This window comes from Thalassophryne amazonica, chromosome 13 (assembly GCF_902500255.1).
Source record: "Thalassophryne amazonica chromosome 13, fThaAma1.1, whole genome shotgun sequence".
NCBI classification, from domain to species: domain Eukaryota; kingdom Metazoa; phylum Chordata; class Actinopteri; order Batrachoidiformes; family Batrachoididae; genus Thalassophryne; species Thalassophryne amazonica.
Window position 1 is genome coordinate 70915601 of NC_047115.1, and position 288358 is coordinate 71203958.

General features: G+C 42.3%; 3 protein-coding genes and 2 long non-coding RNA genes across 8 annotated transcripts; 2 read left to right on the forward strand and 3 right to left on the reverse strand.

The window, feature by feature from the left end:
* Positions 1–4845: 4845 nt before the first annotated feature.
* Positions 4846–178839, reverse strand: ttc7a (tetratricopeptide repeat domain 7A). 3 transcript variants are annotated; one of them, XM_034184728.1, is made up of 20 exons: positions 178582–178837; positions 169316–169479; positions 167551–167719; positions 158813–158943; positions 157500–157624; positions 156526–156604; positions 149571–149740; positions 144813–144876; positions 144431–144568; positions 124350–124433; positions 123411–123515; positions 111428–111545; positions 111263–111320; positions 111030–111102; positions 110784–110944; positions 87479–87595; positions 76507–76619; positions 52876–53010; positions 36703–36905; positions 4846–5116 (listed from the first exon to the last, which is right to left on the reverse strand). In XM_034184728.1, exons 1-20 carry the CDS (start codon positions 178709–178711, stop codon positions 4898–4900), a joined length of 2556 nt encoding a protein of 851 aa, XP_034040619.1. In that variant the 5' UTR covers positions 178712–178837; the 3' UTR covers positions 4846–4897. The 3 variants fall into 3 exon arrangements, with proteins under 3 accessions (XP_034040619.1, XP_034040621.1, XP_034040620.1); XM_034184729.1 differs by lacking the exon at positions 4846–5116 and adding an exon at positions 32539–32661 and having other exon boundaries at positions 178582–178839; XM_034184730.1 differs by lacking the exons at positions 149571–149740; positions 156526–156604; positions 157500–157624; ... (2 more) ...; positions 169316–169479; positions 178582–178837 and having other exon boundaries at positions 144431–144585; positions 144813–145501.
* On the reverse strand, positions 135264–140884 carry LOC117523266. Its single transcript, XR_004564458.1, has 3 exons — positions 140790–140884; positions 136067–136076; positions 135264–135274 (listed from the first exon to the last, which is right to left on the reverse strand). It is a non-coding gene; the product is annotated as an uncharacterized LOC117523266 (long non-coding RNA).
* LOC117523265 lies at positions 140764–154764 on the forward strand. Its single transcript, XR_004564457.1, has 3 exons — positions 140764–140863; positions 153589–153594; positions 154754–154764. It is a non-coding gene; the product is annotated as an uncharacterized LOC117523265 (long non-coding RNA).
* Positions 178840–209602: 30763 nt separating the features above from the next.
* On the forward strand, positions 209603–214344 carry mcfd2 (multiple coagulation factor deficiency 2, ER cargo receptor complex subunit). Its single transcript, XM_034185325.1, has 3 exons — positions 209603–209767; positions 210634–210799; positions 214138–214344. Exons 1-3 carry the CDS (start codon positions 209607–209609, stop codon positions 214267–214269), a joined length of 459 nt encoding a protein of 152 aa, XP_034041216.1. The 5' UTR covers positions 209603–209606; the 3' UTR covers positions 214270–214344.
* A 4579-nt stretch (positions 214345–218923) lies between these two features.
* prop1 (PROP paired-like homeobox 1) lies at positions 218924–221594 on the reverse strand. Of its 2 annotated transcripts, none has more exons than XM_034185548.1 (3): positions 221247–221594; positions 219871–220103; positions 218924–219432 (listed from the first exon to the last, which is right to left on the reverse strand). In XM_034185548.1, the coding sequence occupies exons 1-3, from the start codon at positions 221386–221388 to the stop codon at positions 219064–219066; spliced, it is 744 nt and encodes a 247-aa protein (XP_034041439.1). In that variant the 5' UTR covers positions 221389–221594; the 3' UTR covers positions 218924–219063. The 2 variants fall into 2 exon arrangements, with proteins under 2 accessions (XP_034041439.1, XP_034041440.1); XM_034185549.1 differs by having other exon boundaries at positions 219871–220100; positions 221247–221586.
* Positions 221595–288358: the final 66764 nt, after the last annotated feature.

The window sequence follows — 288358 nt, forward strand, 5'->3', positions numbered from 1 at the left end:
CTGGTCCGCTCCTCAACTCGCGTCTGCACATAACAATCAAGGTTGAATGTCCCCTTTCAGTGTACAATTCTAGTTACCATGTTTTTCACTGTGTGAGTGCATGTGTTGCACACAAAATTGTGGGTATGCAACATCAGCGTAGGCATAAGAATTGTATTAAACAGGAACAAACGTGAATGATTTTAGTGCTTACAAATTATTTTGAGCATTTAAATGTAATTTTTTTGTTTTAAATGTTAGCTGACAAATTAGCATAACTAAATTTAGTGGAAGTTCATTGGTCCTCATAGAGCCAAGGGGACACCCACGTTTCACTTGGCTGTGGCAGGAAGATGGTTATTTTAGAGGTTTGGGAATGGACTGGTTGTCTGCCTGGGTGGTTGCCATCCAGGACCCAAAGTGGTTCCATGGTGTCATGGGTGTGGCAAAGCACAAGCACCAGTGCATGCGCCCAGACCAACTGGACAGACACCAACATGCTGGAGTTGAAATGAAACGCTCAAAACGTTGTCGTGTAGACTTTCAGCTTTAATACAAGTGGTTTAACAAAGTATCACATGAATTATTTCGAATTCCATTTTTTTTTTAATACATAAACCTGCATTTTCAGAGTACATAAGTAACTGGACAAACTACATACTTGTATTTCTTTAGAAATGATCATTTGTACAGCCATTTTTCTTTAGACAACACTCAGAGGATGAATATATGAACAATTCCAAGTCAATGAATATGTCCTGGAGTCCATTTACATCAGTTATTAAGAAATATAAACAGTAAAGTAAATCTGCAATTCTCACAATTGAGTGCAACCGAGACACCCTGACAACTCTAACAGAGTTATAGGCTTCTGTGACTGAAAAAACTGTGCATAGTTACCTCCGCAAATAAAGTTGGGCGGCAGTTATGTTTTCACCCGTTTGTTGTGAACACTATGTAACCCCCATTTTTTCATATTATGAAATTTTTACAGAGAATTCACATCTTGATAGGCAAGAACTGATTCAATTTTCAAGGTAATAGCTCAGGCCAAAGTCAGGAATAATGGATAACTGGAAAAATCCCTATCCTTTAACACTGAATGAATTTTCAAAAATTAATCTGTCTAAAAAGAGTGAATTTCTTTCATATTTGACAGCATAACATTGGATGGTAGCCTTTATCGACTGACAATGTTTGATCCATATCTGATGCTATTTGTGGATTTTGTGGCCATTTAAATTTAACATTGAAAACTCCATTTAATGTATATTGTACATTATATCTTAATCAAATGTGCCCCAATCACTCTCACACTTGAAAGCGATATGCAGATTGGCACTCAGTGTCACCTGACAAAGACTGATCCGGATCTGATGCAGATTGTGGATTTTGTGGCCATTTAAATTTAACATTGAAAACCCCATTTAATGTAGATTTTACATTATATCTCAATCAAAAGTGCCTCAATCACTCTCAGTTGTGACAATGAGGTGCAAACTGGCGACTCTCAATGAATAGGCTAAGTTTGATCCGCATCTGATCCGTATTGTGGTTTTAGTGGATATTTGATTTTAACACTGAAAGGCCCTTTTGATATATATATATATATATATATATATATATATATATATATATATATATATATATATATATATATATATATGTACATATTCAAATTTTAAAAAGCAATTTTATTTATGACAGCAGCAGATAAATAATCATGAGCTTGCATGCATGGGGGCAGACACCCCCCCCCCCCCGCCTCATTATATCCTGGTTACGCCTCTGAATTGCAGCATCCAGAAAGAAAGAACAGCAGCTGTGCAGGGAGAGAAAGAGTTAAGAAAAGGGCTGTTTTGCTGACAGCAAAGATGACTCTCCCCATAACACAAATCAGTTTCCACCACAGTGAGACATTGATCGCAGCTGACTCAAACCTCACATGGCAACAGCATGCATCAAACAGACGCTGTGAAACCACACAGTTGGAGAATTACACCCCCTCCGACTTATATGTGTGCGTCTGCAGACCAGCTATCTCGCTGCTTACCCAGTTACTCAAACAAGAGCATGGCTGCTAGGCAACCGAGCTCCATCACATCACATCAGGCAAGCAGTGAGAGAACGATACAGAAAGAAGGAAGTGATAGGAGGAGGATGAGGAGGGGGAGCATGGAGGCAGAAAACTGTGCTGGCAGTATTACATAAGCCAGCAGCCCAGTCCCACTGCTCGCATTAATGCGGTTAGGCACACCAAAGTGATGTCCATTAGTCACAAGTGACAAGGCAGGTGAGGACGCAGCATCCGGCAGTGATTTTAAAAGCCGCTGTGTTTCTAACATAGAGCAACACAGGCAGACGAGCCACAACAATAACAACACACGTTACGTATGAGACAGAAAGAAGAGCCGCTTAAAACACCGCTTAAAACACCATTTAAAAGACGTGCATGTACGTAAGGACACATGAGGCCTCACACACATGCATTTACATAACAACAGCAATAAAAAGAATGACATATGTATGCAGGAAATGCATGAGGCGTCGTTTGAAGATGAGAGGGTGGACGTGTTGGCATGTGTCTGTGCACATAAAAGCTCTGACAAATGGACAGCATCATCAAAAATGCATCAAAGGCTGAAATAAAGATGAGGCGGAGTTGCTTGTGTGATTGACTGGTCTGTATATAATCTATGCATCTGCAGTTCCACATGTCACGCAGTCAACTGTGCAACACTTTATCAACCTTGAAAGTGAAACATCACAATAACTCATCTGGTTTTCTTATGTGTCACGTTCATTATTATCAAAAGAAAAAAGATTAATCTTTTGTTATTAAATGCCAAAGAGCAACTGCTGTTGTTTGCATAGCTCTACTACAGGAGTGGAAGAATCAGGACCACTGTGACTTTTTCCACACAAACATCTGACATTCTTAATGCAGGCTAGGAATGTCGAGATTTAGAACTGTGAAGGACCATAATGCTAAGTTCACATTACCACAGTGCATCCGGAAAGTATTCACAGCACTTCACTTTTTCCACATTTTGTTATGTTACAGCCTTATTCCAAAATGAATGAAATCTTTTTTTTTCCCCAAAAATTCTATGCACAATACCCCATAACGACAATGTGACAATTTTTTTTTTTTAGATTTTTGCAGAATTATTAAAAAGGATGAACTAAGAAATCACATGTACATAAGTATTCCCAGCCTTTTGCCATGAACCTCAAAACTGAGCTGAGGTGCATCCTGTTTCCACTGATCATCCTCGAGATGTTTGTACAGTTTAATTGGAGTCCACCTGGGATAAATTCAGTTGAAAAGGCACACACCTGTTTACATATAAGGACCCACAGTTGACAGTGCATATCAGAGCACAAACCAAGCATGAAATCAGAGGAATTGTCTGTAGACCTCTGAGACAGGATTCTCTTGAGGCACAAATCTGGGGAAGGGTACAGAACTGTTTCTGCTGCTTTGAAAGTCCCAATGAGCACAGTGACCTCCATCATCCATAAATGGAAGAAGTTCAGATCAACCAGGACTCTTCCTAGAACCCGATGGTCACTCTCAGAGCTCCAGCATTCCTCTTCCAGAAGGACAACAATCTGCAGCAATCCACCAATCAATCATGGTAGAGTGGTCAGATGGAAGCCACGCTTTAGTAAAAGGCACATGGCAGCCCACCTGGAGTTTGCCAAAAGGCACCTGAAGGACTCTGCCCATGAGAAACAAAATTCTCTGGTCTGATGAGACAATAATTGAAGTCTTTGGTGTGAATGTCAGGCATTATGTTTGGAGGAAACCAGGCACTGCTCATCACCTAGCCAATACCATCCCTACAGTGAAGGTGGTGGCAAAATCATGCTGTGGGGATGTTTTTTCAGTGGCAGGAACTGGAAGACTAATCAGGATTGAGGGAAAGATGAATGTTGTAACAATGTACAGAGACATCCTGGATGAAAACCTGCTCCAGAGCGCTTTTGACCTCAGACTGGGGCAACAGTTTGTCTTTCAGCAGGACAATGACTCTAAAGTCCCTTTCACACTGGGCCTGCATAGAGTTGCAATGTGCTGCGTATCTAGTATGCAAGAATGGCTACGTAAATTGCGCACAGAGGAAAAACAAAAAAGTTGCTCGCAGGGGGGAAAAGCTTGGCTCCATGATGCTGTTTTTACAGACTGCCTGGACACGTAGATGGATTTGACACATTGGAAAAAGTCAGAATACATTATTTCCAGGAGTTAATGGACTTTATTTAATGTGCCACAATCATGAGAGAACTTGAGGAGGTGAAGGCACTGCAGACCTACAGCCAGCGATCGCATGCAATCCGTCCATGAGTGGACATGTCCTCTCACTGGCGATCTGTCCGTGAGGAGTTAGTGACAGTGGAAGCTTGGCCTGCCTCTTCTTCTTCTTCTGTGGTTTTGAAGCTTCACTTTCAGCAAAGTCCAGCGGGATAAATAAAATCTAGCAATACAGGTATGTACTGTTAAATAACTGAAAAGGATTTTCCACCCTGCCGTAGGGTTGTGTACAATTGCGGAGGCTTGGTGTACTATAGCAGAGTGTTGTGTAGACTTGCGTAGAGCACTGCATCTGTGCTCTACGCCGAAAGTCAGTTCATGTTGTCATTATGGGGTATTGTGAGTAGACATTTGATCATCAAAATTATCAGGGGTACCAACTGTACTATACTGTACTTCTAACTATAAAAAAGTATATACGTATATGTGTGCTTGTATGTGTGCTTGTGTGTGTGTGTATTCTAATCTTTATTTGTTATGTGAATCTGCCATTGAAAGCACTCAGTTAAGAAATGAAATTAATATACATGTACATCTGTGTATAATGGTGATGACTGAGACTGGTCCCCAACACACAGCCTGCAGCTGTCTTCAGGCCCGTCACAGCTCTCTGGGGATGATGGTGAAGGGCCTGATGGGGCAGGAGGCCTCCAGTTCCAGAGCTGTCAAGAAGCAGTCGGGGGCTTGGTTGGATCCACGAGACTGTAAGGCCTCGCCCAAGCCGCTCCACGCCTCGTGGGAAGTGCTGTGGACTTGAACTGCATCACGCAGGACCTTCTCCCCAAGTTGGACACGCCCAGTCCGAACCAGCAACTGGCCCTAATTGAATATGTGGATTCACAAACAAAAGAAAAAAAGACAAATAAGACATTCTGACCACAGCAAGGCTCAACTGTCGTTTCCCAGTCACGGAGTTTCTGATTTATTTGGATCAGGCTGCATTTTACATAAGTTTCGATCTGATGCAGATGTTCAAACCAATTTTACAAATGACGCCTCTGGTCACAAGACGGATTTGGCCACCCTTTCCTTCCCAGTATCACAACTGTTAAAAACAGAGCATGATTCATGAGATGACTTTTCCCACTCCCTTTGCACTCAGTACCCTGGAATGCATTAAGATTTTGTGCAGCATAAACAGCAATGTGAGGATGGGCACACCCCAAAGAGGCCTGGACGATGTGCCATAGAGTGCCAAGAATCCAACAGAAAAGGCCGTCAGCACCAAACCTATAGAACGTGGTCCAAATCTGACTTGCTCATATGTACATGTGAAAGTCAAAGCCACTCACAGCTTCATCTCCTCCTTCATTTTAACATTCTGTTGCACACGCGGGGCTGGCCTCAGGTCACAAAGACGAGTCTTTTTATGCAGTCTGAGCTCACAGGCTCCAGATTAACTGGGCTGAAATTCACAAAGCTGTCTCAGGGCTCTGATGCAACTTTCAATAAGCTCTCGCTCTCTCGTCTCTTTTTCACTGCTGCTGAGAGGAAAACTCTGGGGTACAAGGAAAATTTATTATTAGAGGACGTGCACACTCCATGTCTTTGTGCACACACTTTCCCGTCAACCCTCTGACCATGCTTTTCTGTCTTGGTTCTGTGCCAGATGCCAGTTCCAACATTAACCACGGCAACGTCGCGCCTTCTGGGTCAAACGCTTCAATACTATGAACTCTGTCTGAGCCGGCTGAACACGACGACCAGCAGGTCATCTCTCAAAGGAAAACTTTCTGAGAAACATGGGTGGGATAGATTTGCAGGTGATTTTCCATCGGTATGAGACAAACTGAGGAGGAGAGCATGCCGGTGAACGAGCATTTGGACTGCTGATAAAAGTGCTATCCGAGAGTTTTACTTTAATTACAACCAGCCATCTGTCTACAGTTTTACCTCAGCTTGTCGCATCTTTTTTTGGCAGGTTTGTTTCTTGTTGTGCCATTAAAAGATAGCTGAACTGAGCGTCGTCCAGCTCGCTGAGTGGGCAGTGTGTGGCTTTGAATCTCAATCCATCTTTTAAGTTCATGTTAAGCAAAATGTTGAAAACCTGAGAAGATGCAAAACAATGAATAAACTATATTAATATCAGCTGGACTGAAGATAATGAAGGTGCTCCTGGAATGCCACGACAAACACACCCAGCAGAGATTTGATTAGAGGATTGATTAGCTAAAAACCGCTAAAAATTACCGCTACCCTCTAACGTTTAGTACTGACTCAGTCGCAGCCACATCAGATTACGCTGTCGGCTACTGATAAGCCAGCAGGGGCTGCTGGATAAATTCCTAGGATCAGAAACACAAAACGAATGCACAAAAAATAAATAAGTAAAAAATAAAATCCCAAACAGGGTCATCATCATTATAAAAAACAGTAAATATTAATAGTCACAGTTTACCTCTGTATTATGTTTATAAACACAGGAACGGCTCACCCGTGTTGTGTTCAATGCAACTGGTAAAATCTACACCTCACCCATCGCGTTCAGCTTCCCCACCGAAGAAAACCCATGTAAGTTTTGTCTTAAAAATACAGCAATAAGTGTCAGCTCATCTCGACAGAACACCAGCCTGACTGTTGCAGACACACAACAGACAGGAACTAACGTATGATTTTAGGGTTTAGAAACGCTTTTGACCATTAAACTTTACTCACTTTACCAGCAAAAAAAATGTTAGCGGAACTAAATTTGGTGGAAGCAAATTGGTCCGTGAAAAATCATGTCAGAAATTTGTCCAGGTTTTCATTCTAACGTCATCCTCTTCATCCTAACAGCTCTTCGTGCCTCCAGACGGCTTATGCCGTGGTGGATTTGTTTTTGTGTGCGTGTCAGAAGAATTAGCACCATCAATTAGCTCGTTCAAATTCTTGTCCGTCAGCAAAACAAACTCTTTCATGTTTAGCCAAACGCCGCCCCCACACTAGTGTATGCGTGAGCAGGGTTCGCAGCGTGCAATGATACAAAACGTATGGAACCAAATTTGCACGCTAAATGCAACACAAAGCACCAATCAAATGACTAGGATCCACTCAGTCATTATATAAATGAATTTACTTATAAATACTTTCAAGGAAACTCGCTAATAAATCTAGACTTTGAACCCTCTCATGCAGAAGGTGTGTGTGTTATTGGAAAGTATATAATGCATAAATAGATCCTTGTCATTTGATTGGTGGTTTGTATGTCATGTGATATTGATCATTTGTCTCATTTCAGTTTTGGTCCCATTTACCATGCAATTTTAGTTCCATACATTTTGCACCATTGCATGCCATGACCAACTTGAGACGGCGATGGCGCTTAGCTTAAAAACAAACATGGGGAGGTTTGTTTTGGTGACAGATGATGATTTGACAGTGCTCATTCTACTAACATGAAAAAAGAAAATGAATCCAGTTCAGCCGTCTGGAGGCATTTGAAGTATTCGCTGGGATGTCTCTAGCTGAAGTAGAACCGCTGTCGGATGAAGAGCTTGACAAATTTCTGTTGTGATTTTTCACTGGACTGAGGAAAGAAGACGACAGTCTGTACACAAAGAAGTCAATGCACCACATGAGAATGGAACTTTGAAAAATATGAAAGGATTCAGTGGTTGCTTCTGTTCACACTGGTTGCTAGTGCAGGCCAACAACTTTGAGAACCCTCGTTTTTATGAAATGGGGAATCATACTGATTGGTTATTACAAGAGAAGACAAAAGAAAATTGAATCTTTCTTGTCAAAAAAAAAAAAAAAATCTGGAACAACTGACTAGTGTCGGCTAGTGTACCACTGGTATGCTATACTAGCCGCCACCAATACTGATGACCGCTGCATGTGTGGCATTGAACGTAGTGTGTAAACTGGGTGTAGTCTGCTGCTTCCTGGTCAATGTTTCATCATCTGTCTTTTTTTTCCATTTTATTATGAATTTGGAGTTTCTGAACAACCTGTTGCCCTCCATCCTGTTGTACAGATGGTGTGCGCATGGTATGTTAGTGGCGTGTAGGGGCATCCGGCAGACATGTTGTTTGAACATGTCCAAAACACTCCCCACGCCTTGGCAAGTGCTGGCAACTGTGTGGCATGTTTGTGGCAGATAGTGGCTAGTTAGGTGGGGAGTCCAACATGTGCCTCTAAACACCACAAACTTACCGTCTCTGTGAGAAAGCCTTTCAGACAAACAGGTTGATCTGATTTTGGGCTGAAGGTTAGGAAGCTAAACAGAGAGAACTTAGAACCCCGTTTTAGTCAAACTCAAACATTACTGAGGGCACATCTGCGGTTTAGGTCTTCATGAACGAAACATACTCATGTATTCTTTGTTGCAATATTCTCCAAAACAGCAGGTAGCAGTAGTGACCAACTACTCACTGAAAGTAGCTTGTAGAAGATTAAAACTAAAACATTATTGTGAACTATCCATCCATTTCCTATACCCGTTTACTCCAATTAATGGTGTTAACCCCCAAAACGTGAATCAGCTGCAAATCGTGAATTATCCGCAAACCGTTAATTGCAAAACATGAATATTCAAAAAATATTTCCCAAAACGTGAATGCAGGTCTCACAAAATGTGAACGCAGGTCTCACAAAATGTGAACGCAGGTCTCACAAAACGTGAATATCATTCATGATATATATATTTCAGTTTAAGTAGTTTATGGATTTCAGTTTACGGATCAATTACTGTAGGTGATGGGGTTTGCAATCAAGATTTACCCAATACCTATATAAATAAAAAGTTAATCACATCATCTCTTACATAAAAACATGTGACTCGGTAAATAACAAGATGCTGGCATTCTTAGTTTTGAAGTTATTGTATCTAAAAGAATGTGGATACTCTCATTGACTTACTCAGATGACTGGCATAGAAACCATGGCAAATGCAGGGAATAACCACAAATTGGAAATCTTAACTCCCCCCCACTACATGTATTTCCACGTGGCCTGAACCAAGTCAAAATCTCATAAATGTGTGCCCTTGTGACATGCTGAAGTCCAAAGCCCCATGACAAGCCCATAAAAATTTCTTCATTTGTGGTGCACAAGTCCCGCCTCATTTTGAAATGATAAGAATAAAACAAGCTTCAGGGATAACACCAGACAGGGCAAAATATGAAAAATGTTCCCATCTCTCAAAGGAAATGAATCACTTAAATATATAATAATAAAATAAAAAAAAAACCTTTTTGGATCCCAATCGAATTGATCTTGGAAGCACCATGGCAACGTTTTACCTTGAAGTTGTTTGATTTAACATCTGTGCAAACACAAAGACAGGCAAAACTGACAGTATCCTCTTCTTGCCCTTGAAGGTGAGACTTTGGTAAACAATGGCAAACTCCTCATATGGAGCAGTTTCCAGCAAAGAAGCAGCACAGAATTGAGTCTACAAGACAGTGTAGACATAACCAGCTCTAAATTTAGACTTGCAATCTGTCGTTTTCAGCCATGCTACTCACAGCCAAAGAGCTGTGAGCGGCAAGACAAACCAAGACAACCCAGGAAACCTGAGGAACACAATTTAAAATGGACGTCTGTAAAGTTTAGGATGAGGTTCATGTCAGTTCTAGTGTATTATACTAGCTGCTGCAGGGCAGGTTAACCCCTGTAGTAGAGTCCCTTTATACAGAGAGTAGCGACATGACGAGCCAGAAAAAAGGGTCATATGGCTCGTGGTCAGTGGTGGGCACAGTTCCGCTAATCCACTAACTAATTAGTGAAGCTAACTTTTTGTTAGCAGATTAGCTTTTCAGCTAACTTCAAAAATCATCAGTGGACAAATTAGCTTCAGCTTAATTTAGTTTTGCTAACTTTTAGTCCGCTAACATTTTTTGCTGGCATAGTCAGTAAAACCGAACAGTCAAAATATTTTAAACCCTAAAATCACACGTTAGTTCCTATCTGTTATATGTTTAGCAACAGTCAGGCAGCTGTGGGGAGCTGAGCTCAACCTGATCCCAGCAGAAGGGACCAGGCTGCTCGGCTGCTTCAAAGAAAAAAACAAAAAAAAAACGAAGTCATTTACATTCAACATAGAATGCCCCAGATGTGTGGCAAAAGGCATAAAAAGCAAAGCAAGTTTGACTTTTGGTTTGATTTAAAAACCAAAATAATTTTGGCTTTTTTATTGATTTTAACGTCAACTCTGTCATTTTTACAAATTGAAAATATCACAAATATGTTTTAGTTTTAAATTAATGCACTAATTCTGAAGGTTTGAGCATTAAACCTCACAGATGCCAAAAGGCATTATGGGAAAATGAGCCTCCTCATCACTGGTTGGTTGCTTTATTTGTAAAAAAAAACAACACACAAGTTACTGCAATGTGTGTGTTGTTTTTTTTTACAAATAAATGTGTATATATGTCGTGTATATATGTATATGTAGTACATATAGTATATGTGTTATAAGTATGGTTCATTTCTGAGGTCCCGTTTGGACAGGAGAGGGACACGGTGGTGATACAGTATGGAAGAGCCTCATTTGTGGAAATCCAAAATTTTTCTCTGGCTGCTCTTTCTTAATTCTTTACATTTTTTTTTAATTCCTGCTTTTTAAAAAGCAAGAAGGCACTGGGTCTTCAGTTTAGTCCAGCATCTTAACTCCAATATGTATAAGAATTGTTCAGTTTGTGATAAAAGCATGAAATTTGGTACACATATAGCCAAAGGCATATCAAAAAGATTTGGAAATGGAGGCATCATGAATTTTCAACATGGCGCCCATGGCAGCTATTTTTAAAAATGGCCGACAGAAACAACAGTTTTCTTGAGTGATGGATATAATGTGACATTGTACACAGAATTCGATTAATTACCATAAGTGCTTGCTAATGTGTTTTTTTTTTTGGATTAGACATTTTCATTAAAAATTCAAAATGGTCGCCATTGTTTCCAGACTGGTTAGATACGGATAAACTCTGTGTCGAATTATACATTTTTCGTGATGCATAATTTGAATTAGCAAATGCAGAATTTCTGAGAAGCTTTGTTCTATCTCACAAGACATATATTAAGTGAGGCCAAATCTAGGGTCTATCACAAGGAAGACTATTCACACTCGCCTTCACAGAAGCAGAGAGCAGTGCATTGTAACTGAGCTTTTTTGTAACTGGACTGGCCTGCATCTGGTAGGCATGTCCAGAAGGGTTCATAGTCTCCTTCAGATGTCTTTGACCAACCCCATTTGCACAGTGAAGGTAGTTCTGGTGGTGACACCAGCACTTGACCCCATACGTGACCTCCTATACTGCTCTCTTGACATGCTCTTCCAGGGCAGCCTTGGCCGGAGGGATTGATTCTGCATTGTGCGTCTTGGCGAATAACTTCCTTCTTGCCGTATCTATTTCTGTGCAGGTGCTGGTTAGGTCATAGAGTAGGATAACAAACCTCTCAATTGTGGCCATTACCTCTTGTGGTATCTCAGTTGGGGCTGAAGACAGTTTCAACAGGGCATGCGTAAGCTCAGGAAACACAGTCCATACAGCCCACGCAGTCTTTTTCCCATGGCCAACAAAGCTTGACACAGTGTCGCAACCCGTCACTGCATGCAACAGTGGTAGTGCACGTGCTTTCTCAGGTCCTAGCCCTGCTGCAATTTCATGGGGTGCTAAGTATCGGAAACTCTTTCCAGTTCCGAAAGCCAACCAAAGCTCGTCTTCTGGTTGTAGAGTCTGAGCCACTGCCACACCACAACATCAATATCTACTGTTTTAATCATGATCTTATGATGGCCATTTCTGGCTGCATGGGCTACATGTAATAACATGCGACTATCGGCTTCCTCATACGAACAAGGAGCAATAGAAGACCTATCTGGGAGTGGTGGCTTGCTAAGGACTTCTATGTCACTAGTGATAACAAGCTGTTTGTCCTCCTGCAGTAACGATGTGAGAAGAGCTTTTGAGAGAGAGGCAAACAATTCTGTCTTATTGCTGTCAACTCTGAGAAAGGTTGGCCAGTTCCTGGGAATGGCTGCATCACCTACCACACGTCTCTGAATCCCAGTTCAACGCTTTGCTCTTGTAGCAGCTTTCAGAGAATCAGACAAGTAGTGGTCCCACACCAGATCAAGCCTGGACACACTTTCAAGTTTTCTGGTCAGATATGGAATGAAGATCACATGGGCATAGTCGCTGAAGGTTTTTACTGAACTTGGTTTCAGCATCTGGATGATGGCTGCCCCATCTACAATGGTACAGGTAACCTTTGGACTTTCTGAGTATGCACTATGAACTTTTTCCAGGCATGGAAGCAGATCACTCTTCTGTTCCAGGTGGAGACCTCCCCCATCAGACAGTGCTGGTGGACACGGTTGGTTCTTGTGTCGAAAGAATTCATCTAAGTTTCCATCCCTGGTCTGGCAAGCATTAAATAGTCTTGAAAAGAGCGCCATATCCTGTTTGAGAGAAACTATTAAGTAGATGTGGGGCTAACATTAGATAGCATTTAGGAAACTAAACTACACTACCACTAAACTATCACCACAACCAGCACATTACAGAAAATATGGCATTATTACGACTAGAGGAGTGTATTTAGCTGGCGCTGAACCCCATGCTGAGTTTCACAGCAGTGGTGTCGCCAGTGTGCCCTGGTTGTGCTTTGACATCCACTCTATTACATTTCCATTCATTGAATGGTTCAGTTCTTGCAGATATGGGGATTTTTACTTTATTGTTCAACATTTTAATTCCAATAAAATGTTTAATAGCTCTATTTACATGCAATTATACATTTTATTGTGGGCCATACGGCTGCCATTTTGAGAGAAACAGTGGTCATGTTCAGTTGTGAGGTAGAAGGATTCTTCTGGCCAATTTTAAGTTCAGAATTTGAATTCTGCATCATAAACAATGACTGATTTGACACACTAGTTAGGCTCTAAAGTGCAACCAATGGACAAATAATCAACCCCAAATTATGCCATTTAGTCATTCATGAGCTTTAAAAATTGATTAAATCATCAGATCCAAGCAGATTTTAGAACTGGTTTGTGCTGTCTTGATTTTGGTGTTAAATTATTCCCAACATACAAAACCATTTTCCTTGTGTATTAAGTCACCACAGATTGAAAGATAAATATTTAACAGTGATTCTTTACAGTCTCTTAAGTTTACGTCTGGAAGAGTTTTGCTGAAATACAGCGAGAGGTAATTTTATTGTGGTCACAAATTTGAAAGATCTTTATTATCATTTTAGCTGTGCACAATGAAAATGCTGAATGGAAACACACACAGGTGCTTCCAATCATTTTCAGGAAAAATGTTTAGTTGGAACAAATTCATAAAAACGTTGGGTCCGAGAATAGCGTGAGCCTAAAAACTCACTGAGATACAGTGAAGGTGATTCAGGTCAAGTTATAATGTTTCTGGTTATTTTCATTAAAAAATGCTTAATTTGAGCAAATAAATATGTGGGATCTCAAAGAAATTATGTCCAATGATCTGCTCTGTAGCCTCAATGAATACCTGATAGCTGAATAGTGTGATAATTTCGCAACAGCATATTATTTATTTAATGCAAAATAAATAGCCACACCAGGTCCTGAATCAGTGTTTTCTAAGAAGACATATGGCTAAATTATTGTACAAATCTGTCAGTGCTGTTGTTGTGGTTTTTATTCTGTCTTATGGTCTCCTCACTGAGTCCAGTCTGCTTGAGGTTTCTTCCTGTTATCAAAAGACACTGACTGTTTTTTCTTCCCACTGCTCTCAATGAGCTGCTTGTGTATCGGGCTGCGAGATGAGTTATGCTGTGATGTGATTTGTTCAAATAAACAGAATTGAAATATGATAATTAATTACTGTACATCTGACAACAATGTTCAAAACCTGCACCATCACAAAGAAAATTCTCTCTTTCTGTGGAGGAAAAACACAGCATATCAAGTGTAGAAAAGTTAGCATGTATACACACACACACACACACACACACACACACACACACACACACACACACACACACACACACACACACACACACACACACACACACACACACACAGGTGCATCGACGGTAAATAATGACAGAAGAGGGAAGGAAGTATGGAAAAGAATACTACAGTAGCCATACAGGAGAGGAAGCGTGAAAGGAAGAAGAGTGTGTGAGTGAGCGGGGATGAGTTAAAATGGGAACAATGTGGAGAGAAAGAGAAATGGAGATGGAGTGAAAAAAAGAGGTGTCAAAAGAAAAGAGAAAAGTCCAGATGAGACGTACAGAGCAATGGAGGTACCAGCCAACAACCAATCGTGTTTCCTCTCTCTCCTTCTGTTTCTCTCCTTCTGTCTCTCTCCTTCTGTCTCTCTCCCTCTCTCTCCTTCTGTCTCTCTCCTTCTGTCTCCTTCTGTCTGTCTCTGTGGTTATCAGAGGTCTTACTCAATAGAATATATTTCCCTGGTTGCTAGGCAATCCCATAAAGCAGTGAGAGTGAGAAAAGTGTTATAAATAATGTATTTGCATTATCTAATCAGCTGAAAACTACCTCCATCCACCCAGAGAGAGAGAGAGAGAGAGAGAGAGAGAGAGAGAGAGAGAGAGAGATGAGGGGCATTTGATAATTGGAATGCGATTAATTAAATGAGCAGAAGTCCTTGAGAACATGAATTTGTGAAGCTGTGTGTGAATATGTTGCCACGGGAGAGCAGGAAGAGTAAAGTTAGCGTGTGTATGTGTGTGTGTCTGTGTGTGTGTGTGTGTGTATGACTCAGAGGCTCCACTCCAGAACAGGAGCTATGAGATGTTGAGGATGTTGGGAGTGGGTCAGATTCATTTCATACCATCGCCCAAAGTCAGGCTGGAACACGTTTCACAATCAGCTAGCCTTCGGATCACACATGCACATGCACAGCCATCAGATAGCATGCACGTACACATACACAAACACACATTTACCATAATTTTGTTACCGGTAGCCACAGCCAAATGTATAATAGTTTGAGCCTGTGAACTGTAATAAGTCATAAATGGAAGCTGAAAGTCACAACGAAGCATTAGCACAGCCTGCCACCCCACACACACACACACACACACACACACACACACACACACACACACACACACACACACACACACACACACACACACACACACACACACACACACACACACACACACACACACACACACACACACACACACACACCACGCCCTGCTTCATCCCAAAAATACTCTAGAAACCAGCAGCTGACCGTCGCTCTGAGTCACTGGCTGATCAGTGCACACACCTAACACACACACTCTCCCTTCAAGCGAGAGAGATGTGTGACGACCTGCCGATGTTAACAGAAACAGGCTCAGGGTAATGTGTGTCATTGTCAACACCTTCCAGTTATGGATTTCCCTGAGTCACTTTATCCTTTATCCGTCCACTGCCACGACTGTGGAGAGAATTAAAGTCCCACACCACTCTGATCGGCCTGGGAGCAGATACAAAATGGTGTCTCAAAGCGAAAAACAAACGCATACACAACAAACACTATGCTCGTAACTTCAACTCTGAGCTTCACTTAAATCTGATTTTAATCAACACATATTTGAAGAAGAATACATATGTAAAAATGCTCATGCTGAAGCTCGAAGTGGATCATCAATCAGCTCATCAACCAACCAACATTGATTTCTACAGCCCTTTAGTACAACCAAGAGATGAATAAAGTGGTTTTCAGGTAAACAGGCCCGGCGCCAGAAAAAAAATATTAAGGGGGCCATGAGTTTATCACAGGGGCGCCCCCCTCCCAAAAAAAAGTGCACACCGGAGGGTACCTGCCTCTGAGCGTGCATAATGAATTGGGTGCGCTCCTAGAAAGCTCGTGTATTTAGGCTACACCGTTGTAAGAGACTGACTAAGAGTAAAGAGTGATGACAGTATTTTTTAATTATTATTTGAACGTACGAGTATAGACCCTCGGTCAAGTGATCTCCTGCATACCACAAAACCAAACCAACAACTGATCTGAGAAACGACATGAGACAGTAGATTAACCCCACATACAGCGCAATTGGGCATGACAGTCACACAACGGGTCAAAGATAAACCTTTCATGTATATATACAGTGGTCCCTCGTTTATCGCGGGAGTTACGTTCTAAAAATAGCCCGCAATAGGCGAAATCCGCGAAGTAGACAGCATTATTTTTTACAATTATTATAAACGTTTTAAGGCTGTAAAACCCCTCACTACACACTTTATACACTTTTCTCAAACAGGCATTAACACTTTCTCACTTTTCTCTCGTGTGTAAACACTCTCAAAGTTCAAACCTTAGTAGAAAAATAAGACCAACATGTTTTCAGGCCCAAACATTTGTTTGAGAAATAAAAATAGAACATTTTCCTATAAATAAATATGATGGCTTTTAGAACTAACGAATTTAATTTTAACGATCAACCTACGAGGTTGGACACATAAGAAATTATTAATAGTGACTGACCAGTACTTCACAGTTCCTCTGATCGCGCCTCTGAATCCTGGCGCCGCGCCACTGTCGCACCTTTTTCCACTCACACTTCGCTGCAGGTGTCTTTTTCCGAGTGAAGAAGACAGTTATGGGTAGTTGTTGGCGCTCTTTTTTCTTCTGGGCAAGAAGATTCTTATAAACAGACACGCAGAACACAATGCGCGTACTCTCCCTTCGCGGTGCCGCAACAGGTGTCCCATCATCTCAACAGAACAACGGCCTGCTTGATGAGGACGCAGTTAAATAAAAAAAAAAAGGCATGCAAAATTGGACTAAAAAAATCTGCGAAACTGCGAGGTGCTATATTTTCCAGTATTTCTTTTTCTTTCTTTTTTATTTTTATTTTTGATAACTCTCACATCCGAGGGGGCGAGGTTGATGACATGAGGGGGCGTCGCCCCCAAATGCCCCCTTGTGGCGCCGGGTCTGCAGGTAAATCAAGATATAACGTTGTCAGGAATAAGGCCATAACACACAACAATATCAAAAAAGGCATGTAAAAATAAAAATGCCACAACACTATGAAGTACTGAATGCATCAGGGATGACAGAGGAGTATAGTCCATGAGCCAAGAAGGTTTTCGGTACCATTTAAGGGGAATAAACAACACTTTGAATCCAGCCTCAGTGTATCATGGCCTACACAAAAATGCATGATAGCCATCCCAGGGTGATAGGGGTCAGTGATGAATTACACAGAGGTCAAACTTTAAAAATGCTCCAATCATGTTGAAAACTATATCACATTACTTGTCTGGACATAACAATTCCAAAAAGGTATAGTTTGGACTATCTGTGATGGAATGTTCTGGAGTTATGGGGTAAAAACAGCAAAAATGGTGACAAAGGTCAGTTTCAGTTTGTACAGGGGTCAAAAGTTAAAGTTGCTCCAATTTCAGCACAAAATGATGCAAATTATTGGTTGAAATAAAAGGATTAATAAATGGAATAGTTTTGACTGTGTTGAATGTTTGGTCTCCAAGGTAAAGGTCAAACAAGTTTAACATCTATTGGATTCTATGACGTGTCATATGTTACCCCGTAACATGATAACTAAACATGACAGATGGTGCAAACTAGTCCTTATTAGAACCCTATTAACCCAAACAATAATTTGCATCTTTTTTTTTTTTTTTTTTACTGAATTTTAGCAACTTTAACTTTTGACCCCTATACAAACTGAAATTGACCTTTGTCACCAATTTTGCTGTTTTTACCCCATAATTCCAGAACATTCCATCACAGATAGCCCAAACTATACCTTTTTGGGATCGTTACGATCAGACAAGTAATGTGCTATAATTTTCAGCATGATTGGAGCATTTTTAAAGTTTGACCTCTGTGTAATTCTTCATTGACCCCTACCTGGCTAGGGGTCCAGACCAAGTTGGCGACCAGTTCTGATCCAGCGAGCTGAGGTGGAGGCTGTGAATTCCTACAAGTACCTCAGGCTGTGGCTGTGGCTGGACAGCAAACTGGAGTGGACAACCCACACCAACCATCTGTACAGGAAGGGACAGAACAGGCTGTACTTCCTGAGGATGCTGCGGTCGTTTAACATCTGCAGGAAACTCCCGTGGATGTTCTACCAGTCTGTGGTTGCCAGTGTCCTCTTTTACACCGTTGTGTGCTGGGGGGGCAGCACATCCAAGAAGGACAGATCCAGGCTGGACAAACTGATCATGATGCCACTCACCCTTTGCACACTGTCTTCAGCAACGAGAGGAGCCTCTTCAGCCACAGACTGCTCCTACTCAAGTGCAGGACCAACAGACTGAAAAACTCCTTTGTCCCTCAGGCCATCAGACTATAAAACTCCTCACTCATGGGGAGGAGGAGGAGTAACAGGAAGACAGAGGACGGGAAGAAGAGGAACAGTAGTAGCCAGTAAACCAGTATTGAGCAGTATGCCTGGTATTTATACTTTATATTTGCAAACTGTTTTTCTTCTTTACTTTCACTTTTGATGCTCTGTGTGCTTCTTACCCTGTGTGCTGCTATACGAGGTCTGTCAATAAAGTATCGTACCTTTTTATTTTTTCAAAAACTATATGGATTTCATTCATATGTTTTTACGTCAGACATGCTTGAACCCTCGTGCGCATGCGTGAGTTTTTCCACGCCTGTCGGTGACGTCATTCGCCTGTGAGCACGCCTTGGGAAGGAGTGGTCCCGCCCCCTCGTCGGATTTTCATTGTCTGGAAATGGCGGAATGAAAAGGACTTTTTTTCCATCAGAATTTTTTCAGAAGCTGTTAGAGACTGGCACCTGAAAACCATTCGAAAAATTTATCTGGCTTTCTGTGAAAATTTTACGGGCTTCACAGAGAATAAGGACTTTTACTACAGCTTTCAGGACTGCTTTGGGACATGTCTATCTCGGCTTTCAGTGCTTACCAGTCGAGTGAGTATAAGAGAAATTGTGGCGAGCTGGACATGTCCCAACTTGTCCTCTAACACTCCGAAACGGAGGTGTTCCTTTGTCTCGCTTCATCAGCGAATCGGCCGTGACGCGCGAAGCCTCCGCGCGGCTTTCCATGACAAAATCTCTTGTTAAAAGTGAAATCTGCCAGAAAATTGCTGATGTCCAGCTCTTGTCACAAGAGAACGAGCACACGACGGTCCCGGCTCCACACAGCAATCCGTTTAGAAATGATCCAGTGGTTTGTGCCGCGTCGTCGCAGCTCTGAGCGCGGCGCACCGACCGTCCTGAAAGCTGTAGTAACAGTCCTTATTCTCTGTGAAGCCCGTAAAATTTTCACCAAAAGCCAGATAAATTTTTTGAATGGTTTCCAGGTGCCAGTCTCTAACAGCTTCTGAAAAAATTCTGATGGAAAAAAAGTCCTTTTCATTCCGCCATTTCCAGACAATGAAAATCCGACGAGGGGGCGGGACCACTCCTTCCCAAGGCGTGCTCACAGGCAAATGACGTAACCGACAGGCGTGGAAAAACTCACGCATGCGCACGAGGGTTCAAGCATGTCTGACGTAAAAACATGTGAATGAAATCCATATAGTTTTTGAAAAAATAAAAAAGGTACGATACTTTATTGACAGACCTCGTACAATGCTGCTGGAACCTCAGTTTGTCTGAGGGAGTCTTCCCATAAGTCTTGAGCTTTTATTTTAAAAGTGCTAGGCCAGTAATAGAGTCACCAGAAGTGTAATTATGTGGGGTGAAAGTGTCGAACTTATGATTCACTTATCTTGGCAGTGATATTCATGTTTGTGGGTTCTCAACGGACTCAACTGCACAGGTTTCAGCTGGGTTAACGTGTTTGCACTAGCCTGTCAGTGTGCGCCAAAGGGTAAAGGCCACCAAGGCTCCCTGAGGTGAGGCAGTGAAGCACTGAGGCCAACTATTGATTTTTTTTCCCATGAGGGCTTTATTTTCATTTCATAGTGATTTTCAATTTAGTTTTGTTGCGTACATGAGCAGGGTGTATGCACAACATGAAGTCACTTATGTAAGACAAGTCTGAGGATTATGCCATTTAAATACCTCAAACATACTGCACCTAACTTCAGAACAGATTTTTCTGCTTCTCTTTCTGTTTCCATGGAACAACGTCTGAGCACACCCCATTTTTAGATAAAAATGACCAGTTCTACTTGTGATTTAAAGAATGTGAGTGCTAGTTGGTAAAATGAGAACTGCTTTGAATAAAATTACAAATGATAATAGTTTTATGTTATGGAAACTACAACTGATGAAAATGTTATGTTGGGGATTTTTTCCCCCCTGTAAGAAAGATTATAGGTTTGATTTAAAAAAAAAAAGCTCAATGCATAATGTGAATTTACATATATACCTATAGCACAGTGGCAACTGCTGGCCTGCGGGCAAAAATTGACCCACCAGCAATAATATCTGGCCAAGCAGATGATTTTCAAAAAACTGATTTTTAAATTATCTTTTAAATAAAAAATCATACAGAACTCAAAGCCATTGTTCCAAAAAAAATATGTCTACTGTTTTAAAAACACATTTCTCAAATCAGCAACTATAGAAATTATACCTAAAAGTACCATCTTAATGTCCCGCCACTTGTGGCATACAACTAGTACGGCCAACACGCCCCCCTTTGTTTAGGTGTTGAATCCAAATGCTCTGTTTCACTTATTCTATGAAAAAAACTGAAACGTTAACAAGGCATAAACAAAATCTGTGCATCACAGTCAATATACATGTCAGATTTTTTTGAAAATAAGAGTGTTTTAAAACATATAATCATCATGGTTATTATGAGTTATGCAAATATTAAAACAGTTTTCAGACACATGTAAACTATTAAACTTTAAAGTAAAAGCTGTAGTTTTTGTTTTTTCAAGCGTTCATAAACCTGTCCCCGCCCCTAATATTATGTTGGCGCCCACTTACTCAACCAGGACGTGAGTAAAACATCAAGAATTGTTTAAAACACCTGAACAGTTTCACAAAATCTCTGCGTTTTTGTCATTTTGATTCCAGAAGAACACACTTAATGTTTTTTCTATTTACAGTAGTGTTCAGAATAATATTAGTGCTATGTGACTAAAAAGATTAATCCAGGTTTTGAGTATATTTCTTATTGTTACATGGGAAACAAGGTACCAGTAGATTCAGTAGATTCTCACAAATCCAACAAGACCAAGCATTCATGATATGCACACTCTTAAGGCTATGAAATTGGGCTATTAGTAAAAAAAAGTAGAAAAGGGGGTGTTCATAATAATAGTAGCATCTGCTGTTGACGCTACAAACTCAAAACTATTATGTTCAAACTACTTTTTGCTATTCTGTGAATCACTAAACTAGTATTTAGTTGTATAACCACAGTTTTTCATGATTAATGGTTTGGAACCAAGATTTTGCTCATTTACTAGTGTGCCTGGGGTCATTGTCTTGTTGAAACACCCATTTCAAGGGCATGTCCTCCTCAGCATAAGGCAACATGACCTCCAAGTATTCTGACATATCCAAACTGATCCATGATACCTGGTATGCGATATATAGGCCCAACACCATAGTAGGAGAAACATGCCCATATCATGATGCTTGCACCACCATGCTTCACTGTCTTCACTGTGAACTGTGGCTTGAATTAAGAGTTTGGGGGTCGTCTCACAAACTGTCTGCGGCCCTTGGACCCAAAAAGAACAATTTTACTCTCTCTCATCAGTCCACAAAATATTCCTCCAGGCCAGTTGATGTGTTCTTTGGCAAATTGTAACCTCTTCTGCACATGTCTTTTATTTAACAGAGGGACTTTGTGGGGGATTCTTCAAATAAATTAGCTTCACACAGGTGTCTTCTAACCGTCACAGCACTTACAGGTAACTCCAGACTGTCTTTGATCATCCTGGAGCTGATCAATGGGTGAGCCTTTGCCATTCTGGTTATTCTCCTATCCATTTTGATGGTTGTTTTCCATTTTCTTCCACGCGCCTCTGGTTTTTTCGGCCATTTTAAAGCATTGGAGATCATTGTAGATGAACAGCCTATAATTTCTTGCACCTGCGTATAAGTTTTCCCCTCTCCAATCAACTTTTTAATCAAACTACGCTGTTCTTCTGAACAATGTCTTGAATTTCCCATTTTCCTCAGGCTTTAAAGAGAAAAGCATGTTCAACAGGTGCTGGCTTCATCGTTAAATAGGGGACACCTGATTCACACCTGTTTGTTCCACAAAATTGACAAACTCACTGACTGAATGCCACACTACTATTATTGTGAAGACCCCCTTTTATACTTTTTTTTACTAATAGCCCAATTTCATAGCCTTAAGAGTGTGCATATCGTGAATGCTTAGTCTTGTTGGATTTGTGAGAATCTACTGAATCTACTGGTACCTTGTTTCCCATGTAACAATAAGACATATACTCAAAACCTGGATTAATTTTTTTAGTCACATAGCACTACTATTATTCTGAACACTACTGTATTTTGCATGAAATCAGCAAACTGACATCGCTCAAATTTTCACTGATGTGTCTGATAATTATCTAAATGGACCACCAGATATGATAGAGCTGCTTCAGACTGACATTCAATTTCAATTTAATTATTTAGTTCATAGCGCCAATTCAAAACAAAGCTGCCCTAAAGCATTTCACATAAGTAAGGTTTAACCTTACCAACCCCTAGAGCAAGCACACAGGTGACAGTGGTAAGGAAAAACTCCCTCTGATGATATTGAGGAAGAAACCTCAAGCAGACCAGACTCAGAGGGGTGACCCACTGCTTAGGCCATTCTAACAGTTACAAGATTTTGCAATGTTTTACAAAACGGAAATAACACAACAAAAGATGAATATAAGTACATGCAGGCATCCAGTCCACAGGCAGGGGTCATCCATCATATCATTCAGTGGGCCTGTTCCCGCGGCAGCGTCCGTTCCACAAATTATGCAGTCGTCAAATCCAGCACATGACATCATCACATCATCCGCACCTCAGACAGAGGGGAAAAAAACAGAATCAGTCGCCCAGATAAACTACACCCAAGGTAAAATTCATCAGCATTACGCAACAGGTAAGCAGAGAAAAAGTGATCGCCAGCCGCTAGCCCTAAGCTTCACTAACAGATCCAGAATTTAGATAAAGTTGAGGCCAAGACCCGCTCTCTTTACTAATAAAATGAATTTAAAAGGATAGGAAGCATAGTACCATACTATGCCAGTATGCTAGCCATACGAAAGGGAGAATAAATGCATCTTAAGTCTGGCTTTGAAGGTCTCTACAGAATCTGACTGATACTGAAGCACTAAAATCGGGCCAAAGAGAGCAGAAAAAAATCAAATCAAAACTACATCAAAGCCTTGTTGTGTGGGCCGCTGAAGAGGAGGTACTGCTGGCCCACCACCACCAGAGGGCACCCTGCCTGGAGTGCGGGCTCCAGGCACCAGAGGGCGCTGCCGCCTCACAGGAGCAGCCGGGGTGACAGCTGACACTCATCACCTATGACAGCTGTCACCACTCATCTGATCTGCATCGGTATATCAGCAAGACGTCATCTCCACCTCTTTGCCGAGATATCGTTCTACCGAGGAGGTAACGAACTCAGCCGTTGTGTTGTCTTTCAGACAGTGACTTTGTTGCTTGTGTTTTGACAGTGGTTGGTGAGTACTTGCAGCTGGAGACTGTATTGAACCCTTTTTGATAAGTACTCACATTTTCCTGACAAGAGGTGGAGGTGGTTTTTTTCACCATCCGTGTTGCTGGGTGCAAACGCACCCACATCTAACTGTTTTTGTTCCTCGCCAGCAGTACCAGATCCGACAAGCGGAGGCAGTGGCCACCTGGGAGTTCGGGACTTGGCGGCTCCAGTATTCCCGGGGTTCGGTGGCGGAGGAAATCGTGTGGTTCCGGTTCTGCTTTGGACAGACGTCTTCTATCTTCGAGCCTGCCCACATGACACCTTTGTGAATTGACTTTATTATTTTCTATTGTAATCTGCCGTGCTTGTTGTGCTTATTTCACAACAGTAAAAGTGCTATTTGACTTCCTCCATTGTCCGTTCATTTGCGTCCCCTGTTGTGGGTCCGTGTTCCTACACTTTCACAACAAGCCTCTTAAATTGAGATAACCAGAAAATGAACCAAATGGTTGCAAATTCAAGTTACTTTTGTTTAAACAGATACATTTCCTAAATTAGACATTTGAATACACGATTGGACAGTTTAGAGGCCAAATTTAGTTGCCAATCTCTGCTATAGTATATATTCAGTGCACGTGCAAAATTACAGCATGTGGAAAAGACATTAAGTACACTGAAGAAAAGAAGGAAGTCAAAGTGTTTTGGGCCTAAACAACAGATGGATGCTACTGCCAAGGGCCCACCCCTTCCACCAACTGTAACGTCATATATCAAATTCAGTTAGAGTTGCATCATATTCGGACTGGATGCAGACCCACGTTCATGTCGAAATTAATAAATGTCACACGTGCATGATTACTGGAGCTCTGTCTGCATCATAGTGAGTTTATAGCACTGACAATCAACAATAAGCCGTCCAGTGAGTGTCCAGGTGCAGAAGTGACACATTTTACTCAGCTTTATTACAGGTGGTAAAACCATCTCACTGACCACATTATACAGTAGTGTTCAGAATAATAGTAGTGCTATGTGACTAAAAAGATTAATCCAGGTTTTGAGTATATTTCTTATTGTTACATGGGAAACAAGGTACCAGTAGATTCAGTAGATTCTCACAAATCCAACAAGACCAAGCATTCATGATATGCACACTCTGCCCACAGAGACAAAGAGTAAACAGGAAAATGCCAAATGTTGACAAAACCAGCCCAAATTTGATTAACTTGCCCGATGCTGTTTCCTCATCCAACGTAATCGAAACAGCTGGGTGGAAGTCCGCCCAATCTGGCAACACAAGCTCAGAACTGATCACTGAATTAAACACTGGCTTTTCTGCGATTACATTTTTTAAATTGCATGTTTGTCAGAGTTGTAGCATAAGCTCTAAAAACTCAAACTACATAAATAACCAAGGAAATAATAACAAGACAAAAGATGGAAACCCTCAAGGACAGAACAGTATCTACTTTTGCAGAATAATAGCTCAAGAAAATCAACTAGGAATATCATTTGCATTCTGCTTTAAGGCATGGGATAATAAATGGGCCATCCGCACACAGAGTGTCCACAGCAGATTGTGTAAAAATAAATGCATGAAGTGAGAGAAGCAGAACTGTAGGTTGTATTCTGGCAGACTGATGCAATATGGGCATCGAGCCAGAAAACAAATGTCTCACTCACTTAGGCTACATCATAACTGATAATAACTGTTTGCTGTTCCACTGCTCCAGTATCAAAACTAATATATATATATATATATATATATATATATATATATATATATAGAGAGAGAGAGAGAGAGAGAGAGAGAGAGAGAGAGAGAGAGAGAGAACCAGCTCTGCAAAATTAAAGGCTTAGGAGACTCAAATGCACGACACAAAGCATGGTGACATAAAAGTATTCACAGCACTTCACTTTTTCCACATTTTGTTATGTTACAGCCTTATTCCAAAATGGAGTAAATTCATTCCCTTAAAATTCTACTTAAAACACCCCATAATGACAATGTGAAAAACATTTTTTGAAGAAAGAAAAAGAAATCACATGTACATAAGTATTCATGCCCATACTGTTGATGCACCTTTGGCAGCAATTACAGCCTCGTCTTATTGAATATGATGCCACAAGCTTGGTACATCTCTCTTTGGACAGTTTTGTCCATTCCTCTTTGCAGCACCTCTCAAGCTCCATCAGCTTGGATGGGGAGCGTCGGTGCACAGCCATTTTCAGATCTTTCCAGAGATTCAGGTCTGGGGTCTGGCTGGGCCACTCAAGGACATTCACAGAGTTGCCCTGAAGTCATTCTTTTGATATCTTGGCTGTGTGCTTAGGCTCATTGTCCTGCTGAAAGATGAACTGTCGCCCCAGTCTGAGGTCAAGAGCACTCTGGAGCAGGTTTTCATCCAGGATGTCTCTGTCCATTGCTGCATTCATCTTTCCCTCAATCCTGACTAGTCTCCCAGTTCCTGCTGCTGATAAACATCTCCACAGCATGATGGTGCCACCACCATGCTTCAGTGTAGGGATGGTGCCTGGTTTCCTCGAAGTATGACGCCTGGCATCCACACCAAAGAGTTTGATCATTGTCTCATCAGACCAGAGAATTTTGTTTCTCATGGTCTGAGAGTCCTTCAGGTGTCTTTTGGCAAACTCTTGGCTGGCTGCCATGTGCCTTTTACTAAGGAGTGGCTTCTGTCTGGCCACACTACCATATAGTCCTGATTGGTGGACTGATGCAGAGATGGTTGTCCTTCTGGAATGTTCTTCTCTCTCCACAGAGAAATGCTGGAGCTCTGACAGAGTGACCATTAGGTTCTTGGTCACCTCCCTGACTAAGGCCTTTCTCCCCCGATCACTCAGTTTAGACAGGCGGCCAACTCGAGGAAGAGTCCTGGCAGATCTAAACATTTTCCATTTACAGATCATTGGAGGCCACTGTGCTTATTGGGACCTTCAAAGTTGCAGAAATGTTTCTGTAACCTTCACCAGACTTATGCCTTGAGGCAATCCTGTCTTGGAGGTCCACAGACAATTCCTTTGACTTCATGCTTGGTTTGTGCTCTGACATGCACTGTCAAATCAACTGAATTTACCTCAGGTGGACTGCAATGCACGTGATGAGATGCACCTGAGCTCAATTTTGAGCTTCATGGCAAAGGCTATGAATATGTATGTACATGTGATATCTTAGTTTTTTATTTTTAATAAATTAGCAAAAATAAAAAAGACAACTTTTTTCACATTGTCATTATGGGGTATTGTGTGTAGAATTTTGAGAAAAAAAATGAATTTCATCCATTTTAGAATAAGGCTGTAACATAAAATGTGAAAAAATGAAGGGCTGTGAATACTTTCTGGATGCACCGTGTGTGTGCGTATATATATAAATAAATATATATTCCATACAAGAGCACAAAAACAGGACGTTAAGCACGTTCCTTCATTTGAACACCAAATATACACATACTCATGCACGCACACGGTGTGCTAAAAACTGCACAAACAGTTCACATGTGTGCCAAATCCATGGAGGTAAGCAGACGGAAACAAACACACACATGCAGTAAGAACACATCTGCCCTGCAACACCCAGAGAGGAAGATGCCAGCTGGCTTTGTTTCAACCTTTCACCCCCAGGGATCGGTTCTCCCACATGCCAAATATGGAAGAGATGCGTACCTCTGTCTGTCCCAGCGGGACTGCACTCAGACACACACACACACACACAAACACACAGTAGGAGCAAAAGCATTAGCCTTATGTGGTCACAAGGTCTCTACAACTGACTTCTAAGAGATATCAACCACCTCTGGTCGCTATGGCAACCATGGGCATTTTGTGTGGCGAGTGTGTGTGACATTTGAGGAATATCCCTCTCTGGTCCTTTCACCATGACAACAGGGAAAGCTGAAAGGTCAGAGCGAGCTGCAGTTAATCCAGTGGATCGTCCGAAAGACAGATTGAGGAGAAAGAGAGTGGGCATTTGTGGGCGAGAGAGAATCTTTAGAGTGGGGAACTGACAGAGACAGAAAGAGAGCATATGATGGGATGGAAGAAATGTGGGGGAGTGATCAGGAAAGACAGCAGTATTTTTATGCTCTTTAGTGGTTGGTTTCTATTTTCAAGATGTGACAGATGTTTAATGTTCTGATGCTGTATGAGGAAACCTGACAGGAATGTACCGTGATTTGAACCACACAGTGACCTTGAAACATACTGAACAGTGAGGGAGGTGTATCATTACACCCCTCTCTACGACAGTGGCGGTTCTACACTGAATTACTCCCTGGGCAAGACCCACCCGAAAAAACACAAAATTTTGCACAAACAGCCATTTTTTTTTTTAAATAATTTTATTCAGATTTTAGAAGTGCCCCTGAAATTGCAATTGAAATTGACATCAGACGACTGTATGCTACAATATAACTCTGAAACATAACATCCATGAATTGCAAATCTGAATAAACACGCCCTTACATGATAAATGTCTGTCATTAGACACTTTATTCATCTGTCTTTTAGGGAGGAACAATTAGCTCTTTTATTAAGGTGCATATTTGTTTCAACATTTACCTAAATATTTAGCATGATGTTTGTAAAGGCTAAATGTGTAAATACTTAGCATTAACTAATCTGCTAAAGTTTTACCTTTGACACATATTTGATAATGCAGTGTTTGCCTTTTTTCTCTGTAATTTTTGGCTTCATCTGTAGATCAAAAGAAAATCTAAACTGAAATGTTACCAGTATTCACATGCCAATGAAGTCAAATGTGATTCTTTTTCTCCATCAAATAAACCAGTTAATTATAAATATAAGCCTCATTTTAAATGTTACTATTATTATTATTATGTTGTCAGTGTACAAGACAACAAAAAGAGGTACCAGTTACTGGAAACTTTTTGTAAAAACATACTCTTGCAGGCACACAAAAAAGGGTCAGATTCAGTCACTTCAGCTAGTAATGTGAATTTCAATTTATTTTCATTTATATAGCACCAAATCACAACAAAAGTGCCTCAAGGTGCTTCACACAAGTAAAGTCTAACCTCACCAATCCCCAGAACAAGCACACAGGCAACAGTGGTAAGGAAAAACTCCCTCTGAGGCCACTAGCCCTAAGCTTCACTAAAAGACCCAGACTTTAGATAAAGTTGAGGCCGTGGCCCACTCTGTTTCTTAATAAAATGAACTTAAAAGGGTAAAAAGCACAGTAACATCCTATGCCAGTAGTAATGTGAACACAGCATAAGTTCTAAGCCATCTTTACAAATAGGCAGGCTCTTGTCTCTGCAAACTTTTGTTGCATGAGTGGGCAGTTTGTCCTCTCCAGTGACATTCAAACCTGTTCTTACACCATCTCGATTGCTTATTCCTAACTTGACACTGCATAAACAGAATGCAAAGGTGGGCATTGGGAGCATTAATTAGGTGTGTTGACCAGAAAGTCAACCAACCAGAGTATCTTGTCCCATGTCCTTCCCTTTACAGCAGGGTGAGCCCAGCACAGTGCTGTGGCACAAGAGGCTGTATAAAAGGATTTCTGGCAAGAAACTGATCTGAGTGGACAGAACACATGAAGCTGGAAGTTGCCATGACATATCGATGAATACAGTGTCCTTTAACGCGTGTTGCATCTGCTCTGCGTGAAGAGTGTTCACCACCGTGCACGGCTGTACACATATGGTCTTTTTTTTTTGGTACACCTGTGAGATGGATGGATGGAATTAATGAGAATTGTCACCTGTAGTACTTTTAAAGGTAAGTTAACAACTGTTTGGCTTGTCTTTAACTGCACCTCTGCTGTGATGTGCACTCTGCTGTGAGCTCTGTGCACTGTGAAGCACACTGTGGAAGTTTCACACCATGTTTAAAATCGTGGCCACTCTGTGAAAGTTGAATCTCCCACGGCCAACACACACACACACACACACACACACACACACACACACACACACACACACACACACACACACACACACACACACACACACACACACACACACACACACACACACACACACACACACACACACACACACACACACACACACACAGTCTTTCTCTCCTCCTCACCATTCATCCACTTGCCCCAGCTGCAGGGAGAAGCAAAAACAGAGTATAAATATAGTACAAACCAGAGTACTAAAGTTTTGGGTTTTTCCCCTTTGGTTTGTCATTTTTCATTTCAGTTGATTTCATTTTGATGGTCCTAAGATGTGATGTTGTACATCGCTGTGTACAGCATGTATGTGGTGTGGAACAGCAATGTGAGGATTTTGGTCTATTGCACAAGAAATACTGCAGACTGCGCTGGAATTCAGACTGGGCTTTTGCTAGTCAAAGGCACAAACACTTTCTGCTGATGGGCGATATGAACGTGGCAGCTGTGGAGCTGACCACACCTCACCTCAGTTTTAAACCAACCATGCGTATTTAAAGAAGAGAGGCAGTGGGTGTGAAAATGACTACATCAGGTAGAAACCAGCAAAGACACTAGCAATGTGCTGTACGTCGAGTGGAAGATAAGGCAGAAGTAAGACCCTGCTGTGAATCGCTTTGCATGCAAGTGAACACCTTTCAAGTGTAGATTTGTCTGTTCCACATTCTTAAGATGGTAATCAATAATGTATCATGATCTCATAATTGAACATGGCCAGATACACCAAACTGTAGTGACTTCATCTTCATTGAAAACTGAAGGTTCCAACATCTACTCATTTTGAGTTATTGGGCCCTCGAATGCTTGACTCACTCACTCACTCACTCACTCACTCACTCACTCACTCACTCACTCACTCACTCACTCACTCACTCACTCACTCACTCACTCACTCACTCACTCACATTCTGAGTGTCCAAACCAGTGTGACACAGTGAATAAACTTTGACTCCGATTACATTATTTTACATTGCAAAGTACATGGAATCAGATTTGATTAAATGAGAATGATTTCAATGCTGTATGACCAGCAGTAATGGGCTGTCACTGGAGATAAAAGCTAATGAAGGAGCAGCCAGTGTAGCAGCCACATGAAGGAAAAGACATGCAGGACTGATTTCTCCTCAAATATGTACCATCTTGCAGATGTCATGTCTTTAGCAGGACATTGATCTTGGTTTAATTAGCTGAACATTGTGTTTGTGTCGATGTACGTGCCAGCCGTTATCTTTTTGACATTTGTCTCAGAGAACAGCAGTGTGGTGCCACAACAGGACTCAGACAAACATGAAACCTAATACCTGTGCGTGTGTGTGTGTGTGTGCATGTGCAATAATGTTAAACCCGAATCTTGAGCTAGATCTTACATAAATTCTAATTTATTAAAGCTGGGTAAGCTACTTAATGCTGTGTCCATTTGCAGCATGTGAATTGAAATTACTGTCTGGTGTCAAATGAAATTCAGTGAAACCAACGAAATTCAGTGAAACCAACAAAAGTATGAAAAATCAGTGGGGATGCAAAAGGTTGGTGGTGTGTTTGGGTCAAGAGGTAAGCTTCAGTGTTTCACGAGGGCCACCTGAAAGACAAAAATGGTGCAGTTCCTTGACTGGCCACTTGAGGTTGGCTCCAAAAGGGAGCAGGTTAAAATGTCCAATTTTAGAGCAGAAATGATCATGTTTATAGCCTGGTAAAAAAAACAAAAAACATTCTGGTTTCTGTAAGTAGTTTCCTCTTCCATGACAACAGTTCAGGGTTGGGGTTGATTTTTTCCTAACGTCTGAGTTTGAGATGTTTTAAGGCACGAAGTTATGCATACTTAGGGGAGTGTTTGCTTTGAGTGAGCAGACTGAGACAGAGTGACTAGCGTAGGTCACTCAGAGGCCGCTCAATGTGGTCACTAGCTATTGTGGAGGACTATTTCTGTCATTTTGAGTATTTTATTATACACACCTGGATTAATACAGCTTGTTGTGTTGTGGGATGTCCTCACACATGATCTAAGACATCCTAACTACAATACAGTTGTATGTAAAAGTTTGATGAGTTCCAGCAATTTCAGTTAAATATATCATATAGCAGACAAACACAGTGATACTTGAGAAGTGAAATGAAGTTTATAGGTTTTACAGAAAGTGTGCAATAATTCTTTAAACAAAATTAGGCAGGTACATAAATTTACAGGGCTTGATATAAACCAATTTCCCCCACTGGCCCACAGGGCCAGTAGAATTTAGGAGTTAGTGGCCCACGGTGTAGGAGCACTGGCCCATGGTTTTGCACACGAGAGTTCATGATATTCTACCTTGAAATCCTGCAAATAAAACTGCCTATATAATATAAACCAGAAACAGAAAAAACATAAAATAGTCTATGGACCATGAAGTAAAAAAAAAAAAAAAGAATTTATCAGAGGGCATTCTCAAGTGTAAAAAAATAAAGTGACTCCCATAAAATTTAGAGGCATTTTTTTTAGGCCTCTTTTAGGCATTTTTTAGAACCCTCAGAGTTGGCTAACTCACATTCAGAAATGTAAAATACAGCTGTAGGTCCATATCAAAACTAAAAAGTATGCCTTGTCTGGATTGGAGTTATAGATCTAAAAATTGAAAAAAAAAAGATAGATAGATAGATAGATAGATAGATAGCTTTTATTATCATTGTCATTACAACAACAAGATTTCCGCACTCACATTCCACATACAACAGCAATTGATCTACAATTATTACTTGTTTACCGTAATAATGGCACACATCAGAATTAGGACAACACATATACATTTGACATTGTTTATGTGCATTAAACTTGAAACAGTCCATTTCCCAATTGAGGCGATGTGAGTGTGTTTGTAGCCCCTGCAACTGTCAAGTCGCCTGACCAGCTTGGGAAGACGGAGGCCTGCCGCAGGGAGGGAGGGGCAGGAAAGAGGTGAGAGGAGAAAACTGGAGCATGCTTCGGTTCATGTGTAAATCTGTCAGTTTATTGTCCTTGTGGGTTGAGATAAGAATGGAGCTGAATAATCTCACCAGAGCCTGGATAAATTCCTCTGGAGGTAAACAGTGGGCAATTGACTCTGATGCTAGATAGCCTGTAGTGTTGCAGCCGAGCAGTGAAAAACACTTTTTACAGTTCACTCGCACAGCCAAATCCCAATTATGAATTAAGAATATTCCTAATTATGAATTAAAAATATTCACCGGCCTCCGAAACCTTCAACTTCAACTGCAAGGCACGCATCAGCTATGCTTGGCTCCTTTGCTAATGCTGTCACCATGGGGTTTCCACAAAGGCAAGCTGGTTGGACTTTTAAACTAGCTTCAAAACAGTCAGGGTCTACCAGGACCAAGCATATACTTTACTTGTCAGCATACGACGGATAGGCCCTGCAGATTTGGCAGAAAACCTCATTCTTCTCTTGGTCATGACCAAGCCACGGCCATTTCTGTGGCCAAGTGGGGACAAAACCTCTCTTCCTCTTGTTTCTTTCATAGCCTGTCTCTCTCCCTTAACTCATCATCAGTAAGCTTCCTCTTCTGGCCAATTCCTTTTGCAAAACTCTTTCCTGGTTGTTGTCCGGGTTTGAGTGGATGTAGTTTAAACATATTTCAATTCGAATTTCAAAGTGTTCTGTTAGATTTGTGTCTTGTTCGTCTTCGTTTCTTGCAGTTTCCCGCGCATTTAAAGATGCTAAAGAACATTACCAAAGATCGGTGACGGAAACAGCCAAACGCACGCTCCACGCATCGACAACATACATTTCAATATGTGCGAGATTCTGCGGGAGCATGGAGCATGGTTAAGGATGGGTATTGATAATTGTATTTATTTAATGCAGACACAACAAAGTCCATAGAATAAAAGAAATAAACAAGTATTAAAAATTATATTAACAGTCTCTCCATCCAATGATTTCTCAGTACAGAGGTGTAACGACAGCAGCTCAGTTGAGGATTTGTCAGAGTCTGTATGATGGCATTTTCAGAGTCTTATAATTGTTGCATAAATTTAAACATTAAATGCCTGAACAGTGCCTCACAGGTGGGAATATGTGCATCCACAAACAGCTGACTAGCACTGTGCCATCTCGGTACCTTCATCAACAGCCTAAAGGTGTTGTTATAGGCCACTATCAGTCTCCTAAAGGTGCACCGCCTGTAGTTCCACCACAAGGGGGCCGTATACAGTGGAGTGCAAAAGGCTCTGAACAAGGCATATTTCATTAGGAGAACACATACTGAACTTGCGCAGCAACATATTTGCCTGGGCATACAGCTTACAATATTGTCTTTTAATGTCTCTGTCATCACACCAGTCATCAGTCACATAATGTCCAAGATATTTCACCTCATTAAAGACCATGAGCGGCTTATCACACAAATAAAAAGCTGGGAAGATCATATTTTTGTCCTCCTTACTTCTCACAATCATCATGCTACTCTTTGTGGGATTATACATAACATCATGTTCTTTCCCAAACACAGAACTGATTTTATTGATATCATTATCAATTCCGCTTATCGATCCAATTCCTTATCGATACCGCTTGTGAATTTTCTGTGTACTAAAAGTAGGCTGTATTGAGTCTTAAAGTAAATAAATATGAAATTGGTCACTGGATCCTTAAACTCTGGACCTAAATAAAAATCAGTAGAATCTGTACATGGTCACTGGATCCTTAAACTCTAGACCTAAATAAACTACAGGGTGGCTCCTTGATCTCTGAATATAAATAGAAATAAACAAAATCTGTAGTTTTTGTCAAACGCATTTCCTTTCAGACATTATTTGTTGTGTGGGCCGCTAGAAGAGGAGGTACTGCTGGCCCACCACCAGAGGGCGCCCTGCCTGAAGTGCGGGCTTCAGGCACGAGAGGGCGCTGCCGCCACGGACACAACCGGGGGTGACAGCTGTCACTCATTATCTCCTGACAGCTGTCACTCATTCATGCTTCATCATCTCACTCCATAAAACCCGGACGTCATCTCCACCTCATCGCCGAGATATCGTCAAACCGTTCAGGTAGTATTCTCAGCCTTGAAAGTGAACTGTGTATCAGTCTGAACTCTTTTTTGCAGCCGTTTTCCTGAAGTGTTCCTTGTCTGTGAGACTGGCGTTCGGTGTGACCAGCGACGGCTTCGCTGCACACCTCTACCAGATAAGTGGGTAGACAGAAGCTGCACGAGTGTGTTAGAGGTGGAGGTGGAATTCCCACCGTTGTTGCTACTGGGTGTGCACACACCCATATCTTATTGTCTCTGCTCCCTGCCAGCAGTACCAGATCCGACCTTCGAAGACGGTGGCCACCTGGGGACTCGGGACTTGGCGGCTCCAGTATTCTCCGGGTTCGGTGGCGGAGGAAATCGTGTGGTTCCGGTTCATCTCAGGACAGACGTCTTCTATCCTCGAGCCTGCCCACACGTCACCCTTGTGATTGACTGTCTGTAAAATTTCACATTCCTCTGTGTTGTGCTCATTCACAACAGTAAAGTGTTCATATTTGACTCTTTCATTGTCCGTTCATTTACGCCCCCTGTTGTGGGTCCGTGTCACTACACTTTCACAACATTATTGGCATGAATGTCTTTCCATACCTCTGAGCTCAACTCTTGCAGCTGGGTGTGCTTTACGTCAGCATCAGTTTAAAACTTTTTTTTTTTTCTTCCCAAAATGAGAATTAGTCTATTGTAGTTTATTTTCTGTGTTACAGTAATTGGAAAGAGGTGTCATTTTACTTAAAGCGGCAATTCGTTTTGAAGTTATTAATTCCGACTGGACTCTGTCTCAGCAGAGAGCCCCGCAGCGTTTGGAGCTGTGCCAACGGAACGGAGGACGATTCTCATTTCTTGACTGCCACAAGACAAGATCCCACTTAGAGACTTTAATCTGCACAAAACTGACTCACAGTCGCGACTGACATATTTTAATGGCTTTGAGAGGAGTTAAGACGTGGACCTGCCGTTTCTGAATAGTTATTATTACAATTATTGCTGTTGTTGTTGCTATTATTATTATTATTAATATATAAATAAAAAAATTACAATTTTTAATACATCTGACTGTTTTACGACAAGAAGCGCTGGGCCATTAATTATTATACAGAAAACAAATGCACGCAAACGTGCTGAAATGCCAACAGCTAATGCTAACTTTAACATTGAAAACGCCATAAACATGCTAATGCGTTAGCATCTGTCCCATTTTTAAGTTATAAAATACATCTATCAACTGTTTCAGAAGACCATAACAGGTCAGTTTAACATAAAAGGGTATATGTTACTCACAGGCATATGCTCTTGAGGGTTTTAGCAGGGAAAAATTAAGATAAAGTCCAACGACCCAGCAGATTGAACCATTGCTTCATTGCTTCACGCTTCAAAGTGCAGTCGCTCTGCAGAAGTGGCTGATTACAGACCCACTGCAGGGTCTGCAATCAACGTAGAGAAATGACAATTTTCCTGACAAAGACCCTCAAAAACAACGGCCGCTCTGAAGGACCGATAACGGAATCATTAAGCAAAAAGACTATTGATATTGGTGGATCGAATAATTTCGTAACGATACCCAACCCAAGATGCGAGATGTGGTCCGTGGTGCGAGACCAAAACAAACAAAGAAGAAGAAGAAGAAGAAGAAGACCAAAACAAACATGGTGGACTCGGTGAAGTCTGATGACACGGAGATGTGAAGGTCATTGGGGTCAAAGGTTAAAATGTAAGATTTGCTTCAAGCTTTGCACACATATAGGGGGGCTCTGGAATTGCCCAACAATACCAAATTTGCCAATGGTCAATCACTTGGGTCAAGGTCATGTTGGTCTGTCTGTTTCATGAGGTCAAAAGTCAGATTGCCATGTCCCTGGTACTATTACCTAGTAAATTAAAATACAAGTAGAGTCCTCTGTGTCTGTTTGTTAAAGAAAGGCTTGTTTGTTTCTCTCACCATTTGCACCAGTATGCGCTCTCCTGTTGGGTGAATAGCCAGAGCCTCGTCATACAGGCTTTTGGCTTCGTCCAGTTGGCCCCGGAGCTCAGCCAGGAGGCCCCGCTGCAGCAGCACAGAATGTGAGTTGGGGAACAGAGTGCTCGCCTCTGCTATGCAAAACTGGGCCTCTCTCAGCCGACCATCCGCCATGAACAGCTCCCCTACAAGATGAAAGACAGGAGACGGAGAGGGAGAGCAGAAGGAGGGTGGGGAAGAAAAGTGAAATAGAGGAGACAAGAGAGGAAAATTTTTAAAAAGAGGGGTAATGTTACTAAAAGGAAAAAGAGTGATGGACAGAGGATGGTCCAAAAGAAGATGGAATAGTGGTAAGGGGTGAAGGACAACAGAATGGATTAGGGATGAAATAAAACTCAAGAATCAGAAAGAGATAAGGGGAGAGAGAATGTATTATTTGTCACGATAGAAACAGTATTAACTGTGGTTTCAGTCGTCATATCAAAATGTAAACTGTGCAGTACACACATACAAACTGAACAATACACTGGCTTTTTGTCTTTTTATGAATTTTTCCCTGATTGAAGCTGAATCTCTCAAAATGGACTTTTACTAAGCGACAAAATCTCGAAACACTAACCTCATACTTTCCAAACTAGATGGATGACAAGTGGTGTGAAAAGTGCAACAAAATTTGAATTAATCTGATTGATGTTGGAAGAATTCGCAAAAAGACTCTGCAATGGTATAAAGCTGAGGCAAGATGATTTTATTTACAAAAAGACAATATGCTTCAAGCCGAACTGATTTTTCACTAAATAAATCATGCCCAGTGTAGAACCAAAACCAGTCAGTCTTAGTGTTAAAAATGCCATCCTTCAAAATATTTCCAATGACATTTTGTCCACATTACAGAAAACAGCTCAACATAGTCAGGATACACCTGATTTATTTCTCTGACACTCTGACACTTTGACAGCTGCACCCGTCTCATACTTGCCGTGGCATTAGTTACACTTTATTCACATAATTTTGTCTGGGGATGTGCATGTGGCAGCATCAACAATGGAAAAAGTATCCCACAATGAAAAAATGTCCCAGTACACGTGATGCCAGCATCACGTGTACTGATTGGCAATAGAAAAAAATACAACTTTTGAGGTCTTGTTTGTATATACTCAACAACAACATATATACAGTGGGGGAAATAAGTATTTATTCCCTTGTCAATTTTGCAGGTTTTTCCACTTACAAAGAATGGAGAGGTATGTAATTTTTGTCGTGGTACACTTCAACTGTGAGAGACAGAATAAAAAAGAAAACTCCAGAAAATCACATTGTATGATTTTTAAATAATTAATTTGCATTTTATTGCACGAAATATGTATTTAATCCCTTAGAAAAACAGAACTTACCAATTGGTACAGAAATATTTGTCTGCCGTTACAGAGGTCAGACGTTTCCTGTAGTTTTTGACCAAGTTTGCACAAACTGCAGCAGGGATTTTGGTCCACTCCTCCATACAGATCTTCTCCAGATCTTTCAGGTTTTGAGTTTCAGCTCCCTCCAAAGATTTTTGATTGAGTTCAGGTCTGGAGACTGGCTAGGACACTCCAGGACTTTGAAATGCTTCTTACGGAGCCCCCCCCCCCCCTTAGTTGCCCTGGCTGTGTGTTTGGTATCATTGTCATGCTGGAAGACCCAGCCATGACCCATCTTCAATGCTCTTACTGAGGGAAAAAGGCTGTTTGCCAAAATCTCACAATACATGACCCTATCCATCCTCCCTTCAATACGGTACAGTTGAACTGTCCCCTTTGCAGAAGATCACCCCCAGAGTATGATGTTTCCACCCCCATGCTTCACGGTTGTGTTATGTGTCGACGCGGGTTGAGGAGCGGACCTGGGTCAGACGGAACCCAGCGCTACAAATAACCAGAAAAGCGGTTCCAAAAACAATATATTTATTACACCCACTGTGCATAAAAGGTGTAAAAACAAAAACAGCGTCCCTCTGGTGGAGTGACTGTTGGCACGCTCTCCAGCGCCCGCAAGGATCAAAGCCCGGCGCTCCTGGACTACCACCGCCAAACACCCCCCAGGTGGACACGACAAACCGACTCTCTGTGAAGCAAAGAAGAGGTGAGGTAAGTCAGCAGTTACAACAATATCTTTCAAAAGACACACGCTATCAGCAACACATTCAGGTCTGTATCTTTTTTAACTTTATGCAAATGAGCAGCTTCTCACAACAGGTGGAGGGTCACTTATCCGCACGCCACAGCAGTGAGAAGCAAGCTGCACAATTCTCATCACAATTCAAGTATACTGTGTAACAAAACACCAAGTTACTATCAACAATTAGTCAAACACTTAATCACCTTTAATGTGTGCTGACAGCATGTGTCCTCACCCTTCCTTGCTTCACGGGCTCGATGTGTCAAACCCAGGCGCGGTCCTCAGCGTCTCACAAACGAACATCACAAGGTCGAGTTCCCGGCAGTTCTGCTTGAATCACACATGCCTTAAATGCAGAACGCCATCCAATTATCTGCTTCAGCTGAAAGTCTTTAAGGTTGCATGTGAGCACCAGTCACAGGTGCTACACATGATGTTGATGAGGGTGAGGACTCTTCAGCCAGCACCTTCTCCACAGAACAATCAGTTTCCATGCCACCTGAAGAGCAAAGAAAAGAAAAGAACACCAAAACATCCAGCCACACCCCCCAACACACAACAGGTTGGGAAGGTTTTCTTGGGGTTGTTCTCATCCTTCAAACACGGTGAGTGGAGTTGATTCCCAAAAGCTCTATTTTGGTCTCATCTGTCCACATGACCTTTTCCCATGCCTCCTCTGGATCATCCAGATGGTCACTGGTGAACTTCAAACGGGCCTGGACATGTGCTGGCTTGAGCAGGGGGACCTTGCTGCCCTGCAAGATTTTAAACCATGACAGCATCATGTGTTACTTATGTAACCTTTGTGACTGTGGTCCCAGCTCTCTTCAGGTCATTGACCAGGTCCTCCTGTGTAGTTCTGAGCTTTCTCAGAATCATCCTTACCCCACAAAGTGAGATCTTGCATGGAATCCCAGCCCGAGGGCAACTGACAGTCATCTTGTGTTTCTTCCACTTTCTAATAAATAATCATAACAGTTGTCTTCTCAACAAGCTGCTTGCCTGTTGTCCTGTAGTCCATCCCAGCCTTGTGCAGGTCTACAGTTTTGTCCTTGATGTCCAAAGACAGCTCTTTGGTCTTGGCAATGGTGGATAGGTTGGAGTGTGATTGACTGAGTGTGTGGACAGGTACCTTTATACAGGTAACAAGTTCAAACAGGTGCAATTAATACAGGTAAAGAGTGCAGAATAGGAGGGCTTCTTAAAATAAATTAACACGACTGTGAGAGCCAGAATTCTTGCTGGTTGGTCGGTGATCAAATACTTATTTCATGCAATAAAATGCAAATTGATTATTTAATAATCACACAATGTGATTTTCTGGATTTTTTTTTAGAGTCTGTCTCTCACAGTTGAAGTGTACCTACGATAAAAATTAGAGACCTCTCAATTCTTTGTAGGTGGGAAAACCTGCAAAATTGACAGTGGATCAAATACTTATTTCCCCCACTGTATATATACACACACAGTTGTATGCAAAGGTTTGGGCACCCCTGATAATTTTCATGATTTTCTTTTATAAATCATTGGTTGTCTGGATCAGAAATTTCAGTTAAATATATCATATAGCAGACAAACACACTGATATTTGAGAAATGAAATGAAGTTTCTAGTATTTACAGAAAGTGTGCAATAATTATTTCAACAAAATTGGGCAGGTGCATAAATTTGGGCACCCCTGTTATTTTATTGATTTGAATACATTTAGCACTAATTATTGGAACACAAAATTGGTTTGGTAAGCTCATTGATCCTTGACCTCCCTTGACCTAAGTTGAAGTGAACGATGGTAAGAATAGTCATAGTCAACCCACAGACCTACTCCAAAGATCTACAACATGATCTTGATGCAGATATTGTCTCTGTGCATCATTCAACTATACAGCGCACTTTGCAGAAGGAGATGGTATATGATGCTGTATTGCAGAGGAAGCCTTTACTGCGTACACGCCACAAACAGAGTTACTTGAGGTATGCTAAAGCACATTTGGACAAGCCAGCTTCATTTTGGAATAAGGTGCTGTGGACTGATGAAACTAAAATTGAGTTATTTGGACATAACAAGTGGTAGTATGCATGGCTGAAAAAGAACACAGCATTCCAAGAAAAACACTTGCTACCTACAGTAAAATTTGGAGGTAGTTCCATCGTACTGTGGGGCTGTGTGGACAGTGCAGGTACTGGGAATCTTGTTAAAGTTGAGGGTAACATGGATTCCAGTCAATATCAGCAGATTCTTGAGAACAAAGTTCAAGAATCAGTGACAAAGTTAAAGTTGCACCGGGGCTGGATCTTTCAACAAGACAACTAAACACTGCTCAAAATCTATTAGAGCATTCATGCAGAGGAACAAGTACAATGTTCTGGAATGGCCATCTCAGTCCCCATACCTGAATATTATTGAAAATCTGTGGTGTGATTTTAAGTGGGCTGTCCATGCTCAAAAACCAACAAACCTGAGATGTTTTGTAAAGAAGAGTGGTCCAAAATACCTTCAACCAGAATCCAGACTCTCACTGGAAGCTATAGGAAATGTTTAGAGGCTGTTATTTCTGCAAAAGGAGGATCTACTAAATATTGATGTATTTTTTCTGTTGGGGTGCCCAAATTTATCCACCTGCCTAATTTTGTTTAAAGAATTATTGCACACTTTTTGTAAATCCTATAAACTTCATTTCACTTCTCAAATATCACTGTGTTTGTCTGCTATATGATATATTTAACTGAAAGTGCTGATCCAAACAACCAATGATTTCTAAAGGAAAATCATGGAAATCATCAGGGGTGCACAAACATTTACATACACACACACACATATATATATATATATATATATATATATATATTCTACTCAAAAATATCCAACCTTATTTTATCCCATCCCAATTTTTGTTCCTATCCCCAGAGCGCATCAGCTGCTAGCAGTCAGCCTTACAGGGAACATGTACAGAGCACCTGTCGGATTCTGAATTGCTATAACATGACTGAATGACTTAAGCAAAGGTATTGCAACAAATTTAGTCAAAAGCTTGGTGATACCCAAGCAGAAATCATTGGCAAGATTCAGCAGGCTTTTGGCAATGATGTCATGAGTATCACAGAAATAAGAGTGGTATACCTGCTTCAAAAATGTGCACACATTAGTGGAGAGGAAAGCATTGTGCCAGTCGGCCATCCACAAGACAAAATGATCAAGTGATGGACAGAATATGGACTTTACTCGTGGATAACCATTGTGTCACAATCCAAGAACATGCAAATGAGGTGGGGATAAGCGTAAGTTTGGTACATTCCAATTGTGATAATACATCATGCAGAACATGACAGCCTAGCTGGACAACATTCCAAAAGAGACCCTCCAGAAATGCTTCCAACAATGGCAGAACTGTTGAGAGAAGTATGTGCATTCCCAAGGAGACTACTTCAAAGTGGATTAGGAGTTCAGACTCCCAGGTGAGTAACTGTAGTTTTCGTGGCCAAAGATTGGATGCTTTTTTTGAATGCACCTCATGTATATGGTGTAGGCTCCAGTTCCCTGGTGATCCTTGATTGGAGTAAGCAGGGATAAAAAAACAAATGACTGAAAAAAGTAGGTTAAAGTATACTGAAACATAATGCACAGGGATGTAAATGACTGAATGAGAAATTCAGGCTTTACTGAAGAAAACATGCTCCTGACCAGGTTAGGTTCACAGACTAAGTCACCAATAGTAACTGACTCTGAGGTTAACTTCCCTCCCTTCCTGAAATGGGCTTGAGTTCTCTTTCTCAGGTTGATGAACCAGCTTTTATGAAACAGAAACAGCCACTGATAACCATTCTTGTGGTACCAATTAGCTTTGTTTGCAACTTTGGGGTTTGACAAGCCAGCTCACACAAAGAAAGCCTGGGTATTGTTTGTATTTTAATGTTTGTTGTTTGTTCAATGTTTGTTGGGGAGGTGATGGTCCAGCGCAGTGGTGCCCAACCTTTTGTGAACCGAGATCTACTTTTAAAGTTGACAGGGTATCAAGAACTACCAAGCCATACTACCAACTACCAACACCATAGCGTAGCCACAATATATTGTGCACCAATATAATAACACAATTTTTGTTGTGATGTCTGCCTGGAAAACCTGATGTCCTGTGAACCACCAACTTTTCAAGGATTTTGTATTATGAATTGTTTTATAATTTGTGTCAGTAGCATGGCCCAAACAGAGGGCCACCCCTTTGAGTCTGGTCTGCTTGAGGTTTCTTCCTCAGAGAGAGTTTTTCCTTACCACTGTCGCCTGTATGCTTGCTCTGGGGGTTGGTAAGGTTAGATCTTATTTGTGTAACGTGCCATGAGGCAACTTTGTTGTGATTGGCACTGTATAAGTACAAGCAGCCCTAGAACTGGCCTAAAGTTGGAAAAGTTCCCTACCTTAGTGGGACTTCTGACACTGAGAGGAGGAAGCTAGTCTCTCATAGTCTGGACAGTAGGAGCTGAGAGCCAGCTGTAAGCAGGCACTCATGCACTCTGTCTGCATTAGATTCCAGATTTGGACATTTATGTCAGGTGTTGCTCTGAAATTTGTTATATGGCTGGGGGGGCGTGGCTGCCTTTTTGTTTCTGTCCTTTGTTTCTCCTTCCAGGTGGCTTGCATGTGGGAATGAGTGGCTGTGTTGCTGAGGTTATCAGGACCTCACCCTGATCACCTGCGGCTCGTCAGGACTCACAGCTGAGGTGCATCTATATGGATTGGAACATGGTGGCATTTAAGACTGGAGTATGCAGTGTGTATTTGCCAGAGACTCGACCTTGTGACCAGACGGGTGAGATCGTCGTCTCGGGAGCCATCTCATCATCAGTGGATGCAGAGAACGTCCAGGTTTGATACACGGTCTGTGAAAGAGGAGGGGGTGATGTCTCACGCTCGTCAGCACACTTCCTGAGGTACGTTAGATTTTGTGACTAACATTTATACAGTCAGTAAATGTGGTGTCCCTCACACCTTTTTATATTGAGCTGTATGTTAGTCATGTATCGACTTCCCCTGCAGTGGAGTTTTGTGAACTGGATGTTCCATGCCTGCAGGTTGGGAAGTTGATTAGTAATCAAGCCAGGAAGTGTTTGCTGTTTGTACACCTTTAAGTGTTCTCTCTGTGTGTAGAGTGTGGACTCACATAATGGTTCCTTCTTTCACAGACTCGGTTTGTTGCGGCCACCTGGGGGGTGTCGGCGGGGTCCTTGGGTCCGAACAGCTTCTGGCTCCGGACCGTTAGCGCTGCTGGGAGCGCACCACGCCAGACCGCACTTTGTTCTTTATGTATCACTGTTATGTATTAAATTCAGTTAGCCTTTGTACCGTGCTCTGCTTATTTCATACTGGGTCTTTCAAACGCTGGTCGGTTCTCCGAGCTGCGTCCGACACATAACAAAATTGAGCTCAATGTCATTTTTCAGTGTGAGGATCCAGGTTGAAGAGAGATGCCACTTTGGATGATATACAGTCCATATCTATATTTTTCCCCAAATGGAAAACAGAGAAAACTGACAACAGGCTTTTTGGATGCAAAGTCAGTGAAGCGCCTGTCAAATTCTGACAAGATGCTCTGCATGTGATCATCATAACGTGCACTCTCAGGCTCTGCACAGTCTGTGTCCTGGTGCTTAAGTTCTGTGTCCATGTGTGGAAAGTTCTGCAGGTCATACTGCTTGATAGCACATGTAATATGCTTTTAAACTTGCTTTCAAATCCAAAAGATGTGCATATTCAGCTTGGTTTGAACGGTTCAGAAATTTACCTCTGCTAAAACACCTAACGTCTGTGTGCAACAGCTGTGTCTCCACTCCAGCTCTGAACAGAATAAATGTGTCCTCAGACTCCTGGCCCGAACAGAACACTACAATCTTGTTTGCCACATTCATCACTCTTCATGCTCACTGACTTTTCAATTCCTGGGCTTTATGGGCGAGCAGAGTAGATTTAGCCAAGTTAGCATTAGAAGTTAGCATTGTATTTCTTGTGAATCATCTGAAACGCCGCTCCAAATTCCCTTTCTTCAGTAAAGCCACATTTACATTGCAGATAAGACAGAGGATTTACCATTCGCATGAATGAAAAAATAATCCAGAATGAAAATGATAATTTTTTGTTTCTTATCCACCATAGAAGAACTCTACTTCTTCTCTGGTGTTTAACGGCAGCCGGCATCCTTGTTGGTGCATTGCTGCCACCTGCTGCATCAGTCTGTTATAGCAGCACTACATCCTCTCGAGGATTTTTTTTTTCATGCGATTGACTGGAACTCAGCCCGCAATCGACTGGTCGATCACAATCGACTGGCTGGGCATGCCAGGTCTAGCGGTTAAGCAGTGGGCTTGAAACCAGAGGATCCTCAGTTTAAACCCTTGTCTGGCCAGGAAAATCATTAACAGGCCTTGGGCAAGGTCCTTAATCCCCAAGTTGCTCCCAGTGTGTAGTGAGCATCTTGCATGGTAGCACCCTGACATTGGTCTATGAGTGTGTGTGTGTGTGTGAATGTAAGGGCCCCTTCAAACATAGTGCGCATATGTACAACTCAGGGCGACTCACGGCGAAACAGCACATATGAGCGAACCACGAAAGCATCGCGCCAACGGGCAGGTATGCACGATCCCACCCAGTGCAATGGTTCATGCACGCGATGGTGTCTTTCGAGCAGCTGCAGCTGCTCGCAATGTGTTCCATGAGACAAGGTACACCACATCGCACCACTGATGTGGAGGAAAATAAAATGAAAACCACCTGTATAATTAGTGAATATCACTGGGTTGATATAAATAATACATAAAAGGGGACGCAATACAGAACCCTGTGGATAAATAACCCTGGTTAAAAAAGAAAGAAAAAAATGCCACTCACAGGATTTGAACCCACACACTCTGATTACCAGACGGAAACTTTACCACTCTGCCACAATCACTGTCTTATAACAGGAGAGTGAAATGGCTAAAATCAACAAGCAGATAAATGTATTTAAGCTCTGCAATAACTGACCAAACAGCCTTTGGTATGGCGTATTTCTGCTGATACGTGACTGAAAGTGGCGTATTTGTCATACTGTTGGCCTGTCATGTGGTCCTGCGGCACGCCGCTCACTGTTCTGTCAGACAGATGTGACGTTCAGATCGCCTGCTGTGCGTCCACATGAACTTGCGGTCCGGTCCAGCTGGAACAGCCTGTCAATGTGTGTGTTCTCCAACCCGTTGCAAAAGCAATATGTTTTTCGATGTGAGGACAGCAGACGTGTGTGTTCATCAAAATACGGTGCGTGTTCTGCAGCTCTGATGTCCTGGATCAGAGATGTTAGCAGCTGCCACGCCCCCGCTCATTCAGCGCACAGACCAAGGTGTCACTCGGTACACTCGGCAACTCCACAGTTGTGGGGCACTTAGACAAATTTCACATCCACCTCGACGATGATTGTCTGCTGACTGTTTTCGTGATGACAGTACGAATGGCCACACACTGCCAAACACATTGCCAAACAAGCGGGGTTAGATGTTTGTGTGTTAGTTGGAATTTAGCCAACACCCGCCGCGAGAGGGTTCGATGGGCGCACACAACGCACACTCTGTCTATCAGCTGGTGTGTGCAAATAGTTGTAGCAACAGGTGTACAAAGCGTTAGAGGCAGCTACGATTTTACACATTTTGCATACGATTCCTGCTTCATGCGCACTTTATGCTCAATTTGACCAAATTCGCACTATGTGTGAAGGGGCCCTAAAGCATTACTGTAAAGTGCCTTGAGCTTCTGATATAGATGGAAAAACCACTATAGAAATGCAGTCCACTTACCATCATCTTTTGACACGTTACTTCCAGCTGTAAATCTGTGCTGGTGTGTCAAAATCTGATCCTGGTATGGTCTTCTTGCACAAATGCCCACAGCTGTTAGACATCTACACATGGTTCTGTTTTTCCATCGTGCCAATAGTGTCAACAACAGTTGCTTCAGCTGTCTGCAACCAATTGTTAACATGGTGCAAAACAATATGGCGGTATTATTTTGTGGCTGTCAATTTTTGTGCACCTGGTTGTGGTCAGTCTTCCTCTCTTCTGGTAATCTGATAACACCCAGAAGACATGAAATTGTATACGGATTGTAAACTGACATGTGGCCTCCTGCTGTGTTCTTCATGCAGTCATCATCCCCACTGCTTGGTTTCTATGAACTGTGGCATAAAAGAAATGAAGGAAAACACTAAAGGCATTGTGGATTTTATAGGAGATGACCTCAGGCTTTACACATATTCTTCATACTGCACGTATGTCATTGAGAACACAAAACTGTCATTGTTTATGTGATGTGAACCAATATCCATCTCAAGTTCTCAATAGCAGAGTGCTGTGCATGTTAAAGTGCCTTACAGTATGCCTCACCCATTCAGACACTGATGTCAGGGTGTTTCCATACAAGGTGATCAACTGCACGCTGGGAGCAACTTGGGGATTAAGTACCTTGCCCAAGTGATTGTGCAGTCTAATGGGAATTTGAACCGAGGATCCTCTGGTCACAAGCTCACCGCTTTCACCACTTGACTACCACTTCTAAAAACACACTCATGAGTAATTCAGAAGATAAATCCAACCTGTCTGTACTCGGCACCCAATTTTACCCTTGGTTTACGTGCCACGTAAATACCAACAAGGAGTCTGACACACCCCAACTACACTACACTTGCAATTTACGATTTCAACTGTGCGCTATAGACAGTCAAGTTAATGCCCCCAGTCTAAACCCTAAAAACTGAAAAAATTTCTTTGTGGGAACCACCATGTTTTAGGGTAAACAGATTTGTGTCCCCAAAGCATGGTTAGACAAACACATACACAGAGTGAAAAATGTGAAGGAATGTATTGTTTAAATTATTGCCTAAATATGGCCGTCACATACTCAAGCTGCCTGCTTCCTTTGCTTGCTACTGTTGGGAAGATCAGGCCAAAACCCAGACACGCACACACAAATGAGACACAGACACATCCATGCCTAGATGCAGTAAAATGTCCAATAAGAACTCAGAAACGGAGCAGACAATAGTCCTGCCTCCAAAGCTTTTGCAAACCTACAGCTCAACAGAAAGCAGGGAAAGTGGCTGTCAATCATTCTCTCATCACGAGCGGACAGCAGGTCAACAGAAACCCAGCGACACAATGCTCATATTCTCACCAAATCACCAGGTGTCACGGCACGTGAGACACTCAAGTGCGTTGTGCAGAGCTGATCTACTGTCTATGTCTACGAGCCATGTGAATGCATGTTTGTTGATGTTTTGTGTACCCGTGTGTTGTGCATGCACAGATGGGAAACGGATGCTGTGTGAACGAGATGACAAGAGAAGCTCCACCAGCCTCAGGTTTCATTTTTGTAGTTTAGGAGAAAATGGATTTTCTGTAATTTATCAGGCTGCATTAGACGGTTTCCTAATTCTCACTTGTGTTTTCAGGATTCCAGATTGTGGCAGGAAAGGACTGGAGGAATTACGGTCATTTTGGAGTCGACAAAAGAATTCAATATTGATCATGTGTTTTTTTCTTTTTTCACCCATTTCTCTGCAAAGAATACAAAAGTTCAAAGGCTGGACACAGAAAATAAGCTTCTAATTCTCCCTACTGCATATAGGAAACATCAACCCAGAATGCATTGTACTGCCAACATCCTTTTATTTAAAGCCAGTAAACACTCTTCCAGCAGCATTAACACGGTTCCCACCACAATGTTTTCGCAGAATAGGGGGAACTTAGTGGGGCATTGCCATGCGATGAGCATACAGACGTGAGTATTTAAGGAAGGTCTGGGAGCGTCTCTCCCCCTGGCCCCCCGAGAAAATTTCTAAATTTGTAACCCTTTGAAACACTATTTCCTGCATTTTGACAGCCTCTTTGTGTTTCTAATTAGGACGTTAAATAATGTCCGCCATGTCCTTTTAAAAAAGAAAAAACATACAAAGTGAAAAGCCTCCCTATGCTGGTTAAATCACAACATCGGGGCCCCTTATACTCAACTGCGCTGGCGAGAACCCTGATTAATATACTGAGGAGTTTCGCTAAGCAGCGCCTGGCTAATGTGCTGTATTTTGTAACTACTTTTTAGTGTTTGTTTACTGTTACTTTCAGATATGTCAACTCCAAGTCTGTCATCATAGAAGAGAGAGAAAATTTCAGGAATATGAGGATGCCGCAGCTGGAAAAAAAAAATCTCACTGTAAGGGCTCTTCCATCAGTGGAAAACTATGCTGGGAGCCGGTGAGTCTTGCGGAGAAAGCTGCACTCTAAAAAAGAAACTGCTGTCTCAACTACAAAAATTGATGTAACAATTTGCGTAGATTTGTTTTAAAGATATTTCAACTGAGTTATTTCAACTTTTAACTCAGTTAATGCCACAAGACTTCTCTAGTTAAATTGAAATAACTTAAAAAAAAATCTAGGCAAATTGTTACATCACTTTTTTTCGTTGAGACAGTGGTTCATTTTTTTTTTAGAGTGCACACAAGTTTAGCGACGACGGAGGATGACTCTGTTCGCAATCTCAACGGGAGAGCTGTGACGTGGACACTGAACTTGAAACCGGCACCGGTTGTTCGTGTTAGCTCGGCCGATAATCTGTTGAGCCCTAGTGCATTCTGAATATACTGTGGCTTAAAAAAGGAGCCGAAGCCGAAAATACATTTGTCCATAAACCTAAAACAAATTTAGGCAACATTAAGTAGTGCACCCCCTGTACATAAGTACCTCTATGTGATGGGAGAATTAGAGTAGAGCACAGAGAATGTGACCTCTGGGAGTACTCCTAAAACATCCGTACTATAACATACTAACATGCATCTGCATTACTACCATCTCTGAATATTTCTAACCACCTCACCCGGGTGCTTTTTCTCTATTCTCGCTCTTCATCTGCTAATGCTCTGCCCTCCTGTGAACCTCCACAGGCAGACTGAGGCTAAAGTGGTGGAAGTAATAGCGGTATGCATCGCTGCCATTCTGCCCTTAACAGATCAGTGGCTATGTGCATGCAGGTATAGTGTGCACGTCAACACAGCAATATTCAGGAAGACGGAAATAGGTCTATCTACTAAATCATTACTTGCTCATATCCTCTTGAGTGTAAAAGCAAAAGCGAGAGAAAATAGCTCCAGTCAACACAGCACCAAAGTAATCTCTCTTATTATGTCATTTCAAACATATGGAAAGACCATTTCCAGCATAAATTGTTGTGCCAGAATTATATTTTTTTCTAATCTCCTGTGGCAAAAAATTCTTTACCCTTCATGTTGTGAATTTTAAAACTGTACAGATTGTATGTTTCTACAACTGGTCTGGATCCTTTTAAAGCCATTTTAAAGGACCGGAAATAATGCAGGGGCCACGCAATACAGGAGCAAGCCAGGAAAAGGAAAAACACCATTGCCTTGAAGTTAACTGGTGCTATTCTGGATTTCAAGATCCAATCGTCAATACACGTAATAATACACCAAGGGAGTGCAAATATTAACTTATAGTTAACAACAACAACCACAGCAACTGTGCATTGTGTTTCAAACAGTGACAAACTGCTTTCCAACATCAGTATTGTGCAGTATCGTACAAATACTGCATAGTTTAAAACAACAAAATTTTAAACAATTACTAAAAAAGATTGAAAGCAAAATCATGGAAATATTATTATATATTATATATATTAATATATAATTAGAGGTCCATCATTACAGAAACACTGAAATGAATTAATAATTAAACACAACTCTTATTTTCTAATTTTTAACAAATAGCTGTAGACTTTCAAATTAATTCTGAAGAAACGGAACTGAATAATACTGTTATTTACCAACAAATATTTATTTTCCTGTACAATGACAGAGGTTACGTGCTTGCTCAGTTCAACGAGGAATGAATGAATGAATTTATTCGGCACACAGACTCAACAACAATAAAAACTCAAAAATAGCACAATTTAACAGTGAACCTGTGTGACCGAAAGGGTGTGGACAGAAGCAAAAGCTTAACTGATACGCAGTGCAAACTGAATGCATCGTAGCTGGCTGTCACACCCCAAACAAGACAGAAAACTCTGATCCCAAGAACAATCAATTCAATGTCCTAAAGATCGAAGTACACAGATGAGACTCAGGCCTGCTGACACTTGCATGCACTTGCACACCCTGTGTCGTGCAGGAGTGTAAACTCGTCTTTAATGGGTGTAGACTGAATGTGAGGGGGCACCGGCGCGTGCAATAGCGCAAAGAGAATTTTTAAATGTTCAAAAAATTTTTCACGGATAAATGTCGTGCAACGTGGCACGATCTGCTCGCCAACATGACGTGCAGCTCGTCAAGTGGAGTAAAGAAGAAGTGAACAGAGCAAGTGGTTGCGTCAGCGCATCGCATCAGAGCGCAGCTCGTCTGAATGATTAGAACGAGATGTTAAATCTATCATAAACATACTTTAAGAGCTGCACACAAGAAGGAAAGAACATGCAACTGTTTTACCAAGCCATGACAATGTATACACGACAAATTCCCTTTTTAGACGGCTTCTCCAGCTCATTCAGCGGGTGCATGCGCGCTAACGGCTGCTGCTGGAGTGGTCCTCTGTGATTCAGGAAGCGATTAGAGCTGTTTTCAGCAGCCAACTTGTAGAGAAAATGATTAATCTGCTATGAAATAATTACTTTATATACGTAGCGTCCAACACAGATCGTCACGATGACAAGCGTGCATCAAGTGTCAGTGCACCTTAAGTGAATTGTTCTGTGAATTGTTCTGTAATTTATGTTTGTAGCATGGCCCAAGCAGAGGGTCACCCCTTTGAGTCTGGTCTGCTTGAAGTTTCTTCCTCAGAGGGAGTTTTTCCTTACCATTGTTGCTCTGGGGGTTGGTAACGTTAGACCTTACCTGTGTGAAGCGCTTTGAGGCAACTCTGTTGTGATTTGGGGCTATATAAATGAAAATAAATTGAAACTGAAATTAAGGAAGATGTTGATCACTCTGTTCAGCCCCCATTGCCCGAAAAATGTCCATTTGAACACACTGGAAAGACAACTCCAGATAAACTCTCTATGCCCCTAGGTGGCGCTACTCTGTGAATGTCTTTCAGAAAGGGAAACCAGTGTGAGGGGCGCAGCACTCTCCTAGACTGAGCAGTCCTCCACACTAGTCTGCGCATGCGTGAACCCGGTGTCACACTCAGATCGGTCCCCCAGCCTTCACTGCGCATGTGTCATGTCGGAGTGTTAGTAGCGATTAACAGATTATCGCCTCGTTTCTGCTTAAAACTGACTTTAGAATGATTTAAGAGGTTTTACTTTGTCATTTGATGGTTAATAATCAAATTATTCCCTTTGATCAATAGAGAGTCAGACTCAGAAAGTCAATCTCAGATGCACTGGTGTCGCACTCTGATTGCTCTCCCGTCTTTCATAATGAGTTATTGCTGAGTTTTTGTGGAAATGATTGTTGAACAAAAGCTTGAGGGATCTTTCGCTGAGATAGATGATGACTGGAGTGCAGCTTTAAGCAGAAACCAGGTGATCATCGACAAATTGCTGCTGATGCTCTGAAATGATGCATGCGCTGTGAAGGCAGCGGGTACTCATCAGAAGGGGGAATGCTGAGCCCCTCACACTGGAAGCTGTGGAGATATAAACTGTAAACAAAGCAGCATTTGTGCACCGTTTCTATCACACTCACATCGACAGGTTTGTCTAAGGTTTGGGCCCTCTTAACTTTATTGTTTGCTTAGTTTCATCACTTTGAATTCTCATGCACTGATTCGCTAAAAGCTGAACAGCCAATCAGAGTGCGCTCTCTCACCTATAGATGCCAGCTGCTAATGGCCGGCGTTGCCAAATGTGGATGTGTCTAAGGTATGGGACACACTGGGCACACTTGGGTCATCGTCTCTTGACGATGCCAGATGGCCGACCATGTGTCTCGTGCTGAAGATGTTTTGTAAATCTATATTATGCCATGTGTGCTCCTCTCATACCAGCCTGTAACCAAATGCGCTCGAGGGTGGTCCAGATGTAGGCGGGTCCTTGGCGACGAGCGGAGCTGATGTCTGACACCTCTGACAGTGCTGCTTCTAGACGTGACAGTGCAACTGATGAGGGACTCTGTGAAGCTGACATATGTAAAGACAACATGTAGGCACCAGTTTAGAGACAGTTGTGTCTGGAAGAACATTTTTCCCAATATGTACTTTTCACAATTTAAGGAAAGCAAAAGTCAAAAATTATATTTTGGTGCATTTTTCAGTAGCAGTAAAAAACAGAGAGAGAAAAAAAAGATGAAATCCAGGGTTGAAAAATATTTACACTTTAACACAATGAACCCATTAAAGGGATTAGAAATATTAGCAGAAACACCCTTTGGCTAGAAATACATAATGAAAAAGATTAAAAATAAATAAATAAATCCAGTGATTATATTATATCAGAGAATGAATTCTTTGAAAAAGACTGTAAATACTAGCCCTGGGCAATCTTTAAACATAATGATGCTCAATATTCTGTGCAAGCAAGTTAAAGAAGCGAAAATATCTTCAAAATACATGTTAGATCAAAACCAGTGACATAACTAAAATATGTGTTTGTCTTTCAGACATCATCTTCATGTTCAGTATCACATTCACATTAGGGGCGTGCAGGGGTGCCGAAAGGGGGAGAATAAGGAGAAGGATACTAGGGGCTCCTGTCAATCAGAGGCCCCTAATACAATTATAATACTGACATAATAATATGACCGGGGGGGGGGGGGGGGTGGCGGCCCAGTAAGATTTCTTTTCACAGTGCCCAAAATTTCAGGTGGCACCCTTTGAATGACACCTCGTGGCCTGTTGCGAAACTGATCTTAGACCTGCAGTTTTTGGAGCATTTTATTACAAATATCTGTAATAATGTGGCTTGTTATGTGGTTATTTCTCTGAATGGATCATCTAAGTAGGGATGTCCCGATCCGATCACGGAAATCGGGCCTGAGCATGTGGTTTCAGACTTGACTGAAATCGGACGTTGCATTCCGATCAGGAATCCGATATAGATTTTATCCTCATTATTTTGATCAGCGCTATTTCAAGCTCATTACTGCAGATTAATGGGCGTCAGAGGCATCAAGAATAGGTCTAAAAAGCATTATTTTCAATGAGAGGTGTTGCTTTTTAGAGGTGTCAGAAGCATTGCGTCAAAAGCCGAACGCTTCTGAGGGGAGTGCGCATTGCTGCTTGTCAGCAGGTTGACGTGGTAAAAGTTCAACCCAATCTTTTTATTTTATTTTATTATTATTTTTTTTTTTACTGAACAAAAGAAAAAACACAAGTTCAACCCAATCCAACTTTCAACGCTCTGAGCTGTGACGTAGCTTTGCGCTGTCCAATAGGAAGGACACGTCGGGCCAAAACACGGAAGACTAGTGGCAGAAACCACTGATCTGTACAAAACAGAAACGTGTCACAGGACTGCTCATTTATAGAGTAGTTTTCTGAAGAAAAATCCTTGGAAATGTTTCTTGTTGTTGTTTGTTACCTCAAAATTTCTGATTACTGTTTAAAAAAAGTTTAGAACACTTGTAATTAAAATAGCTAAATCAATAAATGTTTTTTTTAGAAACCTTTCATCTGTAAATTAAAACCACCTGTTATTTCAGAGTAGATAATTTCTTGTTTAACATAAAGAACCTTGGACATTTTATTTTTAGACAAATAAAATAACATGGAAATTTGTACATTTTTTACGTCTGGTAGATTATTACTTGATTGTTCAAGCTACCTCAAGGAGAAGTGCACTGTTTAAGTGATAAATAATAAAATAAGGTGATTAAAATGAAAATATTATATATTTAGCATTTGTTCATTGTTCATTCAGTTTTTTAAACTATTGGATCGGGACTCGGTATCGGCAGCCACTCAAAATCAGATGACTCGGAATCGGATCAGGGCCAAAAAAACCTGATCAGGACATCCCGACATCTAAGACATGTGTGCACTAGTATTTGCATTGAGTGAAATTACTGGGTGATATAATTTTCAGTGCTAAGGGTGTTAGCATTTTTAGCCACTATCAGTAGCTTGACGACAATATACACTCACCAGCCACTCTTTAGGTACACCTGTTCAATTGCTTCTTAACACAAATAGCTAATCCGCCAATCACGTCAGCAACTCAATGCATTTAGACATCTAGACATGGTGAAGACGACTTGCTGAAGTTCAAACTGAGCATCAGAATGGGGAAGAAATTTAAGAGATTTAAGTGACTCTGAATATGACATGGTTGTTGGTGCCAGACGGGCGGGTCTGAGTATGTCAGAAACTGCTGATCTACTGTGATTTTCACACAGAACCACCTCTAAGGTTTACAAATAATGGCCCCAAAAAGAGAAGATATCACGTGAGCGACAGTTGTGTGCATGAAAATACCTTATGTCAGAAGTCAGACTGGACTGGGCAGACCGGGTAAATGAGCGACTACGTGATGCTGTCATGTCAATATGGACCAACATGTCTGAGGGCCCCTTCACACACAATACGAATAAGTACAAATCAGGGTGAATCACGGTGAAACACCTCATATGAGCAAACCACATAAACATCGAGCTGACGTTGGGAGGGACACGTGGTGGACCAGGTGTGACACAGTGCGAGCAGCTGGAGCATGTGTAACCACATCATGCAGCTGCTGTGAATAAAACAAAATACATGCCACCCACGGGATTCAAACCTGCAATTTACAAAAGCTCTGACTGCCAGCCAGAAACTTTACAACTGCACTATCATCGCTGTCCTATAAAAGGTGCCAAAAAATGCCTGAAATCAACATGGAGATAAACATATCTAAAAAAGATAAAACCATAAAAACAACACGGCATTTTATTGAATCCATCTTATCAAGCAGACAAGACAAGTATGAACCATCTGTTCCTCTGTAGATGACTCATGGTCACAGACGTACAGTCATGTAATGACATGAATGAGAAGCAGGGCGCTCTTATGTCCACATCTGCTGAACTCGGTGTGTCCGACACGACACGTGTGTCCTGTCGAGGGCGCGGCGCTGGACAGACACCGCGTCATGTGGAACAGAGCTCACGTGGGTGACGTGACATTCAGATCACCCGCTGCGTGTTATGATCTGATCGTCCATTTCACCTGGGACAGCCTGTCAATGTGCGCACCGTGCGCTCGCTCGCTCACTGCAGCCACGGCAACAGCAATATATGTATTTATGTATGTATGTATATATGTATTTTATGTATTTATGTATTTTATTATGTATCGGGGGAGGTGATGGTCTAGTGGTTAAGGTGTTGGGCTTGAGTCCAGAAGATCATGGGTTCAAATCCCCACCTGACTGGAAAATGATAAGGGCCCTTGGGCAAGGCCTTTAATCCCCTATTGCTCCCGGTGTGTAGTGAGCGCCTTGTATGGCAGCATCCTGACATCGGGGTGAATGTGAGGCATTATTGTAAAGCGCTTTGAGCGTCTGATACAGATGGAAAAGTGCTATATAAATGCAGTCCATTTACCATTTACCATGTATGTCCACGTGAGGACAACAAGAAGACATACAAGCGTCACAGTGGACAGTTTTAAGTTCATGTCCGTCCAAACATGGTACGTGTTCCTCAGCCGCGACATCCAGAACCAGAGATCTCAACAGCTGCGGCTGTCGGCAGACACGCCCCCTGTCAGTTCAGTGCACACACCGTGTCACTCTGTGTCTGTGTTATGTGGTCATTTCTTTTTAGTTATCTTGCGTGATTCACACACACGGCACGTGTTGCGGGGGGAGGCGACACTCTGCCACGCCACATGTGCGTTGCTGTTTTACAACACCACACTTGTGGGAGCACTTAGACAAATTTCACAGCCAGCTCCAAAGTGATCGTCTGCTCCACTATTTTCGTGCTAACAGCACGAATGGCAACACATTTTCTATGTGCCAAGCGAGCGGTGTTAGATGTTCATGTGTGTCAGCTGGAATTTGGGCAACACCTGCAGCGAGAGGATTCCATGGGCTCTCACAGCGCACACGCTGTGTTTCAGCCACTGGTGTGTGCAAATAGTTGCAGCAACAGGTGTATGTGTTGGAGGCAGCTCCGATTTGTAGCGACAGCTGTACATGGCGGTAGAGGCAGCTCCAATTTTACACGAATTGCATACTTTTCCTGCTTTGTGCGCAATTCAAACACATTCGTACTATGTATGAAGGGGCCCTGAGGAATGTTTTCAACACTTTGGTGAATCTATGCCAAGAAAAATATAAGGCAGTCCTGAAGGCAAAAGAGGGTCCAACCAGGTGTCGCAGACCGAACAGTCCCCCCTAAAAATCGGTCCGCCCTGCCTTCACTGTGCATGTGTCATTTCTGTGTGTCGGCCATGGTTAACCGATTATCACCTCGTTTCTGCTTAAAATTGCACTCTAGTCATCATCTACCTCAGCGACAGATATCTGAAGCTTTTGTACAACAATCCTTTCCACATAAATTCAGCATTATTTCATAATAAAAGACGGAGGAAGTGATCAGAGCGCAGCAGCAGCACAAGCTGCTGGTACTGCAGTCACTGCACCTCCATCATTTCAAAGCCGATTATCGTCTCGTTTCTGCTTAAAGTTGCCTTGTTTCTGCATAAAACTGACTTTAGAATGATTTAAGTGGTTTCACCTTGTCATTTGATGGTTAATAATCCCATTATTCACTTTGATCGCTTTGGGTGAAGAAAGTCCGTCTCAGATGAGCTGCTGTGGTCCAAAATGATGCATGCACAGTGGAGGCAGAGCGGACCAATTTTTAGCGGGAGACTGTTCGGTCTGCGACACCGGTATTAGCAAGGTGGACCTAATAAAGTGGCCGGTGAGTGTATGTCCAGTGATCCATGATTACTGACAAAATAAGTAGATCATAATTTTTAATGCCATCACCAAAGCAAAACTGCTATGAGAACCACCTCTCAGTCCCCAAGATATGATATCATAAACACCCAAACTGAGGTTAGACTGTTAGCTGAGCTTGTTGGTAATAAGCAAGTTGTGCATTTCGGGCTGTGCGGTGCATTGTGGGACTGGATAAAATATTCGCTACCAACCAAGCCTATGTAACTGTGGCAAAGATGGCAGAATGCAATATAAACGTGAGTGATTGATGCATTTCAGATTACTTTAAAAGGTGGAAAGTCGATAAATTGAACCTTTTTTCTAAGTGTTGAGGTCTCCGTGTTCATGGGAAATGTAAAGACAAACCTACTGTGATACCATACAGCATGGATTTGATGGAATTGTTACACCAAACCCACTGAAACTAACGGATGGATGGACTGGCAAAAACACCGGTGTAAAAATGCGGTCCCCATGCATGTATGCAGATATTGCTGAATATTTGATGGAAAATGATGAGAGAGCACACTTAAAGGAGACGTGCATTGAAAAAAATGCAGTCAGATTTTTTGAACAAAAAATGACTTACATTTACACATGAGATCCTTCTGAATGTAGTAAAGTAAATCTGCAAGCCAAGATCTGTCATTCAACGGAGAAATCTTCATTTGAAAATGACAAATTTACAGCTAACATTTAGCCCTCTGCAAATTGTCCCTCTCATCATGGACGCTGCCGAGACGTCACGGACAAGACCCTCTCCCAGCATGCATTGCGCCAATTGTAATTTGTGGATTTACGTTAGTTTGCATCTGCACCTTTTTCTTGTCTTATACGGAAGGATCTACTTTTTTTAAAACTTCATATTTTCTTGCGGTACGCTTGGTGAGTACACATTTCTTTATTTGTTGTTGAAAATTATTTTTGGGGACTTTTTCATATGCCCGTTTGATTGAGTGGTGTCGCATTGAAAGTCTACTGTCTTTCGCCTTCGGTGTACCGTCACGGGCTACGGAGGTGAGACCCGCAAAGAATCCAAGTCATTACAAAGATATAAACCTCTCTCAGCGGCCACGGAGCTCTGCGGCTCCGATTACCGAGACGTGCGGCGCTGCAAATTTTGCCGCAAGAAGTCTGTCCTTGCGGGCAACAGGTGTCACCGGCCACTCTGCATTAAAACGGTGAGCGTAATCTCTGGACTTGTGCCAAGTTGGCTGCACCTCCATTCAGTAGACAGTTGCACAGCAGACACGGGGGTGTGAGTGGCCCGCAGCGGCATTTAACGAGCGCATGCACTCGGTAAGTGCATCAGGGGCAGTGAGAGCGAGGCATCGGGGAAGAACGGCACCCGCTGTCGATGTCGCTCGCTGTTGATCTGAGCATGCAGACCGGGCATGCAGAGGTGTATCTCACATGCAGTGCAGCTTACTTTTGGATGTTGAAACCAGGATGTGTATAACAGTAACATTACTAACAGATAAAATCAATTTCAATGCAGGATCGGACTGAAGGCGGGAGCGCATCGTCTTGACCCTGACGTCATGGAAATGATACGGATGTACAAACTGTTTTCACGGAGGGCTAAATTTTAGCTGCAAATTTGTCATTTTTAAACGAAGATTTCTCCGCTGAATTACAAATTTGGGCTTACAGATTTACTTTACTGCATTCACAAGGGTCTTATAAATACATATCAGCTATTTCTTTCTGAAATCTGACCACATTTATTTCAATGCAGGTCTACTTTAAAGCAACTCCTCAAGGACTACAAGGAAGACACACCTGGTCACTGTTCACCATAGCAACATTCCATTCACATTATTAAACTGACTTTGACAACTATAATTGGCAAACATTATTTTAATCATCAGTTTTTTCTCAGTGGGAAAGTTGTGTTAAACAAACACCAGTTTGCATTTTTCAATTTCAATTTATTTCATTTACATAGCTGCCTCAAGGTGCTACATACAAACCCCTAGAGCAAACACACAGGTGACAGTGATAAGGACAAAAAAAAAAACCCTCTGATAATATTGAGGAAGAAATCTCAAGCAGACCAGACTCAAAGGGGTGACCCTCTGCTTGGGCATTTCTAACAGTTACAAGATTTTTACAAAGTTTTACAAAGATAACATCTGCTGCATCAGTTTCAGGCATTGTGGTCAGTCCAGCATCCCGTTGTCTGCAAATGCCAATCCTGTGCAATGCCCTCTGCACCTTGGACAGAGAGAAAAACAGTAGAATCAGTCAGCCGGAAAAACCACACCTAAGGTATAATTCATCAGCAGTAAATCAAAAGGAAAGCAGAGAAAACACTCACCTGCTGCTAGGCCTAAGCTTCACTAACAGACTCAGAATGTAGATAAAGTTGAGGCCGAGACCTGTTCTGTTACTAATAAAATTAATTTAAAAGGATAGGAAGCATAGTTCCATACTATGCCAGTATGCTAGCCATACGAGAGGGAGAATAAAAGCGTATTAAGTCTGGGCATGAATGCCTCTACAGAATCTGACTGTTTTATCTCTGCAGGGAGATCATTCCACAAAACAGGTGCATGATTAGAGAAAGTTCTGTGGCCTGCAGACTTTTTATTCACCCTAGGGACACAAAGTAGTCCTGCACCCTGAGAACGCAGAGCCCGGGCTGGTACGTAGGGTTTAATTAGGTCAGCTATATAGGGAGGTGCTAGTTCAATTTCAATTTTTAATTTATTTTCCTTTATATAGCGCCAAATCACAACAGAGTTGCCTCAGGGCACTTCACACAGGTAAGGTCTAACCTTACCAACCCTCAGAGCAACAGTGGGAAGGAAAAACTCCCTCTGAGGAAGAAACCTCACGCAGACCAGACTCAAAGGGGTGACCCTCTGCTTGGGCCATGCTACAAACATAAATTACAGAAATAATTCACAGAACAATTCATGGACAAATATACAAGAATTGCTGTTGGTGCACAGGACAAGAGGGTCGCCAACACAAACACAACTCCCATCTCTGGATGGAGCTGCACCTTAAACAGAGAAAAAACAGAATCAGGCATCAGAAAGACAAAAAATTTGCCAGCATTAATCAACAAGACTGAACAAAACAGAAAAATACTAAGGTGATTGCTGGCCGCTAGCCCTAAGCTTCACTAAAAGACCCAGAATTTAGGTGAAGTTGAGGCCGCCGCCCGCTCCAATTACTAATAACATGACTTAAAAGAGTAAAAAGCGTAAAACAAAACTGTACCAGTATGCTAGCCATATGAAAAGGAAAATAAGTGCGTCTTAAGTCTGGATTTGAAAGTCTCCACAGAATCTGATTTAATTGATGCAGGGAGACCATTCCACAGAACAGGGGCATGATAAGAGAAAGCTCTGTGACCCGCAGCCTTCTTATTCACCCTAGGGACACAAAGTAGCCATGCACCCTGAGAATGTAAAGCCTGGGCCGGTACGTAAGGTTTAATTAAGTCAGCTAGGTAGGGAGGTGCCAGTCCATGAATAATTTTACAGATTAGTAGCAGAACCTTAAAATCTGACCTCACTGGGACAGGAGGCCAAAATAGGTGTAATGTGGTCAAACTTTCTGCTTCGTGTCAAAAGTCTGGCTGCAGCATTCTGAACCAATTGGAGAGCCCTAATGCTATACTGCAGTAAACCAGAAAATAGAACATTGCAGTAGTCCAATCTAGAAGAGATGAACGCATGGATCAGGGTCTCAGCATCAGCCATAGACAGGATGGGACAAATCTTCACTATATTTCACAGGTGGAAGAAAGCAGTCCTAGTAATATTTCTAATATGGAGGCCAAAGGACAACGAAGGATCAAAAATTACCCCAAGGTTCCTCACTCTGTTAGTGTGATGTATGACACACAAGCCTAGGCTGAGTGTTAACTAGTCAAATTGATGCAGATGTCTCACTGGACCAAGAACCATCATTTCAGTCTTTTCAGAGTTTAAAAGTACGAAGTTTCTAGACATTCAACTTCTCACTGCTGCAAGGCAATCTTCTAAGGATTTTATGTGAACGAAATTACCAGCAGTTGTCAGCATATATAACTGAGTATCATCTGCATAGTGAAAGGTAATCCCAAAATGCCGCAATATGTGCCCAAGGGCTGCTATATAAAGGGAGAAAAGCAGGGGGCCTAAGACACACCCCTGCGGAACCCCAAATTTCATGTCACTAAGGTTAGAGATAGTGTTACTGTACAAAACACAGTGACGACTGGTCAAGTATGACGTCAGCCATGCAAGTGCACTCCCAGTAATCCCAAAATGATTTTCCAGCCTATCAAGTAGAATATGATGATCCACTGTATCAAATGCAGCACTGAGATCTAACAGCAGCAGAACCGTAGTGGTGTCCGAATCCATTGTAACCAGAAGATCATTCACCACTTTAGTGAGAGCCGTCTCTGTGGAATGATATTTTCTAAAAGCAGACTGCAGTGGCTCAAAGAGATTATTCTCAGTAAGATAGTCTATGAGCTGTCGTGACACCACTTTTTCCAGAATTCTAGAGCAAAATGATAGCTTTGATATTGGCCGATAGTTTTTCAATACACTAGGGTCAAGATTAGGTTTCTTAAGTAATGGTTTAATCACTGCAGATTTGAAACGTTTAGGAACAGATCCAGAAGTTAAAGAAAGATTAATAATTTCCAGCACAATCGGCCCAAGAGTGGGCCACAGGTCCTTAAACAGTTTTGTTGGTATAGGATCAAATAAACAGGTTGTGCTTTTTGTTAACGTTACAAGTTTCGTCAGCATGTCTACAGAGATACTATCAAATTCTGTAAATCTAGGTAATACCTCAGTAGTGGCGCCCACATCAATAGCAGGGTGTAGTGGCTGGGTTAAGGCATGCTGGGATATGTTCAACCTAATGTCATCTATTTTCTCCTCAAAGTAATCTAGGAAATCTTGTGCTGTAAAAGGAGAGTGAGCTACAGGTGGTTGTCCATGAATAAGTGTTGCCACCGTGGTGAACAAGAACTTTGAGTTATGCTTGTTTTTGTTGATCAAATCAGAGTAATAGGTCCGCTTTGTAGCCAATAATGCATGCTTATAGTCTAAGATAGCATCACGTCACGCAAGGTGGAATACTTCTAATTTTGAACGATGCCATTTCCGTTCTAGATCTCTTGCTTTATGCTTGAGGTCACGCAGGTAATCATTGAACCAAGGTGACTGCAATTTGGGGGAGCGCAGTTTCAACACAGGTGGTGCAATCATGTCGAGTGTCGTTTTGAGCACTGAGTTAAAAACTATCCACAAGTCTGTCTACTGACTGGGTATTTGTCAAAAGTGAGGCTAAGACATCAGGCAGTCTAGCTTCTAGTTCAGTCTTAGTTGAGGAGTTGATGCATCGCTGCAGTGATAAGGTTGTTGTTCCACTAAACACGGCAGCAAAACTGTAAACTTAATAAGTGAGTGATCAGAGACCACTGATGTAAGAGGCATGATCTCAATATTAGTGACAGCAATACCATGTGCGAGAACCATATCCAGGGTATTTCCACTAATGTGCGTCAAATCCCGAATGCATTGCCGAAATCCTAATGCATCCACAATTTCCATAAATGATTTGCAGATATGGATCAGAAGGCTTATTCATATGAACGTTAAAGTCACCAATGATCAGAATGTTATCTGCTCTAGTTGACAAGTTAGAGATGAACAAACCAAATTCATCTAAGAATTCAGAATATGGGCCTGGAGGCCTATATACAGTGACAAAGTAATACGGCTGATTTTTTATTCTTCTGACCTTGGCAATGCGCAATATCCTGAGCGGAGCGGAGAATCAGATGCTCAAATGAGTTATATTTGTGAGCCCCAACAGCTAATAAGCTAAACCTAGATTTATAAATAAGAGCAACACCCCCGCCTTGCTCTGCATCACGAGGGACGTGACTAAATGTATATTCTGGTGGGCAGGCTTCATTTAAGGGGAGGACAGCTGTAGGTTTAAGCCAGGTTTCACATAACCCAACCATATCTAAGTGATAATCAATAATTAAATCATTAATCAACAATGATTTTGAGGACAGTGATCTTATGTTAATGAGACCCAGTCTAAGGACCTCAGTGGGGTTGACAGTTGAACTGTTTGGGTTTAGGGGTGGTTCCAGAGTGGCATATATAAGATGCCTAGAAGTAGGTTTAGGTTTGAGACATTCCACGCGCGTTGTAGTTAGCAGACACTAAATCTTTGCTATTACTGGAACAACCACTGGGCCATCCTTAATTTCAACATGATCCAATATAGTAATGGGTATTAAGTTTGCAAAGCATATCCCTCTATGATTTTTATGAACACGTCTACGGGAGCAGGCCACAGTCTCAACTTGTTGAATTTCCCTCCCTGGCAGATAAATTGCACTATCACCATAGTGGATTTTCTGCACTAATTTCCCCGCTAAGCTACTGGATTCCACACCCACATTTGTCATAAGCCTTGCAGGGTCTCTAATCACCTGCTCCGTGGCCTGCTGTAGATTCCTAATGGCCACACATTTGATGTCACTGTGGAATTTTTAGTCCATAAATAATTTTATAGGTTAATAGCAAAACCTTAAAATCTGATCTCACAGAGACAGGAAGCCAGCAAAGAGACACCGAAATGGGTGTAATGTGGTCAAACGTTCTGCTTCCTGGCAAGAGTCTGGCAGCAGCATTTTGAAGTAACTGGACAACCCTAATCCTGGATTGTGGTAAACCAGAAAACAGAACACTGCAGTAGTCCAGTCTAGAAGAAACAAATGTATGAATCAGGGTCTCAGCATCAACCATAGACAGGATGGGAGACTCAATCTTCGCTATATTTTGCAGGTGGAACAAAGCAGTCCTCGTAATATCTCTAATGTGTAGGTCAAAGGACAATGTAGGATCAAAAATCACCCCAAGGTTCCTCACTTTGTCAGTGTGATGTATGACACATGAGCCTAGGCTAAGCATTAGCTGGTCAAGCTGATGCCAATGTCTTGCTGGACCAAGAACCATCATCTCGGTCTTACCTGAGTTTAAAGGTAAGAAATTGCTGGACATCCAGCTTTTCACTGGTGCAAGGCAATCCTCTAAAGATTTTATGTGTATGAGATTACCAGCAGATATGGGCATGTGCATTGCAGCTTTTTGTGGTCACAATTATGAGTCTCACACTGGCTTTTATGCCACCTTTCAAGTCTATAATAACTATTTGAGCAGTCAACAATAGCACAATCTGCACCTGTTATGTTTACACTTCACCTGAACTTGATGTTTCAATGCAATTAGTAACTAAGAAAGTAAGTAAGTAAACTTTAATTATGTAGCGCTTTTCACAGACAGAGGTCACAAAGTCCTTCACAAGACAAAATATCACAATACAAAAAATAAAACATGAGTGGCAACCGTCTAAAAGCTTTGAAAGCCTGTTTTAAAAAAGAGAGCCTTGAGTTGCTTTTTGAAAGTCTCTACACAATCCAGAGAATGCAAGAACAAGGGCAGTTCATTCCAGAGACAAGGTGCTGCGGCTTTAAAAGATCTGTCACCTTGGGTTTTGAAGCAGGTCTTGGGAACCATCAGCAGGTTCTGTCCTGAAGATCTCAAACTGCGAGCAGAAGTGTAGGGCTGGATCAGGTCAGCAATATATTCAGGAGCCTGTACATGAAGGGCTCTGAATGTCAAAACTAGTATTTTAAAGTTTATTCTGAAGGCGACCGGAAGCCAATGAAGAGACTGTAGAATGTGAGTGATGAGGGCTCTCATATTTGTGTGCATCAGGAGTCTCGCAGCAGAATTTTGTACATATTGTAAGCGTTTCAGATCCTTTTTATTGAGACAGGTGAACAAGCTATAACAGTAGTCCAACCGTGAGGAAATAAACACATGGATAATTGTTTCCAACTCATTATGAGATAACATATGTCTCAGCTTGGCGATATTACGAAGTTGGAAAAACAGTTTTTAACCAGCCTACTCGAACGTTGTGAGAGAGACATAGCTTCATCAAAGATAACACCAAGACTGAGCATGCTTGGTTTGGCCGAAGAACTCCGCTTGCCCAGCTGCTGCTTCATGTCAGGGAGAGCACTACCGGGAGCAATAATAAGTGTCTCAGTTTTCTCCAAGTTTAATTGTAGACTGTTGTCATTCAGCCACTTTTTCACCTGTAACAGGCAGTCAAATAAAGAGTTCAGTTTGCAACCTCTGAAATCTTAAACGAACAGTACAACTGTATGTCATCAGCGAACATATGATAGGACACATAACTGAAGTGCTGAATTATCTGGCCAAGTGGAAGAATACAAAAGGAACAGGAGTGGGCCTAGCACTGCACCTTATGGAACACCATACTGTAAACCCGCTGATTCAGACATAACATGGTTCACTGACACGATCTGCCAGTCAAGTAGGAGGTAAACCAGTCCAACACAGGGCCCGTCATCCCCACCAAATCTCGCAACCTGTTGACCATGATGGTGTGGTCGACCGCGTCAAAGGTGGAGGACAGGTCTAAAAGAACCAACACTGTGCACCTTCCGGAATCAGCGGACATCATGATGTCACTGGACATTTTCAGCAGTGAGGTCTCGGTAGAGTGGTGTTTCTGAAAACCTGACTGAAATTTATCATATATGTTGTTTTTCTCGAGATAATGTGTCAATTGTTTTGCTACCACTTTTTCCAGCATTTTCGATAGAAATGGGAGCTTGGATACTGGCCTAAAGTTCATAAGTTTGGATTTATCCAGGTAAGGCTTTTTGAGTCTGGGTTCTATCACCGCGTGTTTAAAGGAGGCTGGGAAAACACCGGATGAAAGGGAGATGTAAAAGATTTTGGTGACCCCTGGCACTACTGAGTCAACAACATTTTCAAAAAGCTTTTAAGGGAGGAAATCAAATACACTGGACGTCACTCATCAATTCTGTGGAACAAACAGGTGTGAATCAGGTGTCCCCTATTTAAGGATGAAGCCAGCACCTGTTGAACATGCTTTTCTCTTTGAAAGCATGAGGAAAATGGCGTCCCATTTTCCTCTCATTTTCAAGACATTGTTCAGAAGAACAGCGTAGTTTGATTAAAAAGTTGATTGGAGAGGGGAAAACCTATACGCAGGTGCAAAAAATTATAGGCTGTTCATCTACAATGATCTCCAATGCTTTAAAATGGACAAAAAAAACAGAGATGCGTGGAAGAAAATGGAAAACAAACATCAAAATGGATAGAAGAATAACCAGAATGGCAAAGGCTCACCCATTGATCAGCTCCAGGATGATCAAAGACAGTCTGGAGTTACCTGTAAGTGCTGTGACAGTTAGAAGATGCCTGTGTGAAGCTAATTTATTTGCAAGAATCCCCTGCAAAGTCCCTCTGTTAAATAAAAGACATGTGCCAAAGAACACATCAACTGGCATAAAGAGAAATGGAGGAATATTTTGTGGACTGATGAGAGTAAAATTGTTCTTTTTGGGTCCAAGGGCCGCAGACAGTTTGTGAGACGACCCACAAACTCTGAATTCAAGCCACAGTTCACAGTGAAGACAGTGAAGCATGGTGGTGCAAGCATCATGATATGGGCATGTTTCTCCTACTATGGTGTTGGGCCTATATATCGCATACCAGGTATCATGGATCAGTTTGGACATGTCAAAATACTTGAAGAGGTCACGTTGCCTTATGCTGAAGAGGACATGCCCTTGAAATGGGTGTTTCAACAAGACAATGACCCCAAGCACACTAGTAAACGAGCAAAATCTTGGTTCCAAACCAACAAAATGAATGCCTTGCAGATGTGAAGAAATCATGAAAAACTGTGGTTATACAACTAAATACTAGTTTAGTGATTCACAGGATTGCTAAAAAAGCAGTTTGAACATAATAGTTTTGAGTTTGTAGCGTCAACAGCAGATGCTACTATTATTGTGAACACCCCCTTTTCTACTTTTTTTTAATAATAGCCCAGTTTCATAGCCATAAGAGTGTGCATATCATGAATGCTTGGTCTTGTTGGATTTGTGAGAATCTACTGAATCTACTGGTACCTTGTTTCCCATGTAACAATAAGAAATATACTCAAAACCTGGATTAATCTTTTTAGTCACATAGCGCTAATATTATTCTGAACACGTGTATGTTCAGTACATGTATGTACGTATGTATCTATGGGGTGGGCGTTTATAAGCGTTGCCTTTGCTCACCCCCTTTTTGGTCACACATGTCACTGTGGAATTGTCTTGTGCATCAGTTTTTGTTATTGTCGAGTTTGTGTGCCAATAAATAAATTCAAAATTCAATTTAATCAAGGGCATGACTGTTTACGAGCAACACTGTTAGACTTTAGGGGAGCTCATTGGTCCAATACAGTGGCACACACAAAAAACAATGCGCAAAGTCGTCCACATATGTACCATCAATAAAAGCATGGTGGTCAAACAGGGTGCAGACTGTGCCAGCTGTTGTTTCTGTAATGATCCTCCTTTCTGCCCTAATAGGGACAGGCCTAAGCTCAGGGGGAACAGACAGATCAAAGGAGATGTAGCTATGGATACTCAGATGGACGTCCTCAACACACACTTTAGCAACATGTTAATTAAAGCTACATGTCTCCCGTAACACACGCAGTCATGCTACCTATCTTTGGTAGCCAAATGAGAGCGAGACTCAGAGTTCGAGCATGTGCACCAGTAATGTGTAACTGAATGGTTTGTACTGAAACTCCCACACTCCGCCCAGGGACTGTCTCTGGATGTGGTCAAATCTCACAATATCACACAGGGGTTCAAACGAGACTGCGCTGCCCTATTAGGCTAGTTTCCATCTGTATACGTAAATCTGTTCAGATTTCTGCGGCCACAGTTTTCTCAGCTGTTTCACACTCCACACAGCTCAAAATTTGCATGTTTATTCTCTCCCACTGACAGTCCACATGCTTAAGGCCCTGTCACACCTTGACGATTTAGCCAGCAAACACAAATTGCATTAAAAAATGCTGGCATAACTCCAACAAGTTAAGGGTAAGTTTTTTTTATAAGTTAATAGCACATTGAAACACGCTGAAGTTCACTGATATATGTCCTAATAAGCTGAGCTCCTCAAAAATTTTTGGACATGCTTAAAATTTTCAACACATGCCAGCGTGTGACTCATACGTCCCGCAGATGCAGGACATAAGTTGTAGGTAAGTTATGTGATTGTTGGCACACCTTTCTTGTAATTTACTCATAAGACTAAATCCATCCAATAATGCTGGCCACTGATTGGCTGAAACCCGCAGTCCTTATGCAGATCGACTGTTTAATTCACACATGGAGTAAATCTGACCTGTTCATTTCAGTCCAATTCACCATCACAGATGGACATGAATCCACATAAAGCTCCTGATTTTTGAAAATGACATCTGAAAATACTTTAATTTGTGGCTAGAAAGGTAGCGTTTTAAAACAAGTCCCTCTGTGGTTTTTCTGCTCCAGGTGCATTTCTGCCGGTGTCGCGCTCTGATGCTTTCAACTTTTAAAGCGCCGTCGCTTTGGTGTGATCATCAGATGACCTGATCGATTAATCAGGGTGATCACACATGATTAATGCGCTGTTTAAACATTTAAAGTGCCGTTGCTGTTGGTGATCACCATACTGACAGATCACACAGCACTTCATTCAGGTCTGATCACACCTGATCACGGTTGACTGGTGCTTTAAAAGTTTAAATAATCACAGCGTTTCATTATTCAGGTCTGTGATGACCTGATCAGACTGGATCAGCAATCAACAGCGCTTTAAACATTTAAAAAGACAGCACTTCATTCACTCACAGCAGTGTTTACCACAGCTAGTCGACTCAAGACAAAAAATGAAAATACACACACACAAAAAAAATGTTAAATTACTCTGTTTCTGACCCACACCACATGGTGCGGTACCGACCCACACCACTGGCTGGAAACGGGCTGTTGGAATACACTGGTTAATCGTCAAGGTGTGACAGCTGCATTAATTTATTAGACGTACGCCAGCGTATGCCAGAGTTTTTAATATGGTCGACATACGCAGGCCTAATCGTCAAGGGCCTCAGATTCCAAAATGTCAGACAAGTCAAGCCTCACAGAATTTCACCATTTTGACCCTTTCTAAATGACAAATTCCTCAAATTTGTCAACAATCATGAATTAAATATGGCATAAAAAGAGACTTTAACATGATACTATTAATTCTTTTTCTGTTTTCAATAGTTATGATCAACAGTAGAATTTACCATCACTATATGAAAAGTATTCAACATGCAAGTAATCAATTAAATACTGGCTCCATCTAAAACAAAGTGATCACCACTTCGACTAGCACGAAGCCCTGCAATACCAGTGGTGGGCACAGATAACCAAAAAATTAACGTTGATAACAGATAATCAGATAACTGAAAAGTTATCTTTGATAAAGACAAACCGATGAACCACCCAAAAATGTATCGGAAGTTACAGATAACCGATAAATTCCAGTATTGTCTCTGGTACATTTGCAACTGCTAACAAGCTGAATTTGATTTTTAACACCACAATCGCTTTTGGAAGCATAAAAAGCGACAAAAGACCCAAACAATGAGTCAGCACTTCTATGTCTGAGCACCCTGAGACTAGCCACAAAGCCAGCTCTCTACCAATCACAATGCTCCGGTCAGGCGGAGGTCTTGAAAAATAAAGGCATCCGGACTTATGGTTTTGTGTGAATACTGATAGAATAACTCCATTAATGTCAATTCTGTCATTTGTACAAAGTTAAAATATAACATATATCTTTTAATGTTGAATAATGCACTAATTCTGAGGTTTTGTAAGAAACACAGATTGCAAAGGATTCTGGGTAAAAGTGCCTCTGCTAAACACTGATTGGTTCAGTCATTCATTATGTAAACCAACACGTTAATGTGACGTGTGTTGTGTGTTGGTGTTTACAGATAAATGTGCTTTTGTAAAATATTCCATTTTTTATTTGTAAAAACAGGCATTTTTATGGTGCCCTGGAAGTGTCATCGCAAAATGTTTTGCATGTGGAGAGAATGTGCGCACTTTTTATTAGTGCCGTGTGCACGTTTTATGATGTGCGCACGTTTTCTGATGTTGTAAAATGTGCACTCAATATTGTGTTGACACATAAATGTTGGCTTTACACTATGTGAGTTTTGGCCCTTTTTCAGATGATTTTTCATTCGTGTGAGAAATTTTTGGAACGAGTTTCAGGTTAATCGCGCGTCCTGCATCGTGTAGTGTACATGGAGTAACAAGCTGCGTTCAACATCTCACGACCACCTCCTGATCACCGACTGTATGGTCGAATGAAAATCAAACCTGTTTGATATTATTCTGGTCAGCCGTCGTGAGGTTATCCTGCTGCTGAGGGGCCACAAGCGTCCAACCGCTCGCACTGTGCCTGTGCAAACACCGCAGAGCTTGATCTTGTAATGTTTTTTGCTGTTGCTGTTGTTTTGTTTTTAAACTTAATTTGTAAAAAAAATAAAAGCCATTTGCAAAGCCAAAAAGTTGATTTGACAACCATCTGATATAACCGGGGTCCAAATAAATAGAACACTGCTATCTACTGGTGCCCAGATGCTTAGTACTTAGGGCGAATACTGCCATGAACACTACTGGCCAGTAGATGGCAGTAGAGGCCTTGAAAACTTGCCAAAATAAAATTCCAGATAATCTGTCTGCTACATTTACGATGCGTGGAATTTAACAAACGCAAATACAATAACGTCTATAAACCCAGAGAATACGAGGTCTATTAGAAAAGTAACCGCCGCGACGCGTGAAGCCTCCGCTCCTCTTTCCATGACAAAAACTCCTGTAACAGTGGAATGTGCCGTTCATTTCCAAACTGGATGCTGTGTTTTATCCGGGATGTCATCTGGCTTGCACAGGAATTGTGAAAAGACGTGGACATCAGCACTTTTTCGGCACATTGAGACAGACGTGCGGAGGAATTCCGCACGTCGCGGCGGTGCCGCATGGCGCAAAGCAACGCCGTGATGAAGCCTCACAGGACATGTTCTGGCATGTCCAGGCACATCCACAATTTCTCGGATAATCACTCGATGGAAAAACCACCGACAGCTGTCTGAACGCCATCTCAAAGCCGTACTGTGAGACCAAAACAGAGGTGGTTTTGTCTCGCTCCAGCAGCAAATCCATCGTGACGCGCGAAGCCTCCGCTTGGCTTTCCATGAGAAAATCTCTTGTTAAAAGTGAAATCTGCCGGAAAATTGTTGATGTCCAGCTCTTGTGATAACCAGAGAAATTGCACACGATGGTCACGGATCCATACAGCCATCCATTTACAAATGAAATGGTCGCTCAGCCTGTCGATGGATGCTTCGGAGCGCGGCGCACCACCAGTCGCTCTGGGCCGTCCTTAAAGTGACAGTAACACTCCGTAATCTCTTTGAAGCCCATAAAATATTCACCAAAAACCATTTGAATTTCTTGAATGGTGTCCACTTTGATGTCCCTCACAGTTTCTGAAAACATTTTGATCAAGCAAAGCGGCAGTCTCTGAGCCATTCCTAAACAATGAAAAAAACGACGAGAGCGGTGGACCACTCCTCACTCAAAGCCTGCTCACAGGCGAATGACGCAACCGACAGGCGTGAAAAAACTCATGCATGCGCACGAAGGTTCAAGCTTGGCTGACGCAATCACACGTGATTCAAATCCATATGGTTTTTGAAAAAAATAATAAGGTCGGATACTTTTCTAATAGACCTCGTATATTCACAAGAGTTTTAGGCACTAGAGTTTAATGCTGCTGTCCGTGGAGCCTGAACAGAGTGTCTGAAATGCATTTGTCCTGTCGTGAACGTACTGAGATTACCCATAATGCACTGCTGGGCACAGCATGTGCTCACAAAACCTTAAAAATTAGCACATTACTTTAAAACTAAAACATATATCTGATGTTTTCACTTTATAAAACTTCAGGCATGACAGTAATTTTAAATAACTTGTCCAACTTGTTTGGTTAAAATTTGAACCATAAATTAAAAATGTATGCCTCTGGATGACTTTGGTGATATTGCCAGCATATTAGTATGGTGTTAAAGGAAGTGATTTTTTTTTCTGATCAGTTCTTCTTTGCCTGCAGAGCGTAGAGTGGTTTCTCCTGAAATTAGCTCTCTTCTGTTTGCAGAGGGTAGAAACTTTCAACAGGTAGGTCTCAACTGATTTTAAATTTTAAAAATGTTTGCTGTTGTTCAGCTTGGTTTACTACGTTATTGGTCGGATGACAATTCATCGGAAGATAATTAGTCTCATAATGGTTTTTAAAGTTATCTAAAAAGATAATCTGATAATGAAAACGTTATCTTCGATAATTATCTGTTATCGGATTATCTGAAGTATGCCCACCATTGTGCAATACCAAGAGACGTGCAAAGGTGGTCTCCAGGCTTTGGTCCCAATCTACACTCAACAAAAATATAAACGCAACACTTTTGGTTTTGCTCCCATTTTGTATGAGATGAACTCAAAGATCTAAAACTTTTTCCACATACACAATATCACCATTTCTCTCAAATATTGTTCACAAACCAGTCTAAATCTGTGATAGTGAGCACTTCTCCTTTCCTGAGATAATCCATCCCACCTCACAGGTGTGACATATCAAGATGCTGATTAGACACCATGATTAGTACACAGGTGTGCCTTAGACTGCCCACAATAAAAGGCCACTCTGAAAGGTGCAGTTTTATCACACAGCACAATGCCACAGATGTCGCAAGATTTGAGGGAGCGTGCAATTGGCGTGCTGACAGCAGGAATGTCAACCAGAGCTGTTGCTCATGTATTGAATGTTCATGTCTCTACCATAAGCCGTCTCCAAAGGTGTTTCAGAGAATTTGGCAGTACATCCAACCAGCCTCACAACCGCAGACCACGTGTAACCACACCAGGCCAGGACCTCCACATCCAGCATGTTCACCTCCAAGATCGTCTGAGACCAGCCACTCGGACAGCTGCTGAAACAATCGGTTTGCATAACCAAAGAATTTCTGCACAAACTGTCAGAAACCGTCTCAGGGAAGCTCATCTGCATGCTTGTCGTCCTCATCGGGGTCTCGACCTGACTCCAGTTCGTCGTCGTAACCGACTTGAGTGGGCAAATGCTGACATTCGCTGGCATTTGGCATGTTGGAGAGGTGTTCTCTTCACGGATGATGCGAAGGAGATGTGTTGCACTGCATGAGGCAAATGGTGGTCACACCAGATACTGACTGGTATCCCCTCCCAATAAAATAAAACTGCACCTTACAGAGTGGCCTTTTATTGTGGGCAGTCTAAGGCACACCTGTGCACTAATCATGGTGTCTAATCAGCATCTTGGTATGGCACACCTGTGAGGTGGGATGGATTATCTCAGCAAAGGAGAAGTGCTCACTATCACAGATTTCGACTGGTTTGTGAACAATATTTGAGGGAAATGGTGATATTGTGTATGTGGAAAAAGTTTTAGATCTTTGAGTTCATCTCATACAAAATGGGAGCAAAACCAAACGTGTTGCGTTTATATTTTTGTTGAGTATAGTTCAAGCAGGATTCTATTTGAAGACCAGCCTAAGAGCAGAACAATCAGTGTAAACCAAATTCTAAGGCAAGAAAAATAAAAATATCGCACTAATTGGAACACAAAATCACATACACAAAGTAAAATGCCATGCTGTCTGGCTCTAAAAAACAGTACAGTGTGGCACCCTACCTGTACAACAAAGAAACATGTTGATAAAGTACAAACTGAGTGCTCACAGCCTGGCCATCGAAACAGGCAGATATAAAAAGACATGGCGACCAAAAGAACGGCTGTGCCAACGTGGAGGAAGTGCTGCAGAGACAGAGCAGCACTTCGTCACATAATGCTCAAAGTTTAAAAATGTCTGGGAACACTTTTTTCCCAAATTCAGCCACAACCACCCACACGTTAACAAAGCAGAGGAGATAATACTTGGGGAAAGAAAGGAAAGTTGTATTCTTGTAGTTCAATTTGTCTTCATACTTTGTAACATGAGAGATTCAGACTAACCTGCTGATGGACATCAGCTCTTCTCCTTTTTCTTTTAACCATTTAATTTTAATTATTTTTTTACTAAGATTTTATTTTTTTTTAAGTTCCACACACTATATACACTCACCGGTTACTTTATTAGGTACACCTGGTTGGACCCCCTTTTGCCTTCGGAACTGCCTTAATTCTTCATGGCATAGATTCAACAAGGTGTTGGAAACATTCCTCAGAGATGTTAGTCCATATTGACATGACTGCATCACACAGTCACCCATTCAACCAGTCTGCCCATTCTCCTCTGACCTCTGACATCAACAAGGCATTTTTGTCCACACAAATGCCGCTCACTGGATATCTTCTCTGTTTTGGACCATTCTCTGTAAACCATAGAGATGGTTGTGTGTGAATATCCCTGTAGATCAGCAGTTTCTGAAATACTCAGACTAGCCTGTCTGGCACCAACAACCATGCCAACCAGCTGTAAATGGTGCCAGCTTTGGCTGGGGAAGTAACCTGCTTCAGACCAGGGTCCTATTCAAGGGGAGCTATAGACTCCCGTTTGTTTCATGCTGTGTAATCCAGGGATAATGTTGTGTGTGGGCCGCCAGAAGAGGAGGTACTGCTGGCCCACCACCAGTGGGCGCTCTGCCTGAAGTGCGGGCTTCAGGCACGAGAGGGCGCTGCCGCCATGGACACAGCCGGGGGTGACAGCTGTCGCTCATTACCTCTTGACAGCTGTCACCCATCTACTCAACATCATCTCACACCATAAAGACCAGACGTCATCTCCACCTCGTTGCCGAGATATCATACTTCATTGGAGGTAATATCCTCAGCCGTTTTGCAATATTGTTTGTATATTGTGAGTGTTTGCAGGAGTACCGGTACCGCTGTCAGTGGAAGCTAAGAGAGCGCTAGAAGGCACTCTTTTCCCTGAGGAATCTTCAGTACTCTGCAAGTTATTGAGTGAGAGGTGGAGGTGGCATTCCCACCGTTATTGTTACTGGGTGTACACACACCCACACTTGACTGCCTTTGTTCTTCGCCAGCAGTACCAGATCCGACAGTCGGGGACGGTGATCACCTGGGAATTCGGGACTTGGCGGCTCCAGTATTCACCAGGTTCTGGGGCGGCGGAAATCGTGTGGTTCCGGCTCTCCTCAGGACAGATGTCTTCTATCCTCGAGCCTGCCCACACGTCACCTTTGTGTATTGACTGTTGTGATATTCTGAGATTGTCTGTATGTTCATTGTGCACATTCACAACATTAAATTGTTATATTTTGGCTCATCTATTGACCGTTCATTTGCACCCCCTGTTGTGGGTCCATGTCACTACACTTTCCCAACAGATAAGTATTGATACTAATGAGCCTCAGGGCCTATATATGACTGATCACATAAAGGATGTGCACTCCTGAATGGTAAAGCAATCACCTAAATACACACTCAAGTTAGCACGAGGTGTGTGGCAATGATCAGACTACTGATATTTAAATATCACATCTGCAACCCAATCTGTGCTGCAAGCAAGTAAGCGCAGTGTGAACTCAGAATAGGTCAAAAGCACTGGGACATAGACTGACTTATACATTCTTCTTTTTCTCTGGTGTTTACTGAACACCAGAGATCGATGGTTACCTGGAAAATGATCAGTCTGACACATTACAATTCTAAGTTAACCAGCATCAGTCATTTCAAGCTCAATTTCAGTCAGAGAATGCCAACCATTGGAGGTATCCTGGAAGTCAGGCAGGGTGAGGTGGATGGAGGTTTTCCTGGCTCCAGAGGTGACTTCTGGCCTCTCGACTGCTGGTACACTGCTGCTGTCATCAGTCTCACTGCAACACACATGTACACACACATATGAAGCTATGCTTGGACAAAATCTGCACAGGGAAACACAATATTATATTGAGAGCTCCACATACAAAGAGTGTAACTATACAGAGAGTATTTGAGATGCTCCACTGTGCAGCAACTCATCTAGGAAAGATAAGGTGCTCGGGATCAAGAGGTCATACAACAGATTCCTACACAAAGATTACAATTCTCCCAGAAAACTGGAAATTGTCCCTTGTAGACCTAGGATGAAATTGTGCGCTTCGAAAGCTTGTCATATTTTGAAATGCTAAGCCACTGGATGCTCCTGTGCTACTTGGCAAAACTATGCATATATGATAAGGCTTCAGCTTCTCTCTTGTTTCACTCAGGGTCACCACAGCAGATCTAAGGTCAATCTACATGTTGATTTAGCACAAGTTTAGCGCTGGATGCCCTTCCTGACACAACGCCACATTCCATGGAGAATGGGCAAGGGTGGCTTTGAAAAAGGGAGACTGGAAACAAGCACACTTAATGGCTTGCCATCACCCCTATATGCTAATGTTAGCATATTAAAGTGAGGCCTTTCACATCTTAATATGTGTTACTACAACTTTTAAGGCCACCTGACACTTGCACGACTTTGATTCGCGCACTTGCACACACACTGCTGTGCACAAGAGTAAACTCGTCTCAAGCTCGTTGTTAACCAGTGTAAACTGTGAACATTGCAAAAACAAGTTAAAAACACAGCATGTGAGTGCGAGTGATTGTGTCAGCGCACTGCATCACAGTGCAGCTGTCTAAACAATTATAACAAGATGTTAAATCTATCATAAACATACTTTTACAGCTGCACACAAGAAGGGATGAACATGCAAGGGTTTTACCAAGCTATTACAATATAAACATGACAAATAATTACCTTTTTATACAGCTCCAAATACATTCTCCACCTCATTAAGTGCACGCGTGTGCGAGAAAAGCAGCAGCTGGAGCGCTGCTGTGTGATTCCAGATGCGATTAGAGCCATTTTCAAACGGCCAACTTAGACAGAAAATGATTAATCTGCTATAAAATAATTATTGTATATATGCAGCGTGCAGCGCACAGTGCATGGCAGCCAGTGGAACAAAGCACGGAGTCCAACTGGGAACACAGCAGGTGGGATCGTCACAACAATGTGCATACAAATGCGTGGATCAAAGTCGTGCAAGTGTCAGGGCACCTTTAAGCCCCTTTCACACCGGGGCTGCTCCCGGTTGCTCCAGGTTGCGCTGTGCGTCATTATGACGACGCCGCGTGGAAGCAACTCAGTGCCGATGCAGCTCGGCGCCACAACAGCGCGAGGGCGCAAAGGAGGAAGCAAGTCGGGCGCCGAAAAATTAAACCTGTTTAATTTTTTTGGCGTCCTGTGCTCGACGCAGAAAGGAAGTGGTTCCAGCGCAAGCCGGGGCAAAGAGGCGTAACTCGGGGCAAAGAGGCGTTACCCGGCGTGACTCGGAGCCAATTTATGATTCCTGCTGTGTTCCACTGTTCCCGCAGTATAAATCACACAGGACTGTTTTTATACCGTGTACTCAATGCAGTAAAAACTACACGCTGAAAAAAAAATATGCAGACTGATTGCCAGAAATATCCAGTAAAAAGTCCGGACATCTCGAGTCCACTCATGGACGTTCGTTCACGCGCGCACAAGTGAACAATTAAAAGAAAAAAAAAGTCTGGCTTCAGGCATTATTTCCTTGTTCTCTGCTCAAACCCTCACATCACAGTTAAAAAAAAAGGACAAAAAAGGACATAAGTCCTGAGACAGGACATGTCAACATCAAGTAGAACTCCAGACATCTCCGCATTGCTTGACGGTTCGCTCATGCGTGTGCATCTCGCGGTCAAAGGAGGAAAGAAAAGAAAAAAAAATGGTCTGCAGGCAGTTGGTTCCTTTCTCTCCTCACTCTCTCATCACAGTTAAAAAGGACATAAGTCCAGGACATGTCAACATCAAGTAGAACTCCAACAATCTCCACATTTGCTAAAGGACGCGCGCGCGCATCTTGCGATCAAGGGAGGAAAGATAAACTATAACAGAACTCAGAGCGCAGCCCTGCAGCTCAGCACAACAAGCAGAAGAGAAGTCAGAGTGCACAGTCTGTCTGCAGCCAAACTGTGCACTCTGACTTCTCTGTGCAGAGAACCTGCAGACTGCGATCTCACCTCCTCTCTGCCCCCTGCTGCACGCACCTGAGACAGAAATTCCTGCGTCGTCATGACGCCACAGGGAGCAACTGGGAGCAGCCCCGGTGTGAAAGGGGCTTTAGGAATGCTCCAAACAATCAGCAAGAGTAAAGGTGCCTTGACACTTGCACGCATTTAAACCCTGCACTGTCGCACAATTCATCATGACAATGCCAACCACTGTGTTCCCAGCTGGATGCTGTGTTTTGTGCCGCTGGACGCTGCATATATAAAATAATTATTTCGTAGCAGATTAATCATTTTATCTTGGAGTTTGACTGAAGAAAACACCCCTAATCGTTTCCGGAATCACAGAGGACCATTACAGCTGCAGCTTTTTTGACGTGGAAAACACATTTGGAACAGTCTAAAAGGAAATTATTTGTAATATTCTATTGGCTTAGTAAATAGTTGCATGTTCATTCCTTCTTATGAATAGCTGTAAAAGTATGTTTATGATAGATTTAACATCTCGTCATAATTGTTCCGATGAGCTGCACTGTGATGTGGTGCACTGGCGCAATGGCTCGCACTCACACTCAGTGTTTTTTAATTGTTTGCACAATGTTCACGTAAAGTTCACATAGTAAACGCGTGGCAGAGAGTTTGATCTTTGCGCACTTGCATGAAGCCGCGCACAGTTTACAACGGTTTACAATGAGTTTACTCTCTGGCATGGCAGACTACATATTAGTGCACGGATCAAATTCTTGCAAGTGTCAAGGTACCTTTAGTATCCAGGTCTGACAACTATATGCTAACATAGCTCATATGTTTAAAATGACTGCTGTTGCTTAATATAGCTTTAACAAATAAATAGGTTATTTCCCATTCCACAGTCATCATTTTCAACAATATTCATGAATGGTTTACAATGAGTTTACAACGAGTTTACTCTCTGGCACGACAGATTGTGTACCAGTGCACGGATCAAATTCATGCAACTGTTAAGGCACCTTAAAGTGTAGGTGACACTACATGTAATTTTTTTTTTGAGTATTTAAGACTAAAATTAAACAGTTTGAAATTGATCCTTTCCTGGTTCGCAGTTACTGAAGAGAGAAATATTGCGTGCCACTAAAAACCAGGAACTTCCGGACGAGGCCCGACACTGGAGGAGGAAGTGGCATTAGCGCTGGAACCCCTATTGCTCCCAGGATGTAGTGAGCGCCTTGTATGGCAGCACCCTCACATTGGGGTGAATGTGCGGCATTATTTGTAAAGCGCTTTCAGTGTCTGATGCAGATGGAAAAGCGCTATATAAATGCAGTCCATTCAACCACTATCTTAATAGTCCCATTAATTTATGTATTTTTACAGGCTACTGACAGCCCCGTTTCAACCGAGTGGTTTGGGTCAGAGCTGCACGGTATTTTCGGTGTCAGAATGGCTAATTCTCACCGACAAAATCTTTTTGATTGGCAGGTGGAACACTTATACAGATGAACAGGGTGTCTGCGGCTTCTCCACTTGACACGAAGGCAAAACGGACTATTTTCACATTATTTTATTTTATTTTATTCTTTTGTGTTTCATGGGACAGTTTCATCTGGTTCAGACTGAGACATTATGAGCTGATGAAGGACTGGGAGTCTTTCAACTTGCGGCGAAAAGCGGCCTGCGGTGGAACAAGAGAAAGTTTCGTCCACAGCAGAGACTCGATCCATCAACGGATTAGAGCCGGCGCTGTAACCTGGCACCAAACTTGTGACAAATGGACCTTTCTTCAGCCAGGACATAAGGAATTAAATTATTTTCAGATGTCATTTTGTAAAGGTGAATAGGTTTTTATCAGACTGAAGATGATCTCACTGAAAGGGACAGGTAAGACTATATTATTTGCTCCTTATGTGAATGGTTTTAATATTTAATAATAGCTTGTTTATTACGCTACTAATGTACAGTACACTAACTATATTCAAGAAGGAAACAAGATTTATTTTAAAACAGCTGATATTTTCAGTCCCTTGTGTAATTTTTCAGATTTGAAATGTATGTACCTTTTTCTAAGAAAAAAACCCCCATAAATGTCAAAGATAGTAAAATAAACTTTTTTTCTATTTTTTTTTTAATCAGTCGATTATGACCACATACCTGGGGAAAAAAAGGTTTTCATCTCCACCTGCATGCCACAATCGCCTACATTATTTATTTATTTATTTTTATAATCACCATTCTGTGTTCTGAACTCTGACAATGTCGTCACTGTTGTCAGACAGAAAGTGTTGTGTGGGCCGCTGAAGAGGAGGTACTGCTGGCCTACCACCACCAGAGGGCACCCTGCCTGGAGTGCGGGCTCCAGGCACCAGAGGGCGCTGCCACCTCACAGGAGCAGCCGGGGTGACAGCTGTCACCTACGACAGCTGTTACCAATCATCTGATCCGCAGCGGTATATCTGCAAGACGTCATCTCCACTTCTTTGCCGAGATATCGCTCTACCAAGGAGGTAACGTTCTCAGCTGACTGTGTTTCTGACAGGAATATCTGTTGCTTGTGTGTGTTTGGACAGCAGATATTCTGTTTCTTTTTTCGACGAGAGGTGGAGGTGGTTTTCCCACCATACGTGTTGCTGGGTGCACACGCACCCACATCTAACTGTTTTTGTTCCTCGCCAGCAGTACCAGATCCGACAAGCGGAGGCAGTGGCCACCTGGGTGTTCGGGACTTGGCGGCTCCAGTATTCCCGGGGTTCGGTGGCGGAGGAAATCGTGTGGCTCCGGTTCTGCTTTGGACGGATGTCTCTTATCTTCGAGCCTGCCCACGTGACACATTTTTTGTGAATTGACTACTTGTCTATAATTGTAATTCGCCGTGTTGGTTGTGCTTCTTCACAACAGTAAAGTGTTGTTATTTGACTTCCTCCATTGTCCGTTCATTTGCGCCCCTGTTGTGGGTCCGTGTTCCTACACTTTCACAACAGGATATCTCGGCCAACGTCATGGACCCCGAGGGGCGTCAACCGGCTGTTGAACGGCCAATGGAAGAACAGGGTGCACAGGCGTCTGCAGGAGGAATGATCGGTGAGTTGCAGCGAATCCTCACCGCCTTTACGGCTCGGTTGGATCTAATGACCGAGCAGAACGTCCTCCTTAACCGCAGGGTGGAGGCTCTCGCCGCTCAGGTGGAAGCGCGCCCTCAGGGCGCTGCTGCGGCTCTCCCTCCTGTCGATCCTGTGCGCAACGTTGACATTCCACAGGTCGTTCAACGACCCCTCCCACCTTCCCCTGAAGCATACATAAGCCCTCCAGAGCCGTACGGGAGTTGTGTGGAGACGTGCGCGGACTTTCTTATGCAGTGTTCGCTCGTCTTCGCACAACGTCCCGTCATGTACGCGACTGATGCTAGCAAGATAGCTTATGTTATAACTCTGCTTCGCGGTGAGGCACGCGCTTGGGCTACAGCGCTCTGGGAGCAAAATTCACGGCTCCTTCAGACATATGATGGGTTTCTGAGGGAGTTCAGAACAGTGTTCGATCACCCAAATAGAGGAGAGACCGCTTCAGCCGTGCTGCTGTCAATGAGACAGGGGCGCCGGAGCGCAGCTGCTTATGCAGTCGACTTCCGCATCGCGGCGGCGAGGTCCAGCTGGAATAGCACTGCCCTCCGTGCCGCCTTCGTAAACAGACTGTCGTTGGTCCTGAAGGAGCACCTGGTGGCTAAGGACGAACCGCGGGATTTAGACGGGCTTATTGATCTGGTTATACGATTAGACAATCGGTTAGAAGAACGCCGTCGGGAACGAGACGAAGGGCGTGGCCGGGCACGCGCTATCCCTCTCCCTTCCGGTTCCAACCGAGCTACGTCCTCCCCACGCTCCACGGCCTCTACGCTCCGTGTGGTTACAGCTCCCCCTGCTGATGAAGCTATGGACACGAGCAGGGCCACATTTAGACCACCAGATAGACAGAGGAGGCTGGTCCGCGGAGCGTGCTTTGTTTGTGGCTCGATAGAGCATCAAGTGAGGGACTGCCCCGAGCGGTTAAAACACCAACGCCCGCCCCTAGAAACTGGGCTAGGGGTGGGCCAAGACATTCACGTGGGACACACCCATATTGCCACATGACTCCCGGTTACAATCCTTTATGAGGATTTAACCCTGAAGGCCCCAGCACTGGTGGACACGGGCTCTGAAGGGAATTTGCTAGACAGCAAATGGGCCAGGGAGGCAGGGCTCCCTCTGGTGGCACTTACTTCACCTGTGCAAGTACGGGCACTAGATGGCTCCCTACTCCCTTTAATCACACATAAGACACCTCCAGTAACTCTGGTGGTGTCAGGGAACCACCGGGAGGAGATCGAGTTTTTTGTGACTCCTGCCACCTCCCGCGTGATTCTAGGGTTCCCCTGGATGTTAAAACACAATCCCCGGATCGATTGGCCGTCCGGGGTAGTGGTTCAGTGGAGCGAGACCTGCCATCGGGTATGTTTAGGTTCCTCGGTTCCTCCCGGTTCCCAGGCTAAGGAGGAGGTCAGAGTCCCGCCCAATCTCGGGACAGTGCCGGTGGAGTACCATAACCTTGTGGACGTGTTCAGCAAGGATCTGGCGCTCACACTTCCCCTGCAACGCCCGTACGATTGTGCCATTGATTTGGTTCCAGGCGTTGAGTTCCCGTCCAGCAGGCTGTACAACCTCTCACGACCTGAGCGCGAATCAATGGAGACCTACATCCGGGACTCTCTAGCTGCCAGGTTGAGCCGGAATTCCACCTCCCCGATGGGTGCAGGTTTCTTTTTTGTGGGGAAAAAGGATGGCGGACTATGTCCATGCATTGATTATAGGGGGCTGAACGAAATCACGGTTCGTAACCGATACCCATTGCCCTTGTTGGATTCAGTGTTCACGCCCCTGCATGGAGCCCAAATGTTCACTAAGCTAGATCTTAGAAATGCGTATCACCTGGTTCGGATCTGGAAGGGAGACGAGTGGAAGACGGCATTTAACACCCCCTTAGGTCATTTTGAGTACCTGGTCATGCCGTTCGGTCTTACAAACGCCCCCGCGACGTTCCAAGCATTGGTTAATTATGTCTTGCGGGATTTCCTGCACCGATTCGTCTTCGTATATCTGGACGATATACTCATCTTTTCTCTGGATCCTGAGACTCATGTCCGGCATGTACGTCAGGTCCTGCAGCGGTTGTTGGAGAACCGACTGTTTGTAAAGGGCGAGAAGTGCGAGTTCCACCGCACGTCTTTGTCCTTCCTGGGGTTTATCATCTCCCCTAACTCCGTCGCTCCTGATCCGGCCAAGGTCGCGGCGGTGAGAGACTGGCCCCAACCCACCAGCCGTAGGAAGCTGCAACAGTTCCTCGGCTTTGCAAATTTCTACAGGAGGTTCATTAAGGGCTACAGTCAGGTAGTTAGCCCCCTGACAGCCCTGACCTCACCAAAAGTCCCCTTCACCTGGTCGGATCGTTGCGATGCCGCGTTCAAGGAGAACGGCGCTTCTCGTCTGCACCCGTTCTGGTGCAGCCCGATCCTAGTCGCCAGTTAGTGGTTGAAGTGGACGCCTCGGACTCAGGGATAGGAGCTGTGCTTTCCCAGAGCGGGAGGACCGATAAGGTCCTTCACCCGTGTGCCTATTTTTCCCGCAGGTTGACCGCGGCCGAACGGAACTATGACGTCGGCAATCGAGAACTCCTTGCGGTGAAAGAGGCTCTTGAAGAGTGGAGACATCTGTTGGAGGGAACATCCGTGCCATTCACGGTTTTCACTGACCACCGGAACCTGGAGTATATCAGGACCGCCAAGCGGCTGAACCCCAGGCAAGCCCGCTGGTCACTGTTCTTCGGCCGTTTTGACTTCCGGATCACCTACCGTCCCGGGACCAAAAACCAGAGATCGGATGCCTTGTCCCGGGTACATGAAGATGAAGTCAAAGCGGAGTTGTCGGATCCACCGGAACCCATCATCCCGGAGTCCACTATCGTGGCCACCCTCACCTGGGACATAGAGAGAACCGTCCGGGAGGCCCTGGAACGAATCCCGGATCCCGGAACTGGGCCGAAGAACAGACTCTACGTCCCACCAGAGGCTAGGGCTGCAGTCCTGGACTTCTGTCATGGCTCCAAGCTCTCCTGTCATCCAGGGGTGCGAAGAACCGTGGCAGTTGTCCGGCAGCGCTTCTGGTGGGCGTCCCTAGAGGCAGACGTCCGGGATTATATCCAGGCCTGCACCACCTGCGCCAGGGGCAAGGCTGATCATCGCAGGGCTTCGGGACTGCTCCAGCCGCTACCCGTGCCTCATCGCCCCTGGTCCCACATCGGCCTGGATTTTGTCACGGGCCTCCCACCGTCCCAGGGCAACACCACCATCCTCACGATAGTGGACCGATTCTCCAAGGCGGCCCACTTCGTGGCCCTCCCGAAGCTCCCTACTGCCCAGGAGACAGCGGACCTCCTGGTCCACCACGTCGTCCGGCTGCATGGGATTCCAACAGACATCGTCTCTGATCGCGGTCCCCAGTTCTCCTCGCAAGTCTGGAGGAGCTTCTGCCGGGAACTGGGGGCCACGGTAAGTCTCTCATCCGGGTATCATCCCCAGACCAACGGGCAAGCAGAACGGGCCAATCAGGAGGTGGAACAGGCCCTGCGTTGCGTGACGGCCGCGCACCCGGCGGCCTGGAGTACCCATTTGGCCTGGATCGAGTATGCCCATAACAGCCAGGTGTCGTCAGCCACCGGCCTCTCCCCTTTTGAGGTGTGTCTGGGGTACCAGCCTCCTTTGTTTCCGGTGGTTGAGGGAGAGGTCGGTGTGCCCTCGGTCCAGGCCCACCTACGGAAGTGCCGTCGGGTGTGGCGTGCCGCCCGTTCTGCTTTGCTGAGGGCCCGGATGAGGACGAAAGCCCATGCAGACCGTCGGCGGACCCCGGCCCCTATGTATCGGCCAGGGCAGGAAGTGTGGCTGTCAACAAAGGACATTCCCCTCCAAGTGGTCTCCCCTAAACTGCAGGATCGGTACATCGGTCCATTTAAAATCCTCAAGGTCATCAGTCCAGCCGCGGTGAGGCTTCAGCTTCCGGCCTCACTGCGGATCCATCCCGTTTTCCATGTGTCCCGGATTAAGCCACATTACACCTCACCCCTCTGTACTCCGGGTCCGGCACCACCTCCCGCCCGGATCATCGATGGCGAGCCGGCTTGGACTGTGCGCCGGCTCTTGGATGTCCGAAGGATGGGCCGGGGCTTCCAGTATTTGGTGGACTGGGAGGGGTACGGCCCCGAAGAACGCTGCTGGGTGAAGAGGAGCTTCATCCTGGACCCGGCCCTCCTGGCCGATTTCTACCGCCGCCACCCGGACAAGCCTGGACGGGCGCCAGGAGGCGCCCGTTGAGGGGGGGGGGGTCCTGTTGTGTGGGCCGCTGAAGAGGAGGTACTGCTGGCCCACCACCACCAGAGGGCACCCTGCCTGGAGTGCGGGCTCCAGGCACCAGAGGGTGCTGCCACCTCACAGGAGCAGCCGGGGTGACAGCTGTCACCTACGACAGCTGTTACCAATCATCTGATCTGCAGCGGTATATCTGCAAGACGTCATCTCCACTTCTTTGCCGAGATATCGCTCTACCAAGGAGGTAACGTTCTCAGCTGACTGTGTTTCTGACAGGAATATCTGTTGCTTGTGTGTGTTTGGACAGCAGATATTCTGTTTCTTTTTTCGACGAGAGGTGGAGGTGGTTTTCCCACCATACGTGTTGCTGGGTGCACACGCACCCACATCTAACTGTTTTTGTTCCTCGCCAGCAGTACCAGATCCGACAAGCGGAGGCAGTGGCCACCTGGGTGTTCGGGACTTGGCGGCTCCAGTATTCCCGGGGTTCGGTGGCGGAGGAAATCGTGTGGCTCCGGTTCTGCTTTGGACGGACGTCTCTTATCTTCGAGCCTGCCCACGTGACACATTTTTTGTGAATTGACTACTTGTTTATAATTGTAATTCGCCGTGTTGGTTGTGCTTCTTCACAACAGTAAAGTGTTGTTATTTGACTTCCTCCATTGTCCGTTCATTTGCGCCCCTGTTGTGGGTCCGTGTTCCTACACTTTCACAACAGAAAGTCTTCCACCAAGGTTTAGTCTCCCTCATTGTGGTCTAAATAAGGCTCAAAACCATAAGGCTGTGTCCCCACAGCTTTTTCAGAAACACCTTCAGATTGGACTTAGAAAAAAAGAAGCCCCCCCACACACACACGAAAATCGTCCGAAAACAGCTCAATCTCCACTGTGTTTACAATTGATATGGGCTTGAATCAGCGGGTGCCGTTCTCGTGATGACGTAGCAACAATATGGTCGAGGCTGAGGGCTGAAATAGAGCGCAGGCTTCAGACACCTGTTGTTTAACCTTCACGTGCGCACTTATCATTGGCTTTTATTCTTCAGGATTTTTTAAAATATCAACATTTCATAATTTTTAGTGATTATCTGTGCACATTTTTTGGTGTCACCTACACTTTAACATGCTGAAGTCACTATACTACAATGCTAACATGCCAACAGGCGTAGATTAGCATGTTAGTATTTCTATACTAACCAGATAACACAAATTAGAGGAGATTAATAGAATTATGGATTCACAGCGCTCTCAGTGCAACACAAAATACACTTGAGCAGTAAAACAATCACATCTGTAACGTGTAAAAACATACTAACCTGGAGCGACTGACATCATAACGGCTTTGCCATCGTTGCAGCATGTCTTCACAAGTCTGGAGAGCTACAGCCGGCCCAAACAGGGTTTCCTCAAGCTTCACTTTAGTGAACATCAAACTGGATAAGACAACACACACAAATTCAACTTTAATGAGTTTTATGTACTTCTTTAATTGTCATAAGAGCACATCATGTGCTTGTGCACTTGTATGGTGAAGCTGCTGCACAGAACCTATTTTCTTACCCAGCAACTCCACATATCAAGGAGATTATGTGGAATACATTTTAAAGTGAAACATTTGTCCTGAAGGAGTGTGTGGGTGACCAAAGCCTAGTCAAACCTGTTCTGTCATAGATCAAATGAGCTGTGAACACACAACAAAGACAAAGTAAGAACAACTGCATGGTTTCACAGCAGTTATAACAAAGGGTTAGAACTGTGGCCAGTGTTCAAATGGATTCATTGCACATAACCCACAAATTCTCTGTGTGAGTCTGGTAAACTATCTGAGCCACGCAAGCGATTGTGGCTTTTTTTGCACAGGTCGGGTTTGGGAGCATGTGCACATGCCACATCCACTGCCCTTCAGAACCACCTCGGATTGTACCCAGGCAGACAACCAGTCCATCTCCACCTATCAAAAGTAGCCATTTACATATCACAGCCAGGTGAAGGGTGGGCATCCCCCTTGGCCTTCTCCAGTTGCTGGGGTCTTCAAAACTGAGGCAACCTGTGTGCTGTTTCATGCCTAGCCACATGTCCAAAATGTTGCAGCTGACATTCCCTCACAAAGCAAGTAACAGTCATCATCTGCATCTTGGTAAGAAACTATTCATTTGACCCACAGTCATTCCAGTGGCACCCAAGAACTCCAGAGTACCTAAGACATCCAGTCATTGCCTTAGGTCAATGGTAACCATTCAAATTGCAAAACCATACAATAAGACAAAAAGCACCAGGACAATAAACACTTCAAATTTCATTCTTTTTTTAAACCCCTTGTCTGTATAGGTCACTTTAGCATGAGTCACAGCCAGCGTATACCATTAAGAATATATATACACATCTATCCATTTTGTATACCCGCTTACTCCAATCAAGGGTCACAGGGGGACCTGGAGCTTATCCCAGCAGTTATATGGCGTGAGGCAGGGTACACCCTGGACAGGACGTCAGTCTATCGCAGGGCCACACATAGACAAACACAGTCACACCTGCACACACACCTATGATCAATTTAAAGTTACCAATTCACCTAACACGTATGGCTTGTGTGGGAGGAGGCCGGGGCACCCAGAGAGAACACATGCAAGCATGGGGAGAACATGCAAACTTGCTGTGAGGCAACAGTGCAAACCACTAAGTCACCGTGCTGTCCATCAAGAATACATGTCATTTTTAATATAGCAGTGATTTGCTGCCCCCTTTTATTTTTCCATAAATTAAAGGGGTGACACACATTAAACAACCCGTGACAGTGAAATGTGCGGATCAAGACAGTGTCTGTGGCAACAACAAGGATGCTAACAGGGAGAAGAGAGAAGGAGACACACAGGACAAACAGACAGAAGACCAGCCATGCTTGATAGAGGAGGTGATCAGACTAGCAGCAGTAATAATAGGTTTGAGTTACATGAAGGTACGTGTGTGTGTGTGTGTGTGTGTGTGTGTGTTACGGAGGCCATCAGGAGCGGCTGTGCATGTTGTAGTCGGTATACCTCACTCGCCAACAGCTAATAGGATTCTCTGACCATGGGGCCAGAGGCCTGGGTTTTTGACCCATCCTTCTGGTTAGTTTGCATCCTGAGGAGAGCAAGTGGGAGGAGTCAACAATCACAACACAATGCAGACGATCGAGAGCACAAGCCGCTGCCTGTACGTATGTATGAATCTACACGCAGATTGTAAAAGAAGAGAGTCTTGAGAACATGACTGCATCTACAATGAGGCAAATAAGTATTTGATCCACTGACAATTTTGCAAGGTACACACAAAATTCAGAAAACCACATTGTATGATTTTTAAATAATTAATTAGCATTTTATTGCATGAAATAAGTATTTAATCACCTACCAACCAGACAGCATTCTGTCTCTCACAGGCCTGTTAATTTTTCTTTAAGAAACCCTCTTATTCTGCACTCTTTACCTGTATTAATTGCACCTGTTTGAACTTGTTACCTGTATAAAAGACACCTGCTCACACACTCAGTCAATCACAATCCAACCTATCCACCATAGCCAAGACCAAAGAGCTGTCTAAGGACACCAGGGATAAAACTGTAGACCTGCACAAGGCTGGGATGGACTACAGGACAGCAGCAAGACAGGCAACAGGCAAGCAGCTTGGTAGAAGACAACAACTGATGGTGTAATTATTAGAAAATGGAAGAAACACAAGATGACTGTCAATCTTCCTCAATCTGGGGCTCCATGCAAGATTTCGCCTCGTGGGGTAAAGATGATTCTGAGAAAGCCCAGAACAACACAGGAGGACCTGGTCAATAACCTGAAGACAGCTGGGACGACAGTCGCCAAGATTACATTAGTAACACATGATGCCGTCATGGTTTAAAATCCTGCAGGGCACGCAAGGTCCCTCTGCTCACACCAGCACATGTCCAGGCCCCTTTGAAGTTCACCAATGACCATCTGAATGATTGAGAGGAGGCATGGGAGAAGGTCATATGGTCAGATGAGACCAAAATAAAGCTTTTTGATATCAACTCCATTTGGCATGTTTGGAGGATGAGAACAACCCCAAGAACGTCGTCCCAACCATGAAGCATGGGGTGGAAACATCATTTTTGGGGTTACTTTTCTGCAAAAATCAAATACTTCTTTGCTTCACTGTGTATAAAGGTTTCAGGTTCACTTCTGCCCTTGTTCTTTTTGTGTGGAGTTTGCATATTCTCCCCTTGATTGCATGGGTTCCCTCTGGGTGCTTCAGCTTCCTCCCATTTCATTACATGTAGGTTAGGTGAATTAATGATTGTACGTGTGAGTGAGAGTGTGAATGTGTTTGTTTGTCTGTGTGTCGGCCCTGTGATAGACTGGCAGCCTGTAATGAATGGATGGACATATGCACGACGATACACATGCAGTCAAGCCATCAACATGTCTTCAAGCTTCCACGGGAGCAGGACAGATGCTTGGAACAACAGTGTCTCAAATGTGGACAGAAGTGTGTGGATCAACAGCAAACAGAGAGGTAATAAAGACGTTCATCAACAACAGGCTGTTGGCTTTAGAGGTTGATGAGTACTGGTCACAGAGTGTTTCCATTCAGCATTTTATAAAATAGCTGGTTTAGTCACATAGGAGTCTCTGATGTGAAAGGGTGCAGAAATGACAAGAAGGGGATGTCCGAAAATGTAGTCTGTCTTCTGCAGCATTCATCACTGAGTGTGAGGAGAGAAAGTGAGACTGACTATGTCAGTGGTCTCAAACTCACTATTGGAAGGGTTGACAGGTTGCAGGTTTTCCTTGAAACTGCAGCCACCCCAGTTGATTTTACTCATTAACACCACTTTCAGTAGATGGGAAAAGTTCATTAGTGAAGTCTCCTGCTGATTTGAATGCAAGAATGAAAATCTGCACTCTCCTGCCCCTTTATGTATCAACTCTGATACTACTGGAAAATGCTATTCACCACGTTTCACCTGCTCGCCTAGCTGTCCATGGTTGAAGGCTGCACCAATTATTCTGCACGCTCCTGTCAGAGGGAGGAGGTGATGAATGGGGATAGAGGGAAAGATGAAGAGATGGCTGAAGGGAGGAAGGGTGACAATCAATAATGGAGGAAGAAGAGTTCATCTGTAAGGGAAGAAAACTCTTGGTGCAATGTGCCTCGTTACGGATTCACAGGTCGTTGGTCTTTCGAATTTAGCAAGTGTGTATGTGTGTTTGAGATGAGATGATAAAGATGGTGGAAAATAAAAAGGTAAAGCATGTTGGAGATGGTACTTCCCACTGAGGTGTGTGCTTAGGATGTGCCTACAAGTAGTGGCCCACGATTGAGCTCCTTATTATCATTGTGGTAATGGAGGAGCATTGTCCCCTCATCTGTATATTCTTAGTGCATCCTCCTTAGTATGTGATAAAACAAAGCAAGAAATAGATGAGATAATTGAGGAAAACCATCATCACATAAACTTTCTTTCTTCTTAGGTGGCACTGGCACATCTGGATCTGTGGTAAGATTAACACAGTTCAGACTGATGGAACTGCTCTGCAAGGTCTTTTGTGCTTGCACAATTACCCTGAAAGCATTCTTGAATTATATCTAGAATGTTAGTTGAAAGGCAGCACGGTGGCTTAGTGGTTTGCACTGTTGTTTCACAGCAACCAGGTCATGGGACTGCTGTCCACCGGGTTCTTTCTAGTTGGAGTTTGCGTGGGTTCCCTCTGGGTGTTCCAGCTTCCTCCCCCTTCCAAAGACATGCAGGCTTGATAAACTGGAAACTTTAAATTGACTGTAGGTGTGAATGTGTCTCTCTGTCTATAGTATGTGGCCCTGTGATAGGTCGAGGAGGTACCCTGCCTCTTGTCCAATGACCCCTGGGATAGGCTCCAGCTACCCCAGTGATCCTTCTTTGGAATAAGGGGGATAGAAAATAAATGACTGAGTTCAGCTGAAGGCAACATCATTTCCTGTCAACACTCATTTAAGTGATTTATTGAGTCTAAAGCAAACTGATGAGTTTGGTGCAGTTATACCTTAGAGCAGGGGTGGGCAACGAGGGCCGAGGCACTGCAGGTTTTCCTTGCAACCAATCACCTCACCAGGTGGGTTGCTGATGAGCTTCTCTCCTGCACATAAACACCTGGTCGTCAATGAAATCACCTGCTGAGACACCTGAACATTAATGAAATCACCTGCGAAGGTGATTGGTAGCAAGGAAAACCTGCAATGTCTCGGCCCTTTATGGCACATGATTGCCCACCCCTGCTTTAGAGTGACTGTGTATGTAGTGATAACCAACTTGTGCAATTTACACCTCTGTCCTTTCATGACTGCCAGCATTTTATAGCATTTGATGTGGTTTAGAGAGCTGATCATGGGGCACTGTAAAAAATGCTACACGATAGGTGGCCTATACACACACACTATACAAGTATTATAAGTGCAGTGCAGAGTGGGGGCAGAATCTCTGACTTCATAGTGAATACTAACATTCTCCAGGGAAGTGCTCTGACTCCAACTATGTTCAACGCTTCCTTAGACATGGCTTCTTTATGCCACCCAAAGTAAATTTAAAGTGGATATGACACCTAAAAATTAGGTAAAACTGATATAAATATCAAAATATACATACAGTATAGTAAGTTGAAAGTGGTTTTAATTATTATCACTGAGAAATAAAGTTTGTACAGTTTCTCAAAAGTGTGTTTCTTGGAAAGCGCACTGGTAGCGTTCCATCAGCGGTCACGTGATGCTGTGACATCACAGCGTGTAGAGTCCCGTCTTTGTCTGTTAGATTAATAACAGGAACAGATGGACCTCAGCATGGACAGTGACAAGATCAAGAACTTTTCTGACTCCTCTTCAAGTGTGGATTATTTCTGACTCGGATCCTGAGGATGTCGCAGCAGTGATTAGACCCTACAGATTGGAGCCGTATCTTTCGGACGAACATTCAAACCAGGAGCATTCTGGCAGCGAAAATAATGCCAACGGTGTTCATGGCGGAGCCAAAGCAGAGGCAAGAGACGTGCCAATTCCGATGGATTTTGAAAGGCTGCAGAATATGGAATGGTAAGGGAGACTTTGATTTTTGTTGCTGCTGTTTATAACACTCTAATTACTGTATAGCATTTTCGATTCGAGCGTCTGTTTACTGCCTTTGTTACTGTTCCGGAGCCGTGATAGTGTAGCTATTACTTGCGGACCACCGTCATTACCTTCGGGTTTTTGCCGTTTTCGAGTGCCTGGCATTGCATTCATCCGTGTTTAGTTACGTTATTTTCATGAAAGAATAGGAAATAAACGGCGAAAGTTTCGAAAAAGATCGCCGAAAACAACAGTGAACCCGCAGTGTTTACATGCCACCGCTGTGTTTACTACGCAAGTTCCTTGACCATTTCAAGATTATTGTGAACATATTATTTGGGGTTGGCATTTTATGTGTTCCTGTGAGTGATGCGAGAACATGGAGACGGTAGAGGAAAGTGTCTGCTGTCGGGAGCAAATGCGTGTGTGCGAGTGGAGTGAGCGGCAGCCGGACATTTCATGCATCACACAACACCATGGCTTTCGATCAATCTGCCTGGACTTGAAAAGGCTAAAACCTTTCGCCCTTGTGTTTGTGCAGTATGCTGCGACACACTGGTCAGACATATCGACAAACAAGTCCCTGAGAGCTGTGTTTAATCAAAGTTTCTGCCGCTAAAAAAAGTGTAAACAACGGCCGCCAGGCGCACAAGCCGATACAGTCTACACGTAGTGACGTATTTTAGGCTTAGTGCTCAGCGGGAAGCTGGTCACGGGGCGTGCACATTTTTTAGTGGCGGGATGTTCAAATGTTATATATAACGGGAGAATCGCGTCCATTTTCCAAAACGCTTAGCTTGACCGAATTATATAACTTTTGTTACATGTAATAAGACTATGTTGTCTTTAAGTGTCATAACCAATTTAAATCCAAAATACTTTGCCATCAATCATCATAATTCCCCAATCACACTGTAAGTCCTATGGAGGTCTTGAGGCCCACTGGGGTGGAACTTATCTCCAGATACCATAACATGAAGCAGATAAGAGTGTAGCCCACTGCAGCCAAGGCTGGTACCATTTACAGATGAGTGGATGGGAACAATGCAGATAAATGTCTTGCCCAAACACACAGACAGGAATTTGAACCCAGGTCTACATATTGGCAGGCCAAATCCTGAGCCACTAAGCTTCCTCTCTACATACAACCTAAACACAACATACACACATCTAGACAATCTGAGAATAGGATCTTTTCCATCTCGTTGTTTACTGCTCACTCACTGTTTCCACAGCTGCAGAAAACACAGATTTCATCAAAATTGCAACACTCTTGAGTTACATATGCATCATATCTCATCACAGGCTGTCACTTCATGCCTCTTGGGAATGAGCCTGCTGTGTAAGGAGTGCAGCGTGTAAGGATGGATGGCAGTGAGAAATGAAGCTCAGTAGTGCCCAGCTAAGAGCCGTGAGTGCGCTTGTAAAACCTCATATAAAAATAGCTAAATAATGTTCTTAGTTGGAGTAAGTGGGTATAGAAAATGGATGGATGGATGGATGCTCTCTTGAAAAAGAGACACACCTACATTCAACACACACACACACAGCCTGCTGTTCTCTGTACATACACACTGAGGTATATACAGCGCACGTATGTGCTACATGCACAAAGACCAACATACACTTGCTTTATGGAGCAAAGCATAAACCAGCCATATGTGTGCACACCAGTATCGGAACATATGAAAATCCACCAACACGCCTGTTCATACTGCAACATCCCATCAGATGAATGTAGAATCAAAGGCTGGAATGAATCATTCTCTTCAGTATAAACTGAGCCCACAATCACTCTCTGTCTCTTATAGACCCCAGCCCCCCCCCAACGCTGCTCTTGCCTCAGCTTCTTCACTCTGTAGCAGAATCCCATTCCACATTGAAATGTGTGCCTGTTTACTTGGTGATTAAAATTTCAAAGAAAATGGAGAAACGGAGATGAGGAGATAATAAAGATGAGAGGCACAGCGAGTACAGAGAGAGTGAACAAGAAAGAGGGCAAGAAAGATGTACGGCGGGTTGAGTGTGGTGCAGTCAGGTGAGGTCATGCAATGGCGTGTGCATTGCCATATTCAAAACACTATGGAACCGCCTTGGCTCTGGATGGCAACCAGACAAGACAACTAGTCCATCATTACCTCTCAAAAGCAACCATCTATTTGCCGCAACCTGTAGAAATGCAGGTGGCCCCTTGGCCTTCTCCAGCAGCTCGACTCTTCAACAATGAGGCATGTGCGTGCCAAATCATGTCCAGAGATATGAGCCACATGACTAAAATATCATAGGTGAGTCACAATGCAAGTGCTATTACTAATCTGAGTCTGTGTAAGTCACTAATTATTTGACATAAAGTCATTCCAGTGGTACCCAAGGATCCTCTGAAGAGACCTGATATTAAAAACATCTAGTTGTCATCTTAGGTGACTGATTAGTGTCCAAGTCTCACAATCATACAGTAAGACAGGAAGCACTAAGACCCTGACGACCTGGGCCCGTATACACGACGCATCCTAAGGCTAAAAATAGCTCCTAGTGACGTTATTCTAAGACAAATCTTAGAATTTCTCAAATTCTTAGACATTTCTTAGAATTTTCCCTTTGTAAGATGAAGTTGTCCGCAAAGCACCTTATTATTTGGGCACCCTTTTCATTTTATTGATCTGAATACATTTAGCACTAATTATTGGAACACAGAATTGGTTTGGTAAGCTCACTGACCCTTGACCTCCTTACACAGGTGAATCCAATCATGAGAAAGGGTATTTAAGTTGGCCATTTGTAAATGTTTCTCCTCTTTGCATCTCTTCTAATGAGTGACAACATGGGAGCCTCTAAACAACACTCAAATGACCTGAAACAAAGATTGTTCAACATCACGGTTTAGGGGAAGGATACAAAAAGCTATCTCAGAGATTTCAAATGTCACTTTCCACTGTGAGGAACATAGTGAAGACCGCAGGCACAGTACTAGTTAAGGCCCGAAGTGGCAGGCCAAGAAAAATCTCAGATAAGCTGAAGCGAAGGATGGTGTGAACAGTCATAGTCAACCCAAAGACGTGCTCCACAGACCTACAACATGATCTTGCTGCAGGTAGTGTCTCTGTGCATTGTTCAACTATACAGTGCACTTTGCACAAAGAGATGCTGTATGATGCTGCAATGCAGAGGAAGCCTTTTCTGCATACACACCACAAACAGAATCGCTTGAGGTATGTTAAAGCACATTTGGACAAGCCAGCTTCATTTTGGAATAAGGTGCTGTTGTTGGGAAAGTGTAGGTACACGGACCCACAACAGGGGGCGCAAATGAACGGACAATGGAGGAAAGTCAAATACAACACTTTACTGTGTGAAAGGGCACAACAAACACAACAGATTCAACAATGGACAAAAGGTCAAATCACAAAAGGTGTCGTGTGGGCAGGCTCGAAGATAGAAGACGTCTGTCCAAAGTAGAACCGGAACCACACGATTTCCTCTGCCACCAGACCCCGGGAATACTGGAGCCGCCAAGTCACGAACTCCCAGGTGGCCACTGCCTCCGCGTGTCGGACCTGGTACTGCTCTTGTTGGAAAAAGAGTCTGTTATACGATACACAAAAAGGTACAAAAGGTTACTGTCGAAAAATCTCACAGCCAGCTGAGAACGTACCTCCTGGTAAAGCGATATCTCGGCAAAGAGGTGGAGATGACGTCTTGCTGATATACTGATGCTGATTCAGATGAGTGGTGACAGCTGTCATAGGTGAGAGTGTCAGCTGTCACCCGGCTACTCCTGTTAGGCGGCAGCGCCCCTCTGGTTGCCTGGAGCCCGCAATCCAGGCAGGGTGCCCTCTGGTGGGGGTGGGCCAGCAGTACCTCCTCTTCAGCGGCCCACACAACAGGACCACCACCCTCAATGGGCGCCTCCCTGGCGCCCGACCAGGCTTGTCCGGGTGGCGGCGGTAGAAATCGGCCAGGAGGGCCGGGGTCCAGGAGTGAAGCTCCTCTTCACCCAGGAGCGTTCTTCAGGTCCGTACCCCTCCCAGTCCACCAAATACTGGAAGCCCCGGCCCATCCTACGGACGTCTAAGAGCCGGCGCACAGTCCAAGCCGGCTCGCCATCGATGATCCGGGCAGGAGGTGGTGCCGGACCCGGAGTACAGAGGGGTGAGGTGTGATGGGGCGTGATCCGGGACACGTGGAAAACGGGATGGATCCGCAGTGAGGCCGGAAGCTGAAGCCTCACTGCGGCTGGACTGATGACCTTGATGATTTTAAACGGACCGATATACCGGTCCTGCAGCTTAGGGGAGTCCACTTGAAGGGGAATGTCCTTGGTAGACAACCACACTGCCTGCCCTGGCCGGTACATAGGGGCCGGGGTCCGCCGACGGTCTGCATGGGCCTTCGTCCTCATCGGGGCCCTCAGCAAGGCAGAACGGGCGGCACGCCACACCCGACGGCACTTCCATAGGTGGGCCTGGACCGAGGGCACACCGACCTCTCCCTCAACCACCGGAAACAGAGGAGGTTGGTACCCCAGATATACCTCGAAAGGGGAGAGGCCGGTGGCTGACGACACCTGGCTGTTATGGGCATACTCGATCCAGGCCAGATGGGTACTCCAGGCCGCCGGTGTGCGCGGCTGTCACGCAACGCAGGGTCTGCTCCATCTCCTGATTGGCCGTTCTGCTTGCCCGTTGGTCTGGGGATGATACCCGGATGAGAGACTCACCGTGGCCCCCAGTCCCGGCAGAAGCTCCTCCAGACGTGCGAGGAGAACTGGGGACCGCGATCGGAGACGATGTCTGTTGGGATCCCATGCAACCGGACAACGTGGTGGACCAGGAGGTCCGCTGTCTCCTGGGCCGTCGGGAGCTTCGGGAGGGCCACGAAGTGGGCCGCCTTGGAGAATCGGTCCACTATCGTGAGGATGGTGGTGTTGCCCTGGGACGGCGGGAGGCCCGTGACAAAATCCAGGCCGATGTGGGACCAGGGGCGATGGGGCACGGGCAGCGGCTGGAGCAGTCCCGAAGCCCTGCGATGGTCAGCCTTGCCCCTGGCGCAGGTGGTGCAGGCCTGGATATAATCCCGGACGTCGGCCTCTAGGGACGCCCACCAGAAGCGCTGCCGGACAACTGCCACGGTTCTTCGCACCCCTGGATGACAGGAGAGCTTAGAGCCGTGACAGAAGTCCAGGACCTGCAGCCCTAGCTTCTGGTGGGACGTAGAGTCTGTTCTTCGGCCCAGTTCCGGGGTCCGGGCTTCGTGCCAGGGCCCTCCCGGACGGTTCTCTCTACGTCCCAGGTAAGGGTGGCCACGATAGTGGACTCCGGGATGATGGGTTCCGGTGGATCCGACAACTCCGTTTTGACTTCATCTTCATGTACCCGGGACAAGGCATCCGATCTCTGGTTTTTGGTCCCGGGACGGTAGGTGATCCGGAAGTCAAAACGGCCCGAAGAACAGTGACCAGCGGGCTTGCCTGGGGTTCAGCCGCTTGGCGGTCCTGATATACTCCAGGTTCCGGTGGTCAGTGAAAACCGTGAATGGCACGGACGTTCCCTCCAACAGATGTCTCCACTCTTCAAGAGCCTCTTTCACCGCAAGGAGTTCTCGATTGCCGACGTCATAGTTCCGTTCGGCCGGGGTCAAACCTGCGGGAAAAATATGCACACGGGTGAAGGACCTTATCGGTCTTCCCGCTCTGGGAAAGCACAGCTCCTATCCCTGAGTCCGAGGCGTCCACTTCAACCACTAACTGGCGACTAGGATCGGGCTGCACCAGAACGGGTGCAGAAGAGAAGCGCCGTTTCAACTCCTTGAACGCGGCATCGCAACGATCCGACCAGGTGAAGGGGACTTTTGGTGAGGTCAGGGCTGTCAGGGGGCTAACTCCCTGACTGTAGCCCTTAATGAACCTCCTGTAGAAATTTGCAAAGCCGAGGAACTGTTGCAGCTTCCTACGGCTAGTGGGTTGGGGCCAGTCTCTCACCGCCGCAACCTTGGCCGGATCAGGAGCGACGGAGTTGGGGGAGATGATAAACCCCAGGAAGGACAAAGATGTGCGGTGGAACTCGCACTTCTCGCCCTTCACAAACAGCCGGTTCTCCAACAACCGCTGTAGGACCTGACGTACATGCCGGACATGAGTCTCAGGATCCGGAGAGAAAAGATGAGTTATATCGTCTAGATATACGAAGACGAATCGGTGCAGGAAATCCCGCAGACATCATTAACCCAAAGCTTGGAACGTTGCGGGGGCGTTTGTGAGGCCGAACGGCATGACCAGGTACTCAAAGTGACCTAAGGGGGTGTTAATGCCGTCTTCCACTCGTCTCCCTTCCGGATCCGAACCAGGTGATACGCATTTCTAAGATCTAGCTAGTGAATATTCGGGCTCCATGCAGGGGCTGTGAACACTGAATCCAACAGGGGCAACGGGTATCGATTATGAACCGTGATGTCGTTCAGTCCCCTATAATCAATGCATGGACGAAGTCCGCCATCTTTTTTACCCACAAAAAAGAAACCTGCACCCATCGGGGAGGTGGAATTCTGGATCAACCCGGCGGCTAGAGAGTCCCGGATGTAGGTCTCCATTGATTCGCGCTCAGGTCGTGAGAGGCTGTACAGCCTGCTGGACGGGAACTCACCGCCTGGAACCAAATCAATGGCACAATCGTACGGGACGGTGGGGGGGGAAGGGTGAGCGCCAGATCCTTACTGAACACATCTACAAGGTCATGGTACTCCACCGGCACCGTCCCTAGATTGGGCGGGACTCTGACCTCCTCCTTAGCCTGGGAACCGGGAGGAACCGAGGAACCTAAACATACCCGATGGCAGGTCTCGCTCCACTGAACCACTACCCCAGACGGCCAATCGATCCGGGGATTGTGTTTTAACATCCAGGGGAACCCTAAATCACACGGGAGGTAGCAGGAGTCACAAAAAACTCGATCTCCTCCCGGTGATTTCCTGACACCACCAGAGTTACAGGTGGTGTCTTATGTGTGATTGGAGGGAGTAGGGAGCCATCTAGTGCCCGCACCTGCACAGGCGAGGTAAGCGCCACCAGAGGGAGCCCTATCTCCCTGGCCCATCTGCTGTCTAACAGATTCCCTTCAGAGCCCGTGTCCACCAGTGCTGGGGCCTTCAGGGTTAAATCCTCATAAAGGATCGTAACTGGGAGTCGTGTGGCAATGTGGGTGTGTCCCACGTGAATGTCTCGGCCCACCCCTAGCCCAGTTTCTAGGGGCGGGCGTTGGTGTTTAACCGCTCGGGGCAGTCTCTTACCTGATGCTCTATCGAGCCACAAACAAAACACGCTCCGTGGGCCAGCCTCCTCTGTCTATCTGGTGCCCTAAATGTGGCCCTGCTCGTGTCCATAGCTTCGTCAGCAGGGGGAGCTGTAACCACACGGAGCGCAGGGGCCGTGGAGCGTGGGGAGGGTGGAACGCGGTCGGAACCGGAAGGGAGAGGGACGGCGCGTGCCCGGCCACGCCCTTCGTCTCGTTCCCGACGGCGTTCTTCTAACCGATTGTCTAATCGTATGACGAGATCAATAAGCCCATCTAAATCCCGCGGTTCGTCCTTAGCCACCAGGTGCTCCTTTAGAACCAATGACAGTCCGTTTACAAAGGCAGCGCGGAGGGCAGTGCTATTCCAGCCGGACCTCGCAGCCGCGATGCGGAAGTCGACTGCATAGGCAGCTGCGCTCCGGCGCCCCTGTCTCATTGACAGCAGCACGGCTGAAGCGGTCTCTCCTCTATTTGGGTGATCAAACACTGTTCTGAACTCCCTCACAAACCCATCATATGTCTGAAGGAGCCGTGAATTCTGCTCCCAGAGCACTGTAGCCCAAGCGCGTACCTCACCGCGAAGCAGGTTTATTACATAAGCTATCTTGCTGGCATCAGTCGCGTACATGACAGGACGTTGTGCGAAGACGAGCGAACACTGCATAAGGAAGTCCGCGCACGTCTCCACACAACCTCCGTACGGCTCTGGAGGGCTTATGTATGCTTCCGGGGAAGGTGGGAGGGGTCGTTGAACGACCTGTGGAACATCACTGTTACGCACAGGGTCAACAGGAGGGAGAGCCGCAGCAGCGCCCTCAGGGCGCGCTTCCACCTGCGCGGCGAGAGCCTCCACCCGGCTGTTAAGGAGGACGTTCTGCTCGGTCATTAAATCCAACTGAGCCGTGAAAGCGGTGAGGATCCGCTGCAACTCACCGATCATTCCTCCTGCGGACGCCTGTGCGCCCTGTTCTTCCATTGGCCGTCAACAGCCGGTTGACGCCCCTCGGGATCCATGACGTTGGCCGAGATATCCTGTGGGAAAGTGTAGGGGGCGCAATGAATGAAATGAACGGACAATGGAGGAAGTCAAATACAACACTTTACTGTTGTGAAAGGGCACAACAAACACAACAGATTCAACAATGGACAAAAGGTCAAATCACAAAGGTGTCGTGTGGGCAGGCTCGAAGATAGAAGATGTCTGTCCCAAAGTAGAACCGGAACCACACGATTCCTCCGCCACCAGACCCGGGAATATGGAGCCGCCAAGTCCCGAACTCCCAGGTGGCCACTGCCTCCGCGTGTCGGACCTGGTACTGCTCTGTTGGAAAAAGAGTTGTTACGATACACAAAAAGTCACAAAAGGTTACTGTCGAAAAAATCTCACAGCCAGCTGAGAACGTTACCTTCCTGGTAAAGCGATATCTCGGCAAAGAGGTGGAGATGACGTCTTGCTGATATACTGATGCTGATCAGATGAGTGGTGACAGCTGTCATAGGTGATGAGTGTCAGCTGTCACCCCGGCTACTCCTGTTAGGCGGCAGCGCCCTCTGGTGCCTGGAGCCCGCACTCCAGGCAGGGTGCCCTCTGGTGGGGGTGGGCCAGCAGTACCTCCTCTTCAGCGGCCCACACAACAGCTGTGGACTGATGAAACTAAAATTGAGTTATTTGGACATAACAAGGGGCGGTACACATGGATGAAAAAGAACAACAGCATTCCAAGAAAACACTTGCTACCTACAGTAAAATTTAGAGGGTGGTTCCATCATGCTGTGTGGCTGTGTGGACAGTGCAGGTACTGGGAATCTTGTTAAGTTGAGGGTCACATGGCTTCCAGTCAATATCAGCAGATTCTTGAGAACAATGTTCATGAATCAGTGACAAAAGTTGAAGTTGCACCATGGCTGGATCTTTCAACAAGACAATGACCATAATACTGCTCAAAATCTACTAGGGCATTCATGCAGAGGAACAAGTACAACGTTCTGGAATGGCAATCTCAGTCCCCAGACCTGAATATTATTGAAAATCTATAGTGTGATTTTAAGCGGGCTGTCCATGGATGGATGGATAGCTTTTATTATCATTGTCATTACAACAACAAGATTTCCGCACTCACATTCCACAGACAAACAGCAATAATCCACCAATTATTACTTGCTTACCGTAATAATGGCACACATCAGAATTAGGACAACACATATACATTTGACATTGTTTATGTGCACTAAACTTGAAACAGTCCAAATTGAGGCGATGTTGAGTGTGTGGTAGCTGCTGCAACTTGGCAGTCGCACCGCCTGCCCGCTTGGGAAGAAGGGGGGCTGCCGTGGGGGGGGGGCAGGAAGGAGGTAAAAGGAGAAGCTGGAGCATGCTTCAGTCCATGTGTAACTCAGTTATTGTCTTTGTGGTTGAGATAAGAATGGAGCCGAATAATCTCACCAAGGCCTGAATAAATTCCTCTGGAGGTAAACAGTGGGCAATTTGTCCTTGAGGTTAGATAGCCTGGAGTGTTGTAGCTGAGCAGTGAAAACACTTTTAACAGTTCCACTTGAACAACCAAATCTGAATTATGAATTAAGAATATTCCCAATTATGAATTAATATTCACCGACCTCCGAAACCTTCAGCTTCAACTGCAAGGCACGCATCAGCTCCAAGGTGTCATCCAATTTGCATCTGAGTTCAAGAGTCAACGTAGTCTGAGAATGCACTGCCTTGCCAACCTTGTTAATCATGATGGACAAGCGAGGGCCCGTGGTTCTTGATGCCGCCGTCTTGCCAATTTTCCGGTAGACCAGGGCAGCACATAAGCCAAAAGTACCAGCCCTGCTGCCATGAGACAAATGAATAAATCCTCGACATCCTCAATGGAGAAAGGCGCCAAGCATGCAACATGCCAAGACCCCCAGGAATCGAGGACATAGCCCGCAGGATACGTTCCATCTGGGCAGGTAGGATCCCCCGGTCCTGACCTTCTTGTAGAAAAATGGTGTCAATAGCGTTCAGAGACCAGCTGATCAATTCCATGGTTAATCCAATAGTAGTCCAATAGATCCAGAATCCAATATAGTTTTGAGAAATTCACAGTCTGGTGAAGTAGGGACTTGAAGGTTAAAGGCAGAGAGATAAGGGAGAGTGGAGGAGATGCAACCGCTCTCGTTGGAGTCCCAATGCTCGGAAACCAACTGAACTGGAGATGTTTTGTAAAGAAGAATGGTCCAAAATACCTTCAACCAGAATCCAGACTCTCATTGGAAGCTATAGGAAGTGTTGAGAGGCTGTTATTTCTGCAAAATTAGGATCTACTAAATATTGATGTATTTTTTTCTGTTGGGGTGCCCAAATTTATGCACCTGCCTAATTTTGTTTAAATAATTATTGCACACTTTCTGTAAATACTAGAAACTTCATTTCACTTCTCAAATATCAGTGTGTTCATCTGCTATATGATATATTTAACTGAAATTGCTGATCCAAACAACCAATGATTTATAAAGGAAAATCATGGAAATCGTCAGGGGTGCCCAAACTTTTACATACCACTGTATTATCATTATTATTATCAGTATTATTGATATTTTATTTTATTATTACTTCTATTTTGTCATTTGATTTTAAATGGACAACAACAGATATAAGTGTTTTCACTTTCTTGTCATGCGTGTATTTTTAACATATTTACAATTATACTATGTACTTACACTGAACTTATTTATAAACTCATGCACCCACGCACACTTTTAATATGTAAATAATCAGTATGTGAATGAGATATGTTCAAACATCTTCAAGCTGTGTAACAATACATTTCGTGGTGAGCTGCATGAAATAATGAAAGACAAGCGAGAGCTTTTGTCTTTTTGGCACTCTGCCGCTAGGAGGCGCTTATTAAACCAACTGAACTGCAAATAAACAAAAACAATCAATAACACTAACAACACTGTTAAACTAACATGAACCACAATAACATTTAAAACCCCCAAACCCAGAACTCCCACAATGCATTGCAGCACAAGAATTTACATGTTTATCGACCGGCTCGGCGATCGCTCCAATTACTTATGCAGAGTCAGTAAATTACTTTCACGATTATGCATTTCTTAAGCAGTTATATGCTCGGTTGATTTTACTGTTCATTCATATGCAGGGAGCGCAGAGTGCATTTTTTTTTAATTTCCCCTTCCCTTTCCGTGACAACCAATCACAGCTCTTACAGGACCATGTAATACCTGAGATTCAAATTCAACTTTACTGATCCCTAAAAGGGCAATTCATTTCACACCCAGTTACCTCAGACAAAAATACAGCAATTAATCCACAATTATTACTAGAGGAACATAATAATGGCACACATCAGAATTAAAACAACCGCACATACACATTTGATTGTTTATGTACGCCAAACTTTGAAACAGTCCGTCATCTGAATTGAGGTAATGTAAGTGTGGGGGGGCCGCAGCAGCACGTGGCCACGCAGCCAAGCTTGGGGGGAACGGGTAGCTGCTGCTTAAAGTTGCGCTGCTTCCCGGAGGGGAAAGGGAAGTGGTTGTGAGCAGAGGTCAGGATGGGTGGGGGGGGGGGGGTTTTGAAACACAAAGGAGGGATGGGGTGGCGGTGTGCGTCAACTGTGCAGCTGAGTTTATATCAGTCTCTGTCCATGTGACTAATGTGACTAGGTCCATGTTCACCTAGCAACGGGGTCAACCCTGCCTGCTCTTTAAGATAGGAGTTTCTGTCAACTCCTTGCCCAGAGTTGCTCTCAGACACCTCTTGGGTCTCTCATAGGCTGGGAGTCTAAGACACCTAGACAACTCAGAAGGAGACATGGGCTGGCTTCTGTGGTTGAGGTTGGAGAAACTGTACATAGTGCAACTTTTGCCAGTTGCATCAGTAGTTATACAGCTTCATGAATAAGAATAAGATCAACTTTATATATTTATATAAGGAAACTATTTTGCCAGAGTACTGTAACAGTGATAGTAAACAGTGAACAATGTTTTTTCAAAGACATTTCCACAAGATGTTTAACAATATTGCACATAACTCTGAGTACCTGAAAAACTCTGAATAACTCTGTTCATTATGTATTCATCCTGCAGAGGGGGGAGGAGTTATACAGTCTCATTACCACAAGTAGGAAAGACCTCCTGTGGCATTCTGTGGTGCACCTCAGTAGTCTCAGTCTGTGGCTGAAGGTACTCTGACAGGACGTCAGTGTGGCATGCAGGGAGTAGGAGGTCCTGTCCCGGATGCTAAGCAGTTTCCTCAACATCCTCCATCAGGCGCCTCCACCACAGACTCCAGCTCAACCCCCAGGACAGAGCCAGCTCTCCTGATGAGCTTGTGGAGTACTCTGGCAGGCAGCTGTCCAGGAATGGATGACTATTAACAAATTAAATGAAGCTGACTGCACAAAACATTAAATGTTTTGCATTTGTACTGTCTGCAATGAAACAGAAGGCAAAGGAAAACAACAGAGTAGTTTAACAACAACTCACCATTTTATACACCTCTCATTATGGAAGTTTACATATTGATTTATCAGAGCTTAGCTGGTATGATGTTTGTGAGGTTCTTCAATGTTAATTAGGTTGTGGTTTGTTCATCTCAATATATTTATTTTCATGTGTATGAGTTCATTTTAATAGAATGCCGAATACTCACAGTTGAATGCATATCTTTATTGTTATGGCGAAATACGAGGTCTGTCCATAAAGTATAGGTCCTTTTTATTTTTTTCAAAAACTATATGGATTTCATTCATATGTTTTTACGTCAGACATGCTTGAACCCTCGTGCGCATGCGTGAGTTTTTCCACGCCTGTCGGTGACGTCATTCGTCTGTGAGCAGTCCTTGTGGGAGGAGTCGTCCAGCCCCTCGTCGGAATTCCTTTGTCTGAGAAGTTGCTGAGAGACTGGCGCTTTGTTTGATCAAAATTTTTTCTAAACCTGTGAGACACATCGAAGTGGACATGGTTCGAAAAATTAAGCTGGTTTTCGGTAAAAATTTTAACAGCTGATGAGAGATTTTGAGGTGATACTGTCGCTTTAAGGACTTCCCACGGTGCGAGACGTCGCGCAACGCTCTCAGGCGCCGTCGTCAGCCTGTTTCAAGCTTAAAACCTCCACATTTCAGGCTCTATTGATCCAGGACGTTGTGAGAGAACAGAGAAGTTTCAGAAGAAGTTGGTTTCAGCATTTTATCCGGATATTCCACTGTTAAAGGAGATTTTTTTTAATGAAAGACGTGCGGACGGGTCCGCGCGTCGGGACGCAGCCGACGCGGTGCGGCGGCACAGGAAAAACACCTCCGTGTTGATAACCATTGTAAAATCCAGGCGGCTTTTGATGGCTTTCAGTGGAGTGAGTATATGAGAAATTGTTTAACAGCTGGACATGTTCCAACTTGTCCTTAAGGCTTCCAACAGAGGTGTTTTTCCTGTGGCGGAGCGTCGCGGTGGCTGCGAGCCGACGCTGCAATCCGCCCGCACGTCTTTCATTAAAAAAATCTCCTTTAACAGTGGAATATCCGGATAAAATGCTGAAACTGACTTCTTCTGAAACTTCTCTGTTCTCTCACGACGTCCTGGATCAATAGAGCCTGAAATGTGGAGGTTTTAAGCTTGAAACAGGCTGACGACGGCGCCTGAGAGCGTTGCGCGACGTCTCGCACCGTGGGAAATCCTTAAAGCGACAGAATCACCTCAAAATCTCTCATCAGCTGTTAAAATTTTACAGAAAACCAGCTTAATTTTTCGAACCATGTCCACTTTGATGTGTCTCACAGGTTTAGAAAAAATTTTGATCAAACAACGCGCCAGTCTCTCAGCAACTTCTCAGACAAAGGAATTCCGACGAGGGGCTGGACGACTCCCCTCCCTCAAGGAGTGCTCACAGGTGAATGACGTCACCGACAGGCGTGGAAAAACTCACGCATGCGCACGAGGGTTCAGGCATGTCTGACGTAAAAACATATGAATGAAATCCATATAGTTTTTGAAAAAAATAAAAAGGACCTATACTTTATGGACAGCCCTCGTAATGTAAAAGATAAATGGTTTTGTGTGATGAGAACAATTTGACGCCTAAACTGCAAAGAGACCAAGCTTGTAATGTAGCAGGTGAGGCATCATCAGGAAAAACATTCCTGTTTAAGCACATGAGAGTTAAAATACTTTTATATTTTGTTCACTGTTGGACTCAGACAGGGCAATCTGGACCGTTTTGTGGCTCTGGCGGATCTCTTTTCAATCTATTTCTCTCAAGATCTCAGTTCAATTCAGGCTAAACATGCTCAATCACACATCAGATTGCCTATATAACATTAATGTAGACATTTCATGTCATGTAAACACTGAAAAGGCATTAGTGGCATCATACATCTATACATCACAGAGACAGTTAATGAGGTAAGGGTTTTAACTCAGTTGCTTCTTTGAATAAACAGCAATCTACACGTTAGGAACCTCTTCCTTTAGTAACATCTGTGTACTGCGCCAAAACAACAGTTTAGGAACAATAGATGCTTCCTGCTCCACCATATGACCTCATCGTTACCGAGGCAATGGGGATTCCTGACACAGAGATGGATATGATTGGCTGAGTCTGGGAAAGAGCTCTGAAATGGATCAAAGCAGTCAAGTGTCTCCATGGATGAAATGTGCCTGTGCACAGAGAGAGAGAGAGAGAGAGAGAGAGACAGCGATCGAGCGAGATCCTCCCACATTACCAATACTAAGGTGCCCTTGAGCAAGGCCCTTAATCCTCAAATGCTCCAGTGGAGCTGCTCAGTGGCCATCAAACCAGTGGGGCAGCATTCAGGTGTGAAAAGTGAATAAAGATGCATGCAGTGAAACTCTTCTTTCCTGTCTTGATCGCCTGACTATGAGTATTCTTCCAAGTGTCTGATGCTCACATTACCTTGCGTCACTCATTTCCTTGTTTTCTTGTATTTTCCATTTCTTCCTCCACTTGAGGTATAGATGCTCCCCATCTGTCTGTGCTGAGGCCATAGAGGCCAACACTGACCCCAAATGGATATACTGTGAAAATGCTTTCCTGGGTTTGCAAATAGACTGAAAACACATTAAAACATGATGCAGTTCAGTTACATATTATAGATTTTATGAAATATATGTGAAACCTTTAATAGTGCTGATTACTGCTGCCAAGGGATGGGCTAACGCCCCCCCACCCCAGTGACCCATAATAGGAGTAAGCAGGTATAGAAAATACATGGATTACTGCTGTCTACCTCTCACATGAATGAGGGTATTCTCTTCCATCACCCATTTTTGCGTCAGAGGTCTGACTGAAAGATTGTTCTTACAAGGGAAGCTCTTTGGCCATCTTAGCAGTAGCTCTAGGAGCACTGTATGACATTCTCTAAGATATAAACATACTCTAAAGAGGAACGTTGAAGCATGAAAAATAGCTCTCAAGAACTGGCAGGCCTTGGCATTAAACAGATCTGAGCAGAGGCATGTGAAATTAGAGTTTTTGAGGATGAAAAGATCAGTAGCCTTCAAGAAAAGCATGCTTGGTATTAGGCAAACACTTCATTGCTCCTACCAGTGAAGACCATATGTACAACACGTGATCGAGTGTGTAATTTAAGGCTGAGCCCAGTGTCGCTTATGAGAAGTCACAAAGCCAAGAATTCAACACCAACACTTGACTCTTGAACTTTCATCGTTCAAGTCTGCAACTCCCCCCTTGATGGGATATCAGTCTATCACAGGTTACTTCTCCAGCAAAGGCTATTCTCTAATTACAGCTCGGTGGACTAGGACGATGAAGATTAAGTGTCTTGTCCAATGATTTAGACAGTTAAAAGGTAAGTGGATAAACTTCTGTAGCACTATTTCATGTGATGTGCATCATCAAAACACACTTTACAATGATGCCTCACATTCATCCATTCTCACACACACACACACTGATATCAGTGTGCAGCCATACAAAGTGCACACTGGGAGCATCTTGCCCAAGGGAGCTTAGTCATTTTCCAGTCTGATGGGCATTCAAACTAACAATCCCTTGGTCTAACCTCTAAAACGTTCAGATTGTAGACCTGAAATCGAACCCCGATGTCGCAGACTCAACGGTCCCCCCTAAAAATCAGTCCCCCTGCCATCACCGCGCATGCATCACTTCAGATCGTCAGCAGGGATTCACTGATTATTGCCTCATTTGTGCTTAAAACTGTACTCCAATCATCATCGATCTAAGCGACAGATATCTGAAGCTTTTGTACAACAATCATTTCCACATAAATTCAGCATTATTTCATCATAAAAGATGGGGGGCCAATCAGAATGCGACACCAGCGTATCGGAGACTTACTCCCTGAGTCTGACTCTCTACACCCAAATCGATCAAAGGGAATAATGATTGTGACTATTAACCATCAGATGACAAGTAAAACCTCTTAAATCATTCTAAAGTCAGTTTTAAGCAGAAACAAGACGATAATCGGTGAATCGCTGCAAATGCTCCGAAATTACACATGTGCAGCGAAGGCAGGGGGACCAATTTTTATGGGGGACTGTTCAGTCTGCAACACCAGTCTACATATTATTTGTACAACCCTTAACTCACTTAGCTAGCTCTGCACCTACCGAAAAGATTCCCGTGAAATTTTCAGATAATCTAAGACATTTTGTGCATTATCCAAGAATATAAGTATATTCATATGGGTAATAAATGTGGGTCAAGCAGCATGTGGGACAAAGGTCAATAGTTGCTACAGTCTTAGAAACACAAATGGATTACCAAATTAGCACAGAATTAGGCTGTGATATATCCTCTCAGTGTCTATAATTAAAGCCAACTCAAGTCTGACCTAAAATGATTAAATGTCACGGTCTGTTATTGTGCACTTCATCCTGGTTTTGCAGCAGACAGGTAGGCTTACTGTGCCCAATCACTGTCCAGAACTGCAGTGTTAAAATGGTGAGGGTGTCTGAGGGGCAAAGGTACCGCAATGCAGGCCTCCATTCCGCCACGTCTAAATAAGGCGTCAGTTCTGTATGTGTGTGTGTGTGTGTGTGCTTGGCCTCCAGCACAGCAGAGTGGAGACACCCTATCCTGAGACTGAGGACGATGGATGGGCCCTGCTGCAAAGTTCACTGGAACAGCACAGTCTAAAAGCCACACTCATAACAAGGACTTGTCCTCAGTTCACCAGCATATCCACATGCACTGTTGCACGTGCAAACATGAAGGTATTTTGAGCTTTACTTGAAGTTGTCAGGATGCTGGCTGAGGGCCAGACACAGGGTGTCCAATGCATGGCGGTAGTGCTTCTGTGCGCTGAGCATCAGGGTCAGCAGGTGGAGGGCGTGTAAGTCATCTGCACAGAGAGACAAAGCTTCCTGCAATGGCTGCATGGCTGCTGATACCTGTCAGACACACAGCAGGTCTCAGGCACAACTTGTATTCTGCCGCATTTTGAAACACGTACCTTTCTCCTGTGCTCCATTTTACCTGACGTACTAGGGCCAACTGTAAAGCCAGGTACATTGCAATCTGCACATCTTGGGGGTCTAAAGAATGAGCCCTGTAGTGGAGAGGTAGTTGTTCAAATCCAAGAATTCTCTGACTGTACATATGTGCCATTAACTGCTAAACCTGAGTGATCTATGCCTGATATGGACAAAACCACAACTGCAAAATAAATAAATTAAATGAAATTTAAAAATTGGTCAAAAAAGTCCTACTTGCTCAGAGCTTGGAGTGCTTTTTTGTGAAACTCATCCCGATCAGCTTTCACAGTGGCTGCAGTGAGAGGACAGAATCAAAAACCTAAAGTTCAAGCTGTGCTTTATTGTTAAAAGGAAGCAGTATGTCTCATTTTAAGTGGATTTGCTTGTCTGTGTGCTCACCATCGGAAGCCTTTAAACTGCAGCAGAGTCCCAGAGCGAGGTAGGCTCTGGGCAAAAATTCACCTGCTCCTTCTCCCATAGACACAACACTCTGAGACAAAGCCTCAGCCTCATCCAGCTGTAAACACACAAAATACAAATACAGTGTCAGTTTACCACCAACAGCTGTTAGTGTAGGAGCTAAAAATGATGCCTAAGCTTTTGCAACGCATAGGTATGTACCCTTGAAAATGTAGTAAGTAAACAGATGTCTAAATTATGTTCATTCCTTTCCATCTGTTACCAAAATAACTCAAAAACAATTAATGCTACCATGTTTTACATCACAAAAATAAAAGGGCATATAATTATGTCAAATTTAATGAAATGTGGTGAACTTTCATACATCAGTTCAATTCAAAATTCAACTTTAACTCTGTAATACATCCACGTATTAATTTATTTCTCCTGATTACTGTATTTCTGTCTGGAAAATAGTTTCTTGCTCTGTGATTATACTCGCTCCTAATTTCGACTGACCATCCACCAATCATCCATAAGGTGTCAGTGTCCAGTAGGTGGCAGTCAGGTCAAATGGACTTGTTTAGTTTCCTGAAGATGTTTCAATTCTGATGAACTGATGATGTTTTTGAGCATGAAGAATGAAGCAAGCAAAAAATCATGGATATTTTTTGCTGATGCACTAAATTCTTTGCGTAGTCTAGAGGTTGTTACTTACAGAATATCAAGATTGTGAATAACTGTTGCCTGAACCGGAATGCAGCTGTTCAGAAATGGTGTGACCACTTTGGTCAAATCCTATCCAGAGCACAACCAGATATTGTATTATCTCACAGCACTTCAACTGAAAATAAATGAATTTGGGTCCTGGCAAAGGCCCTGATCCCCTTTCAGTGACAATTCCATAGTTAAACAATCAAGAAATCAAATTCTCTGGCCAGGAAGCTTCAATAAACACAACAAGCTCCATAATTATAGCCAAGATGATTTATTAATACAACATGATTTAACGCCAGATAAGTGTTGGATTAATTTTACAATTAGGTGGTGTAAACTGGATGTTTATTTCTCACTATCTTTTACATAATATAAGACAAAGAGGATATATTTACACACAAACGAAAGTTTTGCAGCTAGCTACCAGCCTGTGACGTCACCACGCTAACGTCCATGTGTTATTAGGTTCCAAAACAGCATTTTCAGTTTTAGAAGTGTTTATTTCTCTCTAGCTTTTACATAATATATGAGAGACATGCATATAAACACAAAGCAAAGTGGTTTTGAAGAGACCAGCCACTGATTGGCTGTCATCACCCCGCCACTCAAAAACAAAGCAGACCAGATTCAAGACTTTTTAACCTCTTAAAATACCTCTTAAAATATGCCAAGGTTAGCCATCTTTGAACTTGTCCAACATCTGTGTCCCAAGAAAGTTCTCTGTGAATTTGAAGACTGTGGCAGTAATAGAACTGGACTTATGCTGTACACAGACGGACAGACGGATGGACAGACGCCACGTCTTCGCAATACCCGATGGCCATATCTTGGCCTCGGGTAAAAACCAAAACATACAAACAAAACAGTAAGTGTATATATGAGAGGACAAAAGTTTGTATCAGGATGGATTCTTGCCTTGTCACTTGTAATTATGTACTGTACCTTCCCGTAGTTACAGCCAAGATTTGCAAGATGCTGGAGGTAGTTTTTATTTAAGAGTTCAGGCAGATATGTAGAATAAGACACTGTTATGGTGATCATATTAATGAATCACTGTACCTTCCACAGTCCTTTCTTTCCAAGATAATGTCCTGTGATTGATTATTAGCTATTATGCTATGAAACGATGTTCAGCGCTGTGCCAGGTGCTTGCTATTTACTACACACTGTGCTGCCATTAAAGCTGCAACTTCACTTCATGAGCCCCAACAGTTGCCCCAAGGCGCTCCACATTGCAAGGCAAGGCCATACAATAATTATGAAACACAGTCTACGTCTAAAGCAACATAACCAAGGGATGGTCCAGGGTCACCCGATCCAGCCCTAACTATAAGCCTTAGCGAAAAGGAAAGTTTTAAGCCTAATCTTAAAAGTAGAGAGGGTATCTGTCTCCCTGATCTGAATTGGGAGCTGGTTCCACAGGAGAGGAGCCTGAAAGCTGAAGGCTCTGCCTCCCATTCTACTCTTACAAACCCTAGGAACTACAAGTAAGCCCGCAGTCTGAGAGCGAAGCGCTCTAATGGGGTAATATGGTACTACGAGGTCCCTAAGATAAGATGGGACCTGATTATTCAAAACCTTATAAGTAAGAAGAAGAATTTTAAATTCTATTCTAGCATTAACAGGAAGCCAATGAAGGGAGGCCAACACGGGTGAGATATGCTCTCTCCTGCTAGTCCCCGTCAGTACTCTAGCTGCAGCATTCTGAACCAACTGAAGGCTTTTTAGGGAACTTTTAGGACAACCTGATAATAATGAATTACAATAGTCCAGCCTAGAGGAAATAAATGCATGAATTAGTTTTTCAGCATCACTCTGAGACCTTTCTGATTTTAGAGATATTGCGTAAATGCCAAAAGGCAGTCCTACATATTTGTTTAATATGCGCTTTGAATGACATATCCTGATCAAAAATAACTCCAAGATTTCTCACAGTATTACTAGAGATCAGGGAAATGCCATCCAGAGTAACGATCTGGTTAGACACCATGCTGCTAAGATTTGTGGGGCCAAGTACAATAACTTCAGTTTTATCTGAGTTTAAAAGCAGGAAATTAGAGGTCATCCATGTCTTTATGTCTGTAAGACAATCCTGCAGTTTAGCTAATTGGTGCGTATCCTCTGGCTTCATGGATAGATAAAGCTGGGTATCATCTGCGTAACAATGAAAATTTAAGCAATACCGTCTAATAATACTGCCCAAGGGAAGCATGTATAAAGTGAATAAAATTGGTCCTAGCACAGAACCTTGTGGAACTCCATAATTAACTTTAGTCTGTGAAGAAGATTCCCCATTTACATGAACAAACTGTAATCTATTAGACAAATATGATTCAAACCACCGCAGCGCAATGCCTTTAATACCTATGACATGCTCTAATCTCTGTAATAAAATTTTATGGTCAACAGTATCAAAAGCAGCACTGAGGTCCAACAGAACAAGCACAGAGATAAGTCCACTGTCCGAAGCCATAAGAAGATCATTTGTAACCTTCACTAATGCTGTTTCTGTACTATGATGAATTCTAAAACCTGACTGAAACTCTTCAAATAGACCATTCCTCTGCAGGTGATCAGTTAGCTGTTTACAACTACCCTTTCAAGAATCTTTGAGAGAAAAGGAAGGTTGGAGATTGGCCTATAATTAGCTAAGATAGCTGGGTCAAGTGATGGCTTTTTAAGTAATGGTTTAATTACTGCCACCTTAAAGGCCTGTGGTACATAACCAACTAACAAAGATAGATTGATCATATTTAAGATTGAAGCATTAAATAATGGTAGGACTTCCTTGAGCAGCCTGGCAGGAATGGGGTCTAATAAGCATGTTGATGGTTTGGATGAAGTAACTAATGAAAATAACTCAGACAGAACAATCGGAGAGAAAGAGTCTAACCAAATACCGGCATCACTGAAAGCAGCCAAAGATAACGATACATCTTTGGGATGGTTATGAGTAATTTTTTCTCTAATAGTCAAAATTTTGTTAGCAAAGAAAGTCATGAAGTCATTACTAGTTAAAGTTAATGGAATACTCAGCTCAATAGAGCTCTGACTCTTTGTCAGCCTGGCTACAGTGCTGAAAAGAAACCTGGGGTTGTTCTTATTTTCTTCAATTAGTGATGAGTAGAAAGATGTCCTAGCTTCACGAAGGGCTTTCTTATAGAGCAACAAACTCTGTTTGGGAGTATGTGGCAGTGCTGTTTGTTGCAACCATCCTTCACCTCCAGAACTGATTTGGGTCGCAACCTGAAACCACCCAGGCTGACTGCAGTTCACTGTTATCTCTTGAAAGCAGCCATCTATCTGCTGCAGTCAGATGACACACAGGCGTCCCCTCGACCTGGACTAGTCAATAGGGTCCTCATTAGTGAGGATGCTGAATGATTCTTGGGAAAACACATCATGTGGACCTCGTCTTGCAGATAACACTCCCTCACATTGGATATATTGCCTCACGCTGGAGGGACTACATCTCTCGGCTGGCTTGGGAACGCCTTGGGGTTCCCCTGGAGGAGCTGGGGGAGGTGTGTGTGGATCGGGAGGTCTGGGCGGCTTTGCTTGAGCTGCTGCCCCCGCGACCCGACTCCGGATAAAGCGGAAGAAAATGGATGGATGGATGGATGTGTCTCTAAGAAGCAAGAAGTAAGTCCTATACAAGCCCTGAAGTCCACTGGGTTACTAATTATCCCCGGATACCAGGGTTGGAAACATTGTAGATGCATAATGATTAAAACCTGATAAAGACTATCTGAAAACAGGTTTTAAACACTTCTTGCAGATGAAAATACAAAATGTGTCTAAAATAGGAATAATAAACCATCAAGAACCATCCCTGGTTCTCAAGACCAGGCACCTAAATGGCTTTACTCTACTCTTTTCTACTCTCCTATTTTACTCTTCCTTTTCAGATATACCTTTATATACTAGCATAGTTCCACCTTAGAACTGGAATATAATAAATAGGATATACCTTACTGAATATTCATGCATTTGAAATCTGTCTAAAAGTAAAATAACCACATCAGAATACTTAAATATCATAATAAAATTCTGTGAGAAGCATGGCAATAATACAATAACATGCTTTTGGAGGGCGGTATGCATGTTATTTACATTATTATCACTTACTGAGATACACAACACGTGGAATCACATTAACAATATTTAATGTCATTTCAAAACACATGACACCCAACAAATGTGTACATATGTAAAAAGTTGGCTCACTTTAGCTGGCTGCTTTGGCTGCTGTTCATTGTCGTACTATCCATGATAAAATCATCCGGAATATCCATATTGGGACCAACACACACTTCTCACCTATTCACGTTATTGTCTGCGGACATTTCTTGGGTTGTGTATGCTATGACATCATCACTTTATGCACAGCAGGTGGGTATTGGGATACCCGCCTGTTACTGTGGGCAGGTATAGACAGGTAGCATAAATGTAAATCTATGCTACGGCCTAGCAAAGCCAGTTGGACGCATATGGTTGTGGTTGGAAGTTTAGCCTGGTCAGAATGGGGTTCACCTCAGCCAAGGCCCCGGTGAACCCCATCCTGACCAGGTCCGCATAATTATGGTTACACCTCATCAAAAGTCTATAATTGTATATTGTCACTTAGCTCTTTGAGTGCTGCAACCTTGTCACTCAATGAGTCCGTAAAGATCACAGTGTCATCCAACAAAGTCAAGGTCAATAAAACTTTCCGTCTCAATATATATGCCCAAGGTACTGGACTCCATGCCTCTCACATCACATACTCCATGCAAGCACTGAACAGAGTATGGGCCAGAACAAATCCCAGATGGCCTGATAGACCCGTAGGTTGACTGAGAAAATGTCAGAAGCACTGTACTGATTCTGAACAGCACTCATAGTAGGAAGGGCAACAGTTGTCGAAAGGCAACCCCCACCAACCACTATATGCACATGCAGAGACTGAGGCAGACGACAGGCGGTACATGCCTGAGCTGTGCTGACGTGCTCTGAGCTGAGTAAAAAGTAAAAAAAAAAAAGTGTGCCACTCTGTGTGAGGTATGGGCGGTGGCGGGTGGGCAGGTGGGCAATACCTCTGACTGCATGCCAATCTCAACTGCAAGGCAAATGCTCTGACAGCCCTCCCTCCTCATCATCTTCTTCTTCTTCCTTCATCCTTCTTTCTTCTCTCCTCTGTTCTCTATTTCAAAGCCGCTACAATAGTCCCAGTCATTTAAACTGACAGACCGTCCAAACACATCTTAGGAGGATTACATTGTATTTTTCTCACTTGAATGATATGAAATAAGAACATGATGTATAATACAAACCTCATATCTACAAAACTGCTGTTCAGGAATTTTCAAACGCATCTTTGCTGAGAAATTGATTGGGTACTGCAGTGAGTAATGATAGTCTGAATGAGACTGCAAAGATTATTTACTGCGCTATTAATATCTTCTCAAGTAAAAATAAAAATAGCAAATTTTGAAATTTAGCATATTGATGTGATTTCCATGTCGAAATATGCACACTAATCTCTGGTGTAGTGGGTCAACCCAGTCAGCATCAACAGCTGAAAAAGAATAAATAAATAAATAAATAAAAATGTTGTTGGGCCGATAAGAGTCCAGACTGTCCAGCGGAACTGATGGTGGATACTGGTAACCCATTTATGTAATGCCCCACTGCACTACGGCCCTAGTGGTCCATTGTGATTAATGCTGTAAGCTCCTTAGTGTCTCTGGCCTGCCGTGATCTCCAACCACTGACAGATGTGCTCTCACTCCATTCGCCACTGTTAGCTCCTCTCTTTTAATCTCTGACCCCTTTCTCTCTTCTTTGTTCGACTCTCTCACCCTCAGCCATACCCATTCTCTCTGTCTCTCTCTCTCTCTCCCTCATACACACACATACACACTCCCCATCCTAAATACCTCTCCTGATGTGACTTTCTACTTTCTCCCTAAATACTCAGATTATGAGCAAGAGGACTATCCAAGCTGGCTGGGCTTCACAGTGATGACTATCAGCCAGACTGACCTGTCAAAATATTACAAAACATTGGCAATTACATTTGATATTTTCAGTAGACGCCTTCACACATGCACACACACATCATATACACTCAATAGACAAATGTTTTCCGTATAGATTGCCTTGTTGAACAGGTAGTCAGGCCCACATCTTGCATCAGTGATTCAGGATCAGGATTTAACAAGCAAAGATGTCATCAGTCATCATAATTTGAGCCGCTGTCATTTTTGTCATTCTTTTTTGTCATTTTGAATATGCAATATTTGCAAACTATTTCCCAACAAAACAGGTTGATGATAGTAACTATTGCTGTTATTTTCTGAATCACTGTGGCAGAGTGGCCGCACTCTTACTTCCCAACAAGAAGGTCTCCGCTTGAAGGCCACCTACAACTCCAATTCCAATGAAGTTGGGACATTGTGTAAAATGTAAATAAAAACAGAATACAATGTTTTGCAAATCCTCTTTAGCCTATATTTAACTGAATACACCACAAAGACAAGACATTTAATGTTCAAACTGATAAACTTTATTTTTTTTGTGCAAATATTTGCTCATTTTGAAATGGATGCCTGCAACACGTTTCAAAAAAGTTGGGACAGTGGTATGTTTACCACTGTGTTACATCACCTTTCCTTCTAACAACACTCAATAAGCATTTGGGAACTGAGAACATTAATTGTTCAATCAATCAATCAATCAATTTTTTTATATAGCGCCAAATCACAACAAACAGTTGCCCCAAGGCGTTTTATACTGCAAGGCAAGGCCATACAATAATTATGTAAAACCCCAACGGTCAAAACGACCCCCTGTGAGCAAGCACTTGGCTACAGTGGGAAGGAAAAACTCCCTTTTAACAGGAAGAAACCTCCAGCAGAACCAGGCTCAGGGAGGGGCAGTCTTCTGCTGGGACTGGTTGGGGCTGAGGGAGAGAACCAGGATAAAGACATGCTGTGGAGGGGAGCAGAGATCGATCACTAATGATTAAATGCAGAGTGGTGCATACAGAGCAAAAAGAGAAAGAAACAGTGCATCATGGGAACCCCCCAGCAGTCTACGTCTATAGCAGCATAACTAAGGGATGGTTCAGGGTCACCTGATCCAGCCCTAACTATAACCTTTAGCAAAAAGGAAAGTTTTAAGCCTAATCTTAAAAGTAGAGAGGGTGTCTGTCTCCCTGATCTGAATTGGGAGCTGGTTCCACAGGAGAGGAGCCTGAAAGCTGAAGGCTCTGCCTCCCATTCTACTCTTACAAACCCTAGGAACTACAAGTAAGCCTGCAGTCTGAGAGCGAAGCGCTCTATTGGGGTGATATGGTACTACGAGGTCCCCAAGATAAGATGGGACCTGATTATTCAAAACCTTATAAGTAAGAAGAAGAATTTTAAATTCTATTCTAGAATTAACAGGAAGCCAATGAAGAGAGGCCAATATGGGTGAGATATGCTCTCTCCTTCTAGTCCCCGTCAGTACTCTAGCTGCAGCATTTTGAATTAACTGAAGGCTTTTTAGGGAACTTTTAGGACAACCTGATAATAATGAATTACAATAGTCCAGCCTAGAGGAAATAAATGCATGAATTAGTTTTTCAGCATCACTCTGAGACAAGACCTTTCTGATTTTAGAGATATTGCGTAAATGCAAAAAAGCAGTCCTACATATTTGTTTAATATGCGCTTTGAATGACATATCCTGATCAAAAATGACTCCAAGATTTCTCACAGTATTACTAGAGGTCAGGGTAATGCCATCCAGAGTAAGGATCTGGTTAGACACCATGTTTCTAAGATTTGTGGGGCCAAGTACAATAACTTCAGTTTTATCTGAGTTTAAAAGCAGGAAATTAGAGGTCATCCATGTCTTTATGTCTGTAAGACAATCCTGCAGTTTAGCTAATTGGTGTGTGTCCTCTGGCTTCATGGATAGATAAAGCTGGGTATCATCTGCGTAACAATGAAAATTTAAGCAATACCGTCTAATAATACTGCCTAAGGGAAGCATGTATAAAGTGAATAAAATTGGTCCTAGCACAGAACCTTGTGGAACTCCATAATTAACTTTAGTCTGTGAAGAAGATTCCCCATTTACATGAACAAATTGTAATCTATTAGACAAATATGATTCAAACCACTGCAGCGCAGTGCCTTTAATACCTATGGCATGCTCTAATCTCTGTAATAAAATTTTATGGTCAACAGTATCAAAAGCAGCACTGAGGTCTAACAGAACAAGCACAGAGATGAGTCCACTGTCCGAGGCCATAAGAAGATCATTTGTAACCTTCACTAATGCTGTTTCTGTACTATGATGAATTCTAAAACCTGACTGAAACTCTTCAAATAGACCATTCCTCTGCAGATGATCAGTTAGCTTGCAGATGATCAATTGTTGAAGCTTTGTTGGTGGAATTCTTTCCGATTCTTGCTTGATGCACGACTTCGGTTGTTCAACAGTCCGGGGTCTCCGTTGTTGTATTTTGCGCTTCATAATGCGCCACACATTTTCAATGGGTGACAGGTCTGGACTGCAGGCAGGCCAGTCTAGTACCCGCACTCTTTTAATACGAAGCCACGCTGTTGTAACACGTGCAGAATGTGGCTTGCCATTGTCTTGCTGAAATAAGCAGGGACGTCCCTGAAAAAGACGTTGCTTGGATGGCAGCAAAATCTGGATGGACCTTTCAGCATTGATGGTGCCATCACAGATATGTAAGATGCCCATGCCATGGGCACTAACACACCCCCATACCATCACAGATGCTGGTTTTTGAACTTTGCGCTGGTAACAATCTGGATGGTCTTTTTCCTCTTTTGTCAGGAGGACACGACGTCCATGATTTTCAAAAACAATCTGAAATGTGGACTCATCTGACTACAGCACACTTTTCCATTTTGCATCTGTCCATTCCAAATGAACTTGGGCCCATAGAAGGTGGTGGCATTTCTGGATGTTCTTGATGTATGGCTTTCGCTTTGTATGGCAGAGTTTTAACTTGCACTTGTAGATGTAGCGACGAACTGTGTTAACTGACAATGGTTTTCTGAAGTGTTCCTGAGCCCACGCGGTAAGATCCTTTACACTTGCATGTAGAAAGTCCTCCAAATTCTCTGAATCTTCTGATTATATTATGGACTGTAGATGATGGAATCCCTAAATTCCTTACAACTGAACATTGACAAACACTGTTCTTAAACTGTTGGACCATTTTTTTCATGCAGTTGTTCACAAAGTGGTGATCCTCGCTCCATCTTTGCTTGTGAACAGCTGGGCCTTTTGGGGATGCTCCTTTTTTACCTATTCATGACACTCACCTGTTTCCAATTAACCTGTTCACCTGTGGAATGTTCCAAACATGTGTTCTTTGAACACTGGTGATGTAACAGTGGTAAACATACAACTGTCCCAGCTTTTTTGAAACATGTTGCAGGCATCCATTTCAAAATGAGCAAATATTTGCACAAAAACAATAAAGTTTATCAGTTTGAACATATCTTGTCCTTGTGGTGTATTCAATTGAATATAGGTTGAAGAGGATTTGCAAATCATTGTATTCTGTTTTTAATTTACATTTTACACAACGTCCCAACTTCATTGGAATTGGGGTTGTATGCCCAAATCTCCATGAATATATGTAGTTGAGCCAGGAAAGACATTCTGTGTAAAACGTCTACCAACTCAACATGTGAATAAATGCTGAATCCACTGTGGTGACCCTGACCAAAAACAGGAGCAGCTGAAAGCCATTATTATCCTTCCTTGGCTGGAATGTTAAATTGCACCGAGAACTGTAGGTGAGCTTCCAGCCTGCAGGGAACTCCTTTTTAGGGAAGAGGGTTGGTAGCCGGATCAGAAGCCTGGACTGCAACAACTATAGTGGTGTTACACTGCTTCTCTCAGTACCAGGCAATGGACTTGCAAAGGTCATCGAAATAGGTGACCAAGGAAATCTTGCTTCATGCCCAAGAAATTAACCACCAAATACACACTGTGGCTTTGCAAGCACTCATTAAATGCAAATGTGAATATCGTGTTTCTTTGCACCTTATGTTGATTTTTGCAAAGACTATGTTTGTGTTGGTTGGTCCGCTCACTGGGACATCAATAATTTGCTGGACATCATAGCTGGCCTTTACACATATACTGTGAGTGCTGTGCTGAATAGACCGCCCGGCGCCTCACACTCTGGGCAACTCCAGAGAAGAATAAGGTCCAACCCTTATCAAGGAGAGTGGTTCCGGAGCCTAAGCTGTGTGAGGAGGCGAGGCCCACCAGATCTAATTGGTATCGCTCCGCCCGCACAAGCTCCGGTTCCTTCCCCCACAGCAAGGTGATGTTCCACACCCCCAGAGCTAGCCCCTGCCGCCAGGGTCTGGTCTGCCGAGGCCCTCGACTTTCACTGCCACCCAACACCAGTGGTTCCCCCTGCAGGTGGTGAGCCCACAGGGTGGAGATGGAAGGTCCACATTGCCTTTTCTGGCTGTGCCTGACTGGGCTCCGTGGCAAGCCCAGCCATACTGACAGGCCCTCCATCTAGGCCTTGCTCCAGACGGGGGCCCTGGGCTTCCGGGCATTTCCTCTGCTTCATTCTGTCATGGTGTCTTGTGAACCATTCTTAGTCTGGCCCCTCACCTGAGACCATTTTGCAGTGGGAGACCCTACCAGGAGCACAAAGGCTCCAGACAACACAGCTTTCAGGTTCATAGAGGCACACAAATCTCTCTGCCACGATAAGGTGATGGTTCCCAGAGAGGCCGCATGTTATTATTATGGGGTATTGTGAGTAGAATTTTGAAAGAAAAAAGTATTTACTCCATTTTGGAATAAGGCTGTAACATAACAAAATGTGGAAAAAGTGAAGCACTGTGAATACTTTCTGGATGCACTGTATAGTCCAGAAGACATGGTTGCTTTCAGGAGGTGGGAGTGCACTACGTCACCATTTTAGTGGTTGCCACTCAGAACGCAGGACAGTTTCTTTGTGTGATGGACACTGTGACATGTGGCACCACAACATGCCTGAATTGATTATTATTATATATTTATTATTATCAGTCGTAGTTGCAACATATCCATGTTTAGTGTAACACATACAGGGTGCAAATTTTGCGACAGCTGCAGTTTTGCATTTCAGTTCCCACAGACAAATTCACCATTTAACTTTCAAAGCTCGACCTGCATTGCATGTATGGGCACATGCAAGCATGGTGTCTGTTTTGTACACAAGTGTATATGAATGTTTATTCACCCAGTGCAGTTGACTAATGCAGATTTTGGCAGCCAACAGGGGCAATGAAGGGTCCTCTGGTTTCATCTTGGCACACTCCTTAAACACAGAAACGGCACCAATGCCCTGGAACATGCACACACAAATGTGCAAGTCAATGACAAATTGTGATTAATGGCCCAGCATTCGTCGTCATGCATTCACAAATGACAGAGATCACTGTTAAGAGAGCGTAACAGACACATATCAGCTGTCCTTACACAGGCCTAATGCACCCATTTAGACACACAGTCATTTAATACATGTAGGTCAATCATTAATAGACACGCACGCACACACACATACACACACATTCACTGGGATGGCCCTAAATAGAAACGGATCTGACGACACTGAGGCGGCCCCTTTGCCTTCTAGGGAGCAGCCTATTTCAAGAACTCTCTATTGATCAGCAGTTTCACTTTATCCTGCAGCCCTGATCAATTTTTCTGTCACACACACAAGCGTGCACATACTCAGAGGAAACAAGAGAGAGAAGAATAAGAGAGAGAATTAGAAACTATTACAGCATCTCAAGGGCCCCTTCGGAAAAAAGCAATTTCATAACATTAAATAATATTCAGCTTCATGTAGCAGTAAATTAATTCAGTAGTATTTCTCAATAGGTTCTCATTTTTTGGAGTAGACGATGCAGTGGGATTTGGCACACAAGTCAGTACATTCTGTCACACATAATTTTGAAAAGAGGGGTGTTTGAAGGTGACAGCATCTGAATTGTTTAATAAATTTAAGCCCATCTTCTTCTCCAGCCAGGCTGGACACCTGTCTGTTGCGATCTTGCATGAGTAAGAAGAGCTGCAGTGTCCAAGACAGAGGCACCGCAGAGGGCAGATGTCTGCTGTGGGTGTGGAGTGGTGGTATGACTAGCTGTTGGTGGTATAAAAGGAGAAATGACTTCACCTTCCCGGCTGCCATGAGTGACAGACCCAGCTGGTGCCAGAGGTGGAACTCGTTGAATGAAAACTTCAGCGCTCGCTCCAGACACTGTAAAAGAATCACACACAGCAACACATGACACATGCTGAAGTAATAGTGTACATATTTTGTAAAGCATATGACTTTGAGACCTGCATGTGAAACACATGAACAGTGGAGTGTAGCAATTTAATCCAGCAATCATACTGTCCAACACTGGTCCTTTTTAAAGGGATATTCAAATGCAAAACAGCACCCCCAACTCCTTCTCGTAGATTTCAGGTGTACTCCACCTCTTGCCCAATGACCGATGGGATAGGCTACAGCTCCCCCATGACCCTTGATTGAAGTAAGTGTGTACAGAAAAGAATGAAAACCAAAGCTCAATCCAAAGGACAGTAGAAATCACTGTCATGATGTTTTGAATTTTACAGCAACTGGATGTCTTGTTGGTTTTCAAAGTGTCTTGATAACCAAGAAAAGTGCACTTGCTGTAATGTGAACATCTTAATAATACCTTCTACATGGATAACAGAGAACCTTCATTGAGAGATTGAGGGAGTCCTGATGTGTAGGCAAGGCTACTTAAATTTATTTTCCAGTTATTTTACATTTATATCATAATAGCCAAGTGGCCCCTGTGTACGTGTATGTGTGCATGCGTATGGCTTCAATCACGGACAAACTGTGGAGAGCTGACATTTGCTGTTTGGTATGCTTTTGTATTTTGGGTCAAGGATGAACGCTGCCAAAACAGAACATTGATAGGACTAATTTTTATTTATTTTATTTAACGTTTATTTAACCCAATTAGTCCCATTGAGATTGAGATCTACTTGGCAAGGGAGACCTGGACATTTATAAAGCATCCAATTCACCTAACCTGCATGTCTTTAGGTATTAATAATATTAATTTGTATTTTTAGGGAAACTACAGATGTTAGCTAACAACACTGAACAATGGACACTGATAATTACATTCTAGACTCGCACACCATTCCAACTAATTACAGAAACTTTGCATAATTTAATGCTACCCTTGAAATATGTCACTTACCTATTTTATAAACACTACCCAAATCTATAGCCTGTGGATACCCACCAGCAATGTGCTAGTTGTATTTATTGTTAGCACAAATGTCCATTTATATGAGGTGTTATGTAAACAGTGTGTGCACATGGATGTAGCTGTCCCACCCACACTCAAGAAATGTATATTAGAAATAGAAATGTCTCAAAGATTTGACTTCAGGTACCCATACCAAATTGTTTCACAATTTCAGTATGGGTACAAGACTACAAATGTTAGGATTTTACCTTTTCTGTTGTGTTTGGCTGTGTGTGGTTGACCTCTTAACAAGTGTGGACTTCTCATCTTCTTTATATTATTATGTTGTTTGATTTTCTATTCTCTGTTTCTTCATCTTTATAAAACTTTGCAAAACCTTGTAACTGTTAGAATGGTCTAAGCAGTGGGTCACCCTTTGAGTTTGGTCTGCTTGAGGTTCTTCCTCAACATCATCAGAGGGAGTTTTTCCTTACCACTGTCGCCTCTGTGCTTGCTCTAGGGGTTGGTAAGGTTAGACTTTACTTGTGTGAAGCGCCTTGAGGCAGCTTTGTCGTGATTTGCCGCTGTATAAATTAAATAAATTGAAATTGAATTGAACTGAAATTGAATTGAATTAACATCTTGCACCTGCAATCAATGATGCAGTCCTGAGCAGTCTAAAAGACCAGTTCATTCTACCACTCATCACCAGTTCATTAACTGTCATCCTGTGTTACAGTTGGCTCATATTTGCAGATCAATCTGTTTTTGTGAGAACCTTTTTGAGAATGGTTTTAACTTTTTCTGCTGTGTTTTTTCAGCTGACCGCAGACCCAGCCTCACCTCCTGCTTGCCCAAGCCAAGCCTCAAGACCCGCTGGCCTCCAAGGACTATTCTGCACACCACCCTGACCTCTTTGCAAAATAAATTACATCATTCTTGCCAAGCTTCACCTGTTGTCTGCACACTGTTTTCTGATTCATACATCTGCGTCCCAGTAAAGGGTTTTAGAACCTGACAATTTGTATGCATCTAAGTGCACCTGGATCTACATGGTCCAAGTCATAATGAGTCAGTATTGTTGTAAAGCCCACAGGATGATCAGCCCTTGTAAGTAAATTTACAGCTTCCAATACTCTTTCAATTTCTTAATGTTTGAACTGTAAGCGATATTCAGAACACTTAGCAACCACATGAAGAAACATGCTGCCAGCTATGTGAACAAATTCTATATGAAATATACAAAAGAATGGGATACTAAAACTAACTGCACAATTGATAAAACATGTAGCTGGAGATATCATCAACATGATAGTCATTTCTACAAATTAACAATGATAACTTGAAATATTGCTCTCAGTATTCAAAACCCATTTCAAACATTCTTCTTAACTCTGTATTAAAAATTAGAAGGTATGCTAAATGGGCCTCAATACATCACCAAATGCTTAGAAACATTCCAGCTAATTTGGACTAGAAACATTAAAACACAAGTGAATGAAGTCAGATTGCACTGTTTTTGAATTCCACTCTGAGCTGCTGCAGCACATAATGATGTGATTGATGTGTGGACAAGCTGCACAGTCACATGTTGTCAGTCATACAGAGTTGAGCTAACATCCAAATGAAGGCAGGTCTGTGCCTTTAAAGACTGTCTGATATTCTAATTAAATAGTGCTGCCTTATCGGAAAGGCTCCTGACTATTTTGCAAGCAGAAGATGTCCTGTTAACTCATGATCTGCATACTAGCCCATATATGATTTGAGTAACTGAGAAATTGGAAAGTGGGCGGCTTGTCGTTACAAAAACACAATGGATACTTCTTAAATAATGAATTAACAAAATTTTTATATGAATTGTTAAGTATTTTGTACCACTGTGACAAACCAAACATTACGCTAAAATTCAAACATCATTAATATATTTTTTAAGTTCTCAGTAATCCTATTTGGGCCAGTTGTTACCAACTTGAGGTTGGTGTGTTTTTCATCCATGATGTTGATTCAGTGTAAAAAGAACCTTCCTTTGTCCTACTGTCGATCACTGAACTGCTTTTCATGGGACTTTGCACACCTTGAATATGGCACTGGACAAAGTATGTCAGCCTACTTTTTTAGTACAACCCCAATTCCACTGAAGTTGGGACGTTATTTGAAATGTAAATGAGAACAGAACACAATGATTTGCAAATCCTCTTCAACCTATATTCAATTGAATACACCACAAAGACAAGATATTTAATGTTCAAACTGATAAACTTGATTGTTTTTGGGCAAATATTTACTCATTTTGAAATGGATGCCTGCAACACGTTTAAAAAAAGCTGGAACAGTGATATGTTTACCAAAGTGTTACATCACTTTTCCTTCTAACAACACTCAATAAGTGTTTGGGAACTGAGGACACTAATTGTGAATGTCATGATTGGGTATAAAAAGAGCATCCCCAAAAGGCTCAGCCGTTCACAAGCAAAGATGGGGCAAGGATCACCGCTTTGTGAACAACTGCGTGAAAAAATAGTCCAACAGTTTAAGAACAATGTTTCTCAATGTTGAATTGCAATTAATTTAGGGATTCCATCATCTACAATCCATAATATAATCAGAAGATTCAGAGAATCTGGAGAACTTTCTACACGTAAGCGGCAAGGCCGAAAACCAACGTTGAATGCCCGTGACCTTCGATCCCTCAGGCAGCACTGCATTAAAAACCAACACTGTGTAAAGGATCTTACCGCGTGGGCTCATGGAACACTTCTGAAAACAATTGTCAGTTAACACAGTTCGTCGCTACATCTACAAATGCTACCATGCAAAGCGAAAGCCATACATCAACAACATCCAGAAATGCCGCCACCTTCTCTGGGACCGGCCTTCTCCGGGTTCTCTGGGTTTTGGAGCAACTGCCATCCAAGCAATGTCTTTTCAGGGACGTCCCTGCTTATTTCAGCAAGACAATGCCAAGCCACATTCTGCATGTGTTACAACAGCCTGCCTGCAGGCCAGACCTGTCACCCACTGAAAATGTGTGGCGCATTATGAAGCACAAAATACGTCAATGCAGACCCCGGACTGTTGAGAAAAAGGGGTGTTCACAATAATAGTAGTGTGGCATTCAGTCAGTGAGTTCATTAATTTTGTGGAAGAAACGGGTGTGAATCAGGTGTCCCCTATTTAAGGATGAAGCCAGCACCTGTTGAACATGCTTTTCTCTTTGAAAGCCTGAGGAAAATGGGACGTTCAAGACATTGTTCAGAAGAACAGTGTAGTTTGATTAAAAAGTTGATTGGAGAGGGGAAAACTTATACGCAGTTGCAAAAAATTATAGGCTGTTCATCTACAATGATCTCCAATGCTTTAAAATGGATAATAAAAAAAAACAGAGACGTGTGGAAGAAAATGGAAAACAACCATCAAAATGGATGGAAGAATAACCAGAAAAGCAAAGACTCACCCATTGATCAGCTCCAGGATGATCAAAGACAGTCTGGAGTTACCTGTAAGTGCTGTGACAGTTAGAAGATGCCTGTGTGAAGCTAATTTATTTGCAAGAATCCCCCGCAAAGTCCCTCTGTTAAATAAAAGATGTGCAGAAGAGGTTACAATTTGCCAAAGAACACATCAACTGGCCTAAAGAGAAATGGAGGAATATTTTGTGGACTGATGAGAGTAAAATTGTTCTTTTTGAGTCCAAGGGCCGCAGACAGTTTGTGAGACGACCCACAAATTCTGAATTCAAGCCACAGTTCACAGTGAAGACAGTGAAGCATGGTGGTGCAAGCATCATGATATGGGCATGTTTCTCCTACTATGGTGTTGGGCCTATATATCGCATACCAGGTATCATGGATCAGTTTGGATATGTCAAAATACTTGAAAAGGTCATGTTGCCTTATGCTGAAGAGGACATGCCCTTGAAATGGGTGTTTCAACAAGACAATGACCCCAAGCACACTAGTAAATGAGCAAAATCTTGGTTCCAAAGCAACAAAATCAATGCCTCGCAGATGTGAAGAAATCATAAAACCTGTGGTTATACAACTAAGTACTAGTTTAGTGATTCTCAGGATTGCTAAAAAAGCAGTTTGACCATAATAGTTTTGAGTTTGTAGCATCAATAGCAGATGCTACTATTATTGTGAACACCCCCTTTTCTACTTTTTTTTTACTAACAGCCCAATTTCATAGCCTTAAGAGTGTGCATATCATGAATGCTTGGTCTTGTTGGATTTGTGAGAATCTACGGAATCTACTGGTACCTTGTTTCCCATGTAACATTAAGAAATATACTCATAACCTGGATTAATATTTTTAGTCACATAGCACTACTATTATTCTGAACACTACTGTAGGTTGAAGAGGATTTGCAAATCACTGTATTCTGTTTTTATTTACATTTTACACAACGTCCCAACTTCATTGGAATTGGGGTTGTATGTGCCTAAATTCAAAATCTACTAGAGACTATGCTCCTATCTTCCACCACACATAAAGTGACGCACAACACAAAGTAGCTGTCATTGCTCATGTGTACTTGCATTATTCTCACCTAGTGAGTATAAAATTGTCTGAAAATGAGAATAATACTAATAATACTATTGCAATTTCATCAAGGGCACAAAATTATCAGAACTGGTCAAGTTATGTGCTGATGTTTGAGTGAAAATTTGAGATTTATCTCAGTAGGAGAGCTGAGTCAAAATAGCTTTGACACCATTATGACAGAATGGCACCTGCAAGTAATGACTGATTTTTTTTTTTTTTTTAAAGACTGATGCTTTCCAGGACAATGCTCAGGTGCTCAGGGGTGCCACCAAGGATCTTGCAGAGATCCACACTGGAATTTGGCACTGGTTTTATGACTGTTGACAGACAGCTTAGGAACACCAGTGGTTGTGTACGTGTTTCTCCACATATTACTGGAGTAGTGTCCGGAAGTCATCAATGTCCTAATCAAGACCAATTCTGTTTAACTTCGAAGAGCTGACACAATCAGGTGTGCACAGAGCTGGGTCGCTGGATGGCCAAATGAATGAATACAGTGCATCTGAAAAATATCCACAGTGCTTCACTTTTTCCACATTTTGTTCGGTTACAGCAGACATCTCAAACTGATTACAGAAAGGGCCAAGTGGGTGCAGGTTTGCTTTGCAACCACCTACTCCACCAGGTGATTTCACTGATTAATTGATTCCATCTGCTCAGTGATGTGAATCAGTGAAATCATGTGGGGGAGTGGGTGATCTCAGTGGGGTGCAAAGTACTTACAAACAGGAGTACGAGGGGGAGACAAACAATACGTGTGACCGAAACAATCAACTGACAAACGAAAAAGGTGTGGCTTAAAAACAAACCACTAATTAATCAAAGGTGCAAAGTAAATGAAAACGGAAAAGCCGGTGTCGCAGGCTGAATCGTCCCCCGCTAAGAATTAGTCCACCCAGCCTTCATTGCGCATGCGTCATTTGGGACCACAGCAGCTTGTCTGAGACTGAGTCTTTGCACCCAAAGTGATCAAAGGGAATAATATGATTATTAACTACCAGATGACAAGGTAAAACCTCTTAAATCATTCTAAAGTCATTTTTAAGCAGAAATGAGGCCATTTTAAGCAGAAACAAGGCGATAATTGGTGAGTCGCTACTGACGCTTTGAAATTACGGAGGTGCAGTGAAGGCAGCAGCAGCAGCTGCTGCACTCTCATCGCTTCCTCCAACTTCAAATAATGCTGAATTTATGTGGAAATTATTGTTGTACAAAAGCTTCAGATATCTGTCGCTGAGACTGATAATGACTGGAGTGCAGTTTTAAGCAAAAACAAGGTGATAATCGGTGAACTGCGGCTAATGACACATGCGCAGTGGAGGCAGGGAGGACTGATTTTTAGGGGGGACCGTTCGGTCGGTGACACCGGGATATGAGAGAAAATCAAGAAACACCAAGAGATAACATAAACGGACATCACAAGGTACATGGAACTAAAACCTGATCAAAAAATACAAAATCAAAACATAACGTACACAAAATGCAAAAACAAAGGAACTAAAAGACAACACAAAGTAATTAACAACTCAAACCAAAATCACAAACAAACTATAAGACAAACAAATGAATAAAGACCTCAAAATAGAACAGAGCGTAACCCCAAAAAATCTACATAAAGAACCAATGAACAGAAAACAAAGACTGAGACACAGACAGCAGACAGACGACAGGAAACAAATCTCAACGATTACAACAATAGACGAGGGACACACACAAGACCTGCATACACAGGAGAGAGCCATACCATGGATACACATTCACACTCAGCACAGATACGAGAGGGACCCATACAGATGAGCAGAGAAAGAAGCATACACACACTGAAATACCAAACACAGACATGGACCAGGGGGCGTGCCCACACACACAACAGACGCAGGGTGCATGCACACACACACTCCACAATCAACCATGCAACAGGGGAACACACAACACACGCATTCACATAAAAGGCACACAGACAAATAAATACACAACGCCCAGACTGACCCACAACATTTGGCAGGGAGTGGGAGTGGGTATCTTCTTCTGCTATGGTCATGCTCCCCAGCCAGCCTCCCGTCCTGGTCACCAGCACAGACTCCCAAAATGTCCTGTATATTTGTATTTTCAAGTATGTTGGTAGCATGGTCCAAGCAGAGGGTCACACTTTTGAGTCTGGTCTGCTTGAGGTTTCTTCCACATCATCAGAGGGAGATTTTCTTTACCACTGTTGCCTGTGTGCTTGCTCTTTGGTAAGGTTAGACCTTACTTGTATGAAGCGTCTTGAGGCAGCTTTGTTGTGATTTGGAGCTATATAAATGAAAAAAATTGAATTGAACGCAGCAATTACATCCTCAAGTCTTCTATGATGCCACAAGCTTGGTGCACCTATCTTTGAGCAGTTTAGCTCATTCCTCTTTGCAGCACCTCTCAAGCTCCCTCAGGTTGGCATCAGCGCACAGCCATTTTCATATCTCTCCAGAGATGTTCAAACGGATCCAGGTCTGGTCTCTGACCGGGCCACTCCGTGGTGGGCACAGTTCAGATAATCTGCTAACCGTTGATTATCAAACCTAATGTTTTTGTTAGCGGATTAGCTTTTCAGCTAACTTTTAAAACCATCAGCAGACCAGTTAGGTTCATTTAAATTTAGTTCTGCAAACTTTCAGTCCGCTAAGATATTTTTGCTGGTAAAGTTTGCAAAGTTTAACTGTCAAAAATGTTTGTAAACTCTAAAATCAAACATTTTAGTCCCTGTCTGTTGTGTGTTTGTGGCAGGCTGGCTGTTGCTGGCAGATGATGTCATCATTAAACACAAGACGTGATTGGCCGGTCGACGCAGGGAGCATTGTGTGTAGTTCTGGTTCATTTTGGAGCATGGAAATAGAGACCTGGAATGGATGTCACGTGACTAGGGGCGTGTGGAACAGTGGCCATTACTAAGGGTGGAGAGAGCACCCTGAGCCAGTTAAACAGAAGCGAAACGAGGGGGAAAAAAGGCAGCCAGTGCTTCACCATCAACTGCACAAACTACAAAAACAAATTCTGGAATACTAAAATTAACTGTACAATAGCCTTAACGTAATTATGTAAAACAAATGTCTATTTTAAAGTCGTTATGTCACAATTTAATATCGATTACTGAGACTATAACTCAACGCCATAAGTTCTTTTCATTAAGCTGCATTCACATACTTCCAAACAAAACAAACAAAAATATTTGTACATATATATATTTACTTGCAGTTGTTTAATATGATATGAAAATTCAGTAAGGTATATCTTATATATTATATTCCAATTGTAAGGTGGAACTATGCTAGTATATAAAGGTATATTTAAATATCTAAAAAGAAAGAGTAAAATAGAAGAGTAGAAAAGAGAAGAGTAGAGCCACTTCGGTGCCTGGTCTTGAGAACCAGGGATGGTGAATGGCTTTATATCTACTTGTAATAAAATGCTAGTACAAATCATATATATATATGTTGTTGTCATAAAAAGACTAGCAGTAATATTACAGTGGAAAAAGCAGCAAGGTAAATGATCACAATGGCAAGGCATACTTCAGATTTATATTTTAATACATAAGGATTTTTTTATCCGAGCTTTTAATCAGCTTGAATACAACTTACAAGGCTTCATTTATAAAAATCCATCGATAATTATGATGACAGGAAAAAAAACACAGTAAATTCCACAAATTTCCACACTTCACATAAAACATTTTTTTTCTACCCAGAAAAAGCATTAGAAAGAGCAATTAAAGGGCTTTAAAACAAGCCTACTTTTATTAAAATCTGTTAAGAAATAGTGACAATAGAATGAGAAAAGCAGCACAGTTGGTCATAATTTCCCCAAATTTCTGCATTTTACATAAAAGTTTTTTTTCACCCACACATGCATAGGTTGATTGGAAAGAGCTTTCAAAGGGCTTTAAAACAAGCCTATATTTATTAAAATCCGCTACGAAATAGCGATGCTAGTGCAAAAAAAGCGGTCAGTTTATTATTGATGATCGGCACATCTCCACCCATAGTAATGGCGCCTTCCTGTCCTGAGCGACACGAATAGATTGAGGCACGCACATCCATCCCAGGTCTATATTTCCATGCTTTGGATGTTACAGTGTTACCGTGTGCTCCACACAGAGGCAAAACGGAGTAATTTTAACATTATTTTATTTTATTTCTTTGTGGCTTATGGGATAATTTCATCACCTGCACCCAGAATTAAAGGAATTAAAGTATTTTTAGACACAGTTTTGGATAATCAGCTTTATGTGGATTATTGTTCTTCAGAATGTGATGAATCCCACTGAAACTAACAGGTAAGAATTTATACTTACACTGTGTGTTTTACTCAATCAACAGACAGCATTAATGGATGTATTTTGATTTATCAGTAAATTACAGGAAAGCCTGTAAAAATCAATAAAATACCGCATCGTTGTTTAAGCCGCAGGGTTCAAAGCGTGCAAAAAAAGCAGCAGCTTTTTTTTTTTTTGAAAATACGGTATATAATACTGAGATAAACTGTGACTTCTAATACTGTGATTTACTGTTGTTGAAAGATGATGACAGTGTACGGGGTTTTACTTTTTATTCATTTATTTTTTGTGCGTTCTTTTTGTGTTTGTGACACAAAATGCACGTGGGAATGCGCGTGTTATGTGACTTGATTATTGAATTTACCCAGCAGCCCCTGCGGCGCTTACACTGAAACTGGTTTATTAGAAGCCGACAGTGTAATCCGATGTGGCCGCGACCGAATCAATACGAAAAGTTATCGTAACTTCCACTAAATTTTTTTTAGCAGTTTATCGGTTTAACGTTATAAAAGTTAACTTTTCAGTTAGCAAATTAATGGTTATCGAAGCTAACTTTTTGGTTAACTGTGCCCACCACCGGGGCCACTCAAGGACATTCACAGAGTTGTCCTGAAGCCACTCCTTTGATATCTTGGCTGTGTGCTTAGGGTTACAATACTAATGAAAGATGAACCGTCACCCCAGTCTGAGGTCAAGAGCGCTCTGGAGCAGTTTTTCATCCAGGATATCTCTGTACATTACTGCATTCATCTTTTCCTCAATCCTGACTAGTCTCCCAGTTCCTGCTGCTGAAAAACATCCTCACACCATGATGGTGCCACCACCATGCTTCACTGTAGGGATGGTGCCTGGTTTCCTCCAAACATGACGCCTGGCATTCACTCCAAAGAATTCAATCTTTGTCTCATCAGACCAGAGAATTTTATTTCTCATGGTCTGAGAGTCCTTCAGGTGACTTTTGGAAAATTCCAGGTGGGCTGCCATGTGCCTTTTACTAAGGAGTGGCTTCTGTCTGGCCACTCTGCCATACAGGCCTGACTGGCGGATTACTGAAGAGATGGTTGTCTTTCTGGAAGGTTTTCCTCTCTCCACAGAGGAATGCTGGAGCCCTGACAGCATGACCATCGGGTTCTTAGTCATCTCCCTGACTAAGGTCCTTCTCGCCCGATCGCTCAGTTTAGACGGGCAGCCAGCTCTAGGAAGAGTCCTGGTGGATCCCAACTTCTTCCATTTACTGATGATGGAGGCCACTGTGCTCATTGGGACCTTCAAAGCAGCAGAAATGTTTCTGTACCCTTACCCAGATTTGTGCCTCGAGACAATCCTGTCTCAGATGTCTACAGACAATTCCTTTGACTTCATTCTTGGTTTGTGCTCCGACATACACAACTGTGGGACCTTATATGTAGACAGGTGTGTGTCTTTCCAAATCATGTCCAATCAACTGAATTTACCCCAGGTAGACTCCAGTGAAGCTGTCGAAACATCTCAAGAATGATCAGTGAAAAATAGTGAAGTACTGTGCATACTTTCCTGATACACAGTATGTGTGAATAGCATATGTGCCTGTGTGTGCAGGATCATATGTGCTGGCTTCACATTGGCTATACTCTGGATCCTGTTGAAATAGGCTGAATCAAGTAAACTTCAGTGTCTCACAACAGAAACACAACAGTTCTAAATTTTTAATTGTAACTTTTCATATAATGGAACTCTTTTGTAAACCACGCCACCTCTCATCAAATATATGCACACGGTTCAAGACATTTCCAAACAACCGTTGTTCCAAAAGTTTAAAACTTCCTAAAATCTCCACAGTCTTGTTCTTTGCAGTGAGGTCAGCAAATGTACCTCTTCTTCCCTAACAAATCCATTTCACTCTCTCCTTTTTTGGGAGACGGTGAGACACAACAACCATTAAAGACAAAGAAAAATACATCTAATTTCATTGGTCTAGTAATATTCCAAAAGAAATCATCTGGTGTTTCAGCTGTCTGCTCACAAAGCAGCACTAGGGTGTGGATGGTCACAACAGCATAGAAGAATATTATGTACCTGTCAGTGTTGGCTTTCATAATCAAAATTTACCTTCACCAATAAGCTGCAGCTCTCTCAGCCAACATGTATGCACAGTAAGGCAGAGGTGCTGGCCAAGCAGTTGAGTGAGCACATTTCTCATCTGCCCGTTGTCCATGTAATGTGGACTGCCTCAGGAAGGGCTGCCGGTATAAAACTTGTGCCTAATCAACATGCAGATCCATCTCAGATTTGCTGTGGTGACCTCGAGTAAAACAAGGGAGAAGCCAAAGGGACTTACTTACTATATATACACAGTAAAAAATAATATGTTTTTCTCCCTCTTTTAATAATTTCTATAGAAATTATTCCAATACGTTATGTACAATATTATGTAATATAACAGTACTTAAGTCATCATTATTTAGCACATGTGAATGTCATTAAAGCTCCTGATCTGAATGAGATACTGTGATTCACAATCTTCTAAAGCCGAAGGTGGCAGTAATGCAGTATTAAGCTGGATGCTAAGCATCATAAAAGAAAAAGGAATATCTGAAAGATGTGCTGAGTCTTAGAGAAGGAGCAAAATTAATAAATCATACTCTCAAACTGAAAGACCACGATCTTGAATGGGGGGATAACCTTGATACTATTTCGTACTCCACTTGTTTGAACTTTGTGGGACAGCCAGAAAAGCAATGAGCAGGACAGCTAGGCTCAGGTAAGGTCAAATTGCAATCTTACTGCAATATTGTTTCAGATAGTCATCGCAGATGGTGTAGCAGTTTCTGATCAATTGTGATTACAAATGTTTTGTCATTTTTCTGTTTAATTTCTGCCTTTGCTACAGACAGGCACTGATGGTATCTGGCAGACTGGTGATTAGTGTGCAATCACATTACAGTTTATCAACATTTTTGGAATATTTCCAAACAATTTCAATTTTTAATTTATTTTCATTTATATAGCACCAAATCACAACAAAGTTGCCTCAAGGCGATTCACACAAGTAAGGTTTAACCTTACCAACCCCCAGAGCAAGCACACAGGCGACAGTGGTAAGGAAAAACTCCCTCTGATGATTTGAGGAAGAAACCTCAAGCAGACCAGACTCAAGGGGGTGACCCCCTGCTTGGGCCATGTTACCAACACAATTTACAAAACAATTCACAAAACAAATATACAGGAAATGTTGCCGTGCACAGGACAGGGCAGTTTCAGAAAGAGACACCACACTCATCTGTGGATGGAGCCGCATTAAGCAACAAGAAAAACAGAAGAAATACTAAAGTGATCGCCGGCCACTAGCCCTAAGCTTCACTAAAAGACCCAGAATTTAGATAAAGTTGAGGCCAAACCTCTGCAATAACCCAATACTCACTGCAATTTACATGATTACCTGCAACACACAATTTGGGGTTATTTATTGCACATGTGAGAGGAATATAAGAGCGACTAAATAAGGCCCACACAAATATGCAATCCATAATAACGGAAGGAATTGGGGTTTGACACTATCCAAAGATGGAGAAAACACAGAATCCCATATTGCTGATAATGTTGATATTCAGTATCTTTTAAATTTGCCCTGCAATATTTTTCTGGAATTCTATTCTACCAAGAATTTATATACTTGTAATCACAGTTTCATATTAGAAATGTCATGCTGTGAAATGTTATGCTGCACATCATTTATTAAAAATGAGAGATGATATCTCAGACTGGCTAATGACCAGTTTTTTTATTTATAGTTATACCGCCACTTATGTCACAGTTTACTGTTCTTACTCCGCTCATCTGTGTGTGTGTGTGTGTGTGTGTGTATGTTTCTCCTGATTAAACAATTGGTGCCATCAGTGCAACAAACAGGCAGGTAGAAAACTATATTGTGAAGAGTGTTCCACTCCCCTGATGTCTTCCAAAAATTTACCACATGAACGTCAGGCTTCATGTGGGTATGAGTCAGAGTGTGGTGGGGGAACAGTTGGCTCAAACTGACAAAAAGTGACGAAATATGGATACATTTTTAAAAACTGTAGTTTTAACTTGGAGGAGAAAAGGAGTGATGTGTCTGGGGAAAAGGGCTTATGTGAAAGTGCAAAAAATGAGTGCAGAAAGGAGTGATAGATGAAGAAGTAAAAAAAACACACACTGACAAGGCTGAGAGAGAAAGAAAGAGAGAAAGAGAGAGAGACACACACAGAGACATAATCCTTTCACTCACACTGATAAGGACAGTCATTAAAAAGTTTGGGCAAAGGCAAAGCTCTCAATAACACATGTCATCTTTCTTTTCCTCTACCTCTCCAAGACAACCGTGCATGCATGCGTGTCGGTACTGTTTTAATAATTACAACACAGGAAATCTGAAAATGAATGTCATCATTTGCATCAACAGCCATCTGGCAGCCATTTTGGACTTTCAATATGGCACCCATGACGTACTTCGTTTGCTAAATATGTGCTTCTATTTGATGTTGCCATTACAAAAAAAAAAAAAAAAAAAAAAAATCACTGCACTGATGATTTCTGGGTGAACCATAAAAAGGATTAAATTAATACTCAAGGGCATAAAGACACCCACTCCACACAAACACTTTAGTTTGTGGTGCAGTGTTATTAGGGTGGGCCTGAAAAATAAACTTCAACTTTTTCGAGGTGCTTTTTCATTTTTTTAATATAAAAATAAATTGGGTGAAATTTCATGAGATTTTAAAAATATTAACCACTGCCGCCCAGCCCCTGTTGTCTGAGTGACATTTTGAGTTATGGACTCGACACATTAGTTCATTCATGGCATTAGTGGCAGATTTTGTTAAATCTGCCTCAGGTCGCATTTTTGAGGCATTCAACTTCAACATGGACTTCCTCATCATTACCCCTCAGAATGGGAGGATGACCACTCGTCACAGCAGGTCCTGGATAACACTGCTGCTGCCAATGATTTTGCTGATCGAGGAGTTGCACTTATCCAGGATCACAATCAGATCCTAATGTTGGATAAACAGCAGCACCAAAAGCTGCTGCAAGTTGTTGAGTGGCATCGACGTCAGATCCTGGAGACGAAGAAAATCAGAACCAAACTCCACTCCCCATGACTGTTTGTTTTCACCAAATAGGTGGACAGTGACATGTAATACTTTATTATCTCTCCTGTATGGTCAGTTAAAGGAGAAAGGATTGTTGTTTCAATTTGTATTTCATTTGTGAACAGGTACATTACTATTGCTGGTTTGCACTAATATGCTCAACTATTGCAATTTCCACCGCGTGAGTGGCAGTGGTTAGAACAGTCGTATCAAAATAAAATTTTGCACAAAACATTTCTCATCAAGATAAACAATTTTGTCAGGAAGCACCTTAAGAAAGTCACATTTTTATTTTTAGCATGCTGTAGAGGACCGACCTAGAGGGTTATATTAAACTCAACTTATGTCAGTTGTTGTATGGCTGGGGGTGCCTGGCTGTCTTCTGTTTCTGTCTTTTGTTTTTCCTTCCAGGTGGCACGCGTTTAGGGCTGAGTGGCTGTGTGGCTGAGTTATCAGGACCTCACCCTGATCATCTGAGGCTGATCATGTGCAGCTCGTCAGGACTCACAGCTGTGGTGCATCTATATGGATTGGAGCATGGTGGCATTTAAGTCTGGAGTACACAGTGTGTATTTGCCAGAGACTCGACCTTGTGACCAGGCGGGTGAGATCGTCGTCTTGAGAGCCATCTCATTATCATGGATGCAGAGACCGTCCAGGTTTGATGCCATGGTCTGTGAAAGAGGAGGGGGTGAGGTCTCACGCTCGTCAGCACACTTCCTGAGGTACGTTAGGTTTTGTGACTAACATTAGTACAGTCAGTAAATGTGGTGTCCCTCACACCGTATTATATTGAGCTGTTATGTTAGTCGTTTATTCAGCTTCCACTGCAGTGAAGAATGTGAACTGGGTGTTCCATGCCTGCAGGGTGGGAAGCTGATTAGTGATTAAGCCAGGAAGTGTTTGCTGTTTATGTACACCTTTGAGTGGTCTCTCTGTGTGTGGAGTGTGGACTCACATGATGGTTTCTTCTTTCACAGACTCGGTTTGTCGCGGCCACCTGGGGGGTGTCGGCGGGGTCCTTGGGTCCGAACTGTTTCTGGCTCCGGACCGTTTGTGCAGCTGGGAGCGCACCGTATTACCACCTCGCCAGTCCGCACACTTATTTGTTTGTATCTTGCACATCACTGTTATGTTATTAAATTCAGTTATCCTTTGTACCGTGCTCTGCTTATTTCATACTGGGTCCTTCAAACGCTGGTCGGTTCTCCGTCCTGCGTCCTACACATAACATCAGTGTGCTTAATTTAACTAACTTTATGAACATTTCAGGAAAGAGCTGGAAGCTCAGTCAGCAGAGCACTGTGCTCGTAGAGCGCAAACCTTCACCAACACTACTTCCCAATTCCACTCATTTTTACCTTGGAAAAAATTTTCAAGGTCAAAATCCTGTTTCATGAGCTAAAATATAATACAAAATATAGATCAAAAGGGCTTTTCAATGTTAAAGTCAAACATCCGCTAAATCCGCAGTATGGATGAGATGCAGGTCAAACCTAGTCTATTCATTAGGAGTAGGGAGGCACCAGTATCACTTATTTCCAGACTGAGTATAAGTACGAGTACAAAATGTTGTGTACTCGTCAATACAGAGTACCGATAAGAATACTTAATGATACCATTACAGTTTTATGATGGCTTTGAAAATATGTTTTATTCATCAGTTGTTCCTTACTTTTTGACTGTAACTGCTACCAATATCATGAGCATTGTTTTTATTTACAAACATTTCACTTAAATTATGTAACTTCACTTTTTGGCTACAACAAATTGTCCTTTAACATTAATTGTGTGTTTCTTAACAAACATGACACTGCCAGACATCTCACTTAAATGTACCCTGTGGACTTCAGCACTACAAAATATACAACACCAGGAACAGAACTGAAACTGTCCATCACTAACTTTATTTATGTCTGTGAGCATTAAGCCTTTTTTGAAAATGTGAGGGCAGATTCTTTTTGATGAAAAGAAACTTCTCTGCATTACCAGTGGTGAGACTGTTTCTGTTTTTATTTACAGTGTGTGATACTGAGCAAAACAGTCTTTCACTCTCCATACTATTTTTGAAACTTTTAATTAAATACGTACAGGTTACATACACAAATACATACTGTAAATGTTGTTCCCCCAAAGGTGGAACATGTAATATTGGAGGAGCATGGCATGCGTGCACGCGCGCACACACACACACACACACACACACACACACACACACACACACACAGTGTTGCATGGCATCTCCACTCCACACGGAGGCAAAACGGAGTAATTTTAACATTATTTTATTTTTTCTTTGTGGATCACGGGATAAATTCATCGTGCAGACAGAATAGCCCGTCGCCTGTGCTAATTGAGTCGTTAATGAGGAGCAGTGACTTTCAACTTCTGGTGCAAAAGTGCGGCTCGTGGAGGGTCCGAACACAGCGCTACACACATTCCACAAACGGATTACACCTGTAGCGGACCAAGCAGGTCTCCCATCGGCCTGAACAATCACACCAGGGGCTGAAATTCACCAACCTGATGGACAACCTCCGAAGCTGAAACCATGATCTCACAGAGAACTGTTGCGCAAAGTGCCAAAGTCACAGAGGAACTTTTTTCAGCCACGACAAGGAATTAAAGTATTTTCAGATGTTGTTTTCCAAACTCAGAAGGCTTTATGTGGATTATTTTTCTTCAGGATTGTGTGATAATGAATTCTACTAAAACAAACAGGTAAGACTTTATATTTACTCTGTGTGTGAATTTACTCCACATGATGGACAGCAGTTTTCAGCCAATCAATGGACAGCATTGATGGACATAGTTCGACTTATGAGTAAATTACATGAATCCTTAAATTAGCCACATCATTGTTTAAGCCGCAGTTTTCAAAAGGTATGAAAAAGTAGCGGCTTATAGTCCGGAAATTATGGAGCGTGTGTGTGAAAAATCCAGCATTGAGAGGTTGACATCACACTGCTGTGAAGGGGTATCGGGTGTCGTAGTATCAGAGAAGTTTTATGATTACAAGTACAAGTAAATGAATACGAGATCGGACCGATACCCGATACTGGTATCGGGATCAGGGCATCCTTAATTAGGAGTCACCAGTTTGAACCTCATTGTCACAAATGAGAGTGATTGAGACACTTTTGATTGAGATATAATGCAAAATGTATATCAAATATCAAACAGGCTTTTCAATGTTAAATTCAAGTGTCCACAAAATCCACAGTCCGGATTAGATCTGGATCAAACTTTGTCAGACGATAGTGAGTGCCAGTCTGCACCTCACTTTCAAATATGAGAGCGATTGGGGCATCTTTGATTAAGATATAATGTAAAATATACATTAAGTAGGGTTTTCAATGTTAAATTTAAATGGCCACAAAATCTGTAATCCGGCTAAGATCAGGACCAAATTTTGTCAGTCGATAAAGGATACCATCCTACATAATGCTCTCAAATATGAAAGAAATTTGATCTTTTTTGACAGAGTCATGGATTTTTGAATTATTTGTTCAGTGTTAAAGGATATGGATTTTTACAAATTTCCAAGATTTTTCTTGACTTTGACCTTTTATCATATGACCTTGAAAAGTTAATCTGTTCTTGCCTATCAGGATGTGAATCATCTATAAAAATTTCACAAGGATATCTGAAAAGTTGTGGGTTACAGGCTGTTCACAATCAAGCAAACAAACAAACAACAAACAAAGAAGAACAAACACACACTGGGGTGAAAGCACAACCTCTGCCCAACTTTGTTGGCGGAGGTAAAAAGAGCTGCTGGCCTGAGAGGAGCTGCACAAAAAAATGGCTTCAAGATACAGTGGATCATTTCCAAAAACAGCTGGAAGACCAGGAGGAGAGATTTAAAGAATTGGAAGACAAGGAAGAACGTTTTAGCAAAGAGCTCGAAGCCAAAGAGGCTTGGGGGAGGTGATAGTCTAGTGGTTAAGGCTTGAGACCAGAAGATCCTCGGTTCAAATCCCAGCCTGACTAGAAAATCACTAAGGGCCCTTGGACAAGGTCTTTAATCCCCTGTTGCTCCTGGTGTGCAGTGAGCACCTTGCATGGCAGCACTCTGACATCGGGGTGAATGTGAGACATTATTTGTAAAGCACTTTGAGCGTCTGATGCAGATGGAAAAACGCTATATAAATGCAGCCCATCAATGACCAATTATAGCGGTTATGTCGTCACTGGACTTTTTCTTTTTGCTGGTTTAGTGATGACAAAATATTGAATTGCAAAGTCTTGAACTGATTGAGATAATCAAGAGGTGAAACCTCAACAAACTAAAGAGGACTTCATTCAGTGTCGATGTTGAGTTAAAGGTGGTTTAGTTTGATTTTTCATGCTTTTTTGTCAGAATGTTTCTCCTGCAATTTGCTTCTTTTTCATCAATTGTCATTCATTTTGAGACAATGACACAAAGTAGTTGCAAAACATACTGACACACAAATCAAATCCAAACTACCATCAGATGAAGTGACTCCACTTACGTTCAGTGTTGCCACATTTCACCATAAAGACTGAAAAAAAAAATCCTGCTAGCTGATACTGTTATATTTAGAAAATTGTCATTTTTGATTTAAAGGTGTTTAATGTGAGAAAAGTTGACAATCACTTAGGTTTCATAGGTTTGCATACACCTTGGCAATGTCCCACCCCCAGGCGTCACAAATTTCAAACAAAAGGTAACAGACTGACTTCAGTTTTTGTTGTCAGTCAGGTTTTCACCTTTCAAAGGTTTACATACACCAAGTTCAATAACATGGTTTACATGTTACGTGTGTGTGAGTGTGTATTTCCATACTTGTGAGGACTGATTTTTCTTTTAAAACATCTTTGTGAGGACATTTTGGCAGGTCCTCACAACTTCAAAGGGCCATTTGATGGTTAAGAATAATTGTTTTTGGGTTACGGTTAGCATTAACTCTGGGTTATGGTTAGGCAATTCTCTATGATGGTTTGGGTTATAGAAAAAATTATGCCTGTGGAGCGTCCTCACAATGATACCGGAACACAGGTTGTGTGTGTGTGTGTGTGAGAGCGTTAACACCTCAGACAGCATAGCATACTGCCCCCTCCTGGCCATGCCAATGGTGAGCAGGTCATACACAGAAGTGGCATCCTGCAGACTGGCCTGGCGAGCCTCGGCTTGATCCGGCAGACGACTGATCACCGCCTCACCACTGGCCTGGGCATACAGAAACACTGAGTGAGAACGAGAATGGAAAAACAAGAGTAGAGAGAAAAAAAACAGGAGGAAGGCTCAAGAAGGAAAAGGTGGTTGGAGTGCTGGTCTCAGCTCCTCAGTTCTCTCTTAAACGCATTGAAAGAACACAAGGAAGCAGCTCTTCATTTCATGTTATGGAAGCAAAAAAAGTGTAAGAAAGGGGACTGGCTGGAGGAGCAGCGTGGGGTAGGACAGAGTCACTCACCATGGACTCTGCGATGAGCAGCAACAACACGGCCTCCTCGACCACGTCCTGAGGACAGAAGCAACTGCCAGGACACAGAACAAGAAAATAGTAACACGAACATGTTTGTGTGTCTTACACACACACACACACACACACGCATGCACACACAGTGATTTTTCCAGAGTTAGATTGCATGATTGCTCTGAGTGTCTCGTTTCTGTCTAATCTGCTGTAACACAACACTGACCACCCAGGGTGTATCGCTGCACAGCCATGTCTCAAATGTCTCACACACACACACACACACACACACACACACACACACACACACACACACACACACACACACACACACACACACACACACACACACACACACACACACACACACACACACAGCCTCCTCTGTTTCTTCCTCTTGCACTTGTGACTCCCCTCGCTCTCATTCATCACTTTCTTCCTCCTCTTCCCTCTCCGGTTGGGTCTGTGTCTCGTTATCAGACACATTTGCCACACACCACGGCAGCCTTCCAGGCTCATGAGAAAAACCACCAATACGTGACATGCAGCTACTCCTCAGACTGACTCTTCCTGTGCTCCCTCCTCATCTAACCTGGCACCTGTATTTAGATCTTCACGTATGATGGTGTGGGCAGGATTAGTCATGTTGGTGTCACTATATTTGGATCACAGAGGCCCGAATAATGCACACAGCATCTCTGCAAAGATGGAAAGGCAGAAACAAGACATCGGGACGGTGATACTGTTTTGTCCGTCGATGCATAATACCAGTTCTTCATATTCAGATGTTGAGGTATCTTGTGTGGTGAGTCCATACCATACTGAGGATGAACAACATGAACAACAAAATCAACAATATGTTAAGGAAAAGCACTGAAACAGTGTCCACAATCCCAGCAGTTTCAGGATTTTCAGTGAAAAAAAAAAGTTCCTCATGGGATTTGTTTCTATGGTAACAAAAAATACCTATTGAGTAGCTTACCATGTATGGTATTAAAAAGTACTCACCCACAACAAGAACCAAGTTTGTGTCCAATCTGCTATCACAGATGAGTTTTTCTTTTCTTTGTTGTTTTACATTTTGAGTGACAAATCAGCAAAAATAATAATCAGGTGGTCTTTGTGAAAAGATCATGGATTTTCAACTTAAAAGCATTCAGAGGTGGTACACCAAAGAAATGACAGTCCACGCTGAAGAAAGATACTGGGCACTTTGCACCAACTGATAAAAGATGCCGACACCCAGGGGAAAAAAGCTGTATGGACATAGGGTGAAAAACTGCACATTTGCCAATGCTAAATTTTGACACATTTTACCTGAACATATATGGACTACATACAGTACTAAATATACTAAATAATGAATATGCTCCAGGTTGTTCTGTGGGACGACTACCCCATGAGTTGGACTAGCAATATATTGTGTCCTTGGACAAAATGCTTCATCTGCATTGTCCCAGTCCACCCAGCTGTAAATGGGTCCTGGTCTTGGCTGGGGAAGTAACCTGCAATGGACTGGCATCCCATTCAGGAGGGGTCTGAGGTTCTCATGTGCTTCACACTGCAGTATCCAGAGATAAGAACAGGCACTTATGGGCTTAAGGACTTCTTTGATTCAAGTGAATATGGTGTTGAAGAGCACTTGTACCATTTGTCAAAGCTATACTTTCGACCATTTTGTCATTGCCAAAGACCACAGACTCTCATTTTTTGAAGCAGCCTGTCCTAGATTCATCAAGCTGTATCATAAACTTTCAATTTCCAAATGATTGATTTAAATAAACCAAACTCTCAACCTTTTAACTACTGAATAATACAGTGAGGGACAAACACATCTGGTTATGAAAGAGTTCAGTGGCCAACCGACCAATTACTTTTAATCCAATAAATATGGGGGGGGATTTATAATTCACTCAGACGAAAATGTGTTTTGGTCATGTTCTCTTTTGTAGTGCTGTGGTTTAGATTAACACCTCCCTAATGATGACCAAACGTATTTGGCACAAAAGAACGACTTCGACAGCCAAAACTGTAAGGAAGTGGTAAACACTGCAGCCCCTGGCCAAAAAGAAATTTTAATAAATCTTTGACAAAACTGACTCACACTGAATTATAACTACAACACTGATTTGTCACAGTGGGGTTGAAAAAGCAAGCGTAAAGGAGACGTGTCAATTTTTAAATGCTCATTTGTGTAAAGTAATTATTACCTCTGCCAATGAAGTTAGTTAGTTAGTTTGTTCATTTGTGAACAGCCTGGAACCCACAACTTTCCATATATCGTTATGAATTTTTTAATATTGAACGAATTTTCAAAAATTCATAACTCTGTCAAAAAGGTCAAATTTCTTTCATATTTGAGAGCTTTTTTAAGGTTTTGAAGATGATGAACCCAAGTTAGTTAGTTTATTTGTGAACAGCCTGGAACACACAACTAAATTTCCATATATCGTTATGAATTCTTTTTTAAATATTGAACGAATTTTCAAAAATTCATAACTCTGTCAAAAAGGTCAAATTTCTTTCATATTTGAGAGCTTTTTTAAGGTTTTGAAGAAGATGAACCCAAGTTAGTCAGTTAGTTTATTTGTGAACAGCCTGGAACACACAACTAAATTTCCATATATCGTTATGAATTTTTTTTTTTAATATTGAATGAATTTTCAAAAATTCATAACTCTGTCAAAAAGGTCAAATTTCTTTCATATTTGAGAGCTTTTATTAAGGTTTTGAAGATAATGAACCCAAGTTAGTCAGTTAGTTTATTTGTGAACAGCCTGGAACACACAACTTTCCATATATCGTCATGATTTTTTTAAATATTGAACGAATTTACAAAAATTCACAAATCTGTAAAAAAGGTCATATTTCTTTCATATTTGAGAGCTTTTATTAAGATTTTGAAGATGATGAACCCAATATGCAGACAACCAGGGAAGTATATCAATCCAAGTGATTAATTGTGAGAAACAGCTTAATATCTGCAGAGGTTAAACAAGTCCCAAAAATATCCACAATCCAAGTGAAGACAAAAACTCTGAAATGCATGGAGAACTATCAAAAACTGAACAAGAGCAACAGAAGAGTATGGTGGGGTAAACACGGGGAACAGGTACTTACACACAGAGTAGAGAATAAATCAAGGCAAGAACGAGGATAAGGTACACACCAAGACACTGGCATAGACCTTGACGGAGACATTCACAATGAATCAACAATAGCAGACAAACAAGAAAGTGCTTAAATAATGAAGGAAGAATTAACAACAGGTGTGTGGAAAACAAGGACGCACGTGAACGAACAGAATGCAAGGAGATGAATAATTGAACAGACAATAAACGGCAATAAAATAAGAATTTGGACAACAAAGGGTAAGTATGAAAATAAATAATGATAACCAACAAAACCCACAGAAGAAGAGAACTAAAAACACAGAAATAAATGACAACCACTGAGGTGAAGGAAATGCAAACCAATATGTAAAACTAAGAATGAAACATGAAGGTGAGCAAACAAATGACAATCAGAACAAAACTATAATAAGAACCAAAACCCAAAATACAACAGAACAAAGACATGGAACAAAGAATAAACTGTGTGCACAAGAAGCTGGTAGACAACACTGGGACTGACACAAACTAAAACCAATGATCAACATATGCAGGGGATGTGACACACACCAGACACAGAGGAGACACCACACATACACAAAATCTACAGGAGGAACAGAGGCAACGTACATGACACATACGCACGCAGGATGTAGGGACACACACACACCGGAGGCAGCGAGAAACGCAGACAATGGTCCAGGGGAGACACACACACATGCTGGAGGCAGGGAGAAGTGCACATAACAGACCAGGGGGGACACACAAATACAGGTGGCGTGAGATGAAAACAGGACAAACCATCAGTAAACAGATAAAAACCCAAAAACATACAAAGAACTAAAAACCACGGCCAAATGGGCTGATGGGTGGAACCACCCCAGGTTAATATAGGATGGATCTTTCATCGACTAACAAAGGTTGAACTGGATCTGATCCACCTTACAGATTTTGTGGCCATTTAAATTTAACATTGAAACCCCATTTAATGTATATTTTACATTATAATCAAACGTGCCCCAATCACTCTCATATTTGACAGTGTGGTGCAGACTGGCACTCACTATCACCTGACAACGTTTGATCCAGATCTGATGCGGATTGTGAATTTTGTGGACATTTGACCATTTTGAATAATCACTCTCATTTTTCTGTTATTGATTTACCTACACCACCATAACTGGATGGAGGTTCCAATTTTATGCCTGTTTGTCTATCTTCCAGTTATCAGTTGGAAACCAAGTGCCAAAAATCAATGACAAATTGTGCATAGCAGAGGCAACCAATGTTCTGTGAAAATTATCTGAAAAAGAATTCAGAAACCAAAAAAGGAAAAATGAGGACAACACCACAAAAAAACCTTGATTCAAGTGCATGAACTAAATACATACTCCTGACATTTGATCACATCTAATTTAGCTTATGAAAAGCCAGTTCTAACAGGACTTTGACCTTGAATTTTTTTTCTAAGGAAATAAATTGTGGAATTGTGAACTAGTGTTGGCAGAGGTTTGCACTCTACGAGTGTGGGGCTCTAGTTTTTATGAGACCAACTACGGACTATAAAGGATAAAGACATGTGAGAGCATTAAGACAGAAAAAAAATACTAACGGAAAAAACAGAAGTAAAGCAGAGAATTCAAACCTGTCACTGGTGTAACGTTGAGGTGGTTTAACAGTGGGGTAGATGGCGTCTTTAGAAGCAGCGGCTCCCTCCCTGTGGAGCCAAGCTGAGGGTGGGGGGCCTAGCGGGGGCCAGTAACTATCCTCACTCATTGAGCTCAACAGCACCTCTGCCAGCTTCCTCGCTGCAGACTAGGACACAATAAACATGTATTGATTCGCTCACCTATTAGCGATAATAATAGTGTGGTCAGCATGATATAGTAGAAAGCCTTTTTGTTCATACTGCAAACCTAGGTGAACATAGCTGATAAGTGATACAGACAGATGACAAATTAAAGGCAAAACCTGGATAAATGAGTGGAGAAAGACCATGAATACCCCATCCATTGGGCACCAGGGGTCACAAATACTTTAACAAGTAGATAAATGATGAAAATCATATGCTATGGCCAATAGTGGAACCAGATCTTAACTCAGTTTGACACCTATAAGAGATCGCTTGCTGGTGTATTAGACAGCGGTCTCCATCACCATCATGAAAACACCAAATGAGGGATGAACGTTGGGAAGAACGGTGCACCATCTGTCCAGTAGCATTCCAGGCTCTTGCAGAATCAATGTCAAGGTGCATGGAACATGGTGACCCAATAGCTTTATACACCTGCTCAAAATAGCAGGCCCAACAAATTCTGTTCATTTAGGGTCTGCTCCTTTCTCCGCCCCTGACCAAGGCAGCATCTCTACATGTCAATCAATCAATCAATTTTATTTATATAGCACCAAATCACAACAAACAGTTGCCCCATATATTGTAAGGGAAGGCCATACAATAATTACGGAAAACCCCAACGGTCAAAACAACCCCCTGTGAGCAAGCATTTGGCGACAGTGGGAAGGAAAAACTCCCTTTTAACAGGAAGAAACCTCCAGCAGAACCAGGCTCAGGGAGGGGCAGTCTTCTGCTGGGACTGGTTGGGGCTGAGGGAGAGAACCAGGAAAAAGACATGCTGTGGAGGGGAGCAGAGATCAATCACTAATGATTAAATGCAGAGTGGTGCATACAGAGCAAAAGGAGAAAGAAACACTCAGTGCATCATGGGAACCCCCCAGCAGTCTAAGTCTATAGCAGCATAACTAAGGGATGGTTCAGGGTCACCTGATCCAGCCCTAACTATAAGCTTTAGCAAAAAGGAAAGTTTTAAGCCTAATCTTAAAAGTAGAGAGGGTGTCTGTCTGCCTGATCTGAATTGGGAGCTGGTTCCACAGGAGAGGAGCCTGAAAGCTGAAGGCTCTGCCTCCCATTCTACTCTTACAAACCCTAGGAACTACAAGTAAGCCTGCAGTCTGAGAGCGAAGCGCTCTATTGGGGTGATATGGTACTATGAGGTCCCTAAGATAAGATGGGACCTGATTATTCAAAACCTTATAAGTAAGAGGAAGAATTTTAAATTCTATTCTAGAATTAACAGGAAGCCAATGAAGAGAGGCCAATATGGGTGAGATATGCTCTCTCCTTCTAGTCCCTGTCAGTACTCTAGCATTTTGAATTAACTGAAGGCTTTTCAGGGAACTTTTAGGACAACCTGATAATAATGAATTACAATTGTCCAGCCTAGAGGAAATAAATGCATGAATTAGTTTTTCAGCATCACTCTGAGACAAGACCTTTCTAATTTTAGAGATATTGCATAAATGCAAAAAAGCAGTCCTACATATTTGTTTAATATGCGCATTGAATGACATATCCTGATCAAAAATGACTCCAAGATTTCTCACAGTATTACTAGAGGTCAGGGTAATGCCATCCAGAGTAAGGATCTGGTTAGACACCATGTTTCTAAGATTTGTGGGGCCAAGTACAATAACTTCAGTTTTATCTGAGTTTAAAAGCAGGAAATTAGAGGTCATCCATGTCTTTATGTCTGTAAGACAATCCTGCAGTTCAGCTAATTGGTGTGTGTCCTCTGGCTTCATGGATAGATAAAGCTGGGTATCATCTGCGTAACAATGAAAATTTAAGAAATGCTGTCTAATAATACTGCCTAAGGGAAGCATGTATAAAGTGAATAAAATTGGTCCTAGCACAGAACCTTGTGGAACTCCATAATTAACCTTAGTCTGTGAAGAAGATTCCCCATTTACATGAACAAATTGTAATCTATTAGATAAATATGATTCACCGCAGCGCAGTGCCTTTAATACCTATGGCATGCTCTAATCTCTGTAATAAAATTTTATGGTCAACAGTATCAAAAGCAGCACTGAGGTCTAACAGAACAAGCACAGAGATGAGTCCACTGTCTGAGGCCATAAGAAGATCATTTGTAACCTTCACTAATGCTGTTTCTGTACTATGATGAATTCTAAAACCTGACTGAAACTCTTCAAATAGACCATTCCTCTGCAGATGATCAGTTAGCTGTTTTACAACTACCCTTTCAAGAATTTCTGAGAGAAAAGGAAGGTTGGAGATTGGTCTATAATTAGCTAAGATAGCTGGGTCAAGTGATGGCTTTTTAAGTAATGGTTTAATTACTGCCACCTTAAAAGCCTGTGGTACATAGCCAACTAATAAAGATAGATTGATCATATTTAAGATCGAAGCATTAAATAATGGTAGGGCTTCCTTGAGCAGCCTGGTAGGAATGGGGTCTAATAGACATGTTGATGGTTTGGATGAAGTAACTAATGAAAATAACTCAGACAGAACAATCGGAGAGAAAGAGTCTAACCAAATACCGGCATCACTGAAAGCAGCCAAAGATAACGATACGTCTTTGGGATGGTTATGAGTAATTTTTTCTCTAATAGTTAAAATTTTATTAGCAAAGAAAGTCATGAAGTCATTACTAGTTAAAGTTAAAGGAATACTCGGCTCAACAGAGCTCTGACTCTTTGTCAGCCTGGCTACAGTGCTGAAAAGAAACCTGGGGTTGTTCTTATTTTCTTCAATTAGTGATGAGTAGTAAGATGTCCTAGCTTTATGGAGGGCTTTTTTATATAGAGCAACAGACTCTTTTTCCAGGCTAAGTGAAGATCTTCTAAATTAGTGAGACGCCATTTCCTCTCCAACTTACGGGTTATCTGCTTTAAGCTGCGAGTTTGAGAGTTATACCACGGAGTCAGGCACTTCTGATTTAAAGCTCTCTTTTTCAGAGGAGCTCCAGCATCCAGAGTTGTCTTCAATGAGGATGTAAAGCTATTGACGAGATACTCTATCTCACTTACAGAGTTTAGGTAGCTACTCTGCACTGTGTTGGTATATGGCATTAGAGAACATAAAGAAGGAATCATATCCTTAAACCTAGTTACAGCGCTTTCTGAAAGACTTCTAGTGTAATGAAACTTATTCCCCACTGCTGGGTAGTCCATCAGAGCAAATGTAAATGTTATTAAGAAATGATCAGACAGAAGGGAGTTTTCAGGGAATACTGTTAAGTCTTCCATTTCCATACCATAGGTCAGAACAAGATCTAAGATATGATTAAAGTGGTGGGTGGACTCATTTACATTTTGAGCAAAGCCAATTGAGTCTAATAATAGATTAAATGCAGTGTTGAGGCTGTCATTCTCAGCATCTGTGTGGATGTTAAAATCGCCCACTATAATTATCTTATCTGAGCTAAGCACTAAGTCAGACAAAAGGTCTGAAAATTCACAGAGAAACTCACAGTAACGACCAGGTGGACGATAGATAATAACAAATAAAACTGGTTTTTGGGACTTCCAATTTGGATGGACAAGACTAAGAGTCAAGCTTTCAAATGAATTAAAGCTCTGTCTGGGTTTTTGATTAATTAATAAGCTGGAATGGAAGATTGCTGCTAATCCTCTGCCTCGGCCCGTGCTACGAGCATTCTGGCAGTTAGTGTGACTCGGGGGTATTGACTCATTTAAACTAACATATTCATCCTGCTGTAACTAGGTTTCTGTAAGGCAGAATAAATCAATATGTTGATCAATTATTATATCATTTACTAACAGGGACTTAGAAGAGAGAGACCTAATGTTTAATAGACCACATTTAACTGTTTTAGTCTGTGGTGCAGTTGAAGGTGCTATATTATTTTTTCTTTTGAATTTTTATGCTTAAATAGATTTTTGCTGGTTATTGGTGGTCTGGGAGCAGGCACCGTCTCTACGGGGATGGGGTAATGAGGGGATGGCAGGGGGAGAGAAGCTGCAGAGAGGTGTGTAAGACTACAACTCTGCTTCCTGGTCCCAACCCTGGATAGTCGCGGTTTGGAGGATTTAAGAAAATTGGCCAGATTTCTAGAAATGAGAGCTGCTCCATCCAAAGTGGGATGGATGCCGTCTCTCCTAACAAGACCAGGTTTTCCCCATAAGCTTTGCCAATTATCTATGAAGCCCACCTCATTTTTTGGACACCACTCAGACAGCCAGCAATTCAAGGAGAACATGCGGCTAAACATGTCACTCCCGGTCCAATTGGGGAGGGGCCCAGAGAAAACTACAGAGTCCGACATTGTTTTTGCAAAGTTACACACCGATTCAATGTTAATTTTAGTGACCTCCGATTGGCGTAACCGGGTGTCATTACTGCCGACGTGAATTACAATCTTAACAAATTTACGCTTAGCCTTAGCCAGCAGTTTCAAATTTCCTTCAATGTCGCCTGCTCTGACCCCCAGAAGACAATTGACTATGGTTGCTACTTCACATTTCTCAAAACAGAGTCACCAATAACCAGAGTTTGATCCTCGGCGGGTGTGTGAGTGCGGCGGGTGAGTGGGGAAAAATGGTTAGAAATGTGAACAGGTTGGCGGTGTACAAGGGGCTTCTGTTTAGAACTACGCTTCCTCCTCACAGTCACCCAGTCGGCCTGCTTTCCCGGCTGCTCAGGATCTGCCAGAGGGAAACTAACGGCGGCTAAGCTACCTTGGTCCGCACCGACTACAGGGGCCTGGCTAGCTATAGAATTTTCCACGGTGCGGAGCCGAGTCTCCAATTCGCCCAGCCTGGCCTCCAAAGCTACGAATATGCTACACTTATTACAAGTACCATTACTGCTAAAGGAGGCCGAGGAATAACTAAACATTTCACACCCAGAGCAGAAAAGTGCAGGAGAGACAGGAGAAGCCACCATGCTAAACCGGCTAAGAGCCAGTAGCTGCGCTAAGCTAGCGGATTCCTAAAAACACACAAAGTGAATAATGTGTAAATAATTTAGAGGTGATTCAGCAGAGGGAGTGCTTTAGTTAAATCGTTATCTAGTTAACTAGATCAATCTAACTGCGCAGATTAAACAGCTAACAGATACAGCAAAACACCGCTGTGCTCCGGAACAGGAAGTGATACAATACCGCAGTGAGAGCCAACCACCTGGTCTCCGGGCACTGGACTGTGGCTGCCCACTGCGTGGTCGGATTGCGTCTAACTGTAATTAGGACGGGTTAAATATAGAGGTCAAATTTCACTCTATGTACTGTATGTACAATAACAATAAAGGCCCTTCCGCTATTCAGGACAGCAGGGGCATCTGTCAGAACTGAACGATTTTCTGTGATAACTGCAGTGGGATGAGGTGTAGGTTTGGAGGAACAAATGCTTTGTTTCCACCAAGCGGTCCGGGTCGGTACGGTTAAGTCTGGCTTGGCTTGCATTTCCATCGTCAGCACTACCCTTTTGTTTTGGTAGGTGGAGCATGTAGATGTTGACATGCATGCCAACGAGAGTTTGTACGCTGTCACATGGCCTCACCCTCAGCCCCACCCCACCCAGCCACTGAGGTCAGAGTAATTTAACATTCTTTAAATTAAATGTAATTTAATTTTTGTCTTGGTGGATTGTGGGATTTATTTTCATTGCGTGCAGAATGCCGAAGAGTCAACACATGAATTTGGCAAACGCTGACATTGTGACAGTTTCAACTTTTAAATAAGTTCATTTTCTTGTTGTGGAACAAAGCACCGGCGTTGTCTGGTTCGACTTAAGAAATGCACCGGGAGGAGACAAACACAGAGATTTCTTTAAAAATGCCACATTTCTTCAGCCACAACAAAGAATTAAAGTATTTCCTAGACGTCATTTTCCAAAATAAAGACGCTTTATGTGGATACGTTTTCATCAGGTTGTGATGACGAATCTGACTGAAACGAATAGGTGTAAGAGTAAGACCTTATATTTACTCAGTGGTTGAATGTTTTTAATATTTGAAATAGTCTGAACTGTTCGCATGAGGACTGCAGCTTTCCCTTTTGCTGTTGAGCCCATCAATGCACAGCAGCGGGTTAGCGCCTCTGTTTTGTAACCAGTCCATAATTGTATAACCCCAGCTGAAGGGTGCCAAAAAATGGTACAGTACAAGTCGGGTATTTTGGTACCCATTCCTACATAAATCGGGATGTAGAAACACACAAAATACTGTGCCGTACCGACCCAGACCGCTCGGTAGAAATGGGGGTAAAGTACTTTGATTCCTCTGTCAGCAGGTCAAGGGTGACTAGACCACAGATAGTATATCACCTGATCACAGCTTCCTCCAACAAACATCTCCTTGTTCATTCTCAGGGCCATCACAGCCTGCTTACTTAGCTCCCTGTACAGTCTAAGATTTCCATTAAGCTGTGCACTAAGACTCCTCTGAATGATATTCAGTGTTCTCAGATATGAAATACCTCCTCCTATGGACACTGGTGGCTCCAATACAATCCTCAGCCACTTTCAGTATCATCAGTAACTTCCAGTATAAGCCGTACAATGCATTCTATAATTTCTTCTAGCTGCTCCCATTGTTGCTATGTCTCCACAGTGGATCTGGTATGAATCTATGTGAATAAATAATGCTGTACTGTGTAATTTCAATATACAGTACAGCTTTATTTAGTCACATAGAGCATATTAAAATCTGAACGTGTAGCTGTGGCAGCACACAAATGATTTTGACCTCTGCTCGTATTAGTTTAAGCCAATGTGTTGTGCGTGTGCATATACGTACGTGTGAGACACCTCACCTTCCTGAAGCTTTGAGATCCTTGTGATTCTACCACCCTGAGCACCCGACGCAGCTGATGAGCACCCTGTGCTAGATGACTAATTAACACACACAAGGACACATACACAGAGTGGGTTGAAGTCAACGTGACATCTGAAGATCAAAAGGTGTAAATGGGAATACACACACACACACACCAGAAATGACACAAATGTGATGTCATCAGTGTTGGAATTCAAATTCAGACACAGTAAATATGAAAAGACATTACAAGATGTAAGATTAAATCAAAATTTATAAAAACAATTATGACCTTTAGTCTGACAGTAAATATACATCTCTTCAACATGACTGAAATAAATACATAAAATACAAATTGATGAACTGTATAAGTGCACAAACACAGGCTTTCGATAATTCAGGTGGCGGCAACACAAAAATGTCCATGATGTTGAATTTTGCTTGGAGCTAAAACACTAAGAAATACAAAGCGTACTTTTATTTCAATTAAATCACAAATTAGAGGGTTATTGTTGACAAGATTTTTTTTTCATTTTGATTTGATATCTTTTTTTTTTCTTTATAAATTACTGATTACTTCCAATTATACTCAAAGCTTTACATATTCACCAGCTCACAGGACAGCGTGCATTTGCGAACCAAAGACCAACACTGACACCTACTGGCCACAAATGTAAAGGTATCAGTGTTGAACTGAAGTCAAGTTCTTCAAAGCTTCAGTTTTTTCCCCTCATTTTCAAAACCTATTACAAAATTAGTTTTAGCAAGCCTTTTTGTCTTGTAATGTTTTTCTTTGCAGTCAAAACAACACTTTTAATTGATCTGTTCACCTGCAGAAGCGAGTGGATTTTAATCACAAACTTAAGACGAGTCATTCCCATTCACAATGATAAGTTAACATTTTATTTGAAACACCCGACTGAAGGTAGTAAAATGCATTTAAAAGAAGTGCAAAGAGCCACACAGACTCACCCTCTGTGCAGTAAACAAAGATAAGCGCTCTGCAGCGCGGCCTGCACGAAGAAGCCCAGGTTGATGTCTGCAGGTGGAGGCAGAGCGCTGCCTTTGGAGGTCTTACTGTGAGCCGTTGTTGCAACCTGAAAAGAAGTCACAGAATATAAGAGTCAAGAAGTCATTAAACACATTTAACAAAAGCAGAGCAGCATGCAAATCAGTTCTCGTGAATTTAAAAAATGTTAATATAAATTTAGCCAGAATACAAAGCACACAGCTCATGATACATTTACCTAAGTACATGGACACACTAAATATCTTATATATATGTCATCATCATCTTTATAGCCAGTTTACTTAAGACAAGTCAGGGGACGGCTACATGAACATTTCCAAGTCACCACATATGTCTTGGACTTGAATTACATCAATCATTCAGAAATACAAACAGTATGGTACTTTATGGTTAATTCTGTGTGGAGGCCAAAGTTCTAAAAAAACTGAGTGACCATGTCAGGAAACTAGTGAGGGAAGCCACTAAGATAACACAGAAAGCGTTATAGGCTTATGTGGCTGGGTAACTGTGCATAGTTTTGTGAGTATTTTTTTTTTTGTCAGTTGTGCAGCTTTAATAGAAAAATAATTTCAACTACAATTTACCAGAAGACACATGGGAGACCTAAGTGTAGATCTGAGCCATTTTCCTGTTTTACAATCCTTCTCTGTTCCACATCTCCATGACTGGGGCTACTTGTGAACAAGCACCATTCCTGGTTTTTCCATACTCTGACAAATTAGCCTATAACTCTTTCAAAGTTATATGGTGTCTTGGTGGCTTCCCTCGCTGGTCTCCTTTTTGCGTAGCAACTCATTTTTCAAGACAGATTTACCGCAGCGTTTGTATTTCTTAATGATTATTCAAAATAATCCTTATAGTTTGTCCATTTTTATTGACTGAAAATGGAAGGAGTGTGTATACAAAAGGCTGGAATTCCTAAATGGTTAATGAGATACTTTTACAAAACTTCTTGAAGCTACAAATCTGGCAGGAGTGGTGGCCAAGGGGTTAGTGTACTTGTTTCCATCATGGAAGGTTCCTGGTTCAAACCCCACCCCTCCCTGTTCTCCATGTAAAGTGAAGTTGTGTCAGGAAGACCAGCCGGTGTAAAATGTGTGCCATTGTGTGGCAACTCTTAGTAGTAACAAGGGAGATGCCGAACGGACTTGCTTACCTGAAATTATCAAGCTAACCATGTGTATAGATTCAGGGTGCACAGCGTACTTGCTGGACAGAAACAGAAACAATCAAAAATACTAAACTATAAGTCCACCTTATCAAGTTGCTGCAGGTAGGACAGCGCAGAGTCGCAGGCTCTGAGGTAACAGGACAGACTCTCCTCCTGCCTCTCGGACAGACGGACACGAGACACTGCAGAAACAGACTGATGGTCCAGAGACATTCCTGAAACACAAGGATAATCCTTACTGAGCTTCGGAAAATATCACAGATCTGAGTTTTTAATTAACTGGTGTGTGTGTGTGTGAGATGGCATGATGGATTAGTGGTTAGTGCTGTTGCCTCACAACAAGAAGGTTGTAGGTTCACTTCCCACCTGGTCCTTTCTGTGTGGTGTTTGCATGTTCTCCCTGTGTTCACGTGGGTTTCCTCTGAGTGCTCAGGCTTCCTCCCATTTCCAAAGACATGCAGGTTATGTGAATTGATAACTCTAAATTGTCCGTATGTGTGTGTGCTTGTGTGTTTGCCCATCTATATGTGGCCCTGCGACAGACTGCCACCCTGTCCAGGGTGTACCCTGCCTCACACCCTATGACTGCTGGAATGGGCTCCAGCCCACCCTTGACCCTTGATAGGAGTGAGCAGGTTTAGAAAATGGATGAATGAATGATGTGTTACTGGGAAAATCCAGGAAACAAATCCACAGAAGAGCAACTACGCACAACTTTACCTCACTGGTAAAGTACAACAAAGATCTATCTGACCCACTACAGACAGTCATGTTTGCCAAGGAAGTTGTGTATCGCGCATTCTCAGGAGGATTCATCAAAAACCTAATGACCAGATTAGCTCCAAATTTAGAAAAAGATTGGGCCTGTTCTGGAACGGATTTCATAAAATGTTGGGGATGATCCAAATAAGGAGGCAGAGCCAGGGCATTTTTCAAAGAACTGTTTAGCACTGTAACAGTCTGAAAAGAGTTTTGTACTTTTCCATTTCTTGCATTTTGTTGAGATTATGCACTCAGCTGTTTGGTTTCAGCAGTGACGAGGGCAGTCGTGCTCCAGATGGCCGTCCTTACGTCTGATGGTGGATTAATAGGAACAAATAAACACAGAAAACAGGAACTTTTCGAGACTGAAGGAGGTCTGCGACACACAGGCCGGACGCCAGGACTAATCAAATAAGAAGGCAGCTGCCAACAGACGAGACGTCATTGTGCAAATATTCCGATCTGGAGTCATTCCAACAATAATGTGCACCACATATATAATAACCATGAGAAGGAACATGCAATCCCCAAAAGATCTGCTTTCTTGTGCAGGGTTTGAGACCTGCACACCGAAAGTCAGAACAGCAACAAAACCTTTAAAAATAATAAAGAGGGTTTCTGTGTAAACAGAATGAACCTGACCTGCATCATTATCTTGTTCAGTTATAAACACATAAGGAATGACTTGGAATGATAATAAGGGTAAAAGCCAAGGCACATACCCTGTAAAACACACTGAGTGACTAGACAGACAGAGAGACAAATCATCCCCTCCAGACTGTTAACACAATAACTCAAAAACAATACGTGCTATCATATTTCACATCTCCGACTCACGAAGACATATAATGAAGATACACTGATTAAAAGTTGGTAAATTGTAATGTACCAGATAAATCCAAAAAGCTATTTTGTTTTCCTTATATAATGCAAAGATGTCTGCCACTTGCTGAACACCGCCATCTGCTACATATCATCACATACATGATGGCAATTAAAAATAGAGTTACTTATAAATGACCTTGAGGGTTTCTTTCATTTCCAAATCCTATGTCTGAGGGCCACCAAAGTCAGAGCTGTTTTTGAACAAACATTTTTTTAATATATGAAAGTGTGGTTATAAACTTACAGTTACAAGCCCACTGATCTAGTTGTTAGAAAGTAAGTGTCTAACCCTGATAAATGAGTCCATCCTCTCACAGTTTGTGAGCACAATAACTCAAAAACAAAAAAAAATTATCATCTTATAACTCACAATGAAAAGGGTATATAATAATGATCAACTGGTCTGATGTTCACTAACTTTGAAGCAACAAATCAAATCAAAAGCAATTTTGTTTTGCATATATCAGCCACTCCCACACTTAAGAATGCCAGGAGCCGTTTAAATTCTGCAAATTATCTTTGGCTCACACACAGCGAGCGTGGAGCAAAGAGAGGATTTTAACCCGAGTGAACATGTTAAAAAAAAACAAAGCAGAACGTGGAACTGCCTTTACTTCTCTCTGAACTTTCTCTCCTGGCGTGATTCTGCCGTTACCATCCTGTTCACACCATGTGCGCGTCGAATACTGAATTTATGAGATCGTGAGATGAAATAAACGGTCAAATATCTTTAAAACATATTTAAAAAATAAGAATATAGGAATGAACTGAGCAAAAATTACGCACATAAGTTAAAAAAAACCCTGACGTGGAGAAGCTGTGGTGATGTTCAGACGCACATCACAAAAAGCAGGTGAGAACTCTTTAACAGCTGTTATTTTCCAAAGGTATTTATTTGTTCAGTCTTGAGCTTGATGTAGTGATTAAGCACAAAACATGAGTGATGAGGAGAAACAATTTCAGAAAGGCAACCGAAACAACCACAAATCAGAAAAAGTTGGGACTGTATGTAAAATGAAGATAAAAATAAAAATGTTGCACTATTCCCAGTTTCTCCACTCACAGAAGCCAAATGTTCTTCCAGAGTTGTGTAATTATTGTACAATAATAGAATATAAAGAAGGGAAAAAAAGAAAAAAAGACAATATATTCATCAATCGCAATTATTTTTCTGACAATTAATCGTCTCCAGAAATTCCTAATCGTGACAGCCCTAACCACGTTTAACACTGCTCAATACTGCCATCTGATGGACATGTCTGGACCTATGCACAGAATAATGTTATCATACGGATAATGGAAAGTAACAGAAGATGTTGCTAAAGTCTTGGCTTGAAATGAGCATTTTTGTCTTTTTTTCATTTCCAAAGCTTTTTTTGGTGGCTCCAAGGCCACTGCTGCGTGTAATATATTTGTTGCACTTTAGAATGTGTGACTGTAAGGAACAGAAAAGATCTCTTTGATAGATGATGAACAGTTGTCAGTTTATTTAAAACAGCACAACTATGGAAAATGTGCCAGGACAGAGAGAATCAAGTAAACGGGGTTACTTTTCTTGATCTCCCACATTAAAAGCTAATCAGTCCCAAAAGTAGCATTTAGAAAGAAAAGACCACAATCTGTCTGTTTAAAACATCGAGGGAGTGAAACTCTGTTTTCAGATGTTCCCTTTCATATCATCGATGTCATCATCTGGTCAAACTGGCAGTTCTTCATAAGATTTGAAGTTGTGACTCAGAGTTTACTGACATAACTATCAGTCCAATTATAATGATATTTTCCAGACCAGTTACATTTATTACAACAGACTGGATTTCATCAGCCTCCCTTCCTGTTACATTTCTACTTCCACACAAGGTCATTGTGATTACTTTAGGTCCTTAATTTCACCCACCAAAGGGATTATATATTACAGTAGAAAAATGTAGAATCAATGCATGGACCTTGTTCAGTATTGTTTTTTGTTTTTAAGGGACTATGCCAGTCTTTAATAATTATAAGACTGCAGTGCTACACCAGATGTTCCAGAAGTTTAAAAGCCTACAACAAATCACATTTGTACAACAACTACAAATACACTGGATCTGGAAAGTATTCACAGCACTTCACTTTTTCCATGTTTTGTTATGTTACAGCCTTATTCAAAAATGGAGTAATTCATTTTTCCCCTCAAAATTCTACTCACAACACCCCATAATGACAACATGAAATTTTTTTTACATTTTTGCAGATTTATTAAAAATAAAAACTAAGACATCACATGTACACTCAACAAAAATATAAACGCAACACTTTTGGTTTTGCTCCCATTTTGTATGAGATGAACTCAAAGATCTAAAACTTTTTCCACATACACAGTATCACCATTTCCCTCAAATATTGTTCACAAACCAGTCTAAATCTGTGATAGTGAGCACTTCTCCTTTGCTGAGATAATCCATCCCACCTCACAGGTGTGCCATACCAAGATGCTGATTAGACACCATGATTAGTGCACAGGTGTGCCTTAGACTGCCCACAATAAAAGGCCACTCTGAAAGGTGCAGTTTTATCACACAGCACAATGCCACAGATGTCGCAAGATTTGAGGGAGTGTGCAATTGGCATGCTGACAGCAGGAATGTCAACCAGAGCTGTTGTTCGTGTATTGAATGTTCATTTCTCTACCATAAGCCGTCTCCAAAGGCGTTTCAGAGAATTTGGCAGTACATCCAACCAGCCTCACAACCGCAGACCACGTGTAACCACACCAGCCCAGGGCCTCCACATCCAGCATGTTCACCTCCAAGATCGTCTGAGACCAGCCACTTGGGCAGCTGCTGAAACAATCGGTTTGCATAACCAAAGAATTTCTGCACAAACTGTCAGAAACCGTCTCAGGGAAGCTCATCTGCGTGCTCGTCGTCCTCATCGGGGTCTCGACCTGACTCCAGTTCGTCGTCGTAACCGACTTGAGTGGGCAAATGCTCACATTCGCTGGCGTTTGGCACGTTGGAGAGGTGTTCTCTTCATGGATGAATCCCGGTTCACACTGTCCAGGGCAGATGGCAGACAGCGTGTGTGGCGTTGTGTGGGTGAGCGGTTTTCTGATGTCAATGTTGTGGATTGAGTGGCCCATGGTGGCGGTGGGGTTATGGTATGGGCAGGCATCTGTTATGGACACACAGGTGCATTTTATTGATGGCATTTTGAATGCACAGAGATACCGTGACGAGATCTTGAGGCCCATTGTTGTGCCATTCATCAAAGAACATCACCTCATGTTGCAGCAGGATAATACACAGCCCCATGTTGAAAGGATCTGTACACAATTCTTGGAAGCTGAAAATGTCCCAATTCTTGCATGGCCGGCATACTCACCGGACATGTCACCCATTGAGCATGTTTGGGATGCTCTGGACCGGCATATACAACAGTATGTACCAGTTCCTGCCAATATCCAGCAACTTCGCACAGCCATTGAAGAGGAGTAGACCAACATTCCACAGGCCACAATTGACAACCTGATCAACTCTATGCGAAGGAGATGTGTTGCACTGCATGAGGCAAATGGTGGTCACACCAGATACTGACTGGTATCCCCCCCCCCCCAATAAAACAAAACTGCACCTTTCAGAGTGGCCTTTTATTGTGGACAGTCTAAGGCACACCTGTGCACTAATCATTGTGTCTAATCAGCATCTTGGTATGGCACACCTGTGAGGTGGGATGGATTATCTCAGCAAAGGAGAAGTGCTCACTATCACAGATTTAGACTGGTTTGTGAACAATATTTGAGGGAAATGGTGATACTGTGTATGTGGAAAAAGTTTTAGATCTTTGAGTTCATCTCATACAAAATGGGAGCAAAACCAAAAGTGTTGCGTTTATATTTCTGTTGGGTGTATTTAAGTATTCACACCCTTTGCTCAATACTTTTTTGATGCACCTTTGGCACCATTACAACCTCACGTCTTCTTGAATATGATGCCACAAGCTTGGTGCATCTATCTTTGGACAGTTTTGATCATTCCTCTTTGCAGCACCTCTCAAGCTCCATTAGGTTGGATGGGGAGTGTCGGTGTACAGCCATTTTCAGATTTCTCCAGAGATGTTGAATCAGATTCAGGTCTGGACTCTGGCTGGGCCACTCAAGGACATTCACAGAGTTGTCCTGAAGTCACTCCTTTGATATCTTGGCTGTGTGCTTTGGGTCATTGTCCTGCTGAAAGACAAAACATCACCCCAGTCTGACGTCAAGAGCGCTCTGGAGCAGGTTTTCATCCAGGATGTGTCTGTACATTACTGCATTCATCTTTCCATCAATCCTGACTAGTCTCCCAGTTCCTGCCACTGAAAAACTTCCCCACAGCATGATGCCTCCACCACCATGCTTCACTGTAGGGATGGTGCCTGGTTTCCTCCAAATATGATGCTTGGCATTCACGCCAAAGAGTTCAATCTTTGTCTCATCAGTCCAGAGAATTTTGTTTCTCATGGTCTGACAGTCCTTCCAGTGCCTTTTGGCAAACTCCAGGCAGGCTGCCATGTGCCTTTTACCAAGGAGTGGCTTCCATTTGGCCACTCTATCATAAGGCCTGATTGGTGGATTGCTGCAGAAATGATTGTCCTTCTGGAAGGTTCTCTTCTCTCCACAGCAGAATGCTGGAGCTCTGACAGAGTGACCATTGGGTTCTTGGTCACCTCCCTGACTTAGGCTCTTCTCCCCCAATCGCTCAGTATAGATGAGCAGCCAGCTCTAGGAAGAGTCCGGTGGATCTGAACATCTTCCAATTATGGATGATGAAGGCCACTGTGCTCATTAGGACCTTCAAAGCAGAAGAAATGTTTCTGTACCCTTCCCCAGATCTGTGCTTCGAGACAATCCTGTCTCAGAGGTCTACAGACAATTCCCTTGACTTCTCTGACATGCACTGTCAACTGTGCAACCTTATATGTAGACAGGTGTGCATCTTTCAAAACCTTGTCCAATCAACTGAATTTACCACACGTGGACTCCAATTAAGCTGCAGAAACATCTCAAGGATGACCAGTGAAAGCAGGATGCACCTGAGCTCAGTTTCGACCTTAATGGCAAAGGCTGTGAATAGTTATGTACATGTGATTTCTTAGTTGTTGTTGTTTTTTTTTTTTTATTTAATAAATTTGCAAAAATCTAAAAAAAGAGAACTTTTTACATTGTCATTATGGGGTATTGTGTTGTGCTTCATGGCAAAGGCTGTGAATGTTTCTCTACATCTGATTTCTTATTTTTTTATTCTTAATGAATTTGCAAAAATCTAAAAAAAAAAAACAACTTTTTTACATTGTCATTATGGAGTATTGTACGTAGGATTTTGAGGGGAAAAAAAAAGAATTTCATCCATTTTGGACTAAAGCTGTAACATAAATAATGTGGAAAAAGTGAAGCGCTGTGAATACTTTCCAGATACACCGTATTTATCTTTAGCTACGATGGTTGAGTGGTCTGAAGCTCGGGGAAAATCACTGATTAAATAACTCCAAAGGTCTGTCTGGAAATGTGAATGTGAAATGTGGACTCTGAGCAGTGACCCACAGTGACAGCTGATGTGTTTAGTACCAGGTCTCTCAGGATCCTTGTATGACTACAGGCCACACAGAACCATGGTACCGCTTCTTCACTGCAGAAAGACCTTTTTTTTTTCCAAGACAAACTCTACATTTTAGAATGACCTTTTTGTGACCAGTTCAAGTCATAGCTGTGCAATAATTATGCTGTTTAATCAACATCTTGATGTGTCACACCTGCCAAGTGACCAGATGATCTTTGCAAAATTGAAACGCAACTTTAATAAATTTATAAACACAGTTAGAGTGAAAGGGTAGCACGGTGGCTTAATGGTTAGCACTGTTGCCTCACAGCAAGAAGGTCAATGGATCAATTCCCACCTGTGGCATTTCTGCATGGAGTTTGTGTGTTCTTCCGTGTTTCCATGGGTTCCCTCCAGGTGCTCCGGCTTCCTCTCACATCTAAACACATGCAGGTTAGGTGGATTGGAAACTTAAATTGTCCGTAGGTGTGCGTGCGGGTGTGAATGGGTTTGTTTATCTATATGTAGCCAGCGACAAATTGGCGTCCTGTCCAGGGTGTACCCCGCCTCACACCCTATGAAAGCTGGGATAGACTCCAGCCCCCGTGACCCTTAATTGGAGTAAGCTGTTGAAGATGAGTGAGTGTGTGAAGGAGTTAAAGAGAAAAGCCTTTTGTGTGCATAAAAAAGAAAAACAAAATTAACCTGGAAGACCATGTTTGGTTAGTGACAGAGATTCTCCCATTCCAATGGTTTATTATGGAAGCGTATTGCATTCACTGGAAAAAAAAAAAAAAAAACTGACCGCTGATATCGTAATTACAAGAAAAGATCTCGTAATAATGAGAAAAGTTCAGGTGTCTAAATTGTTTTATATATATAGTTCCGTATTTCCAGTCCATCAGTAAAGAAGCGGGCTAAGGTTAGCCGATGAGAACACAATGTAATCAAACACAAAGTGTGGATTTTAGCCTAAGGTGCTCCTGGATGAATGTCCACGGAGAAGCATAGGGCATCTCACCAAAATGAGACATGTGTCGCTCCCCTCACATTCATTCAAGAACAGTTTGAGGGAAAATCCACACTTTGCATACACATGGTGTGCGATCATAGTGCAGTGTCGGAGGTTACAAATTGGCAGATTTTCGATTATGACTCAGGAATTCTCATGCTTGTCTTTACTGAGGGACTGGAAATATGCAAGTTGATTACACACACACACACACACACACACACACACACACACACACACACACACACACACACACACACACGCACACACATATATAAATAAATAAAGAATAAAAATAGCCTGATCTCGTAATTACAAGATCTTTTCTCCTAATTACGAGATCAGCGGTCTCATTTTCTTTTTTTAATTGAATGAATGCAATACACTTCTGTAGTTTATAACTTGAATTTAATTAATGAAGCCACTCAGGTGACTGAAGAAACACCAAGAAGACTAAAACAAGAAGTCCTGCTACTTTTGCCACCACTTCCAGATTTCATCACTTGGACAACTGTCAAACTTTATCTGAGTTATTGTTTTGCCACCATTAAAATGTCATACCAAGTTCAAATGACTCATGCAGCAACTTTAAATTTCCAGACCTCAGGTACCTTTTATGACGAAAGCCTCGGCAAGCAGGCGGAGGTGGTAGACAGGCTGCTCATCCTGTGTCAGTTCCTCCAATCCGACCCTGGCACACATCCCCTGGGCGTCTCGATAGTGACCCTGCACATAGTGAACTTTGGCCATCAGCAGTAGAGCCTCATTTAAGTACCTGGGCTGGAGAACAAGAGGAATATCAAAGAGTTAACACTTAAGGAATAATTCAGAAGCGATCTCATGATGCTGTTTTCAATGCTTCCTATGCTTCATGCATCATAACTTTATTACCTCCTACACATTCCAAAGTATGGCTCTGCAGCTGCGCCAAAATATACTTATTCATGCGTGTTAAGATATTTGGGGTATAAGTCTCACAAACCTCTTGTGTGAGTTCAAAAATTGCTGATATTTATTTATTTATTTGGAACCCCCATTAGCTTCCACAAAGTGGTTGCTAGTCTTCCTGGGGTCCAAAATATTAAAATCACAATACAACTACATTTCAACAATTAATAATGCATACAATTAAAATGACAATACAACTACATTTCAACAATTAATAATGCATACAATTAACAGATTCAATTCCTGATTCTTCACGACATTACGCAAAGTCTATGCTTTTTTTAGTTCATTCATACAGTTTTGTTTTAAAATCTTTTTAAAATAATATCTACAGCTTATTTGTCGTATGCCTCCAGGCAAATGGTTCCGCGCTTCTGAGGATCTAAATAACACTGTTCTCCTCATACAGTTGGACTTTGAGAAAGATACAATTAAATGACCAAAGCTAACCTGCCGAGTAAGATATTGATCTACTTTTTCTTGGCCAAAAGTGGATCAACGCATAAAAATAGGCAGTCATTGTGTTTGTTCTACTGTCCATCTGTATGTCAGATTAGTTGACTCTGAATCATCATAGACCTAAGATATTTGGGATAAAAGTTCATCTCACCAACACGTCAAGTGGGTTTAGAGGCCACTGATCTTGACCAACATTTTCTGGGTCAAATCCTGATCAGTGAATAGAAACTGGCCTTAGCCATGTGACTACTGAACACCAAATTATAAATGATCACAGATCTAAATACACACAACCCTCTCATGTAAGTTCAGAGGGCACTGGCCTTGATCTACTGTACTTATTTGTAAATTCGTCTCTCAACTCACTTATGTGAGGTCATAGGGCACCAACGCTGATGTAGTTTTTCTGTATCAAATCCAGGTCAGTCTGTAAAAACAGGTCTTCACTGCGCAATCACTCAACACCAAACTGTCAGATCCAAGTTATTTGGGATAGAAGTTCATCTCACAACTCTCTCACATGTGTTCAGAGGTTGTTGATCTTGACCTGCCTTTTCTGGGTCAAATCCAGGTCAGTTCCTAAAAACAGGCCTTCTCCAGACTATTAACACCAAATCACTGCAGACCCAAAATATTTAGAACATAAGTTCATCTTACAACTCTCTTGTGTGACTTCCGAAGGTTCTGACCTTGACTTACTTTTTCTGGGTCAAATTACAGATGATTCAAATCTCAGTGATGACCTCAATACCTGTCCCTGTATTCTACAGTACCAATTCAGTAAGAGTTGCTGGTCCTTTAGTAATTTGGCTGATTTTGACCCATTTTGATACTTTGGCAGATGGAATGAGATTTAGTGTTAGTTTTAGTGGACTACAAAGCTTTCCTTGTAGAAACTATGTTATTGGCCTTCAAAAAGAACTTGCAATAAATAGCAACGAGGGCACAAAATTAACACATCTGACTGACTGATAAAAGGCCTCGGCTCAAAATGGTGTTGAGATGGGCTTTGGCTTGGGATAGTCTGGGTTGGTTTTTCTCCTTCAGTGGTGTGGTGCTCCGTAACAGATCCATGTTTTCTTGCAGGCATTCCTCTAGCAATGACTCAGCCATCAGCAGTGTCCCGTAATCATCTAAGGGCAGGATATGCAAAGTTAGTTATTTACATTTTATTTAAACTCAATAACAACATAAGACATAACATAAAAGTTCAAAATTTCCAGATATGTCCTCTTTACATGTTGGCCGAGTACAGTACATAGGAGTGAAGAGACTTTGCTGGGGTCCAGTTGAGCTCAGGTTCAAAGGTCATATGGTTCTGTGGCCAAAGAAAACCCACCGCAGTCCATTAAAAACAACATTTCCCACCAGTGAGACAGGCTCAAATAATCGTAGTTCTCAGATCTATTTGGAAACCAGATTTCCATTTCTCTGATGCTTTCCTTGGCTGAGAAAACCAAGCACACACTGAATAAAGTTAGGTAAGTTTATTTATTCAGTAAAGCATATCTGGTGTACATGTATTCAGTCATAGTCAGTGTCTATTCTTTAGCTTTACTTTTTGACGCATTGCGAGTTTATGTTCCAAAGTTTGTTTTCCCCCACTCACAAAAAAATTATAGTCAAGATGTAGAATTGAGAATTACATTGATATTTCTGGGCAGGTGCATGCACAGCTGAGATCGTATTTGTTTAGGTTGACTGCAATGTATTTGTTACAGTGGCACAAAATCTAAATTCTCAGCTATGAAATTTTCACTGCAAATTATTTGGTTCTTATGAAGATAAAAACAACAACAACTTAGATTTAGAAGTGTTAATTTGACTTTTTTTAAAAGTTAATTCCATATTTTAAGTGTTCAACTTTACACTATAATCTCAAATCAAGAAATCTTGTCAAGTGAAATTATCTTGCTGCATGGACGGATCATTTCACTTGTTTTGAGTACCTTTTCCCTCAGATTTAGTGTTTTTAATCTTGTTTTAGATACCCTTTTTTGCAGTGTGGGCACCTCACAGTTCTGTTTTGTGTCCACTGTTGGTCTCTCTCTGTGTTGCACCTCTTGGTCAGATTGTTCTGAATCACTGAACTGACTTTCACTGTTATGCCGATGACCGAGTAGCAGATCTAGAAAATTTTACAAAGGGTGGAACGAGGTCTTGGTTGGGGTGACACAGGAGGACGGTACGTGGGAATCCCCATATATATCACCATAGCATATATAACAGAACATAGGCTTTAACTAAAAACGTGTTATTTTATTCAGTGGCATGTTATGTTCCTGCACTGGAATTTATATGCAAGGAGAAAACATACCATGTAGTCCAGCTGGAATTACATTCAGACCCTTTGCCTCCTTGCCATCATGATCTCCATCATCATCATCAGCCTCTTTATCTGAATCCCCCTCATCAACATTTCTCACAGACACTTTTTTCTCCAATTATATCTTCACCTACTCCTCTTTCTGTGGCCTTCTTCTGCTCTGACTCTCCTGGTCTCTCCAGCATACTGTCCTCTCTTTTTTATTTCTCTCCTTATCCTCCTGTTCAGTCCTCACTTTCTCACCACCCCCCCCCCCAAAAAAACTGTCAGTATCCCAACTTTTATATTGTCTTTTAATTTTTAATCATGCCAGCAGACACTCTGGCCTGCAAGACTGAGAGAAGATGTGAAAAGTAGGACTGTCGGACCATAAATAGGATCATGCACACAAGCAGTTATGTTTAGATGATTTAATCTCACTATATTTGTTATTTTCCCAGTTTGACAGTAAAGGGTGTAACCTTGTCTAATTTGTGCAACCTCATTGCTGTGATATATGAGGGTAAGTGGATTGTATATGACTGCATAGTCAATGAAATAAAAATGATCGATCTCCTCACTCTGTCACAGTCAGTTGTAACTTAACACCTCCGAAACGGCGACCCTTTGTTAAACGTTGTGGAATCAACCATGCCAAGTTTAAATATTTTGTATGAAGCTTTTGTGTTTGCTATCATCAAAAGTAATGAAAGGGCAAAACAACTCATGAGCAAGGCAATCTCACTCTAAATCATCACCATAACATACACTGCATTCATTACATATTTAAGTTAAATTGGGTGTTTTTAAGCTTTACCTGGGGAAACTGACTTGACATTGGGCAGCACGGTGGCTTAGTCGTTGCCTCACAGCAAGAAAGTCATGGGATTGATTCCCACCTGTGGCCTTTCTGTGTGGCATTTGCATGTTCTCCTCGTGTTTACGTGGGTTTCCTCTGGGTGCTCCGGTTTCCTCCCACATTTAAAGACATGCAGGTTAGGTGAATTGGAAACTTTATAATTGTCCAGGTCCCCCTTGCAAAACAGATCTCGATCTCAAAGGGACTAACCTGGTTAAATAAAGGTCAAATTAAATAATAATAATAAAAAAACATTACCTCGGGCAGCTCAGTCACTCCACTCTGCCAGGCTGCAGAGAAGCTTGAGGACATAATGGTAAATAGTTTTTAGAAGTACAGTTTGAAGAAATGTAGGGGCAGATGGGGGGAGCAAGGCTTTAAAGTGTGTGTGTGTGGGGGGGGTAGTTGTCCCCCTTTGCACCCTTGTAGATCCGACCCTGTGATGACCTTCCATCCTGAACGGTCGAAGACAGCGAACACACACCACATCACAGAGCCATGGCGTCACTGCAGAGACTACAGCCCGACCGATATGGATTTTTTGAGGCCAATGCCGATAACGATATTTGGATGAAAAAATGCAGCTAATCTATAAATGGGCTGATTTGCCGATAGCCGCTAAATCAGCCGATATATATATATATATTTTTTTTTTTTAATGAATAAAATGTTGTTTTTTGGACCCTTACCAAAAAAGGTATGAGCTAAAAGCTGAAGCTTTGTCCTCATAATGATTAACTTTATAACAGCGAAGAATTTCAAGTTCAACAAATGCAATCAAGAATTAAACCTTTGTGAAATTAGCAAATACAAATCCTTAAAAATAGTTGTGAAATACATCTGATCTTGTACATATTGTTGCTGCAACTTAGATATAGGTTATATTACAGGTAGAAAAACTTTTTCAGTTGAAGACAACTAATTGTGAGAGGAAAGAAACACAAACACTAAGGAAACATTATTTTCACAAACTCCTTTATTTTTCTATTCAACAACTTTCAAGAACAAAAAAACTTTCAAACAACCTTAGTGCAAACAGACACAAACATTATTTCAGTAACTGTTCTGTTTATGAGAAATTATCGGCGTTCTATTGGCAAAATTTCGGCTGACAGTCAGTACTTTGAAAAGGGCTTATATCGGCCGATAATATCGGCCAGCCGATAATATCGGTCGGGCTCTAGCAGAGACAATGTCGCTGGGTCCACCACACCACTGAACCACCTTAGGCCCTAGATGGCATCCAACCAGGCAACAACCAGTCCATCCCCACCTCTCCAAAGTAACCATCTTTCTCTGTCACAGTCAGGTGAAACATGGGCATTTCCTTGGCCTCCAGTCAACTGCAAACCACCAAATGTCAGTGAGATCACAAAAGCAGTGAAACAGCCGCGGCCAAGGAAAGCTCTGGCAAACTTCAGTATTGGAGTTTAACTCCTCCAGGTAGGTGCAGATGCTGCATTCCTGGCACTACAAGCAATTGATTCAATCTGAAAGACAAGTATCATCCCTATGGACTTTGTAATCCCAATCAAGAATAAGGTGAGCGGATTGCAACAGCTGTAGCTGCGGTGCACTGCTCTCTGTGCCACAAAAAGTGCTCACAAGAATTATTCTAAACAGGATTGAGCCCAAAGCGAGCCTTGCAGTTTAGCAAATGGAGCATTCTGGCTTCATACCTAAGAAGTCCACCACAAACCACATCCTAAATCTGCGTGTACTTATTAAACGCAGACACAGACATCGTAGCACTTCTTTGCACACAAATCTGATTTTTGCAAAGGGTTTGATTCAGCTCACTCAGATAACACAGAAAATGTAAAAAATATTCTACAACAAACTACAACATCGTAAAACTAATTCAACAGGAATACTATAAAAAAAACTGTGTGTGTGTGTGTGTATATATATATATATATATATATATAGGCACATTAAGATGGTCTTATGTTTTTCTTTTATCTCTAACCCATATGTAACTACTTCTGTTCATGCACCATGCCTCCTGTGTGAAGTCAGCATCTTCTCTGTGAATCATTCTTGCACACAATAATGGAACATTGATTTAACACTTCAGTGCATGTACAGCCAGCAAAACAGCTGGTCTGAAATACCAGCCAGTAACTGGCACAAAGCAGTTGACTCATTTCGGTCAAGGTCCCCAAATCCATATTTACTTTACAAAGGTGAACAATGGATTCAAGGTGCTTTAGTGACTTAACAAAGTCACTCTTTATGAGGTACACAATGATAAGTCTGTTTGCATGTGTTTGATGTGACTTAATTTCAGGGGCAGAGAAAATATATTTTGCAAAAAACGAAAAACTATTAGCTAGACATTTTCTTGAAGTCATGCATAAATCCACAAATGCTGATGATAATCTACTGGCAAAACAGAGCGATTTTAAGTTGATCCTTATGTACAGTGGTGTGAAAAAGTTAGTGCCAGATTTACCACAGAGTGCAATAATGTTTGTATTTCTTCACAGTCCAAGACATAATCAGTGTCTTGGAAATGTTCATGTATCCATCCCCTGACTTGTCTGAAGAAGACTGGATGTAAAAGTGATGGCTTGTATGTTACTTATTCACACCATCATTTCGGCTTGTAGATTTTTATTCTTTTAATTCATAATGTAGAGATTTATTTTTACTGTGAGTTTAAAGGGCATAATTTTAGGAACTGGAACATAAAAAGCCTGGAATTTTTTTTTTTTTTTGATGTCCTAAAAAATTTCAAACATGTAAAAGCTCAAGGGGGCACTAACGTTTTCACAGCACTGCACTTAATTTACTTGTATGGAAGAAACTTTGTATTTTATTGTTTCTTTATTTCTCCCATTTATTAAAAGAAAATTCTGAGTGCTTTCAGTGTAATATTACAGTCACATTAGGGATGAACAATAGCCACTTGTTTGTTCTGTCCAAAATCTGCCGGCTGCGTTATTGTACATGAGAACACCAATAAAACATTACTGGAGAATGGTCCAACTTTATTAAAAATAACTTAGTAGGTTGCAGCCTAATTTTACCCCATGAACACCTTCACAGAATACATTATTTACTTGTGAACAAGATTATCAACATCTGCTGCCTTTGTGCTAATCTAAATAGCATGGCTGCTAGCCAGAAATTAAATTAACAACATGAAGGTATTTGTAGTATTTGTACAATTCTCCAGATTTCTTTTACAACTCTCTGATAATGATGGGAAACTAATTTTTACAACAGTTTGTACTTCCATAAAGCAGAATTTTATAAAATGAGATGGTGTAAAATACACTAACCACTGAACTGTATTACTAGAATATTTAGATAATTTCACTTTTAAGTCGGAAAAAAGTGCATTTGCTAGTTGGTTTTAATTTATTATTAGTTATGTGAATAACAGTCATTCACATCTACATCACCTTCTCCTAAAACTGATACTTGAACATTAAAAACTGGTTGAAAAACAACATTTATCAAACTTTTTACACAATTTCTATGTTTCAGAGGTATGTGTGGCTGTGTTGAATTTATGATAGTTTAAGCCTGAGGAGCATTTGAATCACAAAACGCCACATACACAAATACACAGTTAAGATATTTTTAGGACTTATTAAAGCAAGTTACTTGGTTTCAGTGTGGAAGCTTCCCGCTTCGAACCCCACCCCTCCACATTTTTCCATGTACTGTGGAGTTGCGTCAGGATGGGCATCCGGCATAAAACTTGTGCCAAATCAACATGCAGATCCACCTCGTATCTGCTGTGGCAACCCTGAGTGGACAACAAGGGAGCAGCTGAATGGACGTACTTACTTACTTACCATTTTTAATAAAAGTAATTATTTGGTGGGGTTTTTTGTGTGCTATTAAAAATATACATATATTCCTGGCCTGGCACTGATAAGATTAATTAAGTAAAAAAATAAAATCAAATATATTTTTTTTACATTACAGGCTCTATAATTAATTAATCTAAATTAACAAGTTATTTTGACAACCATAATTATAATATACAAAAGCCTGAAGGACAAAGATAGAAATAACCTCTATTCAACCAGATTAGTCCCATTGAGATCAAGACCTCTTTTGCAAGGGAGATCAGAACAATTATAAGGTTTCCAATCCACCTAACCTGCATGTCTTTAAATGTGGGAGCAAACCAGAGCCCACGGAGGAAACCCACATAAACACGAGGAGAACATGCAAATTCCACATTTGTTTTGTCATATTTTTCTCCTTTCTGTATCTGCTGGAAATCTACACATTGTATGTCCATGCTCACATGGATTTTGCTTCCATATGCACAACATCATCATTTGGAAACTTTCTGGAGAGTAAAATCATGCATCTAATAACCTGCTGTGTTGAGATGTGTGTGATTTACAATCTGATCAATGTGTGATAACTCTGGAATTGGAATCAATAGAAAACCTCAGGGTCCCATAGTGCTTTGCGCTTGTACAGTGATTCCGGTCACGTACTAACATGGCATCGCACGGAGATTCGTGGAACGTGGCTCGTCCATGTGTGGGACAAAAAGCAACGTTGTCATACAGAAACAATAGTGGCAGGAATGTTTTATCAACTACTTTAACTATTTATTTTACACACATTGCAGCCGTCTCTGGCTGCAACGTGCATGTGTGCATGCACGTTGCAGCCGTGAAGAAAATCAGATCTCACGCCTGCAGGTGCTGTGGAGATCACAGGGAGGCTGCAGAAATGATCACAGGCTGGCGATCGGTCTGATACCCGCTGTCAAATATTTTGATTTTGTTTAAAGTGTCAAGGTCGCCGTTCACTTCATTTTTCTTTTGTTAGTTTCGGTTTTGTTTTGTTCTTTTATACACTCTGTACTCTTTACTCTGTAAGTGCAGGCTTGTTCATCAACTTTTTCTCCACGATTTGTGACTTTTTTCCTTCATTCAGCGATAACCGTGTGACCGGGACTTGATAGACTCTATATGATACCTGTCAGTCAAAGCCCAGGGACACTGAAGTCGTCAGCGGCAGAGGAATGCAGTGTTGCCAACTTGGTGAATTTCTCGCTAAATCTGGTGACTTTCCAAGCCCTTTTTATGACTTATTTTCTCAAAAGCGACTAGCAACAAATCTAGCTACTTTTCCTGGCATAACTGGAGACTTTTCTGGTGTTTGGCGACTCAAAAATAAAAGCACGTATTGATCTAGTCTCTGTTCTCAATAGGCGGCAGCGGGTCTCCCCACCTCTCCAGCAGAGGGATATCTACAATCCTCCGCCTTCAAAGAGCAAATGAAACACACAGTCACGATGCCTCCACTAGAGGTGGGCGATACCGGGAATTTTGGTATTGATCTGATACCAAGTAAATACAGGCCCAGTATCGCCAATATCAATACCGATACCGATACTTTTTCATATTTAAGCTTCATTGATCTAAAGGATCCAAAAGACCTAGGATAGATTTCGGCAAACATTGTACGTGACAACAAAATACTTTATTATCACAATCAACATTTTTGTTTAAAAAATATCACTCAACACAACTTAAAACAAAATCTCCTGAGGTCGAGGGCTGACTCAAGGAGAGCACTGAGTGGGCAGGCCAGGCTGAGCCTATACCTGCATGGCTGTTGGCTGGCGCCGCTGAGCCACGTGACGGCGCAACAACAAAAGACCAGAGAGGGGAGGGTGCGCTGCTCTGTGCTGTGTGACACAGCGCAGCGCTGCTCTTACAGACAGAGAGTAGACTTTGATGAATCTGCGTGTGCAGCAGTCAGTGCGTGCGGGAGAGAAAAAAGCTTGAGTATCGATCTTTTTACACGAGGATCATCAATATCAATAACAGCGTTTTTATCAATATTATCGATATTAGGATCGATCCGCCCACCTCTAGCCTCCGCAACTCTTCCTCAGTCAGCCTTTACCTCGTTTGCTGCACTGTGTGTAATTAGTCTCCAGACTTTGAGAAGTCCTGGCCTTGAGAAGTTATTTTACTTTGAGAAGCGTTGGACAATTTTAATGGCAAAACAAATAAACAAACCAAGAATCAAGTTTATTTGTAGTTCTAAATATTATTAAGGTGTTTTTACTCACTTTTTTTGCCTCTCCGTTTTTTTTCCAAAACTTTATTTCAACAAATACATTAACAGCAAACGAACAAAGGACGAAGCCACAACAGTCACAGTATTATCATTATAAATGGAAAGAGATGGGAAAAATGTACAATAACAAAAGTAAAGGGATTCTTCAACATGAATTCACTTTAAAAAATTCTTTATAGAGCGTGACAGTTTGGGAGAGTCTATAAGCTTAATGCTGCTTATAGTAAGTCCCTTCGGCTGCTCCCTTGTTTGCACTCTGCTTATATATTGTTCAAATTCAGGCAGAAGGCCATGTAAATTACTAAATACTCTGCATTTATGTATAAGGAATTTACCAAACAATATTAAATGGTTGATAATGTATTTAATGATCTCTCCCACGTTTATTCCTACAGCATCTGTTACGTCATACTATGCAAATAATATGCAAATTAGATGAACGACGTCATTTAGCGACTTCTAGCGACTTTTAGGACAACCAATAGCTCCTCAGTAAGAAAAGTAGCTATTAAAAAAAAAAAAACTTTTCTTACTGAGGAGTCAGAAACACTGTAGGAATGCGCTCTGAGTGCTCTTCTATCTTGCCTGAAATCTCTCTCTGCTGTGGCAATAAACACCTTGATATCTTGGTGCCATATTTACTTAAGTAGACTGAACTAGCCTTCGGCCAAAGTTCAGCTTCTCCACTGTTACACTTTTCCTCTTCAAGCTGCTTTTTTTTCATAAACCATATGTGAATAAAATAAAAATCGATGGTTAAAGTCCTACCATTTCCAATGCCGCTTCGTGAATACTGTGAGTTTCGACACAGGTGTCACGAAACATAGTGTTCAAACGAGCGAGTGCCGCTCGCCACAATACCCGCTTAAACCAGTTTAATCCTGAATAAACGGCGTATAACGTGCGCTGGTTATCTTTACGTGAGAAAATGAGTCGGACACTTGACATGAGTTGCTTTTCCCACAGTTAGAAAGTTTGCAGCAGGTGCGGCTCACTCACCGTCTTCGTGAATCCTCGCAGCCTGCATCTGGTCCACCAAAGCCCGGATCTTGTCCCACTGACACTCGGCCCGGTATCGGTCCAGCTCCGCTTCCAGGCGGCACTGAGTGAAGGAGATGCGGGCCGTCATGTCCCGGTGGTGACTGCACTCCCCGGACACGATGGGACTCACTGCGGACTAGGAGGAGACAAAAAATAAATGTCATGTTTGAGTGCGGAGGGGTGAACCGCAGGCACAGCCAAGGCCGACAGCGAAATATTTATTAACATGACCAAATCAAGTCATACTGACTCAGCACGTCCTTTAATTCTGTTATAAAGTCTTACTGTTATTATACAACTACATTTAATGAGCGTGTCCAACTCAAGGCCCAGGGACCAAGTATGGCCAGGAAAAGTTATATGTGGGCTGTAGCTCAAATCTCTCCAGTCACAGCCAGTCTAACATTCTCATTTCACTCATTTCATTTGAGGATTAGTTTGGGACTCATCAATTTACTTTATATGTCCAAAGGGACATTACCAACCGACAAACCAGCAAACTGATTGAGATTAGCTAAGAAGCTAGTACACTCGCTCACTCATCTTCAACCACTTATCCAGGATTAGGTCACGGGGACAAGCTAGTACAAACATTCTTTAATTCTTCATTGCCATGTCCGATACTCAAACAAAACTTTCAAACTGTATCATCAGTAGAGGTGGGCGTTACCGGGAATTTTGGTATTGATCCGATACCAAGTAAATACAGGCCCAGTATCGCCGATATCGATACCGATACTTTTTAATATTTAAGCTTCATAGATCCCAAGGATCCAAAAGACCTAGGAAAGAATTTCGCCAAACATTGTACGTGACAACAAAATACTTTATTATCACAATCAACATTTTTGTTTAAAAAAAATATCACTCAACACAACTTAAAACAAAATGAGGTAGAGGGCTGACAAACCATAATACAAGGGTGTGCTGCTCCGTGTTGTGCGACACAGCGCAGCGCTGCTCTTACAGAGAGAGACTTTGTTGAAACTGCGTGTGCAGCAGTCAGTGCGTGCGGGAGAGAAAAAAAGCTTGAGTATAGATCTTTTTACACGAGGATCGTTCAATATCAATACCAACATTGGTATCGATATTATCGATATTAGGATCGATCCGCCCACCTCTAATCATCAGTGCTTTAATGACTCCCACGTGCAGCGGTAGTGGATGGCTCTGTTTTTTGTCCTGTGTGTCCATCCTTTCATCCATCCGTCTGTCCATGTGTGAAAAATGTATGTGCGTCAGCCAAAGACAAGTTGATTTTGAGAACATTTAAATGCACTCACTGAGCAGATACTTTTATCCAAATCGATTTAGTAGAACAGGAATCGGTTGAAAGTCAAGCTCACAAGCCAAGGTCAGAATTGTGGCCTAATAATAACACTGGTCAACACGATTTTTCTTGAATGCGATTTTTCAATGGATTTTGGGTAATTTGTGGCCGCTGAATCTGAATCTCTTGCTAGTTTTTGCCAATCACATCGTGTTTTTGAGATATGAAAACATAGTTCTCATATCAAGCATTGAAGCAAAACCTGCAGTCTCACACACCATAAATAATATTACAGCTCTTGTTCACATTTCATGAACCTGGTTTAAAAACTATGCTTCTGAAGCTGCTTTTGTGCATGATTAGTGGCATCAAACTTGCAAGTGAATGAGCAATTTTTGCGTAATCCATCAATATGGAACATGCAGATTGCATATAACAAACATGATGTGAATGAGGAAATCTGAGCTCAGATTTGAATTCAGCACCCCAAAAAATGACCATAAATCAGTTCTCAAAGTCCATGCAGTTTTTTGTTTTTGTTTTTTTTTTGACCACTGTTATATTTCAACCTAATCTCTATATAGGAGATATTTACTAGGCTGTCTAAACTATGTATATACTAAAAGACAACTGTATACTCATATGTGTTAGGGTGTGTATATGTCCCTTTTCCAGTCCAAACAGCACCTCAGAATTGAGCCAAACGTGGCACACATATATGTTGACATACAGGGAGTGACATAGGCTACTGAGCACTTTAGTAGTAGTATCAGTAGTACTAGTAGTAGTAGCAGCAGTAGTAGTAGTAGTAATTAAGAGGAGAGACACTTTTGTGCTGCATTGGCAAGTCTGCTAAAAAGTTGGTGTCGTATTTTTCTATTCTCTTCTTAACCTTTGAACTTTTTACCTCTTCATTTTAGCAAGTACCAGCAGCAGCAGCATAGTAGCAGTAGTAGTAGTAGTAGTATTAATAGCTGCTGTCTCTTCTTGAGGCAGAGTTCTCTAGACTCTGGGATAGGTGGGAGGTGATAGCTTTGCTGGTGAAGATGAAGTTTACATTTCAGACTCTGAATCAACTAAACAACTAATTCTAAATAATTGGTTATAGATGCACTTATAGCACGGTGGCTTAGTGGTTAGCAATGTTGCCTCACAGCGAGAAGGTCATGGGTTTAATTCCCACCTGTGGCCTTTCTGTGTGGAGTGTGCATGTTCCTCCGTTTCCTCTGGGTGCTCCAGTTTCCTCCCACATCCAAAGACATGTGGGTTAGGTGGACTGGAATCTTTAAATTGTCCGTAGGTATGCGAGTGTTGGTCTGTTTGTGGCCCTGCGACAGACTGGTGTCCTGTCCTGGGTGTGCCCCGCCTCGCGATCTATGACTGCTGGGATAGGCTCCAGCCCACAGTGACCCTTGATTGGACTAGCGGTTGAAGATGAGTGTGTGTGTGAGATTAAATATTAACACTATTAACATAATATAATATTAGCTATTAACATTAAACACCAATATGAAATTATATACCACATTTCTATTTGGTCACATGACCTTTGACCTTGAAAGTCAAGGTCATAACTGTTGAACTCAAACAGTTGAGAGCCAGTAGTTGCACAGTAGATGTTTGACTGATGAAGGTCACATAGGACGTCTGTGAAGTTCTCGCTGATTGTAAGCACATGTCTGTCCTTGTTCTCTTGCTTTCACTCAGTGTGACGAATTTGTTTTCCTTTACATATTTTCCACCTGCTGTGCGGGCTCACACCCTCCTCACTTTGCATTTCCAGTTTTTCCTGATGACCTCTAAAATGCAGCAGCTCCATCACAATTCAACATTCAAATCAGCTGTTTTTGATCATTTGGTATTATGCTGTTGTTATAGTATTTTTTAAGTATCACCATGAGGTAATACTCACAAGTAAATGAACACAGACAACTGTGGGACAGATTGGCCTTCAAACAAAAACCTGTTAAATCGATTTGTAACTGTTAGTGAGTCAAAGTGTGCTTGAGCAAAACGGCCTCAAACTGATGTCTTTTTGAAAATGGATCAAGTCATGAAGGGCTTGGTTCAGGAAGAGCATCCGGCTGTAAAAATCCTCAGCCAAATATTCCTTTTGGTAGCTCAGTGGGATAAGGTTTACCAACATCTAGACATGGGCTAGTTTCCTGCTCATCACTGTCACAATCAATATCACTGTTCTTGGACAAAGACACTTCATCTGCATTGTCCCAGTCCACCCAGCTGTGCATGGGTACTGGCCCTTGGCTGGGGAAGTAACTGGAAATGAACTGAAGTTCTGTCCATGGAGGAACCATAGACTCTTATCTGATTCTTGGCTATGGTATCCGATGATACGCGTGGGCCTCAAGGACAATCCTTTACCCTGTAGACATATTTTTTCATGAAACAATCTCTCGCCATTCAGGTGATCTGTTGAACTGTCAATAACACTTATTTAGTTGATTAGTTGATTAGCTGAACTAATAGGAATAATAAATGGAATGGTATACAAATAATGAATGTTTATGAGTTCAATGGTTCGAATATTTCATGAGGTAAAAGATGGAATGTTGGTATGGTACATTCCATCTTTTACCAAATTAAATATTTATTTTATTGAAAGATTGAAAAAAAAAAACATTCATTATTTGTTTAATATAACAGCTAAAATAGATCATTGTCATTTGATATTTTATTAATTTATAAACAACAGAAAATCAATCAATCAATCAACTTTTTTCTTGTATAGCGCCAAATCACAACAAACAGTTGCCCCAAGGCGCTCCACATTGCAAGGCAAGGCCATACAATAATTATGAAACACAGTCTACGTCTAAAGCAACATAACCAAGGGATGGTCCAGGGTCACCCGATCCAGCCCTAACTATAAGCCTTAGCGAAAAGGAAAGTTTTAAGCCTAATCTTAAAAGTAGAGAGGGTATCTGTCTCCCTGATCTGAATTGGGAGCTGGTTCCACAGGAGAGGAGCCTGAAAGCTGAAGGCTCTGCCTCCCATTCTACTCTTACAAACCCTAGGAACTACAAGTAAGCCTGCAGTCTGAGAGCGAAGCGCTCTAATGGGGTAATATGGTACTATGAGGTCCCTAAGATAAGATGGGACCTGATTATTCAAAACCTTATAAGTAAGAAGAAGAATTTTAAATTCTATTCTAGCATTAACAGGAAGCCAATGAAGAGAGGCCAACACGGGTGAGATATGCTCTCTCCTGCTAGTCCCCGTCAGTACTCTAGCTGCAGCATTCTGAACCAACTGAAGGCTTTTTAGGGAACTTTTAGGACAACCTGATAATAATGAATTACAATAGTCCAGCCTAGAGGAAACAAATGCATGAATTAGTTTTTCAGCATCACTCTGAGACAAGACCTTTCTGATTTTAGAGATATTGCGTAAATGCAAAAAGGCAGTCCTACATATTTGTTTAATATGCGCTTTGAATGACATATCCTGATCAAAAATAACTCCAAGATTTCTCACAGTATTACTAGAGATCAGGGAAATGCCATCCAGAGTAACGATCTGGTTAGACACCATGCTTCTAAGATTTGTGGGGCCAAGTACAATAACTTCAGTTTATCTGAGTTTAAAAGCAGGAAATTAGAGGTCATCCATGTCTTTATGTCTGTAAGACAATCCTGCAGTTTAGCTAATTGGTGCGTATCCTCTGGCTTCATGGATAGATAAAGCTGGGTATCATCTGCGTAACAATGAAAATTTAAGCAATACCGTCTAATAATACTGCCCAAGGGAAGCATGTATAAAGTGAATAAAATTGGTCCTAGCACAGAACCTTGTGGAACTCCATAATTAACTTTAGTCTGTGAAGAAGATTCCCCATTTACATGAACAAACTGTAAAGGGACTTACATTTTGGTGTTCCACTGCTGCTTAACAGTCCAACACGAACTTTAAATCGGAGTCCAAAATTGCGGTGATGTAGTCCGTAATCCCTGCACTGCCATCTGCACTTTGCTCAGTCCAGTGAAAAATTGCGTCAGAAATTTGTCCAGCTTTTCATCCTAACAGCTCTTCATGTCTCCAGACGGCTTACGGCATAGTGGATTAGTTTTTTTGTGTGTGTGTGTGTGTGTTAGAAGAATTAGCGGCGTCAATTAGCTTCTTCAAATAATCATCCACCAGCAAAACAAGCTACGCTATGTTTAGCTAAATGCCACCCCCGATAGTGTGACCATGCGCAGTGGTCGGGTGTGCAATAGCATATTTCATATAGCACCAAAACTACACGCTAAAAAGAACTATTGCACTGTTAATGAAACACAACAGCAAATGGTACAAATAATCCGTCACGTGACATACAAGCCACCAATCAAATGTCAAGGAGCCACTCAGCCGTTATGTAATTTTGACTTTGTTGAATGCTTTATTCGTACCATTTGCTGCTGTGTTTCATTTACTGTGCAATAGTTCTTTTAGCGTGCAATTTTGGTACTATATGAAATGTACTATTGCACACCCTGACCACCGTGCATGTTTAGCTAAACATGGCGGAGTTTGTTTGGCTCACGGACAATGATTTGAAGGAACCAATTGATGGTACTAATTCTTCCAACACAAAACACCAAATCCACTACGCTGTAAGCTGTCTGGAGGCATGAAGAGCTGTTAGGATGAAGAGCTGGACAAATTTCTGACACGATTTTTCGCTAGAGTGAGCAAAGTGCAGACGGCAGCCTGTACATGAAGTCAGTGTACGGCATCACGGACTACATCATCAGAACTGTTGACTAAGAACAATTTTGGACTCCTATTTCAAGTTCGTGTTGGACTGTTGACGTCAAATCACCAGTGATGAACACCAAAATGTAAGTCCATTTTTTGTTGTTTAGAAATTAATAAAATATCAAATGACAAGAATCTATTTTTGGCGTTATATAAAACAAATAATGAATGTTCTTTCATTCTTTCAATGGAATGAATATTTCATGAGGTGAAAGATGGAACATACCATTCAATGATTCATACCACTGAACTCATAAACATTCATTACTTGGATACCATTAGACACTAATATGAAGTAACGTATAACCTTTCTTTTGGTCATGTGATTTTTGACCTTGGGTGATCTTGAAAGGTCAAATTCATTTGGAATGGCTGTTTTAAGGAGTTGGTTGAAAATACATCCATGGCTACCATGAAACAATAATATGAAGTCACATATCTCCTTTCAGTTCATGCTTTTATTCCATAACCTTTTGACCTTGGGTGACCTTGAAAGCTCAAACTCAAAGTGGGACCTGTTAAGTCAAACAGTTAAGAGCCAAATGACTTAGACAGGGTGGAAGGGTTATGTGTTTTATAAAGGATGGTTCATCAAATGTCAAGGCAACAATGAATAGCATACTATAATGTGTGGTGAAAATAAGTTTTCTTAAAAGAAAAATGACTGTTTTTCACCTGTAGGTGTCACTGAATCACTACAAATTAATTTGTATGAACATGAGCGCTATTATTGCACTCTCTTAGCATTCCTTTTGCTTATTTTCAAATATTTTGTGTCAAAGTTCAAAGACTAGGATTTGGGAATCTGTTTAGCACTTGAATGATTATGAAGGTGTGATGTTTTGGAACTTTTCAAGACATTTCTGCAGCGTTCAGAGATGTATGTATACATTTGTGTTCAAAATAATAGCAGTGTGTTGAAAAAAGTGAGTAAAGCTGAAAATCCTGATCATAGCTTGAAATGCTACTATTATTGTGAACACCCCCTTTTCTACTTTTTTTTTTACTAATAGCCCAAATTTCATAGCCTTAAGAGTGTGTATATCATGAATGCTTGGTCTTGTTGGATTTGTGAGAATCTACTGAATCTACTGGTACCTTGTTTCCCATGTAACAATAAGAAATATACTCAAAACCTGGATTCATCTTTTTAGTCACATAGCACTACTATTATTCTGAACAATACTGTACAACATTTGCTGCCACTAGTCCTCGTCCTAGTATTAAGGAGAACATGTTGAAGTTGTTTTTAAAATTATTGTTGTGTGGGCCGCCCGAAGAGGAGGTACTGCTGGCCAACGCCAGAGGGCGCCCTGCCTGTTGTCGGGTTTCAGGCACTAGAGGGCGCAGTGGCCACACAGGAGCCAGGACTGACAGCTGTCAGTAATCATCATCAGCTTAACTATAAAAGCCAGGAGGAGACACCACATCTCTGCTGAGATATCAGCTTACCTCACAGGTAAACTCCCAGCCGTTATTGTGCTGTTCGCACACTTTTCCTGTTTATAAGTCTGGCAGTTGTAACCTAGTATACTTGCAGCTTGGAGCTGGGTGGTGGAGATTGGAAGGAGTCAGCGTTTCCTACTCCTCCCTCATCATTTAAGTATACTATTGGTGCTGCACATACTTAGTGTTCCTGTTTCCTGGGAGTGGTGGATTATTCCTTCAGGAGGGACTGGTGACTTATTTTTGCTGACTGCTTACTGGGTGTCCACACACCCACCCTTAACCTGTTTTTGTTCCTGCCAGCAGTACCGGATCTGACAGCTGGAAGCAGAGGCCACCTGGGGACTCAGGACTTGGCGGCTTCGGTATACTGCAGATCTTCGTTGGCGGCGGAACCTTGTGGGCCCCGGCTTTTCTCTGGATAGGCGTCTCCTACCCTCGGGCCTGCCCACATGTCACTTATTGTATCTTGTGATTGATTGTCTAAAAGCAGTATTCAACCTGTTGTGCACATTTGCCGCAATAAATTGTATTTATTGGATTATCTATTGACCGTTCATTTGCGCCCCCTGTTGTGGGTCAGTGCATTACACTTTCCCCAACAATTATGGTAGCTACACTCAACAAAAATATAAACGCAACACTTTTGGTTTTGCTCCCATTTTGTATGAGATTAACTCAAAGATCTAAAACTTTTTCCACATACACAATATCACCATTTCCCTCAAATATTGTTCACAAACCAGTCTAAATCTGTGATAGTGAGCACTTCTCCTTTGCTGAGATAATCCATCCCACCTCACAGGTGTGCCATATCAAGATGCTGATTAGACACCATGATTAGTGCACAGGTGTGCCTTAGACTGCCCACAATAAAAGGCCACTCTGAAAGGTGCAGTTTTATCACACAGCACAATGCCACAGATGTCGCAAGATTTGAGGGAGCGTGCAATTGGCATGCTGACAGCAGGAATGTCAACCAGAGCTGTTGCTCGTGTATTGAATGTTCATTTCTCTACCATAAGCCGTCTCCAAAGGCATTTCAGAGAATTTGGCAGTACATCCAACCAGCCTCACAACCGCAGACCACGTGTAACCACACCAGCCCAGGACCTCCACATCCAGCATGTTCACCTCCAAGATCGTCTGAGACCAGCCACTCAGACAGCTGCTGAAACAATCAGTTTGCATAACCAAAGAATTTCTGCACAAACTGTCAGAAACCGTCTCAGGGAAGCTCATCTGCATGCTCGTCGTCCTCATCGGGGTCTCGACCTGACTCCAGTTCGTCGTCGTAACCGACTTGAGTGGGCAAATGCTCACATTCGCTGGCGTTTGGCACGTTGGAGAGGTGTTCTCTTCACAGATGAATCCCGGTTCACACTGTCCAGGGCAGATGGCAGACAGCGTGTGTAGCGTCGTGTGGGTGAGCGGTTTTCTGATGTCAATGTTGTGGATCGAGTGGCCCATGGTGGCGGTGGGGTTATGGTATGGGCAGGCGTCTGTTATGGACGAAGAACACAGGTGCATTTTATTGATGCCATTTTGAATGCACAGAGATACCGTGACGAGATCCTGAGGCCCATTGTTGTGCCATACATCCAAGAAGATCACCTCATGTTGCAGCAGGATAATACACAGCCCCATGTTGCAAGGATCTGTACACAATTCTTGGAAGCTGAAAATGTCCCAGTTCTTGCATGGCCGGCATACTCACCAGACATGTCACCCATTGAGCATGTTTGGGATGCTCTGGACCGGCGTATACGACAGCGTGTACCAGTTCCTGCCAATATCCAGCAACTTCGCACAGCCATTGAAGAGGAGTGGACCAACATTCCACAGGCCACAACTGACAACCTGATCAACTCTATGCGAAGGAGATGTGTTGCACTGCATGAGGCAAATGGTGGTCACACCAGATACTGACTGGTATCCCCCCCAATAAAACAAAACTGCACCTTTCAGAGTGGCCTTTTATTGTGGGCAGTCTAAGGCACACCTGTGCACTAATCATGGTGTCTAATCAGCATCTTGATATGGCACACCTGTGAGGTGGGATGGATTATCTCAGCAAAGGAGAAGTGCTCACTATCACAGATTTAGACTGGTTTGTGAACAATATTTGAGGGAAATGGTGATATTGTGTATGTGGAAAAAGTTTTAGATCTTTGAGTTCATCTCATACAAAATGGGAGCAAAACCAAAAGTGTTGAGTTTATATTTTTGTTGAGGTATATGTAGCACTAAAGTAGGTTAAGTGATGCTACAAAAGTGTGACAGTTAAAAAAAACATTGTGAATTACCATTATTTGTTGATTTTCAATTCAACAGATTTACAGACAACAGTACAATTAAGGTGATTAATGGTACATGTCAACAGAATCATGTTTTATTTTTGTAAATTGAACAAAACTGGATTGTTTGAAAGTATTACATTTATATGTGAACTTTAAAATCAGTTTGGGGTTGTAATATACACCATCAAATAATATAAAGAGGTTAGGCCCACCCTAGGAATAGTGGATTCTCACCCTTAAAAAAGGGCCACCTGTAAGGGTGCAATAAGGGTCACAGAAAGAAAAATGTAGACACTGCTATTTTTTTGGACAGCCTAATATTAATTTTTCTTGAGTTTCTGAAAAGTAAAAACAAATTTGATCAATTTCTCTTTATGTTTTGATTTGGAATAGAATGTGCAGTGGCCCCAAAGCATTTTCATGTATGAAAATTAAAGCCATTTTAAGTATAGTGCTTTAACCTATGGGTTCGTGATGGGGTACGAAAATGGGGCATTTTTCATAATGGGGCACAAATTCATTTCGTGAAGGAGGGAACAAGATGTGGGGTGAAAGAGGGGGAGGTCTGGGGAGTCATGCTAAACGTGTGGGGAGGGTACACACTTACGCTATGGTCATGGTTAGAGTGAGGAGAAGGGGAAGATTATAAATAGCAAAATAAAAAAAACGTCTCATGAAAAACAGGCGCTTTTCATGACAGAGGCACAAAAAACAAACAAAAAAAACTAAACGTGGGACTGGGCTGGTTATGCACCGGGAGCTTCTGCTTGCGTGTGATATTTAAGGAGTGTGTGAAGTAAAAGGAAGCCAGACTTTCTCTTAAGACATGTGTCCTTAATCCTTTTAACACTTTAACTGGATCAGTCAGGGTATAAGGGACAACAAAAATAAAGCTGCAGTGGAGCAAAGTGCACAGCCTGTGTTTATTCATGTCATGGGTGGGCAGGACATGAGAAATTAGTTCACATCTTCTGTAGTGTATGTAGACATGCGTCTATATGTATATAAATCAAAAAGATGTAGATGCACAGGAGCAGTCAGAAAAAGAATGAATACTTGTCCTACGATTTCTTGGGTTGTAGTGTATTGTCCCTCATAATTTTTCAGGATGACAGCTATGAACCAAAGTAAATAAATTTTACCAGCCACTATAACACAGTTGTCTTGATGTCTTATTCAGCTACTCTTTGTCTCAGTGTCCTCTTAGTGTTTTAATGGGTCATGTTTGCTGTGACCCAATTCAGGGGCTGCATCCTTCAGGCTTCATTCACTGACTCTACATACGTCATTAGCAAAGACAAAAATGGTTGGTAAACTTGCTCGTTCACACACATAACAGAAGTCAGAGCCTGGACTCCTGTCGGCTCTATGAAGGACACTCAGTGAGCTGATCGCGCTCTGTGCTGCACGCTAGTGATGTGTACTTCCTAGCCAAGCAAATCTTAAAGGACTATTCTTACAAGAGAATAAAAACATACAAGTCTTGTATGTCAGTGACACAGATGTTGGCTCCCAGACTGCTCGCTGTCTTAGACAAGAAGCAAGCAGGCGAGCAGCACAAGCTAATTGCTATTAGCTCGCTACACAGTAACAGGCGCCATGACATCTCCTGTGTACTTCAGCCTCTGCTCATTCAGACGGGGAGCAGTTAACGGTGTGATAGCAAAACAGCAACAATTGACAACAACTGACAAATCGACAGTGTCAGATGGGACATTTGTAATGATGTTTGGTTGGATGATGCACATTCTTGTAACTGCAGACTCCATCGCCTCCCATGCTGTTTGAGTGTGTGAGTGCATTTTCTTAACCAAGTCCGTTGTGTCAGCGGAAAGAGGGAAATTCAACCAATCAGCTTCTGTCCTCATGCATCTCCAAGAGTGCGATAATGACAGCTGGGAAGACTGCATGTAATCCCATCAAAAGGCAACCATGCCTCTTGGCTTCCCCATAATTCTTTTTGCTGTGTTTGCCAAATGTAATGCTGACTGAAGAAGAGAATTAGACGTACTACTTCAACAATAATTTTTTTTTTTTTTTTTGTACACTAACTGCTGCACATCAGAAGAATCTGATTGGTTAAATTTAGCATTTTTCTTCCAGTGACAATGGAATTGCTTTCTTTTGCAATATATTATCCTCTTGTTAGAGATCACATGCTATGCTATGCTAACAAAGTTTTCAACCCCATGGCCCTCATTTATGAACTCTATGTACACACAGATTTGTGCTTAAATAGGGCGTATGAATATTTATACACAACCAGTCCCAGCAGAAGACTGCCCCTCCCAGAGCCTGGTTCTGCTGGAGGTTTCTTCCTGTTAAAAGGGAGTTTTTCCTTCCCACTGTAGCCAAGTGCTTGCTCACAGGGGGTCGTTTTGACCGTTGGGGTTTTACATAATTATTGTATGGCCTTGCCTTACAATATAAAGCGCCTTGGGGCAACTGTTTGTTGTGATTTGGCGCTATATAAAAAAATTGCTTGATTGCTTGAACATGTGGAATGGTTAGGGTTAGGGCCTTCCTACTTCGCTGACCAAGTCAAACCGTACGTACCGGCACAAGCTCTGTGTTCTCAGGGCACAGGACTACTTAGTGTCCTTAGGGTGAATAAAAAAGTCTGTGGGCCACAGAGCTTTCTCTTATCATGCTCCTGTTTTGTGGAATGATCTCCCTGCATCAATAAAAGTCAGATTCTGTAGAGACATTCAAGTCTAGACTTAAGGTGCATTTATTCTCTGTTTCGTATGGCTAGCATACTGGCGTAGCATGGAACTATGCTTCCTGTCCATTTAAATTCAGTTCATTTGTAATGGAACACATCTCTCCCTCAACTTTATCTAAATTCAGGATCTGAAGCTTAGGGCTAGTGGGCATGATTGCATTGGTATTTTCTCTGCTTTCTTGTTGATTCAGTGTTGATGAATTATACCTTAGGTGTGTTTTTTCCGGCCGACTGATTCTGCTCTTTTTCTTTCTGTCTGAAGTGTGGAGTGAAATACGAGAGAGCACAAGAGGATGCTGGACTGATGGTGGAATCCCATGCCTGAAATTCTTGCAGCTAATGCTTTGTTTATTCCAAATTGTATAAAACGTTGTAAAAAAAAAACAAAAACAAAAAAAAAAACAAACAAAAAAAAACTTGTAACTGTTAGAATGGCCTAAGCAGAGGGTCACCCCTTTGAGTCTGGTCTGCTTGCTGCTCTAGGGCAGGGGTAGGCAACCTGTTCCAGAAAGAGCCATGAGGGTGCAGGTTTTCTTTGCAGCCACTGACTCCACCAGGTGATCTTACTGATTAATATCACTTTGAGCAGATGGAATCAGTTAATCAGTGAAATCACCTGGTGGAGTCTTTCTGGAACAGGTTGCCTACCCCTGCTCTAGGGGTTGGTAAGGTTAGACCTTACATGTGTGAAGTGCCTTGAGGCAGCTTTGTTGTGATTTGGTGCAATATAAATGTAATAAATAAATGTAAATTGGTGTCAATATCTGTAAAAGATGCCTATGTCAAGTAAACAGCAGCTTTTGAACTCATCAACAAGCATCTTAAGCTCCACCTGTGACTACAAGGCATGAAGCAAATAGTTTTCCACTGGCAGGTTTACATAAAAAATGAGCCCATGTTGTTTTCGCTGCTGAAATTTCATTTGGAGAGATTTTAGCTTAATATAAATGCAGATGACATCACAGGAGCACAGGATCCTGTGACAACTATAACAATAAATAGTTTTCTACTTATTCTGTTCATTGGAAAGTTTTATGCTGGTTCTTGCGGTGAACTTAGTAACAGTTGTTAAAATTATGTCCATAAGTGAATGGGCACAGTGAGTGAATTTCCTTTTCATAAATGTTTTTTTCTTCCTTTATTCTGCTGAGTAACACAGGTGACAAATGAAGGTTTGTTAAGCTTATATGGTTAATTGAGAGTGTTTCTGAATGCAAATGACCAGAACACGTGGGATTTATTAACAGCTGATTCTTAGTGACGTTTCATAAATAGGAGTTTTTTTGTACTCACACACATTCTAAATTTTATTTGTACGACAACATTTAAAAGGTTTGCAGGCAGTTTGATAACTTTGTTTTTTCTACTGATTGCTGGTCCTGCATGTCGCCACTGTCTCCAATAGTGACACAGAACAGTAAAGATGAACAGCTACTTCTGTTTTTCAACATTTTTCCAGATGACACTGATGTGCAGAAACCATCATGAGCCAAATGAGCTGAAATGCAGGCTGTTCCTGCAGGAAGTAGTAATGAAGACTTACAAACTGAGAAAATATAAATAACCCTGAAACTAATTACATATGGAGTTGGTCCCCGGGTGTCGCACTGTGGCTGCCCACTGCTCCTAGTGGTTGGATTGTGTCTAACTGTAATTAGAGTGGATTTAATGCAGAGAACAAATTGTGTTGTATGTCTGTACACTGACAACAATGGCTTTTCTCATAACAAGGATCTAAAGTAACCAGATCATTTAAGGGAGCAATTCTTAAAGCGCCACCTTTGGAAAAAACAAACGGTTTTTACCATCACTACCACAAACCCACATGAGCTGTTCGAGAGAAATTCAGAGACGCTCCCTCCCTAGAGGAGGGGGCAGGGCAAGCAGCATTCCGATTCCGATTTAATCCTGATACCTGAATTAGGATATCTGCCGATACCGATACTATTCCGATACCAGAGCTCTGTTTGCTTTAATATTATGATTGCCATTATTGTTGATTTTATGAGGATATTTCAACATCATGATTAAATGCTTAGAGGTGGATTTTCTTAAAAAGGAGACCTGAAAGTACAGCTACAATTTGCCAAAAGGTACATCTAAGATGCAAGCCTAGATTTGATGTTTTGGTGAAAAAATTAAGTACTTTTATTTATAGACTTTTATAAACATTTTATAGACTTAAAAGAAAAATACAGCACTCTCTCTGTCCATCTCTCTCTCTCCTCAATTTCAGTGGAGCTTTATTGACACGGGAAACATATGTTTACATTGTCAAAGCAAGTGTTGCAGTAAAAAAATAAAAATTTAGTCCTCTCTCTCCCTCTGTCCCTCTCTCTGTCTCTCTCTCTAAATTCACTTTTAATTGAAACATACGTTTACATTGTCAAAGTAAGTGTTGGAGCAAAAAAAAAAAAGTCCTCTCCCTCTCTCTGTCTCTTGCGCACACTCCCTTTCCCTCTTTCTCCCTCGCTCACCGTTTTCCTGCTAAGAGCAATCTTGGAACTTTGTGGAAACACAAAGCCTTTCAACTGTAAAATAAACCATAAATTTCTAAATGTATCGTCAGCCAGACTCATGCAAGGAACTCTTAATTAATAATAATAATAATTAATACTAAAGCGTTTTGATGGAGTTGAGTGGACAGAAAACAAATTTTGCTCAGCTCTTGTGCTCTGAGCTGCTGTTTCACAGCCTCGGGACACCAAAGAGGCTGAATTTTTCATCATTCATTTCTAGTTCTTTTTCAGAAAATCCGTCCTCTGTGGCATACAGAATTTGAACCCGAAAGCCAGGCGGAAATTTGCTGCGACCCATGGTGTTGTGTGGGCCGCTGAAGAGGAGGTACTGCTGGCCCAACACCAGAGGGCACCCTGCCTGAAGGCGGGCTTCAGGCACCAGAGGGCGCAGTCGCCGCATGGGAGCTCCAGGAGCCCAGAGCTGACAGCTGTCACCACTCACCTCATCACTCATCACACCATAAAAGCCTGGCAGAGACATCACTTCCCTGCTGAGAAATCAGCTTACCTGACAGGTAAACCTCTCAGCCGTTATTGTGCCATTCGCACATTACTTGCTACTGAGTTTGGCAGTCGTAACCTTTGTATACTCGCAGCTTGGAGCTGGGTTTGTGGAAGTTGGAGGGAGTTGGCGTTTCCCACTCCTCACTTTCCTTATCACTTAAGTATACTATTGGTACTGCATGTACTTAGTGTTCCTGTTTCCTGGGAGTGGTGGATTTTTCCCTCAGGAGAGGACTGTGACTTTTGCTGACTGTTTGCTGGGTGTGCACACACCCATTTGATCTGTTTGTGCTTCCTGCCAGCAGTACCCGATCCGACAGCTGGAGGCAGTGGCCACCTGGGGACTCAGGACTTGGCGGCTTTGGTGTATTGCAGGTCTCCGCTGGCAGTGGAAATCGTGTGGGGCCCAACTCTTCTCTGGACAGGCATCTCCTATCCTCGAGCCTGCCCACACGTCACCTATTGTTTAATTGACTGTTACCTAAAGTTGTATCTGTATTCCGTTGTGCACATTTTCACAACATTAAATTGTTATCTTTTGGCATTTTCATTGTCCGTTCATTTACGCCCCCTGTTGTGGGTCCGTGTCACTACACTTTCCCAACAAGATTTCTCGGCCAATCGTCATGGATCCAGAGGGGCATCAACCATCGAGTGAACCACCAATGGAAACGCAAGGTGCACAGGCGAGGCGTATTAGGTGAGCTGCAGCAAATCTTAACCGCCTTCACTGCTCGGTTGGACTTGGTAACCGAGCAGAACATTATACTCAATCGGAGGATGGAGGCTCTCACCACTCAGGTGGAAGCGCACGCGCAGGGTGCTGCTGCAGCATCTCCTCCTGCTGACCGAGTGCCGAATACAGACATTCCAGTGGTCGTTCAATGAACCCCCCATCCCCTGAAGCATACATAAGCCCTCCAGAGCCGTACGGAGGTTGTGTTGAGACGTGCGCAGACTTCCTGATGCAGTGTTCGCACATCTTTGCACAGCGTCCCGTCATGTATGCGTCAGATGCCAGCCGGGTGGCTTATGTTATAAACGTGCTTCGAGGAGAGGCACGCGCCTGGGCTACGGCGCTCTGAGAACAGGACTCACGGCTTCTATCAGCATACACTGAGTTTGTACGGGAGTTCAGATAGGTGTTAGATCACCCTAATAGAGGCGAGACCGCTTCAAGCGTGCTGCTGTCGATAAGACAGGGGTGTCAGAGTGCAGTGGAGTATGCAGTCGACTTCCGCATCACGGCAGCGAGAGCTGGCTGGAATGCTGTTGCGCTCTGCGCCGCCTTTGTAAATGGACTGTCTCTGGCCCTTAAGGAGCACCTATTGGCAAAGGACGAGCCGCGGGATTTAGACGGGCTTATCGACCTGATAATACGGTTAGACAACCGGTTAGCAGAACGCCGACGGGAGCGAGACAAAGGGCGTGGTCAGGCACGAGCCATCCCTCTTCCTCCCGGGTCCGAAAGGGAGCCGTCTTCCCCACGCTCCAAAGCCAGGGCACTCCACGTGACGACAGCTCCCCCTGCTGACGTTGCTAGGGGAACAAACAGGGCCAAAAGAAAATCAGATCAGAGACAAAGGAGGCTGGCCCGTGGGGAGTGTTTTCACTGCAGCTCAACCGAGCATACGCAGAAAAACTGCCCCAAACGGTCAAAACAGCAACATTCGCCACTCACCCAAAGGAAGTAGGGCTCCCTCTAGTGGCCCTCCCTTCACCATTGAAGGTACGGGCACTAGATGGCACTCCTCTTCCACTAATCACACACCAGACACAGCCCGTAACATTGGTTGTGTCTGGAAATCACAGGGAGGAGATTGTGTTTTTTGTAACACCTCCTACCTCCCGAGTAATTTTGGGTTATCCATGGATGATAAAACACAATCCCCGGATTGATTGGCCGTCTGGGGTTGTGGCTCAATGGAGCAAAACCTGCCACCGGGAGTGTTTAGGATCCTCGGTTCCACCCGATGCGACCGCTAAGGAGGAGGTTCAAGTCCCCCCCAATCTGACGGCGGTGCCAGCTGAGTACCACGATCTTGCTGACGTCTTCAGCAAAGATCTGGCACTCACGCTGCCCCCGCACCGTCCGTACGATTGTACCATTGATTTGATCCCGGGCGTTGAGTACCGTCCAGCAGGCTGTACAACCTCTCACGTCCTGAGCGCGAATCAATGGAAACCTACATCCGGGACTCTTTAGCTGCTGGGTTGATCCGGAACTCCACCTCCCCGATGGGTGCTGGTTTCTTTTTTGTGGGCAAGAAAAACGGCGGACTCCGTCAATGCACTGATTACAGAGGGCTGAACGAAATCACGGTTCGTAACCGATACCCGTTACCCCTGTTAGAGTCAGTGTTCACGCCCTTGCATGGAGCCCAAATTTTCACCAAATTGGATCTTAGGAATGCATATCACCTGGTTCGGATCCGGAAGGGAGACGAGTGGAAGACGACATTTAACACCCCATTAGGTCACTTTGAGTACCTGGTCATGCTGTTCGGCCTCACCAATGCGCCCGTGACGTTCCAAGCTTTGGTTAATTACATCTTGCGGGACTTCCTGCATCGGTTCGTCTTCGTATACCTTGACGATATTCTCATCTTCTCCCCGGATCCTGAGACTCATGTGAAGCATGTACGTCAGGTCCTGCAGCGGTTGTTGGAGAACCGGTTGTTTGTGAAGGGCGAGAAGTGCGAGTTCCACCACACATCTTTGTCCTTCCTGTGGTTCATAATCTCCTCCAACTCCGTTGCCCCTGATCCAGCCAAGGTTGCAGTGGTGAGAGATTGGCCCCAACCGACAAGCCGTAGGAAATTGTAGCAGTTCCTCGGCTTTGCAAATTTCTACCGGAGGTTCATAAAGGGCTACAGCCAGGTAGTTAGCCCCCTGACGGCCCTAACCTCCACTAAAGTCCCCTTCACCTGGTCGGATCGGTGCAAAGCCGTGTTTAGGGAGTTGAAACGCCGGTTCTCGACTGCACCAGTTCTGGTGCAGCCCGATCCCAATTGCCAGTTTATAGTTGAAGTGGATGCCTCTGACTCAGGGATAGGAGCCGTGCTGTCCCAGAGTGGAGAGTCCGACAAGGTCCTCCATCCTTGTGCCTATTTTTCCCGCAGGTTGACCCCGGCTGAAAGGAACTATGACGTTGGCAATCGGGAACTTCTGGTGGTAAAAGAGGCCCTTGAGGAGTGGAGACACCTGTTGGAGGGAGCTGCGGTACCTTTCACGGTTTTCACTGACCATCGGAACCTGCAGTACATCCGGACCGCTAAGCACCAGAGGGCGCAGTTGCCACATGGGAGCTCCAGGAGCCCGGAGCTGACAGCTGTCACCACTCACCTCATCACTCATCACACCATAAAAGCCTGGCAGAGACATCACTTCCCTGCCGAGAAATCAGCTTACCCGAGAGGTAAACCTCTCAGCCGTTATTGTGCCATTCGCACATTACTTGCTACTGAGTTTGGCAGTCGTAACCTTTGTATACTCGCAGCTTGGAGCTGGGTTTGTGGAAGTTGGAGGGAGTTGGCGTTTCCCACTCCTCACTTTCCTTATCACTTAAGTATACTATTGGTACTGCACGTACTTAGTGTTCCTGTTTCCTGGGAGTGGTGGATTTTTCCCTCAGGAGAGGACTGTGACTTTTGCTGACTGTTTGCTGGGTGTGCACACACCCACTTGATCTGTTTGTGCTTCCTGCCAGCAGTACCCGATCCGACAGCTGGAGGCAGTGGCCACCTGGGGACTCAGGACTTGGCGGCTTTGGTGTATTGCAGGTCTCCGCTGGCAGTGGAAATTGTGTGGGGCCCGACTCTTCTCTGGACAGGCGTCTCCTATCCTCGAGCCTGCCCACACGTCACCTATTGTTTAATTGACTGTTATCTAAAGTTGTATCTGTATTCCGTTGTGCACATTTTCACAACATTAAATTGTTATCTTTGGGCATTTTCATTGTCCATTCATTTACGCCCCCTGTTGTGGGTCCGTGTCACTACACTTTCCCAACACATGGCTCAAAACCCTAGACTACGGTGTGGAAGAAATAGCTCAGCTTCAGCTCAGAAACCTCCCCCTCCCCCCTCGCCTCCTCACACTGAACAGTAAACACACCAGAGAGCAAGCAGCAGTTGAGAGGTTTCACAGACGTGCCTTCTCTCCGGTATCAGAAAACACCGCAGGTTGTATCGGTATTTTCCGATACTTAAATTACCTTGGTATCAGAAGCCGATCCCAATACTGGATCAGACCATTCACAACCTTGTAAGATGTTTTTACATACCTCTTGGGCAACACATATTAGGTTGCCAAAAATATGTAACATTAACTTTTTTAAAAATCCATAGTAAAGCTGCACAGCCTTTCAAATTTCACACAACTGACTCAATTTAGTTAATTTGAATGAGAGAACACATTTATCTGAGGGAATTCCATAGTGAATATTTTATTTTCCTTAGAATGCCGTCTGCAGGACAAAGTGCGTATGCGCGTGCATGAGGTTTCTGACATTACTGGAAATTACCTTTGAGTTTACGTGATGAGTGTACACGTGTGTGTGTGCATGCTAACATCCGTAAGATGTCTTATAAACCACTTCAGAGGTGTTATCTGGTATCAAAAATAATGTTTTTAAGTGTTTAATTTCGCACACATTTTTACAAAATATACGAGAAACATACAGAAATAAGCTTTTTTGCAGCATTTTCTGCCGTCTTGGTTTATTTTGTTAGAGTGAGCAGTCAGCTGATGTCGCTGTGTCTTTCTCTATTCTGATTGGCTGTCACCTTGTGCTTCCCAGCATCCCTCGCAAAAGTTGAAGGAAGCCCCCACGTGATCTATGACATCGCTATCATAGACTCTATGGGTCGCTGCCATGTCCATCTGTTCATTTGAAATTTTTCCCTTCAGTAGAAATAGTTATTAATATTTTCCAGACATTGCGAATTTTGATCATATTGGCAATATCATATTATGAATCCCACATTTAAAGACTAATAAATAAAATTATAGTGGTGCCAAAGAAAATTGTTTTTAGGACTCTTAAAAGCTCAGTGCCATATACCTTTAAATAGAAATATGTAACAAGTTAAATTCCATGTTTTTCTGTAATACACTACTACCGCTACTACTGCTACTACACTAAATACGTGCAATTTACAAGAAGAAGAAGAAGAAGATAAAATAAAATAAAAAAAATCCACAGGGAAAGTCTAAGTACAATTAACTAGGCATATTATCTTGTTTTTGACTGTTAATGTCAACAAAAACAAGTACAAAATTGTAACCAGTGTCACTGTGACTCAGATGGAAGAACTAGTTATCCATTAATAGTTAGTGCCTTAAATCCTGTTTGCATACACAAATGTCCTTGAGCAATAAAAAGAAAGTGAAGGAAGAACTTTTGGATGTGAAGCTTCAATGTAGTGTTTTGAGAATTCCTTGAGGGGAATAACAATATAAAAACTTTAGTACGAGTACATTAGATTTGGAACAATAATGAAATGGAATTTAGTGATGACAACAACCATCTATGCTTTCATTTTCTAAACCCGCTCACTTTAGTTCAAGGTCACGGGGGTGTTTGAGCCTATCGCAGTGTCACAGACAGACACTCATTCACACTCTCACGCACACCTACGGTCAATGTACAGTCGCAAATTCACCTAACCTGCATGTCTTTGGAAATGGGAGGAAAGCTGGAGCACCTCGGAGGGAACGCATGCATGCAAACTCCACACAGAAAGGACCAGGTGGGAAGTGATCCCAGGACCTTCTTGCTGTGAGGCAACAGTGTTAATAACCACTAAGCCAGCAAGAGAAATTATTCAAGGCCAGCGTGTCCTTGAAACCAGAGGACTGGAAGAAGGATGACACTGGAAAGAAACTTTGTTTTTCCTTTCATGTGTATCCTGGTTTTAATGTAGTCATACGTATATGTTTTTGTTTGTATGATGGTGGCACAGTAGACTAGTAGTTACCACTGTTCCTTTCAACAAGAAGGTCCTGGGATCGATTCTCACCTGGTCCTTTCTGTTTGGAGTTTGTACGAGGTCTGTCAATAAAGTATAGGCCCTTTTTATTTTTTTCAAAAACTATATGGATTTCATTCATATGTTTTTACGTCAGACATGCTTGAACCCTCGTGCGCATGCGTGAGTTTTTCCACGCCTGTCGGTGACGTCATTCGCCTGTGAGCACGCCTTGTGGGAGGAGTCGTCCAGACCCCTCGTCGGAATTCCTTTGTCTGAGAAGTTGCTGAGAGACTGGCGCTTTGTTTGATCAAAATTTTTTCTAAACCTGTGAGGCACATCGAAGTGGACACGGTTTGAAAAATTAAGCTGGTTTTCAGTGAAAATTTTAACGGCTGATGAGAGATTTTGAGGTGATACTGTCGCTTTAAGGACTTCCCACGGTGCGAGACGTCGCACAGCGCTCCCAGGCACCGTCGTCAGCCTGTTTCAAGCTGAAAACCTCCACATTTCAGGCTCTATTGATCCAGGACGTCGTGAGAGAACAGAGAAGTTTCAGAAGAAGTCGGTTTCAGCATTTTATCCGGATATTCCACTGTTAAAGGAGATTTTTTTAATGAAAGACGTGCGGACGGATTGCAGTGTCGGCTCGCAGCCGCCGCGACGCTCCGCCACAGGAAAAACACCTCTGTTGGAAGCCTTAAGGACAAGTTGGAACATGTCCAGCTGTTAAACAATTTCTCATATACTCACTCCACTGAAAGCTATCAAAAGCCGCCTGGATTTTACAAATGGTTATCAACACGGAGGTGTTTTTCCTGTGCCGCTGCACCGTGCCGGCTGTGTCCCGAAGCGCGGACCCGTCCGCACGTCTTTCATTAAAAAAATCTCCTTTAACAGTGGAATATCCAGATAAAATGCTGAAACCGACTTCTTCTGAAACTTCTCTGTTCTCTCACAACGTCCTGGATCAATAGAGCCTGAAATGTGGAGGTTTTCAGCTTGAAACAGGCTGACGACGGTGCCTGGGACCGCTGCGCGACGTCCCACTGCGTGGGAAGTCCTTAAAGCGACAGTATCACCTCAAAATCTCTCATCAGCCGTTAAAATTTTCACCGAAAACCAGCTTAATTTTTCGAACTGTGTCCACTTCGATGTGTCTCACAGGTTTAGAAAAAATTTTGATCAAACAAAGCGCCAGTCTCTCAGCAACTTCTCAGACAAAGGAATTCCGACGAGGGGCTGGACGACTCCTCCCACGAGGAGTGCTCACAGGCGAATGACGTCACCGACAGGCGTGGAAAAACTCACGCATGCGCACGAGGGTTCAAGCATGTCTGACGTAAAAACATATGAATGAAATCCATATAGTTTTTGAAAAAAATAAAAGGACCTATACTTTATTGACAGCCCTCGTATGTTTGTATGTCCCGTGTTTGTGTGGGTTCCCTCTGGGTGCTCCAGGTTCATCCCACTTCCAAAGACATCCAGGTTAGGTGAATTAGTGACTCTAAATTGACCCGTGTGCAGGTAGGTGTACCCCCCCATGTGACCCTTAATTGGAGTAAATGGGTAAAGAAAATAGATGAATGTTTGTGTGATTCATTATCTGGCAAATAAACAAAAGACCCCGTTCCCTGTTGGAATGAAAATAATTAAGGTTTCTTGAGCAAGGTCTTTGATGCCCAGGTTCTTCCCGGTGTGAAGTTGAGCACCTTCGCAGCAATCTAACATTGGTGTGTGTGTGTGTGTTTGAATGTGAGGCATCATTGTAAAGCCCCTTAAGTGTCTGTATCCAATAGAAAATTGCGACAGAAAAACAGTGAAACTGTCATTTATTTAGAATTTCTATTTGACAATTACTGCCAAAGGTTTCCTTTAACAGTAAATTTCACTCCACCTTATTTTCATAATTTTAATAATAATAATGATGATGATGATAATAATAATAATAAATTGAGTTGTTTCTAGTTCAGTAATGACTTCAATCTAATAACTTGACTGAGTCCTGATCTGACCAACAGGATTCAGCAGCTTTATTAGGCTCAGTTACAAAGTTACACGTTTAACAACACCGACAAATAATAACATAGCACAAGGATGTGAAAACATTAAACACATCTTTTCAAGCGCTGTTCCCTAAACAACAACAGCAGTAACATAAACACAGAGGGAGACACTACGGGACTTTACTGAGCTACTTTATGACGTAAAATAAAACCTCCAGCCTCCTGAACAGAGATTTAGCTGCGTCATTTTCTCTCTGGAAACTCGACATTTGTTCCTCACGAGACCCTCGTCCTTCTGCGCGCGCTGCTCCGGTGGATTTGACATCTGAGCGGCACCACGCCTCCCCCTGACGTCACTACGCCTCAAAGAGCTTTCCTTTCCCAAGATAAGTCACGTCAACAAACAGGTGATTAGGCTGACTGTCCCGCCCAGACTCCACCATGTGGACGATAGTGTTTCAAAACAGGACACTCCTTTGGAAAACATGATTTTACCCCAAAACACACCACTTCTGTCTGCTGTTCCACTAGTAGTACAGCTTCTTGAATTTTCAATCCAAGAGAACAGATTAAATCAAGGCTCAAGTCTTGGTGATGGTCTAGTGGTTAAGTGTTGGGTTTGAGACCAGAGGATCCTTGGTTCAAATTCCAGCCTGACCGGAATATCACTGAGGGCCCTTGGGCAAGGTCCTTAATCCCCTAGTTACTCCCATTGTGTCGTGAGCACCTTGTATGGCAGCACTCTGACATCAGGGTGAATGTGAGGCATTATTGTATAGCGCTTTGACCATCTGATGCAGATGGAAAAGTGCCATATAAATGGAGTCCATTTACCGTACCCATGTGACTTCTGACAAATGTTAGCTGAAATAAATGGCTTAAAAAACTGATGGAAAAATTAGTGTCAGGATTTCCTCTGGACTCTGGTTTTTACTGTTTTACCAGTGTCGTGTGTTTGTTTCTCCACCAGATGGCGCCATCAGTTTTGTTTTCACACCTGGAACAGTTGAGTGACTGATAGACTATTTAAACGCTGACTTTCTGTTCAGGAGCTGCCACAGACTTGTTTGTTTGTTGTTTGTCGCCTTGCTTCACATTGTCATTGTGGGGTACTGTGTGTAGAAGTTTTTGGGGAAAAAATTAATTTCATCCATTTTGGAAAAAGGCTGTATAACGTAACAAAATGTGGAAAAAGTGAAGTGCTGTGAATACTTTCCAGATGCTCTGCACATTGTTGACATGGAAGTGCAACATATAAATTTGACCATATTCTGAAACTCTTCTCAAATAAATCAGCCTCTGAAACTAAAAATTGTCACGATGATTTTTTTTCTTGTGATGCTTCATCTCAAAGTTGGTATCCTTCATGAGGTTATTTTTTTAAAACGTGAGCAGCCTTCAAGCTCAGTCACCTCTCAGAATCAATCAACAGTCATGCATGAATTCAGTGATGTGCAAATGACTTTGGACTGCACAGACATTTGTTCAAAACCCCAACAGATTTCAGGCAACGAAGCAACCGTTTTCTGATTAGAAACATCATAATATATTCAAATTTTTAATCGGCATTAGCCCTCAGCTTCCAGTCACGTGTCAGCAGGATGTACAGTCAGGTCCATAAGTATTTGGACACATGTTATTTTACCTCTGCACGCCACCACAATGGAATTCAAATGGAACAATAAAGATGTGCTTTAGTGACGTATTTCAATTCAAGACATTGAACATATTGTATTAACGATTTAGGAATTACTGCTTTTGTTATGCATTGTGCCTCCATTTATGGAGGCCATAATTACTTGAACAAACTAAAAATAAAAAGATTATTATAACACAAATCATGCCTTTCACAGCCAGTTTTCATTCGACAAGTTAGGGAATTGCAACATCAGTGTTTATAAGTTACTGAATATGTCTTTGACTTCATTTACATCAATCATTAAGAAATACACACACTACAGTACTGTATGATAAATCTGTCTGGAGTAGGCAGTTCTACCAGAAAGACTCTGGAGGCAAGATAAAGTTGACAATTTTAATACATTAAGATAATGTACAGAATGTTACAAAAGTCTTGGTGTAATAGTCTTTGGCAGAGATCCTTCACACAGTAGAGTAGAGCTGAGATGACCACAAATCCTGCTGTTGGAAATGGCAGGGGCGGAGCCTAACACCAGGCAGTGGACAGAGACCAACTGTTGGCATTGGGGTGGAGAAGGGCACGTCTTGATTGTGATCTGTAAGCAGAGAGAGGTGAGAGAAAACTTTGACATTTTAAAGAATGTGCACATTTCCCATTGGTTGAGAGCTGATGACTAATGGGGGACACCTGCTTTTGTTTACAGATTATAGTTGTTGTTAGTCAACTGACTCTGAATGAATACTTAACAATCTGAGTCTTCTGATAGAACTTCTAAATTTAGTGACTATAAAAAGGTGACTAGTGAGGGAAGCCACCATGATATCCAGGCCAACTCTGAAGGAGATGGCCTGTTCTTTAAAAGAACTGAAATTTAAAACTACAGTTTGCCAGAAGGCACACGTGAGAAACTCCAGATTTGATCTGTTTTCTTGTGTGAAAATCCTTCTCTATTCCACTCCACCATGAAGCTGGAATCTATTAAGATATAACCTTTCCTAATTTAATTTGACCAGAAAAATAATGGGGGCCCATGTAACGTTTAAGATAAAACTGTAGGATGGAAGCTATTTTCTTCATGCCTTGTAGAATTCAGATGATATCAAGCTGCTTTTTGACAGTAAAGAAAGCTAAAGGTCTTTATTTTTTATTTACTGTAAATGCTGAAGTCAAAAGCTGTTTTCAGTTCCCACACGCGTGTTTTGTAGGTTTTTACACCAACATCTGTTTCTCACTCAACATAAAGACTATATGAGAATGGCAGCAAAGCTCTTGAATTGCAGTTAACCTGTTCTATCACTAGAGGGAGCACACTCAGAGCTGTGTGGATAGTTATACATAGTGTGGCGACATGACGAGTTAAAAGAAATAATCAGTCACGTGACTCATGGTGCCATCTTGGGTAGAGGTGGGCGATACTGGGAATTTTGGTATTGATCCGATACCAAGTAAATACAGGCCCAATATCGCCGATATTGATACCGATACTTTTTCATATTTAAACTTCATAGATCCAAAGGATCCAAAAGACCTAGGACAGAATTTTGCCAAACATTGTACGTGACAACAAAATATTTTATTATCACAATCAACATTTTTGTTTAAAAAAATATCACTCAACACAACTTAAAACAAAATCTCCTGAGGTAGAGGGCTGACAAACCACAATACAAGGGTGCAGAGCTCCATGTTGTGTGACGCAGCGCAGTGCTGCTCCTACAGACAGAGATTAGACTTTGATGAATCTGCGTGCGCAGCAGTCAGTGCGTGCAAGAGAGAAAAAAAGCTTGAGTATCGATCTTTTTACACGAAGATCGTCAATATCAATACCAGCATTAGTATCGATATTATCGATATTAGGATCGATCCGCCCACCTCTAGTCTTGGGTTCAAAATAACGTTTGCTGTTAATCTAGCTGCATGTAAATCCAGCTATTTTATTAATTTATTCACTGAAAATGGCTGGTTGCTGTGCATCTGGATGCACAAACAGACACAGCAAGTGTTCAAAACAGATTCCCTTCAGATCTGAACAGAAGAAACATTTGGGAAAATAAAGTCAGCCATGTGGGATGGAAGCCGACTTCATCGTCAAAATTTTGAGAAGTAAATTTATTGTTCAGTCCCATGTACAGTAAAACTCACATAACAGTCATCATATAAACCAGATATTCACAGTCACCAGACAAAAAAAAAGTTGTATTGTTTTCCATTTAATAAACACCATATATAACAGATTTTGGACAATGGATTTTTGCTCACATTGGATAAAATGTCCTGTCCAATTGCAATGTATTTCCATTAAACCCCTCGCATGTGGGACCGGAATCATTTCTGTGATTAAAAGCCCGACCGTTTATTTTTATTTTCACGGCATGTTCAGACTCACAGCCGCAGCCTGACGTACACCTGTTAAATCAGACACAACAAAAAGCTGGGATTCAACACTTTGCTGCTTTCAGTCCTTCGCCTCTCATCATGTTTTACACTGTGCACACTGATTAAAAATGGATCAGAAAAGTCTACAACTTTACAGCACGAAGTTGGAAGAAGAGGAAGTTGTACGAAACTGTATGACACGAATTACAGAGCTGCAGCTGCATAAATCAGGCTTCAAATTAATTAAATAAATTATAAATTGTAAATTTGATAGCTTAACTATTTTTATATTTATTATAATAGCACCTGTACCTGGATGTGTTGCTGTTTGTGGTTAAATGATTTTTTAAAATGTTGAAAACGTTAAAGGTTCATTCACTAGTTCAGCGCAGTTGGGCCCAAAATGGCGCCATGTTCTAAGTTGGCGCGGCTCTCTCTGTCTAGGCACACTAGTTATACACAAACCAATCTCACAGCAGTTCATGAATTCCACATTTTGCGCAGAAATGTTCCTGTGGTAAATGGACTGCATTTATATAGCGCTTTTCCATCTGCATCAAAAGCTCAAAGCGCTTTACAATTATGCCTCACATTCACACACACACACACCGATGTCAGGGTGCTGCCATACAAGATGCTCAATACACACAGGGAGCAATTTGAGGATAAGACCTTGCCCAAAGGACCAGGACCTTGCTGTCATTTGTGTCGGTGATGGTTCAGATTACAGCAGTCTTCTTGATCCACCACTGATTGTTCAGCTTGCAAATGTCACTTTGCAGACTTTGCTTTGCTGGAGTTGAGACTTTTTCTCTTGCATGGTCAGATCTTGCTGGAGAGGTGAAGGAAAGTTTTTTTTTTTTTTCCTCAGGAGGACCTGGTCATTCTCATCAAATCAGTCCCAGTGCTTTGAAAAGCATCACACCCCCTACTGTTTTGGCTGTGAATTGCATTGCAACGCCCACCAACCTCAGCAGAGAACTTCAAAAGATACACAAAGTTACGGAGTGGAAGAAGCGTAAAAAATACTTTAACACTATGTCGTGTGTGTTTGCGTGCGTGCGATTTCGTCGCTTCTCTTTCAGTCTCTTTCTGTGGTTCGACGTTGTAGCAGTGATTCCTCTATTTTGAGTTGCATACTCTTTGATAACGTCCACCAATCAGTACAAGCTGTCGTGTCCAAACCTGACTACGGCAAGCGACCGAGTCCATAAAACTTTGGCAGAAACTCTATTAAGGTTCACGGATTTGTATAACATAACTTCTGTGCAAGTAAGGAGATAATTAACGTTTACTGACTCTTGTGTGCATATCCTTTGGAAATGTGCTTGTTATATTACGTTGCCATACATTTTCAATAGGACTGAATTAAATATCTGAAATGCTACAGCCAGCCTTTTAGCTAGCTTCAGTCTCAAACAAGCGCAGTTGGTTTTATGTCAGTCGTTCAAAGAATTATGATGCTTGTGACAAGCGTTTCTTTACTTTTTCTTACAGTGTTAAGCACTTTGTGTGATGTGTTGGTGACTTGATGTGTTTTTATTTTTTTTTTTGTTGTTAGCAGTGTGGCAGACTGTTAAAATGTGAAAATGACATGCAGACTACGAGGAAACATCATGGAGCTAAAATAATCTGCTAATTAATCGAATAGTTGATACAGTTCAGTTTATTCATTCAGTGACAAGGCATAATATAAGTGATCTCAAAGTGTTATAAACCTATCAAGTCTCAACTTTACCCAAACCCAGCCGCAGTGGTCATAGTCCCATCTTCTATGGTTGACCAAAAACAAACAAACTCAAACTGCTTGTCACCAAAAGAGTAAATAGCCCTGTGGGAGTTGAAGACTCTCATCAATCATACTTCGATATTCGTTTTGTGAACTTTTGGTAGGTCAGATGAAACTAGTCCTTATCAGATGTACAGACAGTTGCCCAGTTCCAGATCTCTTTTTTAAATGTCCAGCTATACGGAGCTATAATGCAACTGAATGTCCTTTATTGGGTATTGTTGTATTGGGTATTTGGATGTTATCTAGCTGAAAAAGTCAGGATGGGGTAGCCCTTCTACTTAAAGTGTGAAGCCGCATTATGTGTGGTGCAAATATTTGCCGGAAATGGATCACTTTGTCTGTTCTGGATCACGACACTCTGTCACTTTGGGGGCATTCCTGGCATCTGGCTGGAGCCCTTAGAGATAATTACTTTCAAACTTGCAGGAATGAGTGAGTGAGAAAAAGCACGCACAACGCAGACACCTGATGTTTTGATTCCTCTGCTGATCACAAGGATTGCTGGATCCGGTCGAGCTTGTGGTCCTTTGTAGACAAAACATCCATTTTGCCATTGGTACCAAGTATTAGCTTATTTGCGCTGATTACGAGAAACGGCGGCGCAAATACTACAGCAGTGATCCGGAACTGGGCAAGTGACTGTAGTCTCACATTCTTTGAAATTTGGATTTGGAATATTGATTGAAATGATTAACTTGTTATTTACATTTATATATTTGCACGGCAGGGTAAGTTATACAGGGTGAACACAAAAACACTCATTGGTTTCAAATATCAAAAGTGACATGAATAATTTTACAATTTTGAAGAAGAAGAATCTGCAAAAGAGGAAAAAACATGAGTTTCTGCAACTGTAGATCCCAAAATTGTAAAATTATTTCTCACTTGATATTATACATATTTGAAACCAAGGAGTGTTTTTGTGTTCACCCTGTATATTCATGGTTGGCTTTGGGAGGTGGGAGTGTGATGCTGAACTACAAATTGACCTGCACAGAGGTCAGACTAAGATGTCAAAAAAGATTATTTAATTGGCAGGTGGTCTTACCCAAACAAAACACTGAAACAAAACAATGTTGGTTGTGTTTATGCAAGGTGACGGAGTACTTTGACACAGATAACAGGAATTTAATACACGCATTAATAATTAAAAAAAAAGTGGTTACAGTTAGGGCAGCCATAACTCTACATTTTGGGGCTATGCCTACAGATGTTCTGTGACTGTATTCATTGCTAACTCCTCATTTGTATAGTGGTATGTATCCATGCCTGTCATGTGGGAGACCGAGGTCTTTTTGTTTTTTCACTCCCTCCATATCAACCAGCATTTCTTATTTCACTTATTCTTTTGGTTCGTGGTTCTTTGGAAGATTTGGGCTATTAGGGTTAGGGTGTTGCGTGACCACAGTAATAATGACCTATCAGCACACACTTACAGTTACTGTAAAAATATCCACAGCCTAAAAAAAAAGATTGATAATGAAAATTATTTGTTACAGGCTTGCAGCAGTAATATAGGAAAAAAAAGGGATGCATATTAATGAAAATGTGAGCTAAAGTGAGCTACATTATGTGTGAAGCAGATTAACTTAAGAACTATACATTTATTAACTATAGAGCAACATTGTCCTTTAAAACCCCATCTTGTGTGTCTGTGTCACTCCAGCAGAATGAACATTGGAGGGTGTTGGTTGCAGTCAGGAGTTCTTCTCTTCCTCCTGTCTTGCTGTCTGTTGTGCGTTCAGTCGCAGATGCACCACCAACAGCAGCGTATCATCGAGGGTGTTCCTCACATAACCCGCCTTGACAAGAGCATGGTGCAGGATAAAGAGTGAGTCACATGTCCACTTTCAGAGGACACTCTGTGTCTGCTGTACACAGGCTTCACATGAGAGAAGGGTGAAGCTGCTCTTATTTGAACACAACTGAACCTTGAACTCAGTCAGCAATCTGTGAGCACAAGCTGCTGTTTAATTGTTACGAAACTGCTGTGCAGGTTTGCTGAAATGAAAATGTGTAGTGAACAATTTGTGAAGAAAGTTGCTTGATACAGAAAGAGGTAAAAATATAAATGTACAGTTTCAAACATGGCTAGAAAACATGTGACAACAGTATAAGCTGACAGAATTATGAATGATCCTTCACATCCCTCGAGAGAATTCAAACTTTTACATTCAGGGAGACATCGTAGAGTACCAAAGGTAAACAGAAATATCAACAAGAAATCCTTTGTAGATATCATTTTATGATTGTTGCGATGATTTTTGTGATGTTTTATGTTGAAACCAGAGGAAAGTTTCCACATCATGGACAATAAAGTTTTCATGTTAAGTTTACAGCAAAGATGACATATGAGAAAAAGCATTATGCTGTGTTAAATACAGTGTTGAAATGACTCGTGAATTGATAGAAAAAAATGATTATTGCATGTTTTTATCAGTGATTACATATTTTAAATAATTGAAAAGTAATTTCTTTTTAAAAAAAATAGTACAGTGACAGTAGAGTGCTGAGCCACTTTGATTACAGTCATTGATTCAGTGACCTAAATAATAAATAAATGATTTACCTGCAAATGGTCAAGTGGTTCTGACAACTAGCCCACAGGGAGCTAAGCATATGTACGGTCAGATCAACAGGGCAAATGAAGGCTGTGTGTCTGTATATTTGTTGTTAACTGAGTGTGTTGTCTTCCAGCCACATCATGGAGCATTTAGATGGCGTGATAGACAAACCGGAGAAGGAAATGACACCACAGGAGCTTCAGCTGCACTATTTCAAGATGCATGATTATGACGGCAACAATCTACTGGATGGCCTGGAGCTCGTCACAGCCATCACACATGTACACCAAAGAGGGTGTGTATGTCCACATTAGGGTGGTCCATGTTTTGTAAAGTTTTGAAATTTAGCCCTCTGGGGTCCGAGGGCATTTTTTGGACAGTTCACTCGCCTGGCATAAATGTTTTATTATTGCTGTTAACAGCTCTCCCTGCATCCCACAATCAAGTTTTATGTCTTTTTTTCAGGGACAACCTGTGCTTTCAGAATATATATGTTTTTGTTGTGTTTTATAAGTGTAATAAAGGTTTACAATCAAAAATAGGCAAGGAAAAAAAGCGAAAAATAATTTTCCACACATTTATTCAAAACACACAGCAAACTATAATAAACAACTGTTTTGCCACTTTATAAAGATAATTTGAGGTCTTGTGTGAAAGACTGAACAACAAAAACAAACGATAAACACAAATTTATATTTTGAGCAATATATACAAAATGGACTATGCGTTTTGTTGTCCATTGATATGGTAAACAGTGCTTTACGCAGAGAAAGCAACAGAGTTATCCAGTAACATTGACATGCAAACGAGTGGAGCAATCCTGATACAACCCCTGGCAAAAATTATGGAATCACCGGCCTCGGAGGATGTTCATTCAGTTGTTTAATTTTGTAGAAAAAAAGCAGATCACAGACATGACACAAAACTAAAGTCATTTCAAATGGCAACTTTCTGGCTTTAAGAAACACTATAAGAAATCAGGAAAAAACATTGTGGCAGTCAGTAACGGTTACTTTTTTAGACCAAGCAGAGGAAAAAAAATATGGACTCACTCAATTCTGAGGAATAAATTATGGAATCATGAAAAACAAAAGAACGCTCCAACACATCACTAGTATTTTGTTGCACCACCTCTGGCTTTTATAACAGCTTGCAGTCTCTGAGACATGGACTTAATGAGTGACAAACAGTACTCTTCATCAATCTGGCTCCAACTTTCTCTGATTGCTGTTGCCAGATCAGCTTTGTAGGTTAGAACCTTGTCATGGTCCATTTTCTTCAACTTCCACCAAAGATTTTCAATTGGATTAAGATCCGGACTATTTGCAGGCCATGACATTGACCCTATGTGTCTTTTTGCAAGGAATGTTTTCACAGTTTTTGCTCTATGGCAAGATGCATTATCATCTTGAAAAATGATTTCATCATCCCCAAACATCCTTTCAATTGATGGGATAAGAAAAGTGTCCAAAATATCAACGTAAACTTGTGCATTTATTGATGATGTAATGACAGCCATCTCCCCAGTGCCTTTACCTGACATGCAGCCCCATATCATCAATGACTGTGGAAATTTACATGTTCTCTTCAGGCAGTCATCTTTATAAATCTCATTGGAATGGCACCAAACAAAAGTTCCAGCATCATCACCTTGTCCTTTTTAGATGCAGACTAACGAGCAGATCTGATTTGATGCAGGTGTTAGTTTTGGGGATGAAAATTTACAGGGTGATTCCATAATTTATTCCTCAGAATTGAGTGAGTCCATATTTTTTTTCCCTCTGCTTGGTCTAAAAAAGTAACCGTTACTGACTGCCACAATTATTTTTCCTGATTTCTTATAGTGTTTCTTAAAGCCACAAAGTTGCCATTTGAAATGACTTTAGTTTTGTGTCATGTCTGTGATCTGCTTTTTTTCTACAAAATTAAACAAGTGAACGAACATCCTCCGAGGCTGGTGATTCCATAATTATTGCCAGGGGTTGTAGTTACACACTCTTTGTTTGAGCACGTGAGATTGTCGTCAGAGGCTCTCCATCTGCTCCTGCTTTCACTGATCGCTGTGCGTAATGGTGCAGGGCACACCGAGTATGTACTCATTGGAGCACCCAGGGGGCTATTCAAACGGGCCAACTAGTAACATATCATTCCTGAAAACGATCTTTGGCTTTTCACGTGAGGTAAATCTGCCCTACGATTGGATTTTGGAAGACCATGTGATGGTGAACCAATTCCGATTGGACACTCACATTGCGCACGTCATCACACAGCTTCTATGAGGAGTACAAAGATGGACGATGGCTGGCTCGAAAGTCCGCGGAGTTAACTTTTCAGCAAAAAAAGTAAGTTTCTATCTCATATCATTCAGAAGTTATTTATAATTTAGTAAAGCTTGGTCTTAGCCGTCGTATACGGCAGCGTCAGCCCCAGAGGGTTAATACTCTGATCCCCTGAATATGTTCCAGTTGATGAACGTTATACTGACTAAAGCTTGAAAATCAGCTGTGGAGGCCATCTTGAATTTCTAAGTGAGTGCCAGGAGGATTCATCAGGACTTTTGGTATGTTGTTTAGGATGGGTTGGAGTACCATTAAGTGTTATATAGCTGAAAATGACAAAATTTAAATTGCTTTGAGCTACCTCTAAAAATTAATTTATACAAACAAAATTTTAAGCAGCATGGTTTTTTTCATCAATTGGAACCTATTTTTTGGGGGGGGGGGGGACTATTAATTTTCAAAACTTTGCAAAATAAGGACCATCCTAGTCCATGTCCTTTACCCATGGATGAACATATTACCAAGTGGGTGAAAGGGAGGAGGACCTGTCACCAGAGGATCCTTGGTTCAGTTCCCAGTCAGACAGACCCCATCCCGGCCCCCGCTCACGCCACTCCCTTCCTCCTCCGGGGTGCCGTGCAGTTTTAGCTGCTGCAGCTCCCTGTTTCTCCCCCCCAAGCTGGTGGTGGCGTGATTACTTGTTGCTGCGACCCCCCCCCCCACTCACATCACCTCAATTTGGAAAACGGACTATTTCAAAGTTTTGTGCACATAAACAATGTCAATGTATATGTGTTGTCTTAATTCTGATGTGTGCCATTATTACGGTAAACAAGTACTAATTGTGGATTAATTGCTGTATCTTGTCTGTGGTAATTGGAGTGTGGACGTAATCTCGTTGTTGTTGCACTCGTGTAATGACAATAAATCTCATCCATCCGTCCATCCATCGTTTGATTTTACTGTTCATTCATATGTAGGAGCGCAGAGCGCATTTATTATTTTCGTTTAATTTCCCCTTCCCTTTCTGTGACAACCAATCACAGCTCTTACAGGACCACGTCATACCTAGCAGTGGGGTGAACCCCGCCTCCTCACTAAGATAGAAGTTTCATTCTCCTTCTTGCTCAGACTTGCTTTCAGATACCTCCTGACTCACTCTTAGGCTAAGATTCCTTGCTAGGAAATTTTAGGATAAGTTAGGAGCTCTTTGAGAGGACTTTAAGATTTCCTCATTTATTCTTTTTTTTCTTCTTTTTCATAGATTTCTTTTCTGTTTCCTCATCGGTCACATTTATTATTGATGAGATTCTACTGGGTTAATGTCTGTCAAACATTTTGTTTTTCTTTTCTGTCAGGAGAAAGGAGAGCACAGCCAGCCAATGAAAGAAGAGGAAATCATGAATCTCATCGATGATGTTCTGAGGGACGATGACAAAAACAACGACGGTTACATTGATTATGCTGAGTTTGCCAAGTCACTGGAGTAGAGGGTCGCACTTGTCTGTTTATTTATTTGTTTCTCATCCATAACACCAGTCGGGAATCTGTGGAAGTGAGGGACCACAGAGCACGGAGTCAAACGGAGCAGCTGGTGTCCGTCTCAGAGTTTAATCCGTTTGTCTCAGAGATCAGTCCTGCTTCATGGCATTTCTCAACATATTGAACTTTTGAATTTGAGGTTTCTTTGAATTTATTTTCTGCTTCTTCTCCAGTTAGTTGATTGCAACTTCAGTTAAGTGAAGATGCAAATCGTGTAAAATTGAAATATTACTTCCTGTTGTCCTACAAACTGGTTCGAGCGTTGTTCCAATAAGATCTTTTTTAAGTTGTCCCTTATTTGCCTCTAGTGCACAGCAGCATTTCTTCACTGTTTGGGTATTCTTTCTTGACATTTCTTTTTAAAGAATCTATTTTCTCCAAAGAATCCATATTTGTTTTTTTTTGTTTGTTTTTTTTTAAACTACAGTTATATTAAAATGAATCCAAAATCTAGTTCTGTTTGAGCTGAGAGATCTCTGCTACTGAGATTTCTCTCACCAATTTGATACAACTGATATAAATGCTTTTGATTTTGGTTTAGAAAGTGTATTTCCCCCTTTTTAATTCTTAAAAAAATGCATCTTTGCATAACTGTTACATTTGCTTTCTTAGTTATTAACAAAAACTTGAATTTAAGTTAAGTAAGAAAACCCTACATTAGAAGGTTTAGCTCTTTAAATTCTGAACAGTTTGTTGTTACCCAGGGGGCGCAATTCTTCATGAATCCAGATTATTCTTAATTTGGGGTTGAGCCTGTCAGAGAGGGAAATGACAAATCATGTTCAGGGTGAACTATACAAAACTAATATTATGGGAAATATTGGCAGAATTTGTGTAATATTACTGTGATGCTGAGGATATTTTCGGCTAGCCACAGAGCACGTGGAGGTCAGCTGAGTCAGAATTTTTCAGGGTGAATGTTCAGTGTTGTTCTCAGCCCCATTCTCCCGACTTATTTCATTAGCGATGTTGCCTCATTGCGAGAAGGTCCCAGGTTCAAGTCCCACCTGGTCCTTTCTGTGTGGAGTTTGCATGTTTTCCCTGTGTTTGCGTAGGTTCCTTCTGGGTGCTCCAGCTTTCTCCCGCAATCAAAGACATAAGATCAGGCAACTTTTGTCAATTATAAATTTTTATATCGGAAACGTCGTTAGTATGAACATATGCATGAGATGGACTCAAATGTTTGGACATTGTTGTGGACAGACGTATTGACTACCAAAGCAAAGTACAATCACCAGTGAAACCCCGTCCACACTGATGTGTGTTCTTACACACTTGTTTTAGAGTTGACGGCATCCATTCTGGCAGCAGCTGCCTCATAACTAAACGATCAGTCAGGAGTATGAATAGTGCTTTTAGTTTCAGGTGAACTGGTCTGTAGAAGTGCAGGAGCTCTGTGGTTTGTGTGGTGGTGCTACACTTAAATCGCACCGTTAGCTTGACATGGTTTTCATATGAACTTAAAACACGTCAAGCTGTTGCACATGTGAACATGTTTGGTCCAATGATTGGTGACGTGAAGCAGTTTTGTTGGTTCTGTGGTGATGACACTGACCTGGGGTTGTTCACGTGTGCCGCCTATAATACTTGACAGAACCGTGTAATCAGAGTGAATGTAAATTGTACCACACTGTGCTTTTTTATTTTTAATTTTTTTTGCTTTGTAGGTTTTTGGTAAAATACTCTAAGAAACATTTGCTTCAAATGTTGGCTGCCTATAAAACCAGAGGTGTGGAATGTTTGTTTCATCCATTAGTTTCTTCTTTATTTTTGCCATCCAGTGTTGATTCTTCAATCAAATCAGGTTGTTGAATGTAAATATTTAAAAATGTGATTAACATAACAGAAACAACTGTGTTGTCTCTGGAATGTGAATTAATAAAGCTGAATTCTACAAAGTTTTGATTGTGACTTACTACCCCTGTCAGTACTGTTGGTATTGATAAAGTCCTGTTTAAAATGAGGTGTAAGACTTCATTGGATGTGAGCAGTAACGGTACATGTGGAACAGGAAGAGATTTCACTCTGATCTATCAACACGTCACTGTAAATGTTGTAGAACATCAATGATTTAAGGTTATTTAATACACATGGAACAATCCCTCAGGTGACATTCATGTTCTTAACAGAAATGGAAAGCTGGCAAAATATATATGATCAATGAACACATACACGTCACAGACTGTGATTTATTGCAGTGTTCTCTGTGTGTTGTCTGCACAGTTGGCATAATTTTCCCCGTGTGGTTTAGAACTGCTCTAAACATTGCAAAGGCTTCAACAATAAAAACATTAACAGATTTCAGCAGGAAACCACAAGGATATTCACACTGCTGGCAAAGCTTTCACAGCTACAACTAGAACACTGCACTCACACAGCGCAAACCTCCACCAACACTAGTTTCCAATTCCACAAATTTTCACCTTGGAAAAAACTTTTACAAGGTCAAAGTCCTGTTAGAAATGGCTTTTCATAACAAATATCTGCTAAATCCACAATAGGGATCAGATACGGATCAAACTTATTCTGTTCTAGTCTTTTCATTGAGATTTGCCAGTTTGCACCTCGTCACAAATGAGAGTGACTGTGGCACTTTTGATTGAGATATATTGCAAAATGTACATCAAATGGGCCTTTCAATATTAAATTCAAATGTCCACAAAATCCACCATCCAGATCACATCTGGATCAAACTTTGTCAGGTGATAATGAGTGCCAGTCTGCACCTCACTTTCAAATATGAGAGTGATTGGGGTATGTTTGGTTAAAATATAATGTAAAATATACATTAAATGGGGTTTTCAATGTTCAATTTAAACGGCCACAAAATCTGTAATCTGGATCAGATCCAAATAAAACTCAGTCGATAAAGGATACCATCCTACATCCTCAAATATGAAAGAAATTTGATCTTTGACAGAGTTATGATATTTTGAAAATTTGTTCAAAGTTAAAGAGAGATTTTTCCAGACTAATCTTTGACCTTGAAAATTAAATCAGTTCTTGCCTATCAGGATATGACTCTTCAGTAACAATTTCATAACTATTTGAAAAATTGTGGGCTCCAGGCTGTTTACAAACAGACCATTACAGAACATTAACAGACAACAAACCGTAGATAACAAAGACCGTTAATGATCCTTCTGCAGGTTCACCTACGGAAACCTTGTTACGACTTTTACTTCCCCTAGATAGTCAAGTTTGATTGTCTTCTCTATCACAGGGGTGATAACAAGCTCCTCCAACTTCGTTGGTAGAAATACAAAAACAGAATTTCTACTTCTTGGAACAACTTCCAGAGCATTGGTGGGCCAATGAGGTTGCCACAGCAGATTTGTCTCCATATTACCTTGTTCTCTCCATCTTCCTCTGTTACACCAATAACCTGCATGTCCTCAATCCTCATCATCCATCTCCAGATGTACCCTATGACCCCGCCACACATGCCTGAATCATTTCAAACTCCCTCATCAGTTGAGCTCTTGCGTGGCAGCACCCTGACATCAGTGCAAGAGAGTGAATGGCTGAATGTGAGGCTACAGCACTTTGAGCTTCTGATTTAGATGGAAAAGTGTGACATAAATGAAGTCCATTTACCATGTCTGCATGCTCATCTCAACTTGGTGATAACTCACACTAAAGATAATAGTCATCTGCAAACCTCAGATCTCATCCTTCAACCTGTCATTGCAAACAATAAAGGGTCCACAGCTGATCCTCGATGGAACCCCACCAAGCCCATCTGTCAGTCATTACACTTCACCGCTGTCGCACTGTCCTCATACATATCCTGCACCACACCCACATACTTCTCTGTCACTCCTGACTTGCTCATACAGTTCCATACCTCCTCTCTTGGCACCTTAATATGAGCTTTCTTTAATCCTCTGGGGCCGACGCCGTCGTATACGACAGTTGAGACCAAGCTTTACTACGTTATAAATAACTTTTTAATATGAGACAGAAACGTACTTTTGTTTTGCTGAAAAGTTAACTCCGCGGACTTTCGAGCCACCGTCCACCATCTTTGTACTCCTCATAGAAGCTGTGTGATGACGTGAGCAATGTGAGTGTCCAATCGGAATTGGTTCACCATCACATGGTTTTCCAAAATCCAATCGTAGGGCAGATACACCTCACTTAACACACCAAAGATGGAGTGATGTGTTACTAGTTTATTATAGTTTGTTGTGTGTTTTGAATAAATGTGTGTGAAAAATTATTTTTCGCTTTACTTTTTCCTTTCTTATTTCTGATTGTAAACCTTTATTACACTTAGAAAACACAACTATAGCATATATATTTTGAAAGTACAGGTTGTCCTGAAAAAAAGAGACATAAAACTGGATTGTGGGATGCAGGGAGAGCTGTTAACAGCAATAATAAAACATTTATGCCAGGAGAGTGAACTGTCCAAAAAAATGCCCTCGGACCCCCAGAGAGTTAATATTTCTCCATCAACACTCTCAAAGGAAACATCATATCTGTAGTGCTCTTTCATTAATGTAACCACATTGCGTGGATTTGAGTGTGGTGGTAGCCCACAAGGTGGAACATCAGCACCCCCCGCCCCCCCCAAGAAAAACAAACCACATAGTCATGTATTTTTAAAGTGAAATTTGCCCCCAAAAAGGCTTTTACTAGGTCACTGTGAATTTGGGTGAACATGAAAACTCAGAACAACCGACTTTTCTGTAAATGAACATCTGATAAAAATAAATTTAAAGAGCTTTAACTGCTTTTTAACTCCAGTGAGGTGTGGGGTCCAGAGGCTGGATGGAGGCCAGGGAGAACATGGATGAAGTAATGTTGCTCCTCAGAGGGCTGTACCAGTTGTCCTGCTGGCGGTGGGAGGCTGGCTGTGGTGTGACAGTGGAGAAGGGAGAAGGGGTGACTGGGCCTGGGTGCGGGTGTGGGGAGTATGGCCTGGATGGCAACATGGAGGGCAGGCGCGGGATGTGTGCCAGCGGTTGGGTGTAGTACTGCCGAGCCATCCCACACGACTGGATGTGCACGTTGCCCAGCAGTGTTCTGTGGCTCACTGGGAGCACTTTTTTGGAAGATGCCCGTTCCTGTCTGCGCTGCTTGGCTCTTCTGTTCTGAAACCACACCTACTGTGTCAATGGCAGACACAAATATGAAGAAAGAAAGAAAAATACTGTTGTATTATCCAACCCCGAACCAGAAAATTTTGGTCCGATATGGAAAATGCTATAAAGAAAAGAAAAACAACAATGCAGTGACTCTTTGAGTCCCATTTAACTGCACAGTACATTGCAGAAACCAAAATGTCTTAACATTGCACCCAGTGAGGCAAAAGTTCACACATTCTTGAAAAATGTTTTTTTTCAGAATACATAAGATGGAGAACTACGCCCTAATTTTTTCCTGCTCAGGCTGAAAGCGTCTCAATTGGCTCTCATATAACAATCTCTGACAAACTATTAGTGTTTTGGATCATTCTGCTTTATGATTTTTATAATTGGCATATTTGACTTATTTTTCTACTTTAGTCACGCTCTAATGTGATTTGGGTGATGCTGTCCCACCTGTATACGCGCCTCATTCAGCATGGTGATACGGGCCAGCTCCTCTCTGTAGTAGATGTCAGGGTACTGGTTTTGTCCAAAGGCCACCTCCAGCTGCTCCAGCTGCTTGTGGCTAAAAGTGGTGCGATGGCGTCTCCGAGCCGGGGAGGGGTAAGTCCTGCTCTGCCGGCTCAGGCTGCCAGCCATGGTGGTCTCACACAAGGGCCCCCTCCTCACGGATTCTCCTATATCTGCTTTCACGGTGAAGAAAAGGGTTCAGGATGGAAAAACTTTCTTTAGTCAATTCTCCTGCTGCTTCTGTTTCTCAAAAAGCTCTACTTAAATTTGGCATTCCACAAGGAGTAGCCTGAACACACAGGGAAACATTTCTCCAATGACAGGGCCAAAAAAGAGGGATTACACTGACTTCATGGTTCCCACTACCATCAGGCAACCTGAGAGCTGCAAAGCTTTTGCTGTCAAAGACAACCTCATGAGAAAAAGACACCAGAAACTGAGGGATTTGGTCGAGATTAGTGACAAAATGACCACTCTGTGAGATTGAAGGATGGAGCTGACCTCATCCTCTACATGATGGTGGATTAAAACTGTATTTATACTCTGTTTACTACCTCCACCAGGGATGTAACTTTATCAGCCCCATTTCTTTGCTTGTTTAGTTGTTGGCAAAATGTCCCAAAAAAGACATGAAGAAATTTGAATGAAATTGGTGACTTTTGACTTGAAGTATTTTAATGATAGTCAATATGCAATAAAGGATTATTCTCATACCAATTTCACTTGGATATCTTGGTTGTTATTGAAATAATTTTGGAGACAAAACTTTTCAGCTGACCCTCAAATATAATTTTTCCATAAATGTTCATTCAGTCATTCCTTTTCTATACCCACGTACTGCAATGAAGGGCCACGGGGGCCCAGCAGTCATAGGGCACGAGGCAGGGTATACCCTGGACAGGATGCCGGTCTATCACAGGCCTCAGCAAATATTTCTATCTTCAATTCCATCTTCCATTTTACTTTTACGTTCAACAGCACCCCTACTGACAGTCACAGTTAAGGTTGAGTGGAGGTATACACTCAATGACAAGATACTGTATGCATTGGAATATTAGTCCTATTTTGCAGCACATTTATATATTAAAAGGGAAAAAAGACTAAAAATGTTGTGTCCTTCCATTTTATTTGTATTGGACAGCACAAAACTAAGCTTTGAAATACTGCTACAAAAAGAAATGATAAACTCATCATTGCAACATTTTATTACAGACCATCTTTCCATTGCTGTATGGTTAGAGACGACTGATGGGACAGTCAGTATCTGATGTCAGATTAACAGGTGTAATGTTGATGGTAAGTAGCCTTTGTGGACTCACCAGCAGTGGAGCTGACAGTCGCTGTGTCAGAGTAAGCTTCTGAAGAATTCTGGAGGCTCCCCATTGGATCTTCTCCTACTTTCACATGGGCCATGACTGCAGTTCTCATCAGTGACAGCGACAGTCTGCTCCGTCTGATCATCCACACTATCACTGCCAGTGTCCCACCCACATGTCTGATTTACCTTTACCTGTATATGCAAGTGGGTGTGTCCACATTAGGAACCACTGGGGTGGATTGTTCATCTCAGGGTTTAGCATGCCGTATGACAGTGGTTATGTTTGAGACGGAGACATGTACAGTGACGGGAGTGCGAGTGAAATGAAGATGGATGTGGTAGAAAATGATGCTGAGAAGTGGGTGTGGATCTACAAAACTGGACAGAATGAGAAATAAGAAAAGCAGCAGCAGAAGTAAGAGAAATACTGTAAAACACTGCAGAGAATGGAAGTAAAGAGGGGAAGAGCTGAAGTGGAAGCAGATTGAAAGAAAATGGGCTAAGAGGGGAGGAGGTGCAGGACTGGGCCTTATAAAGAAAGTCCATCAGATACATCAATCCCATGTATAACAATTTACACAATGTAAGGTGTGGGGTCCTGGCTTTGCTTTCCTGCAAAATCATCTGGGAATCTGGATTGAGATTCTCAGTTTTTTTGTGTCTCTACCGCCATGTTTAATCCAGAAAATAAACAAGACAGGACACTAATCTCTGACAATTCCAGGCTTCAGAGGAAGCAAAGAAGGCTATGATCAGACTCAGGGTAAACAAGCAGGTATGTGTTTTAGAAATCTGTGAGCAGGTGCCACGCAATCTGTGGTCTAGTGACCCTCAGCCTGCTAACAAAGGAAGTGAAACATTATTGTGTTCCTACAACCAAAACCATGGTGCTGACAGCTGGTTCTGATGTACTGGTTCTCTGTTCCAGATATTTTACGTAGTCTCATAAGGCTGATTCTACAGTGCAGAGGTTCTGGTGGATAATCCTCCAGCCAGCTAGACGTTGTGTAAAATGTAACTAAGAACAGAATACAATGATTTGCAAATCCTCTTCAACCTATATTCAACTGAATACACCACAAAGACAAGATATTTAATGTTGAAACTGATAAACTTTGTTTTTTGTGCAAATATTTACTCATTTTGAAATGGATGCCTGCAACACGTTTCAAAAAAGCTGGGACAGTGGTATGTTTACCACTGTGTTACATCACCTTTCCTTCTAACAACACTCAATAAGCGTTTGGGAACTGAGGACACTAATTGTTGAAGCTTTGTAGGTGGAATTCTTTCCCATTCTTGCTTGATGTACAACTTCAGATGTTCAACAGTCCAGGGTCTCCGTTGTTGTATTTTGCGCTTCATAATGTGTCACACATTTTCAATGGGTGACAGGTCTGGACTGCAGGCAGGCCAGTCTAGTACCTGCACTCTTTTACTATGAAGCCACACTGTTGTAACACGTGCAGAATGTGGCTTGGCATTGTCTTGCTGAAATAAGTAGGGACGTCCCTGAAAAAGACATTGCTTGGATGGCAGCATGTATTGCTCCAAAACCTGGATGTACCTTTCAGCATTGATGGTGCCATCACAGATATGTAAGTTGCCCATGCCATGGGCACTAACACCCACCTACCCCCCCATACCATCACAGATGCTGGCTTTTGAATTTTGCGCTGGTAACAATCTGGATGGTCTTTTTCCTCTTTTGTCCAGAGGACACGACATCCATGATTTCCAAAAACAATTTCAAATGTGGACTCAGACCACAGCACACTTTTCCATTTTCCATTTCAAATGAACTTGGGCCCAGAGAAGGCGGTGCCATTTCTGGATGTTGTTGATTTATGGCTTTTGCTTTGCAACTGTGTTAACTGACAATGGTTTTCTGAAGTATTCCTGATGTTGTATGGCTGGGGGGGCCTGGCTGCCGGTTTGTTTCCTCCAGGTGGCATGCATTTGGACTGAGTGGCTGTGTTGCTGAGGCTGTTAGGACTTCACCCTGATCACCTGCGACTCGTCAGGACTCACAGCTGAGGTGCATCTGGATGGATTGGAGCATGTTGGCATTTAAGACTGGAGTGCACAGTGTGTATTTGCCAGAGACTCGACCTTGTGACCAGACGGGTGAGATCGTCGTCTTGGGAGCCATCTCATCAGCAGCCGACGCTGAGAATGTCCAGGTTTGATGCACAGTCTGTGAAAGAGGAGAGGGTGAGGTCTCACGCTCGTCAGCACACTTCCTGAGGTACGTTGGATTTTGTGACTAACAGTTATACAGTCAGTAAATGTGGTGTCCCTCACACCTTATTGTATTGAGCTGTATGTTAGTCATGTATCAGCTTCCACTGCGGTGGTGATTTGTGAACGGGATGTTCCATGCCTGCAGGTTGGAAGCTGATCAGTAATCAAGCCAGGAAGTGTTTGCTGTTTGTACACCTTTAAGTGTTCTGTGTGTAGAGTGTGGACTCACATAATGGTTCCTTCTTTCACAGACTCGGTTGTTGCGGCCACCTGGGGGGTGTCGGCGGGGTCCTTGGGTCCGAAACAGCTTCTGGCTCCAGACCATTAGCGCTGCTGGGAGCGCACCACGCCAGACCGCACCTTTTATTATTATTATGATCACTGTTATGTATTAAATTCAGTTAGCCTTTGTACCGTGCTCTGCTTATTTCATACTGGGTCCTTCAAACGCTGGTCTGTTCTCCGAGCTGCGTCCGACACATAACACCTGAGCCTACACAGTAAGATCGTGATGTTGGTTTTTAATGCAGTGCTGCCTGAGGGATTGAAGGTCACGGGCATTCAATGTTGGCTTTCGGCCTTGCCACTTATGTGTAGAAAGTTCTCCAGATTCTCTGAATCTTCTAATTATATAATGGACTGTAGATCAGTGATTCTCAACCGGGGTGCCGCGGCACCCTAGGGTGCCGTGATCGATCGTCAGGGGTGCCGTGGGTATTTTTCATATTCGCGATTATTTTTCATATTCGCGATTACCGTGAATTATTTATTTTATCCACAAAGAATAAAAAGACTCAGAATCTGATGTCAAACGTGCTGCAGCCTCGCTCTCGTCTTAAGGCGGGACAATAACAAGGAGGCTGACGGCCGATTAAAACAGTGCCGTCTCCTTCAAAAGCCGTCTAAAATGCGGAGCTGTCGCTGTGTGTGTCTGTGCCTGTGTGTGCACGCGCGCGGAGTTAACAGGCTGCAGACTGCGAGGGAGGGGGCGGGTCAGGGAGGGGAGGGGGTGGGTGAGGGAGATTCCTGAATGCAGGGGCGATACGTTCAGTGCGCAGCGAGCGCGGAGCAGAGAGAGGAGTTTAAACCCGAGTGAACGTTAACAAAACGGAAACGTGAAGCTGCTTTTACTTCTCTCTGAACTTTCTCTAAAGGTGTGATTCTGCCGTTACCGTCCTGTTCACACCATGTGCGCGTCGTATGCTGAATTTATGAGATCATGAGATGAAATAAACGGTCAAATACTCGTATATTTAAAAACATATTTAAAAAATGAGAATATATGAATGAACTGAGAGCCACAAAAAAAAAAAAAATGTTCAGACGCACAGATCACAAAAAACAGGTGAGAACTCTGAACTTTAACAGCTGTTATTTTCCAAAGGTATTTATTTGTTCAGTATGGGCTTAATGAAGTGTTTAAGCACAAAACGTGACTGATGAGGAGAAACAATTTCAGAAATGCAACAGAAACAACCACAATTCAGAAAAAGTTGGGACTGTATGTAAAATGAAGATAAAAATAAAAATGTTGCACCATTCCCAGTTTCTCCACTCACAGAAGCCAAACGTTCTTCCAGAGTTGTGTAATTATACTACAATAGTAGAATATAAAGAAGGGGAAAAAAAATAGACAATATATTCGTCAATCGCAATTATTTGTCTGACAATTAATCGTCTCCAGAAATTCCTAATCGTGACAGCCCTACTTGAGATCAGAGCGCAAAATGCTTGAGGATTTTCGAAATGCAATGTTTTCTGTATCGATTTTCTATTGCGATAATTGGGTTTTGCGCAAAACCAGAGGTAATAGCATTACAATATTATTTTAGTTGGTGGTGTGCCGCAGGATTTTGTAAATATAAAAAGGGTGCCGTGGCTCAAAAAAGGTTGAAAAACACTGCTGTAGATGATGGGATCCTTAAATTCCTTGCAATTGAACATTGAGAAACATTGTTCTTAAACTGTTGGACTATTTTTCCATGCAGTTGTTCACAAAGTGGTGATCCTTGCCCCATTAAAATGGGGCAAGGATTGCCCCATAAAAATATATTATTAGAAAGCATTGCTTAAATTTTCATTGTTACGCAGATGATACCCAGCTTTATCTATCCATGAAGCCAGAGGACACACACCAATTAGTTAAACTGCAGGAATGTCTTTCAGACATAAAGACATGGATGACCTCTAATTTCCTGCTTTTAAATTCAGATAAAACTGAAGTTATTGTACTTGGCCCCACAAATCTTAGAAACATGGTGTCTAACCTGATCCTTACTCTGGATGGCATTACCCTGACCTCTAGTAATACTGTGAGAAATCTTGGAGTCACGTTTGATCAGGATATGTCCTTCATTGCACATATTAAGCAAATATGTAGGACTGCTTTTTTTGCATTTGCGCAATATCTCTAAAATTAGAAAGGTCTTGTCTCAGAGTGATGCTGAAAAACTAATTCATCCATTTATTTCTTCTAGGCTGGACTATTGTAATTCATTATTATCAAGTTGTCCTAAAACTTCTCTGAAAAGCCTTCAGTTAATTCAAAATTCTGCAGCTAGAGTGCTGACAGGGACTAGAAGGAGAGAGCATATTTCACCCATATTGGCCTCTCTTCATTGGCTCCCTGTTAATTCCAGAATAGAATTTAAAATTCTTCTTCTTACTTATAAGGTTTTGAATAATCAGGTCCCATCTTATCTTAGGGACCTCTTAGTACCATATCACCCCAATAGAGCGCTTCGCTCTCAGACTGCAGGCTTACTTGTAGTTCCTAGGGTTTGTAAGAGTAGAATGGGAGGCAGAGCCTTCAGCTTTCAGACTCCTCTCCTCTGGAACCAGCTCCCAATTTGGATTAGGCAGACAGACACTCTCTCTACTTTTAAGATTAGGCTTAAAACTTTCCTTTTTGCTAAAGCTTATAGTTAGGGCTGGATCAGGTGACCCTGAACTATCCCTTAGTTATGCTGCTATAGACTTAGACTGCTGGGGGGTTCCCATGATGCACTGAGTGTTTCTTTTTATTCACCTCTTTTGCTCTGTATGCACCACTCTGCATTTATTCATTAGTGATTGATCTCTGCTCTCTTCCACAGCATGTCTTTTTCCTGATTCTCTCCCCTCAGCCCCAACCAGTCCCAGCAGAAGACTGCCCCTCCCTGAGCCTGGTTCTGCTGGAGGTTTCTTCCTGTTAAAAGGGAGTTTTTCCTTCCCAGTGTCGCCACGTGCTTGCTCATAGGGGGTTGTTTTGACCATTGGGGTTTTTCTGTAATTATTGTATGGCTTTTGCCTTGCAATATAAAGCGTCTTGGGGCAACTGTTTGTTGTGATTTGGCGCTATATAAATAAAATTGATTTGATTGTGATTTTGATTTGATTTTGCTTGTGAATGGCTGTGCCTTTTGCAGATGCTCTTTTTATACCCAGTCATGACACTCACAGTTAGCGTCCTCAGTTCCCAAATGCTTATTGAGTGTTGTTAGAAGGAAAGGTGATGTAACACAGTAGTAAACATTCCACTGTCCCAGCTTTTTTGAAACGTGTTGCAGGCATCCATTTCAAAATGAGCAAATATTTGCACAAAAACTGTAAAGTTTGTCAGTTTGAACATTAAATATCTTGTCTTTGTGGTGGGTTCAGTTGAATATAGGTTGAAGAGGATTTGCAAATCGTATTCTGTTCTCATTTACATTTCACACAACATCCCAACTTCATTGGAATTGGGGTTATATAATGGTGTTACACTGCTCTTTGTGCTGAGAATGTTCTATCTTACAAAGATCATTCTCAGTTGGATTCGGTACCAGTAGGATTCAGTAATAGGTCTTTGCTGCTCAGTGATCAGAGTAATTTGGATTCCAAGGAGCCAACCATCAACTGCTTTGTGTTTCTATGAATATTTATTGAACAGACAGCAGGGCTTCATCGTGGCCTATGTTGATTTTCACAACACATTCCAAAAAAAAAAACATGGGATGGGTGCAGTTTATTCTGAATATTAAGATTAAATGATCACGTTTAGAGCCAGTTTTGTTGAAACAAGTCGGGGGATGGATACATGAACATTTCCAAGTTAGTAAATATGTCTTTGACTTAATTTACCTCAGTCATTAAGAAATACAAACAGTATGTTACTGTATGGTAAATCTGTGTCAAGTAGGCACGTCTCAAAAATTGATTGACCATGCTGGAAGGAGGCCAGTGAGGAAAGACACCAAATCACCCACAACAACTCTTAATTATGGAATCACCGGCCTCGGATGATGTTCATTCAGTTGTTTAATTTTGTAGAAAAAAAGCAGATCACAGACATGACACAAAACTAAAGTAATTTCAAATGGCAACTTTCTGGCTTTAAGAAACACTATAAGAAATCAAGAAAAAAAGATTGTGGCAGTCAGTAACGGTTACTTTTTAGACCAAGCAGAGGAAAAAAATATGGAATCACTCAATTCTGAGGAATAAATTATGGAATCACCCTGTAAATTTTCATCCCCAAAACTAACATCTGCATCAAATCACATCGAATCAAATCTGCTTGTTAGTCTGCATCTAAAAAGGAGTGATCACACCTTGGAGAGCTGTTGCACTAAGTGGACTGATATGAATCATGGCTCCAACACGAGAGATGTCAGTTGAAACAAAGGAGAGGATTATCAAACTCTTAAAAGAGGGTAAATCATCACGCAATGTTGCAAAAGATGTTGGTTGTTCACAGTCAGCTGTGTCTAAACTCTGGACCAAATACAAACAACATGGGAAGGTTGTCAAAGGCAAACATACTGGTAGACCAAGGAAGACATCAAAGCGTTAAGACAGAAAACTTAAAGCAATATGTCTCAAAAATCGAAAATGCACAACAAAACAAATGAGGAACGAATGGGAGGAAACTGGAGTCAACGTCTGTGACCGAACTGTAAGAAACCGCCTAAAGGAAATGGGATTTACATACAGAAAAGCTAAATGAAAGCCATCATTAACACCTAAACAGAAAAAAACAAGGTTACAATGGGCTAAAGAAAAGCAATCGTGGACTGTGGATGACTGGATGAAAGTCATATTCAGTGATGAATCTTGAATCTGCATTGGGCAAGGTGACGATGCTGGAACTTTTGTTTGGTGCCGTTCCAGTGAGATTTATAAAGATGACTGCCTGAAGAGAACATGTAAATTTCCACAGTCATTGATGATATGGGGCTGCATGTCAGGTAAAGGCACTGGGGAGATGGCTGTCATTACATCATCAATAAATGCACAAGTTTACGTTGATATTTTGGACACTTGTCTGATGTTTTCTGAGGATGATGAAATCATTTTTCAAGAAGATAATGCATCTTGCTATACAGCAAAAACTGAAAACATTCCTTGCAAAAAGACACATAGGGTCAATTTCATGACATAGGGTTAATGTCAACGAGCAGATGTGATTTGATGCAGGTATTAGTTTTGGGGATGGAAATTTACAGGGTGATTCCATAATTTTTGCCAGGGGTTGTAGGCTTCTGTGGACGTAATTGATGTCACAATGAAAGTAAGACCTCAACGATGGAACATCCTGGGTCATCACGGACACTAGAAACCAGTAAACTGTGGCAGAGTCTCAGTTCAGGGGCTGCATCCTTCTGAGGCTGTGTCCTATAAAGATCTGGCCTTCTGAGACTGGAGAGATTGAACAAACCCTCCTTAAATTAGACCCACAGAGATCCAAAATGCCCACAGAGTATTTCACAATTGTGTTATTAGCTTTTCCCACCATTAATCCTGCCACCTGACAGCCTTTATAGCGGCAAGTAACAAGCTAGTGTAGTGGACATTACCCAGAGTTGAGTCTTCATTTTCAGTGCTTAGTTATTCTTTACTTATAAATATGACTTATTCAAAATTGTAGTTATATACATTGTCCTTTTGTTGTTGCTGTTTCAAAATAATTGGCGACATCAAGAACAATTTCAGATAGGGAGGCGTATCTGCATCAAAGTCAAAAATAAAGGAAAGCCATGAAATGAGTGAATTCAAAGGGCTCCCCCTAAAAAAGGTAAACAAAGCAAATAAGTGGTCTTCATTTTTAAAAAGTCTGACATAGCATCACCAGGGAACTAAGCCTTCATGGAATTTGGAGACAGGTCAGTCTGGGGACGTCAGGTTTGGGCAAGTGTTGGATGTGTGGAGTTGCATCAGCCACACTACGGATCTGCCTTGGGTCCTGGATGTCAAACACTCTGGCAAACTACCAGCCCAAACCCACCTGCTAAAGGTAGCTACCTATCGTTCATGCCTTGGTAATAAGTGGGCGTCACCTTGACCCTTACACACAGGGGGTACTGAACCATGCCCAGATAAATGCACCACAAGGCCAAAATGAAGATGTTCCTTCACAATGCAGGTGCAATGCCTCATCGGAGTCCCTCAAAACATTACACATGATTTTTAACATTAGTGTTAATAAACAGAAAGTTACTGTCCTGACAGTTAGGGTTCGACAATCCGTTTTTCACACCGACACCTTTTAAAAGATACATATATCTGAGTGTGGTTTACCACTTAAATGTATTTTAAACAGAAAAATGCTCGCTGTCGGATTTTCACACTTCTAACGCAAAAATGTAATCTATCAATCTGTAATATGTGCCAAATCAGGTGGATCAGTGGTGAAGGTGGTTGTATTGTGAGGCCATAGACCCACGTTCGATTCCTACTGGTAGACACCTGATCTGAGTGGCGGATCTGTGGTGTGTTGAGTCTGCTGCAGGTCACTTTACTGTCACCTGTTAGCTGTAATAGTTTATAGATATAGACTGTATATATACCAGACAGAGCCTGTGTGACGTCACCCATAGGTTCTCTATAGATACCCCGTGTCGCAGACTGAATGCTCCCCACTAAAAATTGGTCCACCCTGCCTCCACTGCACATGTGTCATTTGGGACCACAGCAGCACATCTGAGACGGACTCTTTTCACCCAAAGTGATCAAAAGGAATAATGTGATTGTTAACCATCAGATGTCAAGTTAAAACCTCTTAAATCACTCTAAAGTCACTTTTAAACAGAAACGAGGCTGTTTTAACCCCTTAACGCCTATTGTCGCATATACGAGGTCTGTTAGAAAAGTATCCGACCTTTTTATTTTTTTTCAAAAACCATATGGATTTGAATCACGTGTGATTGCATCAGCCAAGCTTGAACCTTCGTGCGCATGCGTGAGTTTTTTCACGCCTGTCGGTTGCGTCATTCGCCTGTGAGCAGGCTTTGTGTGAGTAGTGGTCCACCCCTCTCGTCGTTTTTTTTATTGCAAATAAATGTCTGAACGATTTGGAGCTTTGCTGCATCAATTTTTTTCCAGAAACTGTGAGAGACCTCCAGGTTCCGCTCCTCTTTCCATGACAAAAACTCCTGTAACAGTGGAATGTGCCGTTCATTTCTAAACTGGACGCTGTCTTGATCCGGTATGTCGTCTGACGAGCACAGGAATTGTGAAAAGACGTGGACATCAGCACTTTTTCCGCACATTGAGACAGATGTGCGGAGGAGTTCCGCGCATCGTGGTGGAGCCGCATGGCGCAAAGCAACGCCATGATGAAGCCTCACAGGACATATTGGGGCATGTCCAGCTCATGCTCAATTTCTCGGATAATCACATGACTGAAAAGCAACCGACAGCCGTCTGAAAGCCACCTGAAAGCCGTCCTGTGAGACTGACACGGACAGGGGCGTAGGTTTGCATATGGACCATAGGGACAAGTCACAACCATTATTTTGGGATGGCAAAATAGTCCCTACCAATATTTAGCATTTTTGTTTATATAACAAAATCATTCACTATTTTTTTTTTTTTGCGAACTCGATACTATAATTTTAGTCGTCACGTTTTGTGTTTTCGACGTGCCAGAGTGACAGGGTTACCCATGTTGCAATTTCATTGGCTCACGTTCTTCTCACATGGCCGTAAACAAAGCGCATCTCGTGGCAGGCAGTGCTTAATTTGTAAAGTGGGAGGTCCCGGAGCGCAGAGGATGGGTGGCTCCGGTGCAGTGTTGCCAGATGTACGATAATTATCGTATTTGTACGATAGTTTTGCCCTCTGTACGATGTACGATCAATAATGGGAAAAAATCCAATATGTACGATAATTTCAGTTGGTTGCCCAAACACGCATCTCTCTCTGACACCCAAGAATCATTTTGCAGGCGTTGCACTCAGGCGGCATCAAAGACACAACACACACAGCTTTGGCCGCCCGGGACAACGTCATTTGAAAGCCCGCCCCCTCTCCATACAAAGTAATGAGTTCCCATCCAATCTGTGCCGTGACAGGAAGATTCCCCAACCAACATCTTTTTTTAAAAAAAACTTTATTTCAACAAATGCAACAACAAACGAACAAAACACAAGAGCAAAGAGATATACAAGAAAAATAAAAAAAAAGTTAAAGTTCCTTATGGAGGTGTCAACATTTTTTCTGTGTTCAACAAAATCTGCACAAGTGGCATCGGATGACGACAGCCACCTCGAGGTTGAATTCGACTCTTTCTAGTCTGGTAATTAACACGTTTGTGTCCCTTCACAGAAAAAAAAAATCTTTCTAGTAGTGTGTTCTAGTTTCCCCATTACTATAATTACTGTTTAAAAATGTGACATAAAATTCTTTGGAAATTAAAAAAACAAACAAAAAAACGCTAAAATAGCTACGTTGTATGCGTTTTGTTTGTGTACGATCATTTCTCCCAAAATACGATAATTTTGAGGTTTTGGTACGATAGTTTCATATTTCATATCTGGCAACACTGCTCCGGTGCAGAAAAACAAGAAGGGCGGGGTGGAGGGCTTTCGAACAATGCTGTGCGCCACACTTAAAATAAACTGCACACCCACACACACCTTCACAAATGACACTAACATCCTGCCTTTTCCTCAGAAATTACTACATTTATGTTTGCTGTCTGTCTCTGTACTTTTTTGTCACTTTTGCGCTCTTTTTCATACTTTTGCCTTGTTTCAAAAGTCACCGAACGCACTTTACCGTAATATATGCAACATATAGCATGCTGTTGGAAACCACGGGTTCTTGGCTTGCTGTCAGTGTTAAATTTTTCAGAGTGAGGGCTTACATGAGAACTTACGGTAATGAGAATCAGCGGCGCATTAGTGTGAAACTTCCGTGTTTTTCCTCTGCGTTAAGACATCACAGGCTTCGTTTACCGTAATACACCATATATATCATTGAAAATCCCTTTTTTTTTTTTTTTAAATTAGGTTGCCAGATACCTACAACTGCATTATTGATGAAGAGAATAAATTATACATCTTGGTTGCAAAAACTTTTTTTTTTTTGTTAGCTCCACAAGTATTTTTTTGTTGTCTTGTTCTCTCAGGTGTAGGCCTATCGAATAGATTCGTGATTTTAGGTGCAATTTTGTTATTTAAGCTATTTGTTTGTTTGCCTACACGCTTAATATTGTAAATAAAGTGTTCAGTTATTCAGCATTATGTCGGCATATGTTATGTATTATGCTGTACTTGTGCGTCTAATGGTATGAGTGGGTTAGGGGGTGGTGGTGGTGGGCAGGGGGGCCGGGGGGTGGTGGTATTGTCCCTACCAAAGCTGAGACCAAACCTACGCCCTTGGACACGGAGGTGGTTTTGTGCCTCGTCATGAATGGCTCCGTGGCGCGTCCCTCCGCTTTTCTTTCCATGAAAAAAACTCCTGTAACAGTGGAATGTGCCGAAAAAGTGCTGATGTCCACGCCTTCTGCCTTTTTGTGAAAGTCAGACGACGTCCCGGATCAACAAATCCTTCATGTTGGAAATGATCTGGTTGTTTCAGCGGGGTTTGAGTCTGTCGATCGGCGCTAGGAGCGCGGCGCGCTCTCAGCAGCTGTGGGTGGTCTTTAAACCGTCTGGATCACTCCTTAATCTGTGTAATTCCCATAAAATTGTCCCTGAAAGCCATATTAATTTTCCGAATGGTGTCCACCTGGAGGTCTCTCTCAGTTTCTGGAAAAAAATTGATGCAGCAAAGCTCCAAATCATTCAGACATTTATTTGCAATAAAAAAACGACGAGAGGGGTGGACCAGTGCTCACACAAAGCCTGCTCACAGGTGAATGACGCAACCGACAGGCGTGAAAAAACTCACACATGCGCACAAAGGTTCAAGCTTGGCTGATGCAATCACGCGTGATTCAAATCCCTATGGTTTTTAAAAAAATAAAAAGGTCGGATACTTTTCTAACAGACCTCATATGCTACAATATTTGACTCAAATATGCAACATACCAAATTGACCAGTATGCCTGTTGTCGCAAATTTGCAACATACCATTATTATTATTATTATAACATTATAACATAAATTATTACCAAAATACCAAAATTACTATTTATTTTTTTGTGCAAAAGTGAAATTAATAATCTCAACATTATTTACCATCTACTTAAAGGCAAAAACACACACAAAACATTTTTTTATATACAGCTATATTAATTCAGGCGTTAAGGGGTTAAGTAGAAACGAGGCTGTTTTAAGTAGAAACGAGGCTGTTTTAAGTAGAAACGAGGCGATAATCAGTGAGTCGCTACTGATTCTTTGAAATGACAGCGACGCAGTGAATGCAGCAGGTCGCAGCCCGTGCTGCTGCAGCGCTCTGATCACCTCTTCCGTCTTTTATGATGAAATAATGCTGAATTTATGTGGAAATGATTGTTGTACAAAAGCTTCAGATATCTGTTGCTGAGATAGATGATGACTGGAGTGCAGTTTCAAGCAGAAATGAGGTGATAATCAGTGAAACACTGGTGATGCTGAGAAATGAAGCATGTGCAGTGAAGGCAGGGCGGACTGAATTTTAGGGGGGACCATTCGGTCTGCGGCACCAGAACAGCCTACATGAAGCCTGCGTTTGGGCCATGTTCTGGGTGTCGCCATGTTCACAGCAGTGGTATGATGAATTCATAAATGCATAAAGGGGTGGAGCATGTGTGGCTCCGTTTGTGATGAAAGACGCAGACTGCAGGGTGGTTGTCCTAGAGATTTACTTTGGTGTGGACATTAAAACTTATGAGCCGCTTATTTTCTCAGTAATCATGCTTAAAGTGAACCTAACGGATGAAGCTACTGACACCTGCTAAAAGAGCCACACCATTAGCATGCAACATTAAGTTCGACGAGAATTTCACTCAGTGCGGATGCTGCAGCAAAGATGTCATAGATGATACATTAGGACATTTCACCACAACAAGCCATATTATTCCAGGTGTTTGTAATATAATACTCCAAACAAAGTCACAGCCCTCTGCTACCAGCGGCGTCGAGCCGCCACTGAGCATAAGAGACTATGAGAGGTGGAGTTGGTGGCCGCAGCTGCTGTCATTCAAAGCAGCCATGCCTCCAAATTTACAGAACTTTATGGACTTTCTGAACTAAATTTAAATCGTGGAAAAAAATATTTTGTCAACACAAATGGCCAAAAATAATCAATAAATGAAAATAAATGCAGCATCTCTACATACATTTGATTAACATGGATATATATACATTCTTTCTATAAAATATGATCAAATATAGAATGAAATATTAACATTTTTTCTTTGACTCTCACTGTATAGCTTCAAGGCTTGCTGTAGTTTATCTTTATTTTCAGTAGAACACAATAATTTTTCACAGGTGTTTTCCTGAAATATTAACATTTAATTCTTTGAATCTCACTGTATATCTTATTTTTGCTGTTCTTGTTTGTTTATTGTGTCACACTATTCTCTAAAAAAAAAAAAAAAAAAAATCAGTGATACCATGTAACAGCTTGACAGAAGACCCCAATGCATAGAACTACAACAAAGGTAGGTATATAAAGCTGGTTTATTACAGGCAATACTAGCAGGCTTTGTGAAGGCACACAATAAAAGCAGTCGATAGTGTACCAATGTCCATAAAGATGCAGATGCAAAGACCGGTTGTTGGAACAGGCAGATGTTATACAGGGACAGTGAGTCTGTGCTGCCCCTTAAGAAAGTGATAAAAATGGATTTTTTCCAGTGTTGGCTTCACGTTTCCATAAATTCACTGTAATTTTCTCACAATGCTGACAATTTTTGGCGTTAAAATTGACGTGCGACAGTTTCCGGTAAAGACGAGAGCAACAGAAGGTAACTGTTTGAATGATTCTTCCAAATTAACTGCTCTGAAAGAAAGAAAGTGTTTCATACAGGTAGTTTTTGTAATGCTCCACTGTGCAGCAACTCATCTTGGAAGGATAAGGTGCTGGGGATCAAGAAATTGTAACAGAGTTGTTTCTTGCTATATGCAGACGATGCAAATGTATAGGGCCCCACAAGCCACTAGGGGGACCCAAAGCTTATTGTTCAGCCTCATCTGAGGAGAATGAAAATTTATGGAAGTAAATCTGTGCCATCAGTTTGAATTTGAATTTTTAAGGTTTAAATTTTTTTAGCATCAAAATCAGAGTTTGAAGTTGAATTTCTAAGGATGAATTTGTTTAGCATCAAAATATTCAGCCTCAAGAACTTCAACCTAAAAAAAAATTCAACCTCAAAAAATTTTCAATCTGAAAAATTCAACCTCAAAAAATAGAAAAGCAGGGAGAAGCAATCAATTCCTGTCTCAATCATTCAACGTCACAGATTTACTTCCATAAACATTGGATGATTGAGACAGGGATCAATTGCTTCTCCCTGCTTTTCTATTTTTTTTTGAGGTTGATGTTTTAGGTTGAATTTTTTTATGTTGAGTTTTTGGAGGTTGAATTTTTTTTTTTTTAGTTTGAAGTTCTTGAGGCTGAATATTTTGATGCTAAACAAATTCATCCTTAGAAATTCATCTTCAAACTCTGATTTTGATGCTAAAAAAATTCAACCTTAAAAATTCAAATTCAAACTCTGAGGGCACAGATTTACTTCCATAAAAATTACTTGTCCTTATCTCTTATATGCTTAAAAATACACGTAGGGCATAAGAATAAAATAAGCCGCAATGATAAGCTGGGGCTATTGTTTTTGTGGCATAATTAAGTCAAAATCTATGGACTCCACTGTCATGCAGTGAGTGACACATGCCAACAGGTATGATGGGGATGAGTGACAGGTCATGATGATTTGATTTGAACATACACAAACTGTATACAAGACAATAGGATCTGAATAATTAATTAAACAACTACAAATGATAAAGAACACAATGCTCATACGGTTGAGGGTATTTTAGCATTGCGTTATATTTATCAGTTACCTTGCTTGAGTGGCTCAACTTGTTTAATTTGAGTATGAGAGGTTATCATGACTGCAACCTGTTTTGCTCATGAAGTGTAAAAAGATTGTGGCATGTTGGTGGATCATCTAACGGATTAGGAATCTTTTCATCATAGTTTGGCAAACTAGGGGCTGCCCAAATAGCATCTTGCATAGGGCCCCCACAAAATTAGAAATGGCACTTGATCATAGTAGCCTTTCCCACACACAGAACCACAAAGATTACAACTTTGGAGAAAAGCCGTCCCTCAGGACGAATGGTCACCAGCACAGCACAGAAAAATATGTTCTGACTATTTTAATGGAAATAAAGCGATAAATCAGTCTACTTACACTTGCACCAAGAGAGTTTGTGATATTTAGAATTTTAAAGCCACTCTATTGTTAACCTATCCAAGCAAGAAGTTGGACTTTGTTGGTGATGCATCATTGCCCATCAAATCCTTCGAGACAGCAGATCTGAGGTGGATCTTGTACTTTAATGAATAAAAAACTGTTTGACTTGTTTTCAGAAGATCAAATCAAAATCAAATCAAATCAATTTTATTTATATAGCGCCAAATCACAACAACAGTTGCCCCAAGGCGTTTCATATTGCAAGGCAAAAGCCATACAATAATCACAGAAAAACCCCAATGGTCAAAACGACCCCCTATGAGCAAGCACTTGGCGACAGTGGGAAGGAAAAACTCCCTTTTAACAGGAAGAAACCAACAGCAGAACCAGGCTCAGGGAGGGGCAGTCTTCTGCTGGGACTGGTTGGGGCTGAGGGGAGAGAATCAGGAAAAAGACATGCTGTGGAGGGGAGCAGAGATCAATCACTAATGATTAAATGCAGACTGGTGCATACAGAGCAAAAAGAGAAAGAAACACTCAGTGCATCATGGGAACCCCCCAGCAGTCTAAATCTATAGCAGCATAACTAAGGGATAGTTCAGGGTCACCTGATCCAGCCCTAACTATAATCTTTAGCAAAAAGGAAAGTTTTAAGCCTAATCTTAAAAGTAGAGAGGGTGTCTGTCTCCCTGATCTGAATTGGGAGCTGGTTCCAGAGGAGAGGAGCCTGAAAGCTGAAGGCTCTGCCTCCCATTCTACTCTTACAAACCCTAGGAACTACAAGTAAGCCTGCAGTCTGAGAGCGAAGCACTCTATTGGGGTGATATGGTACTATGAGGTCCCTAAGATAAGATGGGACCTGATTATTCAAAACCTTATAAGTAAGAAGAAGAATTTTAGATGCTTCTTAAATCGAGAAGTTGAGTTGCTCGAGGCAGTGAGAAGTTTCTAAAAATGGGAACATGCTGACGGCAACACTGAACTTCAGACATGATGATGTGATGCTTGATCTGCTCTTGAGTTTACCTCTATGTGACCACCAGGTGGTGGCGTTCTGTTAGTTTTGTCAGATAAATGACCAAACCTTACTTGTACAAAGTGATGAAACCTCACTTGTCTTTATTTTGAGACAGATAACGAGAGCAGAAAGGAACCGGCTCTTTAAACCGACTTCTCAAGTCTAATTCTGTGATTGGTTACACAATTGTTAAGGGATTTCATCCACATGATTAACTTAACTTAGGTGAACCCCGGCGTAACCTCCTGGGACCCCATCTGCTTTTCTCATGATGCTAAACTCGGGCGAGGGCCAGAGTAAAGGAACAGGCCTCGTGGTTTGTAGGATGAGATCCGCAAACGTCCCACTCAGCACTGAGTCATGACAGAACAGCATGAAGGGCAGCTCACCGTGACCCGAGGCAGCGGCACAGATGGAATATCAGCTGGGAGTGAGGTTCTTGAACAACGGTATTTTTTTAACCTGTGCCAGTAACATACTAAGAAATGGATGCAGTTTGGAAATAAACAACAAATGTGGAAAAAAAAAAAGGGTGAGCAGATAAAAGTCTGATAGTTTCACAAATACTCTGAACAGACAGCTTAGAGGAAAAAGGTGTGAAAGTGAAGAATGTGACTTGCATCAATATTTCAAAGCAGCTTTCAGCTGATAATGTGGTCCATCATCACCGCAAAGGTTTAACTTGTCACTTTAAAGGGGGAATAAACATATTTTTTTCAGCAACGTGTTATTCTAAGAAAACTTAAGTGAGAAAGTAAATGAAAGAAAATAAATCATAAATGGTGGTCAGCTAATGGTCACCCTATTCCTCAACCTGTATCCATATCCAGTTTTTGTGAAATGGCTTATGTGGCTAAGGACGTGCAGACCTGTCCAGAACAGCAGCAGGGACAGTGCATAACCTTGATATGATTACTTTTGTGATGACCTCAGAGTTTGCCTCTCATGTTGTTTTTGACACATTTTGTGTGGAGTGAAACACTCTAGTACCCATGTGTGGGGAGCTGAGATATGCAGTGCATCTAGACAGTCTTCACAGCGCTTCACTTTTCCCACATTTTGTTATGTTATAGCTTTATTCCAAAAGGGAGTAAATTCATTTTCCCCCTCAAAATTCTACTCACAACACCCCATAATGACAACATGATTTTTTTTTTGCAAATTTATTAAAAATAAAATAACTTTCCAATCATCTGAATTTACCCCAGGTGGACTCCAATTAAGCTGTAGAAACATCTCAAGGATGATCAGTGGAAACAGGATGGACCTGAGCTCAAGTCTGCGCTTTGTGACAAAGGCTGCGAATACTTATGTACATCTGTTTTCTTTGTTTGTTTTTTTTTGTTTTTTTTTATACATTTGCAAAAAACTCAAAAAAACGTTTTCACATCATCATTATAGAGTATTGTGTGTAGACCTTTGAGGAAAAAAAAAAGAATTTTATCCATTTTGGAATAAGGCTGTAACACAACAAAATGTAGAAAAAGTGAAGCACTGTGAATACTTTCCAGATGCACTGTGTGCTTTCTTGTAGTCAGTTCAGACCATATTCAGGTTGATCTATCTGGTCTTGACCAAGGCTTTGAACCGGTTTGTGGAATGAAAATGGAACCAGAAACGTTGTAATTTTTTATGTTCCTGAACATAAAAAAAAGGTAACCGGCTAATACCGTTATTTTTATTCATTTTTGAAAAGGTTTCCGCTTACAATGACCCGGTGAGGTTCACTTTTTCTCATTCACTTATGTTATTTTGGTTTTTGTTGGCGGGACAAAGTGCTGCATTTTGTGTTTCATGCTGAGAAATCCACTCGGAGCAGACAAACATCGAGGGATGTCTTTAAAGACAAAGAGTTTATTCGCATTACTATGTTTGTCTTTTTTTTTGTCTTGATGGATCATTAAGGGAATTTTTTTTTTTCGATATGATGGATGCCTGAACACATGAATAAATGCAGTGTTGTGATGAGGAACTTCTTTAAAAATGCTGCATTCTTCAGTAATTTCCATGATAGTAAAGTATTTCCCAGATGTCGTTTCCAGGACAAGGATGTCTTATTGTCAGGCTGTGATGATGAATTTCTCTGAATCGATGTAACACATCAGATTAAGACTTCATATTTACTCACTGTGTGAATGGTTTTAATATATGAAACAGTCAGAACTGTATGAATGGTCATGTGAGGACTGTGCCGGTCTTGCCAACTGAAGGGTCCCCTCTAATATTTGGTCTACCCTGCCTTTACTGCACATGCGTCTGAGACTGACTCTGAGTCTGAGTCTCTACATCCAAAGCGATCAAAGGGAATAATGTGATTATGACAAAGTAAAACCTCTTAAATCATTCTAAAGTTAGTTTTAAGCAGAAACAAGGCGATAATCAGTGAGTCGCTACTGACCCTCAAATGACATCAGACTCAGACATACTGCTGTGCGCTCTGATCGCTCCCCCATCTTTTATTATGAAATATGCTGAATTTATGTCGAAATGACTGTTGTACAAATGACAAATGATGACTGGTGTGCAGTTTTAAGCAGAAACGAGGTGTTAATCAGTGAATCGCTGTTGATGCTCAGAAATGACGCTGCTGAAGCTGTGAAATGACGCATGCGCGGTGAAGACAGGGTGGACCATTCGATCTGCGACACTGGTCCATTATTTTAGTACCTCAGGCTTCATCTGAGAGGCTGAGAGTAACACAGCACCATGTCTTTTAAAAACACACAAACACACTGCTTTGATATACCTAATAAGTCTATTTCAGGAGATCACCGTGGATCCTCTTTATCGTAAAAGGCTTTATTTCATTTGTTGTCCCGCTTTGTAAAGTTCTTCTGCTGCATGCTACAGAATGCTGTATTGTCGTCTTCTCTGTTTTTCGAGCATTACAGCACCACATACAGGTCTGGCATAATGGAATGTTATTAACCAGTTTGGGAACAATATTTTTTGTTCTAACTCATTAAGGGACGTCAAAACCAGAAACTCTAAAATACAGTTTCTGTTTGGAATGAACCAGATGAGAAGAAATTCTGGTTCAAAGCCCGGTCTTGACCATTTTAAACACTTGGTACTTCACCCCATTACAGCTGCCAGGCAAACAGTCAGAATTGTGGTTTTGTTGTATTAATCTTGTGTTATATAGGCCACATGACCCCTACTCCACATTTTTAAATGAATTTGTAAAAGTCCTTTCAGATTTGTTATTAATGCAGAGGGAAAACTGATTGTTTGTGATTTTAATATCCATATCACTGACCTTTCAAATCCACTTAACTGGGCATTTTTTGAAACATTAGAGACATTTGGATTGGATCAACTTGTGCAGAGACCAAAACAACATTAATTTTACAGCTGTGAATGAAATTAGTACCAGACTTCCTGGCATATTCAGGTCATTTTTGATCAGGATTGTTCGCTGGATGATCTCATGGGTGAACTGAATAGAGTCCTTTCCAGCCTGCTGGACTCAATAGCAGCATTTATTACAAAATTAAGATGACCTAAAATGCAGTTGCCATGGTTTTCAGACAACCTAAGAAATGTAAATGCCAAAGTTGGGAGTGTAAATGGCAAAAATCTAAATGAGAAAACTATTGCCTTGCCTGGTGTGATTGTGTTGTGAGTTGTACAAGCAGGAACTTGCAGATTATTTGTTGAATAACAAACTTTTTGAACCCTTTTAGTCAGCATTTAGGACTTGTCATTCTGCAGAAATTGCCCTTGCTAATGTACTAAATGAGATCTTGTTGCCATGGATTCCCATATGATTTAAGTGTTGCTGCTGCTAGACCTTCATTACTATTATTGCATGTTATTAAATAGACTTGAAAACCCCTTTGGCATTTCTGTTCATATCCTTTCATGGTTGACGTCATTTGTCCAACCGATCACAGTGTTTTTTTCTATAATAAGACTAATGTGAAGTCCTCAGTGATGAAGTATGGGATACCTCAAAGTTGTGTTTTAGGTCCTTTCCTGTTTCCACTTCATATGGCAGCACTTGGACAGATATTTCCAAGCTATGGAGCAGGCTTTCACTGTTATAACATGTTCAATGGGCTACCGCCTGGTAGCTCTTGTAAGACCCTTTGTACTGGCTCTTATACTGCATTCTCAGGAGGCAGGACTGTTACATGTTTCAATGGTTAAGGAAAGGCCAGCCGGACAAAAAGCTTTATCATATTGTATAAATGACTGGAGTTGCCTCTTTAAACTGAGCATGATTGATTTTATGTTAATTCCTGTGTGTAGTTTTAGGTTTGTTATATCTTCTGATTTCAGCATACTGCCAGTCATGACTGTGTTATTTTTAATTGTAAAATCAGTTTGGAATCTGCAGCAGAAAGTGCTAAAGGTCCATCAGCCACTGGGCACCGTTGTTCTAGGATGCCTCCTTTTTGCACGTCTTTGCAGTACAGCTTGGTCTCAGATCTGGGTGGATCTGTTCTTGGGCTATTGCTTCTTTGCAACTGCATTCTGGATGGTTCTCTGAAGAAGAGGCCATTTATTTTCTTGGCCTCTGTTTCATGGGTGTATCTCTTCAGCATTGGTGCCAGAGCAGTCTTTTTTCACCGTCTCCAGGGCCTTGCTGGTAATGTATTTGTGGACATCCTTTATCTTAGCTTCCAGCATTCTTCATGGGGGGTACTGTCTGCTATGCTCTTGATCTTGTACCAAAGCATCTGCAGAATGGTTGCTGCAGTGATATGTGATCGTTTTGACCTGTGTGATGTTTCTAGCAGAGATACTGAGCAACGGTCTGTCAACCTCTGTGAGACACTTATCTTTGAGGTGTCCCATATATTTTCTAGCCTCATTGGATCATATTTAATCAAAATTTTACAGTCACTTTGTTAATGAGTGATCACTGACAATAATTACCAGGCAGTACACATAGAAAGCTTTATTCCCCTGAAAACTAGGTATGTAACAATTGACTTGGTAACCTGATAATTTAAATAAACAAATCATTTAACAGTATATTTTGCAATTGCAGAGTGCTATTAATTTTTGTGGACAGTTTATTGGTTATCACTGTTGCCTCACAGCAAGAAGGTCCTGGAGTCTTCTGGCATGGTCCTTTCTGTGTGGTGTTTATATGTTCTCCCCTTGTTTGCGTGGATTCCGACAGGGTTTGCCACCTTGCTCCCATTTGCAAAGACATGCCGATTAGGTGACTTGCTGACTCTAAAATTGTGTGTAAGTGTGAGGATGTGATTGTGTTTGTTTATATTTACCAGTGTCGCCGACCGAATGGTCCCCCTAAAAATCGGTCCCCCTGATGACACGGTTCACGGATTAAGACCTCGTTTCTGCTTCAAACTGCACTCCAGTCATCATCTATCTCAGGAACAGATATCTGAAGCTTTTGTACAACTATCATTTCCACATATATTCAGCATTATTTCATCATAAAAAGTGACAGAAGCGATCAGAGTGCCGCGGCTAAATGAGCTGCTAGCTGATGTGTTCACTGCGCATCAGACATATCAAAGCATCACGGAATTTAGCCTCATTTCTGCTTAAAACTGCCTTGTTTCTGCTTAAAACTTACTTTGGAATTATTTAAGAGGTTTTACCTTTATCATCTGATGGTTAATAATCCCAGTGATCCGTTTGATTGCTTTGGGTGAAGAGACTCCATCTCAGATGTGCTGCTGTGGTCCAAAATGACTCTTGCGCAGATGCAAAAGGTGGACCGATTTTTAGGGGTGGACCGTTCGGTCTGCAACACCAGCCCTGCGATAGACTGCTGGCCTGTCCAGCTTGTACACCTCAGTTTGCCCAGTGACTGCTGGAATAGGCTTGACTGGAATTATTTTCTTTCATGCACATCTTCATATGGGGTGCTACCAGTGTGTCAGGTTTCATTGAAGTCCACGAGTTGATGAAGAGCTGCGCTTAGAATATTACAGATTACATATTCCTATATACCCACAGTTATGTATAATAATACGTAGGCTGAAACCTATTTGCTATATGGCAAATAATATGAGGAATAATACTTGTGAGGACCACGCATTTTTCCCCACAAGAACTGAACCGGCAAAGACACTTCAAGTACCTATATCAAGTCCAAGTTAAGACCAAGAACTTAAAGGGTTGAGAGTAAGTCAAGACCAAGGCTTTGGGATTTTGGAGTAGTTGTGAAGAAGTCAAGGCCAAGTCTTAGGAGGAGGTGGGACCTAAAAAACACTCATCAGAATTTACATTTGCCCAGTGCTTTTGACATTGATGCTACAAATGCAGTTTTTGTGGTTGATTGATGAGAACAAATTTAATGACAACAGATTGTTTGCTCATTCTTTGCACTCAGTGGGACCAACAGATTCAAGAGGGACTGTGGGATCTCTGACCAGATATAGCACCAGTCAACACAATGTCAATTAATTGTTTAATTTTGTCATTAAAAATTTCAATTAATGTGTACATAAGTCCAGATCATGCAAAATTGCTTTCAATTCGTGATAAGACAAAGTAAGTGAAAAGGAGGTCGCGAGGCCAATACTGGACCCAAGGTACAACATCAGTAACCTCTGGAGCACTCTAATTTAGTCTTTAATGTACCAATGAGTAAATTTTACTCTTGTGGTTGAGAGAATACTAGAAGTTAAAGAGTTTTGCATTGAATGTTTTCTGTACTGCAAGTCCAAATTTTATGTGTGCAGATCCTAAAAGTGAGAATTTCACATAACGGAGTGTCTGTTGGACTGAAACCTAAATAGCCCTCTGCTATTAACAGAAGCTGCTTGGCCCAAATGACACATGCGACTCCCAAGAACTACTCAATCAAACTTTCAAATGCAGTGATGTGTCACAGCGATATGGTGGATTGCACCCCCACCCCAGTCCAGGATCCTTGCCAGGAAATTGTAACGGACTGAATGCTGTGATTTTTCTTTACCAAGTCAGTCAGCTGAAACAACAACAACAACAACAACAACAACAACAAAAAACAGGTGTAGTAAATCATTTTTAAAGCTCTGGATGAATTGACCATTAAGACTGAATTGGTTTATATCAGTTTATTCTTTTTTTTTTTTTTTTTTTTGGAAGTCCCTTGCTGTATGTTTTCTGCACAGCAATGTCTAATTTGATTCTTTGTGACATGCTGACTGTAAGATCCAAGTCCTGCATGTCCTGGAAGAGCTCAGTCTTTCCTGTGCATGTGTATTTGTCCTCCTCTGCCAAGTCCTCTGCAGCGCTCTAATTCAGATCACGTCTTCTGTCTGACAGACTCATAGCCACTCCAGCAACACTACTTAAGTACAGTCTTATCATGTAGTTTAGACGAATGATTGCAGCCAAAAGTACCCCATAGAAACTGAGGTGTTGCAGCCTAACAGTAAGTGAGGCAGTCTGAAGAAAAAAATGAGTTTCCGAGGAAACAATCGGTTTCTACTGTCACTTTAAATTGAGAGGAACTGCTGCACAGCAAGAGCAGGTTACAGTTTTTGGTGTGGAAGAAGACCTTCAGCACCATCTTATGTGATCACAAATGTGTTTGGCAACAATGACACAAACTGTTAACGGAAGTTATTGTGTCTTTCATGTACAATTTCACTGCAGAATGGGTAAATCTGCAGGTTGCTTACTTGCTTACCACAGTCCATCGTTGTCAGTGATGATGTCACTCCATGCCTTTTCACTTCTGATGTGTCCTTCTGTTGCTGACCAAGTCAATTTGGGCAGCAAGCACACGTCCGCACACGTCACAGATGTACTGGCCCTGATGCTGAGTTGGTTGGTGGTGTTTTTCCCTTCTCGTTTCCGCCTTCTGAGTATAGTCAGTAGTGAAGGTGCAAGTTCTTGATGAACACAGCTGTCTCCACCTGTACCTGCTCTCAGCCAGTTCTTCCAGCCTTCTTGGCTCAATGCCACAGTTCTTCAAAAGCCCCTTTTCCACGACACAGTTGTAGCACTACTTGGCTCGGCTACACTCTTTTTTTTGCTTTTCCATTAGGGTTAGTACTTGGTACCTGTTGCTTTTTTTGGTATTTGCACAGGAGAGGTTCCAAGGGAGCCGAGCCGATGCTAAAATGTGACGTCAATAGGCTGCCGGCCACTGATTGGTCAGAGAGTGTCAGTCACAAGTGCAATGTCCATCCAACACGAGAATCAAACCTGCCATTTTTTCAATAGTGTTTAGCTAATGTGTTTGCCTTTCATTGTACGCAAGCTTTTTTAAGATGACTCATGTACACAAAATTACACTGTGGTCTGTCGATGAGGTGCGGCGTTTCTCTGTTTTATAGCAGACGAGAACATACAGAGACAGCTTGATGGAGTGACCCAATATGAAAAAAATATTTCAGGAGCTCTCACAGTTGTTGCCCGCTCATGGGTACCATCGGACATCACAGCAATGCTGAGAAAAGTGACTACAGGACTATCAAAGACCACAATGGACGGAGTGGGTCCAACCATAAAGGGTAGAAATGGTTTGAGCAGATGGAAGGCATTTACAGGCAAATTTTGGGCACATAAATTAGCCTTCAGTTGGTTTTTGTATGGCTTTTGCTGACCTCATACAGAACGCTTGCCTTTGGAAAGTTCTCTGTACAATCCTGTCTCGGTAGGCGATTAGGCGGCATGAGTATTGTATTTCCGAACCATTTGAGCTGCCTCTGTAAGAGTAAAGTTTCAAGTGGTACAATGTTAGCCCGCCATTGAACCCCTGTGGGTGGTACCTTGTGCCACCACTTCAGTCCAAGTAGCCATTGAAGGCAATGGGTATGGAAGTGTTTGAGGGTGCGAATGTGGTGTCTGTATGTAAATCGGCAGGTAAATTTGGATTAAACGGCCAAAGATATATGTGACACTGAGCATTTTGAAAGAGAACAATAATTTCCCACACATTTTTCCTTGTGTGTAGGTCAAAGGACTGTGTTGGATCAAAGATCACGCCAAGATTTGTAGCTTTATTACAACCCAGTGTCACAATTTTTTTCATGCCCCTTGATGAAAATGGGGCACTTTTTGTGACGCTTTTGTAAAATTTTATTTTACTATTTCTAATCGTCCCCCTTATAATAACTCTAACCATAACCATAAGTGTCGCCCTTCTCCTAACCATAACCCCCAGATCCCCCCCCCATCACGCCACATTTTTTGCACCCATCACGAAATGAATTTGTGCCCCGTCTCAAAAAGCGCCCCATTTTCATGACGGTATCACAAACCATAGATTAATTTACTTTTCATAATGCCATCACCAACAGCAGTGAGATTGGGTAGATTTTGTTTTGTGCAAATATGTCCTTTGTGTATTTGTGAGTACTATCTGATTCACTGTTAACCAGAAATGATACTTTCTATTCCTACTGTGCACAAACTAACAGCACATGGAGAACAAAGCTTTCTGACTTTCTATTCCTGCACATTTATTTTTATATCCTCTCAGCGGACCTGGAATCTTGTGGATCTGGATCATCTGTCATCAGAACAGGAGATGATGCATATGTCTGGAATGGATGTGAATTATATTCACTCTGGAAAACAGTTAATAATATTATATTGTAACATCAGATTCTGACAGTTCTGGTCATGTGACTGCTGTCATTCTGTTGCTGAACTGAATTTGTGCATTTCTGCACATGGTAATTTGCTTAAAAGTTGCTAAAAAATACTGAAAATTTATGCATGTTTCACCCACGAGCACATGGGTCACACTTTATATCATCACCTGTGTGCAAGTACACAAAGACACACACACACATGTAAACTCCGACATGCCACCTAAATCAAATCAAATCAAATCAATTTTATTTATATAGCGCCAAATCACAACAAACAGTTGCCCCAAGGCGCTTTATATTGTAAGGCAAAGCCATACAATAATTACGGAAAAACCCCAACGGTCAAAACGACCCCCTGTGAGCAAGCACTTGGCGACAGTGGGAAGGAAAAACTCCCTTTTAACAGGAAGAAACTCCAGCAGAACCAGGCTCAGGGAGGGGCAGTCTTCTGCTGGGACTGGTTGGGGCTGAGGGAGAGAACCAGGAAAAAGACATGCTGTGGAGGGGAGCAGAGATCAATCACTAATGATTAAATGCAGAGTGGTGCATACAGAGCAAAAAGAGAAAGAAACACTCAGTGCATCATGGGAACCCCCCAGCAGTCTAAGTCTATAGCAGCATAACTAAGGGATGGTTCAGGGTCACCTGATCCAGCCCTAACTATAAGCTTTAGCAAAAAGGAAAGTTTTAAGCCTAATCTTAAAAGTAGAGAGGGTGTCTGTCTGCCTGATCTGAATTGGGAGCTGGTTCCACAGGAGAGGAGCCTGAAAGCTGAAGGCTCTGCCTCCCATTCTACTCTTACAAACCCTAGGAACTACAAGTAAGCCTGCAGTCTGAGAGCGAAGTGCTCTATTGGGGTGATATGGTACTATGAGGTCCCTAAGATAAGATGGGACCTGATTATTCAAAACCTTATAAGTAAGAAGAAGAATTTTAAATTCTATTCTAGAATTAACAGGAAGCCAATGAAGAGAGGCCAATATGGGTGAGGTATGCTCTCTCCTTCTAGTCCCTGTCAGCACTCTAGCTGCAGCATTTTGAATTAACTGAAGGCTTTTCAGGGAACTTTTAGGACAACCTGATAATAATGAATTACAATAGTCCAGCCTAGAGGAAATAAATGCATGAATTAGTTTTTCAGCATCACTCTGAGACAACAGACTACAGCACTCATTCTCCAACAATGTACTCTTGGGCAAATAACATGCAAGTCATACTACACTGGGCGCTCAGTTCGAAACACTGCATACATACATGCACACACTGTGTGGCTGAGGCCGTGTTCAGTACTGACACACAGAGGAAATTCTTCCCACCCAATTTCCTGGGACTGAACTGGGAGTGACCCGGTTGGCAGACACACAGCCCCGATGGAAGGAATGTAACCCAACTCCCCTACCAGCACCTCACCCCTTCATCCTGTGTGTGCACGCGTGTGCGTGTGCACGAGAGAGTGAGAAAGATATTAAAGAAAGCTTTCACCTTTTAATACTTCTTGAGACTCCATGTTACACTTTAGTCCATATTCATCTTTGTCACACGTTCTCTGTTTTAAAAATGACTGGGTCCATAAACAGGCACTTCAGTGTCGGTGAAGTACAGGCCAAGTGTCTGTGTTATAGCCTGCAAGTGAGGTCCAGCCCCACCAAAATGACAAGGACATAGGAGTTGTTCATGTTTATCTCTGCCAGTATCCAAGATGGTCCATCTGTCAGCGTAACAAAGACACTTTTTTATAAATGCTCGATTGTAAATGAAATTTGACATTTCAGATTTGATTTTCTGTTGGCATACTGATCATCAACAACAACGATAATGGTAATAATAATATTATTATTAATAATAATAATAATAAAAATCAAAATCCTATAGTGCCTCAAACATTTGCATATCACAGTATGTACAGTGGGGCCAAAAAGTATTAAGTCAGCCCCTGATTGTGGAAGTTCTCCTACTTAGAAAGATAAGAGAGGTCTATAATTTCATTATGAGAGACAAAATGAGAAAAAAAAATCCAGAAAATCACATTGTAGGATTTTAAAATAACTTATTTGTAAATTATGGTGGAAAATAAGTATTTGGTCACCCACAAACAAGCAAGATTTCTGCCTCTCACAGACCTGTAACTTCTTCTTTAAGAAGCTCTTCTGTCCTCCACCTGTTACCTGCATTAATGGCATCTGTTGGAACTCGTTATCTGTATAAAAGACACCTGTCCACAGCCTCAAACAGTCAGACCCCAAACTCAACCATGGCCAAGACCAATGAGCTGTTGAAGGACACCAGGAAGAAAATTCTAGACCTGCACCAGGCTGGGAAGAGTGAATCTACAATAGTCAAGCAGGTTGGTGTGAATAAATCAACTGTGGGAGCAATTGTAAGAAAATGGAAGACATACAAGACCATTGATAATCTCTCTCGATCTGGGGCTCCACGCAAGATCTCATCCCGTGGGGTCAAAATGATCCTGAAAATGGTTCTGGGACCTGATGAATGACCTGCAGAGAGCTGGGATCAAAGTAACAAAGGCTACATACTATGCAGAGAGGGACTCAAATCCTGCAATGCCAGGCGTGTCCCCCTGCTTAAGCCAGTACGTGTCCAGGCCCATCTGAAGTTTGCCAGAAAGCATATGGATGATCCAGAAGAGGACTGGAAGAATATCATGTGTTCAGATGAAACCAAAATGTTCTATTTTGGTAAAAACTCAATTCATGTTTGGAGGCAGAAGAATGCTGAGTTGCACACCATACCTACTGTGAAGCATGGGGGTGGAAACATCATGCTTTGGGGCTGTTTTTCTGCAAAGGGGACAGGACGACTGATCTGTGTTAAGGGAAGAATGAACGGGGCCATGTATCATGAGATTTTAAGCCAAAACCTCCTTCCATCAGTGAGAGCATTGAAGATGCAACGTGGCTGATCTGCATGGAGGAATGGGCCAAAATATCAGCTACAGTGTGTGCAAACCTGGTGAAGACTTACAGGAAACGTTTGACCTCTGTCATTGGCAACAAAGATTATGTTACAAAGTATTGAGTTGAACTTTGTTATTGATCAAATACTTGTTTTCCACCATAATTTACAAATAAATTCTTTAAAAATCCTACAACGTGATTTCCTGGATTTTGTTTTCTCATTTTGTCTCTCACAGTCAAATTGTACCTATGTTCAAAATTACAGACCTCTCTCATCTTTCTAAGTAGGAGAACTTGCACAATCAGGGGCTGACTAAATACTTTTTGGCCCCACTGCATCAGTGTAAAACTAGCTATTTCTAAGATAAACATTCTCATTGGTCATCAGGTTTTTGATGTATGTTGTCACCTACCACACTACAGAACCACACTGGCAATCGCCCAGGCAGACAACTGGTCCATCCCTACCTCTCACAAGCAGCCATCTGTCTGCTGCAGTGAGGTGATACGTGGGCGTCTCCTTGGTCATCACTGACGCACCTGCATGCTGGATGTGCTGCATGGTGGGGTAGGTTCTACATGCACAGACAGAGAATTCCTCCAACTATATTTAAGATATATGAAAAGTGATTTTGCACAGTATGACGCACGCCACCCCCCCTTGTGTTTCTGCCCACACCCCACCCTCTGCTCTGCCACTCTCCCTGAGCTCGGCCGCACGGTGGAAATGCTGCGCACCCCCCCTACACACACACTCATTGCCTCAATTCGAATGACGGACTGTTCAAAGTTTAGTGTACATAAACAAATCAAATGTATATGTACGGTTGTTTTAATTCAGATGTGTGCCATTATTACGTTCAACTCGTAATAATTGTGGATTAATTGCTGTATTTTTGTTTGAGGAAATTGGGTGTGAAGATGAATTGCCCTTTTAGGGATCAATAAAGTTGTTTGAACATTGAATCTTGAATTAAGGACTGTAGCAGTCTATATCATCACTACAGCCCCCCACTGACCCTGAACTGGAATAAACAGGTATAGAAAATGAATGAAAGAATGAATGAATGTATCTATATCATCACATTATTTGTTGGTTGAATTGTAGCCATACCACAATTATGAATCGTGCACCTGCTCTGTGGAATGATCTCCCTGCGTCAATAAAACAGTCATATTCTGTAGAGACTTTCAGGTCCAGACTTAAGATACATCTCTTCTCCCTCTCGTATGGCTAGTATACTGGTATAGTGTGGTACTATGCTTCCTATCCCTTTAAAGTCATTTTATTTGCAACAGAGCAGGCCTCTGCCTCAACTTTATCTAAATTCTGGGTCTGTTAGTGAAGTTTAGGGCTAGCAGCTGGTGATCACCTTAGTATTTTCTCTGCTTTCCTGCTGTTGAATTATACCTTAGGTGTAGTTTTTCTGGCTGACTGATTCTGTTCTTTTTCTCTCGGTGTGAGGTATGAACAACCTCGCGTGGAACTGCAGGATTGATGGATCCAAACCACAAGGGGCCAGACTGATTGTGAGATACAAGGCCTGAAGCAGGTGCTGTATGCTGCAGTCTGCATTTGAAAGTGACCCTGTCGCGGGAACAGGCCCACTGACTGAGGAATGCCAGATGACCCCTGCCTGTGGTGCTGATGCCTGCGTGGACTTCTCATCTTCTTTACATTATTATGTTGTTTGATTTCCTGTTTTTTGTTTCTTCAGCTTTGTAAAACTTTGCAAAACCTTGTAATTGTTAGAATGGCCTAAGCATTGGGTCGCCCATTTGTGTCTGGTCTGCTTGAGGTTTCTTCCTTTATATCATCAGAGGAAGTTTTTCCTTACCACAGGTTAGACGTTACTTGTGTGAAGCACCTTGAGGCAGCTTTGCTGTGGTTTGACACTGCATAAATGAAATAAAGTGAAATTGAAATTGAATTAAAATTAAAGTTCTAAATACAAGTATTATTCATTCAGTCAGTTTCTATATCTGCTTACTCCAATCAAGAGTGTGCTGGAGCCTATCTCAGCAGACATAGAGCGAGAGGCGAAGTACCCCCTGAACAGGATGGCAGTATATCACAGGCTCACATAGACAGACAAACTTATTCACCCTTGTATGCACACCTATGGTCGATTTAAACTTTCCAACTTACTTAAAATCTGCATGTCTTTGAAAGTGGGAGGAAGCTGGAGCACCTGTAGGAAACCCATGCCAACATGCGAAGAACATGCAACTCCACACTGAAAGGACCAGGTGGGAAGATCTCAGGACCTTGTTGCTGTGAAGCAACAGTGAGAACCACTAATCCACTGTGCTGCCAAACGCAAGTATTAGTCCTTCTAAAATCTGTTGGCGTATTGGCATTAAATGCACATAATACAGAAGTGTTTACACAAACGCATTCGTCAAGATGGCACAACTCCATCATTCAAGGGATAGAATTTACAGTTGAGGGGTTAGCCATACATACATCACACATTAAAAATTCCAAACATAATTTTCCATAACTCTAAACTTTTCATGTTACCAAACAAGTCACGTGTCATGTCAACTGAAATGTCTACTTCATTTCTGTAAGGGTTTTTATCAATATGAGGAATAAGATACCAAATTATTTATACTTTTTTCACCACTATATTACATTTTCAGTGAAATGTTCACACACATTGTTAGCGGTTGGTAGTATTTTCTTTTAATAGCCTAATTTGAATCAAATGGTAAGAAAACCTTCAACACACTTCAGTATTTTAGCATAATTTTGGTCCATTCTTTCAGACAGAAGTAGGTTAACTCAGTCAAGATTGTGTACTGTCTGTTGTGTGTTGGGGGGTTTGGCTGGACATTTGGGTGCTGTTTTCTTTTCTTTGCTCTCCAGGTGGTATGCAAACTGTTTTTTTCTGTGGAGAAGGTGCTGGCGGAAGAGTCCTTCACCCTCATCAGAACTATTGGCTGCACCTGTGGAGGATGTTCATGTGCAAGCCTAACAACTTGCAGCACCTGTGTATGATGCTCACGTGCAGACTTAAAGACTTTCAGCTGAAGTAGATAATGAGATGGCGTTCTGCATTTAAGCCATGAGTGATTTGAGCAGAATTGCCGGGAACTCGACCTTGTGATGTTCGGTTGTGAGACGCTGAGGACCGCGCCAGGGTTTGACACATCGTGCCTGTGAAGGAGGACGGGTGAGGGACACATGCTGTCAGCACACATCAGAGGTGATTATCGTCTGAATAATCGTTAATAGTAATTTGACGTTTTGTTACGCAGTATATTTGAACATTGATGAGAATTGTGCAGTTTGCTTCTCACTGCCGTGGCGTACGGATTGATGATCCTCCACCTGTTGTGAGAAGCTGCTCATTTACATAAGGCTTAAATTCAGACCTGAATGTGTTGCTGATAGTGTGTGCCTCTGAAGGATATTTGTTGTAGCTCTGTTGACTTACCTCACCTTTTCCGTCCTTCACAGAGTCAGTTTGTCGTATTCACCTGGGAGGTGTTCGGCGGTGAATCTGAGTCCAGAAGTGCCGGGCTTTGATCCATTTGGGTGCTGGAGAGCGCGCCGTCCTTCACCTTGCCAAGACAGCTGACTATTTATGTTGTACACGGATTATTGCACATGAGGGGGAATAAATTTGTTTCTTGGAACCGCTTTCTGGTTATTTAGCGCTGGGCCATTGTCAGATGCTGGTTCAGTTCTCTGACCCGCATCAGCACATAACAGTAGTTCCCGGTCAGTACTAAATGGACCCAGCGGCAGAAGCGGTTCCATTTGCGGAAAGAGTTCAAGAACACTTGGAGAAGATATGGGAGCAATTACAGCATCTCGCAATCAAATTAAACAAACAGATGCCCGCGTTACGGAGCTTGCAGCGCAAGCCGTTCCGCTTCCTGCTGCTCCAGCTGCGGCACCATCGATACCGGTGCAGATAACTCCGTCACCCAGAGAGTCGGCTTCCGAACCAATTATTTGTCATCCGGAACCTTATGCGGGAAATGTTGAAGCCTGTCTCCATTTTTGATGCAATGTTCTCTGGTTTTTGCTCAGCGACCGGCTTCCTTCTCTTCTGATGGTAGCCGTGTCTCATATGCGACAAATTTGCTTCAAGGTGACGCCTTAGCTTGGGTCACTGCGTTGTGGAGCAATAACTCTCCATTGTTAGGATCCTTTAAGGATTTCTCCCGGGAGTTCCGATTGGTTTTTGACCATCCGGTGAAAACAAATACCGTTGCCCAACGGTTGCTGAATCTCAGGCAGGGGTGGCGGAGTGCGGCGGATTATTCCGTTGATTTCCGAATTTTTTCTGCTCAGTCCAGTTGGAATGCCACAGCTTTGAGAGGAGTGTTTGTGGATGGTTTGAACGATTATTAAAAGACGAGCTAGCAGTCCGTGACGAACCAAAAGATTTAGATGAGCTAATATCTTTGGTTATTCATCTAGATGATCGGATAAAGGAGTGTGAACGCGAAAGAGGGCGGACATCTGAGCGGGTCTTTCCATCTCGGGGCTTTCCCCGACACAGATCAGGGCCGCCTCTTCTTTGCCCCACTGAGACTCCTCCGACGGGACCTCTGGCTCCTCTTGTGGATGAGCCCATGCAGCTCGGACGAGCTGAAACAGCCATATTGCCCTGGTCACATAAGCGTCAAGAAAGATAACAATGACGTATCTCCAGGTATTTTTGGACAGGCATAATATATATATATATAAAAAAGGGGGGCAGACCTCTGGTTATTTAGTTATTTGGTCTGTTTTTGTTTTCATGTAGGGGTTAATAAAGTGTTTAGGGAATTAGAGGCTGTTCTGGTTGGGTGAACGACTGGTAGTTCGGAGCTCGGCTGGACTCAGGTAATCGTATGTCTTCATTATTTGAAATTAGGTAATTTTTGTTTGTGGATTGGGTCATTTTGTTTTGTTGTTTTTTATTTCCCTGTTTCCCTAACCCCAACCTCACGTACTCTAAGACCGTTTGTCTTTTGGATTGTGGGGTGGTGCAGGTTGGTTACGCTGAGCGTTTCTCAGAAAACCTCTGCGCCTAGGGAGGGTTGTCAGGGGCGTTTTTTTGGGTTTGGTTGATACCCGGTTCCACTCCAGCCCCAGTGGGCCTTTGACCATTCGTCATTGGCGTTACCGGGGTGTAGTGCAGCGGGAATGTACCTCAGTCGGAGTGGTGGGCCGATCTGTGCCGTTCGCCATTTCGGTAGTTCCACCCCTCCCGATAGGCTGGTGGTATGGTCGGTTTAGGGGCACCGGACGTATTTCCGGTTTTCCGATGCGCTTCGGGGAAGGGACTGGGTTAGTTTTTCCTGTTTCCTTCCCCGGCTTGGTAGTTTTGTGCCGTTCGCCGAAATTGTATTGACGATAGGCTCTGGGAGTAATCTGGGGTCTTTCGGGGTGCTGGGGAGGGTAACAGGGTTTCCGGTTGTTTTATTTGCCCCCGGGGTGGTTTAATGGAGTCCGCCGGGGGTTGGATTTTTGTGTTTTTTATGTTTCCTTCCAGGTTCCACCTCCAGGGTTGATGGGACGGTCCTGTGGGGGGGAATTGATTGTGGGGCCAACTAGCTAAGTGTGGCCTGGTCTGGGGTTCCTGGGTTGTGGGTAGGGTGCCTCCTGGGGTTGATGGTACGGTCCTCTGGGGGGCGCTGTTGCTCCATGTATACCTGGGGACCTCTGTGGGATTCCGGCTTTGGTTATTACTCCTGGAACTGGCGGTAAAGGTCTTCTGGGGGGTGTTGAGCTCTGCACGTCGTCTGGAGGGGTTGTTTGTTATTTTTCTTTGTGAAATTGTGTTTGTATTGTGTTGTCGGGGCTATGATGGGTTATTGGATTTGGGAGTTTTTCTTTTCTTCCCGGGGTTGGATGGGACGGTCCCCTGGGGAGGGTTTGGGTGGATTTTGTATTTTTCTTGTATGTTAGGTTGTACTTGGGACTCTTTTGGGGTTTTTGTTGATGCCAGCCGGCCTTCCAGCCGCGGTGCCCTGTCCTGCTGTCTGCTGTGGACTTTGGGGACGTTACACCGTCTGCTTCCTGTCGTGGACCCCGGAGGGAGGTGCTGTTCTCGGGCCTGGTCTGTTCGGTCGCCGGGAGGCTTCCCGTTGATGGAGGGGTACTGTTGTGTGTTGGGGGGGTTTGGCTGGACATTTGGGTGCTGTTTTCTTTTCTTTGCTCTCCAGGTGGTATGCAAACTGTTTTTTTCTGTGGAGAAGGTGCTGGCGGAAGAGTCCTTCACCCTCATCAGAACTATTGGCTGCACCTGTGGAGGATGTTCACGTGCAGGCCTAAGAACTTGCAGCACCTGTGGATGATGCTCACGTGCAGACTTAAGGACTTTCAGCTGAAGCAGATAATGAGATGGCGTTCTGCATTTAAGCCATGAGTGATTTGAGCAGAATTGCCGGGAACTCGACCTTGTGACGTTCGGTTGTGAGACGCTGAGGACCGCGCCAGGGTTTGACACATCGTGCCTGTGAAGGAGGACGGGTGAGGGACACATGCTGTCAGCACACATCAGAGGTGATTATCGTCTGAATAATCGTTAATAGTAATTTGGCATTTTGTTACGCAGTATATTTGAACATTGATGAGAATTGTGCAGTTTGCTTCTCAGTGCCGTGGCGTACGGATTGATGATCCTCCACCTGTTGTGAGAAGCTGCTCATTTACATAAGGCTTAAATTCAGACCTGAATGTGTTGCTGATAGTGTGTGCCTCTGAAGGATATTTGTTGTAGCTCTGTTGACTTACCTTACCTTTTCCGTCCTTCACAGAGTCAGTTTGTCGTATTCACCTGGGGGGTGTTTGGCGGTGAATCTGAGTCCAGAAGTACCGGGCTTTGATCCATTTGGGCGCTGGAGAGCGCGCCGTCCTTCACCTTGCCAAGACAGCTGACTATTTATGTTGTACACGGATTATTGCACATGAGGGGGAATAAATTTGTTTCTTGGAACCGCTTTCTGGTTATTTAGCGCTGGGCCATTGTCAGATGCTGGTTAGGTTCTCTGACCCGCGTCAGCACATAACACTTTCTTGCTTATATACATTTTTTCAGTCCAGGATGATCATGACAGTATTTTCACTTTGATATCTGCAAGACCACCTAGTCTGCAAGACCAAGGTCTAGCTTTCTGGCTGAAGTCTTGAGGTGTTGCTCCAGAACTACTATGCAGCACTCCTTCATTGTGATAGTTGGAATGGTGTTCTTTGGATGAAGAGTCTCATCCTTTTTCTTTCAGTGTAGCACTGATTGTTATGGCCAAGTTGCTCCGCTTTTGTCTCATCTGACTGGACAAAGTGTTGGACCAATGTAATGGAGAGTTATATTCATGGTGTATGACATGTATGACAATCTGATGTCTCCAACGTCTTCATCAGTGTTGTGATCTTGGTATTCTGTTGGACCTTTTACATGAAACTTCATTCACCTCTGGGTGTTAATTTTAGCCTCCTTCCAGAACAATACAACATCATCATGGTCCCACAATTCACATATTTTTGGACAACAGGTTACACAGTTGCATGTGGCACCTTCAATCTTCTGGAGATGGCTCCTCAGGAGGAACCCAAAGGTGTAGGTTTGCACATGGACAGGAGGGTCATGGTGTTACCACTATTTAGGGAGGATAGAATTGTCCCTGCCAATATTTCAACAAACTCGTTGATGTCTTGGGAGTGAAGATGTATTATTGGATCATTTAATGTGTCCTCCTGGATGAGGCATGCTAGCATCTGATTGGCTGAAAGGGAGGGCGCTATTGAAGCCTCATGCCAGGTGCAAATATTGAACTTACTGCCAGACACAGACGAGGTGAGGGATGATCAGTGTGATGACAAGTGTAATATGGAAAAATAACTGTTATTAGTCTACAGCTGTCTGTCTGTCAGACCATACCTCAAGTCAGGATGAAAATTCAAATGACTTACTCCCTTTTCACTTCAGCACATATAACTGTGTCCTGACCAACACTGTAAAAACTGATATCTAAAAGTAAAAAAAGAAAGACTTATTTGTTGTGGTTTGGGGTCCGGATGGGACCGGACCGTTACCATACCCTTTATTTATATAGCACATTTTGCAAACAGTTTCCAAAGTGCTGTACAAAAAAAAAAAAAAAACACACACACTCACGCGGTGTTAAAAGCCAAAGCATAAAAATGGGTCTTTAGACATTGTTACAGGCAATGGACTCAAACGCTGGGCGCACAGACGAGAACAGGTTGTGAATGAAAAGAGATTTATTTACAGCAAGAAATAAATGAGGAATTAAAGTGTTGAGCTTGTTAGGCTGCCTGCAGAGCCGAGACAGGGCCCGCCTGTAGCGGTGGAAATCTGGGAGCTGCAGTGCACACAGGGCCAGACTTGGGAGTCTGAGAACGAACTGGAATCCTGGATATATGGGACTGGAACTGGAGCCAGGTGGAACACACAGCTGAGGATGAGGAACTAGGAGGACAAGGAAAACAGAACATGAGTGAATACACTCGTAACACTGGAATCCTTTAACAACACACAGTTCACTGTAGGCTTAAAGCAGGAACATTCACAGTTCAGGAAATAAAGTTCACTGTTTAGGAAATAAGGTTCACTGTTCAGGAATTGACACAGTTCATGAATTATCCTCAGAGGTCAGGTGCTGTACGTCTGATGATGCAGTTCCAATTAAGCAGGACTTGGCTTCAGAAACGAGTTGGAAAGTTCTTAATAGTTCACCATCAAAGTTCATAGAGTTCTTGGAAATAGTTCTTCAGTATAGTTCTTGGAAACAGTTCTTGGTCATGCACAGTGACAAACAGGAGCAGGGTGAGAGTGGGATCTCACAAACTCAGGGTAATACAGGAATTTAGCTGACCATGGCAGAGCTGTGCGCTCTGAGGCCGAGAGCAGATGAGTTCTAAAGTGATGTAGTGCTGGGTAGTAGCATGGGAGCCAGGAGCAGTACATTGGAAATACCAAAAGATTAACAAGCTCTAATACAGAAATTAGAGGTAGCCAGGTTACCTTGAGATGAGCTGTGGGATACTCAGATGTCAGAGTGCATGGAAGCGACAGTGTAGAAAGGGTCATGGATTCTGCAGTAAGATTCTGGCTTCATGGAAAGGAAGAATTCAGCAACCACTGAGCTCAAAGCCGTGGTATAAATAACCCACTCCTGATCAGGAGTTCATGAGCGTCAGGTGCAATGAAATAATGAGTTGCAGGTGTTCCTCTGCTCTGCAGTGCGCCACCTGGAGGGAAAACAGACAAACAACACACAAACAGGACAGACAGGGCAAAGGACCAAGACAGACCATAACATTATTTAAGGAAAATTTTTACATATTTTTTGTCTAAATAAAAACATAATCTTGTCATGCATTTTTTTTTTACATAAAAAAATTCTTATTTTGGGAAAATGTATGTCACTTTTTCTTAATAGGTTTTTCTAGCTAATATCAAGCTGTAGTTAACCACTAACAAGGAAGGGAAATGGATTTCAAATCATCCAAGCAAAGGAACAAGATTGCTTTCCTTATTTTAAGACAGAGGCTAATCTTGAAATAAGAATTATGTCTAGTTTTAAGGCACATTTTGATTATTCAATGCTTAGACCCTTTACTAGTTGTAGAAGAATTTTTAGGTCCATATTTGAACTGTGATGAACTATCAAGTGTCCTGATCCGAACTGTATGTCCTCTGGTTGAACTAGCAGGTGTTCAACCCAAAAAAAGGGCTCTATTAGTCATTTAGTCTGTCAGGGGCTTTCCAAGGCCTTTTAGGTGCTTTCCCGCAGGCCACGTGCGGGGGCCTCAGGCCAGCTGCACGTGTGGCTGAGGCCACGTGCGGAGGGGGCCTCAGGCCAGCTGCACCTGTGGCTGAAGGTCTTTTAAAAAAATCAGTTGTAAATCCTTCATGTTTTAATGGGAGCGTTTGTCACATTGAAATAATGGCCTAACACCTGCTTAGGGTTCACTAGAGGACGCTTCCAATAGAAAACCATGTCTTGGGAATGAAATAAATAAAAAAGTCGAAGGAGAAGCGATGCCCGCGGGTCTCCAATAAATAGACGAGCGCGGTTGTCATATTCAGTCTCTCTAGAGGACTCAGTTTGTCTAAGCTTTGTGTCGAAGGCTTAAATAAACTTAAAAACTCTGTGCATTTTATCTTGCTTAAGGCTAAATTATTCTAAAGTGTTGTGTCCTCTTTCTAGCATATCACTTGCAATTAGTTTGTGTTATCTAAAAGACGACATCCTGAGAAGACCAAAAAGACGAGCCGCGACAGAACTTGGCGAGCCAGCTTCAGGAGGGTCCAGGGGCATTCCGGCAGCCTGGGGCAGTCCAGCTCATCCCTCCAGACCGTAAATAACAGTGATCACGACTAAAAGGTAAGCAGAAACCTTTTATAATTTCTGCACGATCTGGAGGAGTGAGTCGGGATTTCCGCCCAAGTTGACAGGTGATATTTTTTAATTGCCTCTTACCCAAAAGAACCTGGACTAAGAAAATTGATAAGAGACTAAAAAAAGATAAGATTGAAAATTATCAGGCCTTGTAGATAAAATGCTCAGAAGGTGTGTGTGTTCCCGGGAAAAAGAATGTCTATGTGAGTGAAAGTTCAGGAATGTTCATGAACTCTGGTGCGGAAAGAGTGCGTGGAGAACTAACCTGGATGCTTGGGGAATAATTGGTGTTGAAATTCGTTACTAACGTGCCGGCTGATAGCATGCGCTGTAGGGGTTAATTTAGGGGAGTATACTGACAAATAGATACAAGGTAATACAAGGTTATTTAAAGAGTTTAACAGAGACTGAAGTGAAATAAGTGAGAAAAAAGAGTTTAACAAGAGAATACGTGCAGAGAAAGCACAAGATAAGCGCCTGAGGGGGCGCAGTAGAAATACCGTACGTGATAAAGAGATTTAGAGAGAAAAGTGCAAAGAAGCACAGCTGACAGTAAGTAAAAGAGCTCAATAAAGGACGTCATTTTTTAAGAAAAGAGAAAAACTATAAAAAAATAATAAAATAAATAGAGAGTTAGTGCAGAATACATGAGAATTAATGAAGCAGAAAATAGTGCAGTAAGGCACCAAATACACGCTTGTGGGGCGTGGGAGAAGAATAAGTAATTAAGTACACAGTAATATGAGTTTTTTTTATAAGAAAAGAAAAAGAGAATATTTTCAGTGCAAAGGCACATTAAGCTCACGAGGAGCTCAGTAAGTGGAAAAAAAAAAAAGGCAGAAGAAAGTGCAGAAAGGCACAGGATACGCACGCGAGGCGCGGTAAGGCGTAGAAATAAATGAAATATTGTATGCTCAGAAAGGAGCTTGTGAAAATAATATATTAAGCACAGGATACGCACGCGAGGCGCGGTAAGGCGTAGAAGTAAATGAAATATTGTACGCTCAAAGAGGGCTTGAAAAAAGTAATATATGAAGTTGCTGACAGCGCCGGAGAAGCTGTCTAACGTGAAGAAGAGATACATGCTTAAACAGAACACATTGGTGTTAAGTGAATAAAAAGGTTGTTTAAAGCCGCGGAGTGAAAAGTGGCAGAAGTCTAGATAGAGATATATAGAAAGTTGTTTTTAATAATTTTTGTGTATAAAGCTTTTGAAGATTGGTGTGTGGGAGAGTGGAGAGTAATCTGTGTAAAGCTGTGAGAACTTGCAGGCTGGCTGACATACAAGATTAATGTGAAAGAGTACGAGGGGGAGGTATTTAGACCCAACAGGAGGACTTGGGAGGTGCATGACAGGCAGAGAGGAAAGTGTGAAACAGAGACAGTGAAGAAAAAGACAGAAGAGTGCTATGTAAATACAGAAAAGGTAGATATTATTTCAAAGAGAGAAAACTAATAAACAAACATAGCAGAAAAAGAAAGAAGAAGCAGAAAGTTAAAAAAAAAAATTAAATAAAATAAAAATTAGAAGGGAAATAGAAAGTCGGGAGCAAAGACATTAGGAAGTGTTAGGGTTGTAAGAGGATTAAATAAATAAAGTTGGTTATAAATCAAAAGAGTTAAAGCTTAGATTATAGTGAAAAAGCTGACAGACTGATCAATGCTTGGGACAGTCATTGATGGGAGACTTAAGTGATGATGAAATAATACTCCCAGAACATTACTTGACTGACGGAGACATCGAAACCCAGGGAATCAGGACACATTTTTGGCTGGAAAGGACCTATTTTGACAGGGTAGGAGCAGAACATTGGCCGGACGAACAAGAGATCGATCAGAAATTATGGCAGATTACTAAGGTAATCAATCTGAAGCAAAAGAAAGAACAATTCCCTCTAATTAATTGGGAGCTGCTGATAAGACGTCTGTGGCATCAGGGTTTAACCCCGTGGCTGGAGCTGCTTTGTGCTGATCCTAATAAAGAAATTAGCATACCATTAAATCATTTAATAACACTGCCAACCGATCCAGGTGAAGAACTGTTTCCTAGGTTGACTTTGACTGTGGTCCCAAGGAAGGTTCGGTGGGAAACAGGTAAATTTTCATATTTAGTTAAAGAAAAAGAAGACGGGCATAGCAGTTGGAAATTTAATCCTTTTAAGGGTTTAAAATACAAAACAGGTGTTACAGCCAGCAAGTTATTGGTCTGGATCAGGACAGCCCCTGAGGGACTACCAGAACACCATAGAAACACCTCACATAGCGTTTGTCAGGGTTACATGGGTAACTCTCAAGGTCAAGGTCGGGAAAGTACCCCGCTAGACTTAGTACTAAGAAAATATCCAGGAAAACGCACTAAGGCCAACCAATGTATGAGAAAGTGGCACAAAAGGTCACATGGGGGCAGGCAATGGCCTTTGGTGGGATCATTTGATCCGGTGATGTGTGAAGCAGTTGCGGTAGAAATACAGAAAAAAGAAATTAAAGATCAGCAGAAGAATGTAAAAAACAACAAAAAACGCACTGAAGAAAAATAAGTTTTGGCCTTGTTCAAGCAGGAAGCACAGAGGCTACAGCAGAAAAGAGAAAAAATGACAGAGGAAAGATCCAAAGAGACTAAAGCCAGTGCACCGAGCTGGGAAGCAGAGCCACCCCCATATAAACGTCATGATATGGGGAAGACAGCTGGACAATTTGTATTAGGAACTCGTGAAGAGGACCAAGGCATGGATGTGGAGGGCAAATTCACACTGACACTAAAAGCTCGAGAGCCACAAGGAGACAGGTCCTCAGTCTGTCAAATGGATCATACAAGGTCTCCAAGTCCGAAAGTAAGTGGTCGCTCACCACGACCAGCAGGGGAGGCCACAAATAACAGTGACACGGAGGCAGACGAGGATAAAGAGAGAGACCTGAAGGCTCCGCCTGCACATCGAGGTCCACTGAAAACCGTCCCCTCCCACCATAAGTCAGCCGACTGGACCTTCACAGGCTATAGAGGCTCCGAAGAGTGGCACAAGAGCTTCTGTGGCACACTGGATCTGGCCAGAAGAGATAATGAAGAACTAGCTGAGCAACTTCGGCTAGCGAAGGAAAGAATACAAAGACATAGGGACGCCGAGGAAAGAAGAATATTACAACAATCGACGCCCAATCAAGGGAATCACATTATAGAGCCACCCACCCGAAAAATTTCTGGTGAGATCATCATTGAGACTGCAAAAGAGGCCCGACTCAGGCAAAGACAACAATGTGTAGCCAAAGACATAGCGGCTTTAGAACAGAATATAACCGACTGGATGGACTGCCTGGAACCAGTCAGTCGCACTCGATCTGGAAGACAGTATGGAGTCCGCACAGAAGAAGAGGAGGACGAAGACCTCATATGCCCATTGGTGGTTAGAAATGGTCATCATGTGTATACCCCATGGAGCTGGACAGACATGGTGGGGCTGGCCAACAGACTGCCAGACATCACCCAAGGAGCTGGGAGATGGATAACTGCCTTAGAAGAAGGCACTGCAGGGGTAACCTTGTCTTTAGATGACATAAAAGCCTTGCTAATGCATGTCATGGGAAAACATGACACTGAAGAATTAGCAGGAAAGGTTGGACTAACACAAATGATGGGCACAAATCAACATGATGAAGTCCCCTTTAATCGCTATAGAAACTCCATGTGGGAAGGACTGAGAAGAAAGTACCCTGAGGTCTTGGATCCCTCTAAATTGGATGATGAGGAGTGGACACCTGAAGAGTGCCCAAAGAAGTTCCTGCACCGATTCCAGAAAAGATGGGCGGAGGAAACAGGAAATGCATGGAACCATTCTCCAGCAACTGAAATCCTGTTTAAAATAACTGTAAAAAAGGCTCTACCAGATGAGGTTCAGAAAGCCCTAGATGGATTCGTGGGACTATCGAAAATGAATTGGGCTTTATACTCTGAGCATATTTGTCACCATCTTGAAATCTACAAGAAAGAAAAACAAAAAGAAGAAGATGCAGCAAAATCCCTGACGGAAAAAAATTGGTGCAGATGCAGTTGGGAGAGCTAACCAAAGTCAAGAAAGAAAAAACAAAGACCCAGGCACCAATGATGACCCCTGTTCCTTCTGAGTCGGCAAGCCTAGGCCCTACGGCAAACACTGCTGCCACCATACAGGCACCTGTGGTAACAGCCACACAGAGCCCCCAAGGAGCAGCAGGGAGCACTGCTGCAGGAGAAGTCTCAGCACCAGTGGAGCATCACTATCACTACCATAGCACTGGCACACCCGGAAATGGACCCACCTACAGTCATGGGTGGAGAGGAGAGTCACGGAACTTTCAAGGTCAAAGAGGAGGGTGGCGAAGAGGATCTCGCCAACCTTCATTTGGAAACAGATTCCAAAACTCAGCTCCCAGGAACAGTCAAGCGGGACCGCCTATGGGACCAACACCCCCAATAGGGGATCAACCCTCTAATGAGTGTTGGAGCTGTGGACAACCTGGACATCGAATGACAAATTGTCCGGCCCGACCTTGGGTTGGACCCTCTGCCTATTGGCAATAGGGAGGCCTAGAGAAGACAGAGGGGGAAACGGTGGCATTGGCTATTTCGATGATACCTAAGGAAGAGCCAACAGTCACTGTTAATATACAAAACAGAGATTTCCCTTTCATGGTGGATACAGGGGCAACATACTCTTGCATAGGGAAAATGGGCGCTCATCTCCCCCTCTCTGGGTCTGTAATTAAGACCATCGGCTTCTCTGGGAAGACTCAAATAATACCGTTTACACGCCCACTTCCTGTAATGATTGCAGGAAAAACAATTGAAGCACCCCTGTTATACTCACAAAATACACCTGTGAATTTGCTGGGAAGAGACATTTTATGTAAGCTACAAACCCAGATAGTGTGTACCCATCAAGGACTGCAAATACACTTTCCCGACGAAGCACTCGCCAACATTATGGTGCTTATGGACATGGAAAACAAGGTCCGACCTGTGCAACCCATGGTATACTGGCTGAAGTTACAACCAGAAAATTCAAATCTTCAACTGCAATGGGAAAAATGGAAGCCCTGGGCCGAACAACACTATGAAGCAGTATATACACCTAGTTTACCTTTACATGTCACCCTGATGTTCGATGCCAAACAAGAACAAACTGACTATGCATGCTGCTGGGATGCATTGATGAATCAACGGCTGTTTCACATAACCACCACAGAAATTTATTTAGGCCCCCAAGGGGCCGCAGCTTCTGTCAAGCTAACTTCAGCTGAACAACAATGGTATCAAGTGCCGAATGCCATGCCTCATGTGACCCTTTTAGTCTCAGAAAAGTACGAATCCCATGACCTAGGTCCAATGGTAAAGACAGCCTCAGAAGTTGAAGAATGGCAAAACATGGAAAGTCCACAAGTACATCTGTCAAAAGACCAGCAGTTTATACGAATTAATTTAAAAGTAAATGATGAGGCTATAGCTCAAAAAGTGGAGCTCAATCCTAGACCAGAGGGACAGATGGTGTTATCGGCCCAACAAGAGAAATTGTTAGAGCAAATACCACCAGTGGTGTGGTTCAAAAGCAAAACGGATGTAGGACTAGTAAAAACAGCCTTACCAGTAAAAATAAAAGTAAAACCGGGAGCAAAACTGCCTCACCAAAGGCAGTATCCATTAAAACCTCAGGCTATTGAAGGCATAAAACCAGTAATTAAGGGACTAATGGCAGCTGGAGTTCTAATAAAAACTGCAAGCCCATGCAATACTCCTATCTATCCTATCCCTAAAAACAATACCAAAGAGTATCGGCTGGTACATGATCTGCGTCCTATCAATGCAATTATAGAAATGGATGCACCTATAGTACCTGATCCGCATACTATACTATCAAGCATCCCTGCTGGAGCAAAATGGTACACGGTAATCGATCTGTGTTCAGCCTATTTCAGTGTGCCTGTGCACCCAGACTCACAACATTTGTTTGCATTCACATTTCTGGGACAACAGCTAACGTATACACGGCTACCTCAGGGACTGAACCTGTCCCCAGCCATCTTTAACAAAGTCCTGGCTGAAGATTTACAACACCTTGACATACCCAGTACATTGGTGCAATATATGGATGATCTCCTTATTGCATCAGAGACTCAAGAACAGTGTGAAAAAGATTCATTAATTGTATTGCATGCATTGGCAGATGGAGGTCATAAAGTAAGTAAGGACAAATTGCAGTTCTGCAAACAACAAGTAGAATACTTGGGAAGACAGTTGTGTGGGACCACGCGATGTATAGCCCCAAGCCAAGTGGAGGCTATAATCAAGGCTCCCAAACCCCAAACAGTGGGACAGATGCTTTCATTCCTTGGGATGGCAGGGTACAGTCGGCCGTGGATTTGTGATTATGCTATAAAAACTGCACCTTTGCGTGCCACGATTAGAGCAGTGGGGCAAACAAGCAATGCAGCTCTCCTCGTCTGGACAGATCAGGCAACGGGAGCTTTTGAGGCCCTAAAAACAGACATGCAATCTGCTCCCGCGTTAGGTAACCCAGATTATGGGAAACCTTTCCATTTGTATGTTACTGAAAAAACTGGATATGCTTGTGCTGTACTAATGCAGGAAACAAATGAAGGAAAACAACCATTGGCCTATTATAGTACAAAGCTTGACAACATTGAAACAGGATTGCCACCATGCTATCAGGGTCTAGCAGCAGCTGCCTTTGCATTTCAAAAAGCATCATCCATAATCATGGGACATGCAGTAACGTTGTACACGTTGCATCAGTTACATGCCCTGCTAACCAGTCAACGTTTTGTCTTAACACAAGCTAGACGCACTGGATATGAAGTTGTGTTGTCCGCTCCAGAAATAACAATACAACGTTGTCACACGGTGAATCCCGCCACCAAATTGACCACACCGTTAGATGGTACTCCACATAACTGTGTGGCAGAGACAGAGAAATTTTTGAGAGCCAGAGAACATTTGTATAATCACGCCATAGATGCAGATCTAACCCTGTTCATGGACGGCTCATGCTTTCGGGATGCCGCGGGATTGCATGCGGGTATGGGGATTGTTAAACTAAACACGGATGGCGAGACCTTTGAATTACTGGAGTCCCAAGGAATTGATCAGCCTTGTTCAGCCCAACTGGCAGAAATCAAAGCCTTAACTATGGCTTGCCAGATAGCTAAAGATCAACGTGTTAATATCTACACAGACTCAGCCTACGCTTATGGCGTATGTCATGTACATGCAAACATTTGGAAACAAAGGGGATTCCTGAGAGCAGATGGCACCCCTGTCACTCATGGAGAAGCGATTTCCCAACTGTTACAAGCTCTCCAATTACCGTCTGAGGTAGCCATCATTAAATGTGCAGGTCATCAAAAGAATAATAACATCATAGCTCAAGGTAACAACCTAGCAGATGACGCAGCGCGCAAAGGAGCACAAGGAGAAAATATGTTTCCCCTGCTAACCATCCAAGATTGTGCCCCACTGGTTTCACTTGACGCACTGATAGTGGCTCAAAGTAGGGCCAGTGGAGAAGAAAAACGAATGTGGGTTAAACGAGGCGCTATTGAGACACGCAGTCAGGGGCCAGCGGACAAGCTGTGGCGCAGTAGTCATGGACATTTTGTGTTACCCACCAATTTATTACGACATGCAATCATTTGGGCCCACGGACCCGATCATTGTTCGCGAGTCCAAATTATGAACAAACTAAAAGCTGTCTGGTGGTCACCATATATGGCAGCAACAGTGGACCGTTTGTTGAATGAGTGTGAGGTATGTGCACAGTACAATGTCCGGAAATCATTCACAGCCCCTTTAGCCCACATTCCGGTCCCTGATGGGCCATTCAGACATCTTATGATGGATTTCATAGACATGGGAGCTGAAAATCGAGTTAAACGAATGAGATATGTTTTGGTAGTGATATGCAGATTCAGCCGATGGATTGAGGCAGTAGCCTCTGCAAATCAAGACCATAAAACGGTAGCCAAATTCTTGTGCCGAGATGTCTTTCCAAGATTTGGCATTCCAGATACTATCTCATCTGACAACGGTAAGGCTTTTGTAGCCAAGGTTACACAAGAAACATTCAAACAATTGGGTATCAAACAGAAGTTTGGGTGTGTTTATCACCCTCAATCAAATGGGGCAGTGGAACGGGCTAATGGCATTTTAAAGAACAAACTAGCAAAAATCACAGCAGACAGCAATGGCAAACTAACCTGGCTGGATGCGTTGCCGCTTGCTTTATTGTCAATGCGCTCACAAACTAACCGACTAACCCATTTGACACCATTTGAAGCTCTTACAGGTCGGCCGATGCCTATTCCATACCTGAGAGGACCCTACGAAGGACCATCGCTGGAGCAGCTACAAGACGAATGGCATAATTATCTGAGACAGTTAACCCAAATACACAAAACTATCTTTTTGCAGGTCAAAGGTGCTACAGAAGACAGAGAAGCAGAGATTCCACTCGAAAATCAGAGCATCCAGCCTGGTGATCTGGTTTACGTCAAGGTGTTCAAAAGAAGTGGGACAGGCCCCGCCGAGAAGGTCCTTTTAAAGTTATTCTTGCCTCACGTACAGCAGTCAAAGTAGACGGTAAGGACACTTGGTTTCATTTAAACCACTGCTGTAGGGTTGGTGGCCCAGCGCCCCTGCGGCCTCGGCAAGCTCGTCTTGGCAGAGCCGCCGGGCCAAGGGGGGAAGCAGGAGAAGCCAGAGACCCTACAGCAGCACCGAGGGACGGCCACGCCTCCCTGCAGCCAGAAGAAGCACCGAGGGAAGGCCACGCCTCCCTGCAGCCAGGCGAACACTGGCCAAGGCGCTCACAGAGACTGATTGAACAAAGACGACGCACAGCTTCAGAGAGTAGTGGATCCCTGCCAGATAGAGCAGCGACAGACTCAGATGCAGACTCAGAAACAACAGACCGACAGATAGACAGGCCACAGGAGACATCAGACTCGGACAGCAACTCAGTAGATTTACCGACAGAAGAACCGCAGGAAGTACAACCCAGACAAAGCACAGATACACCACACATCCCTAGTGACAGCTCATCTAGTGACGGCTCACTTAGTAGCACATCTAGTAGCACATCTCAACAGTCATCAGAGCAATGATTAAGGAATTATTCAAGGGATTGACAATACTACTGGTGGTCAGTATGGGAGAAAATAGACATCCAAAACATACAACGGACTGTGCCGTGGCCATGGCCGCAATAGCAGCTAAACAAGGCATTCTAAACACAGGAAAAACATATAATTTGGTATACATTAAATCAAAAGCCTACAAGAACATAGGAATACAGGGAAAGCTGGGGGATTACATATTAGGCGAAGCCATTAGCATCAAATGTGAAGAGGAGGGAACACTCAACATAGAGGTAATTTGTGATAAAAGAGGATGCAGGGAAACCAAGCAAGACGTAACTGTTACAGTACATGAAGCCACAAAATGGGTAAAAATCAAACCAAGGAAAAAGAGGACAATTAGAAGCCTAGAAACAAGCAGTCACTTAGGGAGATGGGATCCCAGTACAGACCTAGCCTGCACACAAGGGTTGAAGACCAATTTATTTTACCAATGGTTGAAATTTTCGGCTAGGCAGATCAGTGAAAAGCCTTGCATAGCCTGTCACCGGAAAGGTGTGATACCTCAGGCTAAACCCCTACCTGATATCAACAACTGTTATAGGAGCCCCCAACATAACCCAGACCAAGCAGAATGCTATACACAATGTGTTATGAAAATGGCAGTAGGTGATGAAAAATATGCTGCCGACAGTAAACTTTGTCCAGTGCCCCTAAGTACAGAAGGAACCGTTCCACCTATGATTAAAATAGAGAAAGGGATGATACACCCATTCTGTATAGCTAAAGGCTTAGTAGCACAATACATAAGCGATTGGCAGGTAGGGACGACCCAGCCAAAACACCACATACAGTGTATGCAAAAGCAGCAAGAATACAAACCGGCCAAAACAGCATGGAACATTACTGTCTGTCACACCCTGCCAGCAGCAGGCATACAGTGTGAACAAATAGTACCGGCCACAGGGGGGTCTGTAATTGGACTGAATCTCACCCATGCTTCATGGGTATCTACTCCAAATTTAGCTAAGGGAACGGTACCCTTAGCTGACATCTTTTGGATATGCGGACAAAAAAGGAAACTCCTGTCATCGCTGTCCCCGAATTGGAAAGGCCTTTGTGCTCCTGTGATGCTCACAGGAGCAATAACAGTAATTGAAATGCCAAATTCAATACAACCCATGCCACAGAAACTTCGTAAGAAAAGAGGAATAATGACGTTTAAAACAGACTACAACATCACAGTAAGAAACGGGATACCAGAAGGGATACCCCGACAGTTAGAAGCCATAGACAGTAGCAGAGTTAAAGCAGATGAAGATGCGGATAAATGGGGATGGGCATTGGCTCTGTTTGGGGTTACTCCAAAAATCCGTTCTAGGTTCCAGGAGGTGCAGTGGATTAATTACTTGTGGTATAATCAGCAAAGATACCTGAACTGGACATTGGCAGCAGTAGGAGCCTTAACCGAACAACTGCACGCCACCTCGCTAATGACAATGCAAAATAGATTAGCTATCGAGATGATGATGGCTGATGAACAAGGAGTTTGTATTATGATCAAAGCCACCGAATGTTGCACAGCTATTCCCATGCGTACAGGGGAAGACGGAAATTTGACAGAGCTCTTAATCACACTTGAAGAGATGCAACAGGAACTGTTAAGTAACTCCATAGGAGGGAGAAATGAAACTGACGATTCTGGATACATTGTAGGGAATGGAATGAATATTGGCCCACTGTTTTCACTGTTTGGGACTCTAAGGAGAGGGTGGATATCATGGAAAGACTGGTTATACCAGATAGGTGTAATCTTGGCACTAACAGGGGTGGCGGTCTTGCTGGTAATATGTTGTGGTATTCCCTTGATAAAATTTCTGGTCAATAAATTGCTTTCATCCACAGTAGGACAGCTCCCACTGTTAGCCATCCGAGCCCTAGAAGAAAGCACAAACGAAACAGACAGAGAACCAGAATATATGGAAATGGATGAAATACCAATTATCCTCCCCGACAGCCCCCAGCTCCCTAATATTGTGGCGTATACCCCAGATAGGGAGGACTGGGATGGACCGTGCTTGGTGATATTGTAGACGAGGAAGAAGACATGCACGCACATTTACATTCACACACATGCACCCACAAAAATGAGGGATAGGATAGACAATATCTGAAAGAATGATATGGAGCTGTAATAATGAACGTAAATGTATATTACTAGGACACAGGAGTATGGCTGAGAGACCAGACTCCCCTGATCAGGGACCTATGCCTGATCTGCCTCTATCAAGTCTGATTGGACTCTCAGAACTGTTCGGAGAAGAGGATATACAGGAGGGATGGTCGAGACATGATTGGTCGCCACAGCCGCCATCCATCCAGCAGCTAAACCAGTTGGCAACAGAAGGATCTTCATCGTTCCAGCACCTGGCGATGACGGCTTCACAGAATCTGCCTGCAGCAAGAGTCGGCCCGAGGACTCCACCATCACCTGAAGGACCCTTTGGACTCAGGAACACACCCCTTCCGCAGATGCCATGGAGACAGTCACATGTGCCAGGGGCAACGATACCCTCCAGGGGAGGCAGCCAAGGTCGGCCATATGCAGCAACCGCCCGAGTGCATCCTAGACCCAATTCACTGCTAGGACCTGTCCCCAGCTTTCCACCCCCAAGGCAGGAGAGATATTCTGATCAGCCCAGTACCTCTGGAGGAGGATCAGCAGGGGTGGACCTTAGTTGAACTCACCCACCAGGACAGAAGGGAGCTTTGTACAGGCTACTAAATGCCCAGAGTGTCCCAACCACTTGCCTGTGCGACATCAACAATACTCCCCCCACACATGAAATGCCTTCCCCCTTGTACTTCCTGTCCCCTGGACTGCACAACCTTAATCTGGTCATGGTCACCCCACAGGACATGGCAATCTTGGTTCGAGAGCTTCGTCTTCCACAAGAGTCTGTTCCAAAAACCTTGGAGCAGCTCCTGCCCCTCACAAATCACATTCCCCATGAGCTATTTGAGGAAATCATGCCACAACTAAGTCAGACAGCTGCATACCTGTTCAGGATACACCGTGACAATGCCAACATCTCTTGTGCTCAGGAGGGCCTCCATACTCAACTGTGTGGTCTTCAGTCTAGTATGGACATGCTAGCCTGCATGATGGAGCATATGGAAAGGGAACAGCTAGGGCTGGCCACCACCACCCTGAATGTGGGCAAGAATTCTCTGGGGGCCCTGTACAACCTGGCCAAGCAGCACAAGGAGCTGGAAAGATCCATCAGAGAACTGCACGACTGTCTGAAAGCCAGAACTCCTGATCCTCCCCCCACTACCCCTGAAAGGCCAACCTCCCCATATTCCCCAACTTCTCCCAAAACTTCAGATGCTGAGTAAATGCTGAGGAGCGCGGACTGACGTAATGGCACTGAACACGGACTATGATCTTGGTTCTTGAGTTTGAATTGCGGACTGGTTTCAGAAATCTGAGTGTAACTAAAAACAAAGAAGGATATATGTTAGTAACGAAAGTTGGGTAAATGTCTGTCCTTACCATCATCTGCGTAACACAGATAAAGCTAAATGCATACACATAGATATCACATTGCAAAGTTATAAAAAGGGGACCCTTACACGGCGTGTTTGTAGATTTAGTAGTAAAAATGCACCATAGGGACCCCTTTTTCTTAAATTATAGCATGCCTCAAGAGACATGCATCGCCTAAATTTGGCGTCTGGCCAAAACGGGCATTAGAAAACAAGCTGAAAAAGAAGAAAAACAAAGTGGAGAATGTTGAGAAATGGCCTATAATGAAAACCATTATACGATTGACTAAGGCAAATGACTTAAGGACGGACATGAAGGGAAACCATTTATTGTGTTTATCATTTAACTAGACATAGCTGCGCTAACCTTAGAATAGTTACTTGATTGGTTGACTAAATAGTGGTAACGTAGGGGTTATTTGATGCATTTAAATAATAAATGTGTGACGCTTTAACAAAATAATATGTAGAACCAAGTATAATGGGTTGGAGCCTCTGGTTGAGTGAGTCAATAGATGCCAGAAGATGATTGGTTGCACTGATGTCAATGTGAAGCCTTTACTTTGCCATGATTAAGAGGTTGATGTAACTTGTTTTATGTGGCCATTTTAAGTGCCTTGAATTACACCAAAACTCAATGTTTGAATGTCACCTTGTGTTGATATAATCCAGCTAATTGCTCACCTTGTGCCTTAGTATGTAGGTTCACCTGCACTGCAATATATTTACCGTGTGAAGTATCACTGATATTCATATCCGCACCAGAGTTATCAGTAACTCGAGTGATGTGTTTTTCTTTTTTATTGCAATGCACAAATGAGGATGTCTTGTCAGTAAACAACCCAAGAGTATAGTTGATGTAATGGGACTCTTTCGAGTCCCAGAGGAGGGACTGTAGAAGAATTTTTAGGTCCATATTTGAACTGTGATGAACTATCAAGTGTCCTGATCCGAACTGTATGTCCTCTGGTTGAACTAGCAGGTGTTCAACCCAAAAAAAGGGCTCTATTAGTCATTTAGTCTGTCAGGGGCTTTCCAAGGCCTTTTAGGTGCTTTCCCGCAGGCCACGTGCGGGGGCCTCAGGCCAGCTGCACGTGTGGCTGAGGCCACGTGCGGAGGGGGCCTCAGGCCAGCTGCACCTGTGGCTGAAGGTCTTTTAAAAAAATCAGTTGTAAATCCTTCATGTTTTAATGGGAGCGTTTGTCACATTGAAATAATGGCCTAACACCTGCTTAGGGTTCACTAGAGGACGCTTCCAATAGAAAACCATGTCTTGGGAATGAAATAAATAAAAAAGTCGAAGGAGGAGCGATGCCCGCGGGTCTCCAATAAATAGACGAGCGCGGTTGTCATATTCAGTCTCTCTAGAGGACTCAGTTTGTCTAAGCTTTGTGTCGAAGGCTTAAATAAACTTAAAAACTCTGTGCATTTTATCTTGCTTAAGGCTGAATTATTCTAAAGTGTTGTGTCCTCTTTCTAGCATATCACTTGCAATTAGTTTGTGTTATCTAAAAGACGACATCCTGAGAAGACCAAAAAGACGAGCCGCGACATAGTTTTGAGAATTCTAACCAAGTAAATTTTTGTTAACCCATTGTCAGATATTTTGCTTAATACAAGACAATTTGGCTAAATTTCAGGATTATTTGTCTTATTTTGAGAGGAACAGTTTTTGCAGTGTACTTTGTAGAAAACACAGAGAAGACACGTAAGAAGCTTTTTCACCACTGGCATCAGTGCAAGTAACAGGATGTAGATCAACCATCCACTGCCAGTAACCACTCATTCATTTTCTCAACCCACTTATTCCAGTTAAGTGTCTGAAACGTCACCACCAGGCAGCTACATAAATGACTTACTGGGGCGGGGGGCGGGGGTGTTGGTAGAGGAATTTTGGTTAATGCAAACCATATTTGGTTAATAAACACCATATTTTAGTAGATAATAAATTGGATGCTGTTTATTTCTTTGGTTGATCACGGGTGAATGTCAGATGAGCTGACAAGAAAAGTTTCATTTACATTCAGTATATCACATTTTATATTATTTACTAGTATCTTCCACTATTTAAATCATAGCCTTGATCAGACATTTGACTACAAATGTCAAGATTCTATGTGGCAAAAATATACAAATAAATAAATCTACAATTGGCTATAAGTCTATGTAGGTGTGCAGTTCTGGTCATAAGTTCATGTAAACCTTGACCAAAATTTTGTATTTTCAATTTTCTCCTAATGCAGAAATTCCATTTTATCAAATAATAGTTTACCCAGTTAAAATATCTACTATGACAAAATACATTTATTTAATAATAATAATAATAATAATAGCTACAAGATATGTTAATTTTTCCACCATTGTCAGATTTTCAGTGGGTCACCAATTTACATACAATAAATGAATGGCTCTTTAAGCAGCCAGAAATGGATGGAATTACTTTTAAAAGCTTCAGAATTATGGTCATAATTAATGGTTAAGTGCGGAACCTTTGGCTGTATTTAAGCGCAACGAAGGGCAACGAAGCCCAAATGAAACAAGAAATCTGGACTTTCGTTGGCATCGTTTAACCTTCGCGCAGCTTCGTTCCTGCAGCTGGTGCTTCATCAGGATTTTTAAACTGTCGAAAAAATTTGAACAAATGCTGCTGAAAACCTTAATTCATCTGTATTTTGTTTTGATGTCGTTCTTGACGGTTTCTTATCGTTTCCTTAGTTTTTGGAACGTTAGCGTTTAGTTCGACTTCGTTCGGCCAGCTGAATGTTTTCATACAGTGCAGAAGCCGGTTTGTCAGCACTGCTGCTGCTGCTGCTGCTGCTGCTGCTATGTTCATGTACCATCGGAAATTACAGGGCAAACTCAGCCTGTTTGCTTGGATTTTTTTTTTTTATCTCGGTGGGGGGTCAGCTTCAATGGGCTCAGGCATCTTATATAGGCCAGAATTAATCTTTTTTGTGGATACATTGAATTATTTTACCAAAAATAAAATGAAAACCATGCTCCTGCCACAAGCAACTGCTGAATTTGAAACAACAAAAAAGTTGTGTAATTTCCGCCGGTACTTCAAGGCAGCGGCAGCAGAAGCACTCATAACAATATGAGTGTAGGAATGATAACCCAGTCCTTCTGTACATGTGGCAACAGGTAGATGATTCAGATGATTATATAAGAGCTGTTCTGGAAGGCAGAATTCACACTGTGGATCAGATGCAGCTGGTGGAAATTAACTGCACATGAGGAATCAATACACGGTGTTCACACGGACTGATCAATTTACTGCTCTGATTATATATTCAGTCATCTTTAAACTTATATTTATTCCCCCTTTTGATAGTTTTCTGTTATAAATCAATATATATGGCTTAGTAATGTAATACAGTGATACAGTGGCCACCATAGCAAACCAGCGTTTTTTTTTTTGTTTGTTTGTTTAATTTCAGCAAGATGGAGTGTGCAGCGTGTTGTCAGTTTGAACCAGACAGTGAGGATTCTGATGATGAAGGAGATGATCCCTTTGTTGTTCTGGACATGTAACCAGAGCATCTGTATCCACTGATGTGCACACAGATCTCCACATTGGGTCGAATTGCAAGCTTCTGTTTACAGCTTCTCCAGGACTCAGACGGTAGAGCTCCATCCCAGTGCCGAGTCCTGGAACGTAGAACAGGATGTAGACACAAACTGCTCCAGCAGTGGCTCCAGGCACGTTTCGTTTAAAGCGTGGAGATCAATGTTATCTTCGGTTATGTTTTGTTCCTCTTTCTTTCCTTTTGTGCTCTTGATTCGCAAGCTATTTGGTGATGGGAAAAGTCAAAAGCTTTTTCATCCACATTTTCTTGACAATTTGTGACTTTTTACGTTTTTCCCTTCCTTCAGGAATCATCGTATGCCATGTGACCGGGCCATTAGTAACCATCTCAACAAGCAACTGTATAATCTGCATACGTTCTTTAGGCTTCTCCCTTTTTTTTTGACTCAGGGTTGCCACAAGAGATCCAAGATGAATTTTGTAGTGTCCAGAAAATAAAAATATATAGGTCTCATGGGAAGAATGAAGTAGCTTATAGGAACAAAAAAACGAAATTTATTACAGACCTATATAGTGTCTGCCTAATAGTATCAATACACCTTGTATTCTAGGCCTCCTCTCTGTTGGACCTTCCTGGAAGAATTCCCTAAGGAGGTGACTAGGGAGCATCCTCAGAATCCGCATTGTTTCTCCTGAATCTGAAGTTCAACTAATGGTCTAAATCTCCTCCCTAGCACCCTGGCATAGGCTTTTCCATGGAGGCTGAGAAGTGTGTTTCCTCTATAATTGAAACATGCTCTCCAGTCCTGTCATGCCCCACCCAGTTCCAGGCTTCAGTCCTTATTTTCCCTCTTTATTTGGTTCTGCTCCTTTTGCCCCAGCCTTGTTTTATTAATTGCCAGTTGTATGTCACGTGCCCAGGCCCTGTGTTAAGCTGCATGGTCGCCCTCCTGAGCCGCCTGGAGGTCTCTTTCCTGCCATGGCTATGCCTTTTTTTGGATCCCACGGCCGCCTGCCAGGTTTTTGCTGTTCGGGTTTTCCCCTGCCTGTTTTTCTGGGGTCTGTTGTCAGTCATCCTTGGGGCCTCCTCTTTTTTGGGCCCTGTTATGGCTCTCCTGCCTCGGTCTGCCCACCGTCCTGGGCCCCCGGCCGCCCACCCAGTGTCGGGTCTTTTATTAAGGACGTGGACCACCACCCCAGTGTGCCATTCCAGACGTACTGTCCCAAATTTCCATGCAACATTGTACAGGCATGTCAACCAAGACAGCCCAACAACATTCAAAGACTTCAGCATCTCAGGCTGTATCTCATCCACTCCTGGTGACTTATCACTGGGGACTTTTTTGACTGCCTTAGTGACTTAAACAAGGGAGATAGCACCAGATCCTCCTGAGTCTTCAATCCATCCCTCTTTGAAGGAGGGCATGTCAGTAGTGTTGAGGAGATCCTCAAAGTGTTCTTTACACTGCCTGATGATATCCTCAGTCCAGACTGGTAGCTCTACACCCTTACTGAACACAGCCTATGCTAAGAAATGCCTCCTTGCCCGAGTTGCCTGATGGATTTCCAAAACCACTTTGAAGCTGACCAAACATCCTTGTGCATGGAGGTGAGCCCAGCCATTTCTTGTTTGTATCAATTGAGCTCCTGCACAAGCTCAGTCTCCTTTCGTGCCAGAGAAGTGATATTCCTTGTTCCAACTGTCAAGTACCATAACCAAGTGTCAGATCATGTGGGCTTTTGCCCCTGTCCATTGCCCATAGGACAGTGTAGTAGACCCTTTGTGTTCTCCTTGCGGGTGGTAGATCTACATGGAGGTGACACCATTTGTTTCTGAGCCGAGCCTGACCGAGTCCCATGGCTGTAGACCTGGCCATTCAGCTGTGACCCCCCCCCCCCTCAGGTCTGCCTCCAGGAGGAGGCCCCAGTTTCCCTAATCTGGGCGATGTCACGTTCTCCTTTCACAAGTGTCTATCGTAAAGGATGCTTTTGAAATGCCATTTGTCTATCTCCTCACCTGTGACCAATTTGACAAGGGTGAAAAATACGGTGCACAGGCCTGTTGATTAAGTGCCAACTTTTATCTTGCTATTTTATACTGTTTTGGGAGTAATGACTACCTTCTTAGTCTTCAGCCTTTCAAGTCATGGTGATGAAGGTCTTAATAAAAAGTGGATAAAGTCACATTTCTGTTTGATGTCACTAACTCCATCATCTATTACTTAGATGAGATCCTGATGTTCTGCTTGACCTTTGCAGCAAAGTTATGTTTATGGTTGAGTGCTAATTAAGACCTGCTTCTGCAATGATGTAAAGCCTGTATGGGCCCAAATAGCTTTCATGGACTAGGTTGTACAGTTGCTTGTGGTATCATAAATTTTTTTCAAGATGCCTCCTAAGGAAGAACTGGCTTTCCATCTGTTGCCATCAAGATATCCTCCTTGCAATATGAAATACTTGCTTTTAGTTCCCCTTTGGCGACATGACATATTTTACATTATATTTTACACCTGTTTCTTTATGGCTTAAGGATCGTATGTCATTTCTTCATGTAAAAAAAATTTCTTTAACTATTAAAGTCATTACCAACTCAGAGTTCAGTTTAAGTCCCATTTTTATGATTCCTATACTCAATGGATTATGTTTGTATTTTTGTACTTTTTGATTGAATTAATTAATTTATTTATTCATTCATTTGTCCATTTTCAGCAGAGACAATATCCATGGTTTTGTATATTCTGTTCTGTAAAAGGATAAATTAGAGAATCTATTGCTGTTGTTTGTGTTTTTTCTCTTCACAAATAAAATAAATTGTGCTCTGGAAACAGTGGTTTCATTCATTTTTCCTGCTCTTACACTCAAGACGGCACTGGTTCCACAGGTAGACAGTGGCACTACCAGTCAAAAGCTTGGATAAACGTTCCCTTTCAGTTCAGTGGCCAAGTGTGTCCAAACCTTTGACTGGCAGTGTAAATACAACCAGAGGTAATAAGGTAATGATAGAATGCTGGAGAGACCGTAGAACAAACAATAATCTGGCAGTGTGAAACTGAAAACATGGAGATGAAATACTGTGGGTGATTAGTGAGTGTGCATATATATGTAAAACGTGTGAATTCTCAGCCTCATGCATGTGCCAACAGGAGACACAAGCGCTTAGAGGCGAAACTATAAGAAACTCCAGGTGAGTGTGTGCAGAGACCGCTCAGTGCATGTGCAACAGAAGAGAAAAGGTCAGTGCACACAAATTGAAATATACACCACAAACATCGATGCCCCTCCTCACACTGGATTTGTTATACAAAGTGACAAAAAAAACATGGCAGCCTACTGGTTTGCTGAGGTGCTTTTGTGCTCATCAGCTGACGTGTGAGTCACTTAATAGGTGAAATACTAGAAGAGTAAAAATGGTGCAAGAAGCACATTAATGCGTCATTAGATTGAATAACTGCTTTGGCCACAATGTGCATTGTCTGTGCAAGCTGTCATTGAGTAGCTGCGTTCTCTCGCCTACACAACCACCTTGACACGTTTGTGCTCTGGGTCATAAACAAACCGCAACACGTCCACTTTCCACAAGTTTTCTTTGCATTTTCACATTGCTTGCCGTGTAATTTGCCCAAAAACTCAGAGAGGGCTGTCCCCAGATGTAAGATTATTGCATCATACGGGTCATATTTTAACCCTTTAGCGGCCAGCCTCAAATGAGACTGCGCTGCCCAATTATAGATTTTGCTCCAAACAACCTGATTTATAATTTGACTATATAGATATGCTCTAACACATCATACATAAATCATGGTGCAAAAAATTAGACTGCTATAGTTCATGTATCTCTTTGAATGTCTAATTTTGGCTTGCTACCAGTTTCAGGCCTTCGTGAAAAGCAGATCACAATAGATAGACCACAACTGACTCAATTTTCCCACTCTACACCAAATGGTAGCCCTAAATGAGCAGTTTCACATCTGCAAATCTTATAGCAAGTGAGTTTTTAATGTCTAAAACACAAAACACAATTTTCGCAAAATGTGAAAAATACACTAAAATTTGCTAGGGCTGTAAGGAAGCTTCGACTCAGCAGCATATTTGCTACACACAGTGGTGGGCACAGTTCCGCTAATCCCCTAACTGCTAGTTAGCAGATTAGCTAATCTTCTCACTTTTTTGTTAGCAGATTAGCTTTTCAGATAACTTCAAAAAGCATCTGTTTAGTTCTGCTAAATTTAGTCCGTCACTCTTTTAGTCGTCACCGAAAGCTGTCTGAATAATCTGAATGGTTTCCACCTGGCTGGCGCTACTCCAGTCGTTCCACCATTTTCCTTGCAAAGAAAAAACGATGAGAGACTCCACCCATCCTCACACAAAGGCTGCTTACAAGCAAATGACGCAATCGACACGCGTGAAAAAATTCACGCATGCGCACGAAGGTTCAAGGTTGGCTCATGCAAGCACACGTGATTCAAATCCATCAGGTTTTTGAAAAAAATAAAAAGGTCAGATACTTTTCTAACAGACCTTGTAGATCACACGGTTGTTGCTGAATCACAACTTAACAAACAGAATTTTCAGTTTTGCAAATGGCTTTTTTATACAAATAAAAACCCCCCAACATATTTTAGAAATACGAGGTCTGTTAGAAAAGTATCCAACCTTATTATTTTTTTAAAAAACCATATGAATTTGAATCACGTGTGATTGCGTCAGCCAAGCTTGAACCCTCGTGCGTGAGCATGCACTGTGACGCGCGGAACTCCTCCGCACGTCTGTCTTAATGTGCCGGAAAAGTGCTGATGTCCACGTCTTTTCACAATTCCTGTGCTAGTCAGATGACATACCGGATCAAGACAGCGTCCAGTTTAAAAATGAACGGCACATTTCACTGTTACAGGAGTTTTTGTCATGGAAAGAGAAGCTGCTCCACCGCGCGTCGCAGTGCAGCCGCTTGGCGCAAAGAAACGCCGTGATGAAGCCTCACGGGACATGTTCTGGCATGTCCAGCTCATGCACAATCACAGACGGATATTCACACGACTGGAAAGCAACCGGAATCCATCTGAAATCCACCTGAAAGCTATCCTGAGAGACCAACACCAAGGTGGTTTTGTCCCGCGTAATGAACGGAGCCATGGCGCGTCCCTCCGCTTTTCTTTCCATGAAAAAAACTCCTGTAACGGTGGAATGTGCCGGAAAAAGTGCTGATGTCCACATCTTCTGCGTTTTTGTGAAAGTCAGACGAGGTCCCGGATCAACAAAGCATTCACGTTGGTTGTTTCAGCTGGATGTGAGCATGTCGATCGGCGCTGGGAGCGCGCCGCGCTCTCAGCAGTTGTGGGCCGTCCTTAAAGCGGCAGTAACACTCCGTAATCTGTTTAATCCTCATAAAATCATCCCTGAAAGCCATATTAATTTTTCGAACGGTGTCCACCTGGAGGTCTCTCACAGTTTCTGGAAAAAAATTGATGCAGCAAAGCTCCAAATCGTTCAGACATTTATTCGCAATAAAAAATAGACGAGAGGGGTGGACCACACCTCACTCAAAGCCTGCTCACAGGCGAATGATGCAACCGACAGGCATGAAAAAACTCATGCATGCGCACGAGGGTTCAAGCTTGTCTGACGCAATCACACGTGATTCAAATCCATATGGTTTTTAAAAAAATAATAAGGTCGGATACTTTTCTAACAGACCTCGTACACATTTATTTGTAAAAACCAGCACATGTTACACCATAGCCTTTTTGTATAAGCAGCATTTCAGCACTTTAAAATGAAATGTTAATACCTCAAGCTGTTTGACAAAGATGCCCATCTGTCACACTAAAATTTATTATGTTTTTTAATGATACATTTCTTTTCCGGTCCTTTTCTAGAGGAACATTACTGGGGCAACAGACAAATAAATAATAATTTTTTTCATCCTTTGTCCATACTATGTTGTGAAAGTGTCGTGACACGGACCCACAACAGGGGGCGTTAATGAACGGACAATGGATAAGCCAAAAGTAACAATTTAATGTTGTGAATCGCACAACGACGTACAGACAATAACAATATGGTGGACTGTCAATCATACACCAGGTGACGTGTGGGCAGGCTCGACGATAGAAGACGCCTGGCGAGAGAAGAGCCGGATCCCCACACAGCTTTCACCACCAACGGAGCTGAAGAACACCGGAGCCGCCAAGCCCTGCGCCCCAGGTGGCCGCTGTCTTCAGCAGTCAGACCCGGTACTGCTGGCAGAAAACAGAGACAGTCCTGATGAGTGTGAGTTCGCACACTCAGTAATCCCACAGTCAGTGTTTAGTTAGGAGGGAGCACCTCCACCTCCAATCACACACTCGTGCAGCTCCTGTTTCACCACTTATCTGGTTTGGGGTGTGAGGCGAAGCCGTCGCTGATCACACCAAACGCCAATCCCACAGATAAGGACACACCAGGAAAACGGCTGCAAAGAAGTTCAGATTAATACTCAATGTTTTGAGTCAGCAGAGAAAATTACCTGAATGGTAGCTGATTTCTCGGTGAGGAGGTGGAGTTGCAGTCTGGTCTTTGTAGTGGTGTTGATAGATGACAGCTGTCACCTCCAGCGGCTCCGACGCCCTCTCGTGCTTGGAGCCCGCACTCCAAGCAGGGTGCCATCTGGTGGTGGTGGGCCAGCAGTACCTCCTCTTCAGCGGCCCACACAACATACTATACTGTATATGCAATAACTTCCATTTTATGTGATAGAATTTAAGATCTACAGTGAACAGTTTTAGGCTAGAAGGTAGGCATAGTGATTGAAGTTGTAGTTTGAAAAACAAGTTCAGTTTTCATTTTCATTGCTCACCTAAAAAAATGAACTGAACTATTAACTAGTTCAAAATTGAAATGGTGAACTATTTTGAACATGTGTGAACTGAGCTCTGAACGAGTTCATGAAAAGTGTGCACTTGCACAACACTGCTCTCCTTATATACGAGGGCTGTCAATAAAGTTACGGTCCTTTTTATTTTTTTCAAAAACTATATGGATTTCATTCATATGTTTTTACGTCAGACATGCTTGAACCCTCGTGCGCATGCGTGAGTTTTTCCACGCCTGTCGGTGACGTCATTCGCCTGTGAGCACTCCTTGTGGGATTAGTCGTCCAGCCCCTCGTCGGAATTCCTTTGTCTGAGAAGTTTCTGAGAGACTGGCGCGTTGTTTGATCAAAATTTTTTCTAAACCTGTGAGACACATCGAAGTGGACACGGTTCGAAAAATTAAGCTGGTTTTCAGTGAAAATTTTAACGGCTGATGAGAGATTTTGAGGTGATACTGTCGCTTTAAGGACTTTTCACGGTGCGAGACGTCGTGCAGCGCTCTCAGGCGCCGTCATCAGCCTGTTCAAGCTGAAAACCTCCACATTTCAAGCTCTATTGATCCAGGACGTTGTGAGAGAACAGAGAAGTTTCAGAAGAAGTCGGTTTCAGCATTTTATCCGGATATTCCACTGTTAAAGGAGATTTTTTTAATGAAAGACGTGCGGACGGGTCCGCGCGTCGGGACGCAGCCGCCGCGGCGCTCCGCCACAGGAAAAACACCTCTGTTGAAAGCCTTAAGGACAAGTTGGAACATGTCCTGCCTGTTAAACAATTTCTCATATACTCACTCCACTGAAAGCCATCAAAAGCCGCCTGGATTTTACAAATGGTTATCAACACGGAGGTGTTTTTCCTGTGCCGCCGCACCGCGTCGGCTGCGTCCCGACGCGCGGATCCGTCCGCACGTCTTTCATTAAAAAAATCTCCTTTAACAGTGGAATATCCGGATAAAATGCTGAAACCGACTTCTTCTGAAACTTCTCTGTTCTCTCACGACGTCCTGGATCAATAGAGCCTGAAATGTGGAGGTTTTCAGCTTGAACAGGCTGATGACGCCGCCTGAGAGCGCTGAGCGACGTCTCGCACCGTGAAAAGTCCTTAAAGCGACAGAATCACCTCAAAATCTCTCATCAGCTGTTAAAATTTTCACTGAAAACCAGCTTAATTTTTCGAACCATGTCCACTTCGATGTGTCTCACAGGTTTAGAAAAAATTTTGATCAAACAACGCGCCAGTCTCTCAGCAACTTCTCAGACAAAGGAATTCCGACGAGGGTCTGGACGACTCCTCCCACAAGGAGTGCTCACAGGCGAATGACGTCACCGACAGGCGTGGAAAAACTCACGCATGCGCACGAGGGTTCAAGCATGTCTGACGTAAAAACATATGAATGAAATCCATATAGTTTTTGAAAAAAATAAAAAGGACTGTTACTTTATTGACAGCCCTCGTACATTACTATAGAAGGACAATCAGACACCCCGAAGAAGACCGCTTTGTGCCAAAACATTTCTTGGCAACCTACTAAAGCAGGGGTTTTCAAAGTGTGGGAGAGTGAGCTCCCCCTCAGAGTACAAATGAATTAAACCCCCCCATTTTCAACATCTCCGTGTGTTTCTTTTTGTTCTTTTACACATGTTAAACACATTTTAAACATATTTATGTGTTTTTAAGGAACTGTCTATGCATTTACACATTTTATAGCCTTTGTAAACATTTTAAACCTGTTTTTAAAAACTTTATATTCTTCCATTTTTACCTTTTGTCATATTTTAAACATATTTTTTTTTTAACATTTAAACATCTCTGTGTGTTTTTAAACATCTTTGACATAACACATTTTAACATTTTAACAGTTTCAAAACCACTGTACTTAAGCATTTATTTGCCTCAGAGCTCCAGATTTGTGTGAATAGTTTGTGGTTTTTGCTTGATATTATTTCATTGCAACAATATAAATGTACCAGATCTAGACAATTTTTTTTTCTTTATAATGGTAAAAACCCTCAATAAACAGCACTGAAAAAATGATACTTTGGATCAACTTAAAAAAAAATTGATGTAATTTGTTACAGCTATTTTTGTTGTTGTTGTTTTTGTTTTTCCACAATATATATTTATGATTTGGTAAAGTGATTCCAGCAGATTTAAACTGGAAAGCACAATTTTCCATTAGACCAGTGTAAATAAGTACTTTGAAGTGCACTGTTTCACTTTTTTTCCAGTGAATTTGCATGGATCTTTTTAAAAGTAATTCCAACTGAGCCACTACGCAGCTGGTCAGCCTGATCCTGTCAGATCTCAGAAGCTAAGCAGTGCGGGGCCTGGTTAGTACTTGGATGGGAGACCTCTTTGGAACACCAGCAGCTGTGTGTGTTTCTCCAGGTTGCACTGGAGTTGCGTCAGGAAGGGCATCTGGCATAAAACTTGTGCCAACTGCCAATGCGGATCTGTCTGTATCCGCTGTGGCGACCCCGAACAAAACGGGAGTAGTTGAATGGACAACAACAACAACTGAGCCACGACTGAGGTCACGCCTTGGGAGTTAGTCAGACTAACTCACCTTTAGCAAAGCATGTAGTTATGTGGTTTAATATACTTTATTTGCTATAAGGTTAATTAAGATGAACCAACTTAATTAAAAAGTTTTGATGTTATTAGGTAGCCAAATTAAGTTATTATACCATCTTCAGCTTACCCCATTCTACTCAGAAATGTCACACAAACTGTTAATTAATTTTGTGTTAAGTTTATTTTTTTTATTATTTCACTTAAATCAGAATAAAGTGCAATGTTGCATTCCCAGTTTTACAATCAAATAATTTATTTTCAAACCACTGTCAACCTATTTCCAACTTTTTTTTTCTCTTAAACCGAGAACAACTGTGAACAAACATCTTGTATCGACCTGCTAAAATGCGAACATGCAGAAACTTTTTTTCATGATGCAAATACACTTCAATTTAAGTTGTACCCCTTGGAGCATTTTTAAGTGTGTAGTGCAGGCATTCAGCTTTAATTCATGGGGTTTAACCAAAATATTGAATTTAGCATTTAGAAATATAGCCATTTGTATATAGGGATGACCAGATGGCACATCTAATTAACTCCAACTCTTCGTTCCACCCCTGCTCCCTGTCCTGTGTCCTATTTATTGAATATACTTGTCTTTTAGTGGTTCTTTTGGTCCTTTTTACCCTTATTTTATATTTTAGACATTTTTGAGCTCCCCTTTGTGTACTGACATTGTCTTTGTCCTTTGTGTGGGTTTTTCAATTGTCATTTGTGTTAGTTTTGTACTCACTGTGGTTTTGTTGTAGTTGAAATTCAGTTTGACTTCCACTTTACTTGTCACTGGTGTATATGGTCTGCATTTTCACAGTCCATAAGTAATTGGACAATGACTGACAAGGAGCATCATGGTCACAGTTCTGGCATGTTTTCACCCTTCATGGAAAATTAAGCAGGCAAAAGGTGTGAAGTTGATTCTAAGTGTTAAATTTGTATTCAGTAGCTGTTCACTGGAACTCTCAGTCTGAGGTCCAAAGATGTGTTGGTGAAGGAGACCATAATTGAAAATAAATAAATAAAATAAACTCTTTAGACAGCAGAAATATGAGGAGTGGCCCAGTCAACAAGTTGGCATGTTCTTAAATAGAAGGAACACACTCTAAAGCAACCCCAAAATCTCTGAAAGGCCACGAAAGACAGCTGAAGTGGATGATTACAGAATTTGTTAGCTGGTGATGAGACACCCATTGCCACAGTCTACAATCAAATGACACCTTCATGAATGTAAATACTGTTTATGACAAAGTGCAAACAATCAGTAATACTCAATAACAGGAAGACCAGAATAGACCTGGCCAGAAAACATTTAGGGCCCCTTCACACATAACACGACTGAAAGCAACTAGTGCATGAAGGAGGAAATGCATACCATTCGTGAAAAATTGTAGCTGCCTCCAATGCCTCGTACACGTGTCGCTACAACTATATTCACGCACACCAGTGGCTGAAAGACAGAGAGTGCCCTGTGAGAGCCCATTTGATCCCTCTCACGGCAGGTGTTGGCCAAATTCCAGGTGACACACACGACCATCCAAAACTGCTTGCTTGACACTTAGAAAATGTGTGGCCATCTGCGCTGTTAACATGAAAATAGTGAGCAGACGATCACTTTCGAGCTGGATGTGAAATTTGTCTAAGTGCCCCCACGAGTGTGGCATGACTATGACAATATGACAAGCCAACAGTGCCACAAATACACCACTTTCAGTCACATATCATCAAAAATACGCTGTAACAAATGCCGTTTTGTCAGTTATTGCGGCGCTTTTTTCTCTTTTTTAAATATGTTCATCTTCTTGTTGATTTTAGGCATTTTACACTCCTGTT

Coding starts and splice junctions, on each gene's coding strand:
- prop1 (XM_034185548.1), bottom strand. CDS start 221,388: ATGATCAGACGGAGCAGACTGTCGCTGTCACTGATGAGAACTGCAGTC. Junction 220,104..221,246: donor GACTGTCAGCTCCACTGCTG/GTGAGTCCACAA, acceptor TCACCGTGAAAG/CAGATATAGGAGAATCCGTG. Junction 219,433..219,870: donor TGAATGAGGCGCGTATACAG/GTGGGACAGCAT, acceptor TTGACACAGTAG/GTGTGGTTTCAGAACAGAAG.
- ttc7a (XM_034184728.1), bottom strand. CDS start 178,711: ATGACGGCCCGCATCTCCTTCACTCAGTGCCGCCTGGAAGCGGAGCTG. Junction 167,720..169,315: donor TGAGCCGAGGCCTTTTATCA/GTCAGTCAGATG, acceptor CTTGTTCTCCAG/CCCAGGTACTTAAATGAGGC. Junction 144,569..144,812: donor TGCTCATCGCAGAGTCCATG/GTGAGTGACTCT, acceptor CTGTATGCCCAG/GCCAGTGGTGAGGCGGTGAT.
- mcfd2 (XM_034185325.1), top strand. CDS start 209,607: ATGAACATTGGAGGGTGTTGGTTGCAGTCAGGAGTTCTTCTCTTCCTC. Junction 209,768..210,633: donor AGCATGGTGCAGGATAAAGA/GTGAGTCACATG, acceptor GTTGTCTTCCAG/CCACATCATGGAGCATTTAG. Junction 210,800..214,137: donor ATGTACACCAAAGAGGGTGT/GTATGTCCACAT, acceptor CTTTTCTGTCAG/GAGAAAGGAGAGCACAGCCA.